The sequence below is a fragment of the Antechinus flavipes genome, chromosome 3, assembly GCF_016432865.1.
Source record: "Antechinus flavipes isolate AdamAnt ecotype Samford, QLD, Australia chromosome 3, AdamAnt_v2, whole genome shotgun sequence".
Classification (NCBI taxonomy): domain Eukaryota; kingdom Metazoa; phylum Chordata; class Mammalia; order Dasyuromorphia; family Dasyuridae; genus Antechinus; species Antechinus flavipes.
The window spans coordinates 609,821,300-610,106,672 of record NC_067400.1 but is presented as its reverse complement, the minus strand read 5'-3'; the positions used below and the strand labels follow the sequence as shown (position 1 = coordinate 610,106,672).

At 44.1% G+C, this 285,373-nt stretch overlaps 9 protein-coding genes and 1 pseudogene across 13 annotated transcripts; 4 read left to right on the top strand and 6 right to left on the bottom strand.

Annotated features, from left to right (window-relative positions):
* Nucleotides 1–36,963: 36,963 nt before the first annotated feature.
* On the bottom strand, nt 36,964–47,682 carry CCNL2 (cyclin L2). Of its 2 annotated transcripts, XM_051988829.1 has the most exons (11): nt 47,203–47,682; nt 45,549–45,623; nt 45,127–45,236; nt 44,243–44,363; nt 43,231–43,295; nt 40,373–40,472; nt 39,944–40,048; nt 39,686–39,827; nt 38,708–38,825; nt 38,528–38,620; nt 36,964–38,378 (listed from the first exon to the last, which is right to left on the bottom strand). In XM_051988829.1, exons 1-11 carry the CDS (start codon nt 47,554–47,556, stop codon nt 38,024–38,026), a joined length of 1,638 nt encoding a protein of 545 aa, XP_051844789.1. In that variant the 5' UTR covers nt 47,557–47,682; the 3' UTR covers nt 36,964–38,023. The 2 variants fall into 2 exon arrangements, with proteins under 2 accessions (XP_051844789.1, XP_051844790.1); XM_051988830.1 differs by lacking the exons at nt 43,231–43,295; nt 44,243–44,363; nt 45,127–45,236; nt 45,549–45,623; nt 47,203–47,682 and adding an exon at nt 42,401–42,500 and having other exon boundaries at nt 40,373–41,211.
* A 3,506-nt stretch (nt 47,683–51,188) lies between these two features.
* On the bottom strand, nt 51,189–59,788 carry MRPL20 (mitochondrial ribosomal protein L20). The gene is made up of 4 exons (XM_051988831.1): nt 57,267–59,788; nt 54,267–54,377; nt 53,731–53,808; nt 51,189–51,684 (listed from the first exon to the last, which is right to left on the bottom strand). The coding sequence occupies exons 1-4, from the start codon at nt 57,351–57,353 to the stop codon at nt 51,511–51,513; spliced, it is 450 nt and encodes a 149-aa protein (XP_051844791.1). The 5' UTR covers nt 57,354–59,788; the 3' UTR covers nt 51,189–51,510.
* Nucleotides 59,789–60,277: 489 nt separating this feature from the next.
* On the bottom strand, nt 60,278–71,521 carry ANKRD65 (ankyrin repeat domain 65). Of its 2 annotated transcripts, XM_051988828.1 has the most exons (5): nt 71,142–71,521; nt 70,862–71,057; nt 70,131–70,342; nt 67,449–67,998; nt 60,278–65,086 (listed from the first exon to the last, which is right to left on the bottom strand). In XM_051988828.1, the coding sequence occupies exons 2-5, from the start codon at nt 70,898–70,900 to the stop codon at nt 64,619–64,621; spliced, it is 1,269 nt and encodes a 422-aa protein (XP_051844788.1). In that variant the 5' UTR covers nt 70,901–71,057; nt 71,142–71,521; the 3' UTR covers nt 60,278–64,618. The 2 variants fall into 2 exon arrangements, with proteins under 2 accessions (XP_051844788.1, XP_051844787.1); XM_051988827.1 differs by lacking the exon at nt 71,142–71,521 and having other exon boundaries at nt 70,862–71,135.
* Nucleotides 71,522–86,100: 14,579 nt separating this feature from the next.
* Nucleotides 86,101–91,042, top strand: TMEM88B (transmembrane protein 88B). Its single transcript, XM_051988826.1, has 2 exons — nt 86,101–87,148; nt 88,785–91,042. Exons 1-2 carry the CDS (start codon nt 86,879–86,881, stop codon nt 89,058–89,060), a joined length of 546 nt encoding a protein of 181 aa, XP_051844786.1. The 5' UTR covers nt 86,101–86,878; the 3' UTR covers nt 89,061–91,042.
* Nucleotides 91,043–124,790: 33,748 nt separating this feature from the next.
* Nucleotides 124,791–139,362, top strand: VWA1 (von Willebrand factor A domain containing 1). The gene is made up of 6 exons (XM_051988821.1): nt 124,791–125,080; nt 128,649–129,212; nt 134,381–134,659; nt 134,955–135,227; nt 137,170–137,439; nt 137,894–139,362. The coding sequence occupies exons 1-6, from the start codon at nt 125,011–125,013 to the stop codon at nt 137,923–137,925; spliced, it is 1,488 nt and encodes a 495-aa protein (XP_051844781.1). The 5' UTR covers nt 124,791–125,010; the 3' UTR covers nt 137,926–139,362.
* Nucleotides 139,363–139,438: 76 nt separating this feature from the next.
* LOC127556010 (uncharacterized) lies at nt 139,439–156,469 on the bottom strand. Of its 3 annotated transcripts, none has more exons than XM_051988824.1 (5): nt 156,325–156,469; nt 152,114–152,250; nt 149,953–150,808; nt 148,591–148,764; nt 139,439–142,196 (listed from the first exon to the last, which is right to left on the bottom strand). In XM_051988824.1, coding segments are annotated over exons 1-5 (1,242 nt in total). In that variant the 5' UTR covers nt 156,399–156,469; the 3' UTR covers nt 139,439–142,195. The 3 variants fall into 3 exon arrangements, with proteins under 3 accessions (XP_051844784.1, XP_051844782.1, XP_051844783.1); XM_051988822.1 differs by having other exon boundaries at nt 139,439–146,433; nt 156,325–156,467; XM_051988823.1 differs by having other exon boundaries at nt 139,439–146,433; nt 155,870–156,424.
* A 317-nt stretch (nt 156,470–156,786) lies between these two features.
* On the top strand, nt 156,787–211,180 carry LOC127556007 (ATPase family AAA domain-containing protein 3). The gene is made up of 16 exons (XM_051988820.1): nt 156,787–157,070; nt 162,441–162,517; nt 163,138–163,239; nt 164,841–164,900; nt 167,004–167,073; nt 168,806–168,971; nt 169,419–169,488; nt 185,472–185,627; nt 186,009–186,065; nt 186,925–187,050; nt 188,441–188,565; nt 190,195–190,246; nt 192,200–192,270; nt 194,566–194,733; nt 195,976–196,084; nt 210,546–211,180. The coding sequence occupies exons 1-16, from the start codon at nt 156,863–156,865 to the stop codon at nt 210,711–210,713; spliced, it is 1,785 nt and encodes a 594-aa protein (XP_051844780.1). The 5' UTR covers nt 156,787–156,862; the 3' UTR covers nt 210,714–211,180.
* Nucleotides 211,181–213,131: 1,951 nt separating this feature from the next.
* On the bottom strand, nt 213,132–227,856 carry TMEM240 (transmembrane protein 240). The gene is made up of 5 exons (XM_051990854.1): nt 227,623–227,856; nt 226,803–226,901; nt 226,036–226,142; nt 217,754–217,962; nt 213,132–215,029 (listed from the first exon to the last, which is right to left on the bottom strand). Exons 1-5 carry the CDS (start codon nt 227,854–227,856, stop codon nt 214,881–214,883), a joined length of 798 nt encoding a protein of 265 aa, XP_051846814.1. The 3' UTR covers nt 213,132–214,880.
* A 1,966-nt stretch (nt 227,857–229,822) lies between these two features.
* SSU72 (SSU72 homolog, RNA polymerase II CTD phosphatase) lies at nt 229,823–271,786 on the bottom strand. Its single transcript, XM_051988819.1, has 6 exons — nt 271,611–271,786; nt 257,710–257,853; nt 235,186–235,325; nt 233,590–233,708; nt 231,177–231,320; nt 229,823–231,072 (listed from the first exon to the last, which is right to left on the bottom strand). The coding sequence occupies exons 1-5, from the start codon at nt 271,688–271,690 to the stop codon at nt 231,219–231,221; spliced, it is 585 nt and encodes a 194-aa protein (XP_051844779.1). The 5' UTR covers nt 271,691–271,786; the 3' UTR covers nt 229,823–231,072; nt 231,177–231,218.
* A 1,224-nt stretch (nt 271,787–273,010) lies between these two features.
* On the top strand, nt 273,011–284,327 carry LOC127557544 (60S ribosomal protein L23a-like; annotated as a pseudogene).
* The last annotated feature ends 1,046 nt before the right edge of the window (nt 284,328–285,373 follow it).

The window sequence follows — 285,373 nt, the reverse complement described above, 5'->3', positions numbered from 1 at the left end:
TCAATTTCTTACTTCCCACTGACTCATTCCTGCTGTCTGCAAACATGTTCAAGTCTCCCCTATCCTGAAAAAAAAAAAGCCTCACTCAATTCTTCCATTCCTGCTAGTTATCTTCCTATCTCTTCTGCCCCTTGGAGGGAATCTCCTCAAAACACCCCTACAGTACGGATCTCCACTCTCTCTCTTCTTAACCCTAGGCAATGACCAGAGCTTATCATTCCTTGGAAAACCACTCTCTCCAAAATTACCAATGATTTCTTAGTTGCCAATCGCCTTGACTCAATCCTCATCCTCCTTGACCTCTCTGTAGCTTACAGATCACTCTCTGTCCCTTGATGTTATCTTCTCTCTAGGTTTTTGGGCTACCCATCTTTCCCGGTTTTCCTTCTGCCTCTCTGACCATTCCTTCCCTGTCTCCTTTGCAGGATCCTCTTGGAGATCATGCCCTCTATCCCCTCAGAGCTCTATCTCTTCTCCCTCTATACTTCATTTGCTGATCGCATCAGATCCTAAGGTTGTAATTACCATCTCTATGCTGATGTTTAGAGGCAGCTAGATGGCTCATCTGGAGTCAGGAAGACCAGAATACAAATGCAGCCTCAGACACTTACTAGCTGTGTGATCCTGAACAAGTCACTTAATCCTGTTTCCTTTAATCAACTGGAGAAGGAAATGGCAAACCATTCCAAAATCTTTGCCAAGAAAACCCCATGAACAGTTTGCCTGATGTGGTGCACAGGGTCACAAAGAGTTAACCAGAAGGAATAATAACAACTACAACAAATATTAACTTATTTTATCCTCAGAACAACCCTGTGAGATAGGTGCTATTATTATTGTTCTATTTTATAGTTGAGTAAACTGAGGTTTAGAGAAATTAAGTGTCACATAGCTAGTAAGTATCTGAGGCCAGATTTGAATTTGAGTCTTCCTAAGTCCAAGCCCCAAACCCTACTCACTCTACCACCTCTCAGTCTTTGAGAAGTTGAGAATAATTGTGGAATAATTGAGACAGGTTCTTCAGTCTCAGAAGTGGACTCCAAGATTTGATTTGGATGTCTTTTCAGAACCAGAAAAATGGAATGAATAATTGAGGCAGAAGAACAGCATGAGCACAGACATGTTCAAACTGTCCAAGGGGGATATAAGATCTGCTAAAGGGGAAACCTACAGGGCCCAATGGCTTCCAGTCCTTCCAGGAAATTTCCACTGTCTGGGATGGACGATCTCAGAGACTATCTCAATGATCTGATGGCTTCAAAGATTGGAGGTAAAGACATCATCCCAGAATTCAGCAGCCTTTAGGTGTTACCTGTAGTGACAGTATTGACTAAGAGGGAAAGAGACTCATGGACGGTGGGATGGAAGGATATCAAACTTTGAATAAAGAAATTGCAGTGGACCAGAATGCCATACCAAGGACTGCCTTGGACTGTCTGTCTAGCAACCTGCGGTTCTCAGCATTGGACTTTGGCAACGGCTCTTGAGCATCAGATTTCTGGGTAGAGGAAAACAAGAGGGAGTCTGCTTTCAGCTGCTCAGTTGGATTTTTGCTAGTTTGAGCATAGATCCTAAAGCATCTTGGAGGCAGCCGCCATTTTCTAGAGACTTGGAAAGTAATGGGAGACCTAAATTTTCTATATAAATGTTTGTATAATTCGATGTCATTATCAACATCATCTTTGGGAAGATCCTGAAAAAACCTGAGGAGAGATTGATGATAGTGTCCCGTTGGCCTGAAGAAATGGGTCTGAAATACCTGTCTTTGCTAAGTATGTGGGTGATAACAAGAGATGATCGTTGACCCTAAGAAGAAAGAAATGCTTCTTATTTGGCCATATATAGAGAAATTTCAAGGGATAGCTGGATATCATAGTGCACAAAGCACAAGATCCCCCATTCCAAAGGGGTGTGGGGGTGAAAGTGGTGACCCCAGATACAAGATACCTGGCAACAGGAACAGAGGTGGTTCTTAATAAGAGCCAGCTAGGTGGTGCAGTAAATAAATGACCTGAGTACAAATCTGACCCCAGACTCTTTCTGTGTGACCTTAGGCAAGTAACTTCAATCTGTTTGACTCAGTTTTCTCATCTGTAAAATGAACTAGAGAAGAAAATGACAAACCACTCCAGTGACTCCACCAAGAAAACACATAACGGGGTCATGAAGAATCAGACACAACTGAATAATAACTAGAACCTTCAAGACCATGTATTTTTCTAGATTTTGGCAATTATCAAAAATCTCTCTCTGAAGGACTTCAGATGAAAAATGCTTTCTACCTCTGAAGAAAGAAGAACTGATGGTATCTAAATACAAATTGAAACATACTTTTTTTTTTTTAACATTCTTTATTTTTCTTAAGTTTTTTGGAGGGAGAGAGTCTGTTTTCTTTCACAATACACTGATATGGAAATGTGTTTTGCATGAGACTACACATGACCTATATCAAATTGCCTGCCTCATAATGAGGGAAGTGAGGAAGAAGGGAGAGAAATTGAAACTTGGAGTTTTAAAAATAAATGTTAAAATTTGTTGTGATTGAGGGAAAATAAAATACTCAATTAAAAAAATCCTTAAGAATTATGTTGCTTGTAGACTTATAATTGTATTTAATTTATACTTTAACATATTTAACATGTATTGGTCAACTTGCCATCTGGGGAAGGGGGTGGGAGGAAGGAGGAGAAAAATTGGAACAAAAGGTTTGGCAATTGTCAATGCTGTAAAATTACCCATGCATATAACTTGTAAATAAAAAGCTATTAAGAGAAAAAAAGAAATAAAGAATGGTATTTGCATCTGTCAAAAAAAAAAAAAAAGACTTATGTTGCTGCAACATGGCTATATGGAAATATGTTTAAGATACTTATTCATGTATAATCTATATCAGATTGCTTACCATCTTGGGGAGGGGGAAGGGAAGAAAGGGAGGGAGGAAAAAATTTGGAATTTAAAATCTTACAAAAATGAATATTGAAAACTATCTTTCCAATAGTAAAATACTAATAAATAAAAAATAGAAAAAAAAAAAAACAAGAATTATGTTGCTACATGTAATTGCTTACCTTTTCAATAAGTGAGGAGGAGAGGGAGAATGAGAAAGGATTTAGAATTCAAAAGTTTTAAAAATTAATGTCAAAAATTGTTTTACATATAAGTGGGAAGGGGCAATAATTATGTTCTATTCCTAAAGCACTGGACTGATCTTATTCAGGCCTGTGTGATTGAAGAGACCCAGAAACAGAATGGACAGCAAGAAACAATTAATGATAGATGAACAAATATGACCAAGCTTTCATATACTGTATTTGTGCATAATTATTGCACATTGTCTCTTTCATTAGGCTGTGAACTCCTTGAAGGCAGGGCTGCCTTTTGCCTTTTTTTTGTATCTTCAGCACTTACTACTGTGCCTGGCATATAGTAGGTGCTTAATAAGTACCTATTGTCTGACTAATAGAGTGTTCAACTGCCTCTCACATGTACCAGTGCTGGCCCAATGTAGACTTAAGCAAGTCTTTTATCCTGCATATAGAAGCCAATCTGGGTAGAACTTGGTAGCCATCCTGGAATAAGAGAGACTTCTAGAGATCTGTGAGATATGTCAGCAAGGACTTGAATAGCAACAGCAAATGTTGTACAGCATCTGAAGGCTGTGGTTCATAAATGAGTTGTTAATGAGATCAAAGACTGGGTGTATAGAACCGAGTTGCAAGTGTGAGCTGGAATATATATATATATATATATAATATATATATAACTCCCAGAATTTTTGTGATGAACAAAATGAGATAATATGTGTAGAGTGCTTAGCAGACTGCCTGACCCATAGTAGATACTTAATAAATGTTCATTGATCAATTGATTAAAGATTAGGATGCAAGACTCTAGTTCTGATTAGTACAGTGGCCAGCCTATGCCGTCATTATGATTATAAATCATTTATATATAATATATAATATAATATAATATAATATAAATTATAAATATTTTATACATTATATAAATATAATATATTGTATTTATTATTTTATATATATATTTATATATTCCTATCTGAGCTAAGGTAACCATTGCTTGCTAAAAATGGGGAGTAGTTGTAGTCAATAACAAATTCTATACACTCCCAACCATCTGGATGTAGATGCCCTATCCTGAATACCATCTAACAACAAAGCTATGGAGATATTTAAAGAAAAAATGAAAACTATATTTGAACTCCAGAGGGCAAATGGCAGTATACAGACAGTAGCAACATAGGAAGACCCTACTTCATTGGGTCAACCTTTTGTGCCTCAGTTGTCTCTGGATGACCAAAGATGAGAACAGAAAATGGATGAAGGCCTTAAAGAAACGATACAGTTTAACTAATTTTGGACTACTTGCCATCTAGGGGTGGGGGTGGGGAAGGGGAGGAAATTGGAACACAGGGTTTTGCAAGGGCTAATGTTGAAGAATTGTCCACACATAGGTTTTGAAAAATAAAAAGCTTTAATAAAAGAAGAAAAGAAAAGAAATGATAGAAACCCAAAAGGGAGTCCCTGATTCCAAAGTACTTTAATTCTGGTGTTTTATAGGTATTCTACTATTGAGAGGTCTAGGAGTGGAGGTTGGAGCTATAAAATAGACTGAGATATTGGGCTGTTACTGATCCCCCAGATGGTATTAGAAATTAGTGATACTCAGTTTATATATCCCTCTGTGACCATGAATATTTTTCATCCTGACTTGAGACATAAGGAGACCTTGAAGTTAGTGAAAGACAGATTCTATTGGCCCAACATGGCTGCCAATGTCACCAGAGAATATGAGGCTCATAATCATTGAGTAAAAAAGAAAAATATTGTTGACTCATGATGTGAATTAGGGAATAATAGAGAAACTAGCAAACCTTTGCAAATGGTCTGTATTGACTTTCTAACTTTTGAAGGAGATAATAAGAACATGAGGACTAACCAATTCTCACAATGTTGTTATTCAATCATTTTTCAGTTGTATGTGACCCTTTGTGACCCCATTTGGGTTTTCTTGGCAAAGATACTGGAGGGATTTGCCATTTCCTTCTCCAGCTCATTTTCCAGAGGAAGAAACTGAGCCAATCACAGTTAAGTCACTTGTCCAGATTCACAATGAGTATCTAAGGTCAGATTTGAACCCAGGTCTTCCTGACTCCAGATTCCTTGCTCTATGCACTGTACCACCTAGCTGCACTTCTCACAATATGCTTGGAGAAATCTGACCTGGAAGAAAGCTTCCACAGTTGCTGAAGTGCTGTGGGAGAAACATTTCTTAATGTAGAGACTTCCTGCCACGATCCAACCAGACCACATCAGAGACTTTAAAAGCATTCTCTTCAAGCAGATGTCAGCTTTAGCTAGTTGGAAGAGTTCTAACACAGCACCTTGCCACCCTCAAGAGGACCCACATCCTGGTATTTCAGTGTCACCCTATTGAATGAGCAAATGAGAGAAAATCTTAAGGGAACCAACACATGGCATCAAGGGGCACACATTTGACCCTACTGGGAATAATGTCACCAGCTTTACATCCTACCTGCTAATGGGCATAAGCCACCCCTATGTATTAACTTGTGTTTTAGAGTCTTTAGGATGGAGAGACTTTGGTCACTCCCCACCAAGTAAATACCTCCGTTGAAAGAGTAGATAGAAAATAACTGTTTGGACATATATACTAATATTGTATTTAATTTATCCTTTAACGTATTTAACATGTATTGGTCAACCTGCCATCGGGGGGAGGGGTGGGGGAAGGAGGGGAAAAATTGGAACAAAAGATTTGGCAATTGTCAATGCTGTAAAATTACCCATGCATATAACTTGTAAATAAAAAGCTATTAAAAAAAAAGAAAGAAAGAAAGAGTAGCTAGTATCACCCAATCACAATCCTAACTCAGATACTCCCCATGCATGTGGGCAAGTCACCTCTCTCTGCTACAAAATGGAGATCATAATTGCACCTAACTCCCAGAATTTTTGTGAACAAAATGAGATAATATCCATAAAGTGCTTAGCAGATTGTCTGACACATAGTAGGTGCTTAATAAATGTTCATTGATCAATTGATTAAAGATTAAGATGCAAGACTCTAGTTCTGATTGGCACCGTGGCCAGCCTATGCCACCAACCAGTTCAGGTATAGAAAGGAGCCAAAGTCAGTAGACCATTGGAAATCCAGCTCTGTCTGACCAGTGACCAGCTTAATTCCCAAGGCATACCTCATGACAATGCTAATGTTTTACCATATAATGAATGTGTGCCTTGCATGTATTAGTCAATTGCTGCATGTTTTGAGTATGCTTCTGTTTGATTATTTTCTTGTTCATATTTAATTTCCTTAAGGTTAACATCACCTCTACATTATGACTATATCAAGTTAAACTTGGAATGGCTTTGTTGCTTTAGTACAGTGTCTGGCATATAGTAAGCACTTAATAAGTGCTTTTTGTCTTGCCTTGTATGTGTGCTACTGTTTTTCATATTTTATTATTCTGTAAATTATTATGTGGACTTACTCTTGCTGCACACGGATCCTGGGCAAAAAGGGAGGGAGTCTATGTCGTAACCAGTATTTGGAAATGGGAAAAAGGTAGCCTAGTCCAACCTCCACATTTCACAGACAAAAAAATAGAAAAACCTGCAGAAGAAATGACTTGCCTTCACATTCAGCCAATGAATCCATGTCTTCTGACTCCAAATCCAGAGCTAAAAAGGAATGTATAAAAAAAGAGATGATCCTGCATCAGAAGCTGGTCCAGCATCAAGGTAACTGGAGAGGCAAATGATTTCCCAGGATTCCATGGATCACTGAGGTCCTGAGCTTGGGGGATTTGGAGGGAAAGAAAAAGAGATAATGCAAGCCACAGGAATGATGGACTATTCAGATCATTTTCCATTCTCAATGTGATGTAGGTGCTAGCATTGAATCCCCATCCCCAGTTTCCTTGTTCTACAAAGATCATGTTATACCAAGGCACGTGGAAGTCACAGTTTACTTCAGATGCATCTGTAGCCACCCTGACAAATGGCAATAGACTCCATAGTGATTGATGAGGCCCTCCCTTCTGTCCTTCCCTCCTGCCTCTGGTAATTGAGTAATTCCCCAACCTCAAGCCCTGCAAAACCCTGCTTCCCTCTCATATAAGAAGAGGGAGATGACAAAACCTGAACCTGAGGATTTGCCCATTCCTGCAGATAGAAGCATATTGCAGTTGCTGAAGTAATTTCTGATGATGGTAGCCAGCTTTTCCTGCTTCCCAGGTCCCTGTGCTTTCATCTTGCTATTATCTATCCCACGGAAACAAAATAAATGCGTTATGTCGAGCTTTGTACGAGTATGTTGCTATTTAAGTGATAGAGAACAGATTGTAGTCTGGGCAATGGGATCATCTCTTCCAGGACCTACTATGGAGGTAACACAGGTGGAGAAGTGGCTGAATAATCATTGCTCCCTCAGGAAATTGCCAACTTTTTAACATCCCATTCGCTGGGATTTTTTAACCAGTCCAGGTTGATAATTGGAGAAAATATAAGAACCTGGTGAGAATCAGAGATTGTTCCCTAGTCAGGTAGCAAGTATTTTGATGGAGATAGAAGTGTCCTTTGGAATGGTTTAATTATGTTTCACCTAGCCTATTGCTGTTAGCAAGTCACAAGCTTAGGTTGAAAGGAAAAGAGGAGATGGTTTTCCTGGGTATATTCTTGGTCTCCTCTCCAGATCTTTTCTCCTGCTCATAGCTCCATGGGTACCATTGTATCCATCGATACCTATAGAGCTCTAGACTTCACCCATTGTATGAGCATTTCACGTCAAAGTCCCCTATAAACTCTCCCATCTGTTTCATATGTGTAGCACAGAATGGTCTGAGATGTTTATCCCAATTCCAACTTGTTGGAAGGTGTCCCCAGAGCTTGACTACCATATACTCTCAGGATTGTAGGGGAGGGAGGGGTTGACTATATCTTTTTAGTGGTATAGTTTGTAAGCCCCCATCAATGTGCTTCTCACCATAATGATCTGTGGATGTCATTTAGCTAATCAGATTCGATTTGTTTTGAGAAAAGTGTTTACAAAAATAGTCAAGTTAGAACAGTTAGAATAAAACATCCCCATCTCACCCTCCAGTCTCTAACCAAGTAATATGACACGCTCTCCCAGCTCCTGTTTACTGGAAGTCCTTCTCTCATCTTCATGTGGTACACAAGAAATTCTATTTTGACATGGAACAGCTTCTTTTCTGGGTTCCCTTGGGAGCCATGAATCTACTTCTCCATTGTCCTTAGATCCAAAAGTAGGCCCAGACATTAGCTGATCAAGAGATCCTGCTAAGACATCAGTGGAAAGTCCAAAATCCTTTAGATCCTTCAAAGTTCAAAAGATCCTCCTCTGGCTAAAGGAAGAGGAAAGAGATTTGAGCAAAGATCAAAGCCGACAACTTCTTCTTTTCACCTCCCCCTTCCAAGCAATTCCTCCTCAGAGGTTTTACTGGGAAGCCAAACTTGCTCCAGTGTCTCCTTTGATTTTCTATATATGATCCTTAGGGAAGGATCAAATTGCTCCAACCATTCTTATCATGATCCACTTAGCACGGTGGACAAAAGGCTAGACCTGGAGTTAGGGAGATCTGTTCCATCTTGATTTAGACTTTTTTTTTTTTTTTTTAGCTGTAGAACCCTCTGTCCTTAAGTCACTTAACCTCTGTCAGCTTCAATTTCCTTATCTATAAAAGGAAGATTATAACCACCTATCTCCCAGTGTTGTAAGGATTAATTGAGTTGAGATTTGTAGAGCACTTTGCAAATCTTAAAGCTCTCTGTCAATGCTAGCTGTTATTATAATTAAAGGCTATGATTAGTCCAGGAGCAAGATAAAAAGAAAAATTCCATTTAAAATACATGTAGCCCATACAAAATACTTGGGAATCTACTTGACAAGACAAATTCAGGAACTATAGGAATACAGTTACAAAATGCTTTTCACACAAATAAAGTCAGATCTAAATAATTAGAAATCTACTAATTGCTTATGAGTAGGCTGATCCAATGTAATAAAAATGACGACCTAAATTAGTCTTTATTTATCCCATGCCATGCCAGTGAAACTACCCAAAAATTATTTTGTAGAGCTAGAAAAAATAATTACAAAATTCATGTGAAAGAAAAAAAGATCGAGGAAATCAAGGGAATCAATGAAAAAAAAAAGTGAAGGAAAGTAGTCTAGCTATACCAGATCTCAAACCCATTCTACACTGGTAATTATCAAAACAGTGGTGGATCAGTGTAATAGATTAGGTACATGGTACATTTCAGTAAATGACCACAGTAAATTTATATATGATAAGCCCCAAAATCCAAGCTTTTGTGACAAGAATTCATTATTTGACCAAACCTGCTGAGGAAACTAGAAAACAGTATGGTAGAAACTGGTATAGGCCAACAATCTCACGTGATATGCTGAGATTAAGATCAAAAAATGTACATGATTTCCATATAAATGATGATTCCATAAGCAAAGCAGGAGAACATGGAATAGTTTAGCTATCAGATCTATGGAAAAGGGATGAATGTAGGATCATACAAGAGATAGAGAACTTTATGAAATGTAAAGCAGATAATTTTCATTGTATAAAATTAAGAACTTTTTGCATAAACAAAACCAATGCAACAAAAGTTAAAAGAAAAAATAAAGAAATCCAGGGGAGACATTTTACAACAAATATCTCTGATGAAAGTTTCATTTCTAAAATATATAGAGGACTGAGTCAAATTTACAAGATTACAAGCAATTCCCCAGGTGATAAATGGTCAAAGGATAAGAACAGGCAGTTTTCAGACAAATAAATCAAAACTATCTATAATCATATGAAAAAATGCTCTAAATCACAAATGATTAGAGAAATAAAAACTAAAACAACTCTGAAGTACCACTCACACCTTTCAGAGCTAATATGACAAAGAAGGAAAATGATAAATGTTGGAAGGGATGCAGGGGAACTGAGATACTCCACTATTGGTGGAGTTGGGATGTGACCTAACCATTTTGGGGAACAATTTGGAACTTTGTCCAAAAGGCTATAAAAATGTGCATACCCTTGGATTCAGCAATACTACTGCTAGGTTTATATCCCCCCAAAAAAAAAGACTACAAAAAGTGGGGAAGACCTATTTGAACAAAAATATTTATAGCAGCTCTTTTTGTGTTGGCTAAAAATTGTAAATCAAGGAGATTCTCACCAATTAGAAAATGGCTGAACGATCGTGGTATATGATTGGGATGAAATTTTATTCTGTTATTTTTTTAAATGGCAAGCAGGATGATTTCAGGAAAACCTGAGAAAACTTGTGTTGTACACAGTAACAGCAATATTGTTCAATAAAGAAATATGAATAACTTATCTTGTCTCAGCAATACAATGATCCAAAGCAATATGTAGAATTCATAATGAAACATGGCTATCTGTCTTCAAAGAAAGAAGTTATATTACTTGAACACAGATCGAAGCAAACTATTTCTCTCTCCCTCCCTCCCTTTTTTCCTCCCTCTCTCTCCCTCCCTTCATTCCTGTCCCTCCCTCCTTCCCTTCCCCCCTCTTCTCCTTCCATTTCTCCTCCTTTTTCCTTCCTTCCCTCTCTCTTCCTCCCTTCCTTCTCCCCTCCCTCTCTCCCCTCTCTTTCTCTCACTTTCTCTCCCTTCCTCCCTCTCTCCTTCATTTCTTTCTCTCCTTTCATTTTCTTGTATGAAATGACTAAAATGGAAATATTTTACATTATATATTATATATATTATACATTATATACCTTATATTGGATTGCTTACCATCTCAGGAGGGGAGAGTAAAGAGAGGGAGGAAGGGATAGAATTTGGAGTTCAAAATTAAAAAAAAAAGTTCTAACATAATTTGGGGATGGAAATGAAATATTATTTAAAAACAAAAGAAGCTTTACTCTAAAAAAAAAGGTTATGATTAATCGAAATTAAAATCTATGAGATTGAATGATTGAATGAACCTTGCTCTCCTTTTATTAAAGTATCATGGTATCTAAATCACTTACTTTAAGTGGAGTGAAATGACTTCCTTTAAGTGGAATAAGCTTCTTTATTCAATCAACATCCTTATAATGTACCATAAAAACCCTATTGCACATGGATGGGGCAATCCCAATGAAATACAAATTATTCCTATGCTACAGATCTCACCAGCTTTCTTATCTATGAAATAAGAAAGAATATTTAATCCATTCTATAAATGAGGGAATTGTTGGAAAGAAAGTATTTGGGGAAATTGACACCTACTATCCATACATCAACATAAAAAACGTTGGGGAGCCTACCCATCCCAGGGAGATCCAGACTTTGAAACGATAAAGCCTTCTTAGACATTAGGAGAAAGAAAGAGAGCTACCTTTAGTCATTCTTCCCTCACTCCTACATCTATCACAACTAGGTTATTGTTGTTGTCTTTCCATTATCAAACAAACAACGACATCAGGGAGTTGATGTCATGACCTGCAAGTGAATTGGATTGACTTGAGGAAGGTAAGGCTGCATAAGGTCACCTGGCCCATCTTCTTCTGAAACCTCTGATTCTAGTGGCAAGATATAGATCAGGACTGGAGCTGGCCCATCAGCCTTTTCTAAAATTCAAACATAGATGGCCTTAAATGACAGTGTTTGAGGTCAGATACCAGGAAGGACTTCCTGATTAACTTGTCAAAAGTATGAGACCAAACCATCTGAAATGAAGGAGAAAAGGAGCTGTGATTAGTGCCTAGAAATAACAGCTACAATGACACTAATGTAACCATAGCTAATATTTATCTACTAATTCAAGATTTGCAAAGTACTTTATAAGTCTTATCTCATTTGATTATCACAATAATCCTGGGAGGAGCTGCTATTGTTTTCCTCATTTTGAAGATAGAGAAACTGAGGCAGAAATTATTCAAGTAACATGTCCAGAGGCACACAGCTAGTAAGTATCTGATACAGGATTTGAACTTGGGTGTTTATGAATGCAAGCTTAATGTTCTGTCTGCTGTACAATATAGATGTATTTCTAGAGCACTTTTTATATGTTATCTCAGATGTTTCTCATACACACAACCTTATCAGGAAATGGTTACTTCTGCTGCTGCTAGTGTTGTTGTTCCTGTGAGTAAACTGAGGCTGAGAAATGTCACTTGGTCAGAGCACAGTGTTGGAAGTAGGATTTGAACCCAAGCCCCTTGACCCCCAACCCCAGGTCTCTTCCTAATACACTGCCTCTCATTATAGGAAATGACCTCAAGGACAGAAGTTGGGGTCTCTGAGTTTGTGGAGTGGTTCCTAGGGAGCCCCTCCATTTCTGGTCTCCCTTCTACCCTTTCTTTGTTCTCTAGCTAGACTATGACAAATAGGGGACTGGGACCCAGGGAATGCTAGAAAAATTGTCCCCTTTTTGTGTCTGAACAAAGAAGAAAGTCCTTCTGGGCCTTTCTCCTCACAAGAGAGCTCCGTGGAGGAGCTGGCTCAGTGCCGGACAGCCCATAAAAAAGCCTGGCCTGGGGTTCCACCAGGCCCCTATTTATGGCTTGCAGGAGGCAAAGGCTATTAAAACAGCCCCATTTCTGGCCCCCAAATCCTACTGTGGCTCCCTCAGCACTAGCAGCAGCTGCTAGTCCCCAAAGCCCAGCTTAGCTTAGTCCCACTCAGTTGCGGGGATAAAGGGGGAGGCTGTGGAATTGTAAGCCCCTGGAATCAGGAAAGGGACTTTCTCTGAGCAACCCCAATCCAGGCCTCCCACTTCCTCAGACTTTGTAACCCTGGGCTCCAAGTCCTAGGAAAGGGGATTATTCAAAGACCCCTGCACGATTCAGGCCCCCAGCCCCCTTCCTCTCCAAGATCTGCAGTAAACCTTTTCAGAGGCTCCCCTCAACCCCCAAGGCCTTGGGAACCCCTCTCCAGAGGGGACAATGGTGGAGAAGCAATTTGCTTCTTTTTATGCATTGGCTAAGGACAGATAGAAGAACATTGGGGACCAGAATAAAAAGTGTTGGGGCCTAGATGTGAGCAAGGAAAAGGAGCGGAGAAGTTCATATATCTCCATCACTACTGACAGACAGACACAGAGCGATAGGCCGTCAGGTCCCTGGGAGAGCAGCCAGTCATTCAACAAACAATTGATAAGTACTTACTATGTGCCAGGTGAGTGCTAGCGATACAAGAAAGAAAAAATAAGTCGATTCTGCCCTCCAAAAGTACATATTCTAATGAGAATATGCAAACAACATGCAAATAAGTAGATACACACACATACATACTACATACAAAGTGGATAAAAATGGAAGAAATATTCTAAAGCAGCCATAGGGATGAGAATCTTAAGACTTTAACCAATCAGGACTTCTGGATGGGTGGATGGATAGTTCTACATGAAGCTTCTCAGTATCTTCATCCTTGCCTCAATCAGGGTAAGCCTTTGGTCTCTGAACTAGCAGCCCCATTGCATCTCTCGTGCAATAGATTGAATAAGATTTGGATTCACTTGTTCTGTTCCCAAAGGTCCTACGTGCTAGCTTGCTAGCTTTTGTAAAAAAAAAAAAAAAAAAAAGAAAGAAAGAAAGAAAGAAAGAAAAAGAAAAAGAAAAAGAAAGGAGGAGGAAGAGGAGAAGGAGAAGAAGGAGAAGGTGAAGGAGAAGAACTGGAGAACATATTGAAAGGCAAAATGGACAACTTTGATATTACATTAAATTAAAAAGTTTCTTCACAAAACCAATAAAAACAAGATTAAAAGGGAAATACAAAGCTGGAGGAAAAAATCTTTATAGACAGTGTTTCTTATAAAGGTATCATTTCTAAAATATACAAAGAACTGAGTCAAATTTATAAGAATACAAGTCATTCCCTAACTGATAAATGGTCAAAAGATATGAACAATTTTCAGATGATGAAATTAAAGCCATCAATAGTCACATGAAAAAATGCTCAATCACTATTGATTAGAGAAATGCAAATTAAGACAACTCTGAAGTACTACCTCACACCTCTCAGATCAGCTAAAATAACAAGAAAAGATAACAACAAATGGTGGAGGGGATGTGGGAAAACTGGGATGCTAATGCATTGTTGGTGGAATTGTGAAATGATCCAGTCTGGAAAGCAATCTGGAATGAAGCCCAAAGGACTATAAAACCAGGCATGCCTTTTGATCCAGTAGTAGTACTATTAGGTTTGTATCCCAAGGAAATCACAAAGGAGGGAAAAGGATCTACGTGCAAAAATCTTTGTAGCAGCATTTTTTTTTTTTGTGATAACGAAGAATTAGAAAATGAATAAATGCACAACATTTGAGGAAGCACTGTGGCAATGGAATATTATTGTTCTATAAAAAATGATGAACAAGCTAATTTTAGAAAGGCCTGGAAAGATTTACATGAACTGACGCTGAGCACAACAAGCAGAACCAGGAATAGATTGAACACAATAACAGCAAATATGTGCAATGATCAACTATGAGAGACTTGATTCTTCTCAGCCATTCAGTGATCCAAAGCAATCCCAGCAGACTTTGGAGAGAAAATGCCCCTGCAGCCAGAAAAAAATCTAAGGAAAGTGAATGTAAATTAACACATGTTATGTTCCCTTCTCTCTCTCTCTTTTTTTTTTTTTTTTGTATGTTTGTATTTTTTCTCTCCCAAGGTTTTTTCTTTTTTTTTTTTTTGATTTTTCTCTCCCAAAACAATGTGTATTAAAAATAAGTTAAATATATATAATGGAGAGATGTGGGCTAAACTAGCAATCCTCAAAGTTGAGACTAGTATGACTCCCAAGAGGTGTGTGCTCAACTAATCAGAGGGTGAGAAAATGAGTCACATCCCATTCTCTCTGCCATTAATCTTGGGCCTTCACTCCAACACAACTACCCTGCCTATCATCCTTTACAATCCAACATTCTCCCACTCCACACCCTCCCATATTTGTGAGAGCTCCTACCCCTTTCCATTCTGTGTATGGTCTGAGCTTCTTGGGATGTTGTTCTTGTTGTCCTTAAGCCATTATTTTTCCTGTCTTCAAGACCATATTTGGAGTTTTTTGGCAAAGATACAGAAGTGGTTTGCCATTTCCTTCTCCAACTTATTTTACAGATGAGGAAACTGAGGCAAATAGGATTAAGTGATATGTCTAGAGTCACACAGCATCTGATGCCATATTTGAACTCAAGAAGATGAATCTTCCTGATCCGTTGCACCGCCTAGTTGCTCCTATTGCCTTGGAAAATACACATTCATATATTTCTTTTTTTAACTCACACACTAATACATTAAAATCAAATACAAATTATATTTTAATCTGGATAGAACTGTGTTTTTGACACCTTTATGGTAGAAGACAGATTGGATCTGTTCTATTTGGCCCCAAAGAACAGAAACAGAAAGACTGGGGGGAAGGGAAGGGGGAGGAGTTTCTAAAATGTTAATTGCCAGTTGGTGTTGGGAAATAGACTTGTCAAAGTGAAAGTGACTGACTCGAGCATAAAAACAGGGACTAGATACTTTCTATTACTGTTTCTTTCCTATTCCTATTACTGTTACTATTTCTATTATTACTATTACTGTCACTCTTACTATGACTATTACTGTTACTAGATTGTTTCAAAAACAGATTCAGGGATTGCTTATTAAGGCAGATTGAGGTGGAGATTCTTTTTAGAGTTTGTATCCCTCAGTTGCTAAAGTTTTGTGATTATGATTTTTCAGAATAACAGTTAATGTTCATTACTCATTCTATACTAAATAATAAACTCCCTGAATGTCTAATTTTAAGCCTTTGGGGTCCAATAGAAAGCCCGGTACATTATTATAATAGCTAACATTTATATAGTGTTTTATATGTTTTCTCATTTGATCCTCACAAGGAAGTACTGTAATTCCTGCTTTATAGATGAGGAAACTGAGGCTGATTCCAGGTTCTGAGAGCTAGGAAGGGTAAATTCAGGTCTTACTGATTCCAAGCACTCTCATACTGAATAAGTATTTAGTGTTTATTGTTGAATTGACTTTGGATAATTGTCCTCACCACCTTTCCCCAGCTCTTCCTGACTGTTTGCACCTAGGATCCACACTTGCTAGACCAGGATGACCTCCCTAGAGCTGACCTCTTTGCCTGTTTGAAATTGTGTGGTTGGTCCATCAGCACCTTTTAGTCCCTGGCAGGCTATGGATCCCCAGCAGTGCTGGCCCACGGTGGCTCCTGAGCCAGTGTGCTAAGGGAGCCATCATTCTCAGACACTCACCCTTCCAGCTCCACCATGATTTAACCACTATCCTTCTCCTTTCTGCTCCTCCTGCCAAACCATGTCCAAACTAAGTTAATCTACATTCCTCTAATGCTTTCAAGTTTCCAAATATAAATATTATTAAACTCATTTTGCAGATGAGGAAACTAAAACTCAGGGGGTGAACTAATTCGCCCAAAGTCACAGAGCTAATAAGTATGAGAGCCAGAATTTACTCAGTCCATGACAGGATCCCATTCATCATATCTTCTGCAAAGCCTTTTTAAGAGAGGGAATAGCTTCTTCCGGCAATAGACCAGGGAACTCATCATCTTCCTTTCCAGGAGTGAAGTCCTAGCTCAGTTTGGGGTGGCTGCTCCATGAACATTTCAGCCAGTCCGTTTTGGGGGTGTGAATTGATTTGGCAGATCACAACTCCCAAAGAAACCTTTCCATGTAACATCAAGAGCAAAAGCCAAAGACCTTAGATCATTTTTTTCAATATTCTATCAAGTATCATGCTCTCAAATCAGGCCTAGTTCCTGTCCTGGGGATAAGATTACCTCCAAATCTGATGTTTCCACTATTGAAAGAAAAAATGGGCCTATAGTCCAGTACCTGGTAGATACTGTTAATATCAGGAAACCCACATTAATGGACAAACTCAGGACAATCTGATGACACAGACTTAGGGCTGGAACTCCTATAAAGAAAGAGTCAAAGTGGAGGAGTACTAGGAAGCAGTACAGTGAGCTCCCCTCCACAAAGCTAGAAAATGCATCAAATCAGATCCTGATGGGGAAATTGAGAAAAGTCACATTAAAGGCTTTGTCCTTTCCAGATCAGCTGGAGAATAGAGTCAGGATGGTAGCACCCAGGAAAGGGGATCCATCAAAGCAAGAGAAGGTCCCAGACAAATCCTGGGCATCCCAAGACCCATTCTGGGACATTGCAAAAGAGACAGTTGCCAACTAGTAGTTGTCATTCATTACCTAGTTTTAGCACACAAATCCAGGGCTAAGTGAGGAGACATTTGCATAGGGCTGGCATTCTTGGGTAGAGAAGTCTTGGGCAGTGTAAGCCAGGAGGCTAAGGAGCCAGCCAGCAGCAGTAGTTTGGCTCAGACCCCAAGAGCAGAGCAGGGCCTCGGTTTCAGCACCTAGCCCAGCCTGCGGAGAAATGAGATCAGGAATCACCAGACCCAAGAGAAGCCTAAAATTCTGCCTCTCTGAACCAACAATTCATTCCAGTTGGCTGATAGGAACAGCGTCCAGGAGCATCTATTTGTGTACAGACCTAAATGCAGATCAGGAACTTGCAGATTCAGAGTGGTAATAATCAGATATTGCACCAAATCACACCCCTATAGGACAACTGCAAGCTTGCAGGCCCCCATCCTCTCCCTGAAATCCTAGAACAATACAACACACAATACCCAAGAAAGCAGCAACATGACTAGCCCAGACCTTCCCTCCAGAAATGTGGCAGAGCCCGGCCCTAACATCGAGAACAAAATCATAAAATAGGCTGGAAGAACAGTCAAACAACGAAACAACGTCCCACTCTATTGAATATTATGGTGGAAGGGATATTCAAGATACAAAGAGGATCTAAGAAGAAAATGACTCTAAAACATCTTCAAGAAATGGCTCAGAGAAAATTAAAGTCTGGGTACAAATTCAACTGGAATTCTTGAAGGAGATGAAGCAAGATTTTTTAAAAAATAGTTTTTATAAATGAAATTAAACACTTGAGGAAAAAATTGGATAAGAATGAATTGGAAAGGAATCAGCATCTTGGTAAAAGAGGTACAAAATTTTGACTACCTGACATCTAGGGGAAGGGGTGGGGGGAAGGAGGGGAAAAGTTGGAACAGTCAATGTTAGAAAAATTACCCATGCATATGTGTTGTCAATAAAAAGCTATAAAATAATAATAAAAAAAAATGTTCTTCAGAATCATCTTGCAGACAGGGATTTTGACACCCAAGCGATTAAAACTGCCTTGTCAAAGTAGTGGGTCTGGCTTTGGACTCCATAACTTTGACTAACAGCTACAGGGCTGGATCTATTATGTCACCATTCAAAGTAGGTAAAACTATGTCCTGAATGAATTCTGATTCAAGAGAAAGGATATACATTTTTTTTTAAAGTGAAAAGACCTGTGTGTACAAAAATATTTATAGCAGCTCTTTTTGTAGTGGCAAAGAATTGGACATTGAATGGGATGCCAATCAGTTGGGAAATAGCTAAAGAAGTCAGGGTGTACTTTGGAAATAATATTGTGCTGGAATATCATTGTGCTATAAGCAATGTTGAGCAGGCAGATTTCAGGGGAAAAAATGGAAAGATTTATGGGAACTGATGCTGACCAGGAGATCAGAACCAGAATATTGTACACAATAACAGCAACATTATGTGATGATCAACTTTGATAGACTTAGCTCTTCTCAGCAATACAATAATCTAAGATAATTCCAAAAGACTCGTGATGGAAAATGCGATCCACATTGAAAGAAAGAACTATGAAATATGAATGCAAATCAAGGCATACGGTTTTCACTTTTTTTTGTTTTTTTTTTTTCTCATGATTTTTCCCTTTGGTTTCATTCTTCTTTCAAAACATGATTAGTATGGAAATGTGTTTAATATGAGTGTACATATATAGTCTATATCAGATTGTTGTCTTGGAGGGGGAATTAGAAATCAGAATCTTATTACAAATATTGAAAACAAAAAATAAATGAATACAATTTAAAAACAAAAAAGCAAAAGAAATAGACAACTACAAAAATAATTTTAAAAGAAGAAAAAATAAAGAAGAATCCTACATCTTGGATCTTTGTCACACCTTCTTCCTTCACTGAGACCAATGGAGTCATCTTGGGCAAAGCTCTCTATTTCCCCACCATCATTTTCATCTAACAAGTTGGGGATTTCCATGGATCCCTTGTATGTCACTCCTGACTTAGAAGTATCTATCCAATTCAGTTTGATGGTCCATCCATAGAAAAAGATGAATTATGTATAATTTGATTTTACCGACATAACATAAAAAAGGGAAGTAGAAATGGAAAGGAGATAGTGTCAGAAAAAGGGAAAGGGGGAGATAAAAAGAGGGAAACTACATGTGACTATGAGGCAAAGGAAACCTATCATATCTGAGGGAACTTAGAGAGGGGGAGGAACATTGTGTGAATCCTACTCTCATCAGAGTTGGCTCAAAGAGGAAATAATTGACATATTTGTTTTACAGAGATTCTTCTCTCACTTCATTAAAAAGTGGGAGAGGAAAAGGGAAAAGGAAAAAGAGTAATAAGGGAAGGGTACAAGAAAGGGGAAGGAATTCAAAGGGAGGGGGGAGAGATACTAAAGAGGGAGAGCTGCATGATACAAGTGGGACCAATAAGTTTAATACTAGGGAAGAAGGGAAAGAGGGCAAGAAAAAGAAAAGTATAATCTGAGGATATTAGGATAGCAGGAAATACAAAATTAGTCATTTTAACCGTAAATGTGAATGGGATGAACTCTCCCATAAAGAGGAGGCGGATAGCAGACTGGATCAAAAGTCAGAACCTTACAATGTGTTGTTTACAGGAAACACATTTAAAACAAGGAGATACATACAGAGTAAAGGTAAAAGGCTGGAGAAGAATATTATGCTTCAGGTGAAGTCAAAAAAGCAGGGGTAGCCATCCTTATCTCAGGAAAAAAAAAAAGGAAAAAATGAGTTGCCTTTATGATCACTGATTGATCCCTCTCCATCGAACTTGCTCATAGCTGCTTTCTTCACTTTGCAGAGATTTCAACTTATCGATGAGCCAGTTTGAAGCATTCTTCCTCAGCCCCATGCCCATTCCTGCCATGAGTGTCAGTTGCCCATTCCTCCATGATTCAATGTGGCTCATCTTTACCTCATTTTGCCATCTAATCTTGGATTTTGCCAGTGCAGGCTTTGGTGTGGCCCCAACTCCAGCCCTTTGACAATGCCTGGAAATTACAATGCCTCCTAGCTTGCTTTTCCCTCCGCTTTTTTCCATTCTATCCCAATCTTCTGTAAATACCTTTTCTAATAACAAATTGAGGCTACCGGCGGAAGCTCAGGAGTTATCTCAGAAGTCTTAACCAGCACTGAAATCCCATGTCCTGAATAAGTATCGATGCAATGAATGCCCTGAGCCTGGGCAAGAGAGCCAATAGAAACAATTTACCCATCAGAAGCAGATAGAGACTACACAGTAACATGTCATATTGGTCTTTCAAAGATAGATGCTGTGGTGGGTGCAAAAAACCAGCACTGAGTGGGCGCAACTGCTTTGTCTTTACTTAAAGATCTTGACTTGTGGTCATTGTGGCATCAATTTCCCCATGTCCAGATAAATAATGGGCCCAATCCCCAGTATCTGCTGCCAGATGTTTGGGATGGAATAGGGAATTAGTGGACTTCCCGAACTTGAGAGTCATCTAATTAGAATGTACACAAAGGGAAAAAGGAGGATAAAAAGATTTATTATTGAGTTAAAACAAAGAATAAGAGTTACCGTCTTGAGATGAAAGTAAAGGCTATATTAGAAGACTCTACATATAGATTCAGTATATCATTCTGTTATAGTCATGGCTCAGGGAATCAGATGTTGGTCAGTTGACTGGCAGAATAATGTGACTTTTAGGTTCCAATTTCCTTTCCCTTAGACCACCTTTATTCACTATTCAGCTTTGCTAATTCGCAGAGCCTCTAGGGACTGTTCAGGAAATTAAAGGGCTGGAGATTTGAGCTATGCTTGAACACTGGGCTCTGCCTCCACCCACTACAGAGTTCTCCTGGACTCTTCCCAATATAACCTGCCGCAAATCGAGACAATGCCCTCAACCCCATTATACCCACTTGGCATCCCGATATAATACTCAGAAATATTCTAGCCACCTTATTGTTTTGCTGCATCTGATATATTAAGGCAAAATGCAGATATCTCCATGTTTGGGACTACTAGATAAATGTATAAGCAGCAAGGTGGCACCGTAGTGCATGGAGCACTCATTTTTTGAGTTCAAATCCAGCCTCAGACACTTATGTGCCTCATTTTTGTCATCTGTAAAATTACCTGGAGAAAGAAATGGCAATCCACTCCAATATCTTTGCCAGGATGACCCAAATGGGGTCATGAAGAGTTGGACAAGACTGAAATGACTGAACAAAGATTAGTGTATCCTGTCACCTTCTAATAAGGAATATGAAAGTGGACTTAATTTGACCCCCTGCTTCTTCTTTTAGAAGTATTTTTTAAAAGCACATTTAAAAATTATTCTAATTTGAAGCCATTAAACCAATCTTTCTTTGATTCCAATTTTTCTTTTCTTTCTATCAATTCCAATACAATGTTCTGAGTTTCTCCTGTTGGCCCAGGAAAAATTCCTCCTAGCACTAAGGTTATGATTGGGCATGGGCAAAGGTCCCTAATTGACCCACATTGACCATATCGGAATAATGATCAAAATGACAAAAGTCTCTGATTACTCTGGTTAATGGAAAGTTCTTATGAGTTCACCTTTGACTAGCTGGAAAGATGAATCCTTCGAGAGAGCGGCCAAAGAGAGATGGAATTGTTTCAGGAAAATGATTCTCCAAGTGAGTTAAGTGATTATGGTTACATCTGATGAAGTAAAATGCGAATTGAACTTTACTATGAGCTTTATACTTATATCTTATCTCATAATAGAATCTCTTCTCTTATCCAGAAAGGCTGGAGTATTAAAATAACCAGGATCACAAGGAAATTTTCAGAATCATAGAGTGTCTCTCCCTAGGTTTTATTCTTTCTGGAGAGAAAATGGCTATATTAGAATAATTTAAGCCAAGTGTGACTTAGATCACCCGCATGATTCCTAGTACTGGAGGAGACTGAGGCTGGTCAATCTCTTTGGTAAGGGAATTGTGATGCAGTAGATTGAGCCTTTCCGAACTAAGGTCAACAACTGTGAGTTCTAAAGTCCATTGACATGGGATTATTTCTTTATTGATGAAGATCAATGTCTTCCTCCTGTATGAGGAGGTAGCAGCAGAGCTGGTGAGAGTGGGAGTCAGGACAGATCCAGTCTCTTGAGTCTTTTCAAGCTATTGCTTCAAAAACTTCTTGCTTTCAGTCCGTTAGAGAGAAGATGGAAGGTCCCAGCCCACTTTAGGTGCTGAAGGAAAAGACTCCAGGAAGAAGCTGATAGGAGAGGAGGGAGCAGTCTCCAACATATCCCCTCCCTAGATTGCTAATTAGAGATTTGGGGGTGCTCTCCTTTGGGTGAGGTCTAGGATTCTATCTCTTGGTTGAGCTGAGTTACCTCCCTCCCAATGGGAGAAATCCTTCATTCTGTATTGTTCGGGCCACATGCTCGTAAGTAGACCTCTGATTTCTGCTTCTTATGAATTGGATAAATGGGCTCCTTTGTTAATTGCTATGTGGATTCATTATGGAACTGGTACTTGATGGGAAGAAAATCAAATCTTGGATGTAAAATTTGAGGGTCTACTTCTCCCACTAAGAGTCAGGGATCACAACCGGAGAGCAGTTTGGAATTATGCTCAAAAAGTTATCAAACTGTGCATACCCTTTGACCCAGCAGTGTTACTACTGGGTTTATATCCCAAAGAGATCTCAAAGAAGGGAAAGGGACCCACATGTGCAAAAATGTTTGTGGCAGCTCTTTTTGTAGTTGCTAGAAACTGGAAACTGAGTGGATGCCCATCAGCTGGGGAATGGCTGAATAAATTATGGTATATGAACATTATGGAACATTATTGTTCTGTAAAAAATGACCAGCAGGAGGATTTCAGAGAGATCTGGAGAGACTCACATGAATTGATGCTGAGTGAAATGAGCAGGGTCAGGAGATCATTATATACTTCAACAATAATACTATATGATGATCAATTCTGATGGACGTGGCTCTCTTCAACAATGAGATGATTCAAACCAGTTCCAATGGTCTTGTGATGAAGAGAGCCATCCACATCCAGAGAGGACTATGGGAACTGAGTGTGGACCACAATATAGCATTTTCACTCTCTGTTGTTATTTGCTTGCATTTTTTTTCTGTTTTTCTTTTTCTTCCTTCTTGATCTAATTTTTCTTGTGCAAAAAGATAATAGTATAAATATATAAACATATATTGGATCTAACTTGTATTTCAATATATTTAACATGTGTTGGAGTTTCTGCCAGCTAGGGGAAGGGGTGGGAGGAAGAAGGAGAAATTTTAGAACAAAAGGTTATGCAAGGATCAATGTTGGAAAATTACCCATGCATATACTTTGTAAATAAAAAGCTTTATTAAAAAATAAATTTTAAAAAAAAGATCTTAGGTTAAAAAGGCAAAAAAAAAAAAAAAAAACCATCAGGAATCAGAAGTTACGTTGAACCTAAAACTATATACACCCTAGACCAGGGTGAAGAATGTCTGCCCCATTTTCTCTGGCTATGTCCCATGTTCGAAACGCTCTCGCTCCTCATCTCCACCTCCAGGCTTACCTGGCTTCCTTCAAGTCCCAGCTAAAATCTCTCCTCCTCCAGGGAGCCTTTCCCAATCTCCCTTAATTCTAGGGTCTTCCCTGTGTTGAATATTTTCAATTAATCCTATAAGTTGCTTGCTAGTACATAGTGACTTAAATGCTGTCTCCCCTTTGAGATTGTGAAGCCCATGAAGAACAGAAATTGTCTTTTATATTTCTTTGTATCCTCAGTACTTAGTACTGTGCTTGGCATATAGTAGGCATTTAATAAGTGTTTACTGACGGACTGGCTGCCTTGTGCCAAAAGCACAGAAGAGAGCATTTTCTTCCCCTAAAAGGAAAACCACATCAACCTACATTAGACCAGTGTTACTAATACCACATCCTCATCACAAAACAATAAACATTTATTAAGCATCTACTATGTGTCAGGCACTGTATTAAGCTCTGGGAATACAAAAAGAGGCAAAAACTAGCATTTCAAACACTAGAGCTGCAGCAAACCTCATTAGCTGATCTCATCTGATATTGGAGAGTCAGCTTTTTCAGGTTCCCTAGTTCTGTATTCCCTGAACCCCAAAATGTAAATTTTGACCTAAATGTTGACCCTTTGTTCATGATTTGGGCTAGTCACCAACTCATGGGCTTAGTTACTTAATAAAATAGGGATGAATCCTTCCCCCTCTGTTGGAACCACAAAATTTTAGAGTGAGCAGGAACCCTAGCGGCGTGTAGATCAACCAGCTTGGATCACTAAAAGACCGTTCTTTCCAACATACCAGACGTTGGAGCATCCGCCATTTTCTCCTTCTAGATCCCCAATAAGGGGGAATACGCCGCCTCCAGAGGCACTTTTAGCCAGCTTCAATTGTGTTCAAAAATATTTTCCTGACTCCAAGACTGAAGTCTTTCAAGTACTCGAAGACAGCTATCCCATCTCTCCTGAGCTTTTCCTTTTCCAGACAAAACATGAGAAGAGCCTGGAGGACTGGAGAGAACGTTAAACTTGAGCTCAGGACAACCAGAGCTTGAAACCAAGGAAGAACCATCTCCCTTCTTCTCATCTCAGTAGTACTTCCCTCCCAGGGGATCAAGTGAGACAATATGCAGAACGCTTTGAAAATCTTTTTCTTTTTTTTTCCCCTAAGGCAATTGGGATTAAGTCACTTGTCCAGGGTCACCCTGCTAGGAAGTTTTAAGTGTCTGAGGTCAAATTTGAACTCAGGGCCTCCTGACTTCAGGGCTGGTGCTCTATCCACTGTGCCACCTAGCTCCCCACTTTGCAAATCTTAAAGCACCATAAAAACTCGATTTTTACTAGTTATATTAGGAAGTCTTCCAGACTCCAGGCCCAGCACTCTATTCACTGCATCTCCTAGCTGCACACTGGCACTTAGTGGGTGCAGAATAAATGTTCATTATTGTTTGATTCACATAAAAGCGTCCTAAAAAAAACAGCATCCTATCTTAATCATTCCCAGGTCTTGAAGACTCTTCCCAAAGAGGAAGGCCCATTACTCATGTCTTGTGAACAGAAAAAATGAGGTAAGGGCAAGGAAGGATAGCAGGAAGTATGAGCAAATCACTTGATCCTGCTTGCCTCGATTTCCTCATCTGTTAAATGAGCTGGCAAACCACTCCAGCATCTTTGCCAAGAAAACCCCAAATGAGGTTAGGAAGGGTCATTCCTTCAGCTGGTCCTTTTTTTGGCATAGACCGGAGGCCCTCCTTCTGGAGATTTATTACTGCCCTTTCCAAAATGTGGTACCCAGAACCAAATACAAGATGTGGTCTGACTGGTTACATAATAAAATCTCAGACATTGGAGACTCACTGACTACAATATCTTATAGACTTGAAGCTGAAGGAAACTATAAGAGGATTGAAAACTATCTTTGCATGTAATTTGAAAATAAGAAGCTATCATTTAAAAAAAAAGGTTTAACTGCTTGCATTTATGTTTTTCCTCCCGGGTTATTTATATCTTCTGAATTCAATTCTCCCTGTGCAACAAGAAAACTGTTTGGTTCTGCACACATATATTGTATCTAGGATATACTGCAACCCATTCAACATGTAAAGGACTCTTGCCATCTGGGGGAAGGGGTGGAGGGAGGGAGGGGAAAAATCGGAACAGAAATGAATGCAAGGGATAATGCTGTAAAAAATTACCCTGGCATGCGTTCTATCAATAAAAAATTATTTTAAAAAAATTTTTAAAAAAAGGTTTAAGAAATCATCTAGTCCATTATTATATACATTTTACAGATGAGAAAACTGAGGCTCGGAGAAGAATCAGTGATGTGTCATGTACCCGTGATGCCTTGAGTTCAAATCCCAACCATGACATTTAGTAATTGAAAGCTGAGAAGAAGAAAGGAGGACAGCAGACTTTTTCCAGGGTCTCAGTTTCCTCACCTATGAAATGGGCTGAGGAAATTATCTTATAAATGGCAAATAATGATTTATCACATATAGGGACCAATCAATTATAACCACAACTCTTCTTGAATCACCACTACAGGGTCATCATCCTTGTCCCAGCCCATGTCAAAATTCATCTGATTTATTGAAATGGCTTCCTATTGAGAGGCCTTTAAGCCTCTCTCCTCCACCCAGAAGCATGTCACTTCCTCTCAAGAAGCTCTAGTGGCTCCCTATGGTCTTGGTTTGGCATTAAAAGCTCTGCATATCATTGTGGCTTTATTCTGCATTAGCTTTGGTTTTGAAACTTCCCTCCATGGCACCAGCTTACCCTTCCAGACTTAGATCGTGTGACTTCCCTTCTCACATTCCATGGTGCAGTCAAACTGCCTTCTTTTAAAATTATTATAACTATGTTCTTTTTTAATAGCTTTTATTATCAAAATATATGCAAGATAGTTTGATAGTTTTCAACTTTCACCCTTGCAAAACCTTGTATTCCAAATTTTTCTCTTCCTTCTCCTCGCCCCCACCCTCAGACAGCAATATATTAAATATGTGTTATATATATTTCCACAATGACCATGCTGCACAAGAAAAACGGATACAAAGGGAGAAAAATGAGAAAAAAACCAAAATGCCAGCAAACAATAAAAACAAAAAAGTGAAAATCCTATGTTGTGGTTCACACTCAGATCCCATAGTCCTCTCTGGGTGCAGATGGCTCTCTCCATCACAAGTCTAGTAGAACTGGCCTAAATCATTTCATTGTTGGAAAGAGCCCTGTCTGTCTGAATGGTTCATCGTATAGTCTTGTTGTTGTATGATGATTTCCTGGTCCTGCTCATGTCCCTCAGCATCAGTTCCTGTCAGTCTCTCCAGGCCTTTCTGAAATCATTCTGCTGGTCATTTCTTACAGAACAATAATATTCCATAACATTCATATGCCCCAATTTATTCAGCCATTCTCCAATTGATGGGCATCCACCCAGTTTCCAGTTTCTGTCCACTACAAAGAGGGCCGCCACATTTTTGCACATGTGGGTCCCTTTCCCTCCTTTAAGATCTCTTTAGGATACAGGCCCAATAGAAACACTGCCGGGTCAGAGTATACACAGTTTCACAACCCTTTGGGCATAATTCCTGCCCTTCTTAAGCTTTCTCATTATACAACATGAGATTGTTGTATCTCTGGATACAACAGAGATTGTATCCTCTGGATTACAGAGAATATATGTGTATCCTCTCTGGATTCCCCACCTTTGCCCAGGCTGTGCCCTTACCTGGGATTTTTTTTTTTTCCTCTTCTAGCCTTTAGAATGCCTCCCTTCCTTCAAAGCTCAAAAATACCACATCCTACTGAAGGCCTTCCCACCCTGTACAATTACCTTGAATCTCTATCTTTTGTGTATCTGCTTATCATAAGCTCTAGAAATGGAAATCTCTTCTGAGAAGTTATCCAATGTATTCCTTTTTGTTTTTTATAGATGAAGGATCTGAGACAAACAGGGTGAAGCCCAGGGTCACATAGTCAGTTTGAACAGAGGAAGATGAGCCTTCCTGACTTCAGGCCAGCACTCTATCCGCTGCATCTCCTAGCTGCCCACACGGTCCCCAATAAATGTTCATTGATTGTGTGATTGACATAAGAGCAATGTCCTAAAAAGAACAGCTATCTTGATCATCCACAGGTCTTCTAGGCCTTTCCCAAAGAGTCATGTCTTACAAACAGGGAAAATGAGGCAAGAGCAAGGAAGGATAGCAGGAAGTTTGCAGATAGCTCAGCAGCCAAGCTAGGAACTAAACAAGATTCTCCCTCCTCTCCCCCTCCCCCCCCCTCATTGGGCTGAGTCTTAAGTCTTCTCCCCAGGAATGAACTGAGTACGTGGGCAGCCAGCCAGCCAGTGTTCAGCTAATGCTCCGGGGGCAGTTGCAGAAAGCCCACTCCCCTGGAAACAAATGGGTAATAAAACCCAACCCTGCGTACCTCGGATCCGGCTGAGCCTTAATCCTCAATTACCTCGGAAAGAGCTGTTCCAGATAGCGCCTCACTAAAGAAAAACATATGCTTGTCAGGCCTGGATGGAGATTAACGCCGCACAGTTGGACCTTGTGCATGCGAAAGCAGGCCCCAGAAGGAAAGAAGGAAAATTATGGGGCTGCTCGAAGGCTGGGGCAACCTGCAGGAATTGTTTTTTTAAAAGAGAGACACACTCCATGCATTATTCCTGGAAAGGAGGGAAGCATGAAGCTAATTATGCGTGCTACAGCCAGCCACATGTTGCTGAGAACGGCTAAGTTATGGTCTCTGAATATTAGGGAGTATTATTATTCTATAAGAAGTGATCAGCAGGCTAATTTCAGAGAGGCCTGCAGAGACTGACAGGAACTGATGGAAAATCATTCCTAGCACACTCTCAGGCTAACTTTTTCCCATTCTTTGTATCTTCATTGCTCAATGTAGCACCTGGTACATAGTAGGTGCTTAATAAATGCCAGTTAATTTCTGGGCAGGGAAACTGTATTCTCTCTCTCTCTCTTTCTCTCTCTCTCTCTCTCTCTCGTTCTCTCACTCTTTCTCTCTCACTTTCTCTCTCTCTCTCTCATTCTCTTACTCTCTTTTAAATAACAGCTTTTCCTTTTCCCAAATAGATGCAAAAATAGTTTTCAACATTCATCCTTACAAAACCTTTTGTTCCAAATTTTTCCTCCTCCCTTTCCATCCTAAATAGCAAACAATCCGATATATAGGTTAAACACATGCAATTCCTCTAAATATATTTCCATATTCAACATGCTGGGCAAGAAAAATCAGCTCAAAGGGGGCAGGGCGGGGGGGGGGGGAGAGAAGCATGAGAAAGAAAAAAAATAAACACGCAAACAAACAATAATAAAGGTAAAAATATTGTGCTTGGATTCACAGTCTGTATTTATAGTTCTCTCTCTCTCTCTAGAAGCAGATGGCACTTTCCATCATAAGTCTATTGGAATTGCCTTGAATCACCTCATTGAAACTGTATTCTTAAATGAGATGCTCTTTGTAAAGTGCTCAAGCACATAGTAGGTGCTTAACAGATGCTATTTAACTTGAGTTCCTGGCAGAGAAATCATAGTCTTCAATAAGATCTTTGTAAAATGCCTTGCACCATACCTGGCACATACTAGGTGCTTAATAGATGCCATTTGACTGCATTCTCAAATGAGATCTTTATAAAGCCCTTACAGTGCCTGGCACATGATAGATGCTTAATAAATGCTAGCTAACTTCTGGGCAAGGGAATCATATTTTCAAATGAGATAATCTTTGGAAAGCACTCAATACAGTACCTGTTCCATCATAGGTGCTTAATAGATGCCATTTAATTTGACTTCTTGGCAGAGAAACTGTATTCTCAAATGAGATCTTTATTAAGATGCTAAGTTAGCATGGTGCCTGGAATATAGTTAAATGCCTAATAGATACTTATTGAATTCTGGGCAGGGGAATTGTATTTTCAGATGATGTATAACCTTTGGAAAGTGTCTGGTACCAAATAAATGTAATTCCTCCTATTGTTATTATTTCTATTATTATTTCCCTCAATTCCTATGGCATAGATACCATAGAATTTAGATTTAGAAGGACCTTATAGACCATGAAACCCAATCTTGTCATTGTGACCGATGAGGAAACTGAGGAAACACACGTCCAAAGTTATGTGTGTATCAGCTAGGACGCCTAGACACCAAACAAGGCAATCAAGGGTTACACTGCTTCAGCCATCTGCTAACACCCCTTTCTCCACAGGATTCTGCCTCACTGGACAGCTCAGCACCCTCTCCATGTCTCTGAATTCTTAGGACAGAAGTAAACCAACAAGCAGATCTGAGAAATCCAAGAGACTGGGGCACGGACAATTTATATTTCTGTCTCCTTGACCCTTTTCTATTCCCAGTGTGGGGTCAATAAGCCGTGTGAGATTTTGTTTTTGTTTTTTAAAACTCTGTTCTTACTTGGCCACTGAGCTAATCTATGATCAGGGCAATCAGCTGTTCCCATAAGTTGGTAGAAATAGCCCCAGCCCAGAGGCCTTCCTCCTTCCAGCCCCATCAGGACCCTTGGCACATCAGAATAGGATAAGGACTAATTTTTTGACTGACCTCTCCAGGACTAGTAGAAGCTCCATGAGATTTTATTAGACTAAATACAGGACTTAATTTCTTTCCCTCTGTGGAAACTAAAACCATCCCCTTTCTCCCTAATAAGGGAAATATTAGGGGACCTGCATAGGGATTAAACCTGTACTTTTATTTATATAGGCAACAAAGTGTCAAGATAAGGAAATCATGTCTGCCCATGCAAGCTAAAACCTTCTACACAACCTACAGAATAAGATAACGGCCTGGGACCTTGAGAGATCTATGATTTTCCCAGGGTCTTAGAGCCAGTTGATGTTAAAAGGCTGGATTTGAATACAGGTCTTCATGGCTGTTTTCTAGTCACTGAGCCATACTGAGTCCCTTGAAGAAAAAATATTATTTCAGTATTCTTGGATAAAGGAAAATATAAAAAGGCTCATTTCAATGTTTTTGCCAAGTCCTAGATTTTAAACCTTATCTGTGCTTGGAAAAAATTCTAAGGAAACAAAGCCCAGGGTAAGGGTCCTTCATTTCCTTTTTTTTTTTTTTTTTTTTAATAATAGCTTTTTATTTTTCAAAATGCATACAAAGGTAGTTTTCGACATTCACCCTTGCAAAATCTTGTGTTCAAAATTTTCTTCCTCTTTCCCCCTCTCCTCTAGACAGAAAGTATTTCAATATAGATTAAATATGTGCAATTCTTCCAAATATATTTTCCCAATTATCATGCTGCACAAGAAAAATCAGATCAAAAAGGAAAAAAGAAAAAAACAAGCAAGCAGATGACAACAAAGGTGAAAACACTCCACATTCAGTCCCCATAGTTGTCTCTCTGGATGCAGATGGCTCTCTCCATCACAAACCTATTGGGATTGCCTTGAACTTCATTTCCTTCTTATCAAATTTATTCTTAGACTCAATACAAGTCAATTGACACTATGTTAAAGGAGATGCCATTATGAGAAAAGAACTGCTTTCAGAGAGCTTATTAAGGACCAGAACCTGGGCCTCTATGTGGTTCTGAAGCACTTCCACAAAGGTCTCTTCCAACTCCCCTTAAGGTGCTCTCTTCCCCCATTGTAACAGAAACTCCTCTTCCTTTTCTCCTAAATCATCTTTGGAAATAGAACAAATAGTAGTATTGCTGGGCGAAGGCATTAAGTAATTTAATAACTCTTTGGGCCTAATTTCAGATTGCTCTCCAAAATAGTGCGATCATTTTACAATTTCACCAACAATGAATTAGTGTCCCAATTTTGCCACATCCTCTACATTTGTCACATACAAGTGTCACATCATTTTAGCCTCTATGGTAGATAATGATATTTCAAAGGGTTTTTAAATCTGCATTTCTCCAATCAATAAGGATTTGGAGCATTTTTAGGACCATAAATGATTTAGATTTTTTTTTCCAATGGAAAACAGTCCATCGCCTTTAATCATTTATGAATTAGCAAATGTCATATTCTTAAAGATGTGACAAAGTTCTAATGACTATTTGTGAATTTCTCGCCATTTTATTTTCCTTCTTTTACCTATTATCTTTTCCCTTATTCCTTATTTTAGCCACCTCTCTATAATTCCCTACTTTATTTTGTCCTTGCCCAGGCTCCTAAGTTTATTCTATACTTTTAAAAGTCCCCCTCTCTCCTCTCCCCAAGGTTTCTCACCTTTCTAGAAGCTCAGAATTCTTCTAAACCACTTCCGATGTACATTTTGCTTCCTCTTCAGCACAGATGAGTAGATTTCCAATAGACTCCTCTACCCCCACCTGCTCCCTCTGTATTAGTTCTTTCACCTTGTTTTTATGAGATAATTACAGCAGCTCTCTTTGTGTTGTCGTAGAACTAGAAAGTGCAGGATCAACAGGGCATGGCTGAACAAATGAATGTGGTGGAATACGACTATGCTGTGAGAACTGATGAGCTCAATGATTTGAGAAAAACACGGAAAGACTTGCACACAATAAGAGTGAAATGAACAGAACCAAGAGAACATTATATACAGTAAGAGGAATATTGTTTTAAGAACGACTGAGTAAATTATTTTGTCTATTATAAATATCCAACTAGAAAAGATATATGGTGTCCTTTGCATCCAGAGAAATAGATGTAGTAATTTTGCACATGTGTGTATATACGTGTGTGTGGGTGTGTATACACATATACCTACTTATATCTAATGGCAACTGACTCTAGAGTGGGAGGAATCAGAGAAAGGAAGAAAAAAGAAAAATATATACATAATTTTATATCTCTGAAAGGAAAAGCAAGTTGGATATAGAAAGATCTAGTTTCAAGTACAATCATCTTTTTATTGTACTATTCTACAAAAACACTTGTTTTATTCCATAGATTAAAAATAATTTTTTTTAAGGAATATAAGTTCCTCGAGGATAGGAATTGTCTTGGTTTTGTGTCCTCGACACAAACACACAACACGTGGCATATGGGAAGCAATTAAAACTATTTTATCCATCGATTTATCTATTCTACTTTCTCTCCATCTCTTATCTACTTAGTCCTCAGCACTTTCGGCATAAGCCCTTCCTACAATGCTATAAATCACCTACCCATTTGGGGACTCGATCCATTTCAGCCACTGGTCCATTTGGAATCTATTAGGGAAAGGCCCCAAAGTCTTCCAAGAGCAAGGGAACTCCATGAACAGATAGTAGTAGGGACATTTTCCTAACCTTCCTTTTTAGCATTTGCATAACAAAGCCCAGGATGTGAGTCAGAATTTAGGGATTCCCAGCCCCTTTGGGACTTTCCAAGTTACTAAACAGGAACTGAGAATGTGGCGCATTTGACATTTCTATTGGTGGTTTGTTTTGTGTTTAGAGTGGTTGATAATAGACCTAAAATCATCTGGGCAGAAAATCTGAGAAGCTGTTACAAAAATCACTAGTGGAAGAACAGCAGTAACCTGCCAAAGCTTCTCAAGCTGGGGCTGACGCAAGGTTCCTCTCCACCCGGCTGAAGTCGGTTTCTCAGGTGGCGAAGGAACCATCAGGTTCCTACTATTCAATAGTTTGAGGTCAGACTCTCTTTTACCAAAAGGAGCGTCCCATCTGAAGGTCTGAAGAACTTCCGGGATGAGGAATAAGACCTTTGACAAGACAGCTACTTTGGTCCCTGAAAGCAGGACTTCACATATTTCATGCATTCCCCCCACAGGTAAAAGTCTTGCAAATTTTTTGCTGTTGTTTTTCAGACATTTTCAGTGTTTAACTCCTTGGGACCCTATTTGAGGTTTTCTTAGCAAAGATGCTGGAGAAAGAAAAGTGGGGCAAACAGGGTGAAGTGACTTGTCCAGGATCACACAGCTAGTACTTTGCCATTTCCTTCCCCAGCTCATTTTACAGTCCTTATGAACTGATGCAAAGTGAAGTGAGCAGAACCAGACCATTGTGCACAGCGACAGCAACAAATAATTCAGTGGATGACTTGGCTACTCTACCAATACGGTGATCTGGGACAATTCCATAGGTCTCGTGATGAAAAGTGCTATTCACCTCCAGAGATCTGATGGGAGTGCAGATCGAAATATTTTTGCACTTTTTCTTATTTTAAAAAAACATGGCTAATTCTCCAATTGATAAATGGTCAAAGGATATGAACAATTTTCAGATGATTAAATTGAAACTCTCTCCACTCATATGAGTTTTCCAAATCACTATTGATCAGAAAAATGCAAATTAAGACAACTCTGAGACACCACTACACACCTGTCAGATTGGCTAAGATGACAGGAAAAATGATGAATGTTGGAGGGGATGCGGGAAAACTGGGACAGATACATTGTTGGTGGAGTTGTGAACGAATCCAACCATTCTGGAGAGCAATCTGGAATTATGCCCCAAAAGTTATCAAACTGTGCATACTCTTTGATCCAGCAGTGTTACTACTGGGCTTATACCCCAAAAAGATACTAAAGAAGGGAAAGGGACCTGTATGTGCCAAAATGTTTGTAGCAGCCCTGTTTGTAGTGGCTAGAAGCTGGAAAATGAATGGATGCCCATCCATTGGAGAATGGTTGGGTAAATTGTGGTCTATGAATGTTATGGAATATTATTGTTCTGTAAGAAATGACCAGCAGGATGAATACGGAGAGGACTGGCGAGACTTACATGAACTGATGCTGAGTGAAATGAGTAGAACCAGGAGATTATTATACACTTCAACAATGATACTGTATGAGGATGTATTCTGATGGAAGTGGATCTCTTCGACAAAGAGATAAAACTCAGTTTCAATCAATCAAGGATGAACAGAAGCAGCTACACCCAAAGAAAGAACACTGGGAAATGAATTAAACTGTTCGCATTTTGGTTTTTCTTCCCGGGTTATTTCTACCTTCTGAATCCAATTCTCCCTGTGCAACAAGAGAACTGTTCGGTTCTATACATATATATTGTTTCTAGGATATACTGTGACATATTTAACATGTATAGGACTGCTTGCCATCTAGGGAAGGGGGTGGAGGGAGGGAGGGGAAAAATCGGAACAGAAGTGAATGCAAGGGATAATGTTGTAAAAAATTACCCTGGCATGGGTTCTGTTAATAGTTATTTTAAAAAATGAAAAAACAAAAACAAAAAAAACCATGGCTAATAAGACGTTTTGCCTAATTATATATAACTGAGATATTGTTTGCCTTCTCAGTGATGGGGATGGGAGGGAGAAAGAATCTGGAAGCCAATTTTTTTAAATGGTGAAAATAAATTTCTTAAATATAGAAATAAATGTTAAAAATTTTACATGTAATTAGAAAATACTTAATGAAATAAAAATATATTGTGGGGGAAAAAATGATTCATAAGATTAAAAAACCCAAATCCAAGAGAGAAAACAAAAAGGTGAACTTGGCTAGTATTGTTTTTGGTTACAACTCTATACAGTAGGTCACTGACAAGATTTTCCTTTGGAACTTCAGAGTACCGCACCCAAGAAAATGCCTCCTGCCCCTTTGGCACCTCCTCATTTCTCTCCCACTGCCCCTTGAGGACTGCCACCTTTCCCTCTCAGATTTCTTACCAGGTCTTTCTCCTTGTTGTAGGTCACACTAGGAGTCCTACAATTGAGGCCCTCGATAAATTAAAGGCAAGTAAACAGATTCACTCGGCAAGAGCTTCCAGGAACAGATGGGAAGCAGCAGATGTTCTTGGGCTGCTTAAACACCTCCTGGATGCCCGTGGAGCACATCAGCCATTTTCTACCAGCTGCATACTCATTGTAGCCCGGGTACTGGGTAGCTGTTTCCTGAAATGTGCCAACCCCCTATTTTCAGCCGAGGAGCAATCGCTCAACCCAACCCCAAACATTGCTTGGGAGCAATTCCTCACTCAGCCAGGTCACACAAGTGAATTGAGGGAAGTGGAATATGGAATATCGAGTAGCAGCCACTTTTAAATCACCCATTACCCCAGCCAAGATGGCGAAAGGCGAGTGGCAAACGAAGGAAGGCTGCTATTCTGGTCAAACATCTCCCCAGAGTGACTTTACAGGAATAATTCCCGGTTGAGAGGATCCTCATCTTCTGTGGAAGGGGCTATGGGATTTAATTGTTTGTTTCATATACTTTGGAGAAAGGAGTTTGCATGTGGACAAGGGCAGCATAGAGGAGTGCTCTGGGCTGCAGCCAATCAGGAATCACACCTCCCCCGCCATGCTGCAGTCAAAACGAGCATAGCCCAAGAGCTCATGGCTCTTTACTGCCTTTATTCCAGGAACAGGTCAAGCCTGAAAAAGGAAGCATCTTTTGAGCCCTTGCTGGGACAGCCTGAGGGAGACCATTTTGCTGTATTTGGGCCGGCCTGGTGTAGACCGCTCAGCCAAGAGCCCTGTGATCAGATCCTGCCGGACGAAGTCCAGCGTGATCACTCTGCTGATCCCTGGCCTGAGTGGAGGCTTCTGGCCAGCAATGCCTGAGGCACAAGCCTGGGAGGTTTTCATACCCAAACAATTCTTCTAAAAACCCATTAAGATTCCTCTGAATCTCACAAAGCCTGGCCCCCCCACTCAGGAACCCCAGAAAAGGCCAAGCAGCCTTTATTAAGTGCTTACCATGTACCGGGCTAAGATCTTACACCCTGATGAAGGCTGGGGGGGAAGGGAGGGAAGAGAACACATGCAAACAACAGCTTTCCACACACACACACACACACACACAAAATCTCAGCAAGAGGACACTAGGATACACTAGAACAGAGCCCTGAAGGCAGCCAGAAGTAGGGAAAGTGGAAAGGAAGAAGGGGGAGGTTCCATCAGGGGAAGAAGGCAGCATCAGGTCAGTGATTTCCAACCTCCAGTCATCCTAACACTGTTACACTCCCTGTGAAGGACAGACTTAAAAGGCTTTGGCCAATTTTCCTGGCTGTTCCAAATCCAGTGACCACAGGAGTTTGCATTTCCCCCGAAGGTCTGTTATTTCAGCTGGACAAGGCTGCCCCGAAGGACCACCCCTCCCCAAATTTCCCAAGTCCTTGGATGGGTGACCTCCTGGCCTGATGGAAGTCCTCACTTTTTCTTCCATTTGCTCTCCTCAGTCCTTGCAGCTATGGGCCAGCTAAGCCTCTGGTGGGTCCCCTACTAACTGTTCAAACTCCACGCCTGCTCTCCCAGACAAGGACATGAACACACAGGAACTAAATACAAAATCAAATACTTTAATGAAATCAGGGAGCAGGGAAAGAACAGCTCAGATATACCACTAAAACTGATACTGCTGGCTGTGTATGTTTCTTACGTTTTCTTCTGTTTTAACAAGCAAGCAGAATGACAAACTACGAATTCTTCAAAGTTTCAAATATCCTGAGTAGAGAGTTGTGTTTTAAACCACATAAAATGCATATATATGAAACTTCTCTCATGAGCTGGTGTCCTGCACTCAGCATTGCACAGATAAAAATATACTACTTTCAATACACAGATCTAAATACTTCACATTTTTAAATCAGAATTCTCTACACAAGTTTTAAGTTGACAGAATTCAAGTTCTGAATTTTCAGTATAATAGCTTTAACTTGTATTAAACACATGTTTATTTACAATGTGGATAAAGTGTAAGGATACCTAGTAAGGCCATATTACCATATTGTACTGTTAAACACTGCAAAATATATACACAAGTACAACCTAATATAGGCAGAAATTCTAAAAATCACTTTTCTTGGTTTAACGTAATTGAGTTTCAGTATGGGGGAAAAAAGACAGCTTGTAGTTAGCACCAAGCTACACCAACAGTTTAATTAAATAAGCATTTGAGCATTCTTCCAGCTCCATCCAGAAGGGCTGTTGAGTTGGAGTAGAACAAGGAAGAGGTCCACTCTCAACCTCCTCGGAGGAGGCTGTGGCCGCCCATCCGGCTGTTCTAGTTAGTACTAGAACTTGTTACAAGTACTAACGCTTGTTACAGGGATGGACCCAGCGCCAACTTCCAAGGACAAGCCCGGATGCCCAACTGGACAGTTGTTGGGGGAACCAAGCTGTCTACCTGATTCTAGCTTCAGTCTCATTACCATGTCCATTAAATGACCATTTCCCTTTAAATTCATGCTTAACAAGTCGAGGAACAAATAAAGCAGAGATGATGGTCACGTCAGTCCAGACACCAACTCACCCAGGTTATGGGCAAGAAGAAAGGAGCCGAGGCCCTGTTTGCATCCAAAGGGAGAAGGAACCACACCTGTCGACGTCCCCGCAGGCCTCATCTCCTGTGCCGACTGTGTCCGGGGTGTTCTCGCTCATAGCGATGACCAGTTCGCTCATAAGAACGAGAACGTTCCCGCCTCTGATCCCTATAGTAATGACTCTTCTTCTTGTATTTCCCAGAGTTATCTGAGCGTTCCCTGGATCGGCTTCTAGAACGGGACGAGCTCCGGCTCCGGGACTTGCGGGGTTTCTGGGCGGCATACTTATAGTCCTTTGATTTTTTGTAGTTCCTGATCTTCGAGCCCTTGTAAGAACCACCATGGTTGGCCTGTCTCGGGGGAGAATCGCTGCGGCTCCGGGAGCGGCTCTGAGACTTTGACCCACTGGATGTTGAACAGCTTTCGCTTTTTCTAAAGAAAAACATTCCCAATCAAACCGCTACATTGTGAAACCAACTGTCCCCCCCTTTGTCCCAAAGCTCCCCCACCTCCTGACTGACTGTGGGATGAGCCACCTGCTGGGGCCCCAGGAAAGGCCGTCAGAAACGAGCCGTACGTACCTTCTCTTGGGAGACGCGGATCTGGACTGCGACCGCGAGTAGCTCTGATCCCGGCTTCCACTGCGACTTCGACTTTCTCGGCCTTTTGGCAATCTGTGAAGGGAAAGGTCTCGTGAGACAGACTGAAGCGCTGGCCGCCTAAGGGGTTAACGGACTGCCCACCCTGACAGAAGGCCTCACCCATTCACTGGACTGTTGGATTTGGCCCTCTTGGCACCCTCCATTTTTCTTTTGGCGTTCTTCATTGCTTGCACAGAAAGTGGGGAAGGTTTATTCCCTTTGCTTTCTTTGGGGGATTCTATCAAGACAGAGAAGAAATTACACAAAATGCAAACAATCAAGAATTCATACAACTCTAATACACAAACTGAAACTCCATTAGTTCTCCTCCCCTTCCCTAACCCCCACCAGAGCCCAAACTAAGGCAATCATCACGCTTGTAAATGGAGCTGTCCTCAAAGGAAGCACAGAACAGCTGAGGGGCAAACCTTGGAGGCAGAGGGGAGGAATGAGGACTGGCATTCCCAGGCCCTCGGACTTCATCAGATATAAAACATGACACATGGGCCTCGACAAACAACGCTTGGTTAATTCTGTGTGTCCCACACACATAAGAGTCTCTGAAAAAGTGATTTTATGAAAAGAACTGAGTGCCTCTCCTCCAGACTCTCATCTCCACTGGATTTGCTGACTGTTCCTCACATGTCTGTCTTTCACACAGCTTTCCATAGAATTCCTGAAGCTGACTTCTGATCAAGGGTTCCCTATAAACTTCAAGGATCAAAGATAAATCTGTGGAATATGAAAGCTCTTTATAAGCATGCTCTGATTCACCTTTCTAGGATATTTACACCAGGCCACCTTGCTACTTCTGACACCAGCCAATGCATTTCCAGTCCCCAACCCTGTTCCCCCTTCCCATCCCCAATCTGGAATGATCCCTCCCTTCCAACTAGATACCCACTTGCCCCTTGCAGATCTCAGTTCAATTATCTCCTACATGGACACATTTTCCTGCTGCTGGCCTACCACATGCAGGAGAGAATCTAAGTGTCCCGAGGTCAGGGAGCATTCATTTTTCAGAAAACACAAATCCACAACCCCTACAAAGCCACGAATGATGTGGAAGCACAAGAGAGAACCTCACCAAAGACTCACCTATTTTAGGAACCGGGGAAAAGCCTGATGTGTTGTCTAAAATGGGAGTTCCATCAGCAAGCAGGCCTTTAGCTTGGGCTTTTGCCTCTTCAATGGCATGTTTTTTCTTTTCAACTTCACTTTCTAAATATGTCAGATCAACCTACAAAAATAGCACCATCCCCCCAAAAGAGGCAAAAAAATAAAAAGTATGAACGTCAGACATAATTAAGGGGGTAAAACCAAAACAAAAATAATTAGTAGAAAAAGAAAATAAACCTTTTTCCGAGTATAGAGCAACAAAATTTTTAAGCAGATTTCTTGGATCTCTTCCTCAGATGCTCCAAACAACAGAAACCAATGCGGACGATTAGGAAGAGGAATCTAGAAAAAGAAACGCCACTCTCAATATTCACATCTTTACAATGCCAGGCATATAAAAAGGAGATGGCAGATACTTGTGTTTACCAAAACCCAGTATTACCCGAATAAAGATATTCTTTTTAACTATTTTTAGAAATCCTCTTAGAAACTGAACCAATCAGTTCATCACTGGCCCCCAAAATTACAAGTTTAAAAAAAAAAATCAGGAAAATAACCAAATAATTTTGATTTCCCCACCGGAATATAATGTATTATATGCTGATCTTCTGGGAACCACCACCACTTCAACCCCTTCATTTTACATAGGATAAGTCAAATACTGACCTCTAACGTTCTAGCAGCTAGATAAATGCAAGCACAGGCAATGCTCTCTGGCTGGAACCTTACAAAGACATCTGTTCGAAGGCTATCATTCATATAGTTCCTAAAAGTCAAACACAAAAGAATTGCAACTCCCCAAGGCATTGCTCAACATGTCTGCATTCAATATAAATCACTCATTTCTAAGCATTCTACCTCTAAATCTGAGGGCTAGAAAGTCCTGTAAATCTCAAGAGTTAATGGAATATCATTAGAATAGCTTCTTCTGGATACAGGGCAGAAGGGAAGGGACAATTTAAAAAAAAAAAAAGAAAGAAAGAAAAAAAAATTTTAAAGCTGACTTTGTCAGATAATACTGTTATGAAAGAGAACCAATTTTAACTTTACTTTTTCCTGCTAAGACTACTGGCCTGCTCTCATGCAAAAGCACAACGCTTTGGAAAGACAACATCTACCATAGTGGTTAAAAATATTCGATTAAAGGAATTTATGCTCAATCTCCGTAGTGCAGAGAAGCATGCAAACTCAAGTCATCAGCTGAGCACTGGTTCCTTCTGGAGTTCTTCTCAGATTAGTCATCCTCTTCCCTGTAGTTCCTTTGCATCAGAAAAATGTTTGGGTTTTTTTGATTTGTGTGTTTTTCCTTTTCAACCTGTCCATTTCCCAAGACGAACTGATTCACAGCATCCGGAACAGAATCCATTTTGATGGGAAAAACGCCCTTGTGCGTAATTCGGATATATGGGAACATCATGCAGAGGAAGGCTCAATACCCAAAGTGAAATCTTCTTCGCGGGCTTATCAAAGAATCGTTTCCAAATTGTCCCATTTCAACAAGGAGTCTTAAAATGAACATTCACAGAATCAGACAATGGCAATAAAATACTGGAAGTTTCACAGTCAGTTAAGCACATTTAAAAACTATATTGTAATTTAAAAGTTATTAAAGTACAAAAGTTTGTATCTAAACAGAATGCAAAATATTAATTCATTACATTTTCAACATATTCCTTCAGAGAAAGGCACTTAAAATTTAATTTACTAAAATTAGAACTTGGGCATCTGGCTGTAGATCAATTATGGTGTAAAGGATTGACCCCAGGTTAAGTTATGATTTTTTTTTAATTTTTGATTTATAATAACTCCAATGAGTATTCAAGCATAGCCATAGAGTGTTCATCCATCAACCATGGGCCAGACCATCATACTGTGTGATCTCTTCCCTAGTATTTGCCTGAACCCCATGGCAGCATTAAGCACATACTGCCCACCCACAAGTTTCTAAGAATTACATTAAGCTGTTAAAACTGTAAAAGAGAAAGACACTTTCATCTGGCTACAAATTGTACTGCTCTAAGCATCAATAAACAAAATAATGTCACCATTAGCCTTTGGGAAATCCCACACTACAAGGTAACTGTACATTTGTTGATCAGTAGAAACTATTTTTTTTTAAATCAGTAAACAGATGATTTTAAACATTTTAGCTACAGTGATTTTCTCCTTTAATCAAAACAGCCACAAACAATATATATGCCCAATTCATTTTCTTTATAAAAGTCCTAAAATACAAAACAATTAAGAACATTTAAAAAGTAGAATACTTGTACTTATTGCTGTACTTGAAACTGACAATGTTTAAATAAATGTATCAAAGTTTAAAGGTGTGTACCTTTTACCAGACTAAAGTTGTTGCTGAAAAAATGCAACTAAAGAATTGTTATCAATGTATGGCTGAGCCAAGACAAACTGGACCACAGGCTGCTACAATTACCAATCTGGATCCCAGTTAACCTGTCATACTTTTTGAACCCGGTCCCCTCCTACCCTTTACAGTTTTGCAAAGAAAAAGGTAGCACACCTTTAACATACAGGTACAGCAGCTTTAAAATGACAAAATTTAAGTTAAAGACAGTTATAAAATCTAATAAATACAATTGTCAAAGCACAACAAAAAAATGAACAAGAAAAAAAAGTCAAAGATAACCACAAGAAGCAGTCGGCCAGTTACTATACTATCGTATATACCACCTGTCTAGAGCCAGCCTTCTCTGGAGAGCCTGCATTGGATTGACTGAAGACGGCAGCTATCCCTGCACCAAAGCGCTTGGACAGCAGAGGAGAAGTCTTAGTCACTTACCCTCAGAGGCTACCCTTTGATTAAAAGAGTACAGAAAAGAAAAGTCAAAATGGGTTCTCCATCAAACAAGTAATAGCACCAGACAGTTCAGTCAGCAGAAATATGACCCTTAATAGATTTAACTCCATGAAAAAAAAAACACCACAAAACACAAAAAACCCACACACACTAAACTGTCAAATCAGAATTTGCTTCAAGCATACACGATGCTAAAAACAATGCCTGGAGTTTTAGAAATTTTTTTCGTCCCTCTCCTTCCTCCCATGGGGATTTAATAGAAAAGCAGATAGAAAGTTTTACACCAGATGTTAAGCCACTAGTCTAGATCTACTTTGTGGTCTCTGACAGCTGTGTACTATGTCCAGTGCTCCATATCAATGGGTGACTGGGGTTTCTAACACAGGGAGGGTTACTGAGTACTTCCTTTTGTACTTTGCCCAAGGGAAAGACCATTTGAACCCTTTCACTTCAGAGGAAGGGAAAGCAATGGAAGATAGGGAGGAAACAGGGGAGGAGGATATACACTACCTTACCATTAAGACAGTGCCTGAACTTTTAAGAAGCTGATCGAAATCTACACAGCAGCCTGGGGCACTTCAGACAACTGTGGAGCCCATAACCAAAGTCATGGGATAGACTACCCACTGCCCAAAGTGCCTCAAACCAACATATTTCTGCCACTGCCCTTGCTGGTCTCTTAAAACAAAAAAAATCAACTTACCATGAGGTCTGGACCAGGTGTTGATTACGCTCACATTCTAACACCTGAAGGTACATAACGATTATCTGGAAGATATGGGTCATTCAGTTATTACCAAGAATCTTTAGAGCCAAGAATTTAGATTCTAGGGGTAACCATGCAGCAAATGAGATCATCATGCTAGATTTTCAAGGAATGGCCTCAGGATGGTATATCCAGACAGACAGACAGACAGACAGCACTGTTGGATGCTGGGCATTTGCTGAATGATACACACTCCCTGTTTTGCAGTGCACCAGGATGCTCGAGCTGGAGCGCAGCTGCATCCCACCTAGCATGTCTCACCTCCACCTAATTTCTGCTCTCAATTCAATTTCCACTGTGGGGTTAACATCTTCTATACCTCTCGATTGTTATTTTAAATAGATACTGCAAAGAATACTCCCAGTAAAAGCTAAAAGGCATCTTTTAAAAATCTAATGCTGGTAGATCTAAGAAAGGAACACTACAAATGTCAATGTTAAATTTCTAATCTGAGTAATTTTTAACCACAGTTCAGTGTAGTGCACCGGAGGAAAAAATTGCTGAGGATAGCAGAATACTCAAGTGCATGAGCCATGCTTCTGTAGCTGACAATCGGATTTACTTCACTATTAGAAAAAAGGGCTTTTGGAACTCTGGCAATTCAAGGTGGGGAAAAAGAAAGAGCATCACCAAATCAGTTTTATGAAGTCAGCAGCAGTGACAACAAATGAGGAAGAACAAATGCTTCTAACGCTACAGAAGCTAGTTTTTACAGCAGAGCCATCTATTTGGCAATCTTCAGAAATCTAGTAGGATCACTAGGTTACCGACAGAAAATGAAAACCCAAATCAAATCAACTCTGGTGTCTTCATTCACTAGTGAGTGGGCAAAAATGATTTTTCTTATTTCTTAGCTAAAATGGCATAAATTGGACCAGTGAGTATTGATGCAAGTTGAGTCTAATGGGAACATATACTCAGAAAACACATTTTAAGTAAATATACCAACCTTATGAGGGTGCTTTACATGGACACAGAACCCCAACTCCTTCAAAACTCTTCTCTCAGCCTTTATAATTTGATTCTTCAAATTAACATAATCCTGATCCAAGAGCAGAGGCACAGGTTTCCTACAAGAAATTCCCAAGTCAAATGGAAAAATTAACATCACCATTGTACAGATCTATAGTAGATGGCATAATGTATATTACAAAAGTTATACCTAGCACATTACATGACATTAACTTTCTTTCCCCTAAGAATATAAACCAACTCGCCTTCATCCTAATCTTTAACCTAATCACTAACCGATTCTCATTGGTTTTCCTCTTCCTTGCATATACCAATAACTCAGATTCTAATTTCAATAATCTGGAAACGTAGATACTGAGAAATGCTAATAAATTTAGAGCATATCCCCAATAAAAGCACAAGAACTTCTGAAATGTGCAGTGAAAGGAAGTTCAGTAATCTAAATCAAATAAATGAAATTATTACATCAAAAGAGTTTTCATCCATCTAGAAGTTGCACAGTACATAAGACTATCTTTTCAACTAGTCAAAGGTATAGAATTCACTGAAAGCTAAAGGAGAGGGCAAAGGAGATGAAAACCAATGGGTGTAGTTTAGTTGAACAATAACTCAGATTCGCTAATACTTGTTGCTCATCAGAGCCAAAGTATCTTATCTGGTTTCAAATCCCCCTTCTATTATGGATGACTAATGTGACCTTGTACAAGCCCTTTAATCTTTGGGGAACCATATTTTTGCATCAGTAAAAAACATAGTAGATTGGAACAGGTAACTCTAGACGACCTCTTTAAGTCCCTATGATCCCAATAAAACATGATTGATTCTTTTGAGAATTCTTAAAAAGATAACAAAGATACTTACTTTTTCTCCCTCAAATGCCGAAGTCGGTGAAACACATTAATTACGTCCCTTATCCGTCTTGGAGCCTCTTCTATTTTGGAGGCCAGATGAACACAGGCCATTGACACATGCTGAAATATAAGTATTGCAACATACTGATGTTTTGCTCAAATCTGGAACTGTGATCGCCTCCATCAGCTTAAGGAGGGCTAATAAGAGAAAATGGCAGGTAAATACAAATAACAGGACAACCTGCAAGATAAGCAGCGCTTTACAACGTACATGGCTTATCAAATATAATGAAGCAAAAATACTTAAATCTACTGAGGACACCTTTTTGTAATTAGGACAAAAAGCAAATGTGTTATTAAGCTTCATATATTTAAAACTTATGGATTTAGCATGAAAATGAAAGGAGGAAAGGGGGAAACGGTCCTACTTACTTCCATGGAATGCTTCACAAAGGATTTAGTATAAAAGAATCGTTGAAATAACACCTGCCCTGTAGCCATTGCCACCTAAAAAGGAAAAAGAATTCCTGTTTTAAAATATTTTTTAAAGTACTCCAGGATTTGCCAAAAATCATTCTACCAGGTTTTCAAAAAGAAAAAAAAAAAAAGATATTGAGTCTCCAATGACTTAAAGTTTTCAAGAGGTTAAAAAAACAAAACTTAAAAGCTTTTCCTGCTCATGGTACTGATCCACTTATACTTCCCAAAGCAGAATAGAACAGCTGCCTTAAACCCAAGAAAATTCAATCCATCTCAAAATGTGCAAAGAAACAATCTCCTCCTCCCCACACCTGGCCATAACTTCTTAAACTTTAAATAAAAGAATTGGCTGGACCTGCCCCAAGTGCTTCCCACACACTGAGCCACACTTGCAAGGGACTAAGAGGAAAAGGCCTGGCAATAGAATCTAGCAGCATAGAAGTGGGAGAAGTCTAGAACCTGAGGCCAGGGAGGAACAGAGAGCAGCAACAATTTGGGAGGGGGGAGGTGACCAGAAGACAGACACTTGGGCAATCCTCCCCCACACCACTTGCACAATACCAGGCAGCTGAGACAGCTGGGTAAAACCCATTCTAGTATCAAGAGTAGAGCCAGTTTTTAATTTTGTTTTTCGATCTCTAGCCTGGGTGTGTGGCCCAGGAAGCCGTCAGTCACCAGGCCAGCATCCTCCACTACTTCCTCAGAATCTCACCCCAAACAGTTAAGATAGTTTCGGTTTGTAGTGGTTACTTCCAAATGGGCAGATTTTTCTCCAGAACTTTAAAAACTAAACCAGCCTCTGGGCTTACCCCCAGGGCTTTTTAAAAGAGGATCCATCCACACCTGCCCCCAGGGCCCCCTGCTTCCCGGGGATCTCCTTTTGGCTAGCCTCCCCATTAGCTGTTTCGGAGCCCTCCATTTCAACTCTTAGGGTCTGCTATCAAAGTTCTCAGCACCTTCCTGAAGCGCCCCCTCTTTTTTTTTTTTTGGGGGGGGGGACTATCTCTAGGTTTAGAGCTCTGGAGAAGCCTAAGGCCAGCGGAGTGCTATGGTCAGAGGGCAGCCACAGGGACTTTGGGACCTCCAACGTTCGTCTGTACACGAGAGGACACCGGGGTCCTGAAGTTATTTAGATGGACACAGACTCACAGGAACGTGAAAGGGAACCTCCCGAACCTTTTCTTTTACACAACGGGAAACTGAAGCTCAAAAAGGGTAGGGGTGCCAGTTGCTCATTTCGCACCTAAGGAAATTGAGGCTCGGGGTCCCCCAAGCACCCCCCCTGCCATCCACGGAGGAGCCGCCGCCCAGTTAAGGACGGCCGCTTCTAACTCGAGCTGGGGCTCTCTTGGAGTCCCTGGGCCTCTCGCCCGCCTTTGTCCCGGGCGGATCCGGGAACAAAGGACCAGGCCCGGCTGCCTCTTCCCCTCCCCCACAGCCCTCCCCGCCCGGCTCGCGCCTGCGCGCTGGCGGCCGGGCGGGGCGGCGGTTATCTCAGCCTCGCGCCCCCCCTCCCTTCCCGTCCCTTAGGCTGGCTCCCGGCTTCCTCCTCCCTCCCCCCCTCCCCGGTTTCCTTCCCCCTCTCCGGGCCGGACCCCGTACGGACCTGCGGCAGGCGCAGCAGGATGCCGGCCGCCTGGATGAGCTCGCAACCCACGACGCGCAGGCCGGTTTCGGTGTCGGGGTCCAGGCCGCTCGACATGGACGGCGTGAAGCGCAGCTTGTCGTCGGGCAGCAGGCAGTTCTCCAGCGTGATGAGCACGCCCGAGTACAGCCGATCCCCGATCAGCACGCCCGGGCCCGAGACGCCCGAGGCTGCCGCCGCCGCCGCCGCCGCTCCCCCGGCCCCGCCGCCCGAGCCCGAGCCCGAGCCGGCCGCCGACGCCGCTCCGCCGGCCCCCGAACCCGCCGCGGCAGTCGCCACAGCCGGGGCTCCCGCAGCTGCCGCCGCCGCCGCCATCTTGAGTCTTCTTCGTGCTTCTGGCCCCCGCCCGGCGGCGCCTCCCTGCGCCCGCCCGCCCCCGAGGACTCCATTGGCCCCCGCCGCCCGGCCCCCGCCACCGATGCGCGCCGCGATTGGCTGCGGCGCGCGTCACTCTGGCCGCTCTCTCTGACTCACGGGCCGGGAATTCGGCGCGGGCGGGGGGAGGGGACACGTTACCCAGCGCGCATTGCGACGCCTCCGCCTATGGTTCTCCCTCCTCCCCCTCCCGTCTCCCAGAATGCCCCACGAGAGTAGCTTGTCTACTCTGGTTTCGGTGCGGCGTCCTGTTAGCGGAACCCGAGCTGGAGGAAACCGCATGCTGAGACCTTTGTCCTCTCCCCCTCGGGGATGAGCTTAGAGACGGTTCTATTGCCTAGAGTGCCGGATTAAGAAGGGCTGCTCGGAAGCCAGCCTTGGCACCAAAGCCAGGAGATTAACCTCGGAGTCTCAGTTTCTGGGAATTGGGCATAAGAATAGCACGTGCCCGACCTTTTGGAAATTGACCCACAACAATGACAACAAACTTTATAAAGCGTTTTGAGCTTTTCAAAACACTTTCACGGTCCGAGTCAGTAAGCACTAAATAATCACCTCCCATATCCCAGTTTACTGTGCTTGGGTTAGAAATGCCAAGTACGGCAAAGACGGGCTCCCTCATCCCCCTTGGAGAGCTCAGAGTCTAATAAAAACTCCGTGCCACAAATAAAAACTCGCCCCCCTAGCAGGGAGGTGCTATTATCCCCATTTTATTTTTGAGCAAACAGGCAGAAAACAGGCAGAGAGCTGCGGAGTGGTGAAGCAGAATTTGGACTCCGATTGTCCCGACACCAGATGCAGTTTCACCCACAAGAAAGTGCCCGGCAACTTAGTAAGCAGATGCCATGTTTTGGGCGCCGAAGGCACCACCATCCAAAAGGAAGAGGTCGAACTAGATCAGGAATTCTTAACCCTGAGGTCTATGGATTTTTTTTTTAACATTCTGGTAATTTTCTATAATGGCTTCCTTTGTAACCAATATATTTTAACTTAAAAACCTGATTCTGAAGAAAGAACCGTAGATAGCACCAGATCACCAAAAGGGTTCATGACAAAAAAACAATACAAAACAAAAAAATTTTGGTAGGTGAGTAGCCTCTGCGAGATCTTCCACTTGAGGGAAGGGAGTATCTAGGATGAAGTGACTGATCCAGTGTCCAGGGCTGAAAAAAAACCTGATTCTTCCTGCCTCCCATAAGCCCCACCAGTTGTCTTGTAGGTTCTAACCTCCACACTCTACATGTCTCTTCTGAACCCTTTAGTTTAGCTCATCACTGGAGATGTGTAACAGCCCTAATTGGTGACCCTGCCTCCAGTTCTTCCTCTCCCCAATCTTAAACTCCACACAGCCGCCTTAAAGCTCAGATCTCACAGGTCACTCCTGAGCATAAAATTCAGATGAGATGCTATATGTGTGAACTATTATCTACAGCATAAAATTCAAGAAGGGATAATTCCATGTATTGCCCCAAATTAAATGGAATTGCCAGATATGGGAAAACTCATCACTCCAGAGGATGTGGGTAAATGGGTACATTGATGTGTGAGTTGCTCTCTCCATACGGGAAACATTTTGAAAGTAGTGAGAAAAGCCACCAAACTGGACATTACAGGGATATAAAAATGATCAACACTCCACTTTTAAAAATATAATGCCTTTTGATTTTATATCACAATCACACAAAGGACAGCACCTCCAAATTACACAATCCTTTATAGAGAAGGGAAAGGGAATATGCATTTATTTAAAAACCAGGTATTGTGCTAAGCACTTTACAACTAGAATCTCAAAAAACCCAAGAAGATAGGTGCTATTGTGTCCATTTTATAGATAAGGAAACTGAAGCAAACATATTTGCCCATAGTCACATAGCTTAGTTAAGTGTTCGTTTAACAAAAAAAAAAAAAAAAAAAAATAGCAAAAAATTTAGTTCTGTTTATGAGACAAAGAGAAGCTCTGAGAGAAACATCTAATCAGAGGGCAGAGGATAAAGGAGCAAAAGGTCATTTCTAATGGAATAGGCCAGAGATGGATCAAGCTTCCAGGATGAACATATATACATTACCTTAAAGATTCACCTTTACATACATCTTTGAGCCCCAGCACTATTAGGGGACAAAGGGGAGGGAGGAAAGGACTGTTATCGCTATCTAGTACATCCTAGAAAGAAGACTGAAAGGAGTATGTAGACCAGAAAAATTTTATTTCCAGAGAAACAAAGGATTTGAAAGCTGCATCCACATCTGTAAGAAATAAGAAACGGGCAGAATCTGGACAGATATGGGGCAGGTTCCAAGAGAAGGATCCTGATAGAGCTAAAAGGGTCACACATCCCTGACTACAGTTCCATAAAGGGCCATAAAGCTTCAACCTCTGACTACTAAGGGTGCTGGTACAATTTAGAGTGAAAACACTTTGTTCAAGTTCTTAGAAAAAGGACAAACTACCAGTATAAGTAAGATTGCAGATATGCTGGCATATTTCTAGGCAGTTTAATTGAGTGTGTTATCCTTTTTGGAGCCGGAGCTTAGCTCTAAATAATGAATTTATTGGGAGGTTTTGTGTCTAAAGCAAACATCAGTTAGAAACATAAGTGCCTGGCACATGCTAAGTGCTTAATGTTCATCGTCTGGATTGCAAACAATAAACAATGCTTGCTGAATTAAATACATAAGAGCTGGGGGAGTTTTTACAGGACCTTAAACTAACATCCAGAGTTGGATCTCAAAGAGAAGCTAAGACTTATTTTACAGATGAGGGAACTGAGGCTTGGATAGAGGTAGTGATTGGTTGAAGGTGAGCTACCTGTTTGGAAAATTATATTTAACAGAAAACCTGGTATCTCCCAGGTGTTAATACATCACCTTAATGCAGATGAAGTGACTTAGATGCTTTATATTTCTTTAAGCCTTCTAACTACCCAGGGAATGATATCTCACCATCATTCCTCACTTCACAGAGGAGGAAACAAACTCCACGGTGACTTTTCCAAAATTACATAGTATCAGCCAGGATTTGAACCCAGAGTTCTACTGGATCCAGCACCTCTTGGAGTCCAGCCCTCTTAACAGGCAATGATTCTAGGGAATACAATCATACATTAAATATCTAAACTCCAAATTCTTTAGGATTTAAAGGGGGAAAAAAGTTTGTCAAAGATGTCAGTGGCTATAGAAAGCGTGCCCGGAGGCAATTTTGTTTAGTCTCTTGTGGTACAGGGGCTGCCCCGGATTAGGCATTGAATATATGCTTGTGGCAGTGAAGTGAATAATTGAAGAATTTCATTCCTGAATTCCTTTCAGTGCTTTTTGTCATCCCCGTGCTTGTCAACTTATTTTTATTTTTATTTTTTAAAATATCATCTTCAGCAGGGTGTGCTTCAGGTTGGATGATTTGCCATTTTAAAGCAGCCCCAGAATGAACTGTCAGTAACAGGTTGCTTCCTTCCCCGACCCAGGCTGGGTTTGCAGGAGGTGCTTCTTTCTTTATGCAAGCATGGTACGCCCCAAGAATACCCCGACAGCCAAGAAGTGATCGGAATGCCAAGGGCATGACCCACAATAGTGATCAATTCTGTTATAAAAACTTTATTTGATAATCTCTTCCAGAATACATTTGTAAAGTCTGCCCTTTGTTTAAAAGAAAACCTAAGGAATGAATCCTTTAGAGTTTCCAGCGTGAAAAGGGCTCCCCCATCCTCCCACTTGGTAAAAGCCCAGCTACCTTTCTGCTGTGTTCCTGAAATGTGAAAAGACACGATTACAAAAGAACTGGAATAGTTTGAGGGAGCTCTTACATTGCTCATTGTTGTTATTGGTGTAACTGACAGTTACCCCAAGTCCTCCCTTGGGCAAAGCGCCTGGTTGCTGGCGGTGGCCATGGCTCCAGCGCCTTCACTGATAATGTACCACCCGGGAAAATATCCCCGCCGGCTCCTTCTCGTCCCCCAGCGCAGCTGCGAGGCCTTCTTCTCTCCTCCTCTTGGCCAAAGCAGCCAAGGACTTAAAAGTCTTGGGTTCATAAATAGCTAGGTCAGCAAGGACTTTCCTGTTGAGTTCCACCTGACACTGGGGAGAAAAGAAATGATGTCACACAGTGACATCACAAGACCAGAGGTCATATGCTAGTGGAAGGCCGTAACTGAAGGGGACACCCTCCACCCCCTCAGGTGGAGGCCCCTTCCATGTCTGGACCACTCTGATTATAAATAAGTTCACACACATTAAACCAAAACAGCTCTCTGTACCTGTTCCACTGAGGTGGAACGTAATAGGTGCATAATAAATGTTTCTGGATTGACCAACTGGGGCCAAGTAGAACAAATCTAATCCCTTGCCCAAATGACTACCCTTTCAATACTTGCCAACAGCCCTCCTTTTCCCTCCTCTGATTACATTTATTTTCCAACCGACCGAAAATATCCCAAGGTGCTCCAAAAAGCATTCTGTCCATTTTCTCCAGTCCCCCAACTGCCCCAGCCATTCTCCACTCCCCCTGGTCAAGACCCTTCCTGAAATCTTTAGCCTAAAGGGAGGAGGGAGAGAGCCTAGGGAGGACCAGCCCATCTTCCCGGTGCTGGGCACAGAGGGACACACATGGCCCAACCCCTACATGTGCTTACACACTTCCCACGCAGGGGACACACCCACTCAGACAGGGGCAACATGTCAATGTGGAAGAAGCCTCTGTGCTGAATTCCCTTCTGGAAGGCCACGTCTTAGCTGGGCGAGTCCCCCCAGAGCCACTGCAAGGAAAGGCCTCTGTGAGGAGGCCCCAAGCCTTGTCCCAGGGACTTCTCCACCAAGAGTGGAGTGCCTGGACCAGCAGGCCCAGCCAGCCTCTTAGAAATCTTTCCATGTCCTGTGGATCCAGGCACTGTGGTGTTTCGTAGTTGACATTCAGGTAGCTCTCTCAAGTCTGTCAGTGCTTTCCCATTCCTCATGAACAGTAGGGAGCACATACAGCAGGACCTCGTCTGACTCTCACAACTACTCGGGGAGTACTAGCCTTTACTTTGCAGATGAGGAAACAGGGGAGGCTGGCAGGCTTGTCTGGAGGCTCCCAGCTGCTCAAGTGTCAGAAGCAAGATTGGAAGCTTGGATCTTCCTGACACCCAGTCCTGCCCTGTACACCATGCACGCAGCCCAAAGGCATCTCATGAAAGCTTGGCCTTGTTCTACGGGACTGTGTCCCTTTTATGCATCCCCACCCCTTTGGCAGCCTGCAGCTCTAACCCCAACACTGAGTCCCTCCCCTGACCAGCTGACCATCTCCTGGGAGAGGTCCCAGCCCCATCTGGACATGACACAAGGTACCACGTGTGGGTCAGGGAAGGAGAGTGCCCCACCAAGCACTCTGGGAGAAGACGAGCTATCAAATAAAACTCTGGGGTTGGGGGGACTGCTGAGGGAGGGGGTGGGACTGGGGCCAAATTTTCATAAAGGCAATGAGGCAGAGAGGGACCCGGGTGCCCAGCACCCAGCTGGTAGAGAAACAAGGAACAAAACCCATGTGTGCTGATGCCCTGAGCCTAGCATCTGTGAGAGGGAGACCTCAGCTTCTTGCCAAGGAAAACCGCTGAAGTTTGATCTGACACGGACCTGCCTGAAATGTGCCTTTCAGAAAGTGACCACGACGTCCTCCTGGGGGGCCGGCTGGGCTGAGCTGAGCACTGACCTCATTCTTAGAAACACAAGCCTGGGAGGAACCTCCTAAGTTCTTTCAATGTATAAAACTCACTGAATAACTTCTCCTATCCTCCCCACCCCCTGCCTATAGATCCATTTCCTCCTGAAATTACCATTTTTTAAAGCCAAGAAAAATGACAATCTGACCTTTCCTTCTAACAGAGGATTAGGCAAGGCCCACCCCACCCCACCATGTACCGTGTTTTCCATTTCTGAAATGCTCCTTTGGGGATTTTGGAGAAAGGAACAAAGATGTCTCTGTACATGCAATCCCCACCAAATGAATTCCAACATTCAGGAACAGAAAACGGGTTGCAATGGTATATGGGAGCTGCTGATGTGGAACTACCTTGACCTGTGACTGCCCTGGAGCCACAAAAGCTGGTGTCATGCTTTTACCTAATTACCGCAAGCACTGGAACATACCTTGATTAAATTGCTAATGAACGAGGGATACTTCAAGCCATGTTCTTGGGAAGCGGCTGTGATTCGGTTAATCCAAAGCTGAAATCAGAAAATGCAGAAATGAGTTCCCTGCAGATTGTACAGAAAAAGCCCGAATTGATTCTGGTTGATCTTCTGCCTCCACAGAAACCAGGGTGAGGAGCCCTGGCTCAGACTCGCCTATCACAGCAGGCACAGAGGCCCAGGAGGAGCAGGGCTTGCTCGCCCTCTCCACGGGGGTCAGAATGATCTCGACCCGCCTCATCTTATTTGTGCAGCCGTATCCAGGCGAGCACTCCTGTGTCCCAAGGAAAAGTCTACAGGATCTAAATTAAAACAGCGGCCACCGTCTCAGCTCCCTGCAGCCACTCCCAGCGCCCAGAAGCCTCGGGACTGAGGGATGATGATGTCCCCTCTGGGACAGAAGGGAGATAAGGGCAGGAGCCCCGCATGCTGGTGCGGGCAGGGAACAGGTGCGGGTGGGAACAGCTCCGCCCCCTGCAGCCCCCCGGACTCACCGTCCTCATGTTCTTCTTCTTCAGTCTCCTGGCGTTGGTACATTTCACGAAGGCTCTGTTCACGGCCCTGACGGCCAACCGGTAACAGCGATTCTTCCTTCCCCGAAAGTGCTAAGTTAGAGGGAGGACGAGCCGGTCACGTCCAGAGCCGAGGGAAGATGCCCACATTCAAGAGGCAGCAGCCTGCTAAGCCCCAGCAAGGGAGCCCCATGTGCTCCAGAGCCCGCAGTCGGCCTCAGGCTCCAGTGAGACCAGTGATGATGCAACAATCACAGGGGGGATGGGCAGGGGCAGCTACCTCATCCCCCACATCCAGACCAGGAGCCCCGCTGCTCTCTCCCCACTAGGGACACCTTTTGTTCTCACATTCCAGCCATTTCTGGACGTGCCCTTTGCTTTCCCGTCCCCTGCCAGCAAACAGAGCCCTCTCACACCATCAAAAATACGCAATCCCACAGATCTGAACAGCCAGAGAATGGGCAGAGCATCCAGGCTGGCAATGCCTAAGGAGAGGGGCAGACCTCATCATTATGCCCAGGGGGGCCTGTCTGGGGGCGGTCCTCCAGCTCCCCTCCCAGAGGGGTCAAAGGCACTCGGGAAAACACACCCTCCCAAACACTCTGCAGGGAGGAGGGACTCAGAGCAATAAGGAGGAGAATTATGGGGCTGAGGCGGGGAAGGAGCAGAATACAAAGATGGAACAGCTGGGGGGAGGGGAGGGATCTAACAAGAGAACAGAGGTGACCCAAGCCAGAGAAAGGGAGCCATGGAGGGTGAGCAGAGAGACCAGCAGATGGTAGGGAGCTGAAGAGATGGAGGGCAAGGGAAGGACGGATGGGCAGATGGGGCGGGGGTGAGGCAGAGGGGTGGACTCCAGGGGGACAAAGGAGGGCAGAGGGAAGGGGAAGGGAAAGGGCCCAGAGGAGGCACTTAGGGAAGGTAGACCAGAAAACCTGGCAGGAATGGCCAGACCTTGCCCGCCAAGCGCATCTTAGCTCTTGCTCCCCACTCCTCCAGCTGTGGGTCCTCCCCCTCCAGGAGCACTCACCACCCTCTGCTCAGGAGCATCTCCCCCTCCCTCCCGACTCCTGACAGCGCTGCCAAAGCCACTTTCCTAGAGGCAGATCTGCCCTTGTCCCCCGCTGCAGCGAGCATTGAGCTTGGAGTCAGCCCTTCTGACATTTCCTAGCTGTGGGACCCTTCAGGTCGCTTCACCTCTGACTCTCTCAGTGACCTGAACTGTAAAAATGGGGATTAACAATCCCAAGGGTGCTGTGAGGATCAAATGAGTTTATTATTAGCCCAGGGCCTGCCCCACAGGAGGGGCTTGACAAATGCTTTCCCTGCTCAATGAGCTGCAGTGGCTCCCTTTGTCTCCAGGATCAAACACAAAAGAAGCCAGACCCTTCCTAGGTCTCCAGTCTCCTGAGGCTCCCTCCTCTCAGAGGCGGCTCCCCACTGGTTGACCCTCCATCTGTGCTGCACTGACCTCGTATGTGGATGGCGGCGCCCCCCTCTTGTTCCTTTCCTTTGACCTCCCAGAGCCCAGCCCGGCACAAGCACCGGGGACACTTCCCAATCAGCCTTCCTCTCCAAACCTGCCTCTCCCCTTCAAAACTCCTCAGGTGGCACTGGGCACCAGAACCCTTCCCTGGAGTGGGGGGACCTACTCATGAGCTATGTTCTGCCCGCCCCCTCCAAGGGCAGGGCTCCTTGTTTCTTTCTTTGTATCCACAGAGTTCACTTAGTGTCCGGCAACTAACGAAAACAACAATGTAACAATAAGGATCCCTAAGGCGCAGAACCATCTCGGGATGTGCTAAGTACTTTGCAATTAGTTTCTCAACAGGTCCTCCCAATAACCCTGGGAGGGAGGGACTGTTACTAGCCTCACTTTACAGAGAAGGAAACTGAGGCAAACAGGCGAAGTGACTTGTAGGCCACACGGTTAGTGTCCTTACCACAGGAGTTCTTAACCCGGAGCATCCACACTCTTGAAGAGACACTTTTATAATTGTGTTGAAATAGAATTGATTTCCTCTGTAATTCTATGCATTTAATTTATGAGCTAAAACCATCACCCATCTCCAGCGACTTCAGCAGCTGCCAACTGAAGCCCAGGACACACAAAAGGCAAAGAACCCCAGTTAAACGGCCACAAACATTTACTAGGCGCATTTATAACTACTCTCTCATTTAATCCTCCCAACAGAGCTGGGACATAGGTGTTCTGATGGTTCAGGAAATTGAGGCAAACAGGTTTGGGGGTTTTTTAAGTCACGTGCCCAGGCTGCTAAGAGAGACCAACAGGCCTGGAGTCTGGAAGAATAATCAGTCTCAGACTGGGTGACCCTGGGCGAGGCATCCTGTCTGCCTCAGTTTCCCCATCTGCAATATGAGCAAAAGTAGGAAATGGCCAAGTTCTCCAGTACCTCTGTAAGAAAACCAACCCCCAGTGGGATCAAGAAGACACAGTAATTATTGTCTGAAACTGGATTTGAACTCTGCTCTTCCCGACTCCAAGGCGTTCCTGAGAGATCTGGTGGCCTCAGGGGGCAGAAGGGGATGAGCCGGGGGGAGGGGAGAGGAGGGGAAGGGGCCTCAGGAGATTAAAAGGGGAGAAGGAAAGTGAGCCAAGGAGGAGGGGAAGAAACTCGGGAGGGGGAGGAGCTATGGAGAAGGGAGGGGCCTCAGAGGAAGAAGCGCCGTGGAGAAAGGGAGGGGGGACGCAGGGGTTAAGGGAATAGCAAAGGAGGAGCCACGGAGAGGGTAGGGAAGGGGAAGGAAGGAGCTTTAAAAAGGGAGGGGAAGAGAGGGAAAAGGGGAGCCAAGGAGGAGGGGAGGGATCTCAGGAGGGGCGGGACCAAAGAGTCAGAGGGAGGGGCCTCAGGAGACCGAGGGGGAGGAGCTACAGAGAGGAGGAAGAGGAGGGGCCTCGGAGGCTAGAAGCGGAGAGAGAAGCCCTAGAAAAAAAAGGGAGTCGAGGCCCGGAGCGCTCACCCGGGCGTGCTGCAGCAAATCATGGACCCGCCAGTAGCGGTCGGTGAGGCGGGCGCGCACCCTCAGCGGCGCCGTGAGCAGCACCATGGTTCCTTGGTTAGCCTGGACGGCGACAACTCCAGGTGGCGGCCCCTGTACAGGACGCCGGAAGTAGTGTGCCGAGCACTTCCGGAAGAGGCTCCGCCTTCAACCGCAGATACTTCCGGGGCGGAGGGTGGAGCCCGCAGCCTCTACTCCTCTGGAAAATGGAGCTCTTCGCTTTCTCCTTTTCCCCTCTCCTTCAGACTGGGGAAGGACCTGAGAGGCTGCGGCTCCTACCGGGGCGCTTCCAAACACGTCCCTTCTCTGAGCGTTTAGCGTTTCCCGGAATGTGCAGTGAAGCACTGAGATATCAGAACGTCCAAAGGGAAAGCGAGCCGGACTCGGGGCGGCCACATCTGTAAAATGGGCCCCCTAGGCCAGCCCGCAGCCGGTCACTCCCCTGCTCCGGAAGCTTCCGGGCTCCCTCTTGCCCCCCGAACAGAGGTTCGTCTTGATTCTCACCAGCGTTTACATGGGCTTTAACGTTTCCCTCCATGCTGAAAGCAGGCGACAAACCAGCCTGGAGAAGGCATCCGGGATGCAAATCGGCCTTCTAGCTGCGGGATTCTGGGCCACCTGCCCCCGCCTCCTGCCTCAGCTTCCCCATTTGTAAAATAGGGACAAAGCATCGCCTCCCAGGCTGGCCGTGAGAACCAAATGAGATGCTTGGCAAACTCTAAAGCGCGGAATACACTTTAACTTGAGCTTTTCGGCCTCCCGGCGTAGAAGGTAGAGAAAGCATCCGCTCCTCCTGATCTAACTGACCGCTGGAGGGGAAAGTGAGGCCGCTGACTTTGCCCAGCCCCCTTCCTGACGTCATGGTCCTCTTGGAGAGAAGGACCAGCAGCGTAGGATCACCAACCACGATAACTCTCAGGAGAAGGACGTCGTCCGCTGGAGGAAGAGGGGACCCGAGGGCTGTAAGGGTTAAGTGGGAATTCAGCAGGCGAGGAGGGAGTGGGAAGGCACCCCAGGGCTAGGCCCAGCTCAGGAAATGCTCCAGGATCAGCTGGGTTTTCACCTTTGGATCCTCTTGCAGAATGGATGTTGATGAGTTTTGCTTCATTTGAATGAATGCATGAGGGTGGGAAAGGTGGATTTACAATTGTGGCAGGAAAAAAAAACAAAATTCACCCCCATTTGCCCTCATTCTCTCTCCCCCACCCTCTATCCCCTCGTCTTCTAGAGATGAGCCCCTTGAAACTCAGCTAAATTGCTCCTTTACATGTTGCTTTCCAATATAGATAGAATAAAATAACAGAAGTCTTTCTAACCTAGGACTTCTGCCTTTCAAAATTCAGAAATATTAGAAAAGGGCTTTAAAGAGCTATATGTTTATAACATAATATAATCTTTATAATGCCGCATTGCTATAAGACGTGCTAATTCATTTCCTCATCACTCAAAAGTGAACTGGTCATTTCTCAGCTTAGTTCTTCCTTGACTTCTCTGCAGCTAATGACACTTGAACAAACCTTTCTCCTAGATAGGTTCTTGCTTTGGTGTGTTTGATTCTATTTTCTCCCGAGTCTCCTTCCTAGGGGAAAGAACATAGTCTCTGATGTTGGGGGTCCTCAGTACAAATCCTCTTCCATCTTTTCCTTTTCTCCCTTCCTGTCCAATTGGCAAGTTACACACATGTGAGTACTCTGGCAAAGGAATTTAAATTTTGATCACTTAGCAAAACATCTTGTCATTTGGGGCTGGATTTTTTTTTTCTTCCCTACTTATTATGGAATTTTTAAAATTTGTTTTCAAGAAAACTGGTAGAGTTAATTCTTGTCTCGTGTGGTTTTCATTTTTGATTTCTTGAAAATACAGCTCTGGAAAACCAGGCTTTGATAAAAGCTCATTGAGACTCAAATGGAGCTCTTGACCATTCCTTTAAACCCAAATCACTCTGGCTCCCACTGATTGACCAAAAATAGGTCATTTCATTCAAAAACCATTTCATTTGGCCATGGTTTGGGTTTTCATAGATCAGAGAAAGTAGAAATAGCATTTGTTTCTGTTCTGGCCAGAAACTCTGAGTCTTCTCTCAGATTGATTCTTTTGTGAAGGCAAACTGAACCACCTTTTGCCTCAATTTTTATTTAGTGTTAATCACTGAATAGATGTTTTATCTCAAACTGAGACCTGGGAAAGAGCTTAGCTTAAAAAGGCCATTCTACCACTCAATCATCCTGAGCTATATCTGACCCCCGAACCCATTTGGCTGTACAAAAGAAAGTGAGACAAGTGACTTTGCACAGCCCTCTCTCATTTCAGTCCAATTCATTCGTTTATCATGGCCTCCCCTTCCTGATGCCAGCAACATCAAACAAAAACTCTGATACATAATATCTATGTGATAATTCATCTCCCTAAGTCTGTTTCTTCCTCTGTAAAATTAGCATGTCAGGCTTAATGTCCAATGAGATCCCTTGAAGCCATCCTACCCATTTTATGGTTTGTCATTCTCCTTTGTTGGAGAGTGTGTGTGTGTGTGTGTGTGTGTGTGTGTGTGTGTGTGTGTGTGTGTGTGTCCCAAGGTTCTATATTGGGGCCTCTTCTCTCCCTCTTCTCTCTCCTTGATTTCATTAGCACTCATGGGCTCAACTATGATTTCTACACAGAATACTTCTGATTCTGCATGTCTTGCCTTGAGATGTCCCATATAGACTTAATTCTCTTCCCCTTAAAAGCACCCTCATCCAAACATCTTCATTTGGCTTCACCCCATTCTTCCAGTTACCTACTCTTACAATCTTGAAATCGTCTTTAATTCTTCCTTTTCCCTCTCCCATCCTACATCAATCCCATCCTATTGATGTGATCATGGTAGTAATTCCTAGTTCCAAGCGACGTGCTTGGGGTTTAGTACCAGATGATGAGATTGATGTAGGCACCAAATGTTGCAGTTCGATCATATGAAGAATTCACAATGGCCATTCTCTTTGCCAAAAGGTAAGTTTATTTGGGAGAAGAGGTTACAGACAAAATGAAAGCGGTACAGTAGACACCAGGAATGGTAAATATGAAATAGAGTTAGAAGACCATATATCCTTAGCAAGGAAAAAGGATTTTAATAATTAACAATGGAAAATGGAAAGGACAAATTCACTAGTAGAACTCACAGTTAACCAGGAGAAAGGGAATACTCGATGAGGTGGGATCCTGCCCTTAACTGACAGGCTAAATCCATAGAGTTAAGTTAGCTATAAGGAGAAAGACACCGTGACAGAGAATGCAGTGGCAGGCTATAACCCCAAAAAGGATTTAGAAAAGACAGTGTGAGCCATGGACAGATTTATAGGAGAAATTTAACCTTGGGGGTTTGCTGGACATAGCTAGGTGGGGCTTCCCAAGACTTCCACAGAGGATGGGATTATAAAATTAAACTGATTCCCATCAGTGCCTTTCCCTGCTTGCCTCAGGGAGTAATTTTATCTGAACTTCAGGCACTCTCTGTCAACCTCACCTAGTAACACAGGATCTCTGCACTATCTGTTGCCAAGTCTCATTAGTGTTATTTTCATAACATTCTCTTTTCTTTTATTCCCATCTCTCCCCATTCATGCAGCCACTCCCCAAGCTCAGGTCCTGCTAGCTTCTCACCTAGATTATTGAAATGGCTTTCTAAAGGTCTCCTTGATCCTTTTCTCTTTAATTCATCAGTCACACAGTTGCCAAAATAATCTTGCCAAAATACAAGTCTGGGTTTCAAGCTGAAAGGCCTTAAGACCATTTGCTCTTGGCAAATTAGGAAACCAAGGCTGAATGAAGTTTATCCATTTATAGCAAGAGGCAAATCTGAGATTTGAACCTGTCTCCTGAGGCTTGTCAGATAAAATATAAGCCTTTAAGCCTGGTGTGGAAAGTCACTAACCTTCCTGCCCAGACCCCTTTCATAATATCCCCTTAATTCTAGGCAAAAGAATTCAGCACTTCCTTTCTGGCTCTGAATAGCCTGTCTCAGTCCCTTGCTTCCTTCAAGACTTGATTCCAGCACCACCTCCCTAACCAAAACCAACCCTCTTCAGTCTGAGCTTTATTAGAATGGATTGGGTTCTATGACCTAAAGGAACCTTTCTCTTTCTATTCTTCATCAGTACCTGGCACACAGCAGGTACCTAATAAATGCTGTTTCTTTTGTTTTCTCCCTCTCCAAATTATCCACTTAATCCAAATTGCATTGGTTTACTTCTTTGTTTATGTGTGCCTCTCCTTACCTCCCACCCCCAGTAAAATGTTAGCATTTTGCAGACAGGGATCAGTTTTGTCTTTGACTCCCCAGTGCCTTGTCACAAGAGACACTTAATGTGTACTTTTTTAAAGTGGATATTTATAAGATTAAACCCTTTGCTGTGTACAATATATAGATATAAAAGCATTTATTTAGAGCTTGCTATATGTGTTGTCTGCATTTGATTTTAAGCTCTTTGAGAGCAAACTGGCTTTTGATTCTATCCTCAGCCTTAGTACATGACCTAGAACATAATAGGTGCTTAGTAAATGTTAATTGATCAATTAATAACTGGAGATGTAAATGTTGATGTTGCTTTTGTTCAAACAGAGTAAAGTGACATGCTTATGATCACACAGCTAGGAAGTTTCCATGGTATAGATTTTCACACAACAAAGTCCTTGAGTCTTCCTGACTCTAGGCCTGGCGCTCTGTCTATTGGGATACCTCCATTCCCCTGGAACTAGTAGGTGCTTAATAAAAGATTGATTAATTTCTGGTGATACAAATATTGCTGTTGTTCGGTTGTGTCCCATCTCTTAGTGACACCATTTGGGCTTTCCTTGGCAGAGATACTGGAATAGTTTTTCATTTCTTTCTGCAGTTTATTTTATAGATCAAGAAACCGAGGCAAACAGGGTAAAGTGACTTGATACAAATACAAGTAATCAAAAGAGTCTCTACTTTTAAGGAGCTTACGTTCTAAGACAGGAGAGTTTTGTAAGTATTCATATTTTTACCATTTTCAGAAGTAGAGGTGGAAAGCAGGATTGGGGGGAGTTAAACTAGGAAAGGTCTTTAAAGGGACTTTAAGGTCTCTTCCAGCTCTCAATCTGTGATCCTATTGTTATGGGCCAGCTGTACTTGAAACAAGGATTCTTACTAGGTGCTAACTCAGTGGAATTGATAAGACAATGGTTCCCTAGTGATATAATGATTGGTTTATATTCAGTAATGATCTAATTATAATAGAGCATATAAACTGGGACAAAGTCAGCCAGGGTGGGACTCAGAGACACATTCATTCCCATGGTCCACCTTGGTGGTGGCTGGAGGCCTGTCCTGCATTTCCTCCTCTGAGACCAAGCTGGCCTGGGGCCCCAGGCAAGGAAACTAGATTATGAAGGAGATAATAAAGGATTTGGACTTTAAACATCTGCCTATTCTTGTGGTGATTAATCTACCAAAACGAAGGCTTCTCCAAGACCTCCAGAAAACCAATCAGAACACTACTCCTATGATCCCACGTTGTAATATTTATAATGTGCTGAGCATTGTGCCTGATACATAGTAGGAACTTAATGTTTATTCTCCCTTGTCTTCCCTATGAACAAGATTGTATAATAGATCTTTCCTATAAATCTTAACTGTACCATCAGTCTGATAAATAATCAAGATCTATTAGAAACCTACCACTTTCTGTGGGATCTGGAAAAGGAGGACAATGAAAATGATTGTCATACCAGGACAATTTGAAAAGAGCTAGGAAGTTTCAACCGGGTTTATCCAAGTCATAAACAAGTCCCTGAAATTGTAATAGGAACATTTCTGAACTTTTATTCCACACAGATTTGATGTGAATGAGTGCAAGGGTGAATGTCGGAAACTACCTTTGCATTTATTTTGAAAAATAAAATGCTGTCACTTAGGGAAAAAAAGAAAGATGTGAATGAGTAAGGAGATTGTGTGAAATAGAAGAGTAGAGTGAAGAGGGAGTTGATAAGTGTGTTTGGAAGAGACATTGAGTTCACTTTCTGCCTTAAACAGCTCCCTTGTCTCTTGAATTATCACATGCCTTCCTGGACATCAGCCATTATGGTTTAAAAAGATCGCATCTTTGGTTATATTTGTTGATACTCAGCTTTTCTAAAAGAATCAGCAAGGAAGGAATTATATTTTAATATAAATTAAGTTATTGATAAAATCTGTTATAGATATTTATATATTTAAACATGACTTTATTTTAAAAAAAAAAAAAGAAAAATCTCGTAAGTTTATCCTTTTTTAGAAAAAATATTTAATTTCTTGAATCAAAGTTAGGGATAGTTCCCATTCTATTGATGGGGACTCAGAGGTAAAACAGAGGATCAGTCAGTCAATCAAAAAGCATGTATTAACAATCCCCCACAAATCTATATGGGTTGCTAAGTGATGAAGTAGAATCAGAAAGACCTGAATTCAAATCCTGCCTCACACTTCCCAGCTGTATGATTCTGGGCATATCACTTTACCCTATCAACCTCAGGCATTTGCAAAATGAGTTGGAGAAGGAAATGGCCAAATCACTCTCGTGTCTCTCTGAAGAAAGCTCCAAATGAGATCCCAAAGAGTCAGATATGACTGAACAACATTGGAGTCATGACTTGGACCATAGCAGCTGTGTGATCCAGTGATCACTTCGCTTCTGTCTGCCTCCATTTCCTCAACTATAAAATGGGAATAATAATGGCACCTATTTCACACGGTTGTGAAGATCAAATGAGATGATACATATAAAGTTTTTGCAAGCTTTAAAGAGTTATATAAATGCTGACTATTATCAGGTAAAACTCCGCAAAAAATGATGGCAGAAAGTAGAGATTCCTGTTCTTCCCCTCCTCATGCCATGGGATCAAATGTCCAGGGGTTTGGGTCACTGCTGCTTCATTTCCCCCAGGAAAACGTAAACATGGCTCTGCCCCCTCTTATTTCCCAATCCCCACCTTCATTTAGTCCCTAAGGGCACCCAAACCTTAAAAATACTCATTCATCTGGAGTCTCAGTAATAACAGCAACAACAACATTTTATATATATCCCTATAGGGTTTACTCTCCTCGTGGTAAAGCAGGTGTTAGTCCCATTTTACAGATGAGTACCCGGGCTACTCTACTCTATTGATCTTGGGCAAGTGACTGTACTCTGTGGGCCTTGGTTTCCCCTTCTGTAAAAGGAGACAGTTGGATCAGGTAATCTCCAGGGGCCATCTCATAAGTCCTGTGATCCCAAGGCCACAAAGCTAGCCAGGCACACGGGATCACTCAAACCCAGGCCCCCCAGGGTGGATATCTACACAGAGGGGCTTGGGTCCTGCCCAGCCTTGCCTCTCTCCTCTTGGCCTTTCTGAAAGGAACAGAGAGTCTTGAGGGGACTGTCCGGGGCAGCGAGGTCTTCTGCAGTCTCCCGCCACTGTGTCCTCAGGTTGGGGTTGGCCCCCCGCTTTAGTAAAAGTTCTGCCATAGAGCAGTGACCTTTCTCGATGGCCAAGTGCAAAGGGGTCTTGTGGAGCCAACCGGCGGCATTGACCTCTGCTCCCTGGTCCAGGAGGTAGCTGGCAACCACAGTGTCTCCCCCCAAGGCCGCGTGGTGCAGGGGCGTGAGATGTAGTCCATCCTGGGCTTCCACCGAGGCTCCTCTCTCCACCAGCAGCCGGGCCACGGGAAGGTGGCCAGCAGCGGCGGCCCGGTGGAGGGCAGAGCGGCCATGTTGGTCTGGAAGCTCCCCATTGGCGCCATGGTCCAAGAGCAGCTTTACTACCTGGGGACAGGAAGGGGACCGGGTGGAAAGCGCTGGGGAGGAGGACTCCTCTCTGAACTCCAGTTCAGCTTGTTAAACTTCAGGGAGGCCGCTCAGCAGCCTCCCCTTTCACCAGAATCCCTGAGCTGCCCCTCAACATGAGACTTGTAGAATCCTATTCCCTTCTGGTCTGACAGAGAGAAAGGAGGAGGCAGAAGACCAGGATGCAAATTATGACTCACTCTTGACCTTGCACAGGTTCCCGATTCCTCCAGCCCACACAGCCCCCTCCTGCCTTGAACACCTGATCCCAGTTACTCACCCTTTAATCACATCCTGCCTGCTGCTGTCCCAGTTGTTCCCCAGCCAAACTAGGACCACTCCTAGGGCAAGGACTGAGTCACAGGGACAATAATGACGGTGACAGGGAGGCTGTTGGTGGGTTATGTTCTTTTAATACTGTAAGGTCTACATATTGAATTCAAATTCTCAAGCATTTATTAAGCACCTATTCCAAGCATGGCTCGGTGCTAGGTTTAAAGAAAAAATCCCTGTCCTCAAGTAGCTTACATTCTACTCTGGATAGGACTTCCCACAACCATCCTGGAAGACAGGTTGGGCACGTTTTACCATCATGGTGGAAGTGAGGAAAGAGACAGAAGGGGCAGCCCCTGATCCCCTCCTGCCTTTCCAGCTCATCTCCTTTTCCTTCCTTACACACACACACTCTTTGCCAATCAACTGGACTCTGGTTGCCATCATGCCTGTATTTGTACAGTTCCTCCCTTCTCCTCCCCTGGCCCTTGCCTGCTAAATTCCTCCCTACCCTTTAAAACTTCCCTTCAAAACCTTTCTTGCTTATGGAGCCTTCCTTAATCCCCTCGTCGGTATTGATTTTCACATAATACGTCGTTTCAAACTTTTCAACTTTTCATACTTTTCTATTCCTTATAATAATCTGTTTCTTCTTTCCTCCCCGATGCCATCCTCAACAGTGGCAGGAGATGACAATTTTGCATCTGTAAATGTTTATTGAATGATTCACCTGGAATCACATGGTCAGATCCCAGTCTTGAGGCTCCTGTCTCCCGGCTTCTCTTGTCATTGTAACAGATGGAACACCTACTTTTCCCTCCCAGATATGAATAGCACAAGCTTAGGCACATAGAGGTGTGAAGGATAGGGAGGGGGAGACTCTGATCCTTGAATCTTGAGAGGTAGATCCCGCCTGGGGAGGTAACCATTCTAGCTAAATCCTTAGAATTATAATGTTAGCGTGTGAGAAGGTGGGACTGGCATCTGGTACCGATTTCTCCTTCCCAGAAAACCTTCCATCTTCATCTTTACTTCAGCTTACATGTTCCCTCCTACATGAAGCTTTAACTGGTCCCCCCAGTCCCTAGTAACTTCCTGCTCAAGATTTCCTTGTAACTAACTTATATGAGTATAGATTGTTTTCCCCCAACAGAATTTAACCTCTTTGGGAGGGAGGGACCAATTCATTTTTGTCTTCAAAACTGGGAACACCCAACTCAGGTGCCTGGCACATAGTAGGTACTTAAGTGTCTGATTTCCCCTGGACTTAGGCCAGAGTGTGCTATAGTTCAACAGAACCTCTATTGCTCCCTCTCCCACCCCCATCCCAGGGAAAGAGCAAGTAGGACAGATCACCCAGCCCACAAGGTCATCTCCATCACAGTATCAATGACCCACTTAGGTCAAGAGAAGCCTCTTAATCCTTCATTACTCCAGCCCTGTTCTCATCCGGCTAGCTAAATTTTTAGCAAATAATTAAACAGACATATTCTCCTTGGCTGCAGAGCCCATGAACTCCAGCTATATTCTTAAATCATTTCCCTTGTTCTCTCATCTCTTCTGGCTCAGGGACATCTTCTCATCTACCACCCACTTCGTGAACCTCTCCTTGGCATAAGATCACAGCATTTGGGGCTGGAAAGGCCTTTCGAGATGACTTATTCCAATCCCTAATTTCTAGGAATCTTAGAGGAGTAAGATAGTTTATCCAAAGTCACAGGGCCAGGATCAGAGCCAAGATTCAATGCTATTCTTCTTGACTCTTAATCTAGGGCCCTTTCCTGTAGTTCTGCCAATCCAATACCTCTCCCGGACTATGACTCCAGAAAGCCAAATGAGTCTGAAGAGAACAGCATTAGTGTCTTCTCTTTCAACCTCCCTGCCCGATTTCCAGGGATACCCCTGTCCCAAGACTACGTCTCTACTATCATTGGCTCCTGACTGCACCACAAGCCTAAATGCTCTTCTAGCCTGGAGAACTGGGCCGAAGATATCTCGTCCCCTTTCTTCCACCCTATCCCATCCCTGCCTACACAAACAGAAAAAAGCAGAGCAGGAGAGGACCCACCTCCTGGTCTCCCAGGTCCGAGGCGATGGTGAGAGCTGTTGCTCCAGTGCCATCCTGGGCATCGACCTGTGCCCCTCGGATCAGAAGAAACTGCAGTGACTCCTTTCTCCCAGTCCCTGCTGCCACATGCACAGGGCAGGGGCCCCCCGAACAGCTGATATCCATCGAGATTCCTTGACAGCTCAAAAGTTCTACCACAGGAAGCTGGTTCCCTGCAGCTGCCCAGTGCAGTGTCGTCCACCCGTGAACGTCCCCACTGGCAGCGTCCAGGTTGTGAGCGAGCAGTCGCTGAACCAGCAGCAGGTGTCCCAGGGCGGCCGCCCAATGCAGTGGTGTGAGACCTGGCAGACTCCTGGCTGAAGCTGACGCCCCTCGCTGCAGAAGCAGCTCGGCCACCTGGCTCTGCCCCTGCCAGGCGGCCCAGTGCAGAGGAGTGACCAGGTCCTCATCTGCTGCGTCCACCGCGGCCCCACGCTGCACCAGGAACCGGACCAGAGGGATGTGGCCACTCACCACTGCGTGGTGGAGCAGGGTTCGCCCGGCTGGATCCCTGCAGGGAGGGTGATAGCTAAGGTAGGGAAGCAGGGTCTCTCCCCAACCCTGAACCCAGGGAAAGGATCTGAAGTCTCAGGCCTGCTTCTTCCTCTTTCTCATTCATCCTTCCCTGTTGAGGACCACGCTTAAGTGTGGGACCCAGAAAGCCGACTGTATCATCGAGGGAGGTCGGTTCTCCAGCCCCACAGCTGTGAAACAGCACACCAGAGACCAAAGGAATGTTTTGTTATTACAATCTCTATCTTACTCTTTGAAGTAGAGCCAACAGGCCCAAGGAAAGACCGACAGAACCCAAGAGTCAGAAATATCTGTCTGAAGGTCATAAAACAAATTTACTGACGCAGATATTGCTTGAGAAAGAATGTGTGCTTTTCTTTCAACGATAACCTTGCTGTTCTTAGAAAATACGTATTCTGTGTGGCGATGAAATAAAAGAGAGGTAAGAGCTCAAGAAACTTCACCGCAACTGCTTCTCTGTCTCCTTGTATCATCATGACATGAACTATTCTGCTGGTCAGAATTAGATCCCAGCAGTCACTAACAGGTGACTCCTCCCCATCTTCCAGGACATATGTGGATGGAAGAGGTACATTTAGCATGTGTGGGAATCTTTGAAAATGGTTTGCTATCGTTGACTTCTGCAGGAACAGACCCATTTCATCCTAAATCTTAAATTTATCTGATCCCCTCTTCACCTCCAACCTCTTTCACCTTTCATTCATTCATTTTTCCTTCCTTCCTTTCTAATATCCTTTCTTTCTTCCTATTTTCTCCCTTCCTTCTTCCCTTCATTCTTTTCTCCCTCCTTTTCTTCTTTGTTCCCTTCTTTCCTTCCTTTCTCCCTTCATTCTTTCCTCTTTCTCTTCCTTCCTTTCTCCCTTCCTTCATTCTTTTCTCCCTCTCTGCCTTTCTTTCATCTCTTCTTTACTTCCTTCTTTCTGTCCTTCTTTCTTTTCTTTTTTCTCCCTCTCTTCCTTCTTTTCTTCTTTCTTTCCTTCCTCCTGTCCTTTCTTCCTTCTTTTCTTTCCCCTTCCCTTCCTTTCTTCCTTATTTCCTCCTTTCTTTATATCCTTTCTTCATTCTTTCCTCCCTTCCTTTCTTCTTTCCTTTCTCCCTTCCTCTCTTCCTTCCTCTCTCTCTACTCCTTCCCTTCCTTCCTCCATTCTTTCCTTCCCAGTCTCAGAACTGAAAGAGGTCTTAGAAACCAAATGAGTTCAAAGAAGTTAGACTGATCCAAGCACCTTGGGGAATCATGGGAAATGGACCTGGGGAAGGGATGTCTCTGAGATCCAAAGCCTAGGAAACAACATGCATGTCAAAAGCAAGGACTGTCACAAGCTACTTCCCAGTGGACCCACAATCACATGTGTGCACATAATCATGATGAAAAGTATCTTCTGTTAATTTGTAAGCATTTAGTAAGTGCTGACTGTGTTCCAGTCCTGGAGGAACTCAGTATTGAGGAGCCATAGCTTCTGAGATATTTATTATCACTTGATGATTGAACCAGATACATTGAATATGGACTTCAGAGGCTACCTGGGGATTTAGTCCCAACTCTGCCTCTGAAGACAGACTCAAAGATTGTCCATTGGGAAGTTTATGTGGCTAATTTTTAACCTCTCTATCCCCAGAGCACCGAGGCAAGGGAAATATTTGCCCAGGGAGAACAAACTAATATTAGCCCAAAACAAATACAATTGTTTGATGGGGACCAAAGGGGAAAATGTGTGTCATTTGTGGAGTTACACACGTAGGTATGGTTTTTGATGTGACATGGGAACATTTATCAGAGTAAGTGTGTCATATAGTGGGGTAGAAGTTAGTGACAGCCCCCATTTCCAGAACTTCTCACACAGAGTATCTCACCTGGTGGTAGTTAATAACTATTGGATAATTGATCACCGAATCTTGCTAATAGCTTTGCATAGTAGGCAGGAAGGATAGGGCTATTGTCCAGATTTTGTAGAGGAGGGAGCAGAGAGATTGGTCATAGAGCTTCTAAGGGGCAAACCTCAGGACTTGACAGATTTCCCCTGCCCGTTGGCCTGCCTGGAGCCACCATGTGACCTGGGCACCAGAGATGTGCTGGGATACCTGGGGGAGGGCCGGGATGGGGCTGCTCACCTCTCATTGATGTCGGCCCCCTGCCTCAGCAGCTGCTTGGTCAGGCCCAGCTGGCCCCTCCATATGGCCTTGATCACTTGGCTGTGGCCCCAGGCCTTTGGGGCAGGAAGGAGGCTCAGAGGCCGCTCTTCCTCTTCCTCCTGGGCCCTTATCTCCCCCAGCGCTAGGTCCATCCATTGCCTGCCCTGCTCAGCCTCCAATTCTCTGCACTCCTAAAACACATGACAGCTGAGGTAGAGTCAGAGATCACCAGCTGACCCCAAACCACCCATCAATCAGTCAACAAATATTTATTAAGGGCCTACTGTGTGCTGAGCACTGTGTTAGGTGCTGAGGATATGAGGATAAAGAATGAAACCTCCAGCTGGTCCCCCCCCCTCCAGCCAGAAACAGAGCCAAACCCTCCCAGACTGTCTCCCTAAGCTCGTCCCCAGCTGCGCCACCACTCCAGACCCAGACTGGGCCCAACCTTGACCAAAGGCTTAGGCTCATCTCCACCCAACATGGGCACTGCCCCCTCCCTGGCCCTAGGCTGGTCGTGGCACAAACGGACCCTGCCAGAGCAGAGGACAGATGCAGTCGGTCTCCTCCCCTTTGCAGTGGAAAGGGGGTAAGCACAGAGTCTGAGGGAGTTTAGGGCCTAACTCTCCAGGCTGGGAGAATGGGTAGGGGTTCTGTTGCCCCAACACTTTCCCTGCTGAAATCCCCCAACTTGGGCTTTCTGTCATCACCCTCCAAGGCAGAGTAGACCATGGCCGGGAGCTTCTCATTGCTGGTTGGTACGCCTTCTCCGTGGGCAGTCCAACGCTGTTCCGGGCTGTCTGGGGAGATCCTTCCTCCTGGTCCCGGGGTTCCTGGGCAGGGCTGGGATTCCCAGGAAGGCCGAAGATGCCTGGGAATCCTGAGAGCTAAAGAGGCCAGAGCGGGCTACAGGTAGTAGAAGGGAAGGAGAGGAGGGCCATTAGAGGCTGTGGATCTTGTGGATCCTCCCCTGACCCTAGTCTTGTTTACCTGACAACAGGAAGGAGTCCCTCAGGGCGATCCTGACAACGGCTCCCCTGCTGCCTTGGGCCAGAGCTTACCAACTGACTGACCGGGCTCCTCCAGGAACAATTGCAGGAAGGGTGTCCCGTGACAAGCTGGGACAGGCTGGTCCGGCTTCTTATTTCCCCAGGGAGCCCACTCCTCCCCTTAACTCCCCTAAGGAGGATTAAGCTTCACCCTTTGGGCCTAGAGGGCCTAGCCTGGCCTCTTCTTACTCTCTGCCTGAGTTCCCCCGTCCTTCCCGGGGAGGGAACTTTAAACTTTGAAATATTCCTATCCCCCCAGCTCAGGATTCTCCAGGCCATGGTCTGGTTTGGGCTTTAAACAGCATCCAGCATCTCCCCTCCCACTGTTATTACAGCATTCTAGGCTCTCACGGGGACTCTGCAGGATTCCCTATTGTCAGGTCACTAGTAATAACAGCAACTCAAGCAAATGATAACAACTAATTTAATTTTTTAAAAATTATATTGAAATGTGATTCAAGGCAATTCCAGTAGACTTGTGATGGAGAGAGCCATGTGCATCCAGAGAGAGGACTGTGGGGACTGAGTATGGATCAAAGTAGAGTATTTTCACCTTTGTTTTAGGGGGGGGAGTTTGGTTGTGTTATTTGCTTGTTTTGTTTCATTTTTTTTTCTCTTTCTCATAGTTCTTCTCTCCTTTGGATCTTAATTTTCTTACACAACATAATGAATATGGAAATATGTTTCCAAGAATTGCTGTCTAGGGGAAGGAGAAGGGAAAAGAGGGAGAAAAAATTGGAACACAAGGTTTTACAAAAGTGAATATTGAAAACTATCTTTGCAAGTACTTTGGGGGGGGGCGCTATTATAGACATAAAAAAATTGTATTGATGTCTTGTTTTTAGGAGAAGGACTTCAGTGTAATAGATGGAGAAGCATCCTGAAGTGAGAAAGACTCAGGTTCAAGTCCCATTTGACACAAGCTAATTATGTCAGGGCAGATGTCTTAACCATTTGTGTTCTGGGCAGCTCTCTGGACCCTGCATTGCTAAAGGGAATTTTTTCACCAAGAAATTTCTGAGAGCAAAGAATTCACAGGTCCAGTCCCTCTCCTTCTATGCATATTTTTCTACTTTTGTTTCTGAATATATCCCTTCCTCCTTCCCTATGCAGTGAGCCATATATATATATTTTTAATTATAGCTTTTTATTTACAAGATATATGCATGGGTACTTTTTCAGCATTGACAACTGCAAAACCTTTTGTTCCAACTTTTCCCCTCCTTCCCCCAGATAGCAGGTTGACCAATACATGTTAAATATGTTAGATTATAAGTTAAATACAATATATGTATACATGTCCAAACAGTTATTTTGCTGTCCAAAAAGAATCAGACTTTGAAATAGTGTACAATTAGTCTGTGACGGAAATCAAAAGTGCAGGCGGACAAAAATAGAGGGATTGGGAATTCTATGTAGTGGTTCATAGTCATCTCCCAGAATTCTTTCACTGAGTGTAGCTGGTTCAGTTCATTACTGCTCTATTGGAACTAATTTGGATCCTTTCATTGTTGAAGATGGCTACATCGATCAGAATTGATCATCATACAGTATTGTTGTTGAAGTATATAATGATCTCCTGATCTTGCTCATTTCACTCAGCATCAGTTCATGTAAGTCTTGGAGGCTTGGGCCTCTCTGTATTTATCCTGCTGGTCATTCCTTACATAATTCATTCATAATATTCATATATCACAATTTATTCAGCCATTCTCCAATTAATGGGCATCCACTCAGTTTTCAGTTTCTGGCTGAGATGACCACGTATTTTGAAATCAGTTGGAGTCAGGAATTCAGGTTAAGGGAAAATCCTCAATCTTTATTCTTTGCGGAGGTGAAGGGGGATGGATCCCTTGTCCAGGATTCATCAGTTCATAGGTTGTCCTCATTTGTTGCCATCTCTTTCATTAATAATGAGACCAAAGGCCTGAGCTGGAAATGCCCTCATAGTTTCCAATTTTTGTATCTTTGACACCTAGCCCAGTCCCTGGCACATAGTAGTTACTTAATAAATGTTTGCTAATTTGGATCGGGTTGAATAAAGTATTGCCTTAAGGTCTGAGGGGGAAAGGTGCTAGCTACTTTTACTGTTCAAGCTCTTCACTGGGGCACAGATTTGGAAGGAGTAAAAAGGAGAGTGTTTCCCAGGGGGGCTTCCTTCAAGGAGTTTTCCAATGGCATCTTGGATAAGTCTTTTCCCTTTCTGGGTCTCAGTTTCCTCTTCTAAAAGATGAGGGGTTGGACTTTCTGATCTTTAAGGTACCCTGCAGTTCTAAACCCTGTATATCAGAGGTCCTCAAACTTTTAAAATAGGAGGCCAGTTCATTGTCCCTCAGACTGGTGGAGGCCTATAGTAAAAACCAAAAACTTTGTTTTGTGGGCCTTTAAATAAAGAAATTTCATAGCCCTGGGTGTGGGGGATAATCTTCCTCAGCTGCCGCATCTGGCCCTGGCGGGCATAGTTTGAGGACCCCTGAATATATGTTTGAATTTATTTAGTGTTTTATTTTTCCTCAGTTACATGTAAAACAATTTATAATAGTCATTTTAAAAATGTTTGAGTTCCAAACACTTTTTCTCCCTCTGCTCCCTCCTCATTGAGAAGGCAAGAAATTTGCTAGAGGTTATGTGTGCATTCATATAAAACAGCAGCTCTCTCTGTGTGACTCCCAGATCTCTATATCCTGCATTCGTTTCTCTCTTGAGCTCCATTCACATCACCAATTCCCTATTCAACATTACCTGGATGTCCCATAGGCATTTCAGACACACCAGTACAAAATGGAACTCATCTTCTGGGCCAACTTCCTCACCATTATCCATGCAGTCACCAAGACCAGCACTTATCCTCTCTTATCCTCCCCAGGCATCGATTGCCAGCTCTACCACTGTGACATCTCTTACATCCATCCCCTTCTCATGCTCACCAGCCTCCTCCGGGCCCTCATCACCTCTCCTTTTGGCCCTCCCTGCCTCCCGATCTTCCCTCTCTTGGATCCATTCTCCACACAGAAACCAAACTGATACGCCTGAAACAAATATCGAACATGTCATTGCCTTCCTCAAGAAGTCTCAGTGGCTCCCTAGTATCGCCAGCATAAAAATACAAATGCTTTGTCATTGAAAATGCAGTGGAAATCTGTTTTTCTAAACGAATTTCATATTATCCTCCCTCATGTTCTCTTGGTTCCAGCCAAACTGTCCCACTCCATCTTCCTCATACCCAACACTCCATCTCCTCCCTTTGTTCTTTTGCATCTTCTCCTTTCAAGGCTCAACTCAAGTACTCAGATACTTTGCTGTTTCCCCCCTACATTGAAACCGTTCTTCCTCTGCCTAAAATTACTGTGTTTATTTACACTGTGGACTTCTGTTTTCTGACCTATGTACATGTTTCCATCCATTAAAATGACAACTTTCTTAACGTCAGGAGTGGTTTTATTTCCCTGCATCTGACATCCTGGGAAACTAGGTGCTTGTTGAATTGAATAGATGATTGGCTATTTCCACAACCGTCTAGAATCCTGAACCTAAAACGTGCTGGAGAGCTCCATCCACGAGAAGCGCCTAGGTGGTATGCACGTTGCAGGGGTTCTAGAGGCAGGAAGACCCAGCCTTAATAAACTCTGAACCTCTGTTTTGCCTCAGTTTCCTCACCTGTAAATAAGGATAAAACTAGGCCCTACCTCCTAGAGTCACCGTGAGGAAAGAAAGAGATCACATTTGTAAATACGTGCATTAACACTTTGTTTATTTTTTTATTTCCTCCCTTCCCTCTTATCCCCGGACAAGGCTGAGATGAGGCAGTATGATGTGGCAGGAAGGGTATAGATTCAGAAGTATGGAATCTAAATTTCATTCTGCAGTCTACTCCCTCTTGATCCCCACCCATCTCTAAGCCTGACTTCTAAAAATGAGGGGATTGTATCAGATGATCAGAAGGATCCTTTGGCCCTGCCATTGATGCCTTTCTCTTGGTTACCCTTCCCTTCCTTGGATCTACTGACTCTAATCTTTTTTGATTCAAATCTGAACTTTCTGATCATCTCCTTTCTTATATCACCCTCTTGTTCCCACCATTAAGTATGGGCATCCCCCAAGGCTCTATCCAGGGAGTTCTTTTCTCTCTATACTCTCTGTACACCAGCTCCTGTGAGTTAAATGCTCATTCCTCTATAGACGAATCCTACAGATTAGGGATGGATATATGTGTGTGTTTGTGGCTGGATATGTGTGTTTATGTGTATATATATATATATACATCCCTAATCTCTTTCCTGAATAACCTTAATTTCCCATGGCCAACTTGCTTATTGGGCATTTCTCATCTCTTTGTTCTATAGACATCTTAAATGCCCTTGCAGCCACTCTGATTAAATGGTTCTTCCCAGAACCTCCATTTTAAAGCCCAAGACAGTCAGGTCTTCATTTCTCCCAGGATACACTCCTGACTCTCATGGACTTTCTCTTGGGCACGGGATGTGTTTTAGGGGTTAGTACCTTTATCTTTTTCCTGAGAGCAGAGACCACCTTGCTTTCTGCTTATATTTCTATTCCCAGCACTTAGCACCATTCCTGGCATATAATAAGAGCTGGTTTACTTGACTAACTCAACGTATACAAAGCAGAATTCATGATATGTCTCCCAGAGACATCTCTCCCCCAACCTTTTCCATCTCTGTAAAGGACCCCTTGATGTACCCCCTTCACTCAAGTTCCCAATCTTGGAGTCATCCTTGACTCTTTCCTCTTTCTCACACTCAATCAGTTGCCCAGACTTGACCAATTCTACCTTCACAAGACCTCTAGCATCATCCCCTCCTTTCACTCATGGCCTCTGGGCCAATTCAGGCCATCATCACCCTTCACTTAGACAATCACAATAGCTTCCTAAATGACTTCCCTATTTCCAGTTTTCCCTCTTCAATCCAGATCTCTTTGTAACTTCTGAATTGATATAGATAAACCCTTGATCTAATTTATCACTCTCCAACTCAAAACACTTAATGGCTCCCTCTTATTGCCCTTAGGATAAATACAAAATCTCAGCAGGACATTTGAAGTTTCTGTGGTTTGACTTTCACCTATCTTAACAGTTTAGTTCAATATTACTCCCCTTCAGGGAGTACAGGGAGAACACTATGAAAGTGTTCCCTATTGCTCGTTTTCTCTCTTCCATTGGCTGTACTCTCTAACTGGAATATATGTCCCTCCTCATCTTACTTTCTGGAATCCTTAGCTTCCTTCAAATCATATCTCTGGGGCAATCTCTTATCAAAGGCCATTTCTGAAGCCTCCTTGAGAACCCAGAGAATCTTCTCTTCCCAGAATGGATTTTTTTTTCTTTGCCTCAATTATTACCTAGTTTTAATCACTGAATGGGTGCAGCCTAGTCAAACTAAGACCTAGAGAAGATGTTAGCTTAAAAAGGCCAAGGTCTCCCACCACATCCAGGGCCATCTCCAGTCATCCTGATCTATGTCTTGCCACTGGACCCAGATGGCTCTGGAAGGGAAAGTGAGGCTGATGACTTTGTATAGTCCACCCTCACTGAAATCCAATTCACTTGCAAGTGATATCATGGTCCTCTTCAAAAATGAAGAGCAAAGAACAATCTCCTGCTGCCTTACTTTGCATATGCTTTTTATTATATATGCTGCATTCTCCCCTCCCTTAGAATGGAGAATAATTTTGTTTTTATTTTGTAACTCTAGCACCTAGAATAGCTCCTGATTCCAAAGAGCTATTTAAATGTTCATTGAATTAAACTGAGTTAATACCATCTCTGAGAAGAGTTTGGGAGGAGAAACTACACTACTAGATTGAGTAGACATATGAAGGTTTAAAGCTCAGAGCCCTCAGAGATTCCTCAGATAACAAGTTTCTTCACAGGGCCAAAGTCTTAAGTTTCCTTATCTGGGAAGTCTGATGCAAGGTGAAGTGAGCAGAACAACAGGAACTTTATACACAGTAACAACAACATTGTGAAAGACTTAGCTATTTTCAGCAATACGACGATTCAAGACAATCCTGATGGACTTGTGAAAAAAGCTATCCACTTCCAAAAAAAGATCTGATAAAGTCTGAATACAGGTTGAAACATATATTTTAAAAACTTTATTTTTCCAAGAGGGAGGAGGGGTTGTTTGTCTGTTTTCTTTCTCAACATGGCTAACATGTTTGCATATGAAATACCTCTCTCTCTCTCTCTCTCTCTCTGTCTCTCTCTCTGTCTCTCTTCCCCCCCATATATATATATTTATTTATTTCTCTGGGGAGAGTATGAGGAAATTGTAAGGGAGAGAGAAAGGAAATGAGGGAAAATATTTTTAATAAATATTGAAAAGTGACATGTAATTGGAAAAAAATAAAATATTTTTTTAAAAATGGACTCCCTTGAGACCTTCTGAATAATTCTGTTCTGCTTCTTGGAGAGGAGCCAAGAGATAATCAGACCTTCCAACTCAATGTTCAGCTTTCAGAACCTCAGACCCATTGTTCATGGCACTAGTCTCTGCCAATTAAATGGGGGCATTCCAAATTATTTGCAAAAGACTCTACCCCCTGGCCCAGTCTCTTTGACTGCTAAAACACATCCCATGCCAGAGAGGCTACACCAGCTGGTGGGTTGTTGTCCTTTGTACTTGAAGATCACCAAAATGGCATCATCGTTAAAATCGTTACAGTGTGTCCACCTGTGGCTGATCAGATCAATACGAACTCAGAATGCTCAGCCACAGGTTAGACATAACTAGTCCATGTGAGCACTTGGGGGCTTCTCTAACCTTGAACACCTTGTATTTCTTCTGAGAAACTTCAATTCTGCTTTGCTCCTAGATGTTCTGATAAGGGCACGCCATGTTGGTGGTCCTATGTCAATGTCTCCCATATCATACAATCAATTCTAAAATTCTTTTTTTTTTTTGTACAAAAGTATATATAGCTGTTTTATTTGTAATTGTGAATAAAATGTGGGGACAACTTACATGTATAGTTGGAGAATGGCTGAATAAATCATGGCATATTGATATCATTAAATATAAAGGTATTATAAAAATGGCGAATATGAAGAATATAAGAAATATGGAAAGAAATTCTAAAGTTCTTAAAAGAGGCCTTGAGAGTGTCCTTGTATCGCGTTTCCTGACCACCTTGTGAGCGCTTGCCCCGTGTGAATCCTCCGTAAAATAGTCTTTCTGGCAAGCAGACACTTGACATTCGAGCAAGGTGGGCAATGGAGCTGTGCCCTCTGCAGTAGAGTTGGAATGCTTGGCAGTTTAGTTTAAGAAAGAACCTGAGGGTCTGATATCCTGCCAGGAGATCTTCAGAATCTCCCTAAGATAATTCAAATGGAAGCAATACAGTCTCCTGGCATGGCGCTGGTCCACTGCCCAGGTTTCACAGGTCACAAGGAGGTCAGAGTAGGTACAGCACTACCTTGCTTAAGGTCACAGGTGTAGTTCTGCATATATACGCTAGGTGGCAATGCAGCTTGGGGAGCCAAGAAAATTTGGGCTAAGGAATACTTTTAATCACCTAGGATTTTTTTTTTTAAGTTTTATTATGCATTTTATTTCTAACAAATGGTTGTTTAATCCTCTCTAGACCAAAATTTCCCTCCTGATAAAGACAACTAATTAAGCAAAAACACAGAATTCTGTCCTAATGGTCCTATCAACCCTACTCCCCTCTACTTCTTTTGAGGGAGGAGGTACATTGTATTATCTCTTTTCTGGAATTTTCATTGATTTTTTCTATTATTCGGAGTTTTGGTTCCTTTCAGCAATCATTTTACTTAAAGACTTTTAATCCTTATGTCTATTATTGATCTAGTTCTTTTTTTTTTTAGCCTTTTTTTCTGAATATAAGCCTTTTATTTTTATTTTTTTTACAGTCTATGTAATTAAATTTAAAATTTTTCAATAGTATCTTATTTTTCCAAATACATTTAAAATAGTTTTCAACATTCATTTTTTTATAATAACTTTTATTGACAGAATCCATGCCAGGGTAATTTTTTTTACAACATTATCCCTTGCACTCGCTTCTGTTCCGATTTTTCCCCTCCCTCCCTCCACCCCCTCCCCTAGATGGCAAGCAGTCCTATATTTGTTAGATAGGTTGCAGTATATCCTAGATACAATATATGTTTGCAGAACCGAACAGTTCTCTTGTTGCACAGGGAAATTTGGATTCAGAAGGTAAAAATAACCCGGCAAGAAAAACAAAAATGCAAATAGTTCACATTCATTTCCCAGTGTTCTTTCTTTGGATGTAGCTGCTTCTGTCCATCATTTATCAATTGAAACTGAGTTAGGTCTCTTTGTCAAAGAAATCCACTTCCATCAGAATACATCCTCATACAATATCATTGTTGAAGTGTATAATGATCTCCTGGTTCTGCTCATTTCACTTAGTATTCATCTGGTTCTAACTTATTTGTCAGGGCATTGGTTCATATTAGTCTTCTCAAATTTCTCTTAACTTCTCATGTTCCTCATTTTTTTCTGTCCAATAAACAAGCTATTATTAATCTTCTCAAATTTATCTTCTCATGTTCCTCGTTTCTTACTGCCCAATAAACAAGCTATTATCTTCACATACAATAGCTTTTTCAACCATTCCCTCAACTGATAGAAACCCACTCTGTCTCAGGTTCTCTGATTCAAGGGAAAGATGCTATATACATTTTGATTTATGGAACCCAATTCCTACTCAAGGAACTGCATATGGAGGGGGATGTGGCTCCTGAATGGCAGAGACAATTCTGAATTCAACATTGTTTTGGGCAGCCTTCCTGAGTTGGATCCAGAGCTTCTGTAGAGAGATAGGTAGACTCAGGGACACACCAGGAAGGAAAGAGAAAAAGTCTCTGGAAGAGTGGAACCCTTCCCCATTTCCCTGGACTTTCATTAAGTTCTAGAAACTGCTAAAAGGGAGAGACTGGATGAGATTGTTCCCATCATTCTGTTTCCTTGTCTGAGTTGAGATCTCTTCTTGTTCCCAGCTGATGAGCTCCATCATTCTTGTATATTCTTTGATATATCCTAATAATTCTAATAATGTCTCCAATTCCTGGTTCCATGAAAGAATATTTTTACTCATCATTTGCTATTTGTAGTGGTCTTTTGTGTAACCACTATTTGATAGGAAAGGGTTAAGCTGGCCCAGCCTAAGCCAAGGACTTGTCTCCCGCCTTAAGTGTGACCACCAAAACAGGTTTCCTTCTGAACCCAAACTCAAATACCCTTAGGCTAGAGAGACAGCTGATTGAGAAGTGGCAGGTGGGTATAATTTGCCCTGCTACCCCTCTCTGAAACTGAGGTCTCCCTGGCCCATCCTCCAGCCCACTCCCACCCCAGCTAGCATCCTGGCCCTTTTCCTCTCTACAGAAATTGCCCAGAGACAGAAAGATGACAGGATACATTATTTAAGCACCCCAAATAGCTGCTGGATAACTAGGTACAAAACATCAGTCTTCTGATGTCAAGGAAGGGGTTTTAATGTGTTATTAATGACAGGAAGTCACATATTTACTCTTCTTACCAAAGGTCATAGACTTAGCTGGAATGAACTTCAGAGGCAGTCTAATCCAGTTCATTTTCCAGGCAAAATAGCTGAGGTTCAGAGAGAGGAGTAATTCACCTGAAGTCATACCAATATTAAGCATCAAAGGTAAGATTTAAATTTAGGGCTTCTGATTCTTGAGACGGTATATTTTCCATCATACCGTGCTACTGCTTCTTTTTCCTCCTCCCATGACTTCAATACTTATAAATCTGGAGATCTAGAAAGCTTTATGAGGTCTGGGCTCCTCTAGTCTCCCCTTAACTCAGTCTTTTAAAGTACCAGTAGAATGTCACCTTCTTGAATACAAGATCTGTATTATTTTCTTTTTATCTATTGATCCTAAATATAACAATAGTTAAAGAGATTGAACTGAATCATCTAATTAAATTTAACCTAGTCCCATTTTACAGACAAGGACATTGAGACTTATAGGTTGAATATAGATCCTATAAAAAGTCAGTGAGGGATTAGAATTTATCAATTGAACATTAAACTGTGCAGAGTCCTGCCCAGAAGTAAAAAGACAAAGGGTAGCTGTTATGGGCCAGAACTCTGAACTTGAAACAAAAGATTCTTACAAGGTACTAAGTCGGTGGAATTGATAGAGACAATAGTTATCTCATTTAGCATGGTTCAGTATGATTGATCTGATCCTACAAGGTGTTATGGGCCAGAACTTGAAACAAGGTACTAAGTGGAATTGAGGAGACAATGGTTAAATCTAGTTTAGCATTGATTTAATCCTACAATAAATAATGGTTTTCTAGTGATGTAATGATTGGTGTATACTCAGTGTGGGGCATATAAGCAAGAAGCTCTCAGGGACAGAAGGACAAGCGCTAGAAGCTCTCGGAGCCTCAGCCAGGATTCAGTCGGGAAGATTCAGAAGCCAGAAAAGGCAGTCAGGAACTCAAGCTCTCGGAACCAAGACTAGACTGAAAGGCTTTCCTAGCCCCAGGAAGGAGATAATAAAGGATCTGGACTATAACAAAGCTAACCGGGTGGCAGGAAAGGAGACAAGACTTGGAAAGAGATAATAAACGATTTTGACTTTAACCCCTGGCTACTCGTGTGGAGATTACTGAACTGAAACGAAGACTGCTCCCAGAGAACCCCAAGAAAACCTCAACAGAGAATATTACAGGAGATGAACTTAATAATGCAATGCAAAGGCAGTGGCTGGCTGTCCTATTAATATAAAACTCTCAGCTGCTACAGTAGGACTTATTAAGTTTAAGATTATTTCTGAGGTGGTGACAAAAAAGGCAAGTCTGTGAAATGACCAAATAAATTGCCAAGAAAACAGAAAAGTAGAAGAAATATAAACAAGTACTCTAGGACAGGAGAGCCAAATGTAGCAGCTCTGCTGATGAACTAGTCAGACTAGGGCAGAAGTGGAAGGAGCAGAAATCAGCCAGGATGGCTTTGGGAAGGTGCAAGACCAGAATCAGTTGGTTCAGGGAGAACAAAAAAATAAATGATCTGAGCTCACCTTTGGAAATTCCCACCAGGAAGAAGGAGGAGGAAAAGAAACTTAAAAGGAGATTTGGAAATCAAGCCAAAACAGTCATAGAAGGTCAGAATTCCTGGCAATTACAAGTGAGTTTGGGCACCCCCAAAGAGCAAAGTGATCCTGTGTCTTCAGGGCCAGACAAGAAACCAGTTCTGCAGTTTGGAAATCCCCATGCACCCCAAGGTTCAAGAGATAGAGCAGATAGTGCTTTTTTACCCAGAAATCCAAAGGCCATCTGTAAACAGCCTGCCCAACTTAATCAATCTGATAGTTTAATACAAAACTTCTTTAACTGTGGATCTTGATCCCATGTGGGGTCATATAATTGAATATGGGAATCATGAATATTTTGGCAACAGTAAAAGGTCTCAAATATTGCCACCAAGGTTCAATTCTTTATATAAAAATAAAAAAGCACAGCCATCTCATAAGTGTGTAAATTTGCTTTCTTTTTTAAAAATGGTAAAATGTTTACCAAAAAATTGTTTTAAAATAAATTGCTTATGATTAATTATCAGTAATAAACAGTGATTTGTGTGTCTATTTTGTATATCTCTATACTGGGTTGGCGTAAAAATTCTCAGGCAAAAAGGAGTCACGAGTGGGAAAACAAACCCTGATTCAGAAGACCCTGAAGAGGACAGTGATAATGATGAAAAACCTCCCAGTAGGTTTTTATATACGCATGGGACAGGCTTTTGCTTTGATTCCAGCCTTGATGTTCACAAGAAGTGATCCCTCTGTGAATTAATGTTGTCTCCCAGTTACAATCAGAAGAAGGATGAAGAACATGTCAAAAGATGTGTCCCATGTGCAATGAGCAGTTTCTTCCAAACTATGATCAGCAAGGGTTTGAAAGGCATGTTCAAGCCCATTTTGATGAAAATACTTTAAATCTGACTAAAATATCATTTTTTATTATGAATTATTCCAGTTTACCATTTTTAAAAAAGATCATTTCTAATAAACTATATCTGATTTAAAAACATCCACTCCAGTTTTCTTACTATTTACATGTTACCCGTGTACAATTCAGTGGAATTAGGGCCAGGATCAATATTAAGCTTATCGGCATATAGCAATTTAACTCACCCTTTTTAAAAATAGAAAGAAGTTCTTTGTATCTTTATTCTCCATTTGGGAACACTGTATCAATAAAGACTACAGGGATTATGTTAATATGACAACAGGAAAATGTTAGGTAAAGAAAAGAACATAATAGTTTCTCTTAAATAGATGATTGAGCATGATTAGATATTATGTAACAAAAAGTATTTCTGATAGCAATCTTGTATTGCTGTTGTCCTTTGTCCTTGTTCTCAAAGAGGATATAACTTCAGGGAGGGGATGTCACATGACATAAAAATGAATTGGATTTCAGTGAGCCAGGACTGTGCTTTCTCCTCCAGAGCCATCTGGGTCCCGTGGCAAATATAGATCAGGACAATTGGGGATGGGCCTGGATCTACTGGGAGACCTTGGCTTTTTTTAAGCTAAAATCTTTAACAGGTCTTAGTTTAATTGAGGCAATACCCATTCAGTGCTTAAGGCTAGGTAGTAATTGAGGCGAATAATCTCTTTAATCTAGTCAGGAAAAAAAAAAAACTAAATAAATAAATCTGGGAGGAAAAGACACTGAAGGTTTCCAGCCAAATCTGAGTCAATCAGGACCCAAATAATGACCAAATAGAGCTTGGCCTGGTATCTATTTTGTATGGCAATTCTTTGGACAACTTTCAGAAAATGACAAAATTTATCCCTAATTTATCTTAGGTACAGTTTCTTAATCCTCTTTAGAAGTTTAGATGCAGGGATGATGAGATTACATGCTGGCAATATCACAAATAACCTCTTGCACATATGGCATGTTTGCCTTAGGAATTAATCTAGAAAGCACATTTTGTTTTAATCCTGTATTTTTATGAATAAAAACCTATTTTAATTAAAAAGCTTTTTTTTCCAACCAGAATCCTGTCAGGGTTATTTATCAATAATGGGGAGGATAAGATAAGTATAAAAGATATAAATATCAATATGCTAGGTGGCCAAACAAAGGAGACGAATCTCCTTTGGAGACAGGAGACTAGTATTGTCCTGACAGATGGCAATGAGCCTGGAAGGAGAGAGCTACCAAGTTAAGAGGCATCTCTAGTAGGACAAAGGATGTGCCTACTTGTTTGGGACAAAAAGACCTATCCAAATTAACTACTCAGAGATCACTCATAGAAAGCAGATTTATTTATTAGAATCTCAAGAAGCGGACCCCATACTGGTCCATGAGCCAAATTCACAGCAGGAGAGAGCCACTCCCTTGAAAATGTCCATAGCTTTTATACATTTCAGACAAAGAATCTCCAAAATCCCCCCCTCTATATGTTGTGATTGGTCACAAAAATCTTTATTCCCCTACTTGGTCAGTGGAATGCAGTAGACAAAATGATATACAGCTTCGGCCACATAATCCCTTCTTTGGACAACGGGACGCAGTCCAGGCCTTATCTAAAATCACGCGACTGGGGCCTAGCTAACACTCTCTGATCAATATGTGCTTAATCTGTAAATTCTTCACTTTTCCACACAGATTGAATTTCCCAGCCCATAAATGAGTGGGTCCTGATGCCTCACAAGCTCCTCACACCTGTGCCTCATTTACATCTCCAATAACAAAAACTCGCAGGGTGGCTGGAGCCAGAGGTCTGAGCAGGACTTGGAGAGTGCACTAGCTGGGCTGGGAAGGAAGACCTTTGAAAGGTTGTTTCACACTGACACTCCCAGTCCCATAATCCATTCTGACAGATGGGCCTCTCTTTACCCCTTTATTGAAATATCAAGGTCTCCAGGACCACACCAACCTACCTTTCATCCCCCTAATTACCCTTTCATTGTCTCCAATGCCAGGCTCAATATTTCAGGGCTTTGGTTACCCCTCTCCCTTTCATACCCTCCCTACTCTATGTCTAACATCCTTCTCCTCCCCCTAGATACCATCCAAGATGCGACACTCCATTTTCTGGCACCACTTCCCCCACTCATCTGCACTATTGAAATAAGTCCCTCTTCTTGCCTACAGTCTCTTTTTCCCTTTTGAATACATCTTTCACACAGCTGCCGAAATCATTTTCCCAAGGCACAGGTCTAATTATGATCCTTCCTTGGAAAACAAAATTAAAAAGAAATAAAACAAAACAAACAAAAAAAATCTTTGAATGACTCCCTATTGCCTCCAGGATAAATTTGGACTCTTTCAAGCTGGAACATATTTCCCAAGAATTCCCAATTTCCAGGAGGGAACTTCTTTTCAACTTCACTGATGGGACTAGGCTTGAGGAGACTGAGGATGGGGGAACAGGGGGGGAAGGAGAAGAAAAGTATGAAGCAGAATGCTGCCTTTTCCAGCACTATTCATAATTGAAAAGTCTCTTTAATTGGGGTTTCTGCAATCTTGAAATTAATAACTAGGTGGTTCAGTGGATAGGACATTAAATCTGGAGTCAAGGAAAACTCATTTTTCTTAGTTCAAATCCAGCTCCAGACACTTTCTAACTGTGTGATCTTTGGGCAAGTTACTCCAGAGGCAAACCACTCTAATATCTTTGCCAAGAAAACCCCAAATGAGGTCACAAAAGTCAGATATGACTGAAAAATGAATGAACAACAACATGGAGATTTTAAGAATGAATTCTTCCAATAAATGTTGCAAAATTACAAAAATGAAGTTTGGCCCCAAAGAAAATGTAGAAGACTCCTGTTTCTTCAGTGAAGGAGGGGGACCCATAGGTGTTAATGTTGTATATCTTGTCAGATGTCTTTTCGTGTGTTAATTAGCTTTGCTGGGGGTTATTTCTGTTTTCAAAATTTCTTTGTTCTATGGGATGAGTCTCTGGGCAAGGGGAGGGGGCTGGATAAAGGGGGAAAGGTGATTTTAGGGGCCCTTCTTCACTAGAAAGGCTGGGGGGTGAAAGGGGGAATGTTGGCTTCTTCCCAAAGGCAGGATATTTTCCACCCTGCCTCTAGAACTAGAACTGGTTAGCAGAGGAAGTGAGAGGGATTGGCATCTATGGGCATGGGGTGAGGGAGGGAACTTGGGGCACTGAGCAGGGAAGGCTGGGAACAGGGGAGGGGGGGGAGAGCAGCCCTGCCTTTAGAAGCATCACAATGAGCTGAGACTGCCTCTAGCTCTGAGCTCCAAGTGGCCCCAGCTGTGCTTGAGTGAGGAGGAGAAGATGCTTGGGATGAGGGGAGAGAAATACTCAACGCGGAGGCAACGTGGACCTCTGTGGCCTGCAAATGACTGATCCTCTTATGCCTAGCCTGGAGTCTGAGTCCGGACCCCTCCAAGCCACTGGCTCCAAATGGACTGAGGGGTCAGGAGAGAAGGTTGAAGGCTAGCAAGCTCAAAATACTGCAGGACTCCTTTCAGGGAGAGGGCAGAAACTAAGGCCCCAAGAGGATAAAAGACTCCAGACTGCCCATTCTCCTCAGTAACAGGGCATGCCCCAGGGGGAGCTAGTAGGTCAAAACCACAAGAGCTGAGGGGGCTCAAGACCACCCAAATTGTCTTCCTGCCTTCTGAAGACTGCATCAGGCCCAAGAGGATGTCTGAAACCGAGCTGGAGGCCGAAGTGGAGGATGGGGTGTCTGACACTTCGCCCATGCTGCCTGGGCCCCACTCCCTCCGTCTGAAAGTCCCCCATCTTCGCCCAGAACCCCTGGGTCCTGCCGGGCGCTGCCTCTGGGCGCTGATGCTGGCCACTGCCAACCTGACACTCCTCCTTCTCCATCTGCTGCTGCCTCTTGCAGTCTTCTCTGTGGCCCTGCTGCCATCAGCTGCTGTGGTCTACGTGGGCTTCCACTGTCACTCCAGGGTGAGCTACAGACTGGAGAGGGCGGGGGTGGAGGGGAGGGAGACGAAGATGGGAGACCTGGATTGGGTTCAGAGGTTGGGCCAGGGGACTGAGAGAATTTAGCGGTGCTGGGACCCAGGGAATGAGGGAATCTGACTCTAGAATATAGGAGGAGGAAGAGGGCTGAGGAAGAGGTCCTGTAGTTAGAGAGGCAAATAGAAGGCTAAGGACAATTTGGCTCTGGTCTCCTGGGATGGGGTGGGTGGGTCTGAGGGCCCTAGAGAATCGGGCCATAGGTGACTAAGGGCCCTCAAGCACAGATGGTAGGATGGTCTAGGCTGTGATCTGGGTAACCCCATTTTGAACAAAGCCAGCCCCAGGTTTGGGGAGACTGGAATAAAAGGCAGATAAGCAGGATCCCAGCAGGCAAATCTGGGGTTCAGGATTTGGGAACTGCCACAACCCCAGGGGAGGCCTTATAAAAGGGTTGCTTTTTTTAAGGCTCAGGGAGGGCAGAATACCCCCTAAGGTGGCTTTACCCTTGAACTCTTTCAGAGAATCTGGTTCCAAAGAGTTAAGAATAGGCTGAGATTCCATGAGGACCTTTGTCTCTCTAGGGTGAGAAGAGCTATTGTTTAGCACGGGGCTGGGGGGCAGGAGGGAAAGAAACAGCTCGATGCCCTCCCCTCCTCCGGAGAGCCTCTCCTCCTGGTACCAGGGGCCACCAGATGGCAAAAGGATGAGGGCCTCCACAAGGACTTTAGGGAGCCAAAGATGATCTAGTCAGGGAGAGTGTGTGTGTGTGTGTGTGTGTGTGTGGTGGAGGGAAGGGGGACCTTGTTTAGTTATTTCAGTCTTATGACCTCTTGGGGGAGTGAAGGGTTTGTTACCCTGCAGTCAGAGAGTACCAAGCATCAACTCCAAGCTGGACACTTGGTCTTCAGGTTCTGGAGATAAAAAAAAAAGACCAACAAACAAAGAAGATATGGCTGTTGGGAACACAACATAACTTTGCTTTACCTCTGGTAGACCTTTTCTTCTCGTGAGCGGATGGTGATGATATAAGGAGCCTGAGAGGCAGTTGCTGTTCTCTGACTGAGAGGCAGTTGCGTTCTTTGACCTCTCTCCTCTTCCCTCTGCCTCTAATTTATCTCATTCCCAGTCTGCAACACCTGTGTCAGCAAAGGCTGCTCCGCAACTCCTTCAGATGTTATGATCCACAGCTGTGGAGGATCTTGGGAGATCTGCCCCTCACAGTGCCCTTAGACATGATCCTTAACATATGGGGGCTGAAATGGATCCCAGTAATGGGAGGTCTCCCCTTTTCCCCTCTCCCTTGCTCTTACAGCCAGAAGAGAGCCGGCTGTGGGGGAGGGCCGATTTGAATAGGATCCTGAGATTCCAAGAATAGAGAGGGGCCCAGAGAATTTCCAGAGGGACAGTGAGGGTCCCAGGAAATCCCAGTCCAGGCCAGAAAGGTATTAGAGAGAGCAGAAAGGTGCTGTTTGTGCCCCACCTCTTCCTACCCATAGAGTGGAGGTGGGGTGTCCCGTCTGTGCCCCACCCTCTCTCCCAGTGCGGGGTGCCGCGTCTGTGCCCTGCCCCCTCCGCAGTGAGAGCGGTGCTGCCGTGCCCACCTCCGTCCCTCCCCCTCCAGGTGCTGCGCTCGGACTCGCGGCCCTGCCGGGCCCTGCTGGATGACCGCAGCTCTTCGGCGCTCATCGTCCTGGGCTTCCTGACGCTGCCCCCGCTGCTGGTGCTGGCCTCGGCCGCTTACGGCCGCCTGATCGGCCGCCTGTGCCCGCTGCTGCCACTGCCGCCCCCACCCTGGGCCGCGGCCTGCACCCGGAGCTCCTCACCTAAGCCCCCTGGAAGCTGCCTGGACCCCCAGGGCAGGGGGGAGGGCGACCGGCAAGCTCTGGAGTGGGTGTGAGTGGGGTCGTGATCGAAGAGCCGTGGGAGGAAGTCCCAGAGCCCTCCCTGGCCAGGTTTCTGAATGCCCACACTGCGGGTGCCCTGGGCACAGGTACTGACTATGGGATCGGAAAGCCACCTCTCATTTTCCACTCCCAGAGACCCCCTCTTCCCCTCCCAGCTCAAACCCTATGCCCTGTTAGCCAGAACTCCTGCACCTCTCTGTTGGGGTAGGTGGAATCTAGAACCAATCTTCTTTGGAAGGGAAGATGAGTTCATAATCCAGGCCTTCTCTTCACCAAAAGACCCTGGGGCAAACCTTCAGTCTCAACCCAAATGTTGTCTGCAGAAAACCCTAGTTTTCTACCACCTCTCCTCAGGGGACCCAAAGCCCCCATCTCCCAGAAAAATGCCACACTCTTGGGACTCAGGAGGTCCAACAGCCCTGCTTAGAGGGCTCAATTACTGATGATCTTGCTCCCAGCTCCCCCATCACCTCATTCCCCACAACCCCAAAGCCACCTCTGCCCCCTTGGGTTTCCCGGACCATGGCTGCTTGAGCAGACACTAGGCCCAAAGTTTCTCCATCCCTGCCCACTCAGCCCCAGATTCAGCCCCTCCAGCCTAGCTGTCCACTTCTCCCCCCGAGTTCCTGATCCCCGGCATTCGGTCAGGAGGCATGCTTGAGACATGGGTCCCGTGCCATGCCAGACCTGGCCTGGAAACGCTGATGAAGCCTCTTTGTCTTTCAGGAACCCTTCCTGCAGCAGCACCCACCCCAGCCTATTGTCTATTCTGAGAGCCAATGAAATAGAGGAAACAGGACTTAGGGAGTCATCCTCCCTTGCCTGACTCCAAAGTCTCCATCCCATCCCATGGCCCCATCCTCAAATACAGAAGGAAGGATTCTGATGAGACTTAGCTGATTCCCCTTCTTCCAACCCCCAGCTCAGACTCTAGTGCTCACTCCTTCCTCAAATAGCATTTTATGCATCTTTGGACAGTAAAATGGAAGCTTCCCCAAGGCCGGGACTTGATTACTTCTTATCCTAGTATTTCTATCTCCTAAAATTACATGAGACAGCAGTGATATCTACAAACCACTTAGCACAATGCCTCCTTCCTAGTAAATAGGGGGAAAGGGAAAAGACAAAAAGCATTTATCTAATGTCTGCTATGTACCACATACTCTGGGGTGTCTGTGTATTCCAGGAGGACCAGCTCCTCCCATGTGAGGGATGGCAGGCAAGGCTGCTCATCCATCTTTGGGGTCCCTGTCATTCCCCCAGTTCTCTCCCATAGCTCCAAGAAGCTGTCGCATGCACAGTTGCCATACCCTGATAAGCTCTCTTGGCCCATGGACTAAACCAAATTGAGAGTAACCCATTGGTTACAAAACCATCAGTGAGTTAAGGGGATGTCTATCCCAAGCTTGTGAAGATTTCCCTTGTCAGATTGGTTGGATGAGAACAATTTGTTCCAAAAGCAGATGAGGCAGGCTCCGTGGAGAACTTTGAGCTTGATCAGACAGAGAAGGCGAGGTCTTCCATCAAAGGCTGGGCCATTGGCAGACATCTTGACTTTTGTCTTGCTGCTGAATTTCTTTCTTTTCTTTTTTTAACTGAAGTTTTTATTTTCAAAACATATGCAAGGATAATTTTTTCAACATTGACCCTTGGAAAAACCTTGTGTTCCAATTCTTCTTCCTTCCCCCCACCTCCTTTCTTATATTTGCCACTGAATTTCAATGATTCTGGAAGAGAGAATGAGGCTGATGACTTTGTAGGACTTTGTAGGAATCCAACTCACACCAAAGTCAAGATGTCACCCTTGATATCACGGATCCTTGTCAAAAACGAAGGACAAACAACAGATATCTCATTTAATTCTCACAATAGTCTGAGGTAGATACTGTTGTTATGCTCATTGGACAGTTGAGGAACAGGCCAATAATGGTTAAGTGACTCCTCTTGTGCTTATTAAATGCTTGTTGGGTTCAAATCCTTAGCTGCTTACTCTCTGTGTGACTTTGGACAAGTCCCTAGGCTTAGATTTGTCATCTATTAAGAAGGGAAGAAAGTAAATTAGATGCTCTCTAGATCAAGGACCCTGTGAATTCAGGAGGCCATCAAACCAATTGGATGAACACTCCATAGCCTCTTGGAGCCAGAAGGGGCCTCACAGACCTTCTGGTCCAATCAGTGTGTAACCAAGATCTCCTCTGCATCCTGCCCTGACAAGTTGAGGACCTCTGGGAAAAGGCAGCCCAGTACCTCCAGAGAGAGGCTACCCTACTTCCCCCCCACACACACACACATTTGAATTCTATTCAATGAAAGTGAACAAAGAGAATTTTCAAGAACCCCCTATTAGTTCCAATAACATTAATAAATCCTAAATAGGAGAAAAATTCTGGCAGGAACACTTCATCCACAGGTCTATTCTCACCACATTGGAAGCAGGAGTAAAATAGGGGTGTGCGTTTCTCCCCAGCTACATGCCATGTCTTGGGGCTCTAAAGGATGAAATGGCACTGGGGGATAGCATCAAAAGGCCAGCCCCCTACGTTTAACCATCTCTCCTTGTTAGAGAGCTTCTTCTGTCTTGGAGTAGAAATCTCTCTGGTTTCCAGCCCATTGATCCTAGTCTTGATCTATTTCCTCTTAAGAAAATTGTGCCAGATTACATTGGATCTGATGACATTTTGGGGAGAGGAGTGGCAAGGGAATGGGGAAAAATCAGAACTTTGATTTCACTTGGTTAGGGAACTCTCACTAAAAACCACACACCTGCACTGCAATGATAGAAGGAGAAGACCTCAGTTGGAATTGGAAGATCCAGTTCAAATCCCATCTCAGCCGGGTGACCCTCTAGGCTTGAGTTACTTCAATTATATACTGAGGGAGAAGGATTGAATGGCCTCCAAGTTCCCTTCCAGCTCTCAATCTGTGATTCCATAGGGTCTGCCAACTGAAAATTTGCTCTAATCATTCAGGCCACCTACATCAAAATCAGCCCTTGAACCCAAGATCTTCCTTCCTGACCAGTTTTCCATCTACCATACCACACTCTCTCTCAGCTAAGAATACAAGAAGGAATAATGGCAGTCTTTGCCTTCAAGAGGAGGGTGTGGAATGGGAAAGAGAACAGGCATTTATTTTATTATGATGACGATTTTAATTTTCCCTAGTTACATATAAAAACATTTTTATTATATGTATATATACATTCATTTTTTACATTTTCCATATGTATGTTGAGAGAGAAAAATCAGAACAAAAGGGAAAAACCACAAAGAAAAAAAAAAAAAAAAGGTGAAACGACATTCAGGCTCCATAGTTCTCTCTCTGGATTCAGACGGCATTTTCCATCCAAAATTTGTTAGAATTGCCTTGGATCACCACACCGCTGAGAAGAACCAAACCTACCATAGTTGATTGTAGCAAAATTCTGTTGAGAACAGGCATTTATTAAGCACCTACTATGTGCCAAGTGCTTTTTAAAAATTCCATTTGATCCTCACAACCACCTTGGGAGGTAAGTACTATTATTATCCTCATTTTCCACTTGAGAAAACTGAGACAGACAGAAATTATGTGACCTTCTCAGGGTCACCAATCTAATATTCCTGCTTCCAATCCCAAAATTCTATTCACTGTGTCCCTTATGATAGTTGCCTTATGATGTACTGGGGAGATGTACCACACTTAAAAAATTGTTGAATGACTAAAAGGGGAAAATAGAGCAAGTATAAAATCCCTAGGAAACACTGGAGGAGGGAGAGAGTATTATTGTCTCCCCTCTCCCTCAATTAACCATTCAGGGAATCCCAGGCAGTGGTGGCTCAAAGTGGGGGAGACTGCTACATAGCAAACTACTGTAGTGAAAAGGTGGAAATGGAGTGATAAAGGCTGCTCCGAAGCCCAGATCTTCTGTGTGACTGAGAACCGGGGATCTCAGTTTCCTCCGCTGTAAAATGAGGGAATGAAACTAAAGTCCTTCCTAGCTTTAATAATAACAGCTAACATTTATCTAGCGCTTAATCCATGCCAGTGTTTTCCAGACATTATTTCATTTGAGCCTGGCAGGTGGGTGCTTTATAATTGGGCAGAGATGGGAAAGGAGAGTCTGTTCCAGGCATTGAAAGTGGTATGAAAAGGCACGAGAAAGGGAACTCCGAACTAGGCATCCTGGTTAGCAGGTGATAAGAGCCCAGCAGAGGACTTGTGGGAGATGAGGACACTGAGACATCCCGGAGAAGCCTTGAATGCCAGCAGCAGGAGTGTCCGTGGACTGCCACGGAAGGGTTTGGACCGAGGGAACAGCTAGTTAAGGGAGATTACTTCCACTGGCTCTTTTGCTATTCCTAGAAAAGACTTTGGCCGTTCTCATTGGCCGTCTCCCATGCTTGGATGCTTTCTCCGTCCATCTCCACCTCCCGACTTCCTTGACGTCCCAACAAGAACCGCACTTTCTGCAAAAAATCTTTCCCGCCCTCCTTTAATATTAGTGCCTCCCGTCTGTTGATTACATCCTAGGTACCCCGAATATATCTAATTTGGACATAAATCTCTGCATATTAATTTCCCAATTAAACCGTGAACGTCGGGAGGGCGACGGACTTTTGCCTTTCTTTGTATCCCCGGCGCTCGGCAGAGTGCCTGGCACGCAGTCAGGGCTTAATAAATGCTTGCGGCTGCCCGGAGGGAGTGGACACTGGAAGCAGGGGATGCCGGGAGGAGGCTCCTGGAACAGCTCAGGTGGGAGGTGGTGAGAGCCCTTCCCAGGGAGAGGAGGGGCTGGATGGGCTGCGCAGCTTTGGAACGAGAAGCCTTGGGGATTAGACAGATTAGTGGGGAGTGTTAGAGGTCAGAGGGCAGAGAGAAGGTCAAGATGACAGGAAGATTCCTTGAACGTGGGGATGGCGGAGCCAGCGCGGTGGAGCCTGGAGCCTCCAGGAAGATGAATCACCCTCAAGAAGCTGCTGAGTCTTAATCCCTAGAATTTTCAGAAGACGCGCTGGCGGGCCAAGGCTGAGGGAGGGATAAAATAGGATAAGCACGGGAATAAAAGTTGGATTCCGGAGCCCCTGGGTTCCCTCTCCAACTTCCAAAGAAGGTCGGGCTTAATTCCGAGGCTGACCAGGAGATGGCGCCTGAGGCTGTGAAGGCTGCCCTCTGCTGGGCTCTCCTTAAGCATCTGAGCCTACCCAGGATTCATAGGATGAGTGGGATCACATTTAGTCCAACGGCCTCATTTGACAGATGGGGAAACTAAGGCCGGGGAGGCTAAATGATCACGCAGCAGAAGCAGAATTTGAACCCAGGTCCTTCGATTCTAAATCCAAAGCTCTTTGGGGGGGGGGGGGGGAGGAGGCAGGATTTCCAGCTGTTCTGTTACACACACATAGGATGGACCCCAGAAATCCAGAGTCCTTTGATTGAAAGGCCTGGCATGGAGATGTATACCGTCTCAGGGAGAGGGGAGGGGAGAGAGGGAGGGAGAGAATTTGGAACTTGATTTTTTTTTTAAATGAATGGTAAAAATTTACACATAACTGGGAAAAATAATTTTTTTCCATGCCTGCAAAATGACATAAATTAGTTAATGTGGCCCTGTCTCCCTCTTCACTAGGGAGAAAGTGAAGAGTGGAAATCGGGGATCAGGAGGGGCTGCTTGGAGTCCAGAGGGCCTCCTCCTTGCCCCTCAGCTGCCATCTTCATGAGCCTCCCTCCCAACCTCCCTCTACCTGCTCTCCTGACCCACAGACCCCCGTCCCCACTGCTCAGGGTAGAACTGCAGCCAGCTGAGCCCTCCTGACTCTCACTATCTCCATCATTCCTTGTTTCTTCCCTGACTATCTCAGTCTCCAATCCAAATTCTCCCAGTTCCTGCTCTCTCTGCCCCAGTTTTGTGCCTGGTCTCTCCTCTCTCCCTACTCATGTCTCCTTCTCTCCTGCCTTCCCCTCATTTCTCTTTTTATGTTTCTGTCTCGTATCTGTCCTTTCTTCCACTCATCTCTTCCCTGATGCCCTTCTCCTGATGCCCCCTCACTCTATCTTTTCACCCTGCCCCAATTTCTGTCTCTAGGTAGAGAGAGAAAGGGAGGAAATGGGATGGATAATAATAATAATAATAATAACTAGCATTTATAAAGCACTTTATGAAGTGCTTTTCACAATGTAAAGTACAATATAAATGCTAGTTAGAGTGATAATAATAACTAGCATTTATAAAGCACTTTATGAAGTACTTTGTATAATGTAAAGCACAATGTAAATGCAAGTTATTGTAATAACAATAATAATTAGCATTTATAAAGCACTTCATGAAATACTTTTCACGATGTAAAGTACAATATAAATGCTAGTTAGAGTGATAATAATAACTAGCATTTATAAAGCACTTTATGAAGTGCTTTAAAGTACAATCTAAATGCTAGTTATAATAATAGTAACTAACATTTATAAGGCACTTTATAAAATACTTTTCATAATAGAAAATCCTAATTATTAGAGTAATAGTAATAATAACTAGCATTTATCAAGCATTTTATGAAGTGCTTTACACAATATGAAGTGCAATATAAATGCTAATTATTATTATCCATTCTGTTTCCCCCTCCTCCCTACCTAAAGCACTTGTCCTCCAAACTCTGTAAGGTGGACATTATTACCTCCATTGCATACATAAGGAAAGTGAAAGTGAGATGCCCGGCCAGGATCACGTGGGTAGTGAGTATCTGGGAGATTTGAACTCGTGGGCTTCCTGGCTCCAGTCTGGGCCTTGCCAGCCTGCCAGAATCTGGGGCTGAGAGGGATCTCAGAGACCTCAGAGATGCCCTTCATTTTAAGCAAGTTCACTGTCCTGCCCCGGGTCACAAAGAGGGAAAGTGAGAGACCAGAACTTGGACCTGGGTCTGCCAGGGCAGCACCCCTTCCACTGACCCACACTGCCTGGCGTTTCCGGCAGTGAGCTCCAAGCCTGGCCTCCCTTTCGGGCTGCCCAGCAGATGGGGCCGCCCTCAGGCCTTCGGTAGCTCCACAGAAAGGCCAAGGAAGAATACCCCGGGGGCCAGGGAAGCCTTTGGCTCTGGCCTGGCCGGGCTGGCCTTGGGATCAGCAAAACAACAGCTGGGGCCAGAGTGGAGGAGGGACTGAGGGATTAGGAAGAGCCATGATCTTCCCAGCCCTGGCAGAGGCCAGGCTCCCTCTACATTCCCCCCTCCCCACGTTAGTCCCCAATCAGAGGAGAAATGGGACATCTGGGGGCCTGGAGGAATCCGGACAACTTCAGCCCCCGGTTGGGCCTGCAGCAGGAGCCCTGGCTGGGAAGCAAGAGGGGGAGGCGGGGGCTGGAAGGGGGGGGGGGGTAGTGTCCATCAGGACCACTTCCTAAAGGTATTTCCCAGGGCTCTCAAAGGGCCCCACCAGCCCTGTCTCCTTATTGTTTGCCTGATGTCAATGGGCTTCCTAGGCCTTTAGGACATCCTGCAAACAAGCCTTCAATGAATCATGGGTTAAGGAAGGAGGCCTCCACCCACCCACCCTCAGGACCATCAGAGAGGCTGAATCGAGGATCTGAGACCCAAAGGAGGCAGGGGTCAGGGAGTCAGCAAGCCCAGAAGCTGAGAGAAAAAAGTTCGGAGACAGGGGAGTAGAAAGGGAAGAGGGTGTGGGGTGGGGGTCTGGCTGTATAGCCAGAGAAGTCAGAGAGATGGAGAAGGGAGGCTGAAGGGGAGGCTGGAGGAAGGAGGGAGCAGCAGGGGGAGGACAGAGTGTCCCTGAGACAGGAACAGAGCCCGCTGTGGGGACACAAGAGGGCTGAGGAGGAGGAGGGAGCACAGCTGACCAAGCAGAAGGGACAGTCCAGAGAGAGGGAGGAGGAAAGAGAGGAAGAGGGCTTGAGGCTGCTCAAAGCGCAGGACGTCCCAGGCTCCCTCCCAGCAGCCCCTGGTAGCTGCTCTCCTGAGTCCAGCTCATGCGACTTAAAAAAGTCCCTTCTTTGACCCCCTCTCCAGCCCTCCTGCTCTCCTCACAGAACCACACCTTGGGGAGCAGGAGAATTCCTGTTCTCCATCTTCCTGCTCTCAGGGCCTCATTTCTCTGAGGAGCCAGGGAGAAGTGGGTGGCCCCTTCAGCTCTTTCCCTTGGAGATCCCAGCCAAAGAGTTGGAATGTGTTGGGCAGGTTTAATTGGCTGGCATCTGCTGCCATCTGAGCTGTGCAAGTGGGGAAGGGGTGTCTGGGCTTGTGGCTCAGGCCCACGAGGGCCGCCCAAGGCATGTGCCCCACCCAAGGAGGGGGGAGGGAGGGAAACTGGATAAGAAAGTAGGGTGGGGAAGGTGATGGGTATTTCTGGGTCCCAGACAGGATTGGATTTCCCATTACATTTATTACCCCCTGTGGTATATGTGTATATCACATTATATTTAATATTTATAGATTTATATTATTTTATTATATTATGTTGTTAATATAATATATAATTATATATTATTTATATTATAATAAACATTATATGTGTGTGTCTTTCTAATCTGTCCCCTCCCACTCAGATGGTCTGATGATAAGTAAACATGGTCTTCACTTCACAGATGGGGAAATAGAGGCTCCTGTAGGCCACGTCCATAAGGATCCAATCCTAGGAGTTTCTGGGCTGAAGAGAAAGTGGAGAGGGCTGCTAATAGCAGGGACTGAGGGTGCTTTGGGGGAAATGGGAAAGGAGGGAGAAGGAGGAAGGAGTTGAAAGGTAAGACAGAAATAGAGGATTCTCCATCTCTGGCTCTCTCAAGTGGTTCTGGGAGGGGAAGGCGCCCCCGGACCTCTCCAAGGGCCCGGAAATCTCACTGTAATTTGGGACCGGGTGGCAGTCCCTCTGCAGCATCTCTTTGCGGAAGGGAGCCGGACTGGAAAACAGAAACTTCCCACCCCTGCCTCCCAGCCCACATCCTGTCTGGGGAGGGCCATGGTGGAGTGACCGGGGGCTCACCTCGCCTTTCCCGGAGGAGCTCTTCTGAGGGGAAAAAGGACAAAAATCAGTAGGTCAGTGCTTAGGTCACTCAGAACCGGAGGAAGCATGTGGGTCGTGATATATTCAGGCTTGTGTACATACAGTCCTCTTCCCTGGAACTCTAAGGACCAGAAGCACAAGATCTCCCACTTGGAAGGGATTTCAGGGACCAGCCAAACCCCAGAATTACCTTCTGATGTTGCCAGCAGTTTCCTGGCTTCCATTTGAAGACCTCCAAAGAGAGGAAATTCACTACCTTGGAGGCATCCTGTCCCAATTCCAGATAATTCCTCATGATCAGGACACACACACACACACACACACACACACACACACACACACACACAAGAAACTTCATTCTACTAATCAATTTCTAGCAGTGTTGAAGTGACAAATATTTAACAACCGACTCTCTGAAGAAAAGTACATGCATATGACATGACTGTAATGAGAATCTTGAACTTTTAACTTTATAGTTTTGCTGTCTAACTTTTAACTTTAATTGATATTTTTCTCCATCACTTTCTTAAGGATTGACATTCAACAAAACAGCAGATCAAACTCTGATTTTCAAGGTATAAATTCTCATACTGAAAATTTAATAATTTGTCCTCAAAAGCAGATTCCAGCATATCCTTACTCCTAGGTTGCCCTCTAGGATCAAGTCTCTTTTCTTTTCTATTTCTTTTTCTTTTTTTTAACAATTTATAATATTTTCCTGTGACATTTATTTTTTTTATTGAAGCTTTTTATTTCCAAAACATATGCAAGGATACTTTTTCAACCCTGACCCTTGCAAAACCTTGTGTTCCATTTTTTTCCTCCCTTCCCCCCACCCCTCCTTCCCTAGATAGCAAGGAATCCAATTTTTGTTAAACATAATAAAAATATATATATAAATCCTTTTTATCTTCTGAATCCAATTCTCCCTGTGCAACAAGAGAACTGTTTGGTTCTGCACACATATATTGTATCTAGAATATACTCTAACATTTTTAATATATATAAGACTGCCGGCCATCTAGGGGAAGGGGTGGAGGGAGGCAAGGGAAAAGTCGGAACAGAAGTGAGTGCAAGGAACAGTGTTGTAAAAAATTACCCATGCATATATCAATAAAAAGCTATAATTTAAATATATATAAATCAAAATACATATTTACACAATTCTCTTGTTGCACAAGAAAAACCCAATCAAAAAGGGGGAAAAAATGAGTAAGAAAACAAAAAATGAGCAAGCAAACAACAAAAAGAGAGAAAATGCTAAGTTGTGATCCACATTCAGTTCCCACAGTCCTCTCTTTGTAGATGCCTCTCTTCATCACAAGATCATTGGACCAAGTCTCTCTTATAGAAAAGTAACCTGGACTCCCAGCCGTTGGCCCTAGGGTCTGGTCCCCAGCATGGTAGGATAATTGTGATCTTGGCAGACCTATACAGCAGAGTGAAGTGAGCAAAACAATTGATACAATGATAACATTATAAAAGGAAAAAAAAAAAAACAACTTTGAAAGACTTCAGAACTCTAAACAATGCAACAACCAAGTAACCATAATTCCAGAGAACTGATGATTATCAACCTCTTGACAAAGGGGGGAAGGGCTGAAGAACACACATATTTTGAGGTATGGCCCACATGGAAAGTTTGTTTTGCTTGATTATGCTACTTGTTACCAGGGTTTTCTTGGGTATGGTGGGAAAAAGAAGCTAGGGATAAGATAACTAAAAGGAAGAGAGAAAAAGATAAGAAAAAGAGTGAGCTCATAAAACACTTTTATTTAATGTGTCTAATAGAAGGAATGGGTAACTAAGTGGGGAAGTGGATAGAGTTCTGGGCTTAGAGACTCATCTTCCTGAGTTCAAATCTGATCTCAGACAAGCTATGTGACCAGGGCAAGTCACTTAACTCTGTCTGCCTCAGTTTTCTCATCTGTTAACTCAGATAGAAAAGGAAACAACAAATCACTCCGGTGTCTTTGCCAATAAGACCCCAAATGGAGTCATAAAGAGTTGGACGATGACTGAACAACAACAAAGTTACAGAACTCAGCCAGTAGGGAATCAGCCATGCTGAAACTATTTGAATGGGCAGAACATAAAAGGAAATCACAGGCTGGAAACTTAAGTGGAAGGAGCCGTGATGGTGGAAACCTAAATGCCAGGCTAAGGATTTCTACTTTTATCCTTACAAGTTTCCAGACTTGGTACCATCTCCCTTTGGGGTCAAAGGATTTAGAAGACCTGAGAGATCAGAGTCTAAGCCCTTCATCTAAGAGGGAATAGGCTCAGAGAAAGAAAGGAACTGGCTTAAGACCAGTAGTTATGGAAAACTTTCTTAAAGGCCATTTCATGGGGAGCCCACCTGCCCTCTGCCCTCACCACCCTGCCCTTGCTCTATGGAGATCTGAGATAGCAAAAGCAATGACTTTTCCCATCAAACTTCATACATGTGTTCAATCCAACTACATAGAATAATCTATATTAATATAATATACATAAATAAAACTTTGCCATATGTGTATATAATGTATACATGTATACATAGATAAATAATAGGAAACAAAGAAAGAGAAAGAAAAAAGAAAGAAAGAGAGAGAGAGAGAAAGAAGGAAGGAAGGAAAGAAGGAAGGAAGGAAGAAAAAAGAAAGAACAAAAGAAAGAAAGGAAGAAAAAAGAAAGAAGGAAGGAAGGAAGGAAGGAAGGAAGAAAGAACAAAAGAAAGAAAGAAGGAAGGAAGGAAGGAAAAGAAAGAAAGAAAGAAAGAAAGAAAGAAAGAAAGAAGAAAGAAAGAAAGAAAAAAGAAAGAAAGAAAGAAAGAAAGAAAGAAAGAAAGAAAGAAAGAAAGAAAGATCCTACTATGTGCCAGGCACAATACTGGGGATTTAAATTCCAAAACGAAACAACTACAACATGTACACACAAATGAGTTCTTACATCGCATATATACAAAGTAATTTTAAGAAGGGACTAGCACTAGCAATGTGGGAAAGAGGTGAGGGAGGAGAGATTAGGGAAGACCCCCAAGCTGAGTCTTAGAGGAAGTTAGTTGTACATTCCAAGGAATGAGAGGCCAACTATACATGGGCATGGAGGCTGGTTGGAAATGGATTGTCAAATATAGAAAAGAGCCAGCTAGTCAGTTTATTTATTTTTTCTTCTGTACTTGACAAGCATCATTAAATGTTAGCATTTCCTTTTTCTATTTAAGGGAAATGATAGGAAGAAGAGACTACAGATAAAATGACTTTAGAAGAAAGAATATGAGGGGCAACTAGATGGTACAATGGATACGGTCAAGAGGACCTGACTCAAAATCTGGCCTGTACACTTAACACTTACTAGCTGTGTGACCCTGGACAAGTCACTTAACCCCAATCGCTTCAGGGAAAAATAATTATAAAAAAAAGATGAGAAAAAAAAGCAAGTTGTTGAAACATTTTTGTTTATTATTGAAACACTTTTAGAAAAATAAAAAGGATTGGGCATAGAATGTTAAATTCTAATATGGGAAGTTTATCATATACATATGTATGTTTATGTGTGTACTGTATATGTGAATCAGTGTCCCCAAGGACCACACACACACACACACACACACGCACTTCATCATGTTTTTAAAGCTATCCGGCTTATCTTTTGAACATAAAACTTTATTGAGAATATTTTTTTAATGTTTATTTTTTGATTCTGAACTTAACACTAAATAGAACGGTCATTTGCATCTTGAAGCAGGAAGATCATCCATTAAATTGTCTAGGTCTTCATTAGTCACAGCTGCCTTTTCTTTGAAGCACCTAATAAATTCAATACATCATTTTAAAAACTATCCTGATTCCTTCTAAAGTTGTTATTAGGTCCTTTCAGTCACGTCGGATGCTTTGTGAGCTCATTTGGGATTTTCTCGACAAGGATCTTGGAATGGTTTGCATTTCCTTCTCCAGCTCACTTGGTTTTCCATAACTAAGGGTCATGAACCAGTTCCTTTCTTTCTTGGAGCCTATTTCCTCTTCTCTTAGATGAGGTAGACAACGTGAAGTGACTTGCCCATGACCACACAGCTAGTGATTTGCCATTTCCTTCTCCAGCTCATTTGACAGAAGAGGAAACTGAGGTAAATCAGGTTAAGCTGGAAAGTGCGTAAGGCCAGCTTTGAACTCAGGAAACGGAGTTCTAATATTTTTATCCACTGTACCTCAGCCAGACTTTTATACAGCCCGACCTCGAGGGATCTGGCACGGCCTTAGCATTTAGTCCAAACAGAAATGACCAGCGTTCAGGCTGAGGGGGCAAAGCTGAGCTCTTTGCTTTCCAGGACCCCCCAGTCCCTTCCCTCAGTTCCAGATGCAGGGGGAGGAGCTCTTCTCCCAGCTGGTCCCCCCCTCCTGCCCCCCCAACTCCCCCCCTGCTCTACTCCACACACACAGAAGCTTATTCTTTCTCACTCTCCTTGAGCCATAACTGGGCCATGTCTAATAGGAAAATTGCTTGGGGTGGGGGGTGGGGGGGATCCAATCCCTTATCCTTCTAGCTATTCACCTGAAGGAAGCCCCCCTTTCCTTCCCAGATCCCCAGCCCCAGATAAGTCATTAGGACCCTGCTCTGAGACCCCAGTCTGGAGGACCCAGTGCTGTGAGTGGGGGTCCCCAGGGCTCGGGCAGCATCAGCTGTGGGGTCTCTTCCAGGCCCCGAGGGACAGCAAGTCCATCCCAGACTTGCGCCCCCCCTTTTCCCCCTCCCTTCCCTCCCTCGACCCCCCACCCCCACCCCGAGCCAGCTTCACTCATGATCTATCTTAGCCTTCCTGCCTTGGGCACAGAGATGGGGGGCACACCGGCACATCCAGCACCCTCCCCAGCATTCCCTGGCTCTGAGGGCCCCAGCAGACCCCTGTGGGCCTTCGGGAGCTCTCCCAGGCTCCTCAGAGAGCCAGCGAAGCCCCCGCCCTCCCGGCCTCAGCCCCCAGCCGAGGTCTCTCATAAACATGTTCTGGGAAGTTGTTTTCCTGGGGGCAGCTGCAGCTTTTGGCCGCCGTGCTGTGTAGACGCGTAGGGGGTGAGGGGTGACATCATGTTAGGGATGGCCCGGGGACAAACTGCAAGCTCGTGGGGCCCTTATCCTGACTGGAGGAGCTCGGGAAGCCCTGTTTACCGTCACCCTCCCACCTGCTTCTCAGGGAAGTCCCGGGACGGAGCCCCTCTTGGCCAGGGGATGCTGAGTCCAAGTCACCAGCCTCCAGCTGCTTCCCCCCACTGTGGAACGGCTTCCCCTTTCACCCCAGGGCCTCTGAGCCTCAAAGGTCAGTCAGCCCTGTTTGCCACTTCTCCAGTTACCTGGAAAGATTCATTTGCATCTCATTTGAATATATTTGCATGACCTTTCTTAGAGAATCTAGAAAGCGGACCCCATCCAGACATCTTATGGCTGTGTGATCTCTGGCAAACTGCATAACCTCTCTGTGCCCACTCTAAAAGGGCACATCCCAGTTCTCTAAGATTCTAAGTTACAGAGCAGGGGCTGACTGACATAGATTCTCATTCAGACGAAATAAATTTTAGCAGATTATCCTTCCCCAAAATACTTAATGTTGCCTTCCCTAAAAATCTCCCAGGGAGCACTGAGAGCATTAGGAGCCAACTCTCATTGGTCAATTTACTATTGTGAGCTTCCCGTGCCTCAGTTTCCTCATCTGTAAAATGAGGGATTGGGCTAGAGTCCCCCCCACCCCCAACCCCTGATGGAACTCTGGGATCCCATGAATCTGCCCTTCTGTGGAGCCCAGTGGTGGAGAGGCATGAGGAGGGGGGCACTTACCCTCCGTGCCCAGAGCCCAGCCTTCCGCCAGGTACCGACTCCTCCCCCCTCCCGTCTCCCCACCCCACCAGCCCTAGGAATGTGGTCGGAGCACAGGGTGGGGGGTGCCAGATTCCAGCCGGGCCCCTGGGAAGGGGAACCCCGGGGGAGACAGGGAGGAGCTGGGCGGGGCAGGGAGAAGGATGACTTCAAAGCTGGGTCATGGCTCCCACATCTCCCCAAGGGACCAACTGTAGAGAGCGGGCGAAGCCTCTGGTGTTTACCTCAGGCTGCCTGCTCCTCCCTTCCCAGAAAGGCCATTAATCCTGGGTGCTGAGAACTGCTTTATCTTCTCCACTCCCTGAGCTGGCAGCCCCCGGCCTCCTGGGAGGGCCCGAAAGAAGAAGCCGAGTTCATACACAGGTGGTAATGGCTCTGGGCCAGTCCTGGGCCATGTGGCCCAGAATTCCAGAGCTCCCTGGGAGCTTCAGGCCAAGGGCCCCAAGTCCTACCCCCCTTTTTCTCTCACTCCCTTTCATTCTCTTTGTTTTTCTCTCTTTTTCTCTGTCTCACAGTCTTTCACTCTCTCTCTCTCTCTCTGCTCTATCTCCCTCTGTCTCTCTTTTCTTTCTGTCTCTCTGTTTCTCTCTCTCTGCCTCTTTTCTCTCTCACTCCTTTTCTGTCTCTCATTTTTCTTTCACTCTCTCTGTCTCTCTCTTTGTCTCTGTCTTTCTTTCACTCTCTCTGTCTTTCTTTCCTGTCTCTTTTCTCTCTCTTTTTTCTTCTCTCTTTTTTCTTTTTCTTCCATCTATTTCTTTCTCTCTCTCTAACTCTCTCTTTTCTCTGTCTGTCTCTCTCACTCTTTCTCTTTCAGTCTCTTTTTTCCTCTCTCTCTCTTCTCTCTGTCTCTCTTTTCTCTCTTTCTTTCACTCTCTTTGTTTCTCTCTGTCTCTGTCTCTCTTTTCTCTCTCTTACTCTCTGTCTCTCTCCTTTTTCTCTCTCCCTAGCTCTTTTTTCTTTCTTCTCTCTTTTCCTCCATCCTTCCCTCTCTATATCTGTCTCTCCCCCCAAGTCTTTCAATCTATTCTTTTTTTTTTTCAGCCTTAAGTTGGAGAAACTGAAGCTCTTTCCCCAGTGGTCCCTAATGCCCCCGTCCCAATCCCAGCCATAGTGGTTTGCTCTCAGATCCCTAAACTATAATTCTTCCCTGTCCTGAGTCATGCAGGCCTCTTGTTGCTTTCCCAGAAGTTCTGCATGTTCTAGGTATTCCCTTGGCCCACTCTGGCTCCTTGGGAATGCTCAAAGGTCAGCTGGAGCGGAGCAAGGCTAGGGCTTGCACTGAGTGCCCAGCCCTCCTAGCCGGGGCATGCCCCAGGTTGGAATGGGTAGGAAGGGGGCCAGCTACCCTCTGCCTGACCCTGAAGTCGGCACTGCTCAGCACCCTTCCCCTGGCTGAGTGGGAGCTGGCTTCAGAGGAGAGAAGGGAGCAGTTGGGGCAGGCTGGTACCTCGCAAAGCCTCCATCTTTCCACCTGGGAATTAGGGTAGGGGCTGAGGAAAGGGGGAGGAGGCCCAGGCCTTCTTACCCAGAACTCAAGATTTAGGGAATTTAGGCTCAAAGGCCCTGGGTTCGGTTCTCAGATCTGCCTTTATTCCCAGTGTGATCTCACTTCCCTGTGTCTCAGTTTCCTTCAATAGAGGCTTGAAGCAGGGACAGACTTTTTAACATTTAAAGCTGTCCCAAAGTTCAGCAGGCTGCCTGAAGACATGGGTGATGGGCTTCTCCTTCTTGGAGGTCTTCCGGCAGAGGCTGCAGCACCACTTGTCCATATGCTATCCTGGGGCTTTCTTTTGGGCTGGTTTGGGCCAAACAGTTGCCCTGGTCCCTGCCAGCTCTCATGTCCTGTGATTCTCTGGTTGGGAGAAGGGCAGTAATGCTGGCGGGAAAATGGGGGGGGGGGTTGAGCTTAAAGCCAGGTCAGAGGTCAGAGGCCAGAGGGGCTGCTCTTTTCCCTTTGCCCAAACATGATGCCAGGAGCTGGGAACAAAAGTCCCTTTTTTCTGTAAAACTGGGTGGGATTTGTCCCACAGGGAGCTGATGAGGCTGGTGGTGGAATGACAGCTATTCCCTGGGCTCTGTGTCCCTGCGCCCCCGCGGCCCGTGCCTATGCAGGAGGCTGAGAAGGCATGAGGGCAGCTGGAGATGTGGGCACATGGGGGTCCCCATGAGTCAGGCGACCCAAAGGTCTGCCAGTGTCTGGGTCTTCGGCAGTCAGGCTGGCTGAATGAGAGGCAGCAGGACGGAAGGGAAACTAAAGTCAGGTTAGGAAGGATCATGGTTCTGTGAAAGGGATGCTGGACTGAGGGTCAGAGAGCCTTGGCGAGAGTCCTCTCTCTGCCACGTTCTACCTGTGCGATCTTCAGCAAGTCTTTTTTTTTTTTTCTTTTTCTGTTCTGGGCCTCTCTCTTTTTCTCTGTGTCTTTCTTTTATTCTCTCTCTGTCTCTCTCTTTTCCCCTCTCTTTTATCTCTTTCTTTTCTCTTTTTCTCTCACTCTGTCTCTTTTTTCTCACTCTGTCTCTTTTGCCAACCGATTGGCAAGGGGTTGGACAAGATGGCCTCTGGGCCACCAGGAAACTAAGATATGATGAGAGACAGGATGAGCTCTGGTTAGATCTGGAAGAGCAGGGAGGAGGTGCCACTTGGGCCCCAGACCGGGTCAGAGATAGAATGATTGGGGGTGGAAATCTCAAGATCTCCTGGGGATTTTTAGTAAGGGAGACTCAGATCCTACTCCCATCCCAAGGAAGTAGATGGGCTTGCGAAAGGGAGATGGTAGAGCCAAGAGGACGCAGATTGTTCCTCTCTGGAATCTTGGGAAAGAAGAGAGAATGTCTAGATTGGGGAGGATGATGTGATGGGAAGCGTTGTGATCTGGGGAAAGATCTCTGGCTCTGAATACGGAGGGTCTGGGTTCAAATCTTGCCTCTGATAATTGCTTGTTTTGTGACCTTGGCCAGATCATGTTAATCCTCCATGCCTCAGTTTCCCCATCTGTAAAATGAAGGGGCTGAACTAAGTCATCTCTGAAGTCTTTCCCATCTCTATGATTATGATATTGTCAGTTTGGGGAAGTCATTTAACATCCTTACGCCTCAATTTCTAGCCTTGCAGGTTCGTGAAAAATTTGGGGACTGGGATCAAGAGTGATACTATACCTTACTTCAGCCTAATACCTTTATTGTTTTTTTTATTAAAGTTTTTTTTTAATATATGCATGGATCATTTTCAACATTCACCCTTGCAAAACCTTGTGTTCCAAATTTTTCTCCCTTCCTTCCTCCTCCCTTCAATGGCAAATAATCGAATACGTTAAACACAAGCAATTCTTCTATACATTTCCCCCAATTATCATACAAGAAAAATCAGATCAAAAAGGAAAAAAATGAGAAAGAAAACAAATGCCAGCAAACAATAACAAAACGAGTGAAAATGCTTTGTTGTGATCAATACTCAGTTCCCACAGTCCTCTCTGTCGGTGCAGACGGCTCTCTCCATCACGAGACCATTGGAACTGGCTGGAATCACCTCACTGTTGAAAAGAGCCACGTCCATCAGAATTGATCATCGCATAATCTTGCTGTCAGCCCCGGAGCTTTATAGGCTGGATAGGAATATTGATATAAGGGAGGGGAAGAATCATGAGCCATCAATTTATGATTCTGGGACCGGAGGTTGAAAGAATCAGGCAAATTGCAGCGTCCCCTTAAAAAGAAAGAACCATGAGATCTAGACAGAAAAGAAGCAGATTTCTTAGGGGATCTTGAAGTTTGAAGTGGAAAACCCAAGGTAAGATGAGGGAATAATGATACTAGATCCTCGGGGTTCCCATCGATTTGTCCCACAAGAGGGTTGTAACCAGCAGCTGGGATGGGGGTCCAGTGTCCTTCTTCACTAACAACAAGGTCAGTGTAGACAAGGGGGGGGAGGTGGGAAAGATGTCAGAGAGAAGGGGAAGAAGCGAAACATTCTCATATTAGAGTGGCTCCCATTCCCCAATTCATACACATCGTGCAGGGTGACTCCAAGCCGAATCCCTGCAGACAGGGCCAGGACGGGGCTCGTGGAAGTCTCAGACATGGGAGGAGGTCTCATAATCCCGAATCTGCCTGCCACGAGCCCATGAAATGTGAGCGGGAAGGTGGGTTCTCTGAGCTCCCTGGTGGGAGAAGGGCCCAGAAGACAGTTAGCTCTGTCACCGCCCCTCTTTCTGTCACATCATTTTGTGTCTTAACCTAATGACACTCAGAAATGCACAGAGCGAGAGGAGCCCCCCAAATGTTCACAGGGGACTGTAGCAGAGTATCCCAAGCTCCTATGGGTCTGATTGGCCAGAGCTAGACCTGCGGTAGCTCTACTCCAAACTAAGGGTGTCATCGGGTCCTCTTCCAGAATGAAGGACAACAATCAACCAACTGATCGATCTTAACCAGAGCTAAATCTGTGAAAAGGTTCCCAGATTGAGCTGGATAAGTCAGAGTAAGAGCGCTGAAATGGAGTTAAGAAGACCTGAGTTCAAATCCTGTTTTAGACAAATGCTAGCTGTATGATCCTGGGTAAGTCACTCTACTTTGTTTCCTCATCTGTAAAATGGGGATAATTATAGCACTTGTCTCACATAATCATTTCCAAGCACAAATGAGAAACTAGTTAAAACACATTGCTATCCTAAAAGCACCATGAAAACGCTGGCTTTTATTATTCTAATATTTACATTCTCTCTGGCTCTAGGGACTAAGAGCCTGATCCCAGCTCCTGAGCCGCTCTCCCTCTTCATTTTCCCAGTTTCGTTTTATTTAACCAAGATTTATGATCCCTGTGTGCGTGAGACACAGGTTGGGACAACGAGGAGGGGGCTTTTCTTGGAGGTTAGGTGGGACTTCTTCCCCATCCCCACATCCCCCTCCTCCTAACGCCCCAACTTCTGTTGAGGGGACCACAATCTTGAAGTTCCTACCATCCCCCCCCTCTTTTCCCCCTCCCATATCTAGTCCAACTTGGGGAGTATTTGGGAAGAGGGCAGTCCCGGAGTGACATTATGCTCCACTTCAGAACAATAGCTTCACAGGCTGTGTAGGAATATGGGAAGATAGAAAGTTCATCCGAGAAAGATCTAGAGGTTTCAGTGGACCACAATATTTAAATAAACAAATAAACAAATGTATAAATAAAATATTGTCTCCCTCTTCCATCAATTTGATCTTAAACTGAATTTAAAAAAAAAAAAAAAAAACAGCATCTAGGATTAAGGAGGGGTTCCTCCAACTGGGCTTTCCTGATCAGACCATGTTTGTGTTCAGTTCTGAGGACCACTTTTTTTTTTTTAAGGACTTTACTTAATTAGCTGGAGAGCCTCCAGGGGAGGAGGGTAAAGTGGAGGCTGAAAGGTCTTGAAATCATGTCACATGAGGATTAGTTGAAAGAATTAGAGATATTTTGCCTAGGGAAAAAATGTTCTAAGGATTTGTTGTTGTTGAGTTGTTTCGATTATTTCCAAAACCAAGGCCCCATTGGGGATTTTCTTGGCAAAGATACTGGAGCGATTTGTCATTTCCTTCCCCAACTCGTGTTACAGATGAGAAAACTGAGACCAACAGGGTGAAATGACTCGTGCAGGGTGATATAGCTCATGAGCGTCTGAGGCCACATTTGAACTCAGGAAACTGGAGTTTTCCTAACTCTAGGTCCAGCACTCAGTTCACTGGAACACCCATGAGCTGCCTCATTTTAAGAATTAGAATTGTTCCAAAGGGAAATGGGCTGCTTTAGGGGGTCTTCAAATACCCATGCATTGGGTTTTTGATTCTTTTTTTTTGGTGGAAATGTTGATTATTTAATCAATCCATCAATTGGACAAACTGTGTGCCTACTATGTGCCATTGCTGTGCTAAGATATAAAAACAAAGATGAAATTGCCTGCTTTCAAATAGCTGACATTTTACTGGGGGGGTGGAAACACTGCCCCCTTATATGGGTTTACAGGGCAGCTAGGTGGTACAATAGATAGAGCACCAGGCCAGAAGTCGGGAAGAAAGAATGGGAGTTCAAGTCCAACCTCAGGCACTTCCTAGCTGTGTGGTCCTGAGCAGATCGCTTGACTCTGCCTCAGTTTCCTCATCTGTCAAATGAGCTGAAGAAGGAAATACAACCAATCCATCCAGTGTCTTTTACCAAGAAAAATTCATTAAGAGTGAGACGTAAGTGAAAAAACTGAACTGCATCAACAAAATGGGTATATGCAGGGTTTATAGAGCTCCAAATTAGTCCAGTACAGGGGAAGGTTGGGGGATCAGGAAAGGTTTCAAGTAGAAGGTAGCACTTGGATGGGTTTTGGAGGAAACTAGGAAATTCCCCCTCTCCTCCTTGATCTGTTCTCTCCTGGAGTTCTTTGTCTACCTCTCTGACTGCTACTTCTGCTCCTTGGCAGGATCCTCATACAGACCACACGCCCTCTGACCACAGCTGCCCCCGGTTCCATCTTGGGCCCAATTCTCGTCTCCCTCTATACTCCTTCATCAGCTCCCGAGGGTTTAATGACCCTTTCTCTGCTGCTGGTTCTTAAATCTACCCCAGCGCCCCTGCTGATCTCCGATGCCACATCTCCCACTGCCTTTCAGATGGCATCTGAAACTGGCCGTCCCACGTACGCGGAACCTCAACCTGTCCAAAACCAAACCTTTCCCAAAACCGCTTTCTTATCACTATGGGGAGTGGCGCACTCTCCCAATCCCCTGTGTTCCCAACCGGGAGCCACCTGCACTTCTCACCATCTCTCGCTCCCTATAGCCAAGTTCCTGTCGACGTCTTCCCCTTTGCAATGTCTCTCAAACACCCCTCTTCTGTCCTCAGACACTGTCCTTACCGCCCTGGGCTCCTTACCATCTCATGCCTGGATTATTGCAATAGCCATTAGGGGTTTGCCTGCCTCGGGTCTCTCCCCATTTCAGTTCATCCTCCACTCAGCCACCAAAGAGATTTTTCCTAAAACGCAGGTCTGAGCATGTCGCTCCCTTACTCAATAAACTCTCGTGGCTCCCGATTGCCTCTGGGAACAAATATAATATCTTCCGTTTGGCATTCACAGCCCTTCATTATCTACTTTTCCAGCCTTATTATATCATATTCCTCAACACAAACTCTTCACTCATGTGACCCTAACTTCCTTGTGGTTTGAGTGAAAGAGTTGGGGGGGGCAGTAAATTGTTATTTAACTGTTTCAGTCTTATATAAGACTTTGAGCATATGCGTGAGTGTGTGTGTGTGTGTGTGTGTGTGTGTGTGTGTGTGTCCAGTGGAGGGAAATAAAGTGTTTGTTATCCTGTAGTTATTTTAATCACTGAGTACCAAGAGCCTACTATATGTCAGGTCCTTTGTCTTCAGGTCCTGGAGATTAAAAAAAAAAAACAACCACCAGGGAGCTTTCATTCTGTGTGGGGAAATCTCCTGGCCCAGAGTCTCTCCTTATTTTCTCCCTCTCCCCTTCTTCCTCTTCCCTCTAACTGGGCAGTGCCCTTCTCCCTTCCTCTTCCTCAGGCAGCAGATGTGTCTCTCCTTTAACTCTTGACTCTGGGCATTTTCTCAACTCCCCCCACTGCCGGTGTCCCTGGTTTCCTTTAAATGCCAACTAAAATCTGAGTTTTTTTGGCTTTCTTCATTATACTGCCTTCCCTCTATTAGTTGTCTCCCACTTATCCTGTTCATGGCTTTCTTTGTCCATATTTGTTTGCATGTTGTCTCGCCCATTAGACCAGGCGCTTAGTATGTGTCTGCACATAGTAGGTGCTGTATAAATGCTTATCGATTGAGTTCTAAGAGCTATATATACCAGGTATGGCCGAGACCCCCTGGGCAAGGAAATGGAGGTGGGAGCTATGGTTCCAGGTTTGGTTGAGGAGTGAAGGAAGAGGAGTGATAGGTCATAAACTTGGAAAGGTAAGTAGAGGTCAGGGGACCCATGGGAACTGAGATTTGTTCCCAGAGTGCTAAGCGCACAAGGACCCGTTGCCTGGATGGGCTTCGGAGGCCCCTCCCCGAGCTGAAATCCTGTGACTGCTCCCCAAGAGCGCTGATCTGGGATGGCTTGAGGGGGACTGAGGACAAGGAGACAAGGAAGGCGCTGTGACACTGAGGGATGCGGGGAGGGACGCCCATCAGAGAGGACATTGTGGGCAGCCAAGGGCCCCTCGGGCCAGTACTGCTTACACAAGCCCCTCGCTTTGCTCTCCCCACCACACAGGGCCCTGAGGGGAGCATCTCTGCTGAAAGAGACTTTGGTAAAGACCACAGCGGATTGTTCAGGGTCCCTGGGAAAAGGACAATATCCGAGACTTTACAAGTTAAAAGTCCTGTCACATCCACTCAGATCCTCCCTACAGCCCCGGGGGAAAAGCATTAGTATGCCCTTTATAAAGGGTGACTCAGAGAGGGAAAGGGACTTCCCAGAGATTGCACAGCAAGACAATGGCAGAACCTAAAGCCAGGGCTCTTGCTGATCTGTAAGTATGGGAAATGATTCTGAAGAAAGGAAATCTATATAACAGCTTGGAGGATTTCTTAAAAAAATAAATGTGTGTGTGTGTGTGTGTAGATTCATAGTGTGAGGAACTTCTGATGTGGAAATTCTCTCCATTAATTTGATCAACCACTCATCAGTAGCTTAGAGACTTGGTCAGAGTCACACAGCCAGGCTATGTCACAGGCAGAATCCGAACTTGGGGCTTCCTGATTCCTAGGCTAGTACCCTATCCACTAGGCTAGACTATCCATGGGGATGGGGTGAGGTTTAATTATTGTTTTAGAATAATGCCACATGAGGGGAAATAGGCCAAGTGAGCTAAAAAGGCATCTTTCAGCATTCTTCTTCTCCTCCTTCTTCTTCTTCTCCTTTTCTTTCTCCTTTTTCTCCTCCTCCTTCTCCTCCTCCTCTTCCTCTTTCTTTTTCTTCTTCTTGGCAATCAGGGTTAAGTGACTTGCTCAGGGCCACACAGTCAGTAAGTGTCTAAGGCTAGATTTGAATTCAGGCTCTCCTAACTCCAGTTCTCTATCTGCTGCACCACCATCCAGTCCCCTTTCTCTTCTTTTTAAACTGTTCGTATCTTTTGCTCTCACAGTAAGCTTTCTTTTGGAATAAGGAAGACTTTAAAATGCTGTGCAACGAATCAGCCACCTCTGGCTACAGTAAAACTGCAATAAAACTTTTAGGATGCCCTGTACATGTGATGTTCCACACCCATGGTCCTCCACTTACTTAAAGGAAGCTAGGTGATACAGGGGATAGAGCCAGCTTCAGATCCTACTATAGCTGTATGATCCTGGGCAAGCAATTTATCTTTTCTCTGCCTCAGTTTCCTCAGTTGTAAAATGGAGATAATACAGTACCTCTCCCCATACTGTTGTTGGGAGGAGTAACTGAGATAAAATCTGTAAGATGTTTAGCTCAGCACCTGGCACGTGGTGCTGGGATATTTCTGTCATGTCTGATTCTCCCTGACTCCATTTGGGGTTTTCTTCCCAAAAACACTACAGTGATGTGCCATTTCCTTCTCCAGCTCATTTTTACAGATGAGGAAACTGAGGCAAATGGGATAAAGTGATTTGCTAGTAACTGAGGCTACAATTAAACTCGGGAAGTCTCATCATTCTGACTCTAAACCCAATGTTCTAGCCACTGTACCAACTCCTCCCTTGCCAGGCACACAGTAAGCATTTAATAAATACTTATTTCTTCTCTTCCCTCCTCCCCACTTTTTCCTAGGAGTCTCCTCTCTTGCTCGAGGCCTAATTTGGTCATTATAATTAGCCAATGTTTCCAGATTTCCTTTCAGAGTTTGGCAAACTTTTTAGGACTGGAAGGGCCCTTAGGGAGTGGATTATTTAGTTTAATTCCTATATTTTTCATATAAGGAAACTGGATTTCTCAGAGGGGAGAATTGGAAGCCTCTTCATCCTGAACCTCATCCTTGTTTCCTGGGTGATGATGTGCCTTAAATGCCCTCAGGAGTCATCTGGTTCTCAGGTGACCGACTGGCTTCCTTCCAGGAAAAGCTTCCATGTCACCTCTTTCAAGATGCTTCTGCTGACCTCGACAGTCCTTAATCCCCTCCCCTTTCTCCCCCTCTCTTCATACAATCATATCTATCCTCTAGACTTATCTATTTACATGGTCTATGCCCCTGTAGAGTGTGAACTGTCTTTGTCATCCCCCCCAAATCTGACTCTGTCCTTGGCACATAGCGCTTGATCAGTCAGTGCTTGGTGAATTGGCAGAAGGGGTAGAGGGGACAGAAGAGCCTCCCTCCCACCTCCAAAAAATGGAGACCCTCCAATTTCCACCTTTGGTTTCAGTTTCCCAATCTGTAAAATGGCTGGGTTGAATTAGTTGACCTCTAGGGTCCCTTCTGCTTCTAAGCATGCGATTTATGTGCAGGAGTAACAACACTAGGTTGGGTGTTAGGGGAAAGTGCCCAATATAGAGAGTTACTCAATAGAAGGATGGAAAGGAAAATCCAGGAGAGCCCGGATTTGGGATGGCCCATTTGCTGAGTGCCCAGTGCTGTGGGCAGGCTCAGCAGGAACGCAAAGGGCAAGGTAGCGCTAAGGGATGATTCAGGGGTAGCTTAGCCAGGTCCCAGATAGAGTAAAGGGAGGGATGGGCATCTGAGGGGGGCCGGGGGAACTCAGCCTCGAAATCTAGGGACTAGGTCCTTGTCCATCGCAAGTCTCAGAGCTTCTCCCCTCTTGGCCGGTTCCCCTCAGAGCTTAGCATGGTGGGGTGGTAACGAAGGGGAGCGGCTCCTCCAAGGAGACTTAGTCACTGAGATCAGCTCATTTTTTCCATGAAGGGACGGAAACAGCTCGTCATTGCCGAGGTGTGACTGTAGCTGTCTGAGCCAGACCCAGGGCCTGGTGGAGGGTGCGGCTGGGCAGGAGACCCAAGATGGGGAGGGGAAGCTTGAAGTGGGCTTGAAGAATGGGGAGAGGGATGGGGCAAAGAAGCCACGGGGATGGGCGAGAGGCGGGCCAAAGGCAGGTGGAAGCGGGGAGACTCCTGGAATTGCCATTGTCCTGGAGATGGAGAAAAGGACTGGGAGAAGTGTGGATGGAAATCAGGCCTGGGGATGGCTGAGAGGGGAGACCTCCCAAGGGAGAGAAACCCTACACACAGATATTTATAACCGGGAGGAGCCTCAGGTCAATTAATCCAAATTTCTTTTACAGATTCGGAAATTCTGAGATAGAAAATGGATTTGCCAAATAGCACAAGGCTGGTTAAATGGCAGCCTGAGGAAGAAAATGAATCTCCAACCCTTGAGTGCCCTAAAGGCAGAGATCATTTCATTTTTTATCTTTCTATCTGGCACGCTATGATTTTTTGTTGGTGTTTTTTTGGCCATTCACTTGGGGTTGAGTGACTTGCCCAGGACCACACAGCTAGGAAGTCTTAAGTAATATTTGACTTCAGCCTCCTGACTACAAAGCCAATACTTCATCCACTTCATCATCTAGCTGGCACATTATATTTAATAAAATGGGTTGGGGCAGCTGGGTGGAGCAGTGGCTAGAGCACCAGCCCTGAAATCAGGAGGACCTGAGTTCAAATCTGGTCTCAGACACTTAACACTTCCTAGCTGTGTGACCCCGGGCAAGTCACTTAACCCCAATTGTCTTAGCAAAATAAATAAATAAATACAAATAAAATGGTTGTTGCAAGTCTGGCCCAAGGAAGAGTTATGAGACCTCCCTATCCTTCTGGGACCAAGCTGAACTTCAATCCCCAAAACTCACAGAGCTGGAACAGAGAGGTCAGAGACCATCTAGCCCAGCTTACATTTCACCAGGAATTCCCTTGTAATTTCCCCAATTGCTCATCCAGCCTTTCTTTGACTAGGTGGGAACCCACTACTCCCAAGAGAGCCCAGTCCTTCTTCTGAGTAGCTCTATAAATCAGGCACTTTCCCCTAATCTCCAACCTAAATTTGCTACTGCTGGAAAAAAAACAAAACAAAACAATGCTTAGAAACAGAAGGGACTACTAGTTCAACTCATACCTTTTACAGATTGGGAAACTGAGGCCCAAAATGGAAAATGTCCTATGGTAGCAAGTAGCAGAAATAGGAAGATCCAGCCCATTGCTCATAAATCTATTCTATAGGACCAAAAAGAACAAAGGCGGCCCTTTTACCTGGCCTCCAGCCTTTCAAATACTTGAACACTACTTTCATGTTGCCAACAGGCCTTCTCTTCCCCAAGGGAACTTCGCTAGTTCTTTCACTGATCCAAATATGGTATGATCTAGAGGTTCCTCATCGTTTTAATCCGGGTACTCGGGAGACCTGCAAGCCCATCCTTGGAATTGCCCCTCAGGGGGTCAGCCGAGTTCGGGAGTATAGGAGTTCTTGGGGACTCGGCAGAGGCACAGCTTCTCCCCACTCCCTGAGGGTCCCTTCTGCTCTCCGGAGGCCCATGTGCCCGTTCTTCCTTGCTAGGCTCCCTTAGCCCCAGATTGGCAAGTCAAATTTGGGGGGCCTGAGGGGGCCACAAAGTGCCTGCTAAAAGTCCTGCCTCTACCCCATCTTAAACCAGCCTCTTAGTTGGGAGGTGTCTCTCCCTAACTTGAACCGAGCCCCGTTCTCCCCTTGTGCCCTCCGCTCCCTCCCAGCCTGCCCTCCTCCTTTCTCTTTGGGGTGGCTGAGCTCAGAAGGGCGGATGCGACCAGATGCAAGTTTTATTGGGGTCTTTATGGCCTTTAAGGAGCAGCCCCCGGCCATGACCTTGCTCCTGGTTCCGACCCTCCCTGCTCCTTCCCCTGCACTTAAGCTGGATGTGGCACAGACAGGAAGCACCTGGAGCGGAGGGAGGAGTGGGGGGAGGGGGGACGACCGAGATCCTCAGCGGTGCAGCCCCGCCAAGCCCCCTGGGAAGTCGGGAGCCGCCAGGATTCCCGGCACGGCGTCCCGCCAGTTCCTGGCGTGAGCTCCTCCAGCCGATGCTCTCGGGCTCCCTAGTGGGAGATTGCCCTTTTTAGGCAAAGTCAGACTCGCTCTTCCCGCCCCCCATTCCCATCCGCTCTCACCTGCCAGGAAGAGAAGGAAGGAAAAGCTCAGAAGCAGCGTCCCCTCCCCGCCCCCAGCCTTCCCGGGCTTCCCCCTAGGCCTCCCTCCCTGCTTTGTCCCACTGTACATCCTCCCCTGGGACTGGGGGGGAGAGTGGGGGAGGGCGGATCGGGGCTTCTGCCTGCCCCTCCCAGATGTCCCGTGCCGAAGCCGAGACTCAGCAAGCCCCCGCCCGCAGGTCTGCCTCCCGCCCCCCTGCTCTCAGCCCCTCCCGGAACCCATCAATCCCAGGAGCGCAGGTTCAGTGCGCGAAAGCCCTGGGGCCTTCTGAATGCCCCTCCCCCTCCCCATTTGAAAAATGAGGAAACTGAGGCAAAGTGGTAAAAACGATTTGTCACCGAGGGATACGGGACCCTAGCGGATGTGAACGCAGGTACTTGGACTTCAAAGCTAGTGAATGGTTTTCTAAGGAGCCATAAAGTCTCTAAGTCACTAAGCATCCATCAAGAGTTCCGTCCCGAAGGGCCCTGGGAGTACAAAGAGAAAACTGGCCCTGCCCTCGGGGAGCTTCATTCCGTTACGGGAAGCTAGGGATACACGTATAAGGAGACAGGGGGAAAAAAGGAAAATCAAAGTAATGGAGGTTGGGGGAGGGCATTCCAGGCGGGGGACTCAGCCTGGACAAAGGCACAGAGTCAGGCCTTGAACACCAAGGGTGAGAAACAGCAGAGACCATTCCGGCTAGGTTGTCCAGTTTATGAAAGATGGTAATACATAGCAGGCTTGGAAGGTCGGTGTGAGCCAGAATGTGGAAGGTTTTAAATGTCAAAAAGAGAAGCTTGATTTTGAAGACTATAAACTGCCATGAGAAGTTCTTGGGTAAGGGACATCTAAGTGGCACAGTGGATAGAGCACCAGCCCTAAAGTCAGGAGGACCTGAGTTCAAATTTGACCTCAGACCCTTAACACTTCCTGGCTGTGTGACCCTGGGCAAGTCATTAGCCCCAATTGCCTCAGCAGAGAAAAAAAAGTTCTTGGGTATGGCAGTCCTTTTCATAGTGGCAAGAAACTGGAAAGTGAGTGGATGCCCATCAATTGGAGAATGGCTGGGTAAATTGTGGTATATGAATGTTATGGAATATTATTGTTCTGTAAGAAATGACCAGCAGGATGAATACAGAGAGGACTGGTGAGACTTACATGAACTGATGCTAAGTGAAATGAGCAGAACCAGGAGATCATTATACACTTCGACAACGATATTGTATGAGGATGTATTCTGATGGAAGTGGATTTCTCTGACAAAGAGACTTAACTGAGTTTCATTGGATAAATGATGGACAGAAACAGCTACACCCAAAGAAGGAACACTGGGAAACGAATGTGAACTATTTGATTTTTGATTTTCTTCCCGAGTTATTTTTACCTTCTGAATCCAATTCTCCCTGTGCAGCGGGAGAACTGTTCGGTTCTGCAAATGTGTATTGTATCTAGGATATACTGCAACATATTTAACATATATAGGACTGCTTGCCATCTTGGGTGGGGGGGGAGGAGGGAGGGAGGGGAAAAAACGAAACATAAGTGATTGCAAGGGATAATGCTGTGTAAAAATTATCCTGGCATGGATTCTGTCAATACAAAGTTATTATTAAATAAAATTAAATTTAACTTCAAAAAAAAAAAAAGAAAGAAAACTGTCTTTTCATGTATTTGGAAAAATAAAATACTATTTAAAAAAAAAAAAGAAACTGGAAAGTGAGTGGATGCCCATCAGTTGGAGAATGGATGAATAGGTTATGGGATATTATTATTATTGTTCTGTAAGAAATGATGATTTCAGAGAGGCCTGGAGAGACTCACATTAACTGATGCTGAGTAAAATGAGCAGAACCAGGGGATCATCGTACAAAGCCATAAGGTTATACAATGATCAATTCAGATGGACGTGACTCTTTCCAGCAATGAGGTGATTGATACCAGTTCCAATGATCTTGTGATGAAGAGAGCCATCTGCACCCAGAGAGGACAGTGGGAACTGAGTGTGGCTCACAACATAGCATTCTCACTCTTTTTGTTGTTGTTCGCTTGCTCATTTTTTGTTTTCTTACTCATTTTTCCCCCTTTTTAATCGAATTGTGTGTGTGTGTGTGTGCGCAGCAAGACAATTGTATAAATGTTTATATATATTGGATTCAACATATGTTTTAACATATATAACATATATTGGATTACTTGGGGGAGGGTTGGGGGAAGAGGGGAAAATTTGGAAGACAGGGTTTTGAAAGAGTCAATGTTTTTTTTTTAATATTTTATTTTATTTTATAATAACTTTATATTGACAGAATCCATGCCAGGGTAATTTTTTTACAACATTATCCCTTGAACTCGGTTCTGTTCTGATTTTTCCCCTCCCTCCCTCCACCCCCTCCCCTAGATGGCAAGCAGTCCTATATATGTTGGATATGTTGCAGTATAGCCTAGATACAATATATGTTTGCAGAACCGAGCAGTTCTCTTGTTGCACAGGGAGAATTGGATTCAGAAGGTAAAAAACAACTCGGAAAGAAAAACAAAAATGCAAATAGTTCACATTCGTTTCCCAGTGTTCTTTCTTTGGGTGTAGCTGCTTCTGTCCATCATTTATCAATTGAAACTGAGTCTTTGTCAAAGAAATCCACTTCCATCAGAATACATCCTCATACAATATCGTTGTCGAAGTGTAAAGTGATCTCCTGGTTCTGCTCATTTCACTTAACATCAGTTCATGTAAGTCTCCCCAAGCCTCTCTGTATTCATCCTGCTAGTCATGAAAAGGTCAATGTTGAAAAATGATTCATCCATATGTTTTGAAAATAAAAACCTTTAATTAAAAAAAAAGTTCTTGGGTAAGGGGGTCTCACTTTTTTCATTTCTTAATATTTGTGGCTGTCTCTAAAGGTGTCTCCAGTGACTTCCCACCTCCATTCCCAGCTGCTTTGATCTTCTGGTTTCTTTCTTTTAATTTTTTTTATTGGTCTTTTGTTTTCAAAGGGGACCAATGATATCCCAGTGTGAATCGAATTTGAGAGGTAGAGTTGAGGTACCACCTCACATCTATCAAAACGGATGATAGGAAAAGATAACGGTAAATGATGGGGGATGTAGGAAAAGTGAGACATGTTGGTGGAGTTGTGAATTAATGCCATCATTCTGGAGAGCAATTTGGAACTATGCCCAAAGGGCTATAAAATTGGCCATATCCTTTGATCCATCTGTGTTTTTCCTGGGCTTGTATCCCAAAGAGATCATCAAGGAGGGAAAGGGACCCACACGCGCACAAATGTTTGTGGCAGCTCTTTTTGTAGTGGCAAGAAACTGGAAACTGAGTGGATGCCCATCACCTGGGGAATGACTGAGTAAGTTTTGATGTATGAAGGTAATAGAATATTATTATTCTATAAGAAATGATGGACAGGCTGATTTCATAAAAGCCCGGAAAGATCTACATGAACTGATGCCGAGTCAATTGAGCAGAACAGGAAAACATTGGACACGGCAGCAGTAAGATGGTGTGATGGGGCAACATCTTAGACTTAGCTTTTCTCAGCAATTCAGTGATGCAAAGCAATTACAATGTACTTTGGATGGAAAATGCCATCTGAATCCAGAAAGAGAACCACAGAGATTGAATGTGGATCAAAACATATTGTTTTCACCTCGTTTTTTCTTCCATTTTTTCCCTTTCTTATGGTTTTTTTTTCCCTTTTGTTTTGATTTTTCTCTCCCAACATGACTCATAGGGAAATGTGTTTTTTTTTTAATGTACATGTATAATCTAAAAGAGAGAGAGAAAGGAGGAGGGGAGGGCAGAGTTGCACAAAGTCATCAACCTCATTCTGTTTTCCAGAGACAGGACAAAAATCAAGACAACCCCTGATGCAGTGGATGACCTTAGTGACTTAGATGTCAGATTAAGCTCCGAACACTCCACTGTGCCTATTTCAGACACTTTCCTGGCCCTTGGAACAAACTGTTCTCATCCACCCGTTCCACAAATGGGCACAAATATAGAGATCTCACATAGCAAAGTGATACCTCACAGTTCCCAGTCATTGGAAGGCTTTTTCTCCCCCCCTTTAAAAAATGGTTACCATTAAAATTTTTCCAATTAACAATCTTTTTTAAAAATTGATATCTTTAACACTTCTCACTCCTTAATTGAGTAAATTAAAAAAAAATGTGAAACATAAAGTCCTCCATAATAGCTGCATAATCCAGCAAAAAAATGAGCATAATTCTATTTAATCATATCTGACTCTTTGTGACTCTATTTGAGTTTTTCTTGGCAGAGATACTGGAATGGTTTGCTATTTCCTTATCCAGTTCATTTTACAGATGAGGAAACTGAGATAATTGACTTGACCAGGCTCATACAACTAGGAAGTATCTGAGGCTAGATTTGAATGTAAATCTTCCTGACTCCAGGCCCAGTACTTTACCCAAAGCACCATCTCACTGCCCTACAATAATCATGTCCAAAAAAAAAAATGTCTCTTTTTGCATTTGAAGTTTCCCATCTTCATTTTGGAGATAGAGGCACGATTAATTTACACTTCTCTGGAATTGGTTTATCAGAGTTCTATTAAAGTCTTTCACAACTTTTTTTTCTCCAAAATGTCAGTATGTCTAGTTCGGCTCACTTCACTCAACATAATTTCACAGAGCTCCTCCCAGTTTTCTCTGAAACTGTTTACTTTGTCATTTCTTATGGAACAATAATATTCCATTAATTAATGTCACCCCAACTTTGTCAAGTCACTCCCCAATAGAACAATCCTTTAATCTGTAGTTTGGGCAATCACCAAAAAAAAAACAAAAAAAAAAAAACCTCTATTAATGTTTTTGTACATGTAGATTGCTTTCCTCTTTCTTTGATTTCTTTGGTGTGTAAACCTCCTAATGGTATATTGGGTTCAAAGGGTATAAAGTTTACTAACTTTCTGGGCATGGTTCCAAGCTTCTTTCCAGAATGACTGGGTCAATTCACAGTTCACAGAGCAGTAGTGTACCTGGTTTCCCATACTGTCCTCCATCATCTGTCCTTTTCCTTTCTTGTCACCTTTGCCAATCTGGGGGATGTGAGATGGGCTTCAGAGTTGCTTTGGTTTTTATTTCTCTAATTGTTCATGATTCAGAGTATTTTTTATATGATCGTTGATAACTTCAATTTCTTCCTTTGAAAACTCCTTCTTTCTTTTTTTTTTGTTCTTTTAAAAATATTAATAGTTTTTTATTTTTCAAAATACATGCAAAGATTGTTTTCAACATTCACCCTTGCAAAACATTGTGTTCCAAATTTCTCTTCCTGTCTCCCACCTCCCCTCTCTCCTAAATAACAAGTCATTCAATATCCTTATTTATTCCCTTGGACCATATATCCTTTAAGGAAATGACTCTTAGTCTTATAATTTTAAATTGTGTTTTTCCTTTTTGATCTAATTTTTCTCATGCAGCATTATAAATGTGGAAATATGTATAGAAGAATTGTACATGTTTAGTATATATCTTTTAAAATAACATTTATCTTTCCTTTCTAATTTTAATTGCATTAAATTTGTGCAATTTTAAAAAGTTTTATGCAGCCAAAATCGTCCATGCCATCCTATGAGATTCCTTGTTTGGTCACGTACTCTTTTTATCATCATAGATTTGAAAGTAAAGTTGTTCCTTACCCCTCTATTTGTTTGCGATTTGAATATTTATATCTAGACAAATATCCACTTGGAGGATTCATGTGTGTGTGTGTGTGTGTGTGTGTGTGTGTGTATGTGAGATTTTGGTCTGGAAAATTTATTTAAAACATATAAGCCTATGTATATATGTATTTATTATTCATGCACACACACAAAGTAAAGACTAGTTTGTTTGTTTTTTTCAAGCGGGGAGGTGCTAATATCTGGGAGAAGGAAAAGGAAAGGTCTCAGAGAAGCGATCATAGTTCAGATCATACTAAAATTCATTGAGGCTTGGTAGCATTGCCCAGAGCTTGTACTCTATTGGGATAGCTTTCAATCAATCAACAAACATTTATCGAGCACCTACTATGTGCTAGGCGCCTATGCCCCATGTGCTAGGCTCATCTTGTCTCCGGGAAGAGACACCAAAGCAGGACTTTAGAGGAAGTTTTTAAAGTTTTTTTAAGTTCATGACTCTATTTGGATTTTCTTGGCAGAGATACTGGAGTGGTTTGCTATTTCCTTCTCCAGCTCATGTTACAGAAGAGGAACTGAGGCAGACAGAATTATGTGTCTTGCTGAGAATCACACAGCTAGGAAGTGTCTGAGTCTGGGTTTGAATTTAAGTCTTCCTGACTCTAGACCCTGTTCTCTATTCACTTTGTCACAGGGCAGCCAGGGGAGATGATTCCTCTGTAAATTTGGGGCAATTAAACCCCATCAATTAATCAAGAAGCATTGTTTAAGTGTTTATTTAAAAAGTGATCTCTGTCCCCCACACCCAGAAAAAAACCTGAAACAAACTTGAAACATGCTGAAATACTGGATAGGAAAGCACCACAAGTAGCAACTTGATGAAGTGGCAAGCAGGTTGGACTAGAAGTTGGGAGACCTGGGTCTAATTGGAAACCAATCTTGTAGCTGAGCCTCATCTTCTTCATCTGTAAAATAAGATAATAATAGAACCGCCTACCTTCCCAATCCTATTAGAAACATGCATCTCCTGCCCTTTTTTACAGTGGTGGGGGACTACTGGTCTGAAATATTGCATATACTATTGGATTTAGTTGATGTGTTCGCTAGTGCTGCTGATTCTTTTTCCCTTCTTTAAATGTTTTTTTTTTTTTTTTTTAAACAAGGAATGACTGGAGAGGGAAGGGAATTGGGAAATGAAGGTGATATTAAAATAAATTTTAAAAAAACACAAAGGATGAAATAAACTATTTACAGACTCCTATGCTGCTCCAAATCCTCCAGGTCCCCTTGTCCCTTTGCTTTGTAAGGGCTTCCAGAATCCCTCCAGGACCCTGCTCAGACCTCCCCTTCTGTCTTGGGGATCTCCAGCTCCAAATTCCTGGAGCAGGACAGTGGAAAGCATGCCTAGGGCCAGGATCAGATGGGTGGGTGGATGGATGGATGGGTGGATGGATGTGTCGGGGTATGGATGGAGGGATGGGTGGATGGGTGGATGGATGGATGAGTGGATGGATAGGGGCATGGTTGAATAGATGGATGGATGGATGAATGGGGGCATGGGTGGAAGGGACATCTAGCCTTAGCATGGCCCGTCTTCACTCTGCGGACAGCTGCAGGGCCGGGCCGGGAGCCCAGCCGAGAACGGGCTCAGGATTTCAGCAGCCCCGCGGGAGGAGAGGAGCACGTGGTCCGGTGGCCGAGCCTGTAGCTAGCCTTTCCAGGTCGTTTCCCGCTCCGAGCTCCCGTTTTTGGCTGGCCCAAAGTCTCTCAGAGCCAAAGGGGGCCCGGGGTCCATGAGGAGCCTCCTGAGGTGGGGGAGGCGGCTGGGCCTCCCAAACCGCATTCACACTTCGGAGAGAGGTAGTGTGCAAGCTCGGCTGAGGGTCCCGAGGGGACGTGTCAGCGTCTGCGCGTCCTTCTGTCGGCTCGTGGGCAGGAGAAGGACGGCCAGGCGGGGCGGGCGGGATAGGAGAGGGAGGGAAGAGGGGCGGGTCCTGAGCTTGGTCTCCTAAAGTGGCTGCCGCCCCGCCCCCTTCCCCCTCCACCTCCCACCCCCACCTCTAGGCTGGGAGTCTGGGCTGGGGAGGCGAGAAGGCGGCGGGAGCGAGGAGGGGAAAGGAGAGGAGTGAGGCGAGGAGGAGAAGGAGGAGGAGGAGGAGGAGAAGGAGGAGGACGAAGGAGTCGGCTGCCCGGGACCCAGCCCAGCTGCAACTGCAGCGGCAGCGCCAGCAGCCCCGGCGCTAGCGCGTGGAGGGCAGGAGAAGGGCCGAGGGGCCCTACTATGCGCTGCCCCCGCCCCTCTGGTCGCCGGCTCAAGTCCCGCGTCGGCGGAGATTCGGGGTAGAGACCTCGCGCGGCGGCGGCCGCTATGATTGTCTGGGCGGCCCTAGGCCTCCTCTGCCTGCAGCTGGCTTTGGGGCAGAGCATACCTGAGCCAGGTGAGCGTGTGCGCCCGGGAGTGCGGAGGGTGGGGGGAGGGAGAAGGGGAGCGCAGCGGGCTGGCGGAATAGCCTTGGGGTGGGCACCCTTCCGAGAGGGGGCAGATGGGAGATCGGGGCTGCGGACCCGCGCGGGAAAGCCCCTCATTCAGCACTCTCCGGCTAAAGCGGGGTCACTTCCCGCCCCCCTCCCCAGGGCTAAAAAACATTGGATTGGGGCGCATTGAAACATCACCATCGGCCCATTCACCTGGGTCTCCCTGCCCTCGGTCCCCGGAAAGGCCTCCCTCCGCGTCCGGACTGAAAGGTCAGACGCTGTCCCCCATCCCGAGAGCCGTTTCCAGATGTAGTTTCTTGGCTCCAGCCAGCTGTGGGCTGCACCTCCCTCCGGGTCCTCTCTCCCTGATGCCTTTGGGCGCAGGAAAGACAAGCACGGGAAATCACAAACCAACGGAGTTCCGCAGCCTGGCTCGGGCTCTTCCCTCCTCCGACCCGAACCGGGGGTGTCCTGTCAGCTCCTCCAGAGAAAGTGGAGCTTTCTTCCTCTCTAGCTTGGAAACTCCCTCTGGCTCCCTTACTCCTCCCTCCCTGACCTGTCTGGGTTGCAACTTTGTCTATTTGGGACTCTGGATGGGGGCCTTTGTTTCTTTCTTTTGTTCTGGAGCACTTTCATTATCTGAGTCTGGTTCCCCCCCACCCCCCACCCCATCCCCTTTGTGCTGAGAGGCCCTCAGGGCAGGGGAGAAGTTTGGGAGGGGCTCAGGAAAAAGCTGTCTGGAGGGGCCCCCTCCCACACCCCTAACCACCTGCACCCAGGTGCCCAAGGCCCCGGTGAATAGCTAAGTTGTGTCTATACTATACTTGTCCTGGAGAAGTGCAGCTGGGAGCTCTGGGAAGGCGAAACAGCCTAAGGGACCTAAAGGAAAACAGCCCTTACCTCGTTTTTCCCGTTTGGGAAATAGGCACATACCCACTAATGGAGTCTGTCAGAAAGATCCTAGATGTGTGGATATCTGATTTAAAGCTGGAAGGGACCTTTTGGGCCATTTGCTACAAATCTGTCATTTTACAGATAGGGAAACTGAGGTCCAGAGAGATGCGATTTGCTCAAAGATCATTCGGGGAGCAAGTAGCAGGTCTTCCTTTTCCAGTTTGATTATTGTCTGCTTATAGTGTCTGCTAGATTGCTTGTTATTGCAGGCTTTCCTTATTTGTTCTTGTTTAATCATTTCAGTCATGTTCGTTCCCCATTTGGAATTTTCTTGGCAAAGATCCATTTCCCTCTCCAGCTCATTTTACAGATGAGGAAACTGAGGCAAACAGGGTGAAGTGACTTGCCCAGGGTCACACAGCTAGTAAGAGGCTGAGGCTGGATGTGAACTGAAATCTTCCAGACTCCAGACACCTGGAGAACCACAGGCTGACCCCTCCCCCTGTGTAGCCAGTGAGAAACAGATCTCAGGCTGAAATCAGAGCCAGTCTGCTCAGACTAAGATCACACAGTCAGCCTGAAACAAATCCAGCCTTCTAGTTAAATGTAAATTTGGAAGAAAACAAATGCACTTTGGAGGAGTCACATCCAAGAATAGGATAGCGTAGTGGTCCAGAATTTGCCAATATTCTCTCTTCTCAATTTGGGGTTCTCTCCCCCATTTGGCCTGTTGGGAGGTATTAGGTTTCAGGAGATCATATCTGAGCCTGTCTAGACCTTCTCTCCCCTAGGAGTGTCTAAATCTCCCTCCGATATTAGCCCCTCTGGGCTGGTCCTTCAAAGCTTCCCCAGCACCATTTTGCGTGGCTGGCTTGGGTCAAGTTGGTTTTCTGTGATCGGGCCTGTGGGGAGTTTCCTTCTTGCCGGTGCCTGCCTGGCATTCGAGGCTCAGCCTAGGCTAGTTTTAGGAGAAAGAGTAATTGTCCTCTGGGCCCTGGGAGCCGGGAGTTACTTCAATGCAGCTTTTCTTAGGGGAAAGAAAAGGAGCGGAGAGGGGGATGCCCCAGCGGAGAGGTGAAAGACCGACCCTGTCCCAGCCCCAGCTAAGGGCCCCTTTAGAAATCACAGCTTTCCCTGGCCACGGGGCTGCCCTGGGAGGGAGCGGGGCAGAGTGGGCAGGACGTGACTTCTTTGAAGTCCTTCCAAGTCTCCCTTGCCTTGAAGTAGGAAGGCCGGGGGCCAGTGGAACAGGGTAGGAGGAAGGGGCTCTTCAGGCTCCCCCCAGGTTTGCGCTATGGACAGCTGGCCAAGCACGGGCCTGTGTCCTGTGGCTGCAGACCTCAGAAAGAACCCCAGGTATCAACCTGTCAGCTGGGAGGTCTTTAAAAGTGACCATCCAAGCATCCCTTGGCTTTGAAGAAGAGATAGACTGGAGGGGGGGGGGGGCAGAAAAGCGGGGACTTGACTAAAGTACGTGGTATCGGTGAGACGGTCCAGAAGGGCACATGATCATCTCAGCCAAACCTTTTTGTCCCCAAATCAGGGGCCGCTTCCAGTGTGTGCCAGCCCACAGGCTTCTTGAGGGACACAGACAACACCAGAATGGAGTTACCCAGGGACACTTGGGTCCTGTAGCCCCAGAGAGATCTCAGCAGGCAGTCACCTGGGAGGACTCCACTCTCTCCTTCTCCTACCTACTTTGACATACTGTTTCTTCAGCTTTCTCTCCTTCCTTCTCTTCTTTTCTTCCTTTTCTTCCTTCCTTCCTTCCTTCCTTTCTTCCTTCCTTCCTTCCTTCCTTCCTTCCTTTCTTTCTTTCTTCCTTCCTTCCTTCCTTTCTTCCTTCCTTCTTTCCTTCCTTCCTTCCTTCCTTTCTTTGCTCCTCTCTCTCCTACCCTTTCCTCCCCCACTCTGCTCTTCTCTCTTTTTCTTTCTCTTCTCTCCCATTCCATTTCACCTTTCTTTCTCAAATGTTCCCTTTCCCCTATATCCCCCCACAATTTCCTCTTTCTCCTGTTCCCTTTTTCCTCTCCCAGCTCCTCTCCCCACTTCTCTCTTTCCCCTTCTCTTTCCCATTCCCTTCATCTCTACCCTTTCCTTCTATTCCTTCTCTCTTCCTCTACTTCCTCTTTTCCTCTTCCCCCTTTCCCCTCCTTTCCTCTCCATTCTGTCTTTTCTTCCCTCCCTTTCTTTCCTTTATCTCTCTCCTCTGTCTGCCTTTTCTTTCCCCCTCTCCTCCTTCCTTTCTCTCTCCCTCCTTCTCTCTTTCCTCCTCCCCTCTCTTCATTCCTCTCCTCCTTTCTCTCCCTCCTCCTCCCTCCCTTCCTTTCCCTCTCCTCTCCTTCCCTTCCTCTCCTCCTCTCTCCTTTCCTTCTCTCTTTCCTCTTTTCCTTCTTCTCTCTCCTCTTCTTCCCTTCTCTCCCTCTCTCTCTCCCTTACCTCTCTCCCTCTTTCCCTCTCTCTCCTGCCTTCTTTCCTCTCTCTTTGTCTCCCTCCCAACCCTACTTCTCAAAGCTGTTATGAAGACCAGATGAGAGCAGAGCTTGGCCAACCTTAAAAATCCCCTATATGTGCTAGCAATGAGAATTGTTGATCCACCGCTGACCTCTCTCTTCTCTGTGTCCCTTTCTCCGCCAGGCCCTGCCACACACTCTCCGGCTGCCCAGGGTGACCTCCTCTTCTTGCTGGACAGCTCAGCCAGCGTCTCCTACTACGAATTCTCTCGGGTGAAGGAGTTTGTGGGGCAGTTAGTGCAGTCACTGCCCTTGGGCTCAGAGGCTGTGCAAACCAGCATGGTACTTGTGGGCAGTAAGCCCACGGTCGAGTTCCCCTTTGACCAGCACCGCTCAGGAGCTGCCGCCCAGGAGGCCGTCCGGGCCGCCAAACAGCTGATGGGGGATACCAACACCGGGCTGGCCCTGGATCTGGCCAAAGAGCAGCTGCTCACCGGCAAGGCGGGCGCTCGGCCCGGCGTGCGCAAGGTGCTGGTGTGGGTGACCGACGGCGGCTCGAGCGACGAGGCGCAGGCCCCCATGCAGGCGCTCAAGGACATGGGGGTGACCGTCTTCATCGTCAGCACTGGCCGAGGCAACTTCCTGGACCTCTCTGCTGCCGCCTCCCAGCCCCCCGAGAAGCACCTGCGCTTTGTGGACGTGGATGATTTGCAAATTATCGTCCCTGAGCTGCGGGGCTCCATCCTTGGTAGGCTTAGTCTCTGGGACCCCCCGCTGTGGGCAGAAAGCGTGAGGGTCCGAGGGCAGAATTTCCTGGAGGGGCTAGGGGAAATGGCTTTCCTTTTTTCATCCAAATAGTTGCAAGTGCCCCCACTACTTTCTCTTTTTAAAAATTTTTATTTCTATTTATTTATTTAATTTATTATTGAGGCAATCAGGGTTAAGTGACTTGCCTGGGGTCACACAGCTGGGAAATGTCTGAGGCTGGGTTTGAACTCAGGTCCTTCTGACCTCGGAGCCCTTTTTCTATATATGGCGCCACCTAGCTTTCAAGGTGCCAGAGCTAGAAGCCCAAAATGAGCAATCCTTTACAGAGGGCACAGTGGGATACTTAGTATGTATTTGACTAAATAGCTACAAAATAATTTGAAATCAGTTACAGGATTACAGACTGGGAGTTTTGTGGGTTGATTCCTCCATTTTACAGTTGAGTCAACTGAGGCTCAACCAATTGAAACGAATACTGTTCCTTCGATTCTAAATTCAGCATTCTTCCCACGGTCATTCCTCTGTTCCAAGAGGAAAGTGGGAAATCGGGAACAGATTTTAATAATTTGTGTCCACCAAACTAGGATAAGGGAAGTTAAAATTCTAAGAAGCAGGGGTGAGGGAAGGAATGAATCCCAGACAGAGGAAGCAGCCAGGCAAAGGTGTGGAAGTGGGAGATGGAATATGGGGCTGGAGAAGCGGCTAATAGGCAAGTTTGACCGGGAAAATGTTGACATGGAAGGGAGTGATATGGAATAAGCCGGCAAAAGTAGGTTGAATCGGACAGTGGAGGATGTGAAAGTTCAGTTTTTAGAGCAGAAGGATAATATGGTGACCGTGCTTTCTGAAGGTTACTTTGGCAGATGGATGAGGGACCAATTAGGAAGCGATTACCCATTGTGCCTTCTCATGTCTCACTAGGGCGTCCTTTGACGCTGAGGGGGTAACAAGCATAAGCCCAGAGCTGGTTAGGTGTGGGGGGAAGCTGATGGCCTGGGTCCTGTCGTCCTTCGCTCTTCCCTCTCCTTCATCTCCTGGAGTAAATCAGGTGTTATTTGGATCTCCCTTCCCCTCCCCCACTTCTTTCTACTCTTGACTCTATTATCTCCCTAGTTCACCTTTAACCTGTTATGGCAGTGACTTGGTCGTCTCTCTGTCTCTCCTTTCTCTCATCCTTCTCTACCCAGCCACCAAAGTGTTATTCCTAAATCTCAGACTTGATCACGTCGCTCCCCAGCAGGAGAAGCTTTAGTGACTCCCTGTTTCTCTGCTGGGCATTTAAGGCCCTTCACTACCTGGCACATATATATATATATATTATACATCCCCTTCAAATACTCTACTGTCCAATTGTTTCTGTTTTGATCAGAAACTCTGAGGATTTTTCCCTCCTACATTGATCACATTTTTTTTTTTGGGGGGGGGAGTAATTAAAAAAAAAAAAAGTCATTCTTTGCCTCAGTTCTCGCCTAGCCTTAAATCACCGAATGGGTGTTGCCTCAGTCAAACTGAGGCCTGGGAAAACATCTTAACTTAAAAAGATCAAGGTCTCCCACTGTCTCCGGTCGTCCTGATCTATGTCAGGTCACTAGACTCCTGCAGAGGAGGAGAAAGTGAGGCTGGTGACCTTGCACAGCCCTCCGTCACTTCAGTCCAAGTCATGGCCTTACTCCCCGATATATGCTCCTCTTTGAGAACAAAGGAAAAACAACAATAACAGTCCAACCAAACTGATCTTGGTTTTTCTCCCCGATGACATGCCATCTGTCATCTTCCCCTTCCGTGCCTTTCCTCGGGCTGTCCCTCATGCCTGGGATGCCTTCGCTCCTCACCTCTGCATCTTAGAAGCCTTGATTTCCTTCATGTCTTAGCTCATAGACCCTTTTCCCCACATGAGACTTTTCCTGACCCCCCCCCCCACACACACATTGGTGGTGTCCCTCCCCCTGTAATTTGTGTTTGGTGTTTGCCGCTCCCTGGTAGAATATAAGGCCTCTGAGGGCATTTGTCCTTTTCCCCTTTGCTTCTGTCCCGCCGGTGTCCGGGATAGTGTGTAGAAGGTGGTGGGCGCTGGGGAGAAACGCCCAGAGGCTCCTCAGTGGCAAATCAGCAGCTGGCTGATAAATCTGCAGATCAGAGCAATTCCAGAAGCCCTTTCACCTCACGGTGAGGGATGCGCCCTGCATCACGTGTTGGGAAAGGGAGTGCCCCAGTCAGGAAATCCCAAGTCTTTGAAGTGTGAGTGGAACACAGTGCTGGGGGCGCTGGGGAGATAGATGTGTGATGTCTCTGTGTGTATGTGTGTGTGTGAGTGTGTGTGTGTGTGTGTGTTTGCAGGAGAACAGGAAGTTTGAGAAGCCAATGGTCTCTCTCCTCCTCCGAGGGCTCCCCAGGTGGAGCGGCTTCAGAGACGAGCTGAGACATCCCTCTCAGGATGAGCCCAGGATGAGGGGCCCTCAGAGGAAGGTTGTTCCTGATGGGAATCAGGGAGGGCTTCCTAAAGGAGGTACCATTTGAGTTGGGCTTTAGAGGAACCGTAGCAGGGAGAGAGGGAAAGGGAGGGCATTCTGGGCTTAGGGACCGGAGGGTGCTGCAAAAGAACCGCGTTGGCGGCCCAAGGTAGCTGAGCCAGCTGGCCCGAGACCTAGCGAGCAGGAAGGGAGTGATATCCCATAATGCTGGAAAGCTGGTGCCTTAGAAGGGGTCCTCGGGGGTTGGAATTTCACTCAGCAGGCAAGAGGGAGCCATCGAAGATTGTTGAGCTCTGAGGGAGTGTGACTCCATGTAGCCTTGAAGGGAGATTCCTTTTATGATAACGCTTAAAGATCTGCAAGCGCTTTACAAACGTTTTGACCTTTGAGAATCAGGCTTCTGGCACAGGGGTCCAGCATTAGAGCAGGAGGAGACCCCAAAAGTTTAAAGCTATAGGCTGCTCCATTCGTCATTCCCGGAGTGAAAGGGCCCTCATTTGAGAGATGGGCAAGCGGCCCTAATGCTGCACTTTCCTGACTTGGGGATGGGGCAGGGGGGACAGGACACATGGCAGACTTCGGGGGCTTAGGTAGTCTGAAGATAGGAGACTCATTTATGATTCGTCTCTAAGCTCCCAGGAGGGAGTCGTGGGCAGGGCGGACTTCGTGGAAGAGGTGGACAGCACTGAATTGGACCTTGAAGGGTTAGGAAAGAAGGGAAGGAAAAGTCAGGATTCAGGAAGGGCGGGAGGCTGGGCTGGATCCTAATAATGCCAGCTGGCTGAAATTGACTATTGGCCATAGGGACTCTGGATAGGGAAGTAGAAAAGGCATCGAGGACCTCGTGGGGAGACCTTGCCTGCCAGATGGAGGGCCTTGGGTTTGATTGTATGGCAGGGGAGAGCTACGGAAGATTAAGGGGGAGGGAATTGCCATGCTCTGAATCTGACAATGAGGAAGGTTATTTTTCTTTTTTTCCCCCTGAGGCAGTTGGGGTTAAGTGACTTTCCCAGGGTCACACAGCCAGGAAGTGTTAAGTGTCTGAGGGCAGATTTGAACTCAGGCCCTCCTGACTTCAGGGCTGGTGCTCTATCCATTGCTGAAGATTATTCTTGTGAGGCGATTTTGAGGACTGGGTAGGGCTGATGCAATAGATCAGGAGGGCAGTAATGGGAAACGCTAAGGAGCTGCAGTCTGTACCGTCTCCCCTCCCTTCCCCCAGAGGGAAGGGCCGGGGCTGGGGAGGGGGGCTGCCCAGCAGGTGGGCTGGGGCCCTGGCATTCTTCCTGGAGCCAGCCCCAGCCCGGGCCAGCTGGGGCTGCGGGAACCTGCCAGAAATCGGGATTCTTGTGTCCTCTCTCTGGGTTAATCATTGGCCTCCAAGCGCCAAGGAAGGGAGGTGGGTCATGTGCTGGAGCCTGGAGTGCCGGAGTGGGCTGCTCCATCCCGGGGAGGATCCCAAGGCAGCGAGCGGGCCAGAAGAAGCAGGAGGGCGGGGTTCCTCCTGTTCTTTCAGGGCTGGCTCTCGGCTCTGGTGGCAAAAGTCAGTCTGCAGGGCTGGCAGCAGGGGGCTATGGCCCGGGCTCCGTCTAGCCGTGAACTATTGCATCACCTTTTCCTAATATACCTAATATACAAACTCCGGGTTTGTCAGTTTTCTGCCCGAAACCTTCCTTAGTTCCCCACTGCCCGCATGCTAAAACCCAAGGCCCTCTGCCTGGCATCTGGACAGAGCCTGGGGAGCTGGGAACCCGAGTGTCTCGGTCCCTAGGGGAAGGATCCCAACTCCATGTGACCTAGTCCTGCCTGGAACCTCTGCCCATGCTCAGGGAGAGGACCCAAGGTCCTCAGACCGAGATTCTGGAGGACCAACCAGACAGTTGCCGGGGCGGAGCTGGGGCGAGTCCCAGGTCCAGTGTAGCTTGGCTCACTGGGGAGGCAACATGGTACGGTGGCGTCCCGGGATCTTCTCTGTTCTGGTGCTTCTTACTTTGTGATTTGGGGCCTGGCAGTTAACCTCTTGGGGGTCAGCTTCCTCTTCTGCAAAGTGGAAGAATTGAAGTAGTCAGCTGCTGAGGTCCCTCCCAGCTCCAGGCGTAGCGGGGGCAGAGGATGGCTGGCTGTGGTATAGGATATGGTATACAGGTGAAAAAGCAGCCCTCAGGAAGGGGAGGATTTGGCTACAGTCTTATGTCCTCAGACCCCAGGGCAGGGGGCTTGCCAGGAGGAAGGATCTCTAAGCTCTTATTGAGTGAACTAGACAGAGGGTCCTCCTCAAGGGGATGCTGGGAGAGAAGCTGCCACCGAGCCACGAAAAACTGAAAATGAAAGCTCACAGGCCTCTCCCATACTGTATTAACTCCTTCCGTGGCTGCTGGAGCAAATCTGAATGAACCAAATCCACTTTGTTGGTCCTTCCCTGCCAGGGTCATCATGGGATAGATAAAAAGGAGAAAGAGTCCTTAGTTACTGAACCCCTAATGGGGGCGGGAAGAACCTGGGGATTAAAGCAGAGGAAATGAGAGGGCTAGGGAGGAGGAAGTGGCTGTGGCCAGAAAGAGAAACTTGCTCATCTGGGAAGGCTTCTGGGAGGTGGTGTTGCTTTACCCTCCATCTCTCTCTCTCTCTCTCTCTCTCTCTCTCTCTCTCTCTCTCCCTTTCTTCTCACTATGGCCAGAGGCAATGCGGCCCCAAGAACTTCATGCTGCCGAGGTGACATCTCATAGCTTCCGCCTGGTATGGCCACCCCTGCTGTCTGGTGACTCTGGCTACTACCTGTTGGAGGTGGCCCCCAGCGCTGACCCTGGCGCCAAGCAGAGCCGCCACTTGCTTGGGAATGAGACCAGCTGGTTCTGGGATGGCCTGAAACCCAGTACCACCTACAAGGTGGTCTTGGTGCCGGAGTCCAACCTACACTACCTGGCCCCACAGACTATTCAAGTCACTACCCTGGAAGGTGAGACTCTTGGGGATAACGGAGGGAGGGAGAAGAAAAAGAGCCATAGAAGCAGATCTCTTCCCCGTCCCCAGCCCCAAGGATGTAGGGAGGAGGAAAGGTTTGGTAAGGCAGAGAGAATGCCTCCATCCAAGGAAGAGGGGGAATGTGGAGATGCACCGAGCTGAATTGGGATCAGGAAAAGGAATCCTTCCCGCAGATAGAATGAAGGGAGGACAGGAAGGGAATCCTAGGTTGGGAAGGGGAGAATCTGGGGTTTCAGGCTTCCTCACACATGTACACTCATGCCCTACAGAAGAGATCAGCCCATCCCGGATCCTCATCTCCCACTCAAAGCCTCAGAGCTTTCACGTGAGCTGGGCCCCGACTCCTGCGAGCGTGCTCCGGTACGAGGTCCTGTACGGACCCCTGCCTGGGGGTGAAGCCCGACTCCTCGAGGTGCCCGCCACCGAGAACAGCACCACGCTGGACAACCTGTCTCCCAACACCACCTACCTGGTCACCGTGGCTGCCATCTATCGCTCTGGCCGAGAGAAAGCTCTGTCGGCTAAGGCTTGTACGCGAGAAGGTGAGGAGGGACTAGCGGGGGATGGATCGGGCGGCATCCTCCCGGGGGCCAAGGTGAACAAGGGTCTGGGGGTTCAGAGCAGATCCACCAGGCAGGGCCATCCTCAGTCTGCCCTGGCAGGGAGGGGCACCACTTATTCCACCAACAGCCATTCAGTGCCTCTTTTAGGTTCAACAATGGAGAAAAGGTTGGCTTTGGGGACCAGAAGGCCAAGGTTCATACCTGCCCATCTCCCACCCTGGCTGTGTGAGGTTATGCTTAATCTTTGGAAAAAGGCAGCATAGGATAGTGGGGAGGACCCCAGACTTGAAGGCCAGTGTGATGTGGTTTCAAATCCAAATTCAAATATTTGGTATGTCTTGCCAGACAAATCGCTTAACCCCTCTGGGCCTCAATTTCCCTATCTGCAAAATGGGGAAAGGCTAAGGCAACAACCATTTCCTGAGGGCTTCCTATGTGCCAAGCACTCTGCTGAGTGTAGGGGATACAAATATCTGGGAAAAGATAGACGTTTTGGTCCTCTAGAAGCCTGCATTCTAATGGTAGAGTGAGGGGAAGGTCACAAAACACGAGAGGGAGCAGAAAGGTGAGGTGGAAGGGAGCAGGATAGCCCCAACCTGAGGCATGGAGGCCAAGTCAGAACTAGCTGGCGAGAAAAGGGTGACTGGTGGGGGCCCCTTCCCAAAACAGAACCCCAGCTCGGAATGAACCAATGGGAAAAGGGGGCTCCAGAAGTGATGGAATGTTCCAGTATGAGAAGGCAGCTGGGATGAAGTCTGAGGAGCCAAAAGCAGCAGAGCTTTTATTATTATTTATAATCATTTTATTATTACTTGGACTGTTTCTGTGCGGGGACACACATTCCTGCCCGGGACGGGAGGAGGAGCTATTCAGTTTTAATGCCTCCGAATCTGAGAATCAAAGAAAACTAATCGATTCTCTTAGCCAAGAGGGGAAATTCTTAGGCTATTAAGATGCTGGGACAGGAGGCCAGCTCCTTTTGACAAAGACGAGATGGTTTACCATCTCAGAGAAGTGGGAGGAAAGGAAGGGGAAAATTTGGAACTCAAATACATTTAAAATGAAAGCTAAAAATTGTCTTCATATGTAATTGGTTGGAGGGGGGAATAAAATATTATTTAAAAGAAGAAGAAAGAAAGAAAAAGAGGGGATTAGAGAATAGGAAAACCAGAAAATAAGATGGACTCACCCTACAGAGTCCCCTTAGGCCGCCATCTTGTTTCACTAGCCCACAGTTTAGGAAACTGCCAAGTGGACAGATAATGTGCTCAGGGAGAGATTTGATTCCAACATCCCACTACAGCCCTTGGCTCTAGTGGTTCTTCCTTCTTGCTGTTCTTTCCTGAAATTTCTTGGGTAGAAAGTCCTAATCCCAGGCTCTTCCTCCCCCTTTCCCCATTCACCTGATCTCAGCCCAAAGACTGTGCATCATCAATGTGGTCCAATCTGGGGCGTGGGTTATGGATAAGTTAGAAGGAATTGTAGCAGGAATTGAGCTCCCTATCCCAGGGGTATTTGAGCAGAACCTGTCAATGTAGAGTGGATTCCTCATACTGGTCCCTTCTGCCTCCGGGAATCCGTATGTCTTAGGAAATTGGGAATGATTATTGGGATGGGAATGGGATCTCTGGGGCTATGTTTCAGCCAGTTTTGTCCTTCCAGTACAGTTTTTTACACATGATGAGTGCTTAAGGAAGAGGTGTTATCTCCCTGTGGGTAAGACCTGCCTTCAAGCCTTCCTCACTTGTAGCATGTGACTCTGGACCAGTCATAATCTCACTGTGCCTCGGTTTGCCTGTGATGGTCTCTAGAGTCCTTTCTCCCTTTATGGGACATCCTCGGTGTCCCTGTCCCTTCTATGCCAGACTCTCCATCCCTTAGGACTCTGCTGACCTCAGCCCCCTCTCTGCCCTGGGGCCAGTGGCCTCCAAGATTGGGCGCCTCTACTTCCAGAGCCTGGGCCCTAGCACCGTGAGGGCCTCATGGGACTCAGCAGAGGGCGACGTCCAGGGTTACCGGGTACGGTGCCGACGGCAGGTGGGGCCCCCGTCCCTTCTCAGCGTCTCGCCACAGACCCATAGCGTCATCCTCACGGACCTGGCCGCCGGCACCACCAACCACGTGTGTGTGACGCCCATCTACCAGAATCACACGGGGCCTCGCAGTTGCCAGACGGTCCGCATGCACCCTGGTGAGTGGGGAAGGGGACGGCCGCAGTAGATAGCGCAAGCCTTGAGTTTGGAAGGGGGACCTCAAAGAGAGTCAGGGTTTGAGGAGATTGGACAGAGGGAATTCAGGGGGCCTTGGGGGAGCACAGGCTTGATGGAGAAAGTGAAACTTGTAGGATGGCTAAGGTTCAGCAAGAGAGAGGGGTCTGGCTCAAGGGAGAGAGCCGGGACTTGGCTCTACAGAAGGCCCTGGGGTAGATAGGAGAGCTTCCATTTTATGGATTAGACGGCTCTTTTCTGCTGGCTGAGCATCTGCAGGGTCTTGATGTATATAAAATGCAACTTTGAAAAATGGATTTGGGAATCCTGGTTCACAGAGTCACTGTCCACTTCTCAATCATCCTGGAAAGGCTCGGCTTTCTCAGTGAGAACACATTCTGACGTGGAACTGACAACATCTTCTGTCTTTCTTTTCAGTCACACCGGCTCCTGAGTATCGACCCACTTAGCCATATCCCAAGATGCCCTTACTCCCAAATAACAGGAGAGCTGAGCCTTTCCATCAGAAACAGCCCAGAGGGGAAAGCACTGGGCTAAGGAGATTGGGGAGAGAAGACGGAATCTCTGTGGCTAGTCGGTCCCTCTGAGCCCCATCAGTCCTTTCCCATCCCTTGCAGGGTGCCTACATGCAGCAGGTCAGCAGTCAGCTTGGGTCCAATCGGGTGGTCCGTGAGGACTTGGGTCCAAAGCCTGAGGTGCTGATGGCTCGGCTGTGGGCCGTAGGCTCACGTTCTTCTCTCTTGTACTAACACACATGTTGTTGATGACCTGCCAAAATGAAGAGTTGAGGAGGTGGGAAGGTATTAGCTGAGACCTTGCCTCTATTTTCCTGGGCCCGGTTTCCCTAGAAGATGGTGGGGTTGGATGGGGATCGTGACTCAAGTCTTGGTCAGGGAAGCCGAGCAGGGGTGGCCGTGGATATAGAATGTAGGCAGGTGAGAGAAACTGGCCTGATCTCTGCCCTCTCAAATTTGCTCCCTCCTAATCCTAAAGGATTCCCTCCAACATGAGATTTCCCCCTAATTAGGTCTCCATCCGTTCATTTTTTTGCCATGTGGCAGAGCCTTTTCTTAATGCAGATTTCCTCCCTGCCTCTGAGAAGGGGTCTCCAGGAGGTCCCTAACACACAAGGATGTAAGAATTGCATCAGATCTTTCTCCAAGGTGAGGAACATCCAAGGCGAGGGCTAGGAGGGATCCATGTTTGAGCAGAAAATACTTTATTTTTAAATTAAAAAAAAAAACCAGTTCTTCTCTGGGTTGCTGCCTGGTCGGCTGGTTCTTAGGCGACAGACAGATTCTGTCAGTGGGTCTGTACTTGACCTGAGCTCCAAACCACAGCCCAAAGCCACCTCTGTGCCAAGCGAGGTGGACAAATTCTATTCAAGTCAACCAATGTTAAGTATCTGTCACGTGCCGGACACTAGGGGTACGAGATGAAAAGTGGATGTGGCCTTGTCCTCAAAGAGCATATATTTACTAGAGTCATTGGAAGGGTCTATTGGTGGAGCAAACTCCTCAGAATCTAAAGCCACTTTGTTCGCGTGCCCCAGGGTGGGGGCAATGGGAAAGGGCTCTATTTTCAGTGAAATGCCCTGTCCCACCCTCCAAGGGGTTCTGGTTTCTCTTGTACTCTGCTACCCCTTTTTAATATTAGTTCCTCTCTGTGGTCCAGTGGGGATGGCCCTGGGATGCTTCTAACTCCCAAGATCATGCTGGGTAGGGCTCCAAAGGGAGTCCTGAGGTCATATCCTAGTCAGTGGATGTACCGTTCACCTACTGATTGTTGCACGGGCTATCCCAAACTAACTGAATGCTTTGTTTTTCCCTTGTTTTCCCATTAATGTAACAGACTTTAAAATATAATAAATTAAGCCTACACATGGAGTAGTTTTCTTCTTTTAAATGTTTCTCCTTTGTCCTTTGGTAAAATGTCAGATGGATGATGCAATTTAAAAAAACAAAACAACAGATCTGTTTTCTGGAGCAGCCCGATTTCCAGGCCTGATGTGTGTGTGGCGGAGAGGAGGGAGTAGAGAGGGGACCCTTTTGTCCTCAGTCTTGTCAAGCAAGGTTAACATGGTGTGCTAGAAAGAGAAACCGTCCAAATCTTGGCTCTGCCGCTTACTATTCCCTGTGTAATCCTGGGCAGGTCAATTCCTCTTTTAGAATCTGCTTCCTCATCTGAAAAATATCCCTGCCAGTTTTAAATGCAAAATTTTTCCTTCCTCTGTTCATTTTCATGAAACTGGCCAAACCCTATTCAACATTTATTAAAGACGGCTTTGTGTCAAACACTGCTGGGTGCTCCATAGAAGGTCAGAGCTTGGAAGGAGCTTTTGAGTCCAATTCAGAATCCCTTTGATATCATCTGCAGCAAATGGTCCTCCAGACTCTGCTGAAGGACCTGGAGGGAGGGACAACCCTTGCTTTCCTGTCTACCTCTAAAAGTGAACACTCAGCTCAAATATGCCTTTCCATCACTTCTACCCATTGTTCCTGGCCCTACACGCAGGGATTTAACAGAATTAGCGTCATCCCTCTGCTTTCTAGTTGCCTTCCTTTGGGCCCTCAAAGGTTGGACGAAACAGCCCTGGTGGAGTGGGACCACTGGGCTTGGAGTCCAAAGGAAGGCCTGACTTCTGACGCTTAATAACCTGGTGACCTCTAGCTTAATATCAGCTAGTTTTCTTCTCAAGAAAATGGGGATGACTTCCCCCCCACCTTTTTTAAATTAAAGCTTTTTATTTTCAAAAAACATGGACATAATTTTTCAACATTGACCCTTGCATAGCCTTGTGTTCCAAATGTTCTCCTCCCTACCCCTTCCCCTAAAAGCAATCCAATATGTTATACATGTTAAAATATGTTAAATCCAATATAGATAAACATTTATACAATTATCTTGCTGCATAAGAAAAATCAGATCAAAAAGGAAAGAAAATGAGTAAGAAAACAAAATGCAAGCAACATCAAATAGAGTGAGAGTATTATGATGCACATTCAGTTCCCGCAGTCTTTTATCTGAGTGCAGATAGCTCTCTTTATCACGAGATCATTGAAATTGGCCTCATTCATCTCATTGTTGGAAAGAGCCACGTCCATCAGAATTGATCATCTCATAATCTTGTTGCCGTGTACAATGATCTTCTGGTTCAGCTCATTTCATTTACCATCAGTTCATGTAAGTATCTCCAAGCCTTTCTGAAATCATCCTGCTGGTCATTTCTTACAGAGCAATAATATTCTATAACATTAATATACCATAACTTATCCAACTAATGGGGCATCCATTCAGTTTTCAGTTTCTGGCCACTACAAAGAGGGCTGCCACAAATACTTCTGCACATGTAGGTCCCTTTCCCTCCTTTAAAATCTCTTTGGGATATAGATCCAGTAGAAACACTGCTGGATCAAAGGGTATGCACAGCTTGATAACTCTTTGAGCATAGTTCCAAATTACTCTCCAGAATGGTTAGATCCATTCACAACTCCACCAACAATGTATCTGTCCCAGTTTTCCCACATCTCCTCCAATATTCATCATTATCTTTTCCTGTCATCTTAGCCAATCTGAGAGGTGTGTAGTAGTATCTCAGAGTTTCCCTTTTTTTGTATCCCCAATACTTAGCACAGTGCCTGGCACATAGCAGGCAATTAATATATGATGACTTGAAAAAAAACCTGATCTCAGGGTGGTGGTGAAGAAAGAGATCTGTAAAGTTTAATGCATATTTATGTAGTGGTTGGAGTTCTTAACTTTTGAGCCCAGCAAATCCTGCCTCAGACACTTACTTAATCATTTAACCTCTTTCCATCCCAGTTTCCTTATCTATAGAATGGAGAGGTTGGATTGATGGCTTTGGAAGCCCCCTCCATTTCCAGAATCTATGAATTATAAGCCATGGTCCCAGCACTCCTGGAGCTCAAGATTACGGCATCTAACAAGGGAATAAAAAGCATTTATTAAAGCACCTATTTTGTGCCAAGTGTTGGGATGCAAATACAAAAAGAGAGACAGTCCCTATTCAAGGAGCTTACATTCTAGGTAGACCACACATATAGGGGAGAGGGGCGGGTGGGAGTTATAGCCTGCCTCAGAGATGGTGAAAGGGACTAGAGGGAGGGATTGCTCTGCCCTTTCCAGAAGCAATGGTGGTTGTTTAATAGTTTGACTGGGGAGGGGGGAGGTATAGGGGGACTGATGAAAAAACTACTTTAATGCATAAGGCAAACGCTCCTGTCCAAATAATTTACATAGGAGTGTCTTTTTTTTTCCTATTTTATTTTATTTTTTTCTAAAGTTTTTTATTTTCAAAACATATGTACCAATAATTTGACAACACTGATCCTTCCATAGCCTTGTGTTTCAGATTCCCCCACCCCCTCCCCTAGATGGCAAGCAATTCAATATATGTTAAACATGTTAAAATATATGTTAAATCCAATATGTGTAAACATTTATACAATTCTCTTGCTGCACAAGAGAAATTTTAAAAAAGAAAGTAAGAAAACAAAATGCAAGCGAACAACAAAAAGAGTGAGGATGCTATGTTGTGATCCACCCTCAGTTCCCACAGTCCTCTCTTTGGGGGCAGATGACTCTCTTCATCACAAGGTCATTGGGACTGGCATCGATCATCTCATTGTTGGAAAGAATCATGTTCATCAGAATTGATTGTTGTATAATCTTGATGTTGTCATGATCTCCATAGGAGTGTCTAAATTAAAAGCATATTGTTAGAAAGCAATTTTATCAATGACCTCACAACTAGCACAAGTATTTGTGCCAACAGCAGCATTGCCAATTAGTAACCTATCCGGCCTTACCTAGTGGGCTACGTTAACAGGAAGTCTGCTTTCTCCAAGGCAGCCCCAAATACCTTTGGACCATTCTCTTGGGCAGAAAGATTTTCCTTACTTGCAACCTAAAATCTGATTCGTTCCACACTCATCTGGCCCTTACGTCTCCCTGCCACCACAATCCTGGAACCACAATCTAATCCATTTTGCCATTGCCCTGGAAAGGAGCGTGTCAAGCCCCTCTCTTAGGGTCCCCACTCAAAAGTCCTATAACCTCCCCTCACATCCCTCCCTTGTATTTATATAGCTTTTCCTCTTTTAGAAGGAAAGCTTCTTAAAGGACAGGTGCTGTCTTGCTTTTTGTGTTTGGATCCTCACATCTGGCACAGTGCCTGACATATATTGTTTGCTTATTAAATGCTTTTTTTATCCATCCATTCTTTGTTCCTAATTTTGCTCCCAGGATCAAGAAAAACAAGACCAATGCTATCACATTACAACCTTTCAAATCTCCGAAGATAGCTATCATGTCATCGCTTCCAACTATGCATTCTTTAGCTTGATCTTAATTTATTCTATTGTTTGGAATTTCCTGGTCTTTTTCCAGCCCTAACTCCTAATATAGCCTGGCTGTATATGGGGAAAAAAAAAAAAGCATTTGCAGAAGGAAGGTAGCCACCGGGCCCATTTTAGATGAGGGAGACAGACTTCACGGGCACTGACTTGAAAAGGCTTGAAGGACTTCCACAACTATTAAGGATTTCTTGTGTGAAAGGGAATAAATATGGTGTTCCAAGCAAGCTGGGTGTTCACTAGGGAGAAGGTGCAAATCCTGGTCATGCTAACTTTCTTCGCCACATAATGATGGGCGTTGAGCATTCACAGCGAAAATGGGAAGATGGAGGAAATTACTTAGCAAAATCTAAAGCACGAGGCAAGGATGACAACTCCTCCAGAGGGAACATCTGCAGAATTTGCTGAGTAGCCTAATAGGCGAGCCCCCCCACCAAGGGAGCCCCGCCTGTCTCAGAGAGAAGCAAAGCAGAGCTGCCCAGATCCAGCTTCCATCTCTTTAAAGAGCCGGTCACGGGCACAGAAAGCATGACCCCAAGGGGGAATCAGCAGGGATCGGCCTTCTGCAGAGCCTTCAGGGTCAGGGGTCGCAGTGAACTGGGAGGGGGCCTATAAATGAGTCCAGCCCAGCCCTTCACATGGGACCCAGAGCTCTTGCAACCACCTCTGGGACAGTAAACCCCTCTGCACTCAGCTCTTCACAAAGCAGGAGGGATGGGCTGGAGGGCTCATGTTTATAGGGTGTTTTGAGATTTACAAAAGGCTTCCAAAGCATCATTTTACATAAAATCTCACTTGATCCCTGGAATCCTTTCTAGCTTGAAATCTCTGATTCTATGAGTTAGGTGAGCCAGTCTGAGAACAGCCTACGTGGCTAAGGAAGAGATGTATATGTCTATATATGTGTATGACACACACACATATATATGTGGTGACCTCATTTGGGATTTTCTTGGCAAAGAAACTGGTTTGTCATTTCCTTCTCCAGCTCATTTAATGGATGAGGAAACTGAGGCAAATGGGGTTAACTGAGGCAAATCAGTTAAGTGTCTTGAGGCCGGTTATAAACTTGGGAAGAATCATCTTTGTGACTCCAGGCCTGCAACTCTATTGCTTGGAATACCATATTTATTCCCTTTCACACAAGAAATCCTTAATATTTATGTTAGTCATTCAAGCCTTTTCAAGAAGGCTTGCCTATGAAGTCTAGCTCCCTGGACTAAGATGGGTGGGGTGGCTATCTTCCTTCTGCAAATACTTTTTTTTTTTTTTTTAATACATATACAGCAAAACTATACTAGGAGTTAGGGCTGGGAAGACATCAGGAAATTCCCAACCAAAAAATTAAGATCAACACTATTTTATACCACTTAGCCACACACAGACACACACAATTTATAATATACATGTGGTTATATATATTTTTAATATTTTTATCATGTATTATATTTTTTTATATTATATAACGGGTGTGCTGCTGATTATTAGATTTTCAGCGTAAACATTCGATCCCTAGCGAACGTTCTAAGTCAGGGTTTTTGTTTTGTCTAGGCGTAAGGTGTTGGAGAAAACCAGTGCAAATTAAGACTTCTGTGACTCAGCGTTGTATTTAATGGTGCTTGATGGTGACACGTGTAAGGTCTTGGAATGCAGTTCTAGCATACATATACCATGTCCTGAGGCATGGGTGAAAATCAAAATGTTTATATGCATGAATGTGGATGTGGATGTGTCTCTATGTCATTAGACTGTAAGCCTCTCCAAGCAGGGACTGGTTTTTGCCTGTTTGTAGCAGTACTTAGCACATAGTAGCTACTTAATGTTATGTAGGAAAGCCTTGTAGTCCCGTTACTCTGGCCCCAAGCCAACTCTCCATTCTCTGGGTCTTGATTTATCTCTCTCCTCTCTTCTCTCCCACTCCCAGTCAGGGCAGAGAGCTTCACTTAGGACAATTATAGCCCATGGGGCGGATCCCCCCAAATGATTTTCACCTGAGTGTCTCTGGATCCAGCATTTATGCTGACTGGAACTTCCCATGTGCCAACATCAGGCATGGACCCAAAGCTTCTGGTTTGGATGAAACCGGCTCAAGTGAAAGCCCTTTGAAAAAAAAGATTAAAAACTCTCCTTTGCAACCCAACCAGCAATCAAAGAGGATTCTGGGCCAGAGATTGGAGCTGCAGTGCCATCTCCTGGCCACAAAATACCTCTGACTCATTTCCCCCAGAGTCTGTTTGGTCTTGGTTGCTGCCATTAAGGGGGAAAGCTGACCCTATGACATTGTCCCCTTGGGGATGCTATGTCTTGAGCTGCCAGGTAATGATCACACGAACGCTCCTCGATAAAAATCTGGTATATTTTATGTCTAATCAGACAGGAACTTTCTTTGGAATTCTGCCAATCGGTCCTAACATGATTGTCCCACCTGTCACCTAGAAACCCGGCCTTATCTCAAAAGTCTAGCTTGTGACCCAACCACACATTCAAGTAATAAACATAATTCAGGTGTCTTAAATGTTAAGGAGGAAATCGTGTACTGAGGCAGTTGCTTCTGACTCCTCCCCGGATAGTTAATTAGACCCAGTACATACACTTTTATAAACCCCAAAGAGCTGGGAAGTGCCGGGGACGTTCAAACACTATCAAGCAGAACGTTTTATTTAATCATGTTTGTCATGTGGCCAACACCAACACCAGCAGCTCCTGTCCCGGGCTTTGTCCCCCCTCTTTGCTTGCTGAATATTTATTCACTCTTCAAAGCTCAAATCCATCACTACTTTGTCCAGGAAGACTTCCCCAATCTCTAGCTTCCACCCCACCGAGCCCTGGCTGGCAACAACCTTCTTCCTTGGATCCACATTGCTCTCGGCAGCTCTCTGGGGCACTCTTCTCGTAATATTGTATGTTCGGGTTTATTCTGTGTATGTTATCCCTTTGAAGACATTAGCTTCCTGCATGTCATGTAGAGAACCCCACTTGGTACTTGTTTGACTGGATTGAATTGAGAACAAGAGTTGTCTTAGCTTAACTTTGTATCTCGCTTGGCGATGGTAGGTATTTAATAAGAACCCTTTAAGCAAGAGAATGAATGGATAAACAGCTCTCCAGAAGAAGCCAGCCCTTCTCTGCTTGGTTTTAGCAATGGGGACGAGAGAGAGAAGTCTGTGTCTCCTTCGGGCTTCAGATTTCTCTCTTCCAAGATGGCACCTTCCAGTCTTTGGCCATTCAGAACGCAGCGCCATCTCGTCCTGTCCCTCTTTTGAAGGCAGGCCCCTCTGGATTTGGGGTCTTCACGCTGGAAGACAGTGACCGACTTGCTCTCCATTCCACAAAAGCAGAGAACCCCGGAGAATGCTAAGGCTTCAGCCTGGAGCTTCATTAGCCTTCCAATCCCGTTACTAATGATCCTGCCGCGTTAAAAAGGAATCCAGATGGGGAGGCTTGGAGCGTTCCTCAAACTCCTCGGCCCTGGAAGCCAGTTCTTGTCTGTAGTTATAGAGGAACGGTGAGTCCTGGCTGTTCCTCAGCCACTCATTATGTTTGTGGGCTTCATAGTGGAACTGGGAGCTTTTCATCTCATACCTGAAAATCAGAAACAGCTGTGCTGGCCCACAGAGATGTGGCGCAGCACAGGTGGTCAGAGTAAGCAGGGACCCCCAACCTGGGAGGGATGAGGGGCTGTACGAGGGCGGGGGCACGGGGGACAGCAGTGGGAGACAGAGTGAAGAACACTCCATCTGTGGCTTACCTGTTCACCCCACATCAGGCAGTCAAAAAAAATGGGGAGGGAGAAGGAGAGGACAGGGAAGAATTGTCCAGTTCTATAAACAGGGTCGCCCATTATTTTAATTGATCTGATGCATAAAAAGGGAAGCTACTGAGTGGATCTAAGTCTGCACAGCCTGCCAGAGGAGAGGAAATGCAGACGTTGCCGTGTGCTGTTAGTATTGTCATCCCTTTGATTCTCTGTGAAGAGGATACGGGGGCTAATGAGAAGATGATGACAAGTGCTTGGAATGGGCCCTTCCCCTTTTGCCCAGGGACCACAGCATCAGCCTCTGGAGCACGCGTCTAAAGAGCAAAGGGTGAGTGAGGGCACAAGCTGCTGAAATAACCAAGGCTCGGGAGTGAGTTCAGTCAAGCTGATCTCTGCCGCAGACCATGTTGCATCTGGAAGCATGGCTGCAGACATCTCCCAGCCACTCCGAGTCCTGGAAAGAACGTCTGCGCTCAAGGTATTAAGGAGGGATTACATGTTCCCATGTTGTCATAGGGCATCCAGCAGGCTGGGCACGGAAAGCCAGGAGCGCGACCAGCCATGTGTGCGGTCGGCCACAACGGGGGCCAGCACAGTTCTGAGATTTTATGTGGGGCTTCCTCCTAGGGGAATGAAGGGTTTCTGTAGAAACAGAGTAACAAACACTGTCCAAATTGTCCGAGAACAAACAGCCTAGTGTCTGACTCGGGGCTACGGGGCAGCTGGGAAACAGACTAGAACAGAGTGCATCTGAAATAACAAGCCACTTGGAATACGGACAGCACTGCTCCCCGAGGAGCACAACGCCTGACTTTAGTCAAACTTTAAGACCTGAGCCCAGCTTCCAGCTCCTTAGTTCAGCTGTTCCTCCATTTTTTATAGACTATGTAACTTTCTTTTTTCCAAGAAGAGACTATGCTTTCTGGCAGTTGGCGCTCTGCCTGTTAGATGAGGTTGCCTAGTAACATTGTTACTAGGGATAAGATAGGAGGAGGGATCAGGTAGACACCAATTCACAGATCGAAGACTGGAGGTTCAAAGACCTCTTCAGTGGCCTGTAAATTGGAGGTGGGGGTGGAAAGGTAGGCAGTGGAGGACCTCAAAGAGCCCACCCCCAGGCTGCACAGGGAAAGTAACGAAGCAGTCCTGGGGACAGGCCCCATTCTGGGGAGGGGGTGGGAAAGGGAACCAGCTGCTATATCAGGAAATCTCAGGACTGAACTTTGTCTAGAACAGGGCTCACAGCAGGATGGAGGGTGGGGCACAGCACAGCTGCACAAGCCACCATCTTCCTTCTGGCCTTGCACTGACAAATCCAAGGCAGGCTAAGGAGCCATCAAGACTCCTCGTTCTTGAGCAGAGGCAGAAAACGGGTCACCACTAACCCTCATATGGGCCGGGAGTCTTCAGATGGATGTCAATGTCTTTAAAAAATATTTGCCTTTCAGAGAATCTGATTTGGCCACCCCGAGGGCCTTGGGTATTGCTGGTGTCCCTGATATGGGCAGCCCAGAGACAGCCTCTCTAAGCTTTATCAGGCTGGCTCATGGACAGCAGGCTCATAGCCTAAGTCTGGATTTCAAGGTTCTCCATCCTGGAAGAACCTGCTGGAGGTTGAGGTCTCCTGGCAGGTTCCTGTCATACCAGAAAGAGGCTTAGGAAGAAGGCTTCAGCAGGGGTCCTTCAGTTCTCCATGAAAATTAAGCTACAACCTGCTAATTACCCAGAGTGCTTTTAAAATGTGGCTGAAAAATAACCCATGGTAAAGGTGCTTTTCCAATTCTACTAAAAGAAACAGGAGGTAGTCCAAGAGAAACCCAAAGGAGCGAGGACTTCAGAGCCATAAAATAGAGCATCCCGGCAGATCCAGAAATGGCTCAGATGGTCCCAGAAGGCTATGGTCTCATCACGCCTGCTCTGGCCCCTGGGAGGCAGGAGCATCCCTTTATTTCCAGGGCCCCCAAAGAACTCTTAGCACCTACCACTTGGACCTGGGACCTCGGGTCCGTTCCAGTTCTTGCTGCCTCTTCAGTTCTAGTACCCACTCTTCCTCTGCCCGAAGGCGCTGCAAACGGAGTCGTGTCAAGGTTTTCTGGATTGGGTCCATGGTCCCCAGGGACTGATGCACATTACTTTCTGTGAGGGTCTGGAAGAACCTGCAATACAGAGACATGGGGTTCTAAGCTGTCATGGTACCCCTTTAGTTTAGCCCCAACTCTGGTTCTAAACCCAACAACCATTCTCCAAGTTTCCCTCGCCTGAGCTGATCTGATTAACCAAGATGTCACTTGTCAAAACAAATGGCATGTTAGTGACAGGCCTTAGGCTTGGGTGTCTACCTCAAATGTACCACCCTGTAGCACCTGGGCTATATATAGCATGGGCCCAATAAATAGTTTTTTTAAAAGAAAAAAAAAAAAGAAAAATTATCCTTTTTTTTCTTGACACAACAGCCATGTCTCACAATACCCAAACGACCACAAATCTACATTTTGCATGACTACACGTGTAAAACCCACATCAAACTGTTTCTCAGGACAGGACTTGGAATTCAGAAAAATGAATGTTAAAAGTGTTTTTATATGTAATTTAAAAAATATTCAAATAACTGCAAACCATCACCTCTCCATACAAAGTATTTTTTTTTTTTTTTTTGCTGAGGCAATTGGGGTTAAGTGACTTGCCCAGGGTCACACAGCCAGGAAGTGTTAAGTGTCCAAAGAACATTTTTTAAATGTGCATTTAGGGATTACTGCCTCCAATGGATGCAGCCACTGATGGAAGTAACAGACATCCTGGCTTGCTAAAGGGACTGATTTGTTAAAGCCTCCCAGAGAAGTGGTTCCAGGCCCTGTTTCTTTGAAAGCCACAAATGGAACATACCCTCTTAAAGATGAAAACTGTGACTTGGGGCGTGGAAGAGATACCTTTATTTCAGATGTTTTAAAACTACCCTCCCCCCCATTTCCCACAAAGTGCCATCTGGCAGAGCAAAGACTTAGGAGTGGCGCTTTCTCTGGAAGCTGCCCCCCACTAAGCTTCGCGGCAACTCTTCAGTTATAGGGGAAATCCCACCAAGGTAGCAGGAAGAGCCGGGGGGAGTATGCAGGGGCCCGGACACAGAACCTGCTAATCAGAAGGCCTGAACTGGAATCCTGCCTCAGATTCTAACTGTATGATTGGGCAAGTCATTTCCTCTAAACCTCAGTTTTTAATCTTGCAGTTAGAGAATAATACCAGCATTTATTTACCTCCCAGGACTGCTAGATGCCTCCTCAGAGGCCCCACCTATGAAAAGAGACTCTGCAAACTGAAAGGGGCTGTGGCTGCAGTCTGAGTGTTACCTTTCGTTCATCTCCTGAGCCAGGGGAGAGGAGATTCCAGGCACAGGTAGGCAGTAAGGGCTCCAGGAGTGGTCCAGGGCATCTTCCTCCCTGGGTTCAGGGGTCATGCAGGCCCGGCGGGTGGCCCAGTGCCCCGTTTTACAAGTTCGAGATCGAGACGGTCTGCTAGGAGTCATTTTCTTTCTGCTCCCTCCGGGCCGGATGAGCTGAGGGGGAGGCTGTGCACAAGCATTGGCTTTGGCTGAGGTGGGTCTCCAGATGGGCCTGGGGGACTGTGACCGAGACCGGACCCATCGAGTCCTCTTGGAAGCAGGGGAGAAAGAATGGGAGCGGGTGAGAGAAAGGGACCTGCCTCGAGGTATGCCGGGAGAGCAGGACCGCACTGGGATCTTAGGAGGCAGCAGGGACTTCACCCCGATCACGTGGGGTGCCCCTAGTTTCGGGGGGAAGGCCTGTGCAGGGGGTCCATCCATCAGCAAGGTCACAGATGGCAGGCAGCTAGTGGGGGCCACCTCATTTCCCAGGAGGCCTGCTCTATACCTGCCGGGAGCCAGGGATCTCACCGGAAGGCCTAAGGTCCTAAGGCTTAAGTCGTTTCCCACCGGTCTGGCCAAGGGCACGGGCGCCTGTGCCAGGGCTTCCCCCTCCTTCGTGGGAGATGGGCCACGGTGGACTTCAGGCCACTGAGCCTGAGTAGACCTCCAGAGGTCAGTGGCCTCCGAACCAGAGCCATCGTCAGTGTCAGAGTCTTGACTCGAGCTGGGGACCAAGCGTGGGCACACGTGGACCTTCAGCTTCTGTAAACTTTCTTCTAGGTCCTCAATCGTGGGACTGTCTTTTCGAGGAGACAAACCAGCTGCACAATTAAAAGGGAAAGGCAGAGTATAAGATCTCGCAAGTCACAGGCCTCCATGCTGTTAGTTACCAGGCTTCTTACAGGGCCTGATAGCCTCCCCACCCTGGTAACTGCAACTGGTCCAGCAGCCAAGTGAGGCGCTTTCTAGGAAAGTTCTGTCTTCCCTTTAGTGGGGGAGATATGGGGATGTCCCAGAACCCCACGGTCTGAAGAGACAAATAGGACTTTAGGACCCATTTAGGGAACCTGGCTGGTGCATTCATGTCATATTATACAGTAAAAAATTGTAGGTCTTTTCTGTGCATCGATGGACAACCTGAGTGGGCTTAGCTGTGGTTTGTGATTCTTTTAAAGCAAAACCTAAATGCCTCATTCTGCACTCAGCCAAGTATGATGATGTAAAATGAAGCTTCAGTAAAGGAAATGATCATTTTTTTTTAAGTTAACCAAGTTATTTTATGCTTCAAATAAGGCAGCGGGGATGGGATGGGAGTATATCTATTAAGTAGTAGACTGAGGTTTGGTTCCATTCCCCAGTCCTCTGGAAAGTTTATATGTTTATAGTTGGGAGTTCCTGCCTGAGGGCCCAGCCGTATTATATGGTGACCAAGTGGGTGCAAGATATCCCACATAGCTCCTTGTACCTGCTGCCTGGCCCTGGACACTTAGCCACAGCCCATGTCCCACAACCCTGGACACAGCAACAGAACCATTCCTTCCACTCCTCAAGGAATTGGAGCCATCTGATTATAGCTGCAGTAGGCTCTTCCTGGGAGGGTCATCTCAGATGCCCCTGTACCACCTCTAGATGTAAGTTTTTTCTCTCTTTTTTCCTTTTTTCTCCCCTCTTCTCTTTCTCCTTACCTCTCTTCTCTCTTTCTCTCTCCCTTTCTTTCTTCCTTTCTCTCCCTCTCCATATTTTCTTTCTCCATTTTCTTTGTCTCTCCCTTCCTCTCTCTTCTCCTCCCTCTTTCTCCTTTCACCTCCTTTCTCTTTTCTCTCTTCCTTTCCTCTCATTCTCCCTTTGTTTTCTTTCTCTCTTTCCCCTCTCTTTCTCTCTTCCTCCATCTTTGGAATCCTCATTGAACCTTTTTTGGGACCTCTCCTTCGCCCTTGCCTCACTCTCCCTCCTACTGTTTGTCTTTGCTCTCCCCTGATTAGATGGTCAGCTCCCTGAGAGCAGAATTTATCTTCCTGCTGTTGCCCCTGTGACAGCTTGTAGTAGGCAAGCCCTGCACATTTGAGGGATAAGGATTTGGCTCCTTCTGCATGAGCCGGTGATGCCCAGGGCTCGCTCATTCTTACCCATTTCTTCCTCTTGAATCCATGAAGTGTTTTCCAGATTGCCCAAGGATGCCTGGCTTTTGACTGATTCATGGGAGTTAGGATGTTGGCCATGGGTGCTTTTCTGAGTATAACGGAGAAATTCGTTTCTTTTCTCTCTTCACAAAAACAGAAAACACAGAGTCATTATAATATCAAGCATTTCCTCCCTTTTGGGTCTTTCTCGGTGTCCCTCCTTTATGTTCAAGCTTAAAAATCACCCCCATTTGCACAATTTCTGTTCTTTTCTAATTGAGTGGAGAACATTATTTTCCAGGATGACCAAGATCATCAATTAAAAAAGTTCTAGCAGGAGCGTAATTAGGGCACGGGGATAGTCTCACTGGTAGCTCACCGGGGAAATCCTCAGTTCTGTAAACCATTGGAATTCTTTACTCCTGGGCCTGTTCCCATTTCTCTTCTGGTTCACTTACTTTTTCCTATCTGATAGCTCTACAATGACCCTCCAAAGAAACATTCTTACAAGGTACTCTAAAGGTTCTAGGTGGTAAGGTTAGAAGTCAAGGAGATTTCATCTTCCTGAGTTCAAACCCAGCACCAGACACGTCCTAGCTGCGTGACCTTGGACAAGTCACTTTATCCTGTTTATCTTAGTTTCTTCATCTGTAAAATGAGTTGGAGAAAGAAAAGAGCTAGAAAAGGCAAGAAAACCCCAAGTGAGAATGCAAATGAAAGAGCTTGGGAATATAGCTGGCTCTCCTAATCTTGGCTACCTTCTGATTCTCATATTGATGAAATCAGTCACCTTCTAGGTTAAGGCAAAAACACAGTGACTGGGTGAGTGGAGAGAAGGAGAAGAATACCATATACATTGTGGAGGTGATTGGACCTTGGGGGAGGGGGTGTGAAGGAATTGAATTGAAAATATTGAGAAGTTTGAAAGAATGGTTTCAAAGGGAAGATAACAAGGTCCATTTTGATGATGCTGCAGCTTTGTTGGCATCTTAAAGTAAAGCCCAAGTTCTCTGTGCCCATGAATCGTCCTTCCTTGCAAAGGAAAGTTTTCTTAAAGAATGATGAGAAATACAATTTTCTAGAGTCAAATGTTCAGTTCTTTCTTCCAGACCAAAAAAAAATCTTCTCATACCAAACCCATAACTTTACTATCTCTCTCCCTTCCCTTTTCAGTTATAGGAAACAGCAATTCTGAGAGGAAACCTTCAAAAAGTAGGGAATAAAATCATTTTTGTTTATTTGAAGGAAGGAGGAGGAGTAAGGATGTCTGTTTGAGGCCCTGGAACATTTTCCCTTTCAATGTGTGCTTGGGAGTTTGGTGAGGGACCGACACAAACCTCTGACTCACATGCCCCATTTAGGGTTCAGATTCAGGTCCAGAACATCATCATTGACTAACACACATAATAGCTGTTCCCCAAAATCCCTTCTTCTCTTCTCTTAACCAAGGATCTCAACTCCTGCTTCTTTCCTCCCTTCTTCCTACACCACAAAACTCTGTATATTATCCACTATTTTGCTGATGAAAAGTCATTCTTTTCACCAACTCATCTTCAACCCTATCCCCCAAACAAACCCCCAGCCTCCTCTTGGAGCTTGTTCCTTTGATTACAGACCAGCCTCCATGAATCTTCCATTTCTCTCCAGTTCTTTCTCCTGCCCTGCTTTCTATAAACATCTCCAGGTCTCATTTATCCTTGAAAAAACCTTCACTTGATCTTGTATTCATCAAACTGATAGTCCTGTTTTTTCCTTCCTTTCCTACTCTTCTATAATTCTTGATTCTAATTTCTCTCATCCCATTTACTTCTCATCCTCAAGAAACTTGGCTTCTGACCAGACTATTTCACTGAAACTATCTTCTCCAAGGTTACCAGTGATCTCTTAATTGCTACATCAGATGGCATTTTCTTAGTCCTCATCCTTCTTGACCTCCCTTCAGCATTAAACACTGCTTCTTCCCACCTACACATCCTCCTCCACTTGGGTTTTCTTGACAATTCTCTCTTGGTTCTCCTTCTTGTTCAACCTATACTTGTCTCTTTTTCTGGATCATCCTGTTCCCTAGGGCTCTGTCCTGGGCCCTCCTCTCTTCTATTTATTCCTTCTCCCTTACTGATCTCATCAACTTCCCTGGGTTCGATTATTTTTCTTATGGCCCAATAAATCAATAAGATTTTTTAAAAACAATTTTGATTCTCTAATTTTCAGTCATGTTTTACTCTCCATGTCCCTGTTTGGAGTTTTCTTGACAAAGATACAGGAATGGTTTGCCATTTCCTTCTCCAGCTCATTTTACAGATGAGGAAACTGAGGCAAACAGGATGAAGAAACTTGCCAATCACATAATCAATAAGTATCTGAGGCCAGATCTGAATTCATGAAGATGAGTCTTCCTGACTCCAGACCTCAAACTCCTCTGGCTGCCAAGTTACATCGTCCATATGGCTGACCTGATAAAGAACTATCTTCACAATCTGGAAGTTCTGGGTTCAAGTTCTGCCTGTCACAGTCTAGCTGTGGGACTGTACATGTTTCATAATCTTGCAGTGTCCCCAGAATCTAAGTGGTGAAGCAGGTGCAAATCTGCATTGTGAAGGAGATTGCTTATGTGAGCCACAACTTCTAATCCAATATATCAGGCACCATGTTAGACTCTAAGGATACAAGGTCTCTAAATGAAACAATCTCTATCTCAAGGAGGTTACATTCTATCAGGGAGAGACAACATGGATACCTAGAAGTACATTCAAAAAAAAATCAAGGTAATTTTTTATGTGGAGAGATTGGGGGAAAGGAGGATGGGAAGAATGGCTCAAGAAATGGCTCTCAGATGGGAGAAAGAATTTGGACTTTGTTTTGGAGCAGATAAGGGATTCTATGAGGCAACCTGAGGAGGAAGTATGCTCCTGCATTGCACAAAGGGAGACTCCTCATCACTATCCTGAACTGCAGTCCACCATCAATAACTGCCTGGTTGGACAGCTCCATCTGATGGTCTCACTGACATTTCAATTTGACGAGTTCAAAAGAAAACTCATTTTTTCCCCTTTGAAACCGGTTTTTCAAACTTCTTGGTGTCATTCTCAACTCATTTCCTTTTCTTTACCTCCCCCACCCCAACTAAGGTACTATCATTTCCCCAAAATTATGTCAACTCCGCCTCCACACTGTATATGGCATCCTTCTCCTTCTCTCTACTCACTCAGTCACCAACTGCGATCGGATCTGAATCATCTCACTTGGGATTATCACAGTCCAATGCTCCAATAAGCACTTATTGTCAGTGCCTTCTAATTGAGCTTCTGTCTAGCAATCTTTCCTTTTTCCAACGCTTCTGCTCCTCCCTCCCAAAAAAAACCACCTTTCTAAAACAAAAATCTGACCGTGTTACTTCCTCTCCTCAAAATCTTTGGGAATTCTCTATCGTTTTTAGGATAAAATACAAACTCCTCAGCAGTGATATTTAAAGTGTCCTACGGTGTACCTTCAGTCTGCTTTTTCAAAAATTGTATGACACTCAGCTTCACTTACACCATTTTCCAGACAATCTGCTCCATGTCAACCGGCCTTCCATCTCCCACCTCCCCCGTTTGCAGAGGCTTGTCCTCTCCCCTCCTCCTCTCAGATTCCCTGCTCTTTTCCAGGCTAAGCAAACTCGCATTTCTTCCGCTGCTCCTGGCGCCTCGCTTTGCCCCCTTGACATCCCTCGGTATATATTTCGGATTTGGAAACCTTTCTCGCAGATACATAGTTACTTACATGTATCTCCCCATTTGAATGAAGGTTTTGCCTTTCCTTGTATCCTTAGCACAGTGTCTAGCACACAGTAGATGATAAATACTTGTTGTTTAATTGTATCCTCCCCAATAGAACATAAACCCCATAAGTCCCTTGAGGGACTATTTCAATTTCGTCTTCCAAAGTCTAGAAACTAGCACAGCGACTGTACATCTTAGGCACTTAATAAATGCTCGTTGAATGAATGAACGAACGAATGAATGCAGGCTCAGCTCTGGGTCCACCTCTTACAGGAAGGCTTCCCTGGTCCCCTCGGTTGCTAGTGCTCCAGACCCTGATTCTCTGGGTGACTTTGAGTACCCTGGTTTCACTCTCCCCTTCGGGGCAATGAAGAAGTGGGGCGGAGGGGGCTCAGTGAGCTCTAAGTATTCTGCCAGCTCGGGCGGTCTCCGGCTCCTCTTGCTGTTCGCACTCACCGGAGTGGGGCCCGGTGCCCGCGCAGCACGAAGCTCAGGGGCTCCTGGGGAACCTGTTTCTTCGCTGCCGCCATGGTCTGAACTCTGCCCGGCGTCCCCTAGCAACGGGGCACCGCGCTCCGTTGCTAGACGGAAGTGATGACACGAGAGAGGATCCTCTTTCCGGCCATGGCGCCCTTGAACGTCCCCTCTCGGCCTCCGTTGCCAGGGACCCCGACGACCCCATTCGGCCCCTCCCCGACTACCTTTGCCCCGGAGTCGCTGGCAGCCAATGGGCTGCTGTAAACCCGAACCTCTCCTGCAGGAGACGGAGGAGGGGCTCTAAACGGGGGAGGAGTCAAACCTCCCCGCAGCCAATCCGAAGGCTGAACGTCCCTGAACGCGAGGTTCGGGGCACGCGCTCTCCGAGAGCTCGCCCTCTAGGGGGCGGATTCCTGTTCTTGCGCTTGCGCCCTGGGCGCCGCGTGACGGCTCGCGCCGCGTGTGGAGTCTTCTCAGCTCGGCGGGCACGCGTGGGGGGTTCGAGGGGCGTTCTGCCATGTCGTGGCTCTTTGGCGTCAACAAGGGACCCAAGGGCGAGAGTCCTGGGTCCGTGCTTCCCCTGCCGCCCTCTGTGGGAGGGGACGGCAGCGGGGACCGGGCGGGAGGTGGCGGGGACCGACCCACGCCCAAGGACAAATGGAGCAACTTCGATCCCACGGGCCTGGAGCGCGCGGCCAAAGCGGCGCGCGAGCTCGAGCATTCGCGTGAGTAGGTCAATCTGTGGTCACTTCTCCCATTTTCGGCTCTCAGTCCTGGAAACGTGAGCCTTCCCCCCTTCCTCTTGGGCTCCTTGGGGAAACTGAGGCTGGGGCCATTCCCGATCCCTGGGTGAAACTGGAAGCCCGACCTGTCCCCGACACTCCTGGCACTCTCTTTGGAGGCTTTCTCTGAACAGAAAGAGCCATGCATATGAAGCTTGAGACAGATGAGGTCTCCCCTGTGCTGCCCTTTGACCCTCCCGTGACCTTGGGCTTTTCACCTCAAACCCCCTTTCCCTCCCCCGCCTCAGTTGCCTCATCCCTGCTGTGGGAGAGGTGCAAGACATGGTGCTAGAGATCCTTGGTCAGAGCCAGAGGGTGGAGGGAGAGGGGAAGCTACTCCCGGAGCACGTGGGCTTAAGTCGTTCTCAGTAAGCATCCATTGAGCACCTTCTGTGTGCAAACAAACCCCTTGGTCCTAAGCTCTCAAGGATCTGTGTCCAGAGAAGCCTCGCTCTCTTGGGATGATCGCAGGGCCAGGGCACTGGAGTCTGAAGGTGGGACTGGAAGGGAGAGAGACACAGGGTATCTGTGGGTGGGGAGGGGCATCCAGGGCCAAGCTGGGACTCCTTACCGATCCGGTGCTGATTGGGGAAGAGGGGGGCTGAGACCTGAGGGTCTGCACGAGGAGGGGGAGGGGGGAAGGTTCGTATCCCAGCGATGTTATCAGGTCAGAATGGACAGAACTCGGTTATAGCAGAAAGCAAAGAGATGGGGGGCATCCCGCACGTGAGACTAGTGTCTCAGGTGTCTAGTGACAGTCATGGGAAAGTTAGGGCAGGGGCTTGGTGGGGAACAGGTTTGGTTAGGGATGTGTTTAGGAAGTCTGGGATCTATTTGGAGGTGTCTTCTCAGCAGTTGGAGGTAAGAGACCCAAAGTCTGTCATAGAAGAGAAAATAGATCCTTAGGAGCTGATGGGATTAAGTGAAATTGTACTGACAGGAGGCCATTCTTCAGATCTCTCTCTTCCAAATTTGCCTGCTGATGTGGAAAAGGGAGGGAGGCATATGAGAAAGGGGCCATGTGGGGGCTTGGTCAGAATCGAGAGGAATACTGACACAGCAGAGAATGGCTGATGACACACGGTACCCAAGTGCTTTCAGACAGAAATGGGGGCTGGACAGGTGGGCAGAGCAGGGTAGAAGTCTCAAGCCAAGCCCCCAGTCTAGTGATGGTAGCCTTGTACTTACACTTATTTTTAGGGTTCTAGGATAGTGGGAGGCTGCAGAATGCAGACCTAGGGTCAGGAGCAGAGAGAGCACAGTACCCTACAGTTAAGGTAATATGGCAATTTTTTGGATGCAGATTGCTTTAAAAAAATGTCGAATTTGCATGACGCAAATTTACTTAAAGTGAGATTGTATAAAAGGAAAAGGGAAGAGGATACAGGCCAGAGTGTTGGAAGATTATCTGTCTCTCCCTAAGATTGTGAAAGAAAGGCATTGGACTTTAAGTGGTCTTTAAGAATGCTTATGCCATTGACCTAACAAGGGGCATTTTTAATAACCCACTCTGCTCTAGGATCCTATTGAAGTTTTGGCGATTTGGACAGTATTGAGGGTGGAAGACCACTTGTTGGAGATGGAATCAAGCTCTACCTACCTTTACTAGGTAGAACTGCAGAATAAATTAAAGCAGAAAGGAACTTTGTCTTTTTATTTTAGAAATGGGAAAACTGTTCAAGGTCACGTAACTACTGCTAGAGCCAGGGCTGAAACCAAGGTCTTCCGACTCTTCCCACTGCCTCATACTTCTCCTTGAATTCCAATCCCTCTGGCATTAATAGTGAAAGTAGTTGTTAAGTATCAATATGAGTAAGTGCAGGAAATCGCTTTTAACTACTATTTCCTAAGTTAATTTCTCCATCTAATGATCTAGGTAATTCTGAGAAGAGGGTGCCTTGGCAACAATATAATTTGTTACTTGCAACTTCCATGTAATCATCTTTGGTTCCATTAGGATTTTTCTCTTTTACTGTAGCTAATGTAGCAGCTTATACTCAATAAACAGCTACACAGTTATGTTCAGATCGCCAATTATCTTTTCACTCCACTCCATACCTCCCATACCAACCATGGGTTGATTCTCATCAACCAAACTCATTTCCACTTCATTGAACAATCTAGACTATGGAACAAGTAAGGATAACGTGACAGCTTAGTAGTGTTATTATCAAGTCGTTGACCTTTCTGCTGTTGTCTCTTTCTCTGGTTCTTCCCAGCCTTTAAAAGGCACGTGTTCTGTAGAATTTGTTGCTTTTACTCCTTGTAGGATATGCTGTAGTGAGAATTCTTTTTTTGTGTATGAATTGGACTGGAAGGCCCCTTAAGTCCCTTCCAGCGTTCAAATTTTGTGATTGTTTGGTGGCTTTGTCATCTTTATGAAGATGACTCTCCAATCTCATATGTCTATAGTCTTGCTTTTAACCTCTGTGCCTCAGTTTTCTTCAACTATAAAATGGGAATCATTCTACTACCTTCATGACCCCACTGAGGAATGATTCAGGCAATATCTATACATAATGCCTGAAACATAATATGGGCTTAATTGATTTTTTTTTTCTCCTTCATGTCTCTCTTACATTCTAGACTAGTGTTTCCAATTGCCTGAGAAATATCTTCACCAATAGGATCTTGGAGTCACAGATTTGGATCTGGGAAGGGACCATGAAGATTACCTAGGCTTATCGTTCATTTTATAACTGAGGCCCAAGGACAGGCATATAGTTAATAATGCTGGGATTTGAACCCATTCTCTCAGAGTTTGTTCCTTATCTTGCTGATGCTGCCCTTATCATCACTCAAATTCACATCACTCCAGATTACAAATTCATCAGCGGCCTCGTTTTTCTTTCGCCATCCCTACTTCTGAGAATGTTGCTGCTAACATTCTTTCAAGTTAGATTGAAGGTCATTTTTGTCTCCTCTTCATTCCACATTCCATTGCCAGATCAATCTCACTGATTAATTAGGTTCTCAGTCATCAGTACAAAGACTAAGAGTTGAAATCATCCCCATTCTTAAGGAATTCTTTCTATGGGAAAGATTTTCCCAATAACATTTTAATCTGATTCCCTTTAGCATTCAGGGGTGTCCTGGCTGTGAACTTCATACCTCTACCTTCAGCTGTGGCCAGAACTCAATCTTATCCTTTCTCCTTTCAGCTCCTACACTTTGGGTTCTGTCACTCCCCTTGCTTAGTCCTCCACATTGATCCCGTCATTCAAGACCCAGAACAGATAGGAGTCTCTCACAGATACTTAAGCTCTGAGTGAGCACTCCCTCTCTGCTTTTGTGGTTAGTCTTCTTTTTTACTTGTCACATTTGATGGAGATAGAATTCACATAATATTGCACACTCCTTTTGGGAAAAAGACCATTGGATAGCTAGGTGACACAGCAGATAGTGTGCAGGACCTAGAATCAGGAAGACTCCTCTTCCCAAGGTCAAATCTAGCCTTAGATACTTGTGTGATCGTGGGCAAAACATCATCTCATTTACCTCAGTTTCCTCATCTGTAAAATGAGCTGGAGGAGGAAATGACAGACTCTTAGTATCTCTGCCAAGAAAACCCCATGGCTTCCTTTGCAACATTCTCTTCAGGTCTCCTTGTAGCTCTAGGTGTCAGTTGTCTGGGCAGGGCTAGAAGTAAACTGAAGCCACAGATCGGAGCTCATACTGAGTGAGGGAGGAGTCCACGACCCTTGCACTGAGCCCAAGCTAGCCATCATTGATGGGTTCTCATACCTTTGTAGAGCTTCATTCCATCCCTCTGTGGTGTACCTCCTCCCACATTTTTTGTTCTAGATTTTGAATTATATTCTCTGGCTCTGGTTAGTTTTGAAGAGACTTGAGCAGATCAGGGATGCTGCTGTCAAGGGCTGTATTTTCTAGTCTCTTCAGTGGTTTGTATTTTGGAGAAAACTTTATTCCTATTCAGATTCACAGAGGCCAATGTGCTTTCCTCTTACCTCTTAGCTGGGCCAGCAGAGATAGCTGGGAAGCATTCTCATGTGATATGCTTCTCTTTAGAGAAGCTTGCTTTAGCTGGCAAGACCCATCTCTGCAACCTTTCTGCCTTTAGTTTCAGGGACTCACTGGAGCGGGTTTCATCATCTTAGGCAACATTGAGTCCCAGCTTGCAAAGACATGTTTCTATCTAGAGTGGTGTTTCTAAGGGATTTGTTATGAGGTAAAGTTTGTAAAGCATTTCACGAACTTCAGAGCTGTATATATGTCAGTTGATATTATAATGAAGCTCTTTTCTGCAACCATCTCTTGGTGTTTGGGTGACTGGTTGACCAAAATTTCTGATGAAATAATCCGAACTCAGGCAAGGGATAAGAATTCAGTCCTAAGAATTCTTAACTTGATCTGTTAGTTTTTAATTTATTGAAGAAAACTATGCTTGATTCTCCTTTAGTTCCTTGAAGGCCTGCACTATTTTTTTGGTGTTGTGTCCCTGGGCCATTATTCTCTCTCTCTCTTTTTTTTTAAATAACTTTTTATTGACAGTGCATTATTCTACTAGCTCAGCTAAACCACAGGTCCCCTCCAGTCTTTATATTGACCATCTCCAGTGCCTTCCATTACTCCTCTTTTCCTATAAGTGCCATGTAGCCTTTAAGACTCAGATCAAGTTTACCTTCAACCTCTATGGGAAGCCTTTCCTGAGCACCCCAGGGGCTTCTGCTTTCCTTTCCAAAACTGCCTGCAGTATCTTGTTTTTAATGTGTAAATCTCAGTGGAATGCCAGCTCCGTCAAGGCTGTTCCATATTTATTTTGATGTCCCCAATTACTGACACATACTGGGTGCTTAGTACATGCTTATTGATTGATTGCTAGATACTTTTTATGTGGTTAGGCATTATAAACTTATAATCTAAGGGTAGGTCCTTGTATTCCTAAAGGAAAATTCAGTAGGCAGTTGAGTTAGGCATTTGTTAACTGTTTAGGGTATTCTGGAAGACATAAAATAAGTTCACGGAGGAATTGCCTATTCCTTTGGGAATAAGGCTTGGATGGAGATGGAGTTTGAGTTAGACCTTGGAAAAGGAGTAAGATGAGAAGGGGCAGAAAGAAGGACAGGAGGAAGAAATAGTGTGAGCCAAAGCCCCAGAGAAATTTGGGAGTATGGAGGGGAGGCATTGACTGGAGCTGAGAAGATAGTAGAGCTCCTTGGGAGAGAGCCACATCAGTGGCTTCATCAAGGGGGATGAAGAGGATTCAGCAAGGAACAGGATGGAGAGCTTTTATAATGGGATGGGATTCTTAGAGACAGATTCTCCTTAATCATGCTCTTCATTGCCTCATAGGCCATGCCAAAGATGCTCTCAGTCTTGCACAGATGCAGGAACAGACCTTGCAGCTGGAGCAGCAATCAAAGGTTAAAGTAAGTGTCAGACTTTTTGTTGAACATCTCATGTCATATCTTCTGATTTCCAAGTTTGCTGGCTGCATTTTACCCCATGGTTAAAGGAAAAAAAGAAAAAGAAGATTTAAGTGGACTGGAATTGGCAGATTTGTGTGTCTTGGAAGTTTTCTGGGGTCCAAGTTTCCTTGACTTGATTTGTAAAAAGGCTTGGCCAGAGATAGATACATACAGTAATGGAGCTAAGGCTTTGTGTAGAGGGTCAAGTGCCTCTGAGGATGTCACTTTGTTCCAGCCCAGTACAGTCTCGGATGTCCTTTTGATAATGTGAAGTTCCCCAAATGGTATATCATAGTGTTGAGAATGAGAGGTTAGAGATCCAGAAATGCTAGTTTGCTCTGTGTGTGTGTGTGTGTGTGTGTGTGTGTGTGTGTTTCAGGGCTGAGTGTGTGTATGCTCATGTGCTCTGGACATCAGGTAGGCTTAGGAGCAACAGAATGATCTTATTGAGTTTCCATCTATTCATTTGGGTTCTCAAGCCTCTTTGCATGTAAGGAGTCATGGAGAGGACTAAGGGCCCAACTTCGTTTTCCTAGCAACACTTGCTTGTTCCCCTCCTGACTGTGTTATCCTTCTTAAAGGAATATGAAGCTGCTGTGGAGCAGCTGAAGAATGAGCAGATTCGGATCCAAGCGGAAGAGAGAAGGAAGACACTAAATGAAGAAACAAGGCAGCACCAGGCGGTGAGGAGCCATTAGTGTTGGTTATTGGCAGGGGAAGTGTCATAGGCAGGAAAGCTGCTAAAAATAGAATGCTTACTCCAGGTTTCTGCACCTAAAACTTGTTGTGCACTTTCACAATTATCCTGAAATACGGGAGGTTCGCTTATGGTTCACATGAAGGATTGTTGTCCTTGGTGTTTCTGGACTGTCTTTTGGAAGGGTTCCATGGCCATAGCCAAAGTGCAAGAATGCCTCTCAGTCTGCCCTGATGTGGGGCTTGTCCATCTTACTCTCTTCTTAGCTCTCACCAGCCTTTCCCACCCCTAGATGATCTTCCCATCCTAACTGGATGCTCTTCCCTCTCCAGTTCCCAGCACAGTGCTGGCCAGGTCAGCTCCCAGCAGCCCTGCTTTTGAATCCCACTACAGATGTTGCTCTTGTCTCCTTCTAGAGGGAGGGGGATAATGTGTGATGGGACTATGTAGTAGAGGTCTTCCTATAACCACTGCACTGCCCTTAAGGACTTAGCTGTCGAATTTAGTGATATTTTCTCCATGCCCCTTCTTGACTTCTCTGCTGCATTTGACCCTGGTGGTTGTCTTCTTCCCTGCATGCTTCTCCTGTTTCTCTCTTGGGTTTCTTCCTACCCCCACTGGGGATGCTCTATCCTGAGCACTCATTTCTCTGTATTTCTCATTGGGTGACTACAACTTTCATGATCCAATGCTTGTGATTACCCAGCACTGGTCTCTGAGTTCCATTTATTGTATGTCAGCAGACAGGACTCGCTTGCATAGTCAGTGCTCCTTCCCTATGGGTTCTCCCTGCCTCTAATTTCTCCCCATATCCCAGATCTGATTCTGCTCCAAATCCATTCATCTCTGGGACACCATGTTAATCTCTTTCTTTGGCCTTTAAAGCTCTTTAGCCTTTCCAGCCTTATTGCCCATTAGTGCCCCTCTGCTGTCTGTTCAGACAGGCCCAGCTTTTGCTCCCACAGGGGATTTCACCTCCTCTGTCCACGCTTTTCTTTACAGATTTCCCCCAGGCCAGGAATGCCTATGATCACGTTTCCTTCAGAGTCACTGTGAGATATTTCTGATTGCCCCAGCCAGTAGTATTCAGTCTTTCCCATTACCTCCAAAACCTTTGTCTTTATTTTGTGTATTCTCCTGGGATAGGATATAACCTCTTTGAGGCCTTGGAAGGTTTCATTTTTGTCTGAATTCCCAGCACCTACGTTCCTGGCACACATTTTGTTATTTATTATTCAATAAATGCTTATTGATTGAATGAATTATATGTCTTCTGTGAATTTCTTTTCATTCATTATTTAAATCATAAACTTGCGATTTCATTTTGTGGGTTGGGAATTTCTTTTCCAGAGCTAGATCCCAGCCCCTTTGTAATTTAAAGTCTTTGAGATTTTGTTTGAGTACTGCTTCAAAGATTGAGGAACTGTTGCAGTGAATTACTTGGAGAACGGTGGTTATATAGTTGTAGAAATATTCTAAGATGTGTATGCTTGTGATTATACTTCTGTTGAATTTGACTCCAAATCCTCAAGCCTCTTGTTTGTCACCTTGGGACCTCATGCTAATCACCTCTTTTTCTTTTTACAGAGAGCTCAGTATCAGGACAAGTTGGCTCGACAGCGCTATGATGACCAGCTCAGACAGCAGGTGAGCTGTAGCCAAGAAGCAAAATGAATGTAGCCATCTTTTCTCTAGATTCCTCTCTCCCTCCCTCCCTCCAATCCCAGTCCGTTGTCCTTCTCTAGTACCGGAGAGATGTCTGTTATATCTTTATTTCTGAACCTTGGAGTTGAAAATCAGGACTTTTTTTTTTTTTTTACTATTGTTCAACTATGGGTCTGTCTGTTTTTAATTTTTTTAATGCCATTTTCACTTTCATGAGATAAGATACATAGTATCCCATGTAGCCTTCCTCTTTTCTTTCCCAAGAACTATTCCATATGACAGATTGTATTTTTTTAAGAGGCAAAATAATCACTACAACTGAACAGTATATTGAAAACATCCAAAGATAGGTACAGTGTATAATATCTGCTGACCTCCGTGAAGGAAGCTAAATTGTGGTGGCTTCTCATAGGACAATGGAGCCTTGTCGGATCTTAATAATTTTGTTAAATTTGCATTTGACTTTTTGGCACATCATTATTCCTTTCACAGACATTGTTGTAGTTACCATGTATGTTATTTTCTTGGCTCGTCTTTCTTCACTGTGCATCAGCCCATAGACCTTCCTGTATTTCATCCCACGGCTCAGTAGTATTCTATTACATTCACACACAATTTATTTAGCCATTCCCCAGTTGAAAGGCACTTACTTGATTTTCAATTATTAATTATCAAAAAAGTGCTGCTCTGAATAGTTTGGATTATATGGGGATGAGACTCAGGATTTCTAACAGATCGTGATAGTGTTACGAACTCATGTGCCTGTAGGCTCTTGTTCCCTGGAACACTTTCATCCAGATTCTCTGCCTTGGATCAGGTGTCTGGGTCAGTCCTGGTTCTGAGAGTCAGTTGTTTGTTTATCAGTATTGATCTCTGGCTTTGAAAACTTATGATCTGGATTCAAGATTCACTGTGGGGAGGTAATAGCACAGCCTGTGTCTAAGTAGAATAAAAGGTGATCACCAAAGAGTTAGAAATGTTTAGTTAGCAACAGTGTCCCACTTTTGTGGCGGAGGAATGGAGCTCTCACCAGCTAGAATGTGCCCTTACCCCCTGGCCACATACCCCTCACCCTCTTGTCTTGGAGATATCTGAAGGCCAGGGTGAGGGGAAGACACCCCCCCACACACACAAACCGTGTCATCCTGGGGCATTGCAAGAAAATAAGTGGAGGAGAAGGCACCCTTTCCTTAATGGGGAGTGGTCACAAACACACCTTCTCTAGCTTTCCTTAATCTGTGAAGGGCCTTTTAATTTTAAGGAAAACAAATCAAGAAATTGAGTATTTAGGAAGTAGCATCAATTCTAAAATCATTTTCTTTAAGAAAAAGGCCTTCCCAAGAGTATGTACACATTTTTGAATTTCATCATGAGCTGCATATTCTATTCCAGACTCACAAGATTTTGCTGTAGAGCATTTGGAGGTGGAAGAAGGTTGGAGGGGGTAGGTCATGCATTTTGTTGCAGTGCTGTGGGACACAGAATGAAAGTATGAGGCCCTGCTCTCAGGGCTCTCTTAGTTGTGCTGTTACTGCAGCCTTCCCAACATCACTTGCCAAGTGGGGAACGCCAGGGATGCTGATTCTCGGCACCAGAGTTAATGCAGTGTTACTAAAGGAGATTTGGTGTGTGAATCCCTGCTCTTGTGTTTCCCATGGCTTCTCAATGCAGATGGAAGAAGCTCTGAGCCAGCTGGCCCTTTGCAGTGTAACCAGAGAAAGTGTTTGAACTTGGGAAGGACTTACATTCCCGCCTTCCTGGAAAGCAGGAAAGCCTCTGGGAATTGCAAGTGGGAGCTTCTTGACTACAGTGGCTTTTGAGGTGGGAGGTACCAGTAATGCAAGGGGCAAAGCTGGCAGCCCAATCCCACTGCCTGAGTATTTGTATCACAGTTCTGTCTGCCTTGTATCTTGTTTTTCACCTTGTGGAGATGATCTTATTGCTCCTCCATCTCTGATGAACATTTAAAATCCATATGGTCAGGGTCTGACTGCCTGTGATCTGTGACCAGAGCCCTCTGGGCAGCATTCCCCTTCTGTGGAGAGGGCCACTTTAAAAATTTGACCTTGTGTGGTTTTCCCCCAGCAACTTCTCAATGAAGAGAACTTGAGGAAGCAGGAGGAATCTGTGCAGAAGCAAGAGGCGATTAGGAGAGGTGAGAACTGCTTGGGATCGGGATGCCGGCAGAAGCTGGGCACATACACATCTGGGAGTAGGCTCAGGGTAGGGGTTTTTGGGTGAGGAGTCTGAAGAGCACCTGGATTGATTCCCAAGAGAGAGAAAAAAAGCTTTGCATCCAAGAGAAGAGGGTCGGTGTGTTTGGCTCAGCTGTGCTAATGTATGTATTACATGGGAAGACTTTTTGGGGATGGAGGAGTGGGGAGGTGCTGATAGAGATGCAAAGTAGAGGCAGAAGAGCATCAGGAAAGCCCTAAGTTCAGAAGGGAAGGAAGCAGCGATCTCATTACTTCTGCTGCTGCTAGAGGAGTTTACAATTACACGCCAGGCTTAGGGTCTTTGTACAGTGAAGTATTCCTGCAGGGTTGATTTCATAATTCAATGAAACATTAGAAAAATAATGTAAATGAAGCCACTTGACAACATGTGAAATGTGGAAATTGCAGATGTTGTGGGCCTCAAGCATAAGCATGTAAGATGCACCTAGTTCTTTCCATGGCCATGTGATAGTGGCCAGCCCAGTTTGGAGCTTCCCCAGCAGCATCTTGTCCTGCTCATTCCCTCTGGCTTTTCCTGGGCTGGTGGTTTGCTGTGGTTTGCTGTCTCTCAGTTTGCCAGTTCAATGAAGTGAGGTGAAATGAAACCTAAGAGTTTCACTTACTAGAGATTTGGAATCCTTTTTTTCTTTGGTTGCTGGGTTTGCATTTCTTTTGAAGACTATATTCTTTGATCATTTTTGGAGAAGAACTTGATTTCATACTGATGAGTCTTAAAAATCTTAATGCAGTTTTAAGCTTAATAACTTTTAAAAGCATATATGCTACAAGCTTAAAAAAACTAATTAAAAGTTTAACTAAGCTTTTTTTGTCCTTAGTTCAATAATTGATCATTGATAATTGAGTCTTGAGAACTTTACTGCATTTTAATTTCAACAAGACAGAGACTTTGGTTTTTGAGGGTGACAGTTTCTGGACCACAGTTTTTCAGATAGGTGGATCACCAGAGAAAGTCCTCTGGCTTAGGTCCCTGATCTCTCTCAATTAGACCTATTCTTTTTAGGTCCCAGCAGAACTCAATTGCCATTGGAACTTTGTTGTTTAGAAGTTTTTGCAAGGGTCAATGCTGAAAAATTACCCATGCATATGTCTTGTAAATAAAAAACTATAATTAAAAAAAAAAAAAGAAAAAGAAAAACTTTGTTGTTCTATTTAGCTCTCCAGGCTGAGGTGGCAAACAATCCTTTCAATAACCATGAAAAGCAAACAAGGAAAGTTTTTGCAAATTAAACTAGTCATTTTGTATAGCATGAGATGGCAAGTATGTTGAATTTTAATAAGGAACATTAATATTTTAAATTACTTTTCAAACACAGACTTTGTAAGTTTGTAGCACATAGACTTCAGAAGTTATAAAATCACACTGCACTTTGGGGACACTCCATGTTTCCATCTTTATTGATTTTGATTATATGAAAAGTCATTTTTTTAAATCGAATTTTTCCTCATTGTTAGGATTATCTCCGTCTGATTTGTTTAAATATCTCACCCTTACTTAACCTTAGCTCTGAAAGGGACTGATTTCTGTTTCCTTTATTTTGACTTTTTTGACCCCAAAACCACCCTCAGCTCTATTCATGACACAAGTATAAATATGGGATGGTATGTCACTTGTTTCTGTCTTTTCCTTTTTTTTTTTTTCCCATTCAAAAGCTACTGTGGAACGGGAAATGGAATTGAGGCATAAGAATGAGATGCTGCGTATAGAAGCAGAGACCCGTGCACGCGCCAAAGCAGAGAGAGAGAACGCGGACATCATCAGGGAGCAGATCCGCTTAAAAGCTGCCGAGCACCGCCAGACCATTCTGGAATCCCTCAAGTACGTGTGAGGCGGTGACCGGAGGGAGGGAGGATTGGGCCTGTCTTTCCCAGGACAGAGGCAAAGAAGCCAGGCTTTCAATTTAAAATGCTTAAATTGATCCTCTTCCCAAAAGTAAATTCCCTTCAGAAATTAGCATGTCATTTCCGATTTTGTATCATTGTTCGTTTTTGATTCTCTGTTGTGTGTTTGTAGCATTCAGGTTCTGGTTGTGGTAGGCTCTTCACCTAGGTGTTGTAATCTTAACTCATAATCTTTTGCCTTACCTTGAGAATCTGTGGATTCCTCGGTAGTTCCTTTGTTGACTAACAGGATGGTCCTTGAGGATTCAGAAGAATCTCACAAGTACTTCAAGCTTTATTCATCCTCTTGACCCCTTTTTCTCCAAACACACACTCCATACACCTGTTTTCCTACTGGTTATGTTACTGCTTTTCCCCTCCACAGGACAGCTGGTACTCTGTTTGGTGAAGGATTTCGGGCCTTTGTAACAGACTGGGACAAAGTTACAGCTACGGTAAACATCCATACTAAGTATTCTCCAGGACTGAGATTCCCCATGGAAATTATAGGTGATCTGAATTATGGAGAGCTTCTGGCCCTGGAAAGGCTAAGTCAGTTGCTCTGACACCCTGCATTTCTGATTCCCTTGTGGGACAAGCTAAGGCACGACCTTGATTTTCTCTGTTGTTCTCCAGCAATACTATGAGGGGATGAGTGAATAGTAGGGACATGGCCTTCCTTCTTGTCCTTAGGACATTCCTAGTGAGTTAAAGTTAGCCTTTTCAGGGCAATTGTAAACACACGTTATTAAGGCCAAGCATTTTTGGCCTACGTGATTTTTTGCACGAGACATGTGGCTTTCAGAATAACATGCCCATTTCTTGTGAGTGGTTACTAGATCTTAATTTTCTTCTTCAGAAACTTCCTAATTCATTGGAAGGTACAATTACTCCAACACTTCGATTGTCTGAATGTTGCTTACCCAACAATCTCTAAATAAAATTCAGCTAAAAACTTGAGAGTGGCAGAAAAAGGTTAGACTCAGAATCCAAAAGATTTCACACAAGCTGTTCCTTCAGAATCATAAAAAAGCCCATGACCTTGTTTTAGACAGTGTAGCCAGGTTCATCACTCCCAGTGCTCAGCCTTGAGTAGGTCAAAGGAGTGAAATCTGGGAGAGATGGCATTGCTCAAGATGAACCCAGAGGGCAGCAAGAAGGAATGACTGGTATCAGAGGACAGAGCCCAGAAAACTAAGAAGGCAACAGTTGAAATACCTAGGAGAGCAGGGGCTTATTATGGGAGTATGTCCCCTCAAGGCCATAGCCATATGATTGATCATGGGGTGATGGGATGGTATTGCTGGGTTCTTGTTCTGGGGCAGGTAGCTGGAGATGACAGCAGAGGCCAGGCCATGTTTTGTGTCCACTGGCTAAGTGTGTTTGTGATCCCATTTTTAAATGTAGGAACGTCCATGAGGGTGCCGGGGGTAAATGAAATGTTGCTGTATTCATTTTGTATTGCTCTCAAGTCTTTTACCTCCACTGTTCGCCCTTGTTGCTAGTTGTGCAGATCAGAGAATCTTTGGTCCTTCCAAGCTTATGGAAGTAGCATATGCCATGAGTCTTACTTAAAGAAGCTTTCAGAGACTACTTTATGATCAGTTTTTCTTTTTTAAAGTAAAATTACCTCATGTCTTCAGTAACGATTCCTTTTGTGGAGCCCTCTGAGTTGACAAGTGTCGTTAGTACAAAAAGCCAACACAGTGACCTCCCTTGACAAGTGAGACCTTGATGTGTGTGTACCTTCTCTGCTGAGAGATACACTTGACCTTAACATGTGATCTGTTTTCCAAAAAATAGGGTAGTTCTTCCTTGATTTGGGGGTTTCAATCAGTGCTTTCATGGGTGTAGTTTTGTTGACTGAATATTTGTGTTTGTTAGTTGGTAGGGTCAGTGCTAAAAATCTGATTTTGCCCTCAAGTACATTAAATTGATAGATCTGAGATACACACACACACACACACACACCCCTTTAAATTAATGTGTTAAGAGGTGAACAAGATCAATAACTACTCATCAATATAACTATTTTCTTATCTCTTTAAAATCTCTGTAAATTATTCTCAGAGAATCTGAGAATAATTTACGCATGAATCCAGGTCATGTTTTTTGAAGAAATATGTTAGGGAAGCTTTTGAAAAGAATACTCTATAGCAGACCATACCTTAAGTATACAAAGAATATAAAATCCCATCATATTCATTGATTGTTGAATACAGAAAAACATTTGTCTTCTTGTTAAAAAGACACAACCATGCACTTATTGAAAGACAAACCATCATGGCCCCTGATTAGCATCAAGTGATGAATGAGACAGCGTTATGGGCCAGAACTCTGAACAAAGGATGCTTACTAGGTATTAAGCGGAATTGAGAAGACAGTGGTTAAATCTAGTTTAGCACTGATTTAATTCTACAACAAATAATGGTTTCCTAGTGATATGATTGGTTTATATTCAATGTAGAGCATATAAGTTAGGAGCCTTAGCCAGTGTTCATTGGAGAAGCTGGCAGAGGCAGAGAAGGTAAAGGACTGGCGGCAGGAGCTCAAGCTCTCAGAACCAAGGACAGAGATAGGCCTCTAAGAAAGCTAACCGGGCCCTAAGTGAAGGAGACAAGACTTTGAAAGAGATATTAAAGGATTTGAACCTTAATCCCTGGCTGCACTTGTGGTGATTACTGAATTGAAACGAAAGCTGCCTCAGAGACTTCAAGAAAACCAAAACAAGAGAAGGCTCATATCACGGCATCTAAACAGAAGAGAAATTCCAATCTTCCACCTTGGTTTAATCCCAAACTGCTCTTGAAACCAAAGGTACATTTTTTTCACACTTCCTGGTGGAGGTTTACAGGAGGAGACAGATAAGAAGGACACAGGCAAGTCAGTCATGAAAGAAAGTGTGTCTACCCTTTCCTGGAGAGATCTAGGGGCAAAGCTAGTAAGGCACAAGCTCTGACCAACCCTGCCCAGCTCCAGGACTTGAATAAGGCCAGAGGCAGGTTGCTTTCTTTTTTCTAAGGGTTAGCCAAAATAAAGTCAGGTAGGTTCATTACCTAAAGAATAGTTAAAGAAGAATAATATTTTCAATTCCTGAGCAGTTGTGATCTGCAGTCTTACTAATGAAATCACAAGTCCTTGAGAAATTGCAATGTCTGATAGAGGATCCCAGAGAGTGCTGGTTCAGTGATTGCTGCTCCCATCAGCTTAGACTGAACTACAGAGAGAATTCTAGTACCCAGGATGTTCTGATCTTCTGATCATAGCCACTCAAAGACTGTCTAGTCTCCTAGGAATCTCCTCTCCTCTAACCCCAGTGTTGACCTTTTGTTTCAAGATCTATATGGAGGGGAAATGCATGTATTGTTTCCCAAGGCAGCCATTTCAGTTGTGGTTTGTGAGCTTCTGGTTGGTGAGTTTTTGCAGACATCAAGGTCAAATCTGCCTCTCAGCCTGCTGTTCCCTTAATCTTTTTTTGTTTCCATCTGGGGAGGCCCATGTGGGAACCTTTCCTGGAATATATTTTTAAATATATAAAATGCACAGGATTTCAATTACATTAAAATTCAATTATCCTGAATATTTTTTTCAAAAATTCCTACCTTCAGTGCTTACAAGGCAGTAGAAGATGAGAACTCCCAGTGTGAAGGCTTATGTCAGGTTCTGTTGCTTGAGCTCAGGGACTGGCTAACTAACTCTTGGCCTTTTCTCTGTCCTTCCCACTTTAAAGGTCATTCTCCTTCACAAATGGGGAAGCAGAAATAAAAGTTGGGTATTGCCCCCATCATCTCTCCTCATTTCATCCACACTGAGTGTATTCCTATTAACTTCCCTTCTTCGAGTCTGTCCTGGTTATTAGTCTGGCTGAAAGAATCCCTTTTGTTGCCCTTGACATTTATTGCCTGACTCAGCTTATTTCAAGTTTGTTCTCTATTGCGTGCCCTTCCTTCCATCATTGACACATCTTAGAGTGTATCTGCATTGATCTCCCTATACAGCTCTTCCTTTTTCTTCCTTAATAGAATGTTTGTTTGCAGCTTCAGAATTTTCATTCTTTAGAACAGTAATTTCTAATATAGAGCCCATGAACTTTTTTTAATATTTTGGTACGTTTGATTATCTAACATCATAAAAATTTTCTTCTTAATCTTATGTATTATTCATTGAAAAAAATGATTCTGAAAAGGGATCAATAGGCTTTTCCAGAATATCCCATAGTTCCAGGATCTGGATTCTGGATCTCCTGCTTAGGGACATTCTATCCCTCCTGAGCTCTTGACTCCTCCACCATAAGGTGCATGTCAGACTATTGAATTTGACTGTAACACCGATTCTGAAGGTGCTAGATTATGGATTTAAATCTAGAGAAAGATCTTAGAAATCATCTATTCAACCACTTGCTTTTTATAGGGAAGGATTCTGAATCCACAAGAGGTGAAGAGATAAAGTGACTGTCTCATTAGTGATAGAGCCAGGATTTCAGCTTGGCACCCTGACTTCGGACTCCATTTCCCCTGCTGCTCTCTCTTAATCTGGTCCCTTTGCTTCTCTGTGCTTCTCATGAGGGCTATTTCAGCTAGCCCTTCTCTTGTTTTTTGTTTTTTGTTTTAGTATTTTATTTTATCCTCAGTTACATGTAAAAACTGTTTTTACCATTAAAAAAAAATTGTATTCGGAATTCTCTCCCTTCCCTCCCCCCTTTCTTCCCTCATTGAGAAGACAAGTGCTTTAATAAATAACTATGGATTCACGCAAAACATTTCCACGTTAGTCACATTATGAAAGAAAACAGACCAAAAAACAAAACAAAACAAAAGAAAGTAAAGGAAAAGCGGGCTTTAATCTGCATTCATATTCCACTTCTTTATCTGAAGGTGGATAGCATTTTTCTTCATGAGTTCTTTGGGATTGTCTTGGATTACTATATTACTGAAAGAGCCAAATCATTCCCAGTTGATCATCATATAATATTGCTGTTACTGTATACAGTGTTGTCCTGTGTTTGCTCATGTCATTTGGCATCAGTTTGTGTAAGTCTTTCTGGGTTTTTTTGAGAGTTATCTTGGCCATCATTTCCTAAAGCACAATAGAATTTCTTCATAGTCATATACCACAACTTGTTCAGCCATTCTCCAGTTGATGGGCATCCCCTCCATTTCTAATTCTTTGCCATCACCGACAGAGGTGATAGAAATATTACTGTACCTGTGGTTCCTACTTGTGTGACCATAGGCAGATCATTTAATATTGTTTGACTCAGTTTTCTGGTCTGTAAAACAAGCTGGAGACGGAAATGCAAATCACTCTAGTATCTCTGTCAAGAAAACCCAAATGGGGCCACAGAGAGTCAGATAGGTTGGAAAAGACTGACTCGCCACAAATGTAGCTGGGCATTATCCAATCTCCTGGAGCCTTCACTTTGATCTTAGTCAGAATTAGGTTCTAGGAATGATTGAAGGAAACTTTCGGTTTGCCAGGGTTTGAATAATCCATGTAAAGATTAATTTGACAAACATGAATTTAAAGTATGTGTCAAAATTCAGGGATTTGTGCTAAGGCCTGTGGATAAAGAAAGACAGAAGCTGAAGAGTGCCTGCCCTCAGTGATCTTCCACTCTGCTAGCTAGACATACTGAGAAAAATAGGAGCATGGGTAAATCCTCTGCTACAACTTCAGTAAACTGAAATCTCTCCTCCCAGCCCAGTAGATGATTTGTCAGAGAAGCTGATGAAGTTAACCTGTTGCTGCCTGGTTTTCAATTAGGCCATTAGGCTCTTGGTGATCAGTTCCCTTTCCTAAACATTAACTAATGAATCTCATCTTGATGTTCAGAACTTTGCTAGAAATCGAAGCCAAGGCTGGTGATGTTAACTTCTCTGTTCTCATTCCCTTTGGAAAAATCAGGGATATTTGCTCACTTGTGGAGCTTTTCGCCCACAGTCTCTCAGGTCACTGATTCGGCAGCCCTGTTCTTGGGGCGAGAGGAAGTCGTCCATCCACATGGAGGCATCGTGGTTGGGGCAGCTCAGTGTTCTGTTGTCTTGGGAATTGACTCCCTCTAGTCCTTGGTGGATTGTTCTGCCTAATAGAGAAAACAAGCAGCTTCAGGATAACTTCACCTCTCCTGTCTTTGACCTTGAGCCTTCTCATGAAGGTTTGGAGCTCCCTTAGGACACATTATTCCACTGCTCCTCTCACCTCCTTAGCTGCTCCATCATATTCTGAGCACCTGCCTTGGTAAACGCTTTGATCTCTGTAGACTTGGGAGATATTTCTTTGTGTCTTAACCCAGACATTGCTGGCTTCAGTGCCAGCTCTACCCGCTGTCCCATAGTGCCTTCCTTCTCTGTCCTGCATGGGTTTCCCCTGGATTGTTGCCTCTGAAACCTGTCCTGATGTCTGGGGGGAGCATGCTAGGCAGTGCCCAGCTCCTCTGCTCTGTCATGGGCCTTTTACCTCAGCAGCCATTCTTCCATGGGAGTGTTACTGGGCCCAGTTCTTTGGCCTTAGGTTATTTATCTTAAAGCAGGGTAAAGGAAGGGGAAGGGAAGAAGCAATTACCGAGCATCTACTGCCAAGCTCTTACTAAATGCCAAGGGTTTTACAGTTGTCTCATTTGATTCTTGCAACTACTCAGAAGTAGGATTGTTGTTATTCCCATTTTACAGATGAGGAAACTGAGGCAGGCAGATTCACACAGCTGGCAATGGGCTGTGACTCTAGGCCCAGCTCCCTACACTGTGCTTCTCTGCCTTATACATTCCAGATCATTGAACCTGTCCATTCCAGCTGAGCATCTTTTCCTCCTCTCATCCATCTGCATCATCTGTAGAGTTCAAGACAGTGTTCCTTCTCTTTCTTCTTCTGTAATCTTCACTCCCTCAATGTCCTCTGTTCCTCCCTCTTTTGGCATCCAGGGTTTTGGCACAGTCCTAGCTTTTTGTTCATTCCTGCCACTTGTCCCCACCATGGATACTCGACTACCCTCCTGTTTGACTTTTCCCGCTTATTTGTTTATAACAAGATCAGATCATTCCCAAGCTAATGTCTGTCATGGGTGTCTTTCCATGGTGTTTCAATGGTTCTGGGCTTCTGTTGTGAAGTGGATCTCTAGCTAATCTTCTTGTTACCCATATTTTGTGCATCTCTGCATGGTAAGAAGGTGAATTTTATTGCTCACTTCTTTCTTGGTTTTTGTCTCGTGAACTTCTGGAGATCTCGTCCTTATTGTAGCTTCTCTCATTGGAATTCAGCACGGTAGTTACATGTAGGCACTCTTCTCTCACTCGTTCTTTTCATTTCAAAGTTTATTTTTTCTTAGATTTGCAAAATTCTACGTTAATACATTCTTGCCAGATGGACTCTTATCATTATTAAGTATACGCCATTTATACACAAGAGGCTGTCATTTCTGGCTGTGTTTCATAGATTGACATTCCTTTTTTAGATACAACCTTCTCAGCCAGCTGTTAATGATGCACATCTTCTAAATTCCTTGACCTTGATAGGGAACAGGAATAAAATCTTGAATTTCTAACTTTTAAAGATTTAGTTAGCAAAGCTTTCTATGTTTCTATGTGCAATTTTACAAGGAAATTTTGGAATCACCAAATTCACAAGATGGAGTGACTGCCCTTTCTGACACACTTTGGGGAGTTTGGGGACTTGGATACAGATTCTCAGAAAGGCTTGATTGTTCCCAGGTGCTGTCCCAGTGTCCTGGAGCAGTCACTCCTCCCTTTTCTGGATCATGCATACCTGAGGATTGACCCCACCAAACATTCCTTGGAAGCCAAAAAGTTGCTTCCCCCAAGATCCAAGCGTTCGTTTGTACTTTTTCTTTTCTCTAACTTCCCAACATAGGTCAATTGTTGCCCCCACCTTCATAATTTTTCTCTTAATTTTTCACTCTAAAGCCCTTAAAGTCAATGACCCTTGGATTCAAATCCTGCTTCAAACACTTGAACAAGTCACAACCTCCCTCAACCTCAGTTTCCTCATTTGTAGAGTTCAGAAAATAATAAGCACCTCTCTACCTCCCAGAATTGTTGTGAGGATCATGGGGGATAGTAGGTGTCAAGGGCTTTGCAAACCATGAGGTGCTTGGTCAATATTAGCCAGGTCCAGCATCTGGGGAGGATGGAGGTGAGGGTATCTGGGTACCTCTTTAGCCCGTTCTCTAGTGGGGCATCTATGCCTGTACTTCATTTCTTTGTTGTGTTGCTGAAGGTTGGACTGTGCCTAACACTGTGGTGCTCATGGCAGCTCCAAGACTGCCTCCCCCTTTACCTCTTAAGCACTTCCTTCACACCCAAATCCTTCTAGGAGCCCTGCCATAGCCGCCATCTCTCATTTCTCTTGTTCCTCATCTCTCACCTAGTATTTCCATTTTGGTTTACACACTCTTGTTTTTCTTGTTGTTCAGTGCTTGTCCTTTTGCTACCACAAAGAACTGCTTCAAACATTTTTGCACATGTGGGTCCCTTTCTCTATCTTATGATTTCCTTGGGATACAGACCCAGTAGTGAGCCTGCTGGGTCAGAGGATATCCAGAGTTTGATAGGCTTTTGGACATGGTTCCAGATTGCTCTCCAGAATGATTGGATCATTAAACAACTCCACCAACAATGCATTAATGGAGGAAAAGTTCCATTGTGTATAGATTTACACGGTCAAAATTAGAAAAGATATTATGGGACAAGTTTTGTCCCCTGGATGGCTTTTCACATTGTATTGTTTTAAAATTATTTTTAAAATCTGGTGGATTTGTGGTAAGAAAGCATAGTCTGGTGCAGAGTGCTCCGTCTCCAGCCTGGGTCAGTTTTGGCTCTGATGCCGGCTGTCTTCCCCAGTTTGCTCATCTTCAAAAGAGAGCAGCTGCATTGGCTGGCTTCTTAAACTGTCTGCCATTATAGAGCTGTGGTCTATGGTCAGTGAAGGGAGAATCTTTCCTCTTAGTTGGCATGGCTGTTGCCCATAGGATTCTTGTTGGCCTCCAGGAACACCTGTAGTGCAAAAAGTAACATGCTCTTCCCCCCTTCTGCATCTGTCTCTCAATCCAGTAAGCCTTTCTGAAATGCCAGGTGGGTGCCAGGGGTTACACCTGGATGCTGAGCATTCTGAAACAAAGGAGGGTCTTTCTGTTCCCCTGGGGAGCTGGCAGAGCTTACCAAAGAGACCTGTGGCACAGAATGCCACAATAGTCTCTTGTCTTCCTATAGACTCAGCACCTGCCTTGCTGGGATCCTGTTACTGATTCACACCCAGAGCTAGCAGGCATAAAAGTTCCTGCAGGGAGATATCCAGAGGGGGTCAGGAGAGCAGGAGAGACCCTTTCACCAGGTATTGCAAGTCTCCTTCTAGAAATCTAGCGTCAGAATTAAAAGCTCTCAACAAGCTCACACAGAGCTGGCTTAGAACAGATCTAACCCAAGTCCTTCTAGCATCCGGATGTTACACTTGCCTTCTTTTGTCCTCTGGATGCCTCATTAGCCAGGGTGAACTTATGCAGAATTGGTGGTGTTCTGCATTTCACACATTGCAGACTGTGGCTTGTCCCAGGGGAAGAAATTTGTGGCATGCTCTGCTGATGGACCACAGCGTGGTGAGGCCGGCGATAAGAGTCTTCCACTGGGATCTCTCTGTGTCTCACACATGTGCACATAGGTACAAATTCTGTCCGTGTAAATAGATGTTACGGTATCAAGCTAGTGGGTTAATCCAGAAAAGACCCAAAGCCAGTAACTGATATTTGTAGTGATCCGATAAGTCCCTGTGATCTCTGGCTCTTATTAGTTCAGTTATCCCTGTTTGACAAGGGGGATGTACTGCTGATTGAAGGTTGTAGCTAATCTTGTTATCTCACTCACAGAAGAGAACTGAGAGGGAAAGCTCCACAGTAACTTAAATGGAGAGCCTGACCAAGCCTGCCTGTCTTGTATCACCTTTGTCCTGGCTTAGCCACAGAGGGACAACGGAGAGGGCAATGACACCCCATCTTCTGGGAGCTTTCCTTTCTTTCTACTTATGTGACCAGGATTCTAGCAGCGTGTGTGACAAACATAACCTGCACAAGATGCTTTCGTAAGCTCTGGGATTTTTCCTGTGAGGAATTCAGATCCTGTCAGAGACACTTAGTTGTATGCCTCCTGGGTAAATTACTTCATTTCAGCCTTTCTTCTTTGGCAAAATGGCAGGGACAATAGCATCTGCTTCCTAGAGTTGTTGTGAGACTCAAATGTAAAGCACTGTTAACTTACTGGACACACACACACACACATATATCCGCTTTACCCTTTCCAGTGTTTATAGGTTTCATAAATATCAACATCGGCCCTCTAGGAACTTCCTCCTTTGCCCAAAACTTCCAAATCAGTTAATAAAATGTTACAATTATGTTTATAACTACAGCTAATATCACCATCTTCTCCTGCCTCTTACTTTTTAGACTTTGAGCATCCTCTCCCCAATTTGTCCCAAAAGTTCTCTGATGTTGCTGAATTCCTCCAGAGCTATAAAATGTCACCCTGCTATAAAACTCATCTCTGCAGGTATCAAACTGCTCACCTCACTCTGCAAAATGTCATGGTCTCAGCTGGACCTCAGTTTCCTTCTCTGTAAAATGAAAGTATTGGACTGAATAGCCTCAGAAGTTCTTTCCAACTCTAGTTCTATGATTCCTAATTACTTTATGGAAAGTGGTCTGCTAGTCTTAAAGAAACCTGTGGTCTCCATGTTTGTTGGGCTATGATGGAGTGATGCTTCTGTACAGTAGGAAATAAGGATTGATGTTTTCACATGCTCATTTGTTGACATCGTCCAGTGCCGTGTTTGTGACATCCCTCTGCACCGACAAGGCTAATCTGACAGCTCCTGGTGACAGCCCTGGACAGTAGGCGTGTGGTCCAGGACCCAGTAAACTGAGGAGAGAGGTTCCTGAGCACCGGTATCTGGCCAAGGGAATTGACAAATAGGATAGTGATTGGGAAAGCCCAGTTTTCCTTCAGTTGTGCTTTCCACTGGTTATGAAACTTTTAATTTGCTCATGACAAATACTCATGCCACATGGGTATTGGGGCCAGTTAAAAGATTGTCTTTAAGTTAAAGAGGTTGGCAGGTCCTCTGTATCCAGGAAGTAGCCAAGCTGCTTAGGTCTCTGGGAACTTTTCTCTCAACATTCTCTTTCCCTCCTAATGAGGGAGTTTTGTAATTGTAATTAATAGCTAATTAGTAGCTATATCCCATAAGAACATCAGGGAAGAATGATTAAATTAATTATTATATATTAAATATAAATTGTGTATAATATATATAATGTTATACATACATAATTATAAAAATTAATCATTAAAGAATGATTAGGGAACTAGCTTTTTATTTGAGCCTTTATTATGAAGGATAATCTTTTGATCTTGAGATCCCAGCCCATGTAATAGAACTCTTATCCATCCTGTGCTAGACTAAAAACTCAATAATTCCTATTTCTTATTGTCATTAGTAGGGTTGAAGGCAGAGTTCTTTTTTGTTCTTCTGGGATCCACATTCCATCCATCAGTTGGCTATCAAAAATTTATTGTTTTTTGAAATGCATACAAAAGGAGAAGAAAAAAACCAGCCCTCATTCTCAAGGAAATCATATTCTAATGGGTAAATGGCATGCAGACAGCAGGATGCAAATCACATTTGTGCTGGGAACTCATCTTCAGGGGAAGGCACAATCTCCACTAGGGGGAGACAAGAAAGGACTGACTGATTGAGGATCCTGCAGAAAAGGAAATTTTAGCTGAGTCTGGCAAGAAGCCAGTTGGTAGAGAGCAGAACTATTTCAGACCTGGGGGAGAGCTAGAGAAAGGCTTCCGAAGTGAGATGGCAGGGGGGATTGTGAATTAGAGCAGGAGCCTGGAGCAGTGGAAGGCCATTGTTAGAGGTCTTGTGCTAGTTCAGCCTGGAAGATCACAGGGTCGCTTCCCCTTCATAGTGATATATACTTTCAGGCAGATAATGTGTTTTTATAAATGTATAAATAGGACCTCCACTTTGTGATTTGCTAATATATATATACCCAGCAGGCAAACTTGCATTAAATGGCTTCCTGTCTTTATAACACTGAGAGCCAACTTTTGGTACTTAAGTTGGATTTATGCAGAAAGTTACACTACTATTGAGTTGTTCTCTTCTTCTATTTAGAGGTTAGAGTATTTCAGGGATGTGGAGCCAGCTCAGCCTGACTCCGAAGAGTCTATTGTATGAATATTTTACATGTCAGAAATTGGCAAATATCACAGATCAGAGTTTGATTTGTTGCTTTATTGACTACAATTAAGGAAGTGATGGAGAAATGTTTACAAGATTCAACTTAAAAGTAGAGAGCGCTTGTTAAACATTTATCAGCATATGGCTTGAAGTATTTTACTTTTACTTGCATTTTATTGCAGGAATCTGGATTCAGTCACACTGTGCTGATACCTATGAGTGCATAAGATCTTATTAGCAAGTGATTTTTTTTTTCTTTCAACATAAAAAAGAATGATGTTTTATAAATGTCTGTTTTTCTCTCCTGCTTCTAATAAAGACCTGAGATAACTTGATTGTCCTTAATTGTAGCCTTTGGATGAAATTGAAATTATGTTAATTTTATTAGCATCTAAAGAATCACCATGCCTTATCCAGCGTGTACTGGTAGTCTTTCAGGAATAATTGTGGTTCTTGGGCCCTGTGAAGAGAATGAGATTCATTCTGATTTTGCTTTTATGTGTGTAGAGTTAGCTCTGTAGCTAAGCAGAGGCGATGTTGCCTTTTCATCCTTTTAGCTTATCATATTGACACTTTTAGGAATTAAAATACTTTTTAGTTACTGAGCAAGTGAGAAAACTGATGACTCAGCAGCCCATCATAGCAGAAAGGGAAAAGGTAGCTGGGTTTGAAAAGACAAGTGACGGAGGTGTCAGGCTCCTTTAAGGAAAGAGCTCTTAGTTCCCACATCCACACCCTCCTCTGCACACTCCCACTCCTTCCTTTGTAAAGAACTAGCTGAATCTCTCTCCCCCTCCTTTCCCTTCTCCCTCTCCCTGCCCCAGTTCTACTTTTCCTAGGTCTTGCAGCTTAGACACTCCTAAGAAACGCTTTAGTTTCGGTCACTCAATGCCTGTTGGATCTGACCCTTGACATTGTTTCTCTTGAGTTTCCTAGAGAGTCTGGCTTAATTTTTAGCTCAGTTTTAGCCAAGATGTCAGATTCAACACACTCATGCTTATGTGCCTTGTTGAAACAGCCAAGGGCTCTTAGGAAGAGACTGAACTGTGAGATACCATGAGATTTTTCTTCTCCTTTCTCCTTTTCATTCACAATTCTTTCTTTGGTGGGATATTGTTATCAGATGGAAAATTCCAAGGTTGCTGGCCCTGTGAGATTTAGCCTTTTTCCAGATAGAATCTATCCGAATAGATCTTGGGGGTTGATCCGTTGATCCTATGACGGATTGTGTGTGGACGTCTTAGGATCCAGCACTGCCCTCTCTTAATGATTGGGTCAGAATCACAGGTTTGCTCCATCTGAAAATTCTGTGCTGCTCCACAAGATTTGGAGAGTATGAGCAGCTATCATTTACACTCTGGCCAGCAGGTAGGCCCCCAGAGGGCCTCTACAGCTAATTCTAGCACCAGGCTGAGGCTGCTCAAGTTTTGGGTACAAAGAGTGGCCTTGACGAGAATAAGGAGAAAGAACAGGAGGTTCAGTGCACTTTGAGCTCAGTGTGAATTGATGGTGTGATGTGGCAGAATGTGACAGGCCAGGTGATTGTCCTGTAGCCTGCCTTCCTCAGAACTCAGCTGGGAATCGGGAAGCTCAGGGGCTGAGCAGCATTGATCAGCTGGAGAGCAGCCAGAGAACTGTCCAGGGTGCTGCAAGACCTTGACTTCCATTCAGGCCCATATTTACTAAGGGCCTGGGATGGGCCAGACATTATGCTGAGGACAGGGGGCAGGTAAGAAGAATATGTCAAAAGACAATTCCTCCCTTAAAGGCTCTTACAGCCGCACAAAAAGGGGACTGGAAATGGGGGAGTGGGGCAGTGAGAGAAGGGTCCCTGTCCAGCATCACTAGGTTCTGGGGAAGTGGCACCAAGCAAAGGTACAGATAGAACTTGGCAAGTACCTGGTAACCACAGCATGGGAATGGGCTGAAGAAAGCAAGTTCATTTAGCTTGGTGATGAGAAAACCCAGGAGGACAAGAAAGGAGTCTTCAGTTTGTGGACAAGGAGTCAGACTTGTTCCATCTGACCTCAGCAAGGACTGGGGGTGGAGTAGGGTGGGGATGGAGCCAGAAGCAGTGGGTAAGAATTGGGACCTTGTAGGACATATGTCCAGGGAAAACTTCCTAAGAAGGAAAAATCCAAAATGGAAGAACTGAGGTCTCCATCCTTGGAGGTCTGCAGACAGAGGCTGGACAGTCACTTCTCTGTGATATGAGGGGGGAGAGGTTACAAGGTTGGCCACAGGACAATAGATTTGTGGGAACATCTGCAGAGAAAGGCAGAAAGTCTTTGAAATAAATGCCTCTGTGGCTCATAGGTGTGTTTCATGGTACCAGAAATGAGTCATTTTTCTTCAGGATTGTACACAGTAAGTGCATCCAAAACCTAGAATAGGTTAACAGCTACTGGCTTCCTGCCTACTCCACTGAGCAAATTGGGAAACCCAGTGGTGAATGAATGGGCCCCTTCTAACATGGGAGGTATGAGAGCTGTCAGATTTGGGATAAGAGGATGGAATGAGCTTATCCTTCGTTGGAGAAGTGAGATTCCATCTGCGTCTCCTCAGCATTTCAAACAGTTACAGAAAACGTTAAAAGTGACATTTTGAGAAACATTACCATTACGTATTCAGTTTGGATCTTTTGGGAGGGAGAGGCAGGTGTTATTGAGATAGTTCACCAAGTTTAAGCCCGGTGATGAAGGGAATGAGCAAGCTAGGTAGCTCAGTGGGGAGAGCACGGGGCGCAGAGTCAAGAAAATTTAAGTTCAGGTCTGACGTTGGATATTTCTTGGCTATGTGAGCCTGAGCCAGGCATTTCACCGTTTATCGCCATAAAAGGAACTGGAGAAGGAAATGGCAGATCACTTCTGTATTTTTTGGTCAACAGAACCCCATGGACAATATTAAGTCACAAAAGTCAAACCCAACTGAATGAATGAAAGCAACAGTGATAGAAATAGATTTATTTACCTGTCATGAAGTGCAGTTTTGAAAGTTGAGACTTTTAGTCCACGATCCTCTGTGACAGGAGGACTTTTGCTTTCTGAATCAGTTGTGACTGATCAGATCTTTTAAGATTTTGTGGTTGTGTTTTCTTCTGGGAATGTAGGCTCTGGGTGTTCAGGATTAGTGAGTTTGAAATGGGGGGAAATTGGATTTCTTCCTTTCTTTCATTTTGGTGCCTGGAAAAAGCACGGCCGGACAGGGTTGAAAGGGAAAAACCTTTCCCTACCCTTTGGGGGCCATTTCATGGTGAGCTCATAGCACATCCTGCCCTAGAAACAAATTCCTTACTTCTGCTATTTTAGTTCTTTCTCCATGTCACCTGCTTTGAGAAACTTGGCTGCAGCCATCCTAGCAATAGTGTGAAATTCTCATGCCTGTGCCATGTGCAGGCCTAAAATTGAGGAGGCTCTGGGTCTTTCTCAGTCAGTGCTGGGGATTCCATATGTGTCCATTCTTGTAACAGGCACACAGGATCATAAGAGCTGCCATGCTTTATTCTCATTTATGGTGGAAGGTCTTTGTCAGGCCTGGGTTAAATGATATTTAATTTAAACACATCCCTGTTGGCTTCTGGCCTTCTTATTCGGAGACCCCTGGCTTGTCTTTTGATCTAGAGCAGGATGGCTACCGTACAGGCTGGCCTATATAGCTTTGTACTGGATTTGAAGTGTGCTTCTGTAAACCTCATTCACTGAGTAGCCAAGGGTCTGGGGGTTTCTTTACAAAGTCCTGATAGAGAGAGGTTCACTCTATGCTTGTCAAAAGAAGCCAGCTTGGGCAGTGTGTAAAGGGCCCAAGGCCTATTTATTTCATTGAGTTCAGTCTTGTGACTGGCCACATTATAAATAGGCAAGGTTCTAGCCAAATTTATTAAAAGCAAATAGAATTAGGGTTAATTAATAGATAGAATCTGAGATGCCTTCTCCCTTCCTTCATTTTTTTGGATTTTTTCTTCCTTCCCTAACCAGGCCTACTAGGCTAAAATAACAGGTAAGATTCTATCCTGAAGAGAAATCTTTGTCCTTTTTTTCTCGTTGTCACATGAAGATGTTTGAAGGACCAAAAAGTGATCTTAGCTTTTCCTGAATTTGGCATTACTGAGGCGGTTACCACAGGTGCTGCAAGGAGGGGAGTGCCGGCATGGTGCGGTGACCTTGTCTTCTCCCGGTTATTTTCACAGGTGGCTGGATTGACGCTGCTAGCCGTTGGTGTTTACACAGCTAAGAACGCTACAGCAGTCGCTGGTCGCTACATCGAAGCGCGGTTAGGAAAGCCCTCCTTGGTGAGAGAAACCTCACGAATTACAGTGTTGGAGGCCCTGAAGCATCCAATCAAGGTACGCCCTCCCTAGTCCTTACTTCCTCCTGCTAACCTCCCTTCTCCCTCCCCCAACATCCCCTTTGTGTTCAGCACACGATTCTGTCCATTCTAAAATATGGCTGCTTTCCTAGTTCAGGTGGAAGCATGTACAATTAATATTTTGTGCTTTGCTTGTGTGTTAGTTCTTATAAAAATCCTTCAGAGTTATGTCCATCATTATGTCATTAACTCCAGCTTTCCAAGTAAACTCCCTTACTTGTATAATAAGAATATGATTTCATAGCTTTGAGAGAGGCAGAAGGCGTGTTGAGGCTCCCACAAAACTCCCATTCTTTAATTGACTGCTTTCTACGAATGTCCTGAGTCAAGTTTTCCAATCCTGGTTCTCTCTCCACAGGTTGGCAGGCGTCTGGCAAGTAAGCCTCAGGATGCTCTGGAAGGAGTTGTTCTCAGTGTAAGTAACTGCTTGGGCTATACACTATTTTCCTTGCTACTTGAAGCTCTGAGCAGGCCTTTTTACTACTTCATAAATATTCCAAGTCTTCTCTTATTAATGATTCCACACTTCACTGTGTTTGAATTATTTTCTCTTCTGCTCTCAAAGAAGAGTAAAAAATCCAATAACTGCTTCTTTGAGATTTAACCACTCTTTTCTGCTGGTATATTTATTTAACAATGACCTTTAATGTTCATAATCTGTTCAATATTAGCTTTCTGGCCATGGTTTAATGAGCTGTCCAATAGTTAAAACTGGTATTTCTGGAACTTCCAAGAAAGAAAGGAAGCTCTTCTGACAATGATTCCCAATTATTGTCTACACAAACCTACGTTCTGTCCCTTTTCTTATTTTTCAGGCCTTTAGCTTCTTAATGTTATGTCCACATAATTCATTTTGTGGATCACAAAACCAGAATTCACTGAATCTCAGACAGAGAGGCTGATCTATAAACTAAAACAATGAGACATTCCCATTTTCCCATTGAAGTGTCTATCTACAGGGCAGAAGGCTGTACATCTCATGACTCCTTTTCATCAGAGAAATTTTTACTTGACCCCAGGTATATAGGTATATAAAATAGGTATACAAATTTACCAATAGTAAATCATAATTTCACAACACAGCTCCATATGGGATCACAACCCATAGTTTAAGAAGCTGGGGGACAGAGCATCCAAAGGCCCTCAGTTTAAAGGCAACATCTAGACTTAGGCCAGCTCACTGCTCTGGGATTCAGTTCGAACCAGCTCCTTCCCCTTGTAAACAAGAGCGTGTGACTTGTCCCCTGAATGATTTCTTTTTCATCCTTCTGCAGCCAAAACTGGAGGAACGGGTCAGGGACATCGCCATAGCAACAAGAAACACCAAAAAGAACAAAAGCTTGTACAGGAATATCCTCATGTATGGACCCCCTGGCACGGGGAAAACACTTTTTGCTAAGGTAAAAACACAAACCTGTCGAGATCTGGCACATCAGAAGCCCCACAGTGCAGGGCATTTGTCTTGTCAGCTTTGGAGGCCAGAGTCTCTCACACTCCCCAGTTTATGCTGCCCCAGTTCAGTTCAGCCTTTGTCCCAGGGGAAGGGGAGGGGAGAGGCTTTTTGCTAGGCCCTCCCTTTCATATCAGATGATGTGTCCTTTGGATGCTGTCTTCTAAACCTGTGATATACACTACCAGCCATTGGGAAGATACTCTTTGTCTTTCTGACCACTCTCTCATAACTGGAAATGTGCTGGAACCTGCTGAATGCTGCTTCTCTATGGGCGATGGCACAGCTAGCTCAGAGGTCATAGGTGTTTTGTGGGTATTTTGGAGGATGGAGATGAAGTCAGGTTTTGATGGACTCTTCCAGGTTTCCTCTGGTTCCCTACCTCAGTGCTCAGTGCTACATCCACTGAGCATATGGCAAGGAAATAATCCCTCCAATTGGATGCCTCTCTGCCATCTGTCAGGACCTGCTTACAAAGTTTTGAGAAGGAGTCTCATTTCCAGTTTTGTTAGTCTCATTTGACTCATGGTCAAATCTCTTATTTCTCTTTACTTTAGACATCCAGTGTTTATCTGAATTCATCTTATCCTGTAGATTGGCTTAAATTGGTCCTCATATTTAAAAAAAAAAAAAAAAAAACAACTCCCAACAATCTTAGACTGATAGAGGAAGATTGAATTCATGAGTAATGGTTTATTCTTTTATAATGCTTTTCTTACCTTATTTGCAAATGACTAAAACTGCTTTTTGGATATGTACACCTATTTTAACAAAAATACTTTGAGAAGCTTGCCAGCCTGTGAATTAGAACCTTCATTTTATGGGGACAGAATTACAAAACTAATATTTCGGAAAATAAAGGAAGTTCAGAGAATTTTTCCCTTGGGAAATGAGGAGGGGCCCCTGTTGTAAAGCTGCCACGGGCTCAGAGAGCTCCTGAGGGATTCATTCTAGTAACCTCTTTGCCGTGTCATAAAGATTGCAAGCAAGAAAATTTAAATCCCTATGAAATAAAATTAAAACAGTTTTGTTTTTAAATAACTTCAAGTAAGAGGTAATGCCCAAATTCCTAGTGGTGAATCAGCAGAATAAATAAATAATTTTCAAGAACATATGAAGGATGGTTATGTATATTTTATTACACAGTGAAGAAATGGTTGCTGATGCTTTAAACATTCCAAGATATCCCTCTTCTGCAGTTTTTCTTCATCTGTGTGATAGAAATGTCTTTACTAATTCTTTCACCTGCTAAATCAGTACATCCTGATTTTGTGTTTTGAGGATGGCATCTCCATCCTGTCTCCTGCCTAACTCCCCTTTTACTTTGTTCTTACCTGTAGAAGTTAGCCATGCATTCGGGTATGGACTATGCCATCATGACTGGTGGTGATGTTGCCCCCATGGGGCGAGAAGGGGTGACTGCCATGCACAAGGTCTTTGACTGGGCCAACACCAGCCGCAGAGGGTGAGTGGCCCTGACTACGACAGACTCTGTTCCAGGTGGGAAGGAGGTAGTACCCTCCTTGCAGATGTAGTCCCATGACCTATTACGTTGACATATGGGCTTCAGGGTGTAAACACAAGTGGCTTTGAAGTATTACTTATCCACTGGTTATCTTTATTAGGATCTGACTTATACCTGGATTTTCCAGGGAGAGGTATTTCAGCTGGCCCCCTGAGCCTGCTTAGTGCTGGGAAGAGTAAACTCAGAACCATTTGGACAGGAGGAATTTTTGTTGAAGTGCCCATCATCTCGTCCACATATGCAGCACGGTCTGCCTCTGTGCTCATTCTATATTTGCAATCTTTAGATCCTGTGCAAAAAAATCCAAATTCATTTCATTGATGTTTTATGTATGTTCTGATTGGTTCTGACAACTTTGTTCTGGTTCTTTATCAATACTTAATCTGCATTCATCAGAAGATGTGACTTAAGAATATTGAAAACTTTCTGCCTCTTGTTCCAGGCAAGGCTGCTTAAATCAATTAGGCATTAGGATCACCACTTTATTCTTGGAATTGAGGGTAGGTGTTGTTTTTAAGTGTGTAGACCTTTAAATAAGTAAGTCCTGCTGTATTCAGTGACTTAGTAGGGCCTCTAGTCTCAGGTTTCCCTGCTGTGAGTATTCCTGCCCCTGGCAGTCCCTCTGTGTCTCCCCAAAGAGCCTTCCTCGTTGCTGTAGTAGCTAAAAAATGAACCATGGTAGAATCAGCTTTTGCTGGGCTGGTCCCTCAGGGGATGGTTGTGCATTTTGTGATCAGGCCCCCTCACTCACTCAACCCTGCAAATTCTGCTGGCTTGCCTTTGAGGCCCAATATTTCCTTCACATCAGCATGAGGTATTGAGTTGGGAAGGGCTCAGACACACCAGCATGTGGGCTATCCTGGTCTATTGTCAATCTCCACCAACTTGGCAGCTTCTTGCGTTACTAAACCATTGCATTGTTTATGGTCTGATTCTCACAGCCATTAAATGTGAATACTTTGTCGGGAAATAAGATCAATCTTACACAGATTATTGATAGGCTTTCGATTTGAAGTCTTTTTTTTTTTTTTAATGTTTTTTAATATTAGAATTTCTTTGTTCTACTCTGACTTTTGTTATACCAAGATTTTATTGTTCATGAGTCTAGACAGGAGTTCTTTCTAATTTATTAGATTCAAATGACCCAAACCTCTTCCAAAGTAAAAACTGGCTATGAAGGACTCTCCATTGTTCTTTGTTAGATTCATAAAATTATGTGATTACAGATATGTATCAAGTGCTTTTTGGTTTAAACTCCTTGAATGCTAGAAGTAAAATAAATGTTAAAAACATGTGCCTTTTTGTAAGATGTATTTCTTTATTATCTAATAAATACACTTAAAAGAGCTTTCGTACTCCTTCAGTCTTACATGCCATAAATGGTAAAAATTTTTCTGTCCTCTCGCAGGAAAAACTTTCTGATTCCTAGCAATTCTTTCTTGTCCATAGAATCCCTAGGAAATATCATATCAAGACCCCGTGACCCCAATACTTTTGGGCTTCTGCCCAGAACCGCAAAGCTGCTTCTCTGCCCAGGTTCCTTCATGTTCATTTTCTTCTCATTTATAGCCTCTTGCTATTTGTTGATGAAGCTGATGCCTTCCTCAGAAAACGGGCCACAGTGAGTATTTTTTTAAATCCATCTTTTACAAAAATTTTCAGTTCCATATACTCTGCTTTGTAAGAAGGAAAGAAATACCAAACCTATTACAAATGTATATAGTCATTTAAAAAGCTGTCTCCTGCATCATTTATTATAGCACTGTCAGATGCTGTCCCAATCATATCCCACAACTTGTCCAGTCATCCTCTGTGTCCAACTCTTTGCCACCACAAAAAGAGCTGCTAATTAATATTTCTGAATCCTTTTCCTTTGATCTTTTTGAGGTAGAGATAGTTACAGTATCTTAGGATCCTCAAACATGCAATGTTAGTCTTTTATTCTTTTTTTTTTAACCGGCATGTGGTCATATGTGTCATATTTTTCATCACTCGACCACTGTTTTTTTATTTTATTTTGTTTTTTTCATTTACCTTGATTAGGTTGCCTCAGCAAGTTAATAAAGAGATGAGCTCTTGCTCAAGTAATAGAAGTCAAGGAAAAAGAAATTCACTTTAGGCATTTGGATTGATATTTGTTATGAGTTGAGGATTCTTTTCCATCTCACTCTCATAAATCCCTTTTGACTTCTTTTTTATGGTTCAGGGATTTTACTCTGTATGATGCTTTTGGGCATATAAATACCCTACCCCAAAGCAATACATTTTATTTTCAACCCTTCCAAGCTATATGTAATATCTCTCTCTCAGAATTTTTTTTAAATCCACAAAATGTAGCTATCAAAAGATTTTTTTTATTATATTAGACATATCTGAAGTAAAAACCTGTAGAATTATATGGAGCTTTCCCATTAAATATGAATAAAATAAAAACATCCCTATTTGCCTATTGTTTGACACAGTTCTAAAAATGATAACAGCAATAATGGAAAAGAAAGAAATTAAAGGTAGAAACGTGGACAAAGAAGTAACAACATCAATACCTGCTGAAAACATTAACTTGATTTTCTTAGAAAACCCTTTAGAATCAGTAAAGAAACTGATATAGGATAAATAACAGGATAGGAAATTAACTTTTTAAAAAAGTGGCATTTTTGTATGGCAATAACAAAATTAAAGAGGAAACAGAAAAAAGGAATCTCATGCAAAACAACTACAACATGCATAGAATATCAAGGGGTCCAGTCTTCGAATACACATATAAGACTAGGATAGATACAAATGATCAATATTCTTTGAAGAAATAAAGAATACCCCAGATAACTGGGAGGATGTTCAGTGTTCATGTCTAAGCTGCACCAAAATGATGCCAAACTAATTGATGGATTTGAGTGCGTGCTATTTGTACAAAGGGATACCGTTGAGCAAGACAAAATAATAGGGTTCAACTAGAAGAACAAAAGGTCCAGAATCTCAAGTGAAGAATAAAAAGTAGGAATGAAGGGGAGGCCAACACTTGCTGACCTCAAGTTGTACTAGAAAACAGCAAGTATCGGATTTGTCTGTCACTGGTTAAAAAATAGAACACAAGGAAGAAGCAAAAATGCCTGAACCCCATAACTTGGTATTCAGAAAATGTGAAAACAGATTTATTAAGATTGGAGAGTAGTTTGGCAGAAGTTGTCTCCCATTGCTCCTCTTTGTCCTGCTTTTCGGGGCCAAACAGACCTGGCGGGGTGGGGGTAGGGGGGGTTGTCTTCCCCCAAGACAGCTCTCCCAGTGTGTAGGGAATAAAGCTCTCAACCTACAACAGGTTGTGTTGTTCTTGTGTTGGGGAGCGTGCAGAGTGTGAGACTTGGAAACAGTAGCTATATCTGTCGTATTAGCTTGGGTCATACTCTCAGGACAGCATGGTTAGGATCTTTCTGATTGGTAATCACCTTCCTGTTTTTTTCATTGGCTTTCGAGGGATGGGCTTTCAGGGACTATAGAGTCGTTGATCATGACATTTTTAGAATTTGTAGCTTGCCCACATCCTGTGTGATTGACATCTGTTTGAAATGCATCTTTGCAGGAGAAAATAAGTGAAGACCTTCGGGCAACACTGAATGCATTCCTTCATCGGACAGGCCAGCACAGCAACAAGTAAGGGTGCAGAATGGGTGGAAAAGCCGTCTCCCATTTGGCAAACATCCATGGGATCTGCTCTCAATTCCTGGTTTCCAGTCATTGGGTTCTTATCCAAGGCTCATTTAATGTCAGACAAAGGAAATCTCTCATTCTGCTGTGAGATTGGGGGTTAAGAAGGTGCTAACCTGAAAACTATGTGTACACAGTCACACACACACACACTCATTTATACACTTAGACTCACTGACACACTCATTCTCACACCTGCTAGTCAGGCAAGCCTTGTTCACTAATAAGTGCACCCCCTCCTGCCTTAATCAGGACATGATTTCATTTCTCATGTGCTTTTAGCACCAAAGATGAACAAAAATTGGGAAAAGACACAATTTCATGGAGTAGGCCTTGTTCAGTGCACCAGCTGTCCTAATAGGTATGGTCGATACCTTGATGGCGGCTGGTGGAGGAAAGGGGCTTGTTGTTGCTTTGTTCCCCTTCATCCCCATGGTATCCCTCTGGTATTTGCATATTTGCCTCAGCTCTGTAATGGCTCTGGCTGTGTGATCCACCTTTCAAGTATATACCCGTGAGCTGTCATGAAACTCGGAGAATCAGAGGGATGTCTCAAGAGTTGCTGGTGGTGACTGACCCCAAGATGGGCTTGGATAGTTGAGTTCGGATGCTTTCCTGCCTAGGAGTTAATGCTCACTTCCTTAGGAAGAATATCACAAGACAGCCATTCCTCTTGGTCCTTCTCGAGGAGAGTGTTTTCCCAGGGATTACGAGGACAACTTGATAAAAGTCACTGTAGCTTAGCCAGCAGTGCCTCAAGACTCTATTCATTTGCTCTCACAGCATTGTAGCCACATCAGATATGGAAGAATTGTCTTCTTGGGGCTGAACAAATGGTCATTTCAAGCAATATCCTTAAATGATAAAGAAAGAGCTGATTATAAGACACCTTGTAGTTACTGTAATTGAAGGCTGGTGAAGTGGTCTTTTCTGCCCTAGGGACTGTGGGTATAAGAAAGGATAGCCAGGAAGAAGGAGCAATGCATTCTGTTTTTATGAAACGAGAGTGTCTCCAATTCTTATGAATTAAGCTACATTTGAAATTTCTCGCAGAGCTCTGGAGAAATAAATCCCTGCTCCCTGTATCCTGGACATCATGGCCTAGTTTGAGGGCAAGCCATCCTCTGGTACCTGTCTGGCAGGGTGGCGCCCAATGACAGACTGGCCAGGACCCTTGGGTAGGAGAAGTCTCATTGGCTTCTTAGTCCAGTGTCTCATGTTGGGGGAGGGAAAGCCTTAAGTGGGAGACATTACTTGACTTTCACCCCAGAGGCATTCCAGAATTGTGTCCCACAGGCTTTGAATCCTATCAAGTGAGTGCACAGCCCTGACAACTCCAGATTGTTTAATCTCCCTTCTGGTGTCTAAAGCCAGATGTACATTTTGGAAACTTAAGAATGCCTAAAAAGCATTCTTGGGGAAACCCCTAGAGAATAACAGATGATTCAAGGAGATTGGAGTTTGTCCCCTGCCTGGGCTCTCTCAGCTCCTGGGGTGTTCTGGAAATCCAATCCTGGCTGGCAACAGAAGCCTAGGGAGATAGGGGTGCTAAAAGCTGGGGCCCCTTGAAAGTCAGTGCTTCCAGAATCTGGGGTTTCAACAAGCAGGACCATCTTCTACAGTGCCTGAATGAAACATTCTGTTCTGCTGAAGAAATTGGCCTCAGTAGTCCTGGCTGTTGGGTTCGTGATTCTGGGAAAAGTTAAGTGGCCATGTGGTTCTTAGAGCAGAGAACATGACCCCCAGAGGCAAAGAATCCATCTTCCTCCTCCTGGAGGCTTAGTTTAAACAGATGGTGAAAGAGCTCTAGTGTATCACAGTAATTCCTATGAAAAGACTAATCCAAAGAGAAAGGCTTCATTAAATTGGTAACATCAGATCATGTGGAAGAGTGAACTGGGCAAGAGCTTAGGACATTCCATATGCAAGCAGAAAGTCCCTGCGGGGAGGGAGCCATGGTGAGAGAAGATGGGAAGACAGAGTCCTCTGCCTGTGTTGATGGGAAAGGTGGTCACATTCACTACCACCCCCCTTGAGGTCTCTGCAGAATAATTGGAAGTCAACTTTCTCTCCTTAAAACTGTACATAATGAGCTTGAAAGACTTGGGGGGAAATGGGAATTTCTGCCCATACTGGAACATGCAACAAATTAGAATTAAACCTTTTAGTTCTGATGAGTTCGTGACAATTTTTAACCCATTTTGATGCTTCATGGCAGTCCCCTTTGGCATGTCTTCACAGGTTTATGCTGGTTTTAGCAAGTAACCAACCGGAGCAGTTTGACTGGGCCATCAATGACCGAATAGATGAAATGGTCAACTTTGACCTGCCTCAACTTCCAGAACGGGAGCGCCTGGTGAGGATGTACTTTGATAAGTTTGTTCTGAAGCCAGCCACGGAAGGGAAGCAGTAAGTATCTGGGCTTCCTCAGCCATTGGGGGGGGGGGGGGGGGGGAAGGGGAGGCTCCCTCTTTCTGTGCTGTTTCTCAAGCACTATGTGGCCACAAGGTCCCAATGTCCCTCGGCCTTAATGGAGCTGGAGCACAGCCTCCCCACCCGCTCACTGCCTCTGCTGCCAATCCCGCTGGACCTTTCAGGCAGAGGCGTTTGTTAGCCCCAAAGCTGGAAGAGCCTTCGGATGTCCTTCAGAGTCAGTGGCGATGTGTGATGTGCTACTTGGGCCTTCCCCTGGGCTGACAGTGGGTGTTTCACTTAGCAGTTCCACTGCTACCTTTCTCTACTGCACCAATTTTGTACTGGGGACATTGTGAGGGTGAATCTGTGATAACCCATAAACATTGTTGGATGGACCAGTGAGCTCAGTGCCCTCCCCTCACAGACAAGATTTAAAATCAAGAAAGAAGCTGTGAGTGGGTTCTCATCAGCTCTAGTTGCTGTGGGAATGGCTGTCAGCAGACAAGGATGGGAATCCACAGTTCCTCCATAGCCCCTTAACTCTGGATCGCTTGAGTGTTTGTTCCTTCCCGGAAGGAGCGCTGTTCATGGCTCCAGCCGTTCACCTGGAAGGGAATCATCTCTGGGAATACTCGATTTCTTCAAGGCTGGGGGACCTTCCTGTTCAGGCCTGTTCTTGTTCCTACTAAGGAATATTACCAGCCTTCCTTTATGTCCTGGTTTTCAGGAATATTTGTTTATAGCCTTGGGTGAATAGCAGTGATTTCATTTCAAGTTCCCATTTTTTCCTTTGACCTGAATTGGGAATATGCCTATCACGCTCATTTTCTTTCACAGTCACTGCTGTCCTGCCCAGAAGGGCTCAGGAGCAGCTGGTCCATCAGAACCGGAGCTCCTTGGGGGGCACAGCCTATGTTTTTGCTTTCTTTGGATCTCCAGTGCCTGGCATTGAACAATTTCTGGTACATAGTAGGCACTTAATAAATGCTGTTGACAGATTGCAGTTCTATTGAAAACCATCAGTGTATATCCAACCTCCCAGTGATAGAAAGTGCCCAGTAGGCAGTACAGTGATAAGGATGCTGGTGCTAGTGTCCAAGGGCTTGGATACAGATTCCGCCAGCACATAGGTACCTCAATCTCATCTGCAAGCCCTAAATGGGCTCTAAGATGCTGAGCGGCAGTTGGTTCCCAGAGGGTTCGTAGACCCCACACTAACTTCTCCTTTCTTCTCAGGCGCCTGAAGCTGGCCCAGTTTGACTATGGGAAAAAGTGCTCAGAAATTGCAAAGCTGACTGAAGGCATGTCGGGCCGAGAGATTTCACAGCTCGCCGTTGCCTGGCAGGTGAGTGAGGAGGGTACTTGGCAAGGGCAGGCCCTGGATTCTCCTCCAGAACCATGTACCCCTCGGGTTCTGGAACCCCTCCAACTGTTGCCCCACATAGTGGCCACACTCAGTTCAGCTCGGGTCTTTTCCAATGTGATGTATTGTTATGTGATCAAGGGTCTCAGCAGCAGCTTCAAAAAGCAAAGTGTGGGGGCAGCTAGGGAGCACAATGGATAGAGTGGATAGTGCAGCCCTGAAGTCAGGAGGACCTGAGTTCAAATCCAGTCTCAGACACTTAACACTCATCCCTCCAGACCACTGGGGGAAGGCAATTTTTAGTGATGTGGCTTTTTGGTATGTATATATGCAGAAGAAATAAGGAAGTTTCCAGAAGGATGTCCATCTCTTTTTCTATCCTGCTAGCCCCTCTCCGGCTGGATTTTGAGCAGCCCTACTAGCCTCTCCACCAGAAAGCTGTTAGCAAAGGTCTCCCTGAGAGGGCCCCAACAGATATCACTCCCTGCCCCCACTCCAGAAGCCAGCCATGATGGGGATCCATGGCCAGAAGACCTGGTTGCTACCTTCCTGTGAGCTAGGATTCTGCATGGCTCAGAGGAAGGACATTTTGGTTCAGAGGGGATTTGTTCCAGTCTTGAGCACACTGTCCCAAGCCTGAACCCTGAACACAGGACTATGGAGCAGAGTCTCTGGTTCCTAAGTTGGCCCTCAGGGACATGCACTCCAGCTTCAGGACTGTCTCAACCAGTAGGTGCTGAGGAGACTTGTTCTTGGTGGGAGCTGCCAGACAGAAAGGGCTGGGGCGATCCATGTGCCAGGCCTGGGGCTCCCTGACAGAAAAGCCTTCTGTTGGATCTCTCCCTTTCCCTCTTTGGAGGCTCATCAGCTTTGTAAGGGACACCCTGCCATCTAGCCAACTTAACAAGGTGGGTCCTTCCTGGGCCAGGGTTGGGAGCCTAAACCCTCCCAGAAGAGACACCTCTGCTCCGGCTGCCGAGCTCGGGCCCCTGCTCTCCTGCCTTTTGCTTTACTGATGAGATGCTGCCAGACGATGCTTTTCCTGTCTGTGATTGGAGGTTTATCAATGTACATCTGCATTTTGGGCTCACAATTAATTAGGCAGATGTCTACAATGACAGCCCCAGAAAAAGCCTTTCCAGCCTCATTGTAGTGCTCATCCCCTTCCTAGGGAGATCTGAGACCATTCCCAGGACCTGCATTGCATTTGCCTCTGAAGCTGGGTTCAGATCATGCTGCTGACATGTCCCTGTCTACGTTTCTTGGTTCTGCTAGCTTCTGAGGTCCCTTCCAGGTGCGCCTCCAGAGTCTTTGAGTTCCCAATCATTATGGGAATTGGAAATGCATTCGCTTCATGGCTGTGCGTCTTTAGTGATTTGATGTCATAATCAGAATTTCCTCAGATCTGTTAAGCTTTTGTCAAGAGCAGCCTTTGGGAGGAGGGTGTGAGTGGGGAGATTCCCTTCCTCTGCAAGAGGAATCTGGGGGGTTGGGGGAGGCTGGTGACACGCAGGATCCCCGAGTTAGAGCACCTCCAGTGTGAAGGCCTGGACACAGTTGGTTCACTTAATGCTTGTATGGGTAAATACAGTCCCCCGCAGCCTCTCAGCAGGGTCATCAGGCAGGGGTTTGGGTGGCTGGATAATTCCCCCATGTAGCGCTCTGGCCCTGCCATTTAGAAAGGTTCGGGTATCATCAAGGTGGAGCTGTACTCCCCTCCATCCAGCCCAGAGTCCTCCACTTTACTGTCTAAAGGCCTTCCCTCAGCCAACCTTCTGGGTTATGTGGGGAACAGCCACTGCCTATGTTGGCTTCCCTTCCTAGACTCATCGCACCGCCATTAATGTTTTGAGGGCCGGCTTCATCACTCCAGGCTAAGAGGGGCTTGGTTCATTCAAACATTATCTGGCATGAGCTCCGGTATGTATGTGTGCATCCATGCGTGTTGGGTATCTGTGCTCCCTGCTAGCCTGGCATTTTTGCAGGGCTTGGCTAGGCAGCATCATTATGGAGCAGTATTTTTCAAGGAAACCGGTCCAATGGGGTGCTGCAGAGCCACCCCTCCATGTGTCTTCCTGATAGGATCCAGAACCCTGGCTGCCTGGTGGCAAGAACTGCTTTGGTAAATGCCTTTTCTGGGAATTGCTTCCAAAGTACCCAGAAAAGCTCAGTGGGGCCTTCCCTGGCCCAGCTGCACTGCGTTCACGGAGTGTCAAGCCAGCCCTCCAGACGTGAGTGCTGATGAGTGCAGGGCCGCGTCTGAGGGCTGATTCATCTCCTAAGGCTCCCTGGATCCTTCCCTGCTGGCCCAGAAAACTTAGCCGAGAAAATCAAGGCTGAGGGGGACAAGAAGTGTCCCAGCCCTTCATTCCACAGATGACAGAAGCGTTTTCCAAGTGTGGGGGAAGGAGGTGAGGCTTGAATAAAAAAGAGTTAAGGAATGTGGGAGAATTTAGCATGGGGGGTGTCGAGGAGGGCAGAGTCTGTTAGAGTTCATTAAAGCAAAGAGGGAAAGGGTGCTGGGTGGGCCATGGGGAGCCGAGATCAAGACCTGGAGTAGCAGGCAGAGAGAAGAGACGGACCAGATGGTCCAGGGGCCCTGGGAAGGATGGCCCGCAGGAATGTGTGTGGTGACCGATTCTCCCCTCGGTGCAGAGCAGGAGATAAGGGACCGGACCTCTAGGCAGCTTTGTGTTCAGGCACTTTTCTTCTGCCAATTATTGGGGAGTTCAGAAATTGTGAAGTTTTCAGGTTTTTCTCTTTCTACTTGGTTCCAAGACATGACAGCAAACTGTGGGCCCCCTGTCTAAGGTCTTCAGCCCCCCATTCTGGCAGCTGGCCTCCTGGCCTGGATCATCTTCAAGATTGCTGTGCTGTGTGCCAATGCATTTATTGCTTGCAGGAGAAAAAGTCTGTTGTATATCCAATTAATGTTTTCTATTTTGGTAACTGTTTTTTTAGATGTACCCTATTTGCTCTTGAGCTGAGTCAAAAACAGATGTGAGCATAAACTGCCATTCTGGGTTGTCTGCACATCACTTCACTAGTGGATTTGCATTCTGTCATAAAACTTGTGTTCTCTCGGGGCTGGTGGCTTTCGGTCTCCCCACACATCTTCTTCTGGTTGTTTTCCTCTAAGTTCTACCTTCAGCAGAAGGGAAGAGCAGCAGCCTCTAGTACTGGCTCCTTATTTGCCGTTCTGATGGGGAGATCTCCGGCTGAAGGGATATACAGAGATGCACAGGGCCTCGATGGCATGGGAAGGGGGCCCTGGGGATGAGGAGATGGACCTTACCGGAGGCATCTGGCTCACTCACCTCTGTCATATCTCATCAGGGTCAGGGGGCTTGAAAGCGCGCAAAGCACTTGGTATATGTTACCTCATTTGAGCTGCATGATTGCCCAGTGTCATGGCTAATCCGTGTCTGAATCAGAATTTGAACTCGGGTTTTCTGATCCCACGTTTAGCCCACTGTCCATAATGCCATCTGGCTATCTGTGCGGGAAGGGATGGCTGACAAAAGCAGGGTCACAAGGCTGCCCTCAGTCCCTGGGACACCAGCCTGGGCAGAGGGGCTTTTTCATGGAGTCAGTGATTGTCCAGTGTGCCCGTGGCTTCTTTTCTGACCACAATAGTTTAGTTACCTGAAATGTACCCATTCAAAACAGCGAGGGCACCGAAGCTGCACGGCAGAGGCTGGACCCATGGGACTTGGAGCGAACCGACTGAATGGCCCTCTGCTACCCCTTCCATTTCTCATTCTGATCCAAGGAGACCAGGGGTAGCAGGCCCACAATTCTTCCTCCTTCCCCACCCCCCGTCCCTCGCGTGCCCTGTGGCACCCTCCCCAGGAGCCGGGGAGTTCACTAGAAGATAACTCCTGTGGCTAAACACAGGAGAGAAAAGTACTGGAGAATGAGCACTATTTGAAGAGCACCACCAGGTGTGTTTCTTTCTTTATTTTTAAAATGTCAATGCTAGCTGCCAGCGTGGGCCTGGCGCTGCTGCGTGTGACCTATGGCAAACGGTGGTGACAATGCAGAGGATAGGATACAGAGGTGGAGGTTCTGATTTCCCTTTGACCATCACCTTGTCCTGCAGTCACAGGTAGGGGAGAGCGAAGTTGGAAGGACCTCCCTTTGAGCCTTGCCCACTGCTCCATCCTGCCTCTGTGGGTCTGAGCAGGCAGACACTGTACTGTGGGCTGCAGGGTTGGAAGGGTGAACTCTCGCTTTCCAATTAAGCTTATTAAAGCAGTGTTGAAATGCTGGGGAGAGAGAGGCCCTTTTCTTTTGCAAATTGTAGAAAATTGCTTTGTGGAGCAATAGGGAGGGGCCTGTTTCTCCTGAGTAAATAGCATTTTCAGAACATGGTAATTTCCTTTAACCAGGTCAGCTTGGCCTCCTGGAGACTGTTATAGGTCCCCTCACTGCAGCCTCCAGGTCCTCATGACCTTCCTCAGAAAAGCCCTGGAAGCCCCACTGTGACCTTCAAGGCAGGGCCTCCGGGCTGCTGGGCTTTGCGGAGGCTGGAGCAGTGGTTGTGAGTCCCTGATGTCTAGGAGTTGGTGCCATTGACTAAAGTCAAAAAGAGTTCTCTTTTTCCTAATCTTTCCTCCATTCCTTACCTACCCCCCTCCTCTCCCTGAGCTGTCCCGCATGTCATCTGGTCCTTAGCTGAATACCCTGAAGAGCTTTGGGTGGGAAGGGGGAGGAGTGGAAATCTGGTTGCTAGGAGACGGGTTCTTTCCAGTTCTGCATCTGGGGGAGCTGTTGGAGGTGAACCAAATGGAAATGCAAACCTCATTGAAGCAGTATGGGACAGCCAGTGTGTCTTCCGCACAGGACTTGTGCTGGACTCAGCTGTGGGCAGGGGTCAGATCCGGTGTGGAGCACTTCGGCCCACTTTTCCAGAAGATATCGGCTTCTGGGTCTGCTCTTCTTGCAATACTTTTGAGGGCCAGTTGCCTGCCAGGTGATTCATGCTACCCATCTCCATTCAGACTTAACCACAGAAGCCTAGCGTGGTTTCCGCCCTCCTGGTATTCTTCAGAAACTCATAAAAATAGCCATAATGCAGGCAATTGATTTCACCCTTTCACAAATTTAAGCCCCTACTTTGACCACATCTGCTTTTTAATTTTTTTTTCCCCTTACCACACTTGCTTGAAGCAGATTTTCTCTAGCTTTCCATCTGTGTTATTCCCGGTTGCTCCCATGAATGGACAAGTTTTAGGTGCAGAACCAGACTCTCAACTCAGTCCTTGAATTTGGTCAGAAGTTGCGAAGGAGGATCTCTTAGCCATTTCTTCTGTATTTATATGTGCAGTGAATTGAGCCATGCTTCCACGCTTTGTTGTTTGTTGCATAGGACTATGTGAAATGTCTTCGAATAAGAGCCACCTTCTCAGAAATACTTCAGATTTTTAAGCTATAAAATACCAATTGGTATTTGACTTGGGTCTAGATTTTTCATCATAGACTTAGTAAATTAGCCATGCTAGTTGGGCCTTCCAGATCTATCTGTTCAGATCTTGATTGGGTAACGTGAAATATTGTAAACACTTGTCCCAAAAGTTAAAAACTGGGCACACAAAAAAGCAAACATTTTGAAATTAATCCATTGACAAGTAGAAGCTGTCATACTTTTTTGTCAGTCATTCATTAAGCACCTACTGTGTGTCAGAAGTGCATAGAACTCTTCATCATCTTCATTGAAGTTCCACAACAATGTCTAAACTAGATCTTAAAGCTTTAGAGCAATGGTAGCACATTTTTGTGACAACCTTTTTGTGCAGATTTCTTGTGCAAATGAATTCGTTCATCTGAAATCTGATGGATGAATTCAGAGGAAAGTCTGATTTAGAGCAAAAAAAAAAAAAAAGAATTTTAGGGGAAATGATACAGATTGGAGACTTGGCTGATGTAAAAGCTGATTTTTTTTTAGACGTATTTTGTAATTCAGAAAACAAGCTAAAAATGGTTTTTTAAAAAAGTAACTTAACCAGGTTTCAGGGGGTGTTTTTTTGTTTGTTTTGGGGAGAGTTGATTTGTTATTTTTATTTTGTTTTTAATGAATTTTTTCAATTATGGGGCCTGAGTAGGGATTTGTTCTGCCAGTTTTGCGCATGTTCCATAATCTACAGAAGCTCATTCTTTTATCTTTGCCTCTTGGTTCTTAGGATTATTTCCTATTCTTCATCAGGCTGAGTTTAAGGCTTGAATATCGTTACTTTGGGCGCTAACTTCCAGCCTTCTCTGTAATTCAGTTTTTCAACAAGAGGGACTGGACTGAGTGATTGCCCAGGATCTCTCCCTTGGGCATTCTGTGACACCGATTCCCTGCCAGCTGTTTCCCCTTGGCCCATCCTTATAGCTAGCTGGAATGCCATTGCCTAGACTCCATCTCAAAGGAGGGAATGGGGGATTGTTCACCATAGCGATCACTTCTCACACAGCTTGTATCCTTTGGGCAGTAGCTGGGGGAAAGACGGCTTAGCAGAATCTTTATGTGTGAAGGATGGGATTTCTGTGGGGTTTCTTCCTAAATAGTCACACTCCACCTTCATCCCCCTTCCCCATTAACTCCAGGGACATGGCATTGAGATGGCCATGGATGTAGATTTCCCCAGTATTAGGGGTCTCCTATTGACTTGAACTAGGTCGTTTCAAATCTCTGGTTCTGGGAGATGCTAGTTAGTGAGTTATTTTGACTAAACCTCCCGAAGGACAGGTGTGCTGGTCTTCTAAGGGGGCTGTATTTACATCTAGAGTCAGGCCTGGCGCTTCTGGAACAAGCTCCTTGCATATGTCTCTGCTTCCCAAAAAAGCAGGGCCCGGCTGTGGGTACAGCAGGAATGGCAGAGAAGGTGGGAGGAGAGAGAATTATTTATGTGCTGGCAGATATATTTAGAATAATGTTCTGCTGTCTCCATCGAAGATTTAGCTCAGTGTGTTGCCACGGAGAGGGAAATGGTACGTCCCGCACAAACCCCCAGTGATGCTCCTGATAAACTTTGTCAGAAATGTAAAACCTTTCTGGTGACCGATTATGCTCAGCTTCTTCCAAGGAAAAGCCTCTGGAGCACGATATGCTTTCTGGGTTTGAGGTTTATTTTCCCACAAACATGCCACTTTCCCTAGTTTTGGTGATTTCACATGCAAGCTATAGACTCAGCACCCCCCTGGACAAGGTTCTTCTGACTGCAGAAAGCACCTGTGATCTATTGTGCCCCTCCGGCCAATCCTGCGTTTCCATACCCTGGGAAGTTCTCATTATTTGGGGGCAGGCTTGAGCACGAGCATCCTCACCCAGTTACATGACTTCCCTTTGGAAAGTGCTTGTCAGTACGTGAACCTTCCAAGAAACCTTCCTACAGTAACAGTTCTCACTTAGTGATCCCATCTGATGATTTAACTAGACACAATCCACTACTGCCAGAGGGAACCTAGAAAATATTGCTAAAGATAATGAAGTCTTGGGCAAGCAACTGAAGACCTTCAGGGCACAGAAAATATTTCCATCTCATTTGCCAATGGAAGGCATGAGCTTCAGGAGAGAAGCAGATTGGTAAAGCAACCAACTGATGAAGGAGATGATTTCTGAGAATAGGATGCAGACCAAGGCTTCAAATGTAAGAAGAACATTCTCCTTACCAGAGATGGAGTACACCTAACAAGATCTGATAGAGAATTGCCCGGAGCCTTGTGAATCAAATCCAAAAGTTGGCCCTTTTTTTCCATTTACATGGAAAAAATTTAACATTTGTTTTTTAACATTTTGAGTTCCAAGTCTCTCTTTGTATCACCCTCCATCATTGAGAAGGCAAATAGTATGACATACATTATACAGGTGCAGCCATGCAAAACATTTCCGTATTAATCATGTTGTAAAAGAAAACACAGACAAAAAACCAAAGTAAAATAAGTATGGTTTGATCTGTATTCAGACTCTATGAGCTCCTTAGACATAGAAGTAATTTTTGTCATGAATCCTTTAAAACTGTCTTGGATCATTGTCTTGCTGAGAATAACAAAATCATTCACAGTTGAACATTAAACAGTATTGCTATTACAATGTACGAAGTTCCGATTTGATTTAGTTCACTCAACATCAGTTCATGTCAGTCTTTCCAGGCTTTTCTGAAAGCATCCTACCCATCATTTCTTATGGCACAGTAGTATATCATCGCAATCTTATACCACAACTTGGTCTATCATTGCCCAATTGATGGGCATCCCCAGTTTCCACTTCTTTAATCAACAGTGATTTAAACATTTTTTTCATATGATTTTAAATAGTTTTGATTTCTTTTGAAACCTGCTTGTTTCGTGTTCTTTGTTTATCGATTGGAGAATGATTTGTAAATTTGATTCAGTTCTCTATATGTTTGAAAAATGAGATCTTGATGGAAGAAACTGGCTGTAAAAATTGTTCCCGATTTCTGCTTTCCTTCTAACCTTGGTTTTATTTGTGCAAAAACCTGCTAATTTAATATAATCAAAATTATCCACTTTGTATCCTGTAATGTTTTCTACTTATTTGGTGCTAAGTTCTTCCCTTGTCCATAGATCTGACAGGTAAACTATTTCATGCTTCCCTAATTTGCACATATCTTTTATGTCTAAATCATGTACCTATTTTGACGTAACCGTTGTATATGATATGAGATGTTAGTTTATATACCTAGTTTCTGCCCAACTGCTTTCCAGTTTTCCCAGTGTCTTTTGCCAGACAGTGAATTTTTGTTCCAAAAGCTTGGATCTTTGCATTTATCAAATGCCAGATTAATATTGTCATTTACTGCTATGTGTTTTGTTCATAATCTATTCCAGGGGTCCTCAAACTATGGCCCGCGGGCCAGATGCGGCAGCTGAGGACGATTGTCCCCCTCACTCAGGGCTATGACGTTTCTTTATTTAAAGGCCCACAAAACAAAGTTTTTGTTTTTACGATAGTCCGTCCCTCCAACAGTCTGAGGGGCAGTGAACTGGCCCCCTATTTAAAAAGTTTTAGGACTCTTGATCTATTCCATCAATCCACTATTCTTATTTCTTAGGTACTACCAAATTGTTTTGATGATTGCTTTTCAGGAATATAGTTTGATATCTGATATGGCTAAACTACCTTTTTTTTTTTTTTCGCCACTAATTCCCTTGATATTCTAAACCATTTGTTCAAGATGAATTTTATTTTTTCTAGCTCTATAAAATAATTGTTGGTTAGTTTGATTGGTATGGCAGTTAATTAACTAACTGATTTAGATAGAATTGTTTCTTATTATATTGGCCTGACCATGAGTACTCAGTATTTCTTCACTTGTTTAGATCTTGACTTTATTTGTATGAGAAGTATCTTGTGAATGTGTTTCTATATAGTTCCTGGATTTGTCTTGGCAGGTAGATTCCCAAATACTTTATTTTATTATATACAGTTATTTTAGATGGAATTTCTCTTTCTATCTCTTGCTGGGCTTCATTGGTAATGTATAGAAATGCTAATGATTCATGTGAGATTATTTTATATCTTGTATCTTTGCTAAAGTTGTTAAATTTTTAAATTGTTTTTAGTTGATCCTATAAAAATTCAATGGATTCCAAAAAATGAAAGGAAAAAAAAAAAAAGAGTAGAGGGACAGCTAGGTGGCACAGTAGGGGGAAAAAGTCAGGAGGAACTGAGTTTAAATGTGGCCTCGGTCACTTAACACTATCTAGCTGTGTGACCCTGGGCAAATCACTTAACCCCAATTGCCTCAGCCAAAAAAAAAAAAAAAAAGAAAAAAGAAAGAAAAAACAATCCAAGGGGTTTTAAGCTGAAAAAAGAAGAGGTGAGAGTTTTTTTTGGGGGGGAAATGGTACAGATACAATGTAGGAAGACAAGTAATAGTAAAGTGAAGCCTTGAGAAAGAGGAGGGGAAAACTGAAGAAAGAGGCCAAGAAGAAAACCCATAGCCTCAGATGTCTAGACAAGGGGTTTCAACATCTAATCAAAGTGTATCCCTGTAGGCCACAAATTGATTCAAAATGCCACAAATTGACTTAAAATGCCACAAATTAATATTATCTATGTCCTATTATATTTTTGTGTTGTTAACATTTCCCAATTACATTTTCCCTTGGTTTCCTTGGTTTCTGGAGTTTTGCCCACTGGCCTCCAGTTTGACTCATATAATTTAAAAATCAAGGTGAATTAAAGTGCTTAATTCAAGGAGGCAAATTTGACCTTATATGTCACTGAGCCGTGATAGGATGAGGACTGTGACTACAAAAGCGAAGGGGGGGGGGGGGGGGGGGCGGAGAGAGCAAGGGGAACATAGTGACATTGGACCCTGGGAAGAGAGACTCGGGGAAACATATTAGAAAACATTTAAATGAAGGCCTGAGCACGCGATACAGATGTGTATGTGTGTGATCAGTGGATACTGCAGACCGCCTAGACGGAGGGAAGACGCCAGTGACTTTAGAAACAGATCAGAATTGGGCACAGACTTGTGAGGGAGAGTAATGAGGACTTCATCTCTCTTCTGGAACTCTCCCTCCCTCAAAGCCACGCAGCTGAAAAAATCAGGCAACTGCCCCTCTTGATCTGATTCTGACCTTTGTGAGAGAAAGGAGAATGATGGGAAACTTGGAGGGGAGGGACCACTTTGTTTTTAGTGCTTGTCAGAGGGCAGTGTAAGGTGCATTAAGTATGTGGGGATGGTAGATGTTCAAGAAACTTAAAACCCAAAAAGGGCTTTGTGGCTTTTCAAGGGATGTGAGCCCTACTTAGGGTAGATGGGACAATAGCAGCTACCAGAGAGAAGGCAGAGCTGTTCATTTCTATTATTTTGCTTTTCTTTCTGACAAGAAGGAGCTTTCAGTAGGAAAGGACAATAACCAAAATGGCCAGTGTGGAGTAGGGCTGCCCTTGGTAACCAGAGGGTCCACGCTCCTAGGGACCAAGAGGCTCTGCAGGCATCCTGCTGCAGTGTTGTCATGGCTCTGACCAGGGGGCCTTGTGGGAGCTCAGACAGGATTGGAAAAGGATAACCATTCCAGGGTTCAGAAAGGAAGGACAAATAGCCATGGAGCGTTGACTTCAGTTCCTGGGCAGAGTTTGCGGACATCTAGAAAATGAAGCCGTGATAACAAGTACGGAGAGTGTGCGCTCTAGGTTGTGGTGCTTATGAAGTGCCTACTGTGTACCAAACACTGGTCAGTGCTGGGGAGATGTGCTGTCCTCTGGAGCAGAGTGCCAATAAAAATGGAGACTTCTGGGTGTATTCAGAGCTGGTTGGATGTGCTGAGTCAGCGAGAGGTCATGGGAAGGAAATCCCAGAGGTGTTCTCCAGGGTGCGCGTTGTAACTCAAATCAAACTCAGTGGGGGATGGGGCCCCAAAACCCCCACAGGCTAGAACAAAATGTAATCTGATGGGATGAAATTTAGTAGGGATACTCATAAAACTTGATATTTATTTACAACAAGCTGCTTGCCAAGCCCAAAGTGGCGGAAGTGTGGCAAAATAGGATTCATCTGAAAAAGATCTGGGGGTTGCAGTGGACTGCTCCATACAACTCCACCTTGTGGAAAAGCCAGGACTGCTGGAAGCTCTGTTAAGAGGGGCCCTGAGATCACAGAGTCGGTCACTGGAGGCCTTTCTCTGAGGCTGGGGAGGCTGTGGCAGTGGGCTGTGCTCTGCTTCCCAGGGCAGGCAGCACAGGGTCACGTGGAAAGACAGGTGGTGTGGGGTGGGAGGGAAGGCCCCCTGAGCATCCATACTGTCCACACTGAGGCCGGGGGAGGGGGGGAAGAGGGGGGCCATCATTGGGCCCCTTCCCTTGGTGACCCAGAGGCCGCAGTCAAGAGGCGTCCCCTGGGTGGCCGTGAGAGGTCTTTGTGGGCAGCTCCCTGGCCATCTGACTTCCACCAACATTTTGGAGTCTGATCTTTTCTCCTCTGGAGCCGCTCCCAACTTAGGTTATCAGACTGCCCCAGCCTGAAGACCAGGCCTGGTGTTGGCTTGTTCCTCATCAGAAGAGATTTCGGTTTTTTCCACATAATTGTCCGCGTCAGGTGGCTGCGTTAGACTTAATTTCCACCTTGTTCTGTCTTGGGTCTGTAGGAAACAGTGACCTTGAAGAGGACTGTGTGGGGAGGAGGGAGGAAAGGCCAGCTCTTTCCCCTTCTGAGCTGTGCTGCTCACCTGGACCCACCATGGCAGCTTCTAGCCCAGCCCCGAGAGGCCATGCCCTGTGCCCGCTCAGCCTGTGCCTTCGAGGCTGTTGCTGTGACTACAGGCAAACCTTGATCACCCTGTGACCTTAGACAAGTCCCTTCCCCTGTGCCTCAGCTTCCTCACCTGTGAATAGCGGTTCCCAAGGTGGGTCGGAGGTTCCGGCGCCTCTCCCCCAAGACTGCCGTACGCAGAACAGCAGCCAACTTGGAGCCGCCTTGGGGTTTGCCGGGCACATTAATAACCCTGTGCAGTCTGCTTCATTATTATCTCCATTTTACCAGTGAAGAAACCAGCCAGCAGGGGAAGAGACTTGTCCACAGTGGCCTAGATATCAACAGGATATGAACTAAGCTTTTGGGCACCAAATCCAGCCCACTTTGTTGTTCTGAACCCCGGAAAGGAAAAGGCATAAAGGGCCCCTTCTGGCTTGGTGCGCTTCCATCCTCCCCGCCCACAACCAGTGTCGGGGCACTGAGAGGGCTCCACAGCAGGGACCTCGATGCAGCTGGTGGCGGGGTCGCTCCCATCCAGCCTCGCAGGGTCACGTTCTGTCTCATCCTCGCCCTCACTCTGGGGTCCTGGGGAGGACCTCGGCGATCTCCAGTTCTTTCAGATGAAGCCAGCTTTTCTGCAGGTGCAGGAGAAAAATTGAAATCGAGTCTCCTTGTCTTCCCTGCCGCGTAGAGGCTGGGCAGGATTCGGCTCAAAATTGGGTTCCTTATGTCTGCTCGAAAACTCCTTATTTAGAAAGTGATGTGGACAGCAATAGCGGAGGCACCTCGCAGGCTGTAGTCCTGGGGTCCTGGCGGCGTGGCCAGACTCCCAGGGTACGCTGCCGGCCTGAACGCCGCGTGCGCCAAAGGTCACAAGCTTGCGGGCCCCTTCGCCTCTTGGCAACCCGGTCTGCCCCTCCGATCACGGGTGGGCAACCTCTAGCTCCCTTCTCTCCACCCCACCTCCAGAGCCACGGGCCTGCCCTCCCGCAAGTAAAAATTAATTTGCTTCTAAATTGCCTAGATCCCGCTTAGGAATTCTTCCGTTCGGAGGCAGGTGAGAGATTGGTTAGAAATCTCCGCATGGAAGGACAGGCTTCGGCTTCTGAGTGGGGGGGGCCACTCCCGGCGGGGGCCGCCCGCCTTCCCCATTTGCTTTCTTGACAGCTCAGGCCCCGAGCTTTCTATTTTTAGAAGGTCATTGAGAAAACCAGCAGCGCGTGAGCCGCACAGAATTGCTGGGACTTCCACAATTGGATTTATGGGCATTGCGGGCCCGGGGAGGGGACGAACGCTGGACGTGTCTCAGGGCCTGCGGGTGCTCCCGCCATTGGGGCCCAGGCCCTGGGGAAGCCGCTTCCCTTGCCCACCTTTGGGAGAGGCTGCCCGGTGACCCCAAAGAGTGGCCGTCTGCTTTGGGGGGCTGGGATCGGGAGCCCAGATGGGGCGCCTCTTGCCTGAGAGCTCAGGGGTGCCAGACTGGACTCTGGCCTCCTCTGCAGAATGGGGGGTGGGGGGACTGGGATAAGGCTCATGAATATTCATGAGGTGCAGTATCCCCCGTGGGGCTGATAGAGCTCATTAGCCAGCACAGGCTCAGGGCTGCAGCTGCCGGCAGCCAGGGCTCTTTCTGTTCCTCTGTTTAAAGGACAAGCTTGTGGCCCAGGAGCCAGAGGAGACTGTCCATCCCGGTGTGGGGCTGTTTGAACCCTGGCCCTCTGCTCTCCCTTCCTGGGCGGGGCCAGGCTTGGGACGGGTGAAACGGCACTGGGGGCGCTGCTCACTCGGGCCCCGAGAGTTGCCGGCTGGTATCACCCACCCAGAAAGGACCCAAGGGCCGCTGCCTCCCTAAGCCTGGGAGACTCCAACTCCCGGCTGCCGGATCCCGAAGGCTCCTTGAGGACCCTAGGCTTGGGGGGCCGGCTCCGAGCTCTGGCCTGCTTCCTCAGTGCCTCACTCAGGGTGTTCTGTGCCAACTTCTGCTGCTGTACTTGGTGTATATTTGTGTCATCGTTATGCGACACTGCTTTGTGAGATCTAATGAGCAGGGGTGTTAGGGGGCACAGGAGCTTTAAATAAGGGGGCATCCCTTCAAGTGAAGTGGAGAAGCCCCCCTCCTGTTAGCCATGAGCCCTTCAGTCAGGGTCTGGGACATCTGACCCCTGCTGGGAGCACCTGGGGCAGCCAGAGCACTTCTCACTTCTCCCTTCCCCATCTTTCTCTCCCCTCAGGCCTTGGCTTACGCCTCAGAGGACGGCGTGCTCACGGAGGCCATGATTGATGCCCGCGTGAAGGATGCCATCCAGCAGCACCAGCAGAAGATGGAGTGGTTGAAAACGGAGGGCGTGGAGGGCAGCAAGAGCCAGCCCCTCCCTTTCTTCAAGGAGAGCCTGGTATAGGCCGGAGCCCCGGGACACGGGCCGAGAGCGCCAAGGAGGCGAATCACGCCGGGCCGGGCCTGGGCCGAGCCTGTGCCCCTTCCCCCTTCCCTGGGAGGCTTTTTAAATAGTCCCTGAGAGCCCCTCGAGGCACATCATGGCAAGAGCCACATTAAAGGGTCTACCTGGGCCAGGGTCTTTCCCACAAGTGCCAAGGCTGAAACCTCTTAGCAGCCCGAGGGCCCCGAGCTGGAGCCGGCCACGTGCCTGCCTTGCCCACGGGCCTTCCACCAAGGAAAAGACCTCGGGGCCTCCGCTCAGGCAGTTTCCTCCCTCAAATCTAGCCAAGGCTGCCCTGCTGCCTTCGTGTGCCCAGCTGAGGAGAAAGAAAGGGCATCCAGATGGCACGGCCCTCACCTTGTATGGGCGACCTGGTGCCTGGGAGGGCCCACAGACAGTCGCCAGCACATTAAAAAGATTAGACCTCAGCTCTCCTGCCTCTGTCTGCTTCTCTTCCCTTCATCCTACTCAGTTGAGGTCCCGTTGCACCCTCCTGGTCCCATAAGTGCCCCTTTGGGCCTCCCTGGGCTGCCTCACAGCCCCTCCGAAGGGTAGAAAGCAGGGCCCTGAGCGGGCCTGAGAGCCCGGCACCCCGCTGCCCAGCTCCCCTCTCTTGCCTACAGTTCCCACCTCTCTGTCCCTGCAGCTTCCTCCCCCCCTCCCAGCTAAATGCAAACTGGTCCTTGAAGCACTCCAGAGACCAGTGGCCCTCAGTGCTTGAAGATGGAGGGACCCCTGCTTGTGCCCCTCTGAGGTTCCTATCCTAGCTGCCAACTCATCTGGGGCTTCTGAAGGCGGATTTATCTTGGGAAGGCCGGGAGTGGAGGGTTGCTGTCCCAGCCATGGGGACCCCTCTGGGCCTGGCCAGATAAATGACCCCGGGGGCTTTTGGGATTGCTGTGAGCTTCAATAAGTTCTGGATGAACAGCCCCAGCTGGTTCCACAGCCAGACTTCCTGCAGAGAAAGGAAGGGGCTTTGGGTAGCCGTGGGCCGGCCTCAGAACTGAGGCTTCTGGGATTTCCCCTTTTTCATTCCTCTGCCCTGGGGATGAGGCAGTGCCCATTAACTACCCTCTAGTAAGAGCTCACCCCAAGGTCACCTGAAAATCAACAGAAGAGGTTGCTGGGCCCAGTCCCTCCCGGGACGGGGATCTGGGCCCAGTGTCCTGGGCGACCAATACCCTGACTGATGACTCTCAGAGTTGTGGGAGGGGCAGCACTTTGCTAAAGGGACAGCAGGAGAGAGCAAGGATCTGGGGGCGAGGGCAACCTCATCCTACCTAGAGATCCCCTCCTTGTGTCTAAGCCAGTGGCAAAAGCTGGCAGTGCCCACTCCTCACTCACCTACTGCTGGGCCCATGCAGGGCCTCAGACCTGCCCAGAGCCCAGCATCAGGCCTGGAGGAGCTGAGGGCCAGAGTTGGCACTGGGTCTCGGCTGCCCCTGCTCCCTGCCAAAAGGCCGGCCCAGGAGGCTTTTTGGGGGCCACGTTTGGCTAGGGCTAACCCTCCACGGAGGAAGGTGCTCAGCCATGGCACAGTCCGAAGTCGCCGAGCCAAAGGGCAACCCTTGAGTCCAGGCAGGAGGCCGATGGCGGAGCCCTTGGTGGGTGGAAAAGCAGGATCCCCCAGCCTGGTCTTTAGAAGGGTCCCAGCCCAAAGCAGCCACTCATCCAGCCTCTCCTCGCCACTTCAGGGAGCGGGAAGCTCCCTCCCGAGGCAGTCCATTGGCCTTTGGGCCAGCCCTCCCCGTTTCTCCTTAGAGTAACCCTGTCTGCCTCTGCTCCCGAGATTTCTCCAAGTAAAAGGAACACTCCCAGTCCTCCCCATTTACTGCTCCTGAGGCCCTTCCCTAACCAGGGAGCTCCCCTCAGGTTTCCCAAAGCTTTCCTAAAATGCCCTGGGGACTGTGGCTGGGGCCCGACTGGGCCAGGATGCAGGTGCTAGACTCACCTCCCACCAGGCAGCACAGGCCTATCAGGGCGGCCCGAGTTCACATCCAGCCCCTGAAACTTGCTAACCCGGCTAAGATGCTTGTGTTTGCCTCTGTTTCCTCATCTGTAATGTAGGGATTAAATCGAATGAGCTCTTGCAGATAATGGCAAGCCTTACAGTTAGTGCAGCCTAAGTCAGCAGGGGGCCGGCGCACCAGTCTGGGCACACGTGGATCCCTCCTCGCCACTGCGCCCTGTCCTCCCTCCACTTCATGTCCTTCCTGGTCTTTGAACCCGAGGCTGAGCCCTGACATTGATCTCGTCCTCCCAGCCCCGCCAGACCTCCCTCCTGTTACTAAAAGCCCTGAATCCTGTCAGCGGACCCCTCCCCCACCCCGGCCCCCTCCTGGGTCTGCAGGAAGTAAAAGAAGAGGCGGACTCGGGTGGTGCCCCAAACGTTTTTACTGACTGAGGCAACCAGGCCCAGGGAGAGGGAGGGGTGAGGTGGCGATGGGCAGGCTGGTGGAGGTGATCACAGTGAAAGGCCTCGGGGGCCTGAGGCAGCTCTGCTCTGGGCCTCCCGGGGGCTTGCCCCTCCACGGGACCAGGCAGGCTCCCCGGACACCCCCAGGAGCCTCGGCGTGCTGACGGCTACCAGGCCGGACCCGGCCTCCCCCTCACCTGGGCACTCTGCAGACCCACGTGCTTCATCCACATGATCACACAGAATGGAGGCAGCTTTCTCCCCAACTGAGTTGTTTCCTCTCACGGGAACTCTTCCTTCCCTGCCCCCATCACTCTCCTTTGCCTCAGGACCACGACCCTCACCTATTGTGCTACCTGACCCCTCATCCAAGAGCGGGCCCAGGAGCCCACAGAGCACCCCCCCCCTCGCTCCTCTGGACGCCCCCATCCGCTGCCTCCCTCATCCTCCGGCAGCCCAGGCTCTTGCTCCTCTCTGAGGCCCTGACACCTTCCCCTGAGAGTCAGCTCCCCGGACAGCCTGACAAATGGACATGAATGCGGACAGGAACCACGCGGACGCTGGCCGTTACAGAAGTAAGAACGTGACCCCCGACGGAGGAGCCGGCCAGAGACGATGAAACCAGTGGATGGAGCGGGCCACACCGAGTGGGCAGCCCCCGGGCCCCGAAATGCCGGATGGAGGGTCAGGGGAGGAGGATGGAGACTGACTGCAGCGAGCCAGGTCCTCTCTCCTAAAACCAGTCTTCTCACACTCAGCGCCCTCTTCCTACACTCCGCAATCAATTTTGAACAACACCATGGATCAAATACACACACACACACACACACACACACACATACACACTCCCCTCCCTGCTAGGGATCTCAAGTTACCCAACTGCCACCATCCCCCCTCTGGCTGTAGCACCTTCCTGCAGAGTACTTAGGGGAAGGGGGTCACCCTGCTTAATGCTGCAACTGTTACCCCTGCCATCGTTCCCGTTCCAATGTTTCTTCAGGGATTTTCAAGCATGGCATTCCTCTCCTAATTGTAGCTTGGGAAACTGAGGCACAACCTAACAAAACAGCCAGGGAGTCCCAGCTGCAAGGGAGGGACCCCCTCCATGTTTTACCCCATCTCTCTGCTGAGCTATTCCCCCTTCCCCAATTTTCTCCTTTCCTTGCCTTTCTTTGACCTCCAGTCAAATGATCCCAGCTCAGCACAGGCCCTAGAGGGACTCCATCCCATTCCCTCCCACCCCAAACCCTATGCCCCTAAAAAAAAAAAGAGAGAGAGAGAGAAAAGACACAGCACCTTCTTCTGGGAGCCCCACCCAAGTGCAGGATGACCACCCAGGCAGCAGACATCCTGGGCCCAGGGGCCAGGAGAGGGCTGGGACCCCAGAGAGGCGCTTTCCAGGGTCTGGGGGCAGGAGGCGGGGCCGCCCTGGGCTTGGGCTGTGGAGCCTCCTGAGGGTGGGGGAAGGGTTGATAAGCAAAGATCCTTCTTACATATGTACAGAGGTCCAGTGCTGGAGCCCAAGCAGGCCAGGGTCAGGGCCAGGCTGGCTCCTGGTCCACATAAGGTGGGCCCTGCCAGCTGTAGGTCCATAGGCCCCAGACCCCAAGGGATATAGCCATAGACACTGGGCAGTGTCCACCCTGTGGTCCAATGGTCCGTCCATGTGTCCCAAGTCCCTCCGTGGGCTCAGCCAAGCCAAGGGCAGGGGCTCAGAGGTGCCGGGGGCTGGGGTGGCCATTGTGGTAAAGCTTCTGTTTGATGTGCACCATGTTTCCTGTGGGCTCCTCATACGGCCGGTGGGGTCGTTTCCGGAAGTCCTTCAAACTACAGAATTTGGGGAGCCAGGACCATGAGTTGTCTGCGGGAGGGCGGGGAGATGGAGGGAGAAAGGGAGGAAAAGGGTCAGAAGAATATAACAAGCCAAAGAAACAATATAATAATCCATAGAATACAACATAACAATCCATGGAGTACAACGTAATAATTCATAGAGTGCCATGTGACAATCCATAGAATACAACGTAACTATGGGCATAAGGTAATATGATAATCCGTGGAGTGAAATGTAACAATCCATAGAATATAATGTAAAACTATAGAATACAATGTAATTATCCTTATAAGATAATATCACAATCTATGGAGTGAGATGTAACAGTCCATAGAATATAATGTAGCTCCGTAGAATACAATGTAACTATCTTTATAAGGTAATGTGACAATCCATGGAGTGAAATGTAACAATTCATAGCTATAATGTAACTCCATAGAATACAATGTAACTATCTTTATAAGGTAATATAAGGATCCATGGAGTGAAATGTAACAATCCATAGAATACAACGTAACTATCCCTATAAGGTAATATGACAATCCATGGAGTGCAATGTAACAATCCATAGAATATAATGTAACTCCATAGAATACAACATAACTATGAGCATAAGGTAATACGACAATCCATGAAGTGAAATGTAACAATCCATAGAATATCATGTAACTCTATAGAATACAATGTAATTATCCTTATAAAATAATATCACAATCTATGGAGTGAAATATAACAATCCATAGAATATAATGTAACTAACTCAATAAAATACAATGTAACTATCCTTATAAGATAATAAATATGGCAATCCATAGAATACAATGTAACTATCTTTATAAGGTAATGTGACAATCTGTGGAGTGAAACGTAACAATCTACAGAATATCATGTAACTAACTCTATAAAATACAATGTAACTATCCTTATAAGGTAATAAATATGGCAATCCATAGAATACAATGTGACTATCTTTATAAGGTAATGTGACAATCCATGGAGTGAAACGTAACAATCCACAGAATATCATGTAACTAACTCTATAAAATACAATGTAACTATCCTTATAAGGTAATAAATATGGCAATCCATAGAATACAATGTGACTATCTTTATAAGGTAATGTGACAATCCATGGAGTGAAACGTAACAATCCACAGAATATCATGTAACTCCATAGAATATAAAGTAACTATCCCTCTGAGGTAATATGACAATCCATGGAATGTGATGTAACAATCGATAGAATATAATGTAACTCCATAGAATACAAGGTAACTATCCTTATAAGGTAATGTGGCAATCCATGGAGTGCAATTTTATAATCCATCCAGTGCAATGTAACAACGTGACAATCCATAGAAGACAATGTAACTATCCCTAGAATGCAATGTAATTATGAACCGAGCCTAACCTCTTTGAGGGGAGGGATTGTTTCATATTTGGTTTTGTATCATATTTAGTGAACAGATTGGATTCAGAAGTAGCACTCTGGACAAAATTAGATGGCCCTCTTGCTTCAGTCCCTGTGTGTGCGTGTGCGTGTGTGTGTGTGTGTGTGTGTGTGTGTGTATGCACGCACACATGCTCATGCGCACGCGCTACTCTGTTCATATTTCTGGTAAAGAATCCACAGGACAGTTAACCAGGCACCATATACACAGTTACATGTTACACCATATACATGGAATACACCACTAACCCATGAATTCTTTGGGAGCTGGAACGTGTGCTAGGGTTTTTTCCCCCTTTCTTCATATCCCTAGCACTTAGCACAATGCCTAGCACATAGTAGGTGTTTAGTAAATACTAGATGACTGACTAGATGACTGATCTCTTTAGAGATAGGTCACATTCTGGGAACAGTCTCTCCCACTGAGGGTTAAAGAGGAAACTGTGGGTACAAGGGAGTGGCAAACATCCTAGGGACCGAGACAGCTCGCTGCCTTCCCAAACCAGCCCTCCAGCCCTGGATGAAGAGCGTCTCTGGCTCCACGACAGCTGAGCCCCTTCATCGCTAAGTCTCAGCTCTTTGATCTCCAAGTCTCCCGAGTCTGTCTCTTCATATTTCTAGGCCTTTGGTTGCTCAGTCTCTTGGGACGGTTACAAACAAAATTTCCAAACGTCTCATATTGGTCCCTATTAAATTTTCCATCCTGGCTCAACTGTCCTGCCAGTCATTTCCTATAAACAACACGCCTGCCCTACCTCTATGTTTTTATATAGACTGCGCCCCCCTTTTCACCTCCATTCAATAACTAGAATGCATTCCCTCCTCACCACCCCTCTTAGGATCCTTCATTTCCTTCAGATTCCAGTTCAGGCCACCTCCTCCTGGCAGTCTTTCTAGATTTACCCCCCACCCAGGGATAAATGGTCTCTCCTCAGATTATCTTGCATTTGTTTGTTTGGATTCTGTGTACTTCAGCAGAAGCTATGTTTCTTGACCATAAGAGATCTAAAGTTAGAAGAGACCCGGAGGTTATCTGGGCCAACACATTTTACAGATGGACAAACTGAGGCCCAGAGTGGTCAAACTGAAAGCGAATAATGGGGCTGAGATTTGAATCCAGGTCCTTCTCTGGGTTCTAACATTCTCCTCTCTAGGCCAGGTTGTTCCACTCTGTGATGTTATTTCACCAGTGCTTAACATGGTACCTCAAACACAGAAGCCACTTACTAAGCACTCTTAAAATAGTCTGCTGAGCCTCCGACCCCCATCCCTCCCGCCCTTCTCAGCCGCTCAGCACTCACCAAAGCGGCGACTGGCCCTCCAGGCCCGCACAGCGCAGTGCAGGACCCCATCCATCCACACCAGGAACCAGCTGATACAGAATCCCAGCAGCAGCCCCAGCATCAGGTCAATCTCCTGCTTCGTCACGTTGTCTGTCACAAAATAGTTCTCCGAGGAGTCGACCACAGACTGGTCCCCGTCGTAGGGGATCACGTAGTGGATGTGGTGCCTGATGTGGTGGGGACAAGAGCCACAGTGAGGAACAATGGCACAGTAAGAAGCTGCCCTCGACCCCAAGCTGGCCTGCCAGGGGCTCCCCGGGATCCAATATGGGACTCGGTGATGAAGACCACAGTAAGGGATGGTGGGAGGGGAAAGGTTGACCACGCCTCCCAGATAAGGCCTGGCAGGGGCTCTCCAGAGTCCAATATGGGACCTGGTGACAAAGACCATAAGAAGGGATGATGGGAGGGGAAAGGTTGACCACGCCCCCCAGATAAGGCCTGGCAGGGGCTCCCCAAAGTCCAATATGGGTCTTAGGAGTAAGGGCTTCATTAGGTGAGGGGCTGCATCACACCAGAACTTCTCAGCTCCCTTCTTCCCTGACAAAGAAGCAAAGGAAAAGTCAGGACAGTCTCTTAGCCAGCAGGAATCTCCCACTGTGGTTTCCCCAAACCACCAAGACTCTCCTTTTCAGCACAGAGGCACCCCACCACGCAGAAACTCCCCAGCACAGAGAAGAGACACCCCTTCAGTACAGAGGGCCCTCATCACAGAGATCCTCTAGACCCAGACGGGAGAGGGAGGCTCTTTTCCGGTCACCCCAGCTGCTAGTGCCATCACTTTTCAGAGGACCTCTCCACTTGAGAGACCTTTATATAGGCTTCCTGCCCCACCCCCCTTTAGATCTACTAGGGAGCAAGTACAATTCTTTGCCTTCCTTTGCACCCTCGCCACTTAACACAGCGCCTGACACAAAATCAGCGATTAAGAAACGCCCGCTGACTTCCTTTCCGACAGAAAAGTCCTCTTAAAACGCAGCCACCAGACATTGCCGCTCAGCCCTGAGACTCCTCGGCACAAAGGCTGGTCCTCGGCACAAGGGCCCATCCTCAGCCCAACCTCCTCCACCAGCTGGGGCAAAATGAGTGAGAGGAACCCACCGATGGCCACAAGAGGAGCATGTGGGGCAGCCTCCAGGGCTCTCCGGGGTCTGGCACTGCACCGGGAGGTGGGAGAGAGCAAGGGCCCGCCATTCCCGGCCCGACTCCCATCTCAGGCCCTCTCCCCTCCAGCTCCTTGAGTGTTCAGGATCTCCAGCTTCTGAATAATCAAGCCCAAGAAACGTCCCAATATTGAGACCAACAAATAATGGGAAATGGATGCTATGGGTGGAGGAAGGGACAAAGGGCAGCTGGGCCTGTGATACACACACACACAGTTACACACGGAGACCTTCACAATCACACTACACACAATCACACAATCCCAACGCATACACACACACCCAAAGACCAAGAGTTCCAAAGGCAAAACAACCCCGATATACACAGATCTAGCCAGCATGATGCTGGGAAGCCCTAAAGGGGGTATCTGGAGGGTAAGTTGAGCCACAGAGAGCCTCTCTGTCACACACACACACACACACACACACACACTCTCACACACATCCACACTTGCACAAACACATACACATTCACACTTATACACTCACACACACTCTCACACTCACGCACACAATACAAACACACACATTCATACTCCTACACTCTCATACACACTTGCACATACACTTGCACACACATTCACACACACTCTCACACACCCTCACACACTCCATTGCTGAGACACACAATGAGAGACAGTCACTCAGAGGCTCCGGCGCCAGGAAGAGGCCGGTGGAGTTACTGCAGCCTTTGGGAGGGGGCTGGGGCGTCAGCACGGAGCCACGGGCTTTGGGGGAATTCTCAGAGTCACACGCAGCTCTGAGTCATCCCGGCCCAGCCTGTGCTCTGCAGCCACCTGGGCCTGAAATCAAGAGCCGGGACCCAGGCTGGTGACACAGAGGGCCAATGAGGAGGAGGAACAAAGGCAGCAAGTGGATGGAAACCCAAAGGGATCTCAAAGGGAGCCGCCCAGACACTCCCTCTGATGCTCCCCGGACCGGAGGTTTTCCGAGCCCAGCTTCCAGGCGGACAGCGCCCCGAGCTCCGGGACAGTATACTGGCTGCTCTCCTCCCAGCAGCCCCCACACCAAATCGGCTCTTCAGCCATCCTCTGTCTCTGTCCTCCAGCCTCCTAGCTGGGGTCTGCTGGCAGTCTCTCTCCCCTCTCTAATTCAGCCTTCCCATAGTCCTCAGGGAGGATCATGGGAGCCTTTACAAAAGGGCTTCAACCAGCTCCCCACGGCCCCTCAGCCTGCCATCGAGCCCCCGAATCTGGCCTCCACCCCAGCTTCCATCCTGGCCAGAGCAGCCTCTAGCTGCTCTCCATCTAAGGGACGCTTCCATGCTGGCTGTGCCCGGAAAGAATCACCTCTGATTCTTCATGCAGCGAGGAGGAAAAGAGCACTGACTTTGGCTCAAAGCACCTGGATTCAAATCCTATCTCTGCTTCTCACCACCTCATTGGACCTCTCTGGGCATTTCCTCATATGTAATTTTTTTTAAAAATGTAATTGGAGTTAAATGACTTGCCCAGGGTCACACACTTAGGAAGTATCAAGTATCTTGAGGCTGGATTTGAACTCAGATTGTTCTGACTCCACTGCGCCATCTAGCTGCCCTCTTCATATTTAAATGAGAGAGTCGTGCCTTTCAGCTCTACATATATAAAGCATAGCTCAGGGGCAGCTAAGTGTGCAGTGGTTAGAGCACCAGCCCTGAAATCAGGAGGATCTGAGTTCAAATCTAGCCTCAGCCACTTAATACTTCCTAGCTGAGTGACCCTAGGCAAGTCACTTAATCCCAATTGCCTCAGCAAAAAAAACAAACTAATAAATAAATGAATGAACAAATAAATAAACACAGAAGTAAACAAACAAATGAATGAATGAATAAAGCATAGTTCAACTGTCCCTCTGACTTGCAAGGCATTTTCGAATCCTTCTAAATATGTGAATTCAATCTCTTGAATTTTCTCTAGATCATAAATCTCTCACCCTTCTCCCTAGCTCCATAACTCCCAGAGGCCATCTGTATGCCGTTGTGTATATCAGAAGCACCTGAGCTCAAAGCAGCCACAGGCAGTTCTGGGCTGTGTGACCCTGGGCAAGTGTTTCGCCCTGTTTGCCTCAGTTTCTGCATCAGTCAAACAAGATAGAACAATAGTGTCTGGATGGGATGAAGATCAAAAGAGACAATATTTCTAAAGCTCTGGCACATATTTCCAACCTTCCTGTCCTTTAAGCTCCAGCCTTCTCCACAAAGCCCTGATGACTCCAGCAAGAGCGGTCTCTCCTCCGGCCCTCGCACTCAAATCTTCATGATTTTCTAAATCATCAGAATCTGAGGGATGGGAGAGACCTTAGAAGGGTCTCTTCTCAAGTGCACTGGGGGGCGGGGAGGAGAGGGGGAAGGGAATCTTCCAGCCTCCTCCTGAATACTTCCAGAGAGAGATAATACAGTCCATCCTGAGGCAGCCCCTTCCACTAGGCTCTCCACAACTTTCACCCGTTGCTGGAGCATCTAGGTAGTGCAGTGGTTAGAGCATGGAGTCCTCCAGGAGTCAGGAGGAACTGAGTTCAAATCCAACTTCAGACACTTACTAACTGGGTCACTTCACCCTGATTGCCTCAAAAAAAAAAAAAAATCCACCTTTCACCCTTTGCTTCCTGCCCTCTAGGCCAAGGAGAATGAAGCTAATCCTGTAAATACTTGGAAATCCTGATTATATCCCCCCGCACCTTCCTGCCCCCCCAACCCCAGCCCCAGCCAGCCATCCCCAGTGCCCTCAGCAGATCCCAACTTTTCAACAGCCTTTTGTGAGCGTGACCCAGAGCTAAAACCCAGCATTTCCGGGGGGATTTGGCCAAAGGGCCAGCAGGCCCCGGTTCCTGGGCTTCACGCTTCTCTCTCTGGCCATCCTGGGATACTGAGGATTCCTAGGGAACTCATCATCCGCTGAAACCATCAGAATATTTTTATGACAAAGGGGGGAGAGGACTGGGATCAGTCATCTTGGAGATCCCTTTTCCCTGGGAGCTTCCAGGGATCTGTGAATCTGACCATAATAATTCCCATTGCTCTGGAACCTGAGGATTTTCAAAGTCCCTTTCTTTTTCCGATGGGTATCTGGGCAATGGCAAGAGAGCTAAAGGGAAGTCCCAGACACATTAGGAGAGCCCTCTGTACCGGATAGACAGGAATTGATTTCCCCCAACCAAGTCTTTTCTTCTCCTGGTTAAGCTCCCTCAGGTGAGCTCCAGGTGAGCTTTATAGGTCATGGCCCCTCACAGTCCTGGCTGACCCTTTTGGACTAAAAATCCTTCCTAAAGGATGGTACCCCCTACTAGGAACACAGCCCTTCAGAAGTAGTCTCCTTTATTCTGCATGCTAGTTATCTTGGTACAGCTTAAGATCAACTCAGGTGTGTGTGTGTGTGTGTGTGTGTGTGTGTGTTGTGTGTGTGTGTGTGATTTGGCTGCTTACAGTCAGCTAGAACCTCCCCTCTTTCTCTTCTATATGAACTAATGCTGGACCCCTCCTTCCCTCAGCTTATATGTGTGAAATTGATTGTTTGAACCCAAGTATATAACTTTACATTTATCTTTAGGAAATTTTATGTTAGATTCCAGCCTTTTCTTCAACCCAATCTGTCAAGAACTTTTGGACTTTTAGATCTCAACATGGGAGAAATCACCTTAGAAATTATCTAGTCCAACATGCTCATTTCACAGACGGAGAAACCGAGATCCAATGAGGTCATGTGACTTGTAACAAACCACAAAACTGAGTCAAAAAACTGAAATCAGATTCTTTGACTACACATCCAACACTGCCTACTATACCACACCTAATCTTGTACCATTTGAAAATCCCCACCTTTGTCCCAAACACTGAATAATACCAAGGCCAGATGCCCAACCCCCCAAATCTCTCCCCCCACACACAGCTGCAACCAGAAGGCCACCCTACTCCAAAATGAGATCTGAGCCATCAACCAACATCCCTTGTATTGGATTATTCAAGCCAAATGTATGGTCATTCAACCCATATTCCTTTGCTGAATCCACAGAGAACCCTTCCTATGGGGTAAATCACCTTTTTTATTTTTTTCCCTGAGGCAAGTGACTTGTCCAGGGTCACATAGCTAGGAAGTGTTAAGTGTCTTGAGGTCAAATTTGAACTCAGGTCCTCCTGACTGTTCCAATAAGTCAACTTTCAAATGAGACAGTGAACACCCACAGCTGAATGGGGATCAGCTGACACGGCTAAGTACCCGGCAGAAATGAATTAACTTTGGTCAAATGAGTAAGAAAACGAGATGATGAAAGCTAACAGAGAACACAGAAGGTGCCCCGTAGGCATAGCTGTGAGAGGGAAGAAAAAAGCAAAGAATTGGGTCTTCCTAGGAAATATAAAGGTGGACTTTTTCTAAAAAGCAAAAAGAGGGAAGGAAAGTCCTGGGGCCGAGCCAAGAGGATGAGGATGGGGCAGCAGATGGCTTAGACCCTCTACCCCTGGAGGTCATTCCCAGCTCCCAGCTCGGCTCTTCCCCCCACTCCACGCCGGGAGACCTGACCTTGTCTGTCTCCAGGGAGATAAGTGCCATATCAGATTGTTTTTGTCACAGAAGCCCATAGTAATGGCCTCCCCGATCAGGGGTCAGTCACAGATGCTGGAGGCTGACAAACATCAGATGAATAGGTCTGGACGACCATGTCCACACAGCCTGCTTTGGCTGATCACCACTGGTCTGGAATGAGAGGGTGGGCTATCCTCCCAGGGATGTGAACTCTGCTTTTTGTCTCTGAGCACAGACAACCATATGTCCAGGAGGGAGCTGGCCCGGGGGAACCTTTCCTAAGGGGAGTTAGGAACTCAGGCCAGGACTCCCACTCCCCACTAACAGATCTGAATCCAAATGAAGTGGGAATGGTCCCTCAACTCTCCCGATGCCCCAGGCTTGAAATCTATAGGCTATGAGGGCAGCCAGATGGCCAAATAGATAGAGCACCAGCCTTGAAGTCAGGAAGTCCTGAGTTCAAATCTGACCTCAGACATTTAACACTTCCTAGTTGTGTGACCCTGGGCAAGTCACCTAACCCAATTGCCTCAGCAAAAAGAGAGAGAGAGAGAGAGAGAGAGAGAGAGAGAGAGAGAGAGAGAGAGGAATCTATAGGCGGCTATGATAGATTTAAAGGATCAAATCAGGCCTTAACTTCTAGTTCATCCTTCTTTGTCTCCAGCCCAAAGGGCCCCACTCTGGGCCACTTAGTCCTTCCAGCACCTCTCTTCTCCACTCCATCATTCACCTGCCAGCAGTCAACTCCCAACATGCAGCTCACAAAACAGGCCCGATGCCAAAGTTCTCGAGCTGCCCTTTAAGGAAGATCTTCCAAAATCTAGTACCACAATCGGGCACACCCATCCACACCCCTCTCCCCTGCTGCCACCCAACCACCCTCCGTTCTACCCTCAAACCCTCCATTCCCCGGGGAACGGCAGCCCCCTTCTCTCCCCTTGGCTCAATCCCGCGCCTCCTTCCAGGGCCAATTCCAGGTCTTCTGTGAAGTTCCTGATGGCTCCGGAACAAGTGAAAGTCCTATGGGGACAATGCACCCTGCCACTAGCCTTCTGTCCGGGTCTGAGCCAGCTTCGTGGGAGCTCCCCGAGGGCAGGGGCTGAATCACTGACCTCTGGCTTCCCAGAAAGCACCCGCAGTCATCACTAGGTGACCATGGCATCCTAGACCCAGCAGTCTGGAGCCGGAGGGGCTTCGGCAAGCATTTACGGACGCTTATTTTACAGAGGAGAGCCAGAAGGAGCAAGGTGCCCGATTACAGTCGTGAGGAACCCGAGGGTGGCCAAGTGCCCAGGGCGGGCCCTCCTTTGCTAGCCTGGGGGATGCCGGCCACGCATCCATCCTTGACTCAACCTCAGGAACCCGGGAGGCCCGGGAGGCCCGGCACTGCCAGGGGCACAGGACAGAGTCGCTTTCCAGTGATTCGCTCACCCCATGTGAACACGGGTCACAACTGGCCCCGGATCCCCAAATGTCAGTGACGGACAACCACGGTAACTGACCAGCGAGTCCAAGAAATGCAGTTTATAGCCAGGAAAAGTCAAGAACCAGTATCATCGATAGCCAGTCGCTAACAACCCTGTCTGTGTCCTGGATCCTTTGGGCTTTTGGCGTCCTAGTCCCTGGCATATAAAGCCAATCCAGCCTGGCCCTTCGCTTCCATCCCGAGGTCTCCACAGTGCTCCTTGAATACACATCAAATTGTGTGTTCCGGCCATCCAGGGCAACACTGGCAGGTTGGGGTTGGTCTCCGAGCCTTCCGGGAGCCCTGAAGCAAACTTCAAAAGCTACTGGCCCTTACCAGCCCAATGAAAGCCGGGAACAGAGCTTTTCTGGCTCCGAGAGGATCCCCAGATATGGCCGTGGGTAAGAGAGGGCCAGAACAAGAGGTTTACTTACTTCCTGATTCCTTATAGGACCAACTACATTTTAGTTTCTGCACTTTAAAGAACTGTTGGGGGGGGAGGGGAGAGGAATCTCCTCCTTCAATTAGATCCTCTCAATGAGAGTCCGGGTCAGATTCCCCCCCTCCCCCCCCCCCCCGCAGGCTCAACTTCCTCCCCCTTCCTCTCAGGTCCTCAGACCAGACTCTGGGTAACAGATCTGCCCCTAGACCCTCCCCCCCCTTGATCCCGAAGAGTGATTGAGGCTGAAGGAAACCCCTACCTCGGTGGGCCCCCACACTTAGCCTGCCGCTGCCCAGACCCCCTGGCTCTGGCACCCCTGCCCAGCAGGGTTTGGGCTGAGGGTCTGTGCCCCCGGGCTTCCGACACCATGGCTTTAGGGGGCTGTGTTTCCGGGCACGCGGTGTGTCAGGGACTGTCAACGTGTGACTACAGGCTCGTGTCTGGGGACGCGTCCGTGCATTGTGCAGGTGTCGGGGTGTCCCTCCGGCTGGGTGGCCCCCGGGCCCCGCGTGGGCTGCGTGTCGGGATCGCCCCGGGGCCCTGCTTGAATCCGAGCCCGGGTCAGGGCAGAGAGCAGAGGGAGGCTGGCGGGCGGGGGCGGGGGGCAGGAGGCAGGCAGGGACGCCCGAGCAGCCCCCGCGGGGACTTACCTGCCACAGTTGCAATGACAGACGCGGTCCTCGCCCCGCAGGTGCGGGAGGATGTAATTGTGGAATCTGTCCAGCAGCGCGTTCATGTCCATCAAGCAGGCGATGGCCTGAAAGAGCCCCGAGCCCCCCGCCCCCCGCCGGCCCGGCCCGTCAGCGCCCCCGACGCCCTCGGCCTCCGCCTCCCGGCCTCTCTCCCTCTCTCCCTTTCTCCCGGGGGCGAGGGATCGCGGGACTCCGAGCCGGGAGCCAGGCCCGGCCCCCAGACCTGCCGAGGGGCGCCCGCGGCCAGGGGCCCTGCGCAGAGCCAGAGGCACCCAGAGACCCAGGAAAAGAGAGAGAGAAAGAGAGAGAGAGACACCTGGAGAGACAGCCAGGGCCAGGGCCCGGCGCGCGCGCACACACGGCACAGGGCACACACACACACGGGCACACACACACACACACACACACACACGGGCACACACACACACGGGCACACACACACGGGCACACACACGGGCACACACACACCCCGTGGCAGGCAGGCAGGCAGGCAGGCAGGGAAGGCAGGCAGGCAGAGAGGAGACACGCAGGGGGAGCGGGGAGCGCGCCAGCACGGAGGGCCGGCCACAGGGCCCGGGCGCTCGCAGGCGCAGACACAGGCAGCCAGGCAGCCAGCAAGGGACACGCAGGGACAGAGGACGGGGGCCCCCGGCCGCCCGCGGGGGCAGCCATCCCCAGGTCCCCCACCCACCTCCTCCCGCGCCCCGCACCCTCCGCGCGCTCACCATCACTACAGACGCCCCCAGAATCATGAAGATCATCGTGTTTGCGCTCATGGGCAGCCCGCAGGGCCGGCCCGGGCCGGAGCCCCCCGCGCCCACCCCCTCCCCCGCCCCCACGCCGCGGCGGGGGGAGCCCCGCAGAGGTCAGAGCTGCCGCCGCCGCCGCCGCCGCCGCCGCCGCCGCGGACGCCCTCGCGGTGCCTCTGCGTCGTCCGCGGCCGTGGCGCCGGCAGTGTGAGTGAGTGTGACAGGGTGAGCGTGTGCCTGCCTCTGTGTGTGTCTGTCTCTGTGTGTGTGCGCGCGCGAGTGTGAGTGTGTGTGTGCCCGTGTGCGTGTGTGTGAGTGTGTCTCCCTCTCGAGCCCGGCCCGCGCCGCAATCCCGCCGCCCGGGGGCGAAGGGGGAGCCGGGGGGAGGGGGACGGGGCTGCGGGGAGGGGGCGCCCGCCTCCGGCCCTCTCCCTCAAGCCCGGGCTCCGGCCGGCAGCCGCCGCTGCTCCCCACCCCCTCCCTTCTATCTGTCCCCTCTCCCCCAAATCCCGGCCCGGGCCGCCCGAGGGAACAGAGTGCGCCAGGTGAGGCGTGCGCGCCAGCGCAACGCCCCGGGAGGCCTGGGGAGGGTCTGGGGCGGGGGAGGGAGACGAGTCCCGGAGCAGCATAGATTGGGGCTCTCGGCCTCAGCGGCAAGGTGTTGGGGAGTAGGGGGGGAATCCCCTGGAGCCCCACTACACGTCAGCCCTTGCGGGGGGAGGGGGGAACCAGAGGGGAAAGGAGGGGAGGAGGCCGGCGGGCCGGCCGCAGGACCCCCCCACCTCTGCTCCCGCACATCCCGGCTCGGCCCCGATGCGGCGAGCTCACAGCCGCCGCTACCATCTTCTCTGGTCCGACACTTCCCACAGCTCCCCGGCTCCCCCCTCCCGGGCCTGGTTACTGCCGCAGCAACGTGGGAAGTGGGGTGCTGAAGCTGAGTCCGGCAGTCCGACTCTTGGTGCTCCCTGCTGGCCGGCGATGACGCCCCGCTAGATCCGAAGCTAACCGCCCAGAGAGAGGGTCCCAGCATCGAGCCGGGTTACCCTGCAGCCCGGGAGAAGGGACAGGTTTCTTAGGGAGCAGTAGGGGGACACCTGCTGTCTGTCCTTTGCCAAGGAGGGGAGTGACCCGGTTTCTTGGTCTCTGGGAGCATCTGGGGGAGGAGGGCGGCTGGGTCCCCAGCACTTCGCCGGGGCTATGACCTTGCCTCCAACTACCGGCCTCCACCCTACGATCCACATAAGTTGACAGGGGCCATCCAGGACTTTGAACACATTCGTAAGGGACCCGGCAGACCCCTCCCTCCCGCGCACCCCAACCCTCCTTCCCGCTGCACCGCTGGAGCTCGGAAAAGGAGTCGGAAGCCGGACTAGGGGAGGAGGGGATGGGGGCGGGGGTTGGAGGGGAAAGGATGTCATTCCCCACAGGAATCGATTACTTCCCCCTCTCCCTTCAAGATCCAGGGTTCACCAGCCTTGTTCTTCCGTTTTCCTGCCCCATTCCCCGTCCTGGGACTCCGGGCTCCAGGGCTTGGTCGCGTCATGACCTTAAGCAGGGAGTGAGTGAGCCTGAATTGTAAACCTGACTCCCAATCCAACTCCTCTTCTCTGGAACTTCAGTGGTTTCTATGAGAACCTCAAGGCTCAGGGGCCCAGGAAAGCCAGGATTTCTTCCCGGCTTTTCTGTCGGGGCCAATAAAACGAGCCAGCAGCAAAATTGAGAGAGCAGCTCTCTGACGCGTCTCACTCTCCAGCCTCTCCTCGGGAGAGCAAGAGCCGGTCTCAAGCGCTGGGTGAGGAGCCGGACTGAGCTCAAAGAAATGAGTAAATGCTCGGGGATGAGAGACTTCTGGGAAATGTGCAGGAAGAAATTAGCAGACAAACTCTAGGGCAGGGAAAGTGTGCTCAGGGTACAAACCAGACTGACATGGCAGGGTGAGTGGGCTCAGAATACAGACCAGAACGACATGGCAGGGAAAGTGGGCTCAGGATACAGACCAGAACGACATGGCAGGGAGAGTGGGCTCAGGATACAGACCAGACTGACATGGCAAGGAGTAGGCTTATAGACCAGATTGACATAGCAGGGAGAGTGGGATCAGGGTATAGACCAGACTGACATGGCAGGGAGAGTGGGTTCAGGGTATAGACAAACTGACATGGCAGAGTGAGTGGGCTCAGTGTATAGACCAAGACCAGAACGACGTGGCAGGGAGAGCGGGCTCAGGGTATAGACAGACATGGTAGAGTGAGTGGGCTCAGTGTATAGACCAGACTGACATGGCAAGGAGTAGACTTATAGACCAGATTGACATAGCAGGGAGAGTGGGATCAGGGTATAGACCAGACCAAGGTGATGCATTAAGAATTTAGTTTGGTCATGTGAAAAAAAAAAAAAAATTAGAGCAAAACACTCTCCCCACTACCAGCCTGGGAACTAAGTGATGCAATTTTCAGCCCATTTTATAGAGGAAACCAAGTTCAGGAAAAGGGGAATAGCTCGAAGTGGTGGCATTCCAACTGAAGCCAACCAGAGGGGGTAGTGGCAGAAAATGGAAATGCCAACTTGGAGACCAGACCAGCAGTTAGCAGGAGGGCAATGCCAGCAGAACACGGCTCTAGAGCTCACCTGCCATGTCACCTCGTTGGGCTTATGTCTCTTCAAGGACAATGTCTGGAGCTGGGACACAAGGCTACCTTGGATCAGAGTGGATTGTGCTGTCAGTCAAGGCCGAGGGCTGGTTCCTCTACCCCAGAGAGTAGGCAGGGCTGAGCAAGGCAGGAAGAAAGCCAGGATGACAGACTTGAGAAGCCAGCCCCTAGTGGGCAAGGTTGGTGTCAGCTACCCACCCTCCAAAAAGCCTGCACTACCACCTCATCTTAGACTCCAACCAAGTACACTAAAGGTTCTCTTCTCCCAAATTTAAAAATGCTGGAAATGCGAGCCAAGGCAAGAGTGCTCCCTTGGGCTTGGGAGTGCAGAAATAAAGTCACAGGTTTATTATTTAATTTATTAAGTCAGGAATTTATTACCTCAAGAGGTAACACAGGCTGACACTATAGACAGGAAATAGGCGAGCTTTATTCAACAGATCCGGCAAGGGTTATTTAAGGAAGACAAGGCATTCCGAGGCCCCATCTTGGACCTCTGAGAGGTGGATGCCAAAGACACGTCCACCTCCACCGTTCCTTCCACGGGCTCTTCAGTAAACTGCTCCTCACATTCTCTTCTGCAGCCTTGGGAAGAATGAGGAGTCAGACCCCACTGTGGACCAGACCCAAATGGGTAGAGCACCAGGGCTTTTGAATCAAGGCCATCTTCCTGACCAGTGTGGTTTCAGTAAATTATCCTACTCTGTCATCCAGCACGAGGGGAGCATCTTTGTTGCTCCGAGCAGCAAATAGGTTCTATACAAAAAATGTGAAGAGACCTGCAGCCAGAATGAAGTGAACAGAGCTGCCCAACTGGGCCCCTCCACTGATGGGGGGCCTGGAGCTCTCCAAGGTGCTGAGGAAGCTTTTGTGGAACAGGCACCCGAGGGGGCCCAAGGTGGCTCCTTCCTGCTTGGAACATTTTCTTAAGTCACAAAACAAGGAGCCCTTCTGGGAACTTGTTACTTTTTTTTTTTTTTAATTACAAACAAAACAAAACCAACCACAGTAAGGTTTGCTCAGAGACTGTGCTGAACTTCCTAGCACACCAAGACCAGTTTTGTCCAACAGCAACATTTCTGAGTGAAGAGGAGGGCAACCCGAGGGCCTGGGTCCCTGGCCAGTCAGAGCGATAGCTCTGCTGCTGTGCCCTACTCACTAATAAATCTCCTTTTTCAGAACCGATCCTGATTCCAGGCTTCCATCAAACAACCTCCCCTTAGTGCAACATGACTGGATCCAGGTTCAGAAAAAGGGAGTGATGAACTGGCAGAGGACAGCACCAAGTTCATACCTAGTAATAGATACTCCACTGTTTCATTCAGGTCTTTGTATACTCCAGCCAATTACAGTAAAGAAAAATGCACAACTATAAAGAAATGAATAAGCTGGAAAAAATACAATATAAACCTTTTTTTTTTCCATTAAAAGAAAAAAGATTCTCATTATAATTAATATCCCACTTGTAACAAGGAAAAGTGGGATAGGAAAAAAAACTTGATTTTTTTTTTTCATATGGCCTTTATGTATCTCTCTCTTCTTATTTTATATGTACAATTTATTTTGGGTAATACTGCCTCCTTCTGGCAGAATACCTGAAAGTAAAAACAAACACGGTGAAGGAAAAAAGTATTAACAAAAGGAAGATTTGAAGGTGGTCTTCAGGGAGAGTAGGGAATAGTCAGAAAACTTGACCCACATGCTTCGTTCAACTCCAAGGCCTGGGAAAACAGGGCAGGCATCAGTAAAAGCAGACCGTGTGGAGGAAAGTCCTGCTGCTTTTCTCCTCAAATTCCTGTAACAGCTCGTCTATCTCGTTCTCCATGTCTTCCGTGTGTTGTATCTAAAGGAAAGGAAGAGAGAAAAGCAGACAGGTCATCTTAAGGGAGAAGCTGAAGACTGGGGGGTAGAGGTAGGGGAAAACAAGGCAGTCTTGCAATCATTTCAGGCCTCCAGGCAAGAGGAGATTTGGAGCTGGAAACTGCAGAGGACCTTGAGCCATGAGGGCCTCGCTAACAAGCCTGAAGTCCACTGCCACCTCAGTTTGCCCATCTGGCAAGAAGAACGATCCATTTTTTTTCTCCTGCACTTAGATCACTCTTGTTCTAAATGCACAGAGGGAAGGTTCTACAAATTCAAATGATGTAAACACTGGCAAAGCAGGGAGCTAATTGCTCAGCATTCCCTGTCAGTCAAGTACACCTCCGAGTGCTGGTGCACAGCAACTCGGGGAGCCTGGAAGGCCCTGGAGAATTCTATTTCTATCTGAGAGAGAGCTACACAATCCTCCATCAGAAGCAAAATCAACCAGTTCAGTGGTATATTCTACTCTCTCCAGACCAGTGTTATAGCCAAAACGCTGATGCAAAGCAGCAGCTTCAGGACATGCTCTGCAGACACCTAGGACCCTCTGTATCTGGAAATGATGAGAGGAGCCTTCAAAGACCAAGGATGGCGTGAAGAGTGCTTTACCGTTTCTAGCATGCAAGGCTAAGAAGAACAAGTGCTATGCAGAGGTCCAACCTGGAGGCTATATATAAGGAGTAAGCAGATCCAAAGGGATACTAAGCCAACTCCTCCACTGATCTATCACAAACTTCTTATGCACTATTTCTTGCAAAGCATCAAATTGACAGGGTATAAAGTGTAAAGGAAGACCAAGAAAGGACTATTCCTTCCTTATTCATTCCTCTCCATTTCAATACTCCAGCTTTGCTTTCTAGGATCTTCTTATCCAACTGGAGATTTTAACTCTCTGGAACAAAGTACCATAAATAGTAAGAAAATGAACACCTGCTAAAGGCCCTAATTGGCTCATGTCATTGTAGAAAAATGGAAAAGTTTTTTGATATCCCCTTTTAAAACAGCTGGTCCCTATCAGAAATCTGAAATGTCTGTTTAGGAATCTGGCTTTATGGAAATGACCAGCAGTAAGTAGGCTCTCACTGCTTTAACATCCAACCCAAGTGTGTGGGCAAGAAACACTTGATCCAGAAACACACAGAAGAAAAGGGGGAGAAGGTGCCCCCCCTTTATTAAAACATCTTCATATATTCAGGGGGATAGACAGCTAGTTCAGAAAGAAAGTATTTCTACTGCTTTACAAATAGTTTACAGAGCTGATGAAAAATGTGGCAAATTGAGACAAAGCTTCCATTGTTCCTGCATTGACAGGGAACTTACTTTAATTCAGATTAAATTCTTATAGACAACTGCTTTGTGAAATCCAATTTCTTCTACAAAGTCAGAACTGAAAAAAGTTCCAGGGACAAAGGACAGAATGATCTAATGGCTGGCCATGGATGTAGGAAATTAGCCACCTTCAAAGACTATCTTCTCCCCCCCATTACACACACAACAGCAAGTCACGTAATCCCCAAGTGACCCCAAGCAACTCCTTAAAACTATAAAAAACAAGTAAGCTGTCTATTGGAATTAGTGGAAGTAATTTCCATTCCAGGATTTCCTATATGCTAATGAAATCACAGGTCTGGACAAAAATGAAAAAAAATATGTGAACTGTACTTCTGGGTATCAGCGCAATATTAAAACTCAATCACAAAAAACAAATTCTTAAATCTGAACACACTGCATGATATGATTGGTGCATGATATACTGATCTTAAATGTTCTTGGGCAAACATCTATTCAGGGAGGAACAATTTCTTGTTCTTCCAGGAAAAAAATACAAAGATTCATTGATGCCTGAATAACTAGTCTCAATTTCTACTCCAAGTATATAACCCCTGAGACTGGATGTGTGAAGTATTCATATGCAAGTGTGGACTTTATTTCTAATAATTTTACAGTTTGTTCTTACAAGAACTTGATACTATAACAATAATCCTCTAAAATAAATGTGGACATTATTTTCTTAAAAAGTACAAAATGTGCTCTATGTCTGTTAAACCTGTTAGGCGACAAGGATTTGCCAAGTGTTTCTTGTCCTGCTAAAGGTTATATACTAAAGTCATTTTGCAATCTAGCAGTCTGTTTGCACATAGTGGGTCCTGCTGAAGATGAATGGGAATGACAAGAGGGCTCTGGGAAATGTAGATCCTGGAAATCAAGGCTCCGGAGCATTCTCAGACCAAAGCTCAAAGGACACTTACACACTGACAGAGCTCACAAATGAGAAAGGCTCCAAGAGTGGCTTCTTCGTGGTTGTCCTGAATGTCCACATTAATCACATGCACCGGCTGGCAGGTCTCTTGCTCTCTGGAATTTAAATCTAATTGGGAACACAATGACACAGAAGTGTTAGAACACTCAAGATGTCAAGAAAACAGGAAAGGCCAGAGCAGTGCAGTTTCTCCAAGGACAAAGAGGAGATCAGCTTCCTATTAGCATGAAGTGAGCCAGCAGGCTCTCATCCATGGAAGCTCATGCTCTGCATCAGGTTCTCCGCCTTACAGGCGAGTACCGCTACCCCCAAGCCAACTTTCACATGGAACCTCCAACCAGACAAATTCTGCTTCCTGAAATCTTATGTTCATGGTTCAGATCCTGCCTGAGGACCACTCTTTCCCTAAAAAGGGATCTTGGAATTAAGACATGACCTCAAGGGACATGTCAAGGAATGTTAACTTGGGAAACTCCAGAATTGTGAGCACAAGTCTATCAGACACTTTATATTCGCAGCTGAAATTAGCAGTGTGCCACAGGACAGCACAGACAGAAGGGTTTCAGCTCTCAAACACAGTTTCTAACGATGAATTCAATTCTCACATCATCCATCCATACCATGCAGAGCCCATCTCCTTAGAAAAACTGCAGCTGGAAGTTTTCTGGATAACCTGGGGTTCAGGACTATGCTTAGCCCCAATTTAGACAGTCAACGTTTGTATCCTCTAAAAAGTAAAACTCATATGGAACAAGGCTGTTGAATTGTCAAAGAATTCATTTGCATTCAATGAGGAAATGTGCCAAGACAAGACATGTCTTAATCAGATCTGGTGGTATTAAAAAATATAAGACTAATTTTAAAGCATCTGGACCCGAATTTCTATACCTACAAAATGGGCTGCTTGACCTAAGTAACCTGAGAGATCCGAGAGGTCCTTCCCTCCTCAACTCCAATGCTCAATGACACAATTATTCAGGGCTCTTGAATTTCCTCCCCTCCCTTTTCTAGCTCTGCACTTCTTCATTTCAATCTTTGATACTAATTTTTCCCTGGCAATGAGAGCAAAAAGGCTTTGGCTGCAAAGAGGAAGAAACACAAATTGAAATTAGAGTTGAGGGTTACAAACAAAATTTCCTTGACAAGCAGCACTGGCTCATACAGCCTGGCACTCTGTGTCATAGATGACTCAGCCGCCCTTCAGCATTCTTTCTCTTCCTGTAGCACGATTACCAACCAGCCCACAGGATTTATTATTAGGGACTGTGAAATCTCAGCATTAGAACCCAGAAGGGGATTTCAAAGCTGCCTCTCTCCTTGCTATACCTGGTAGCTGGTTTGTAATAACACAGAGAAAATTGCAGCATATCAGCTCTAAATGGGAAAGTAGAGCAGAGCACAAATAAAATACACTGGTTTGACAGTCTTTCAAATAATTAAAAGAACCAGTGAGGTCACTTTGAGCTTGTCTTGTTTCCCTTCTGCTGGGATAAGTCTTCTTCCTTGAGCTCTACTGAGAAACTGATTTTGCTTCTAATCAAGAACATGTCAAATTAATTTGTTTAGTAGATGTTAATATTCTTACCTTCTACTACCTGGTCATAGACTCTTTCTTCACAGGTAAGGATGAGATCAAACAAATCTTTACAGTTCTGGAATCTTTCTGGCCGGGGCTTGATTCTTTTATTTCTGTCCAACATGTGCAAAATACCATTTTGTGTATAGCTAAGTGACTAGAGTTAAGGAACTCAGAATGAAAGTCTTCTCCACCTCCTCCCTTTTGCCCTTTATTTTCATTTTAGTAGAGAAATCATTGGACTAATTTTAAGTCATTTCACATTAAAGCAAATTTTTCCTATAGAGCAGAGAATTTTAAGTGCATGTATGCAATATATTTAAAAAGGAAAAGCATTAATCATACTCTTCAGTCAATAACAATGTTTTCAACCATGAGCCCCAAGTCACACTTCATTTCATCCCCAACTCTTCATCCCTTCCAAGGAAAACAAAGTCTTCCCAGGTATTAACCCTGGGAGTGTCTGAGATGTCTTCAAAAGGAGATGACAAATTGAAAGTAGTTTCCTGGATGTAGGCACACCTGAGGCACAACAGAAGGAGCAGTGGATTTGAAAATTGGCCCCTGGCATTCGCTTCCCAAAGTGATAAGAAGGGAATGGTTTTCCTCTTCAGAGCCCCCATTTCTTCCCATTTAAAATGAAGGGATTGGATTAGATGGCCTCTTGAGATGCCTTCAATGTCACCTTGTTGCATCACTCATTCTAATTAAAATTCTCCCATACCTCTGCCGGGTCATTAATTAAAAGAGCAAAAAACAGAGACATCAAGAACCCTGGGTTCACCTCCTGCCTTCAAGAGAGATGACTTGTTGTGTGACCACAGGTGAGTAAATAAGCCTCACATTTCAGAGACTCAAATGGGGGGGAGAGGGGAGTAATGATACCTCTATATTTAAAAGGTTATTATGAATAAAGTATGCTGAAAACCAAGCATAAGACACTAGTGAATCATAATGAATATGAAAAATTCCTTGGCTCAGATATGAAACATTCTTCAGCATGCAGTGGAGGTTCTGGGCCTTGCCCTTTCCCTTTCTGAGTTGGAAGATTGCCATCCATCCTCCCACGGGAGGAAAATCAAGTAAACTGGTACTGGTCTGAAGGGCATCACTTCTGAATGATTACTATAGGACATTCTAAGGTCCAAACTTTGCCATGAGACAAACTAGGGATATTTCTATCAACACTTACATTTCACACCAGGGCTTTTTGAAAAAATATTCCTATTTGACTTCATAGAGATGATACACTACCTTCCAGTTTGTGCTGCACAGCCACCTGAAGGGGCATTGTGAGTGTCCCCTGGCACACAACCTAGATCCCACAACCTCTTTTCCAGAAAGCACATAGACCTAGTTTCTCTAACTCAAGACAAAACTCATTTTCTTACAGTATCTTGATTTGGCTAAATTCTTTTTCTTCCTCTATTAAAATTTCCAAGCCAAGGTATAGTATATGCTGGGGTCACAGACCCTTTGGCAAAAGAGTAAAGCCTTTGAACTTTTTTGGAAAACTTTTTAAAAACACATTAAAATACTCATGAAGTTAGAAAAATATGTATTTTTAAGTCAGAAAAGATATTTTTCGAAAACAAATTTCAAAATCTACAGGTTAAGAACTCTTATACTTTAAACAGCTTTAAAGCTGTTTTTCAGGCGGAGCGTAATTGAATTCTGATGAGGAGAAAGGTGACCTATTTCCTACATAATAGGTATTTCATATTTGCTGAACTGAATTCCTTTCATTTCATTTCATTCTAAACATGGTGGGTCTCATCAGTAAATTAAAGGCATCACTAAGTATTTAAGATAATATTTCAGTAGTGAAAATTTAAAGGAGAAAATGTTAATACTATCCAGAGAGGAGGTTTTGTAGCAATAAGGTACAGAAAAGGGTTAGATTTAGTTAAGGACAAAATTTGAAGAACAGACAGAACATGAAAACCCAAAAACCTACTAGATGAGATCTTGAAACGTAAATGCTTAAAACAGGGCAATTGTTTCTGCAAGTTTTCTCATGAAGACTATACAAAAATCATTTTCTTTAGTTATGAAAAGTATAAAAGTTAGAACACACATGTCCAAGAGTGAAAGGGCAGGGCAAAAGAAATAATTTCCTCAAGTACTTAGGCTATTTAGAACACGTGCTTTATAAACATGAATTACCCAGATAAGAAGAAAGCACTTCCTCCAAGGATTGGAGAAGCTAATTTACATTTCACCTCTTCTTCCATTTTCCTGTCCAATGAATACAGCTTTGGGAAAATGAGGAATTGTTGGGAATTTAATTTAGAAAGTTAAGAGCTTATCACTAATTCTAACTTTAGAAAAAGGGATTCTGTTTAGGAAAAGCCTTAAATCTTAGGGATCACTACAAGTAATACTAATTTTTAACAATTAACTCACATTGATACTGGATCATATTTTCCATATTCTAGGATATCAGATACACTGGCTTTTAAAATGAACTTATTTTTTAACAGCCAAATCAGGATCTAACTTGGCACAATCTGTAGTACATTCTGGTGGTTAACCATCCGCCTTGCCCTATCAGCAGCCAATACCCCTGTGGTCAGATGCAGAATTTTTCAAGTTGAATTTTTTTTTTTTTTGGTTAGGAAGAAAGGAGACATTGAGTACAGAGCCTAGAAGGAACTTTTTGCTTCAGCTGTCACTGACCCTCAGCCAAATAGGGGTAATTATGCCTGCTGTCTCTGAAGAGCCAGTTTCCCAAACCCAAGAAACTCAAGACAATTCTGCTGAAGCAAATGCTTGTTTTAGTCTTCATTCAATTTGGCTGGGAAACAGTTAAACTCACATTTCCACCAAGGCCCTGGCTCCACAATGAGGAGGATTCAAATATAGCAGGTTCAGAAGTGTGGTCCTAACAAACCACTAACGTAGCAGTTTCAATTTGGTTTTGGTCTCAAAATTATACCAAGAGATTTCCTCCTGGCACACAGTGTCACCCTCACTCCCTGGCACCCCTCACTCCCTAGACCTCCAAAAAAAAAAACTTTAGTTTTACAACAGTGCTGTTACTTTTTCATTTTATGAAGTTTTATAAGCTTTCTCATTCCACTCCTATTCTCAAAGACATACGGTATCTATTAATGATAAAATTCTATCTCTTTTGACAAATATATATATATATATATATGTTTTTAAGATTTCCTGGCAAATTTTTAGTCCAGAATATCATTGAATCAGGACTAGAGATGATCGATTTCAATCACCAACTGGTGCAGGTTCATCACCTTGCTTTTCCCATTTAAATTTTAAAGATTTTTAAGTTTCCTGTGAAAACTGCACATTCAGGCAAGCTGCAGTCCCAAATCCGGGCCAAGTAAATGCATGCTACTCCAAAATACAAGTTTCTTTTCTGATGTACTTTCAGAAAAATACAAGTATTTTCTAAGCACTGATTTTCCTAAGGGCAGATAAAGTTACTGGGGAAAAGAGGGAAAAAACATCAGCCTTCACAAGCAAAAATCAAACTATATGATGCCTTGTCACCAGGGTGACATATGAGTTCTCCTAGTGGGTTGAAGCTAGTTGGGGCATTTAGGTCTTAAAAAAGGATCTAAAATTGAATAAATTCATCAGAAAAAAGGAATCAAACCCAAAACACTGGTTTCAGCAATATTTCACCCAACTGAAATAGGCACCTATTAAGATAGGCCTGGCTTTTATTCACCCCCGTTTATACTGCTACTAATCAAATTATACAATTACCTAAAAGGAGTTATATAAGTTCTGAGTTATCAAGTCCCTCACATCTTCTAGGATTATTTCTCCATTAGATTCCCAATAGGTTGGTAAGGATCGGGAGTAAAATTGTATGAAATGTTCAATAAAAGGGTAAGTTTCCAGATTTTCATAATTCAAAGCAGCTGCCCAGTTAGTTTAATAATATGTTAATGGCTTCTTGGGAATGATACTTCTGCGCAAGTGCTAAAGGCTGTGATGCTTTTGTAAATAGGTTACTAGCACCAAAAGTCCCAGAAGAGTTAGGACACTAATGAAACCCCTCCCCTCCTCTTAACTCCTGAACTTTTTAAAACATACAAATATACACACAATTTAAAGCTCACAACTTTGATTTCTGGGGACATAAATATAAGTAAGCCTCTCTCTTATTTCAATCCACAAGGGGGTAGTAAAAATACAGGATGTGAAGACAAGAAATATTAGGATAATTTAGCAATCTAAGAGAAGGCAAATTCTTTATTAAAAGGGAAACTTAGAACTTTAATTTTTAATGAAACTTCTGTTTTGAGGACAAGTACAGAAAAACAAAGTTAGCCACAGGGGAAAAACCTATTTCAATTCAGAGCTCACACTTTAACCCAGGATAACAAGCTTCAAATAATACCTTACTTTAAAGGATGGCTTCAATGAAAAGAGGTGAGGGATAAGTTGGTTATATTATATTACCATGGACAGAGTTTTGTATAGCAGTGTTTATGATAAGTAAAAAATTGCAAGGGAGACTTCTAAGAAAACGAAAGAAGGCAACCCTTCCATCCCATACAAGAAAAGGTATAGGGGGCTCAAGAGTCCTTCCAAGAGTTCTAATCTTGACTCTGACATTTGCCAGGATTATGACTATCAGAAAGTCATTAAATTTTCCCCATCCTACTCTCCTGATTAATAAAATAGGAATAACAACTTGAAGCTTCACAAGATTGTTAAACTACAAAGAATTGATTTTTTTAAGCAAAGAAATAGAAGTGTATTATCATGGTTTTAAAAATATGAAATCTGGATATAGTCACTTCTACCTACCTTTCAAAGTTTGATAGCAAAGTAACTAAATTTTACAGCCCTAAAAGGATTGGGCATGTCACAAAGAGCCAAATTAAAATTCAAGTACAGATTTCAGTTATTTAAAAACATTTTATTCAATGGTACCAAGAATGACAGAGCAGCATGCAAAAGGAGGACCCCTAGGGCCCAAGGCACTGTAAAGTAGACCAAGGTTAAGAAAAATTTAAAAAAAAAAAAAAAAAAGTGGGGTTGTTTCCAGGGCAAGTCCTCCAGTGCCATCATTTGGGCAAAGGTCTAAAGGCCTAAATCTAAATAACTACCCTCGAGTTCTGAGAACTTGACAAGGGGTCTGGGACCTTTCTATCATCAACATAAACCTACTTGGAATAGGCCTTAGCATCAAAGACCCAGAAAAAAATGGAACAAAAAAGAAGAGGGCACCTCTCTGGTAAATATTTAAGACTCATGAACCCTAAAGTTGGACCCATGCTAAGTGAATTGAGAAAAAAGTAGGAACCTCCTCAAAGATCAAAGACCAATGGAATAGAGTAATTCCATAGCATCCCATGATACTTTGAGTCAGTAACTTAAATTTTTTTAAAAATCATTTCCATAAAGTGGTCTTGATTGAAGCGTAGCTGAGTTCAATTTTGTAACAAACGGGAACAGGTTATTTTATTCTGCTCAGAGGAATATAAATGGGCTGTCCTATTGTATAGCTCTAAGACTTCACAAGAGAAAACATTCTGTGGATTTGAGACATGGGAATAATAAAGACAATCCAAAGGAGTTAGAGCCAGAAAGATGGGTCCTGGTCAGGATAGGTGTCTAATATGAGATGTGACAATACACCCTAAAATGGGAGTTTCATCTGAAAAATAGGTAGATAGAAAGGGAGGCGGATTCACTGCTCCAGCTGATATTTCTGTTTATTTTGTAACTGAATGAGCATTTGCTCTTTAATCCTTGTACTCACCTGCTGTGAGATTTACTAATGAACTCCACACACCTCAACCATGTTATGCTGGACAGGATATCGTTGAAATATGAACCCCATCTCAAATTTGGATTGGTGGAACCTATGGCCGAATGATCACAGCTAATTAAAAAGGTCTGCCGATGTAAAAAACGCAACAAATTCAGAAAATAAACAGGAGTGCAGATTGTCACTTAGGGGTTAAACTTATCTGAGGAATCAACAAAAGAGTTTATGAAGTGAAAAAATTGCAATAGCAAAAGTAAAATAAACTGAATTTGTTTAGCAGCAGAGGAATAAATAAGAGGCAGAGAAGAAAAGGAACAGTAGCAAAGGGTCAGGTCTCTGGGAAGGAGGAGGATACAATGAGAAAAGGCATGTCAAAAACACAGCAGGGTCATTTGTGCCAAGGAAATTCAGCCTCTTTCCAAGTTCGATTATTTGTTCTATTGTTCACTGTCCTTCTCAAACTGGCTTCCAAATAATTAATTCTTCATGGAGATTTTAACAGCAGCCACCAGGCCCCAATTGATTAGTAAGAGAGCAAACTTAACCCTTATGCAAGAAGAGATCTTGTTATTCTTGGCTGGTTCTGGGTAGAAAAACATTTCTGATCTTCCCAGCAAATCATGTGCAATTTTTTTTTTTTTTTTTACAAATAGCATAGCCATAGAAACAGATGATGTAACTATAGGTCACTCATACTTATCTCTGATAGCTCTATTTCAAACCCCTGGGATGAGACTTCAGTGCTAGAATATACAAGGGAATCTAATACTTGAAATATGACATCATGTTATTCAGATTCAAAGAAAATCCAAGAGGACTAGTCATTTAAGTGAACAGCACCTGCCCAGAACTAGTCCAGTCTTGGAAATTCAAAAGTCTTAATTTCCCTCCATATTTTAAAGGGTTAAACCTGCTGTTTCCCATAATGGGTTCCTAGATTAAGCACAGGAGAATGACCCTGGAAAGAAAGATAAAACTGAGGCTACCTCAAACACCTAATTTAGTAATCAGCCCCCCAAAAGAATACAAAATGAATGCTATTTGGGTACCATATTGCAAGGTAGAAAATAGGACCCTTGTAACTACCTAGTTTGAAGGTTCAATCCTTATACACAATGAAGTGGGTCTATTAATCACTCGTAAGAGTAGATTAATAAGCTATAGTTCATTTTCTTTAAAAAAAAATCACTAAATTTTAAGTTGCAGAAATATTACAAAAATAACTACTGAAAAACTTAATTGCTAAGCAAGATTTTTCAAGAATCATCATAAGCCCTAAGGCAATAAAGGCTCTGAAATCTGACCTGTCAGAAAGGAGTTCCTATGGAGGATGATAAATGTCAAAGAAAAACGTTCTACTATGTTAGGGCTAACAAAAATCACAGTAGAGAAATCTCCATCATCTCTTTTAAAGTCATCCCTCGCTTGTATGCCTCAAGGGTTTTTAAACTGTAAGCACCTAATAGGGCTCTTGGCTGAATAATGTAGAGTTCAGTGAAAAGAATTGGCACTCTTTATAAACCTGGATCTTTTCCCCCTGATCATGATCCCTTACCTAAAGTTGCTCATTTTTGGTGTGTGCTCTGGTTCTTAATCTGTGCAGTTGTAGTAAAAGATTTTTGCTCAATTGTCTGCAATAATTTAATCCAGTAATTGACAAAACTGTGTGAGACTACAGGTTATATCTAAACAAGACTGGACCGTAAGAACAGGGTTTGGGGCACATGATTTCTACAATGTATGCTTAATGTGCTGTAAATACTTGACTCAAATTACATTAATGCCTTTACAGTAAGGAACTATAGATTTATAGCTGGGAAGAGAACCCCAAGGGGTTCTAAACCAATCTGCTCTTTTCTCTTATCAAGAAACTGAGGTTACAGAAATTAAGTGACTTGAAGTCATTCAGGTGGCAAGTGATGGAAGATTTTAACACAAACCTTCCGGCAGAGCCCTTTTTCCAATACCACAGCTATTGTATGCAGGCCACCCCAGAGAGTTGTTCACCAAAAAAGCAGTTCTTAATCTCAAAAAACTACACCTTTTGCAGGCTGCCGGGTATGACTTTCCCCAAAGTGAAGCTGAAAGTACAATGAATTCTTAAGTGTAATTCTTTTTTTTTTTTTTTTTTTTTTTTGGGGGGGGGCATCCTAGGTAGAAAGAAAAGTAAAGAATTGGCCATTTGTGGCAAACATTCTCCACAAAAAGCACGGCCCCAAAATGATGGTAATATGCTTTGATTAGCCTACTCTGATTTGAAATTTCAAAACATTTTCCATGCCCAAAACAGTACCTCAAATTCCTCCCTCAGAGACTAGTCCCTTGAATGAGTTTAGTAAAGTCCATGGAGCTAGGGATGAAAGCAATCTTATTCATCACCCTGACCTCCTCTCTCCAAAAAAAGAAAAAAGGCTTGCAGGTAACAGGCACTCATCTGTAATAATTTTCAAAAATCAAAAGGGTTCGGGGGAATACGGCAGATGGCAGTGAAGACATCGTGAAGAAATAAGGTCCAAGTGTTGAGGGTCTTTATGCTGGTATAACAATGGCTATATCTTTAAGGAAGAGAAATTCTGGGTATGTGTGTGAGCTACAAACAAATCAAATAAGGAAACCACATTAAGATGTGGAAAAGGCTAAGGCAGAGAGTTATGCTAAAGGCCTTAAGATACCATGTTCAAGAAACCTACAGATTCTATCAGTTATGATTCGAATTCATGTGTGGAAATAAAGTGAAACATTATTTGCAACGTAAAGCAGGATTATCCAGTGGAAAGGCCTGTTCTGAACTAGCATGTTTATAGACACGTGAAGGAGGCTGGGTCCAGAGGAAACAAAGCACAAGGGGGGCTTTCAGGGTTGGCGCACCAACCAGAGCAAGCCAGGAAACAGAAAAGAAAACCCCCTGTGGTTTTGTGGTCTGTGGTCCCTTTCCAGCTCACAAGTCAAGGAAGTTACACCTCCAAGTTACAGATGCAACTTAGTAAAGCGATGCATTACTTGTCACTCCAAGGAACTGTATTATATGGACTCAGTGATGACTCTGAATACAAAGAACACACTGTATGTTTCCCGTTTAAAAAAAAAAAAAAAAAAACTAAAACAAACAAAAAACTAGCCAAAGTATAGCCCTCCCTTTCCTCAACCCCATCCAGGATCAGACAGAAAGATGCTCATCACAAAGCCTTCAGGCTATCAATCCACATTGCTCCTGCCCCTCTTCCCCAGAGCTGCCTCACTGACAGGCTGGACTGTCAATTCCAGGCTGGGATCATCTCTCTTTCCTATCCTTTCTGCTAGAGTAGTAGCAGAGCTGCCATGGGATTTGACTGATTCCATCTCAACTAAAGCCAGCCCCATTTATTTCTTGTGCACTTTGGGTTACAACTGTTAGAGAAGATCAATAAAAAGCTCATGCTCCCTAATAATGTAGAAAATGCCATCAGCTGAAATAAGACAAAATCAAAGTCTAATGAAGAGTGGACTCTAGAATGTTAAATGGTCTTGAGGTAAAAGTCAACAGAATTTTTGTCAGCTACATGAGACAGGTCGCAAATGGTGACTAAAAGATGGGCAAAATGAAGAGCTTCTAAAGATGGGGAAACCAGATTAAGCTACACAGTTTTTTAAATTTATGTCAAGGTTTTTATAAGAATGCTTCCCAGTTGATGAATGTGTATAAAAGCCCTGTGAAACAGGGAAAATGAACATGTTCTCTCCATAGAGAACCCAAACTGCTGAGAGAAAAGTGAAATCACATAATCCTGTTAGGAAAACAGGTTTAAACCCATAACTAGCTCTAATTCCGTATACCTTGCTGCTCAGCCAAGAGTACCCAAACTAGTATTTATCTATGCTATTCAGTCAAGCTCAGGAAGGTTTTCTCCATCTGCTATTTCAGAAACATAGGAAGCCTCCTGGTGTGTGGAGAGGGGCTCAACTGGCTTGGTTTAAACTTTTAAGTTCACCTGGAACATATTCCAAATATGACTTGATTTGGTTCTGTCTAGTCCCTTCCTCAACACATTCCATTACACAGGGTTTCTTACTGTGTACTGTCAAAGTAAATTTAAATTTTGTAATTTCTACTTCCACAGGGAACAATCTCAAAATATTATCAATACAAAGCAATACTGATGGCTAAGCTCATCTAAAACTATAAGGTACAGTCTTAACTAGCTATTACAACATAGGATCCAGATACTTCTGGAAAGATGCTAGTATTTTAAGTCCTCGTCCTCTTGTCAGTAGAGTGATCAGACTACATTCATTTAGTTTACTTCATCTGGAATTTGGTCAATTTATGGTTCCTATTTTTTATTCCAGTAGCCTACCCCCAAGACTATTGATGAACCTAACCACTGGCTAACAACTATTAATGTTTAAAAGAACAAAACTTAACCAAACTAACAAGAATTCATTTTAGAAGTATCACTAAATGATAATTTCTTCAAAGCACCAAACTGTTCTATACTTTGGTGGTTAACTTTTTTAACTGGAGCATTTCCACTGCCCATGACGAGACAAAGGTGACAACTTCAATACTGAGGTGCACCTGGGTTTTTCAAAGGCACTTACTTGATCTAAAATGATCTGAAATGGGCACTACCATGTGAATGGGAGATCCTCTTTAAAATGTCATTCCAGGACAGTTTGATGAAATAAATATGCAGATCCCTTTGATGATCTGAAACCCAGAAGTTAATCTATTTTCATCTGAAAACTTATTACAAAAAAAACTGTGATGGTTTGTGACCTTTTAAAATCTTAATGGGGAAAAAAAAAAGTATATATACACCAAACTCAGGAGATTCAAACCCAATAGAAGATAGGTGAATGAAGTATCAATGGTAGGACTGAAAATGCCAGTCTGGTAATTCACAAGCACAACTCTTCCCCTTTTTTGGTGAGAAAGACTCACAGCTTCAGATGACCAAGAAGGGACACTATTCAATCCATGGGGGTCCTTGAAGAGAACTCTATGAACTAAAAAGCTTTTCAACAAAGAAATTGAGTATTTAACAAAACAAACACAAATCACATATATTTCTGAGAGTTTAAGGTCTGGACAATACAGCCCATTATCTAGTCAGCAATTACATGTCTTTAGACAAATCATTAAGACCATCTTTACACATTAGTTGTCCAGTAGTGTATGGCATTGTCCTAGAAAAAGGAGAGTATGTGGCAAGAGGGGGAAAAACTCCCTAGGAGATAAAACAGGATTAGTGAAAATTAATTTGTAAACTAAAGGTCCTAGCTAATTGTATACTTTTTAAAAAATTGCTCAGGCTTCCAAAAATACACCTGAGAATTCTTTAAGACATCAAACAGTGGCATAAAACTGGACTTTCTTATGCATGCTAGCTAGTTCATATCTAAGAGTAACACAGAGAGCAGTCTCCAAATTTGCCCTTTATCACTCTAATATAACTGCTTTGGGTACTAAGTTGAAATCATCTCTAATCAATATCTAAATGCCCTCATTACATCTAGGGCATCTGACTTTTAATCTTATTTTCTACTAGCTCCTAACAGCCATTGTGACTCCAACTCCTAGTTACTCTGAAACATGCTGCTCCCTATTTTCGACTCAGACTGCTTTTCCTGAAAGACCAGACAGACCCTAAGCAGCAGCAATTGCTAATGCTCACAGAAGTGCTGGTGGTAATAACTACTGGCAACATTGGCTAAAGTGGAAGCACTGAAGCTCAGGAGAGAAATATAAGAAATCCCTCTGGAGCCAGGGGATTCAGGTTTAAATCCCAGTTCCAACAGCCACAAATTATTCAACCTGTTGGCTTGGATTTTTTTTTTTTTAAATCTCTAGAGTGAGTGGACAATATAATCACTCTCCAAATGAACTTAAGAAAATTGTACTAGTAGCTCCACATATTCAATGGTTGTTCTGAAGGACAAAACATGAAAGGGGAGTGCAATGCAAAGACAATCCCCAAACTACTTACAGCAGAGGGATCAGAGAATACTTCCAGATCAAGCAGCAGTTTACAGAACCCAAACCCATCAAAGCAAAGAAAAAAGGTCCAGTGGATAAACTACTACATCTGGAACAAGAAGCCAGTTATGACTTCGAATGAGTCACATAACCTCCTTTCATCCTAGTTTCCTCTTCTGTAAAATGAGTAGACTATCTTGCCTCCCAAAGGCTTCTAGTGAAGCCCAAATGAGAATTCCATGGTGGTGGTGTAAGCCTTAAGGTGTTCTATAAATCCAAAGTTATAAAAGTGCTTAGTAAACCTTAAAAGTATTATATAAATAATTCATTTTTCAGGTTAATAATTTAAAAAAACAAAACAAAACAGTAGAGGAGATGATGCCAGTTGAGCAGTCTAAGTAGCCATGATTTCTTCTGAAGGAGGCTGTACAACACAACTTTTAAAGACATTATGTACACTACTGGCTCCATGCCACAAGCAAGCAGCAGGGCCCAAAAACTGTTTTCATGTTAATCATCCATGACCTCACCTGGTCACCCTTATGACACATTTGGGAATTTGTGGTTAGGGCTGGAAGTACAACCTGTGATCATGAACAAAGCCAGAAAGAATTTAGCCAATCCCTTAAATAAGCAAATGGCTTTTAAGATACAATTTTGATATTCACTACACTGAAGCCAGAACTCTGGCCCATTATATTGTAGTGAAGTATGTTATAAGAAAGCAAATTCAAAGAATTTAAAATACACACTAGGTTATAACAATTTGTGAATTACAAATCACAACAGCTAAAGAGCAAGTTAAATGTACTGAGACTGCATTGAAATAAACAGGCACAGTACTGAAGATTCTCATACCAATTTTATAAAGGAAGCCAAGATTTTGGCTGCTGAAATTCTTTAGCCAAGCATCAAGATTGATTCAACATCTGAAATTTAACCTGTTTTTCAATTAGACATTTAGTATATCGGGAGTTATCTGAAAAATACTGTTGACTTGGGCATTTTCTTATATAGCTGATATACGTCTTTGTAAAAGAAGTTATATTCTAAGTTCACCAGCAGAAAAAAAATGAACTGGGAGAGATAAATCTGTCATTTTCCTTCTTTAAAATAAGATTATTTCAAGGGGATAGAAAGGATAGTTAAAAGGGAATTTTTAGTACTGAATATTTCTGGAAATAATGCTATCAGCTGCGGGGGGAAGAGATTGTTTATGTGTACATATGTAGTGCTCTGTACACACTCACACACAATTTATGTTCACTGTAATGTCATATGTTGCAAAGGGAATTGATCGACATTGCATGAAACAAGGTTCCACAAATTAAGAGTTCAGTAGAAGCCTGTCAGATGTCAAGTGATCTCAGAATGGAAAAGCCCAACAGGTTTTCCATGTCAAGATGCAGTATGTGATGTGTTGGGAAAAGGGCATACAAAAAAGTGACAGTGTAAACCAAAGCCTTATGTAGTATTTTGTACTGGGCTTTACTGTTATGACTAAAAGAAGAAAAGATGGCTTCACTTTTACCACTCATTTCTATTAATGTCAATATATCCCAATAATGGCAAAAATGCACCCTTCATGCGACATGTCACTTGGGAGAAGAAAAAAAAAATCAAAAACTGGTATGAAGGTTCTTGCAATAGACTTATTCAATGCAACCCTTATGGGAGAAAATGGCATTGTTGAAAAATAAAACATAACTACAGGCGAGAATCACAAAATAAGCAAAGAGTCTCAGCTTTCCCAAATGCATTAAGAAGTGAGAATCTGGAGAAAGACATACACAGGGAACATCTTTGGATCAATGGAGGTACAATGTTGTTCCAACTGGCCAAGCCTTGTGGCCAAGTGATACTTTGTCACAGAAAGGTCTGTAGGTGGATGGTCCGAGCCACAGGTGCAGACCCAGTTTGCTTGGTCCAGTTCAGGAAGGAGTTCCATGTTTTCTCCATACAGGACTAGAAAAGGCAAGCAATATGACCCTTCACTTTCCTAAACCTATCAACAAGCACAAAACATTTCAACTGTCATGAATTGAGATGGGAGCCCAGCTCACGGGAGTGGACAACCAAAAGTTACAGAACGTCTTTTGGCAAGCTACAACACATAACATAGCAAACAAGTACACAGAAAAGTAATTTTTAAAAAGTTAACAATATATGACTGAAAGAGATGGACTGATTACCAAGGTGAAAGTGAGGGACAATCAACAGATGAAAGCCAGGGTCAATCCAGATAATTTCATGACAATTAAAGAAAGGTGCTTGGCCCATTGGCCAGGCAAGCACAAGATTAAGTTTCATGTGTCCAAGTAAAAGGGCACCTACAAGGAGATCAGATATATTGGGGCCTTAGCAAAACTGATGCACGTTATAAAACTAAGCCATAAGCAAATATGCTGTCATAATGGGGCTGCAACTTAACCCCATGGGAAGTATACTTGCAAATTTCTGAGATACAGATGTCACTGAAATCCTTTGTTTAGGCTGTAATGAGCAAGCAGTCACTGCATGAAAATTAAACATACTAGACATAGCAATAGCATGTGTCCTACACTAAAGTACTCATGATAGCCCATCAGCATGTTTATCTAAGCAGCTATGAGTTTACTCATAACCAGGAACTGAATCAAGTCCTTTGAATTGGTTAAATGAAATACCTTGCAAAACTTTAAAAAAATAAAAATGTCTAGGAAAATTTACACTTATAGATGGAGATGTGAAAGACAATGACACAAATCCAAAAAGCCATGATTCTTGTCTTCAAGTTATAACCTAGAGCCAAAGAATTCCTGTCATTCTTTTCCTAACAATGTGGCGACAATACTTACATAAATTTCTGATAAATGTACATGTAACTTGTCATTAGAATAAAACTGCTGTTATTCAAGATTGATTTTGGTCTAATGATATTTATAAGACAAGAGGTCCATACCCAAAGTGCTTTTTGGGCAACATTTATTCTACCTACTAAATGGGGTTAGCTACATATGCAATTTCTAAAGGCACTGATTTAAGAAAAGATCCAACAAAAATAACTGAATTACCACAAAGTCCAAATGGATAACATACAAAAAAGGGAGTCCTTCAGTGCTCGCCCCTGAGAGGATCTGGACATTAGTATTTCTGAATTTTCTTCCTGTTCATTATTCAAAGTGTGATGCTGGATGTTCTAATTAAAAAAAAAAAAAATGCTGAAGCCTGAGTCAGCTCCAGCTAGCAGAATGCTAGTAATGCAACCTGCCTTCATACCCAAGCGGGCCATTGATAGCCTCAACCAAAGTGTACCTGTCGTTTTTCAGAAAACACAAAGGGAACTGGCAAAAAGATTTTGCATTTGGCAAAATATATTATGCAATTATCTGTATTTTATTAAACTGCAAGAAGAATTGGACATTGCAAAATGTCCAAAGTGTCAAAGATTATGTAATTATCTGTATTTTATTATCTCCAATTATGACTGGTGTCTACTTCAAGGTATTAGCAATACATCCAAATCGACTAGTTTGAGTCCCAAATATAATGAAAATCTGCAAATAATTTGGACTCAGCAAATTAAAGATAGAATTACACTTTCTAAATGCTAAAAAAATAAAAACCTCAAACTCTCCAACAATTCTAACACTTAAAGCACAATATGAATACTATTACATATTCATTTGTAAAGCTGATTTACTATCTCCTCAAAATAGAAGATAACCAATATAGAATGAGAAAAGACTACTGTTTCAAAACAAGGTGAAAAGGACCAGTCTTTAGATAAATAAGGCAGAAATATGATGCAATGGCTTATTGTGGAATTGGCAACAGGAGAATACCATTCATGGCTTCAAAATACTGCGGAAACTATAATTATTAAAGGGATGGAATACAGAACCTCTAAAGAAACGTTAAGTCAGGAGAGTGTGCTTGTATAAATGGGGTTACAATGTGATTCAGGAGGCTTGAGTCATTTCAAGCATCATGATGAACAATGAAGATGACAGGAAGTTCACTAATCATTGTTATAGAAGAGGAAATAGAGCAGAAATTGCTCCAAGTTTTGCTAAATTGAAGATAAAACCTAAGATTACCAAGCAAGTTACTAACCAGGGTTGTAGAATGTGTCAGTGTTCTGACAGTGAGCAGTATTTTTATGCATTCAGCTTAGAATCTGGGATTTAAGTCTGAAGAGGCCTTCTTCCTCCTATCAAACATACTTCCTGGTCTTGTCCTTTTCTTCCTCCACTCTAGACTAAGATGTGTCTGCTGAGGTAGTGAGCAGAAATAAGCCCAACCACCCATGTTCACATGCCCTTAAATAGTCAAGTTAGAAAATGAACAGCCTTGGTGTCAGACAAGGGATAATGATGTGGTTCGCTCCTAGCATGGTGCATCACGCTGGAGTCTGAAATAGCTATTGTCAGATAATGGGTATCATCATCCTCAAGGATTGTTATGTGCATAGTAGGATAATGGTGGCATTATTAAGGGAAAATGAGACTACTATTAAGGAAGAAAAAAAAAAGGCAACAAAACCTCTAAAAAACTTGGGCATGGAAAATAAATTCAAAACTGACATCTCACTTATCCAGATATTAAAAAAAAAAAACTTTTTTAAGACGAGCCAAATGCAAATTTGTACGCTTTGCCTCTAATGATCAAGTCATTTAATGTGGATTTGTTTATAATAGATTACATTTATGCAGTTTTTAAGAGTTTGGTCACTAATTTCAGTTTCTACTGAATACTAAATTCATTAACAATCACATAAACTTATGGATAATACTTCAAAATGCTATTTCACATTTTCATAAGATTCATTTTCAAGTCTAATAACCTATTAAAAACTATTTTAAAAGGTCATTGGGAGCACTTTCTAAAAATCTATTTTAACAGAACATGTATTCTAAAAGAGGTATTAAGTCTATCCTCTTGGTTTAACGCTCAGTTTTGATTTGATATTACAACCATTTTTTATAAGTTATAGGGCTATTCTCCATAAGCACCTGCACCTAACACAGGAAGCTGTCTTCAGAATAATTCCGGCACTGTCTTCTCCCCCTAATCTGACCATCAAGATGGCCAAATTTTAGCTATTCTGCTCACTATAATCATTTTGTTTACTATAACAAAAGAAAAAAAGAGCACTGGACTAGGAATCCTAGTCCCTGCTCTGACACTTACTCACCATCCGACCCTAGGAAAGCCCTTTAACTCCTTCATATTTTTTCTTCATCCGTAAATAGGAATAATTCCTGCCCACCTCAAAGCTGAGGCTCAAATGAGATGTAAGATTAGGTTGAAAATGTTACAAGTGCTATGCAAATGTTTCCCAAATTCATATTTGCTATAAAGTAGGAGCAGGAAGAATAGTGGGATAAGAGCTGGCCTCCATGCCAGAGATGATCTGGGTTTAACACATGAATCTGACCTAATAGTTGTGTGACCCTGGGCAAGTCACTTAACGTCTCAGTGGTCTAGGCAACTCTCTAAGGCTTTATGTTGCGAAGATGATCCAGGACCAGCACTGGGAGAGGGTTTCTTCCTCCTTATCCCGCAGGAGTTCCATATATCAGGGTAGCACAGGTCCGGACCCCATCCTTATGCAAATAGCTTTGTTTTTATTAGTAATTCATTGTTAACAAGGCTTAGAGGCAGGTAATTATCCTTATCACCTGCACTTAGAGAAGCTGATCCAGAGGCTAAGAAGAAGTAGCTTGTCTTTGACCATCCAGTCAATTTAAACATGCAAACCCGACAGCCAGGACACGGCAGAACCACACATCTACTTTATCCCAACAGCCTCTAGTCAATCCATTTTGGAAGGCAGTAATAATAGCTTTTTAGCTCAAAGAAGGCCAGTACATTCTCATCCTCATACTATTTTAAAGCTGTTGGTTCAAAAATAGTTCAACCATTCCCTAGGTTGTCCCTGGCTAAACCACCAAAGGCTAAATAAACCACCTCCTCCCTTTGCACTGAGTGCTGCTGTCAACTCTCTGCTAACTTCCCTGAAATAAGTCCATCAAGCTTCAATCAAGGACTTATTAAAGAGTCAATTAGGTTATGGCTTTAAATTATTTTTCCTCCCACTTATTTGAAATTGATTTTTGATTGATAACATTGCAAATATCCAAGATTGCTCTTTATATATTTGGATGGTGAAAAGCTATTATGGCACCATATGGAACAGCAAATTTTAACTAAGACTTATATGTGGGAAAGAACTTCATTTCTACAAATTATGAATACAGCTAAGGCAAGTAAAGAAGAGAAAAAAGGCAAAGTAATTCAAGAAATAAAAACTATCTGAAAAACTACTTAAAAAGCTATCCTTATGGGAGCCTTGAGAAAGCAGCCATCTCTCACCTCTAGAGGAGTGCTCAGCTGATTTAATTTGTGACAAGTGAGGGGTAACATTTCAGTTAAGAGACAATAAAAGTTTCCACCCATAGGGAAAAATAAAAACACTAAGCTAACACTCATTCCAGCCGTTTAAGTTAATGTGGTGTGATAGTTGTATTCCACAGAGGACACCTGGTATAGTGAGGCTTATTTTGGTCCTGGTTCCAATCCAACTTGCAGATGACTAGCCGTGTGTTACTGGGAAAGTAATTTAACTTCTGAAATTGTTTTCTCATCTAAAAAATAAAATAGGTAGTACTCCAGGGCCTCGGAGACTCTCCAAACTCTAAACCTACAATTCCAGATTTGTGTGGGGACAGGGCACTAAGCTTCTCTAAACCTGTCTCTCATTTACTTATGTTGCTTTTATTGTGATTCAAATTAATGTAAAGTATCATCAAGCCAAACACTACATAAATGTCAACTTCTTCAGCAATGACAAGTCTCAACCTTAAAAAACTCAAAAAAGGGCCCATTTTGCTTTTCCCAAAAAAATCCTAACATGTGACTTAAAATTGCTGTTTGTCCAAGTGTTCCTACTAAAGCCAACTTCTTCACACCCACCCTCTCTCCCCCCCCACCCCCCGGGGAAAATTCAAATTTGAAAACAAGAAAATATCAATCTTGTTTGAAAATGATGAACTATTCAAAGGGAAAGGAACATATTTGAAGATGAAGGTGACATAAAAGCTAAAACTATCAGTTAATGTAGCCAGGAAATGCTATGCTTAAAGGAAATGGATATTAATTAGAAATGAATGTGATGTAAAAAGCTAAAGCTATCACTTAAAAAATAGAAACCAAAAACTCAAGTTAACTTTGGAGCAATTAGACCTCAATTCTGTAAGTCTAATGTCCCCATAAAGACAAAGCCTATTTTCTAGTAAAATATGAAGTTAAATGCCTGTATTAGTATCAAAATTGATTCAATTCTGCCTGTATGTCCCATCTCTTACTGAAATAGATCCTTCAACTGAAATTACAAGATGATCAATGAAAGTTTCTTCTGACAAATCAAAGAGCAACTAACTAAATGAGTTCAGTTTTACTAATCCCAAGTCATCATTCTATACACACAGCACCTTCTGTCTTTATGGATGTTCTAGAGCTTCCCGTGAAAAAGCTAACTTGGCACTTATTACTTCATTTAGGAGAATGTTTAATTGGATGATCTTTTTTCTTCCCCCACTAATCCTGTTTTTAATATACTGGCTTAAAAAACCCCAACAAATCTAATTCCCTCAAATCCCCTGTCTTGCTTGGCCTATTTGACTTTCCTGGAGAGGGGTTGCAGCTGTATCCCAAGTAGGGACTTGAAACCACACATGTAGTGTCCACACCTGGGAAACCCCTATGGCCTGGCCACCTGATTTAGTGACTGATAGATAGGAGTTGTTAACACACACTTGGCCCTTTCTGATCAGCCATTCCTAATCTGGTCTTGGAGTTTTGCTTTGTTTGGTTTACCTCGGGCTGCTTCCCCCATGCCACCACAGACTGATGTCCACACCTCTGCAGCATCTCACCAAGGGCTGGAATGAATTCTTTTTGAAGAGATGTCACTTGCTTGACTGGGGCAAAGGATGTATGTGAGATTGGTTTAGTCAAAAACCTCTCAACAAATACCCAAAATAATGTTATATATAGCTGTCAAGACCAGTCTTGCCCTTTTCCTCCTACCCACACACCTAGAATAGAAAACCCATTTCTGAATTAAAATGAAATCAATGGACACAGTCCTGAGCATAAGATCCAGACAGTGACAGCAGCACCCCTAGGGCATAAAAGGCCATATTTTGACCCATTTCTTCATTATTGTGGAGAGCAGGGCCAAGGTTGTGCCCATGTTCCAATTCTTTAACCACTAACCATTCCCATCATCCTACAGCTCACAGAAGCACATTACTTTAGAGCTGGAAGGGACCTTAGAGAAAGATAATCCTAACTTCCCTCTCCTCCCCTCTTTATACATTTGAGAAAACTGACTCAGAGAGGGAGAAAGGACTTACCAGTGGTCACACATCTTAGTCACCTCCCTCCCTGCTTACAGATGAGGAATCTGAGCCCCAGAGAAAGGACTTGCCAGTAGTCACAAAGCCAGTCAGTGCCAGACCTTCATTACATTTTACTTTAACATCACTTCCATTTGAAGGTGTAGTTCTATACCCCTGCTTCTCTAGGACAGTTTTGTTTCTCAGCTCCTCATTTATGGGGAGTCTGATCTATGAAGAGTTCACTTTCCAACAAGATTTTCAAACCGGACAAGCCCTATGCTCCTTTCTTCCTAGTTACCAAGCACTTAACCCCCTTGGGACAGGATAAGAAAGTACCTTGCAACTGGAGAACTCTCCATTTGGTCATCATAAAGCAGCAAACAGCCACCACTGTTCCTTCCCACCCAAATGTAACTAACAAAAGGCTAAGTTTTGGCCTTTAAAAAAAAAAAAAAAAACTGTATTGGTTCAAATATAAGCCAAACTATTTTATTTGATACAATTTTTCCTTCCAAAATTAAGCAAATGAGAAGATAGGGACTCAATTTACATATATTTGGAACAATACAGTGATTTAAACACTAATAATGTGTGGGTAATAAACACTAATAATGGTGTGGCTGTTGCCCATTTCTAATACTGATAAGTGGCATCCGATTTCAAAATTTATCAAATTTCATAAAAAGATAGACTATTTAAAAGGTCTTAATGCCACCAAATATAAGCTTTTAAGACCCACAGCTGATGTCAAAACTCAAGTTTATGAAAAACTTCTTCCAAATAAAATTCTAAAATAAAGTTTTATAGTCATAATGCCATCTATCATGCTAAAGGGACACAGCAAGACCAGAATGGGCATATGTGTTATTCACAACTAATTTGCCAATTGTATTTAGTTACTAAGATGAAGAAATTAGGCAAATGAAAAGCTGCTTCACAGTTACAGGGAAATGATGACTTGAAGATACACCTCTCTTGCTCCAAGAACAGTGGGTAGTACAGAATTGTGTGCATTCAATGATGACCATGCTCAAGATGCCAACTTTCAAAAAGGAGTTACCACCACATGGCTATACAGCCCCATGGCAAAGACTGCTTTTTCTCTTGCCAATGTATAATGGGAAAACCAAGTTACACAGGGTAACCCACATGGAGTTTTTCAACATAACATCAGATCTAGTTACGTTACATTGGTGAATGAAATATCTTGTGTATTTTTGTATCTTGAAAAATAACTAAAAAATAAATAAAGGGAGGATAGGTAGAGGAGAGAAGACACAATACAACAAATCCCAGATTTCCAACACTTTAGCTAGAACGACCTTCAGGGACATACTCAGCCCACCTAAGTAACCTACATACAAGTAGAAAGCATTTAAATTTATCCAAAGATGGCAATAGCTCTGATGTCAAAAGATGAAAATTTGGGGATTGCATAGTTTTAGCTACAATTTTCTCCTAAGTTTAAGCCCTATCACTTAAACATGGCTCATAAAATTAACTGTGAGGCAATAGTTAAGGATGAGACAGAGATGACTATAATGAGCCAAAATGTGTGAATACTGGAGTTCAAATATCTATTTTAAGTCTTACTCATAAAATCTTTTCAAAACCCCACTTTTTGGCTTTCACACAAATTGAAAAGTACTACTGGTCATATCCCATTGTTCTATTCGTAGGAGCATCCCACAAAAGGCTTTCTATCAATATTGTTTGCATCTAACATAACAAATCTGCTCTATTAAGCTGGTCTTCCTCGGGGTACCAAATATACATGGCTCTGCAAAAACACTGATTTATGGACTAAGGGAGTCAGGATAGCAGCAATATGGACCACTTGTGGTTTCATTATGTTGCCAATTCCCAGCAAAGCAGATGGAACTTAGGTGGAAAGACTTGCCCAGGGCAAAAAGAGGTTAAGTGACTTGCCCACTACTAAAAAGCCAGATGTGAATCCAGGTTTTCTTGACTCCGAGATCCATCTCTCATCCATTTATGTCCTGCTGCCTCTCTCAGCCAACGTTACAGAGTAACGTGAAAAAGTATCACTATTTTCTTTACCTAGGTAGTAGTCTACTCTGTTTTACTAAGCTTTACTAAAACAATTATGATTTTAATTTTTCTTCATGTCAGTAATCCCCAATGCATCCATTTCCAGGACACTGGGGAAATCCAGCAAAGCATGAAAAAACTTTAACTTATGAATTGGAGTTTTAAGAATATTACTCTGCTTTAAAAGGAAAGGGGAGTTAGATTGCATGCACTACTAACTGTAGTAAGGTATAAAATGAGTAAAGTTCTCCTCCCTTTTCATGTAGAATCCCTCCCTATAAACTTAAGGCCAAGCTAAGGAATATTCCATATGCTAATTAATGAATTACACCTTCCAAAGACGACCATATTTGGTTTTTTAAAAGGGCATTCCACTGGGATACAGTTCTTTGTCTTTCCTAAGAAGATCATTGTACATCTGATCATATGTTGTTTTGAAATCATAAACATTCGGCTTGTCTGGTGCTGGTCCTGGGAGTTTCACATGAGTTCCTGTTCCAAATGATCTGACACTGAATCCTCGTTTGCTGAAAGACACAATAAGAAGAAAAGATTTTAATTAGATTAACTCTGACTAAAAAATCCTTTACTTTGGATGGGGGAAGTGAGGGTAAGGGAGAAAAATGTTAGTGCACTTGCCTAGACAAAGTTTTTGTCTCAGTTCTTAATATATTCTAGTTTTAAAATAAAATACTCAATACTGTTAGTGAAATATTTGTCAAAGATTTTAAAACATCAAGGTAAAAAGTTTCAGAAAAATGAAGTCGTCTTTATTTTACTACCATGAGGTTATTTTCTTTAAAGCTTCCTACTCCCTAAAAAGACTCATTTTATTATTTCACAACCTGTCTCCCCACACTTTTAAATCTCTTCTGAAACACTAAGGCTTATAGTCAGTTGACAATTTTTAAAAAAAACATAGGCACAAATAAAAGAAATGTTATAGAACCATCAAGTATTAAATGAGACCAGAAGAGGTCATCTAGACACTACCCTCTACACTATCATGTTAAGATCATTACTTACCAATCAAGAAATTTCTTTCATACCATTCTAAAGTTTACTACCACAATCACCGGGAAAATTTGTGTGTGCAAGTCTGTGTGTGTGAGAGATGGATGATGAATTTTAAACTTCCCTTTAGTTCACTGTCATCATGTTATCCCCTTTATCTACTGTAGGCTCATTCTTTTATTAAAGTTGAACAGCAACTCCAGTAGGACTATTAAATTTCAGGTGAAGCAGAGAAATGCTGCTTTTTAAGATGACAATTTAATCTTTTGAAAAATTCTCATTTTTAACTTCATTGATTGGCTCTTGAAATTTCATTTTGGACAACTGTGCAATTTGATTTGAGTGCACATAAGAATATTTAATAATTGATACTACCTTTTTTTTTAATAGTTTTTTATTTACAAGTTATTATATGCATGGGTAATTTTACAGCACTGAAAATTGCCAAACCTTTTATTCCAATTTTTCCCCTCCTTTCTCCCATCCCCTCCCCTAGATGGCAGGATTAACAATACATGTTAAATATATTAAAGTATCAATTAAATACAAAATAAGTATACATGACCAAACCTCTATTTTGCTGTTGATATTACCTTTCACAGAAATTTAAGATTAGCCACTTGACCCAAATTACTAACTTTTAATTTACTACTAACTTTTAATTACTGTAGGTTTTAATGACAAAATTTTTAGTTTTGAAGATTAAAAAGTACTTGTTCAAGGCCACCCAGTCTCTCATCTTCCCCGTCCTCCTCGAATAAACAATTTAAAATAAAGAAACATCAAGTCTCTTATTAAAGTTCTGAAAATCTAATGCTAGCCAAGAACCATGGGACAGGCCAACAACAATGTAGTACTTAATTTGGATAAAGAAATTCCTTTTACTCAAAATTCACAATCCTTTGTAGAATGATCTTTTTCTTTTCTTTTCTCTCAATTTTGACTATTTCTTCCTCCCTTGAAATTGATTTATCATTTATCTTAAATCGTTTTCACCTACTATGAATCCACCCTGCTCTTTTTGGTTCAAGATTCAAATGAATTTGGTAAGTTCACAGCTTCTGAGCTTATAAATAGTAGTACTTTCCAAATATAAGAAAAACCATAATCAACACCCCCCCACACACAAAAAACAAGGCATACTCTACATGTACAGTACCAAATCTGTTTTGTTGAGCATTTCATAATCTCTGAGAACTATCAAAAAAATCTGTTAAACTAAAAGGCATTTTTCTATATTTAGTCATATATTTACTATATAAATTTTAATAATTATCTAAAATAAATTTAAGTGCAACTTTAAAATGAAACTGGAATCAGGAATTTCAATTCCTACTGTGATCAGTGCTGGGGATATAGGAACAGTCCTCATGTCAACATGAGTAAAACCGTGCAGTCTGCTGGTATACTAACAGCCTGGCAAATACTGTGGCCAATATGCAGCCCATATAGTATATTTCAACCAATAAGTGTTCCTGAAAATTAAAATTCTTCCAAATAGCTTACACAAGAGAAATTACAAAATCATAGACTACACTTCAAAACAAATGATTTTCAAAAAAATACTACACATTTTACTGTCAATATGAAAACAGCAGTATGGAATAATTCAAAGTATTTGAATACTGAATTTTACACTTTGTGTCTGCTATTTTCTGATCTACTCTACTCCTTCCCTTCCTTCCATAAACTATTTTAACTCACAGAACTTCCCAGAAAATATTTGTTTCACTTTCAATTCAATCATCTCTCTTCCTTCCATAGCTCACTCACATTGTACAAGGTTTCACCCAAAGTTGCCAATTAATTTCTAGCAACTCTCAGCCCCCTTTCCCTGACTTTATAATCCAATTGTACCAATGGTTAATAAATAGTACCCGGAACTGCTGGGAAATGGTTTTAATTGTGATTAGTGACAAGCCTTCTCTAATTCACAGTTCCACACTAACTTGTTTCAGAACAACTTCATTCTACAACAAATAAAATCATGTTCCTAATCAAAGCAGTAATATAATAATGCCCCTAGAAAATCTCCATAGCATTTTACATCTCTCTTCCCAAGACAATCTTTTGGGGGATTACTGTTAAGTGTCATTTTTAACAACCACCACATTACCAAAGTTTTAGGCTAAATGCAGAGTTTTGTAGAGCAGAAAAGAAAACTCAAAATCCCAAGGGCATATTATGGCAAGACCACAAGAGACAAAGTTCTAGTTTTATCTTGGTATGAATGAGCACCTCTCCCTCCTCTTTCCTACCTTACTCTTTTTCTTGATGTGAAGACAAGGGAGCTGACTTTCTAAGCAGTATGTATGAGAGCGGGCCAAAAGGGGCCTAAAATAGCATGACTTTGCACCATTAACCCAAAGTCACAAGAGAAGTAAAAAGATCTTAAATGCACAAAAATTCCCATTTTAAGGTTTGGTTCAAGTGCCATTTCACAAAACACTCATTTACCGAAACTAATAATGCAGTTGAAGGTTGTTACCTTCCTTTTAACTATTAAAAAGAAACTGCTTACATTTCATATTTCACATTTCACCTAACACCCTCCCACCCCCCCACAAGAAAAGTCCTTCCTGGAGTTCAACTGCTCTTCTTATATCCTTGTCACATTTCACTTCACTATTACAACTCATCTGTCAATGCTACCTAACTTGAGGACAAGTCAATGAGTGGTTAGGTACCATGCCTTTATTCACTCTATTTGTTGTGCAGAAGGTACTTCATAGATTTTTTCAAAAAGAATGTTTCCAAAATAGATTTTTTAAAATTGCATAAATGCCTGATGAAAATGATTTGATTTAAATTCTTACTGTGGTCAGTGCTGGGGATATAGAAACAAAATCTCTTAGTCTTTATCCTCAAGTAGTTAATGCTTTCTATTATGGAAACAACATGCATACAGGTAAGTAAAAAACATGCATGGACATCTCTGGGAAGGGAACAAATGAAAGGCAGTCAGCACAGAATGCAGTGGATTCCCGGCTTGGGCAACAACCACCTGTGTTAAGACAGAAAAAGGAGGTGCCAAGTCAAGCATTAGACTTTACAAGTCAACAGTCTGCATTTTAATTTTAAAGACAAGAACAAATGGCTTCTGTGTTTTAGAGCCCCATCAATCTAACTAACAGCTAAGCAGAGGATGGTTTGGGGTGGGATTGAAGGCAGAAGGACTAATGAGGAGGCTAGTCTGGGCAAGAGGATATGAATTGAGGAAGGACAGAGAAAAGCTAAATGTCACATAGCCAAAGACGAATTCAATCCATTGCCTAAATGCTATATATTCCTGTAAGAGAAAGAGCAAAAAAGCCATTGTCTGAAGGGCAATGACAAGGAAGTGGCTTCACTGATCCAATCACTGAAGTAGATGCCAAGTTCAAATGATTATACTCTAAGCAAGAATTGCATCCATTACTATCTAATGATATTTCAGAAAGGAAGATGTGATGGCATTAACTAGATAAACGATCCAAAGGACAATAATGCTGAATGTATTTCGCATGTAATGTCAATCTTTATTCTCAGAAGCTTCCAATCCAAATGGAAATTATTTCAATTTTTTTAATCAAATGTAAAACATCCCAGAGCATAAGCATATATTCAATTAATTCTAAACTCTTCCATACCAATTATTAATGACCCTTTTCTTACTCTTTATAAGATTTCAGAATGGGTCAAAATTCATTGCTAAGGAATACTGAGATGAAATAAGGGAGGAGTAATTCAGAAACTTATAGGGTCCCCCCCCTCCTTTCCAGAAACGGATCCTATGTTACTCACCTCTCAGTGGGGCATACTGGGCCTTGTAATCAGCAGACAAAAACTTTTTTGGGGGGAGAAATGAATACATAACACCTGAATGAATATTAAATTCTCTCCCTGGATGGGAGAGCAGAAGGAAGTAAAGGGAAGGATATAAGAAACAGCTGAATTTAATATCTGATTACATAGCACAAATATCTGAAAAAGGAAGGAAATGATAAGGTAACTAAGAAAGGTTGCTCACAAAAGAAGTCCCACAGAAAGCTAAATTTTGTATTAGGAGAACAAGGTGCTATCTATCTGGTTTGAAAGTTTCTAAACTCTAAGCCAATGAAGAGATTAAAACATTATTACTGTTAATATTTTACTTTAGGATAAATTATGAACATATACCATTTATCTCACTATTTACCTCCCATGTTCTATCTGAATAAACAGTACTCTAGGGATATTGGTGAATTATCAGCAATATTTGTGGATTTTATTTGTGACCCCCCCCCCATGATTCTCTTGTCCAATTCCTTTCCCTTACACCCCCCCAACCCTCAACAGCTAGAGCAGATTTTAGTCAAAAGAATCTCTTCCCTAGTTGGTTTCTTTTTATTATTATTTTTAAAGCATTTTCAAAAACATATGCATAGTTTTCAACATTCACCTCTTGGAAAACCTTATGTTTTTTTCTCCTTCCATTCTAACCCACTCCCATTCACCTAGATTGCAAATAACCCAGTATACATGCAAATTCTCCTATACATATTTCCACAATGATATTGTTGCACAAGAAAAATCAACAAATTACAAATGAACAAAAAAAGGTAAAAATACTATACTGTGAAACACAGTCCTCTCTCTGGCCTACCTGGTTTCTTTAGCTTCAAACTAAGTATGATTCTGTTTCTGGAATCACTCAGGGGTAGTCAGCAGAGTATAAAAGTTAACTAAGATTATATGTGTGAAATGTGCTATTAGAGTCTTAATAAAAATGTCTATTAATAAGGTACAATGATCACAAACTGGCAATATACCCTTTAAGTGTAAAATTAAATTTTTAAATATCTGATCCCAAAGTAAATTTAAATTCAAACAATGCAACAAAAAAAAAATCATCTATTGAGTGCCAAGACCATAGCCTAGTTAAATATTGTATTGGGCACAGGTATTGCAAATATAAAGAAGAGCTAAAATTGGTGAGGAATTAGGAAAAGAGGTGAGTTACAGATATAAAAGAGAGGTTAAGAGTGGGATGAGTCTGAAGAATGATGAATGTGACTAGTCCCAGGAAATGATACTCTAAGTGACAATGTGTTTATATTATTACTAATAACTTCAGCTGAAATCATGATAAAGTGTGACTTTTAAAACATTGACAAACTGGATTGGATAATATTGGATTGATAATATTTAGAGCATGTCTTTAGGAGTCTGTCTGGAAGATTGAGAGTGCAAAAAAGGTAATGAGATGAAGACAATAAATGGGGTTATAGCCAAATTCCAAGCTTGTTTAATTCCAGGCAAAATAGCCTGCACATTATTGGGTAGTGGCTAAAACTTTTTCCTTATAAAGGATGTGTGACAACAGGCTCTTTGGGAGTATTTAGTAACTGTAGGACGAAGGGGGTGGGGGGTGGGGTGGGGGGAAATGGACCACAAGGGACTACAAGGGATCTTTAAAAAAATCTAATATCTCAATTTGTAGATGGAAACCCTAAATACCAAGAGACATATTTAAAGTTATGCAGCAGGGCAAGGGCCATCAAAAATTGCATTTAGGTCTTCTGCAAGAGTCCAGTCACTATGTTTCACATACCTCATTCTCAGTATAATCACATGTGGAATGAGTTTTTCCAAAAGCAGACAACTTTTTATATTATTTTAAGAGCTCCAGAAAAGGTATAAATCCTTTTTCTCACCAATTTGATAATTTTAAATGTACTATAGGTTTTGTTAAGTCTTCAAGCTTTATCTTTAAGAAACTTTATAGATAAACATGGAAAGAATTCCTCCAGGTTAAGAAACAAGAAGAGATCCTAATCAATGCAAACAGAAGGAATAAGCATATGCCAATAAGGACTTGGTGGTACTGCCAACATGGAGAGAAGGGGTTGCTACTTAAGGAATCGAAGTGTTAAGATAAAATACCTCCTGAATCAAAGAAAAATGTAACAAATTAAAATACAATACAGCATACAGAATATGTTAATGCAGGGTTTTCAAAATCAATCTGAAGTCACAAGTATCCTTAGGCACAGCTTCTATTTGACTTTGTATATCCCTGAAAAACACCACCCAAAAAAATAATCATAATCTCTAAAAAACGAAACAAGGGGCAGCTAGATGGCAGAGTGGATAGAGCACCAGCCCTGAAGTCAGGAGGAGCGGAGTTCAAATTTGGGCTCAGATACTTAATACTGCATAGCTGTGTGACGCTGGGCAAATTAAGTCACTTAACCCCCATTGCCTCAGCAAAAAAAAAAAAAAAAAAAACAAAACAAAACCCCAAATCTTAAGAGCTTTCAGAGATAGGTTTGCTCAAAGTTCAGTACATGTGAAATAATATGCAAGATCCACATACAAATTTGTCAATCTGCAAGCAAGAAGCAAAACAATAAATAATGAAAAACTCTCACACTCTTCCCCTAACTCAAAACAATGGGTTTTCCTTCTAAAACAGGTTAGAACCATATATACTTTGAAAACCCCAAATTACCATTTATCCAGATTTTGTTCTATACGTTTATCTTGTTATGCATTTCCCAAATCTACAGTAATATGGCTCATGCTTATTAAAATATTTGTCTCCAATTTTCACTTCCTGAAATGTTAAATAACATTAAATTTTAAAAAGAACATCAACATTTATGTTTACCTTACAAAACTTTGTAAATAAAAAAAAAAAAAAAAAGTAACATGTTGACGCCATTAAGAACCCTCCCACTTTGTATATTAAATGTATGTGTATTTTAAGACTTCACCCAAAAATTAGAAAAAAAAAACAATTCTATCAATAAAGAGTTCTTCAGGTAATCTAATCTGAAAAAATGAAGTCATGACATGCTATAAGAATTGTTTAGTGGTAATTTTAAAATCTTAAAAATAAACCACAGGTGTCTTTCTATTTTGTGCTCTGAGATGTTGAGATACTGATTAGAAGCTAGAAGTTTCTTTTTACCTCTAAGGCAACAGAATTTCCTAGTGATAAAACAGTTAATCAGTATTTGTTGAAGGATGAACCTCCAATGCAAATTATATGATAACATGTGCTACTTGAATAAACCATCAATTACAAAGAACAGTTGAGCATTATTAACATTCCTGATGGCTGCAGAAATATAAAATGGTAAAGATTTCATGTCAAACCATTTCCTTTAGCCAAACATTAATTTCAGTTTTACTGAATGCTTTGATAAGTCAGTTGACATGACCACCTTTAAAGATGACAAAAATAGTACTCCTGGGAAATGTAACTTTTATTTCAATAAGTTAAATTGGTTGAAGATCTAGACTCAACTTCTTTGAAGAGGTAAAATAATGGCATCATCTAAATTCAGACTTTTTCTATGTGCTGTTTTGATAAATTAATGGCTTTTAGGAGGGGAAATGTAGATGAAATTTTTCTGGATTTTAATGGTAAGATCATAAATGTAAACTATAGTCATCTTTGTAGGTTTTAACTAAATTATTTCACAATCTCAGAGCACAAAATGGCTAAATCCTTTGCAATCATTTGTACAAAAATTTGACAAGAACAGTTGCTATTTAACATAAGCAATTTGAAAAAAGTACAGAAATAAAATCTAGCCCTTCCAAAACAGCTGACATCATTACCCACAACCATAAACATCTCAGAAAACCAATTGAGAAAATGCTCTGACACTCAGCTCCCATTTTGCCAAGTTTTAACAGGAGATCAAACTCTGGTCTTTCACTTGTAATGTTTATAGTTAAATAGTCATCGTGGTGCAATACAGGACTGAAGCACTTTATACTGAGAATCACAGACCTGGAGTGGGATCTGTCTTTGTCAGCTGCCACACTTTGAGCAAGTCTCTTAACTTTAATCTTCTTCCTCCAGAATGGGAAGGCGGAGGTGGCCAATTCAGGTTGCCTTGAAATCTATAACCATTTGAATCCTCTAACTTACTAAAATGTATATTATCTAATTTACAGATTGATTTTGCCTCCCCAGCCAATCTAGATTTTTAGTCCAAAACTAAAATTACTCATCTGCTATTAATACCATCTTTCTCCCCAAAATGCTGTAGTCACTAATAAAAGATTAATATTCTCAACTCCTCAAATGAAGACAGATCGTATATTGAAGAAAATATCCTGGGCCATTACAAATGCAAAAAATCTTATTTTTACCAACTGAAAGATAACATTACTTAAAAATTAATAGTTAATAATCCCTGTACAAAGGAGTTCTTCAGCACTCAAGTACAACTCAAATTAATTGGCTCCAAAGGGAGGGCCTTCATATTCCCTAAGGACAACATAGAACATGAGTTTCTAAGGAAATTGGTCACACCCCAATAAATTCTTAAAAGAATTTCACTTACACCTGGACTTAAGTCTCTGACTCAACTTATGTCCCAAAATTAAATATTCAACAAAGAAAAATTTCTTCTGTATGTACAGTGGCAAGTATTTGGGTTACAAAAACTAAATAAAAATATAATCAGTCCCTGCCCCTCAAAGGGCTCAACATGTTCTAGGGAAAGAAATAGAGCAACTCCATAATCATTTCCAGGAGTAGAAATGTCTTGACATGACGACCATGAGGCCCACAAAAACATTTGCTATGGCACATCCCACTGCTTGAATTCTGTAAATTGATAATTTTGTATGGCCCACAAATATTATATTCAAAAGGCCCTTGGCAGAAAAAAGGTCTCCTCCCCCCCCCCCCCAATCCTACAGAAAAACCCAAGTGTAGAATGAGAGCAATCAAGGGAGAGATTGAGGGTGGAAGGCTCTTTTTAGCTTTGTCATCCCAGCTGGAACCAAAGGATTTTATGTGGCTTCAGAACTTGTTTTGGAGACTATACAGACACAGGGGAGACAAATCCAATCAACAGTCGAGGTGGGAGAAGCCAGGTAATGTAGTCGTGTAAAGAGAAGTGTGAAATAAAACTGAAACAAGAATCTACATGTAGGTCTTTTAATGAACACGTGTCATTGGTAATGTTCAAGGTCAGATGTTTACCCATGGTTAAAGAAGATAAATCTTTGTTCAAACCCCTCCAAGTTTTAATTGAACACAATAAAATATTAAGATGTAAGGTTTGCATCCCAGGAAAGATACAAATATACACAGTAATTATATCCAACTGCTACTGGGCTGGAAAGACTAAAGACAATATCCTAAATCCCACAAATTCAAGAAATCTCCTGTGTACTGACCAAATACGGGGATACAGAGGTCAATTAAAAAAAAAAGTTTCAGAGTTCAAGGTACTTTTTTCTATTGGGGAAAAAAAAGAGGTATCCAGGGAAGAAAAATCACGAGTCACAAATCAATTCTGGAGGTGAAAAGGCTTGGCAGGAAATGGGGATGTTTTGTCCAGAGAAGCAGGAAGAGGTTTCATCTAGGCATAGGCTCCACAGGGAAGTGAAGTAAACAGTCTAATTAAGAGGGTAGGGCCAGACATCCCAAGGGCTAAAAATGTCAGTGCCAGGGGGACCCAAAGTTCTGACTTTGTTCTCTAAAGGAAACTATCACCAATTTGTGCCTTATACATACCATTCTTAATTACTACTTTAAAATATCTGAAGCACCTTACAGTTAAATACAGGACTCAAAAGATTTAAATAATTACCATCTTGTGCCTAAAATTACACCAAGCTAATTTGGTTAAAATCAACTTCAAATTTATGGACATGTATTGGCTATCAATCTGAATTTTTACTTTAAGCATTTTCCTCCTGAATTTTTGGGAGAATAAAATGAAGTTACCTTCCAAGTTCTTTTTCTTAACAGTTTTTAATTTTATTAAAAGGAGTATTTGTGTGCCTCTCTCCAGAAATGACTGATGTAAAAACAAGCCATCAAATATCCATTTTAGATATTAAAATGTAAGTACAAAGGACAAGTTCATCTTGCTCAGGGTCACACAACTACAAAGTGTTAAGTGTCTGAGGCCACATTTTAACTCAGGTCTTCCTGATTTCAGGGCTGGTGCTCTATCCATTGTTCCACCTAGCTGCCCCCTTTGGTGGAATTTAAAAAGCTATGTGAGTACATGCTCCATGCTGCTTCTATGCATCCTTGCCCAACTGGCAGAGTAAATGTCTTTGAAAAGGTTCAAGTTATCAGTAAATATAACTTAGTAATTTGTCTTCTACATTACATGGTTCATTTTAGACCATCTTTAACTGAAAAATGTCAATTTTAAGTTATCATGTATCACGAAAAATCGAAGTGCAAACAGAGGTGGCTATGTAGACAAGATCTAACAAAATAAATATTGCGTTCCTGTAATGTTTATAGGATTAAATCTCATTGTCTTAAAGCCAAATTTATGATCTTTCCCCAAATGAAGCTTAAAAATAAGCTTTGACTGATATTTAACTGTTACATAAACCTTACAACTTTGGGATTACAGCCAAGAATGACAAACTTGCAAATTTTTAACTTACCAGCAACTTTTTAATTTCAAAATATCTTGCTGGAATTCTGTCCCTCTCCAAAAAATTAATTAAAAAGTAGATTTTATGCAGAGTATGGATATTTCAATCTCTTGTCAATTTCTTTCGAGACTCTAAAATCTATACATTTAACATAAATTGCAACCACATAAGAATTAACTAAATCCTAGCAAACTGCCTAAGATCCACAGATTTTCCTAGGAATGCAATTCAAAATTGTCTAAAAGGAATACTCATACCCAAAACTCTTCTTCCGGACTTCCAAGCCCAGCGTCCATTCCTTCATACCTCTTTTTAGGTAATTAAAAATTATCTAATTTCAATCTCATGTTGCTACAATTCGGTGATGACTAAGGTTCTTTCCAGAGCTAATATTGTATATGATAAATACTAAAATCTTATTGCTAATGAAGACTATTCAATTTCTTTTGCAAAGAGCTTTTGAAGCAGTTAAGGCTTTCAGATAGCAGACAAAGTATAGAGGGGCTTAGTGATAGTTCCTGACAGGAAGATCTAGATTCAGAACCTGTCTCAGAAATCGACAAATGGGCAAATTAAGTTTAGTACGCCAAGCAACTCAGCACTAAGTTACAGAGTTGGACCATCTGGAGAGTTATGTAAGGGGAGGGAGTTTCCTTTCCCATATTCATCATGAAACTACAGGTCCAAACCCTGCTAAAAATTATTTGCAAAAAGAAACTGAACCAAACCTGCATTCAACTTTTATTAAACATGCAGCAACTGAGTCAGGAGATAGGCTGAAACTGGAATGTAATTAGTATTCCAAGTAAGAATACCAATATTTCTCCCAGTAATCATCATCACTTGATAGATATCTTGGAAAAAAATTTAATTACACACAAGTTTACTTTCTATAAGGATTCTGAAAATCTTACACAAAATTTAACAAAAGAACATTTTTAAGAAAGCTATTTAAATTCCAATTCTTGTTACTGTGGGCCTTTGTGTTTTTCTAGGCAAGCCTTTCACACCATCTGGCTCCAGCCTGCCTTTTCCCAAACTTCTTTCACATGATTTCCCTTTGACTTCACAGCCAAATTTGACCAATTCTCCTAAAATGGCATTTAACTTTCTACCTGAGCACCCTTGTCTTCCCTCTCTCGAGACCGGCCAATTCTCTTCTCAGCAGGATTCTTTGTTTTCAGCCTTTTCTGACCCATCCCCACTCTTCCTTCTCATTGATTTTTACAAGAGTGCATCTCCCCCACAGCAGGATCCAAGACTGTGTTCAAATCATCTTTTACATTCCCAGCTCAATGTTTTGTGTTCTGGGTACTCCTGTGTGGAAATTACTCCCATGAAGATGGTGCCCACCCCCTCTCTAACAATGGTCTGTGACAGTCCAGCTAAGCCTAGTCAGTCACTGACAGTGAATGTCAGTGCAAAGTCTTGGACCTAGAGCTCCCAAACTGCCAAACCAGTTCTGAAACCACCCCTGCTATCCCCCCCCCCCCCTTAGGTTTACTTGTTTTGTATTGGTTGGTGGGGTTTGTTTTGGTTTGTTTTTAGTAGTCCAGTGATTGCACCAGTTCGGGGAGCTGCCAGGAAGGAAATGGTCTTTATCAATGCAGATAGGCATTGCCAATCTTAGAAAACTGCCTTTCTAACCGGACCCTGACCTACCTTTTCCAGTACTCTCCCATTTCCCTTCCCCCCAAGCTGCATCCAAAAGCACAACACCCCGGCCCTCCCCAAGCTTCCCAGCAGCATTTCAGGCCCTCTCCGTTTCTTTTAGGCCCCAGCATAATGCCACATTCGGATGGAGCCCTTCCCAGTCCTCTCCATGCCTGCTCCGTCACCGAGCCCCCAACGGGAAACGGTTTGCTCAGGGTTCATTGTCAAACATCTATTTCGCTGGGGGGTTAATTTCAGGCTCATACAAAAAAGTTTGATGACTTTGGACAACAGAACTGGGTGTTGGCATTTGGCTTTTTAAATGCCTTTAAAAATACCGGTCTGGGGATGGGCCCCAGACCAAACCTCAATAGGTAGGGCGTTCCAGCACTGACAGTGAGAGACAGTGTGCTACCCCAAAAAGGGCCAGAACCGCTACAATTATCTTCTCAGCGAGGGGCTTCCATTCCATCGCGCCCCTTCTTTTCTCACTCGGCCCAGGGACCCTTTCAGACTTTCGCTCCCCTCCTCCCCGGAACGGGGGCCCGTCCCCCTCAGCTCCAGCCCAGCCCGAGTCTCCTCAATGGTTCGCAGGCAGACAAGCTTTCATCTATTCAATTTCATCTGGTCCTTGTGTGTAAGGGGGGGAGGGGGAAGGGCGTTCCTGCTAGACTCGGGGGACCCCTGTTGTGCCTTTCTCGGCATCCCAGGTGCTTAGGCTCGGCACACAGCAAGAGCTTAATCAATGTTTATCACCAGACTGACACACAGGCAGCAAATAAATGTCCATTCTGGGCCCGCCCGGGCCGGCTTGAGGCTAAGGGGCCGATCTCGCCTCCCTCGTCCTCCGCCCCCCCCTCCCCGATATCCCGGCCGGTGGAAAGGTGAGAGGGTCTCGGGGGGCTAAAAGCGACCCACGAAGACCCCCTCCCTCAGCCCGGCCACTTGCCAATAGAGACGGTCCAGGGGTTTCGTAAGCCAGTAGAGTCGTTGGGGTCCGGGGGGGGGGGGTCCGCGAGGAGACCGGAGAGGCCAACAGTCGGTGTGTCCGCCCCCACCCTGCCCTGAGGAGGGGGGTTGGGCCGTGGGAGGAGGCCGGGGCGGGGGCCGCAGGCTCCCAGGCCAGGTCTCTCGGAGCGGGGGTAGGGCGAGAACAGGGCGGGGGTCGGCGGTTGGCTCCAGGGACGGGCCGGGGCTGGGGCGGAGGCCCTAGCTAGGCTACCTGAGGATGTTGTGCGCCTCCATGCTTCGGTTCTGGTTACTCGAGCACACCACGGCCACTCGCAGCGGCGACGACGGCATGATGGCGGCGGCGGCGACAAGGGGGAGCCGCCCGCGACGAAGGCCTCGCGCGTCTCTCCCGCTCCGGGCACCGGCGGACGTCGCGACAGCAACCGCCTCAGCTCAGCGCGAGCAAAATGGCGGCAGCGCCCGCGGCCAGCCCGACCCAAGCGACGCGGAGACGCAGGGGACGTAGGGGAGGAGGGACGGCGACGGCGATAACGTCACGCGCCGAGGCGGGACGCTGCCTGCGTGGCTCAACTCAGAAAGCTAGGGGTTGGAGGGAAGTGGGGCCCTGCGAGAACGCAGAGGAGGCTGACGGAGTTCCGCCCTCCGCCGCTTCCCTGGCCCCTGAGAAGGACGTCGCTCCTCGGCGCCTCCGCCCACTGCCCAACCCCTTCCGCTCCGCCCCGCCCCGATCCTTCGTTTCCGGCTTCCGGTGGGCCTGGCCTTTTTCCTCTGGCTCCTCCTCTTCCACGCCACTCCCAACCACTTCTTCTTCCGGCCCCTACCTCCCCAGCCCTTGGCGGCTGTTTAGCCGCGAGTTCGAGTACCCCCTCGGACAATTCTGACTTTTTTGGGGAAGGCTTAGGGCTGAACGTCCGGCTGCCCCTCGGCCTCCGGGTAAATTGGAGCGTGTGGGCGGGCCTCGCGCGTCTTGTCCTGCGTGTAGGTGACGTCACAACGCCCCCGCGCATGCGCGGTGCCTATGATTGTGATGTTTTTGGGAGTATGGCAGTGTAGCCGAGCTTACTCACCCTCAACCCGGAGACCCCTTTTTTGTAGCCCCAAAGCAACTTGTACACGGGCGCTTTATAAGTGCTACTTGCCTTAATGGGGGGGGGTCCCGAAACTCCTGTCTAGCCTCTGCAGTACTAATTTCCCCCTCAAGGATCCCTAAGTGAGACTAAATGCCCCAGTAATGCATCCACTCAGTAATCATACGTTTAAGACCGCTGATGGTTTACTGGAAGAGGCCAGAGATCTGCTCCCTGCCCTTAGGAACCCCAGTTCTCCAAGGGAGCCTTCTGTGTGAAGATGAAATAACCCTAAGACGAAAAGCCTTCCGATCTCCTGACCGAGTCTGGGAAAAAGAGCCTGTGCTATTTCCGACTAAGCCAGGTGTGGGAAGCCCCCAGGGGCTTCTGTCTCGCTCTTAGGGAGCGTCTCTGTGGGAAATGACCTCATGATTTTCCCTCAAACCAATTTGCCCCCGAGCTTTTCCACTTTGGGACAAAGCCCTGCAAACATGTTTTCACTGCATCCGGTAAAGCCGGACCAGTGCAGCAAGCCCGGTTGTAGCCTCAGAAAAGTTGTTCTTCATTCTCGGAGTATTTTGATGTGCAAGTGAATTGGATCGGGTGAAGGAGGGCTGTACAAGGTCATCTTCCCCACTTTCTCCTCAGAAAAGTGCGGCTGACTCCTGAATTTATTCGGTAAAAGAGCTTTCTGCCTCAGCCAGTTTTTATGCCAAGAGGAACAAGTACTATGGTAGACGCCCTTTTTATAAATGTTATGTCGGATGTCGTTTGATTCTAACAGCAACCCTTAAAAGAAAATAAATTTTCTCCATTTTATAGATGGAGAAACTGAGGCAGACAAAGGTTAAAACGGCTTGCCTCCGTATCTGAGACTTGATTTGAACTTGGGTCTTCCAGACTCCAGATATTAAAGTAAACAGAAGTCTCCGCTTGGAGGAGCCTAATCCAAATTGAGATGAGGCACTCTCCCAAGTCTCCGGGTCAAGATCTAACCAATCTTGGAGACCAGGTATTGAGTTGGCCCAATAGAGGTGCAAGTGGTAGTTAGTTCCTACTCAACCTTCTAGTTTCTGTTTGAAAGAGCTAGATACCCTTACGATTTTCTGGGAGTATCATTAGTAATGTCCTGACCCAGTCAGTTTCTCTAATTGTCCTATTTAGTTACTCTGCCTCAGGTTATAACCTTTCCCTCTTAATGTTTGATGAGATAAAGGTTTTATATCTTTAGGCTATAGTCATTCCTTCTTAATGTTTGACAGGATAAAGGTTTAGTCATTTTAGACATCATTAGAATATCAGTAACTTCTCTAGTACGTCCCTCCATTGTGTCATCCTAGGTGCCTCCCCCCATTAGGTCATCCCCATCCAGGTACCTCCCCCATTATGTCATTGTTCTTGTTATCCTATAAAAAATCTTGCTGTCGCCATACTCAGGGCTGGATTCTTTGGGACCATAGTCTAGTTCAGCCCTGGGAACAACCATGGATCATCTGGTCCCAGAAACTCTCTCCATTTAATAAACTATTAAATTGTTCTCTAATCTCTGTCTTGCTCAGTTTCTCCGGCATTGCAACCTCTATCATCATCTGGATCGGAGGCCTGTGCCCAGTGCTATCCAGCTACTTCACTAATGAACAAGTCTGGTACATTTTGGGACATCTTTAATTTTGAAAATTCAATGGCATAATATTTAGAAAGGTAGAGTATGTAGATAGGTCCTAGCAAACATGTTAGTTATATGAGCTTTCCTGAATAAGTCACACCCTCTCAGTACTCTAAGTAACTGCAGGAGGATGAGTTGAAATTCTGCTTAAGGTGGAGAAGATTGTTGTTATTTTTGAATCATTTCAGACATGTCAGGCTCTTCGTGAGCTCATTTGGGATTTTCTTGGCAAGGATACTGGAGTAATTATTTGCTTCTCCAGCTCATTTTATAAATGAGGAAACTCAAGCAAACTGAGCTTGCCCAGGATCACATAACTAGTCGATGTCTGAATTCTGATTTGAATTCAGGTGTTTTGACTCTAAAAGGCCAGGGCTTTATCCACTTTGCCATCAAGCTGACCTAGAGATCAACAATGGGAATTCTCCATACTGACAAAATCAGAGGACTTAACCAATTTTCTACAAATTAAACATTATAGAAGCCAGTACTGTTGGAAGGAGAGTTAAAACCTTCCATTTGGTTCTGGTGCCTTAAGAAGGAGCAATCTTTTTTTTTTTCCCCAAAATTGTATCAAAACAGCACCTGTATACCTCCGTGACCCAATGTGTAAGAGAATAGATAGTTTGTGTAAAAGAAGCTATCTGGGATGTCAATAAATGTTTATTTTGTTGTTCAGTCATGAAGCTCAAGCAAACAGGGTGAAGTGATTTGCCCAGGGTCATATAAGTACTGAATGTCTAATGCTAGATTTGGACTAAGGAAGATCAATCTTCCTGACTCTAGACCTGAGCATTCTTATCTGTTTCAACACCTTGTTGCCCTAAACATTTATTAAGAGCTACTATGTGCCCTGAACTAATAAGACTGTCAAAAAAGGTAAAAGAGGTATAAAGAAAAGTAAAAGATGGCCCCTGTTCTGTTTTGAGAAACTTCAGAATCCTCCTGAGTTACTGCCAATAAAAAAGCCAACATAGAACACAAGCAGAAAGATAACGGCAGCTTACTCAAGAATGTGATACAACATTAGTGTCATATAGACACTGTCACATAGACATGTATGTCCCATAATAACTTGGCAAAAGACATAGCTTTTTATAATTTTAAATATATAAATATAATTGGTTAAGGAACCTCAACTTCACCTCCTGGTGCCTTCCTTTCCAGTATGCAATTGTTATAGAAATATCCATGCATTCATTGAAAAGCAACTACTGGCAATCAAAGCTATCAACACAAAAAGATTTAGAAGGCAAAGCCAGATATGTTAAATGTGCTTTTCAAATAAATCTGAGCCATGAATAAATTTCTTAAAACTTATATAAGTTCCAATTACATCAGAAAAAGAAAGGGAAAAAGAAAAAAGGGAAAATGTCATCACTGGTATAAATCCTCATCACCTGATACCTGGACTATTGTAATAATTATTTGTGGATCTGCTTTGTCTCAAGTCCTACAGCACAGATCTAATCTGGTCACATGTACACGCACGTGCACACACACACAAAGTTCCATTGCACCTCATTTGTCATTTTTATTGCTCTGTTGATATTGAAAGCCTTTCATAACCTGACCTTCTCAACCTTTCCAGTCCTTTTATACCTTACTCCCAACATATTGTTCTACCCAAAGACACTGGCCTCCTGAATGTTCTACAAACAAGACTTCATCTCTCAGCTCTTGGCAAATTTTCTCTAGCTGTTACCCTGGCCTGGCACACCTTTTCTCCTCTAATGAGCATCCTGATCTTCATGGTTTCCTTTAAGTTCTAGTTAAAATCTCATTTTCTTCTAGAAGCTTTCCCTAAGCCACCCCTCCCCCAGCCCTATTCTCTATGTAATTCTCTATTTGGTTGTTATCTCTGATTAGATTGTTAGCTCCTTAAGGACTGTCCTTTGCCTCATTTTGTATCCCCAGCTCCTAAGCATAATGCCCACTTAGCACATAGTAAATGTTGATTAATTAATAATGTGGATTGATTATTGCCATTGGAAGAAAAAATTACAATTTAGACAGATAAAAGTAAAAATTAACATTTCAAATTATGCTTATAAGATTTATATTTTAAAGATAACTGGAGGGTATAATAAGAGATCTAGTTTAACAAAAAGTACCAACAAAAGAAAAGTCTGCGATTATTGCCACTAAGTGGGTAGCATAAATTCCTTTAGTGTTCACCCCTCTCCAGAATTCTTATTCCCATGGAAATAAGTGAAAGACTTAGGAAAATCTCAGCTGGCTATTGGAATTTCCTCATAATTACAGTAGCCATACTAAACCCAAAATAATAATAGAGAAAACAAATCAAAAACTCCCAAAATACTATTATAGATACTGATACTGGTGGTGGTTCTTTGTTCTTGAAGTGAGCCAAAATGACATGACTTTATTGGAGTCGAGGAACAGTCCATCCAACTGTAGCTGATCAGACCAATACAAGTCTACAATGCTTTATCACAGGTTAGGCACAAATAGTCCATAAGAACATTTAGAGTAGAAATGCCTCTAAATTTGAACATCTTGCATTTCTTTTGAGCTACTTCAATTCTGCTTTGCTCATAGAACACGGCACCTTCTCAGATATGTACCCGTACATCATGTGGGGAAGTCCTTTGCCAGCATCTCTCGTCTCACAGTCAATTCCAAAGTTTTATAGAAAGCCTGAGAATGCCCTTGTATCACTTCTGACCTCCATGTGAGCTCTTGCCTTGCATAAGTTCTCTATAAAAAAGTCTTTTAAGCAAATATATGTTTGGCAAGATAAAGATATGTATATATACGTACATATATAAAGTATATACATTGTGATAAGAATTTTTGATTCAGATTTGTTACTGCCATTTAAGATGAGTAGGTCATTTTAAATAGAATCTGCAAATCAAGCTGAGACATCAGTTACAGGCCTTGGGTTAACTGGTTGTTTGGTTCTGCCTGAAGATATTATCTATAGGTGGGTGTACTCTGGGAATAGCATAAAACTGCTAGTGTCTGTCCGAGGACACTTCCTGCAAGAATGTAATCAATACCTGTTATTTCATTCACCTTGGAGCCAGTTTCATTTTTTGTCCTAGACAGTGATTTCTCACATCCTGGAGAAGGTTCCTTAGCCCTGTGGAGATAGGAAAGGAGTTTCAATTCCTTACTAAAGGACAGGGAAGTCCTATATGCCTTCCCCTAAATACAAGGTCCTGTATTCAAACAGATTCCCTTCTTCCTCTATCCCAAATTCGTGGCTTGGAATTTCCTTTGAGCTTCCCTTGATTATGGCAGAAGTGCCAGTTCCCCCTAATCCAGCAGCAGCAAGAGCATGGAACATCACATGCTGGCCTGAATCTAGATTTCAAGGGCCTTCCTCTTTTTCTGAGCATGGATCCTGAGATGAATTATTCCAACCTGGGAAGCAACTTTGTGAGTTTTTGAAGTCAGCAGCTCCTGAGGAATTTTTTTGCAACTCTGCCCTTCTTGAAGAGGATGATTGGCCATGATTATGGAAATTTTTTCTTTTTTTTTATTCTTTTTTTATTATTATTATATTATTGTATATTATTGTAATTCAGTCCCATTGCTCCTATAATATTAATGTCATCTGATCAAAACCTGTCCCATGGGATGTAAAAATTTACTTAGAGCCTTTAACATTTGTTAAATAAGAAGATAGAAAAATCTCAGCTGTCTCTGGCTTCTTGGCAACATGGACATGAAAATCCTCCTCCTCAATCAGGCTATTTGTGAATTCTAAACTAAACTAAACGAAACTAAAATCTAAACTTAGATTAAAATTTTGTAATCTTTCTTTGTTGTTTTTGCTGTTGTTTGGTCTGATTCTGTGACTCCATTTGGGGTTTTCTTGGCTGGGATACTTGAACTGGTTTGCTATATTCTTCTTCAACTCATGGAGAACTCAACAGGACAAGTGCTCACATAGAGGTCAGAAGAAGCAATACAAGGATACTCTCAAAGTCTCTCTAAAGAACTTTGGCATTGATTACATGATATGGGAAATGATGGTACAGGGTCACCCAGCATGGCGTGCTCTTATCAGAGAAGGTGCTGTGCTCTATGAGCAGAGCAGAATTGAATCGCTCAGAAAAAACTTGAGATGTGAAATTTAGCAAATTTACCCCAAATGTTCACGCGGACTATTTATGTGGCAGAGTGTTCCAAGCTCATATTGGTCCAATCAGCTGCAGTTGGACACATGGTAACTCGAATCTAACATAATGATGTCATTTTGGTCCTCTTTGAGAAAGAAGGGCAACAACTAGCCTATAGATGAGGAAATTGAGACAAGCAAGGTTAAGTGACTTGCCCAGAGCCACACCGCTAGTAAATGTCTGAGGTCAGATTTGAACTCAGTTCTTGATTCCAGATCTGACACTCTATCTGCTGTGCTGCTGTGCTACCTAGCTACCTCCTTCCCCCACAACATGATTTAGTTACCTATAGAGTTTATTTAATAGAGGGTTTTCCCCTTCTTATTGGATGTATAAGATTTTTACTCTGTTTAAGCTTATTAAATTTTTATGACAGCAAAGGAGATAGGAGATTATGGATCTATCATCTCTTTAACTTTTATGGCCTTAAGAGGAAGGTAACCTCTATAATTTCTGCATTGTTCAACAGTCATATAAAACATACCATATTTTGCTATTTTACATAAGCGCTTCCTGAGAGAACACTTCAGAGTTATGGGTTATTGTTTTAAATCTTCATCAAGGAGTACTTATAATCTCTTTGTATTTTAACTATTTCTTTTGTGTGGAGGAAACAGCTGTCTAGACATGATCTACTTACATAATTCTCTATTTACATTTGGGAAATTCCTAGACCTGAGCCAAATCTAAGTAGATTTTTGGTTTAAAAGAGCCAGAAAAAGCAAGAAAAATAATTTGAGGTCAGGAAAAATCCCTGAGGTCTGAACCTGATCCAGAGCTGATTCCAGAGAAAATTCCCTATATAACCCCTTAGCCAGCCCAGGTCTGTTGTTTCACTAATATTAAGATCAAGCATAAAATTCTTATTTTAACACAACTGATAAACCTAAGCAAATATCTAAATCTTCTCATATAGGCTTCTTAATATAAAACTGGTCTCGCCAAGTGACTTTGGCTAAAGTTCCCATTTTGCAGAGACCAAAAGATAAAGATATTGAAATATGCAAATGCAAAATAGATGTATGCCCTATCATCCCTCATCTATTTATCAATATCTATATGTATGTATATGTGTATACATCTATGTATATGTGTGTGTGTGTCCTAAAAAGAGTTGGAGGCTCCAGTAGTTCAAAGGCTTATAAAGAAACTAGTAATACAGTGAATTTGTCTTTAGTACAATGGCTTAATTTATTTGATCCCTACCCACACAACTTTAAATTCCCCTAAGGAGTGTGGGAGGTGAAACTGACTGAATTGAAACTGATCACCCTAAACTTGAAATTCTTAACTTTTTTTATGTCATTGACTCCACAGGTAAAGCTTATAGGCTCTTTCTCAGACTTGTATATTTATAAAATAATACATACATAGGATTGATCAAGTCTATTCATTAAGTGTCAGATATTGTGCTGACTGCTGGAAATAACTATAACAACAACAGAAAAAAAAAAAACCCAGCCCCTCAAGAAGTTCATAGTCTAAAGAGGAAAATAAAATAATAAACAAAATATAGACAGAATAAATTGTAGGTGATCACACAGGCAAGACATCAATATTAAGAGAAATTGGGGAAGACTCCTTGCAGAAAAGTGGCATGGAGTTAGGAGGTAAAGATAATGAAGGAGAAAGTTACAGGCATGGGGAAAAGGCAATGAAAATATCCAGGGTCAGAGATTGTGTGTAATATGGGAGGAACAGCAAGGAGGTTTCAGTGGTTTAAAGATATAAGAAGAATGGAAAGCTAAGGGAAGGATAGGTTATGGAGGTCTTTAAAATGGTGTGGAGGTGTGTGTGATATTGTCAGACCACTTTAGGAAGATCATAATTACAAAGGAAAATTAGCAGAAATAAAGATGTACTTTTTTTTTCCTCTTTAAGTTCAAGGACTCCCTGAAATCTATCCTTGGAAGCATTCCTATAACAGAAAATGATTAATTCCAAGTGTAATATTACTGCCACTATCTCTTAATCATTCTAGCAATGTCAGAATTCCAGAATTGTCCTTGCATTCCCATTCTTGGATAGCATTGATTCCCTTGAGCTGAGCTTCACCCTAAGTCCCCACCTACAATCTTTCTTTGAACAAAGGCAGCTTGAGCCAGATAGCAGCCCCTGGCATTCTGACCCCTTCTGTCAAGATTCATGGCATTAAAGGCAAAACAGCCAGAATGAAATTGTTTTCTTTGCTCACATTGCCAAGGATAGCTGGTATCTCATGACGCAGGTCCTTGCTATTTCTACCTCCTCTCTCTCTCCTCCTAAAAACATAAAAACCCTTTTTATGGATTTCTGGGAAACCCAAGGGAAAAATCCATTGTGCTCTGCACTCCTGGGACATATTCCAGCGTGGCAGGTTTGCTACTCTGTTATCTTAATTAAAGATGCTTTATTCTTCCACTCATGAGTTTGCTTTATTTCAAGACTTGATTAAAGGAGGGAAAGGACCCACAGGTGCAAAGATGTTTGTGGCATTTCTTTTTGAATTAGAAAATAAGTAAATATCCATCAATTGAGGAATGGCTGAATAGGTTGTAGTATATGAAAATAATGAAATATTATTGTTCTATTAAAAAATGACAAACAAATTGATTTTAGAAAGGCTTGGAAAGATTTACACGAACTGATGCTGAACAAAACAAGCAGAACCAGGAATATGTTGTACAAAGTAGCAAGATTGTATGATTATCAATTATGAAAGACTTGGTTCTTCTTAGCAGTTCAATGATCCAAGACTATCTCAATAAACTTTGGATAGAAAAACGCCATCTGCACCCAGAAAGAGAACTATGGAGATTGGATGTAAATCAGCACATGATATGTTCACTTTTTCTGTTTTTTTTTTTCCTGATTTTTCCCTTCCAACATGATTTTTAAAGAAATGTATATTAAACAAATTAATATACATGAATAACTAGAAAAAAAATTTTTAAAAAAGATTTGACATTAAATAGCAACAGTAGGGAGATTCATCAAATATTACATCTTCCATGGTCCATGGATCCCAGGAGTGAGCTGCTATTATCAGCATGGGCCCTTTGAGTCCAGTCCCTAACTTTCATCCCCATTGGATTAGTAAGAATTTAATTATGCTTGAACCCGGACTCCCATTTTAGGTTGAGTCAACTTTTAATTGAAAAATGGTAAAAAGACCTATGGGCACGAAATTTGGGGTGCACTTTACATGACTCCCCGAAAAGGGTTGCAGAAAGTCAAATGGCTTCACAGTGTGGTTTGAATAATTACAAATTTTGGGAACACTGGCAATCACTGACAAAATCTGATCTCTGAAATTGCTGGGCCCAGTAGGGTTTTTTTGTTTTTTTGTTTGTTTGGTTTTTTTGCTTAGGCAATTGGTGTTAAGTTACTTGCCCAGTGTCACACAGCAAAAAGTGTTAAGTGAACTCAGGCGCTCCTGAGTTCAGGGCTAGTGCTCCATGCACTACACAAACTAGCTGCTCCGCAGTAGGGTTCATTTTAATAAAAAATAGTTATACTGAAAAATGTCCCTTGGTAAGGCAGAATGAAAAATTGAATACTCTGAATGAGATTCATTTAACCAATGGCTATTAGAAGCTATTAAGAGGGGAGCAAAATCTAGGCTTTCATTCCTCCAAAAAAAGTATTTAAAATTTTTCAAAATTGCAAAGAAGTCTTAATCTAAAATATTTCTTCCCCAGGAAGGATTAGACCAATTGGAATCTCAAAAGAAAATGAAAACCAAAATAGAGTCTCTAAGGCAATGTTAAGGACCTGAGGGAGATAATCAAGAATTTCTATATTAGCTATATATATATATATATATATATATATATATATATATATATATATATATATATATATATATTGAGAGAGAGAGAGAAGAGAGAGAGAGTGAATCTTTTGCTTCACTTCTTATCTAGTCTCCACCAATTAACTTAAATCACCAATTAACTTAATAGCCAATTAGCTAGCACCCTCCTGATGTCATTGATTCTCTTTGAAAACTAAGATTAAACAAAAAACAATTTGTACTGTCTGATATCCAGACCACACAGGTGAAGCAGGCAAAAAATATAGTCTGATTGGTGAGTAGACCTTGCCCTTGACCTTCTTTCAGGATCTACACAAAATACAGAATCTTACTGGTTTACAAACAGGTTAGTGAGCAGACTTTAACAGACTGATCTTGACTTTCCAGGAGGTCCTCCCAAAGTTAATGAATAAGCTCATGGAGTTGGGCTGATGAATGGATGTCAAACTCTACATGGGCCAATGGGCTGGTAGAAGGACAGGTTTGTAGTCCAGAAAGCTGGGTCACTCATTGACCAAATGCTCATAGTCACATCCTCATGTTGGGCAATACAGGTCTGACAAGGGACGAAGAGCAACAAAAATAGTTGGGGAACTTTCCATGTAATTGGGTCACCTCTACCATGCTGAGCTTGGTCACCATAACAAGAAACAATAATGGTTGAAGGGCCTCCAATTAGTTTCCTATGATTAAGTAAGTGAACTTATAATTTTCAGATCACAGATCTGAGGTTTACTATCAGAATTTATAATCCCCATCTTTTTGGGATCATATAAACTTGATTAATACTGATTGGAATAAAATAGGGGTCCAATTAATGATCTAACATACTTCCTCAGAGTCACACAGCTCATAGTGTGGGAGGGCAGATTTGCACTCAGGGAATCTTAATTCCAGGGCTGATATTCTATCCATATGCATTATCTAGTTGCCTCAGGAAAGAAGTTTCAAGAAACAGTACAAGAAAAAGGCAAGATTCTTAATTATTTTTACAATAGGCCATGCGAAAGTGCTAAAATATGAGTAAGAGTAGATCCATTTAGTCTACCCATTTGTTAAAAACATTTCTATAACAAATACCTTGGGTATTTGTTTTTGAGACAAGAGAAAGGAAAAGGAGGTATAGGAAAGGAGGGAGAAAAAACAAACCCCAAGATCCTAACTCCTCTATTTCTCCAAATGATCTCTTCATCAATTTTATTTTATTTTTTTCTATTAAAGCTTTTTATCTTTCAAAACATATGCATGGACAATTCTTCAACATTAGCCCTTGCAAAATCCTGTGTTCCAATTTCCCTCCCTTCCTCCACACCTTCCCCTAGATGGCAAGTAGTCCAATATATGTTAAACATGGTAGAAATATATCTTCATCGATTTTAAAGGTTGAGTAACTACTCTTGCTACCAATAAAGTATCCAGTAGAAACTTAATAAATGCTAAGAGATTAACTGAAACTGAGTATGGAAATAAATTTTGCTTTAACTCAAAAGCAGCTAGAAGGTAAGATCTCTTCCTGATCTTTAGGCTAAAAATTCTAATTAGACAATGATCCTGAATATGAAAAGTTTACCCATTAAGATTTCATTGAATCCCAAAACTAAAGCTTGTGGATTATGTTCAATTTAAATCTGGGGAGATTTTCTTTGTCTACCTAATAATATATCTGATGTCAGGGAAATTTATTCAAAAATAAATTTTTGTCCCTTAAGATATTTTGACCGAGGTTTTATTTTTATAGCATCCTTAAATGCAATCACTTTAGTATTTCATCAATTTATGTTTAAAATGTGTATTACTAGCTTTTCCCCAAGATGGTGCCCAAGGCAAAGAAGGAAACTATTGTTCCCCTCTCCCCCAAGACAGAAGCCAAGTCCAAGACCTTGAAAGCCAATAAAGTGGCGTTGAAAGGTGTCCACAGTCACAAAAAGAAGATCCGAACATGCTCTATATTCTGGAGATCCAAGACACTAAGATTTCCAAGGCAGCCCAAATGCCCTCAGAAAAGTGCCCCTTGATAAAAACAAGCTTGGTCAGTATGAAATCATTAAGTTTCCCTTGACCACTGAGTCTGCCATGAAGAAGATTGAACATCGAGTCCAACAAGCATCAGATCCACCAGACAGTTAAAAAGCTGTACGACATTGATTAGGCCAAGGTCAACACGCTGATCCGGCCTGTTGAAGAGAAGAAGGCTTATATCCACCTACGATGCTGGGTCACAAAATTGAAGTCATCTAAACTGTGTCCAGTTTTCCACTTCACCTACATAAAAAGTTTTCCAGTATAAATTTTAAAAATAAATAAAATGTGTATTACCATTGTGAAAGCTGTGAAATTTCAGTAAGAATTGAAAAATACAACTCTCTTGACTTATGAATTACAAAGTATTAACTCTCTCCAAGAGAGTAAGCAAGAAGAAAAGAGAGTCAACATGATTTAATGTGGAAAATTGCTTAGAATTCATCTCTGGAAGCAATATAACAGGTCTTTATTTATAAAGTGGGCAGTCAAGTCTTTTGTAAGCTGTCAGTGAGGTTTCGAGAAGCCAGAACCGCACTTCTGTGTTTTACCAGGAGCATAAACCACTACATGCTTCCTAAAAGTTTTTGTAATTATTAAAATCACCTTCATGGTTTCCTCTTTTAAAAAGGATTTGTCCCACAAATTTCTTCTGGAAGTAGGAGTGAACTGCTTTTTGGGAGAATGAGAGATATTTGGAGCTTTTTGATCTCCTGGAGAACACCTGAATTGTAGCTAATCAAAAATACATTATAATTGTGATAGGTAAATTAATGAACAAAATCATTGAAATTAATTATAACTCAAGAGAGATTAATAACAATATTGCTAAAGTTATGAAGGATATTTTAAAAAATGAAGCATGTTGAGAGGGCACGAAGAAGTTTGACTTTGTTCAAGTAGAGAGATTGAGAGAGAGCTAATAGGGGAAGTTATGGAGGTTAAGAGAAATTTAATAAATAATAGATTCCTTAGTGTGACAATTGAGGTAGATTCCTGTCACTTTAAAAAGCTTGAGTGGCAGATAACTGGAAATAGTGAACCTGATAACATGAAATGCTTGGAATAAATTGCCCTTGTATAAAATATAATAATAAATAATTGAAATTCTGTATGAGGCCATTTGAGAAATAGATCCAAGTGCAATTGAATTTATCCTGATCTTATTTTAAGTGAAATATTTCCCTTCTAGAATTTATTATATTGCTCAGGAAACTTCTCAGTGTGGTTTTAAACCAAGTAACTTCAGTTATATGATTTGTAAGGTGTATAAGGATAATGCCTAACATTAATTTGATAGTTCATTGTATTAGA

What these genes read in the sequence shown, in the direction of transcription:
- VWA1 (XM_051988821.1), top strand. Translation starts at nt 125,011, where the DNA reads ATGATTGTCTGGGCGGCCCTAGGCCTCCTCTGCCTGCAGCTGGCTTTG. An exon ending in TCAAGTCACTACCCTGGAAG is followed by an intron (nt 134,660 to 134,954) that starts GTGAGACTCTTG and finishes CATGCCCTACAG; the next exon opens with AAGAGATCAGCCCATCCCGG. An exon ending in GACGGTCCGCATGCACCCTG is followed by an intron (nt 137,440 to 137,893) that starts GTGAGTGGGGAA and finishes CTTTCTTTTCAG; the next exon opens with TCACACCGGCTCCTGAGTAT.
- LOC127556007 (XM_051988820.1), top strand. Translation starts at nt 156,863, where the DNA reads ATGTCGTGGCTCTTTGGCGTCAACAAGGGACCCAAGGGCGAGAGTCCT. An exon ending in AAACAAGGCAGCACCAGGCG is followed by an intron (nt 163,240 to 164,840) that starts GTGAGGAGCCAT and finishes TTCTTTTTACAG; the next exon opens with AGAGCTCAGTATCAGGACAA. An exon ending in TGGAAGGAGTTGTTCTCAGT is followed by an intron (nt 186,066 to 186,924) that starts GTAAGTAACTGC and finishes ATCCTTCTGCAG; the next exon opens with CCAAAACTGGAGGAACGGGT.
- TMEM240 (XM_051990854.1), bottom strand. Translation starts at nt 227,856, where the DNA reads ATGCTGGGACCCTCTCTCTGGGCGGTTAGCTTCGGATCTAGCGGGGCG. An exon ending in CATCGGGGCCGAGCCGGGAT is followed by an intron (nt 226,902 to 227,622) that starts GTGCGGGAGCAG and finishes GGGGCGGGGGAG; the next exon opens with GGGGTGGGCGCGGGGGGCTC. An exon ending in GAGGGCCAGTCGCCGCTTTG is followed by an intron (nt 215,030 to 217,753) that starts GTGAGTGCTGAG and finishes GCCCTCCCGCAG; the next exon opens with ACAACTCATGGTCCTGGCTC.
- MRPL20 (XM_051988831.1), bottom strand. Translation starts at nt 57,353, where the DNA reads ATGGTGCTGCTCACGGCGCCGCTGAGGGTGCGCGCCCGCCTCACCGAC. An exon ending in AGAAGAAGAACATGAGGACG is followed by an intron (nt 53,809 to 54,266) that starts GTGAGTCCGGGG and finishes TTCTGATTTCAG; the next exon opens with CTTTGGATTAACCGAATCAC. An exon ending in TCATTAGCAATTTAATCAAG is followed by an intron (nt 51,685 to 53,730) that starts GTATGTTCCAGT and finishes TTTTCTCCCCAG; the next exon opens with TGTCAGGTGGAACTCAACAG.
- TMEM88B (XM_051988826.1), top strand. Translation starts at nt 86,879, where the DNA reads ATGTCTGAAACCGAGCTGGAGGCCGAAGTGGAGGATGGGGTGTCTGAC. An exon ending in GCTTCCACTGTCACTCCAGG is followed by an intron (nt 87,149 to 88,784) that starts GTGAGCTACAGA and finishes CTCCCCCTCCAG; the next exon opens with GTGCTGCGCTCGGACTCGCG.
- CCNL2 (XM_051988829.1), bottom strand. Translation starts at nt 47,556, where the DNA reads ATGGCGGCGGCGGCGGCAGCTGCGGGAGCCCCGGCTGTGGCGACTGCC. An exon ending in CACCTGGTCCAGACCTCATG is followed by an intron (nt 40,473 to 43,230) that starts GTAAGTTGATTT and finishes TTTGACTTTTAG; the next exon opens with GAACTATATGAATGATAGCC. An exon ending in TCCGCGTCTCCCAAGAGAAG is followed by an intron (nt 38,379 to 38,527) that starts GTACGTACGGCT and finishes GTTTTTCTTTAG; the next exon opens with AAAAAGCGAAAGCTGTTCAA.
- ANKRD65 (XM_051988828.1), bottom strand. Translation starts at nt 70,900, where the DNA reads ATGAGAAGCTCCCGGCCATGGTCTACTCTGCCTTGGAGG. An exon ending in GGTCTACTCTGCCTTGGAGG is followed by an intron (nt 70,343 to 70,861) that starts GTGATGACAGAA and finishes CATGTGTTTTAG; the next exon opens with GAGTGCAGAGAATTGGAGGC. An exon ending in CGGACCTGGGAGACCAGGAG is followed by an intron (nt 65,087 to 67,448) that starts GTGGGTCCTCTC and finishes TCCTGTCCCCAG; the next exon opens with GTAGTAAAGCTGCTCTTGGA.
- SSU72 (XM_051988819.1), bottom strand. Translation starts at nt 271,690, where the DNA reads ATGCCGTCGTCGCCGCTGCGAGTGGCCGTGGTGTGCTCGAGTAACCAG. An exon ending in CTTAGGAAAGACAAAGAACT is followed by an intron (nt 235,326 to 257,709) that starts GTATCCCAGTGG and finishes CTAGTCACTTAG; the next exon opens with CTATACACAAAATGGTATTT. An exon ending in TTTGTGAGCTCTGTCAGTGT is followed by an intron (nt 231,321 to 233,589) that starts GTAAGTGTCCTT and finishes CCTTTCCTTTAG; the next exon opens with ATACAACACACGGAAGACAT.
- LOC127556010 (XM_051988822.1), bottom strand. Translation starts at nt 156,398, where the DNA reads ATGGCGGCAGCGAAGAAACAGGTTCCCCAGGAGCCCCTGAGCTTCGTG. An exon ending in GATTCAAGAGGAAGAAATGG is followed by an intron (nt 150,809 to 152,113) that starts GTAAGAATGAGC and finishes TTAATTGTGCAG; the next exon opens with CTGGTTTGTCTCCTCGAAAA. An exon ending in CGAGGTCCCAGGTCCAAGTG is followed by an intron (nt 146,434 to 148,590) that starts GTAGGTGCTAAG and finishes TCTGATTTTCAG; the next exon opens with GTATGAGATGAAAAGCTCCC.